The sequence below is a fragment of the Panthera leo genome, chromosome B1 (assembly GCF_018350215.1).
Source record: "Panthera leo isolate Ple1 chromosome B1, P.leo_Ple1_pat1.1, whole genome shotgun sequence".
Lineage (NCBI taxonomy): Eukaryota > Metazoa > Chordata > Mammalia > Carnivora > Felidae > Panthera > Panthera leo.
In genome coordinates this window covers 11,131,750-11,420,107 of record NC_056682.1, presented here as the reverse complement: position 1 = coordinate 11,420,107, position 288,358 = coordinate 11,131,750, and the positions used below count along the sequence as shown (strand labels likewise).

Genomic DNA, 288,358 nt, shown 5'->3' with positions numbered 1-288,358 from the left:
GATTCTTTTTTTTTTTTTAATTTTTTTTTTCAACGTTTATTTATTTTTGAGACAGAGAGAGACAGAGCATGAACAGGGGAGGGGCAGAGAGAGAGGGAGACACAGAATCTGAAACAGGCTGCAGGCTCTGAGTGGTCAGCCCAGAGCCCGACGCAGGGCTTGAACTCACAGGCAGTGAGATCATGACCTGAGCCGAAGTCGGACGCTCAACCGACCAAGCCACCCAGGCGCCCCCAGGTGGGCAGATTCTAATCACAAGCGTCCTTAAAAGTAAAGGGTTTTTCCCAAAGGTAACAGAGGGGGACATGACTACAGAAGAATGGTCAGAAAGATACAGTGTCACTGGCTTGAAAGTGGAAGATGGGTTGGCCCACCTGGGGGGCTCAGTTGGTTAAGCGTATGACTCTTGATTTTGGCTCAGACCATGGTCTCATGGTTTGTGGGTTCAAGCCCCGCGTCAGGCTCTGCATTGACAGTGTGAAGCCAACGTGGGATTCTCTCTCTTCCTCTCTCGCTCTGCCCCCCCCCCCCCGCCTCTCTCTGTCTCTGTCTCTCTCTCAAAATAAATAAATAAACAACAACAAAGAGAAAATGGAAGATGGTGGCCTCTAGCAAGGAATGTGGATGTCTTCTGGAAGCTAGAAAAGGTAAGGAAAATAGATTCTCCCCTGGAGTCTCTAGAAAGCAATGTAGCCCTGCCAACACTTAATTTTAGACTGATGAGGCTACTCCTGGGCTTCTACTTAACTGTAGGATATCAGACTTGTGTTGTTTTAGGCCACTAAGCTTGTGTAATTTGTTACAGCAGCAATAGGAAACTGATACAGCACAAGTCATCCTGAGCTCTGTATGATGACCAGAATCCTTGCTCCTTTTAATCTAATGTCACAAGTGTTCTCTGGTTATTGCTACAACTGAAAACACCCACCCATGTGTCCAAATGTCTGCCAGGTTGTGCAGAACTAGCCTCTGCTGAGAACTTCTGCATTAATGAACACCTATTTGTAATAAAAGTTGGCAATGACATACTAGATTCTAATGTATAAATTCAAATGTTTTGATACATCTTTAAAAATCATCTTTGATACATCTGTAAGCCTCATTTCCGATCTTAAATAAAACTGCTGAGTCGAACCCATTTCACACTATATTGTTTACATGTTTCAGTGAAATCTGTGTGCTAAGCAATTCTATCTGTAACTCTCTGGACAATACCAATTCATTTATCAGGACAGCCATTAAGACGCCATCACTAGGAGGGAATCCAGTGGACATCCAAAGGAAGGAGAGAGATATTTCTGATTCTAAAAAAATACGAACTCTACTTAAAACAATTTAAAAATAAATATAGCATGATGAAGTTGATCATTAAAAGCCCACACAAATTTGAATGTGTTGACTCTTAATTTCATATAAGAAATAAAGGCATAAAACATTTATTTTATTCTACTAATTAGCAAAGATTCATACTTTGCTATTTTAAAATGCTGCAACCAGTTAAAATATTAAACTATCTACAATATACACATTTCAAATGTAAACAGAACTCATGTTAATATTATTTGTATATTGTTTCACATAGTGAGTCTTTAGGTAAGCTCTAATAAGCAATTCAATTTCAAAATTACATATTGAATGTTATTCACCCCGTTAGAAATTTGAACAAAGGATACTGGAGTGAAAATATAAATTATTTCTTGTGTTTCTTTTTAAAATACATATGATATAAACACGTATGGATGTGATAGTTTTAAAATTACACATACCTTACAGACGTTAAGTACCACAGAAGGACATTAAAGTATATATTTGGAGCTTCAAATTTATAAAAATTGTAAAAATTAACTAGATTAATACAGATTAGATTTATGCAGCTCTTGGCACAAATGCCTAGTTTCCTAGTTTCAAGAATTCGGGCTATCCTCCTTGGAAAAGTAAAACTAACAGAGCTCAGCAGGAAAAAATAAAATAAAATGATGCCACGTGCTTTGTTTCAAACCTGGATATAAACAAAATACTTTATGTGATAATCTACTTAAATATTTATTATTTTAACTATAAATAATAAATCTATCATCTCATAAAAATACATACTCTCTTTACTCTTCACAGGAATAGGCAACACATTCTATTTTCTAAATAATTTATTCTCTATTAATCAGATAGAAATAAAGATAACCTCATATCCACTTTGTACTAAGAATAAATAGCACTCGATCTACACTTTGAAATATTCTTAATCAGCTTCAAGCAATACATAGCCCAGGAAAGAAACACCATAATTTTATTTATCGCAATGCTTATTATGCAGTCAGATGGGTTTTCATCACAAAAGTCTAATACACTTTCATCTTCACAGAAATATATAAAATGTCCTTTGAAATCAAACAGACCTTCCAAAGACATCAGTCAGTCCATTGTGAAATATTACAGCTTTGTCACCTTCGCCCAAGAGATTTCTGTCAGTCGCCAATCTGGTGTCACTATAGAATTACAGCTGGAGTACACTATCAATGCCTGCTGTGTCCTTTGGGAAACAAAGCTGTGTGGTTGAACTTTATGATTTAGTCCCAAAGGCAGAAGATCATAGCTTTGAAAACCAGACAGGACACCTTCTTCTAAAATTCTGAAGAGACAAGATAGAATCTATTTGCAATTGTTTGGTGTATTATAGATTAAATTGAATATTAAACAAATTTATCAGGTTCATAATTAGTATTAGCTGTCTCTCTGTGTTTGTTCCAACAAACTACACTGTTTTAGAATTTTCAGAAGTACCCATTTATTTTTAATGTGTTTCTTTTTGCCTTAGTGAGCAGTTACCAGCATTAACAATGATTTCCCTCTAGGAAAATGCAGGTAAAAGGAATAAAGTTTTGCTCTTCTTATTCTGAAAACTGTAGTCCCCCAGAGCATTTCTAAGGCCAAGTGTGATATTTCAAATTTTATTATAATATTAAATTTAAAAATCGGTTACAATTAATTTATCATTAAAATGTCTTTTTACTATCATTTTACTATTATGGTTAAAAATTAAAGATCTAGACTTAGAAACAGTTACTGACGTGAGTCTAAATGCACTTTTTTTTTCAAACAGAAAGTTTTGTACATTTATGTCTATTTCTAGCAGACACATATTGTTTCTTGGATCATAATACTTGTATTTTCTTCTGTATGTGGTTGATATTATATATATTCAATCTTGAATGATCTGGTTTATTTTTCTTTTCCTTTTTTTTCTAGGTGGTTTATAAACATATTTTTTAATATTTATTTATATTTTAGTTATTTAATTTTCAGTTAACATACCAGTATAATATACACAACTGGTGGGTTTTTTTTTTTAATTTTCTATTATATTTCCCCTAGACGTAACTCAGTCACTTAGAAAAGTCTACCACATTGACCCATTACCTCCAAATGCAGTGCCTTACCATCAATGACTGTATATTACTTGCTATGGTAAAGGAAATACAACTGTTTTCTAGTAGCTAAACAAATGTGAAGAAATAGACCAATCAGCATACAAATATTTTGTTTCTACTAAACTGAGATGCACCCTGATCCCTTGCTGTTAGTATTAAGCCTCAAAATATATGTCAGATGATTTTTTAAATAAAATATTGAGACTTAATAGAAAGCATTGAGGAAGAAATTACCTAATTATTTGGAAATACAAATTAAGTTCATATATACATAAACCCTTTTCTTCTTAATTTATAACTGATCAGCTCTGTTCTATCTAAAATTACACATCATATGTTTATATTATAGCCACTATTTTAATACTACATGAAGAAATGAAAAAAAAGAGCCTAATGTATGACGGTCTCATAAAATTGAACATTTTTCTTGCTTTATTCAAATAGTAAAGTCCAGAGATACAGGGACTTCATTGGTTATTTTTTTATTTTATATTTGACTGCAACTAGTCCCGATAAGGTGTTAGGACTTAGAAATTAAAAGTACACCCAGGGACTAAGGTTCTGCCAATTTGGCAAACATATATACAGAGTGCACTGAGAGTTTTCAAAGGGTGTAATAAGATGCTACATTTTCAGAGAACACTCACTTTGCCAAAGTCTTCAAAATATCAGGAGGTAATCAATTTTTCAGCCCTTTAAAAATTATATCCTGAGGGGCGCCTGGGTGGCTCAGTGGGTTAAGCGTCCGACTTCAGCTCAGGTCATGATCTCGCCTTCTGTGAGTTCAAGCCCCGTGTCGGGGCTCTGTGATAACAGCTCAGAGCCCTAAGCCTGCTTCGGATTCTGTGTCTCCCTCTCTCTTTGCTCCTCCCCCGCTCATGCTCTGTCTCTCTCACTCTCAAAAATGAATAAATGTTAAAAAAAAAAAAAAAAAAAAAAGAATTATACCCTGAGCCGACTGAGATCTCTGAGGTTTGCCTGAGTTGGTTTTCTCTATCCATAAATCTGAGTAATGTACTGATTTGCAACTAACAAATATTTGTGTGCGTGTGTGTGTGTGTGTGTGTGTGTGTGTGTGTGTGTGTTACTTTCACAGAACTGCTTGTAAGAAATGGTGATCTTCTATCTGGAATGATTCTGTGTAGTGGCTCAACACCCTGTCTGAACAAGATATATTTCCAAATCAGACAAAATTCTGACCATTACATTAAGTAAGTTATTGTGGAGCAAATCGAGTCTAGAATGACTCCAAATCACTCCTATTTTAACGTGCTCCAGTAGCAGATTAGCAGAGATCAAGATCAAAATACACGATAGAGTCTACACCGCACTCTCCAATGTGGTAGCCACCAGCCAGATGTGGCTTTTGAGCGCTTGAAATACAGCAAGTACTGGAACTGGAAAATATGCACCAGATTTTGAAGACATATTATGAAGAAAAAGTCGGTAAAATATCCCACTTATTATATTGAAATGACAATTATTTTGGATTTATGCATTAAATAAGTTATTAAGTTAATTTAATCTTTTCTTAACACTGTTTTAATGTCCTTACTAGAAAAATCTCAAATTACATATGTGGTTCACACTATATTTCCACTGGAAAGTGCTAGTCTTTATATAAGTTTGAAAAGTTGGTAAGTGTTTAGAGACGGGGAAAAAAGGACATTAGGCCAGCATAAGCATTTCAGAATGCTACCAAAAAACCCCAAAAAACAAAAAACAATAAACAAACACTGATGGTTGGCCATTCTATAGCCATTTGAAGGCTTTTGCTTGTTTTTTTTTTTTGTTTGTTTGCTTTTTGTTATCTTAATAACATAATAATTTAACAGTCAAATAAGAAACATCATGAGACAGAATAGGGCACCAGTTCTCATTCCAGGCTACATGTTAAGATTCATCTTGGAAACTTTCAGAATATCCATGCCTGAGCTCTGCCCCTACAGATCCTGATTTAAATGGTCCAGACTGGGACACTGAAGTTTTTTTAAATAACTCTCTCGGTGTTTCTATTGTAAACCAAAAACTGTGAGCCGTTATACACTAAAAATTGAAAAAAAATAATAATAATAATAATATCCTAGAGGTTCACAGAAAGATTGTGGAAGGTGGGCTTACAAAAGAAAAGGTTTGAGCCACAACTTTATTCAGAGCACAAGAGCAAGAATGAGGAATTTGCTTCATCTCGTGAGCTAGTTCTGACACTTTGAATGCTGTGTTGTTGAAAAGGATTCAGAAGATGGAGCAGACCTTGCATGACAGTAGTTCTATGATTGATTAGCAATGTCTTCAATGGGGAAACAGAGTGGGAGATGGTGTTAACCATTTCAAGAATTTACCATCCAGGGCTACATATTCACTTATCTGACTTCGGACTATTTTTATCCTCATTAATGTCAGATCTAAACTGAAAGTAATTTATAATTCATCCCACCCCTGATAACCACGGCAGGGCCCTTTAAAAGCTCTTCCTGGATCCCTTTCCTCCCGATCTGGGTAAGTGGCAAGTTTTTATGTTTCCAATAGCCACTTACTGTTACCTCCTTCACAGGTACTTTTTCTCTTGAAGCAACGCAAAGCAGCCAACCAGTCACCTGATTACTTTGCCCTGATTCAAGACCTTGCGCAGTGCTTGTTACTAGGTACATTTTCCTTTTTTACCTATTTATTTGTGCAGAGTCTCCACAGCCAGAAATAACATTGAGGAGATAAGGTAAATGTCTCTCTGGTTTACTGCTACATGCCTAAAAATGTGCTGGCACAGAGAAAATACTGAATGAAGATTTGCCATATCACTGAATTAAGGAAGGAATGAATAATACCTTTTTAGGTAATATTGACTTTGTAGATGGATGCTTTATTCAAAAGCAGGCTACCTTTAAAAAAAAAACACAAATAATATAGTTTGTGATTTATTTGCATTCTTCTAAAGTGAATTATACTTTCTGGTAACGGAAAATCTTTAGAAGGGTTTTCTTCATGTCAGCCTCTAATTTATTGAAATCTTATGTGAGTATATTTATAGGCAAATTGTAATGATTTGAGGTGCTGATTTTTACTTCTGGGATCACAGGCCTTCTAATAATTCTTATTTCTGATTGCTTGATTTGAAGCAATTTCACTTATGAAAAACTTTATCAGGTAGTGGGCTAAAGTTATAAAAAGATGAAATCCAAATTGGCAGTTTTGCATATTCCTAGAAATACAAATAAAATGTAACGAGAGATAATAATGAAAGTGGATAAAATCCAAATTTTTGTATGACCTGATTCAGCATTACTTGCTTAATCAGTAGTTATTTCGGTTATAAGTTATCGAACTCCTAATTCTTTCTAAATCTTTTGAACAGAACAGAAATTGTAAGTCACAGAGGAAAATATGATTTTAAGTTAAACTAATCCATTACCAAATGTTTTATCTTCAAAAAATATGATCGAGTTTGATCACTATACATAAAACTCTCCATGTACAGAATTTTTATCTCAGAAAGACACAATATGTCATGCCAACAGAGTTATGAATAAACCCTTTTAAGACTTTGCTTACCTCTATCTTCACTGAAACCACTACACTGACATGGGGTGAGGCAGATATTGGAAGACACTAGCAAGAGGTGAATGAAAGACGAATGAATGATTTGGGAACGTTTTAGACTATCAGCATCACAAGCCAACAACTGCTGTTTGCTTTTGTCAAAATGCTTTTGAAAGACACACACACACACACACACACACACACACACACACACACACAAACCCTGGAGACTACAGGGAAAACATCTGCAGGGTGAAATATTAAATATCATTATGTAAATACATAAATGTAAGTATAAATAAATATATATGCAGGTGTATACACATACACACACACATATAATACATTTACAAATTTTGCCAAGCAAAGATCTCTCCAGAGGAAATGCTGTCAATTCAAAACTTCTTTGGTTAAAGTACAAACTCTTACCTGTATTTGTATATTGATGTGAGCTTCCATATTTGCTGGACCTTTAGTTTCACTTCATAAATGTATGCTTTATTCTTTTATTAACTCTTTAATATAGGCCAAAGTTCTTAAAATAATGCTGCAAATTCCTTATCACGTGGTCTTTCAGTACACTTAATGCCGTCGGGCTATTTCACTCAACCAAAAGAAGGTGTTTTAAAGTCCTAAAACTTTCATGATTGCTGATAATCCGTATTAGAAATAAAACATCATAGTACTGTGTTCCAAATCAATAATCCTTCATAGATGTAAAACATAGGAGGATTGTCCCCCATACCCTGCCTGAATTTAAGTGCCAAAAAAGAAAGGATGAGGAGAAAAGAATAAAAACTCCCAAAGAAAATCCATTTAAAGCACCAACTTAAATGTAAGTACTAAAAAACACTGGCACATGCCATAGCTTCTACTCCCAGCTCCAACATAGATAATTAAACACTAAGGAGATGCCCTCCAGCTATTAAAAGACCTGGAGTCCTCCCATCTAAACAATTAAGAGGTGAAAGGGAGTCAATACTGAGGTCCAGTCCCATGCTTTATTCTTCTGATTGGCACATTTTTTAAAAAGAGAATTGTAGAATTAGGGGATAATAGAGTAACTTTGTCAAACCATCTAAGAAATCCGATAAGTGACATCAATGTTTACATCAATCCCCATTCTCTAAGTGAACTGATATGACTGCCCGGCTTTCAGGTCGCCTGCCTTATCCACCCTGAGTCTGTCTATTTTTAAGTAATAAGTGATTCATGGCCTTGCTGGATTCCAACCAGACAAAGTATTCAAGAGAATGGCCCACAATAAAGCACCTTAATGTGATAATTGAACTACTAGATAATACAGATGAAGTGATTATTGAGTATGAGAAACTTTCAACTCAGTAGAAAATGACTTTGGATAAGAGGCCTCCTTATGTTTTGGTTTTTTAAATAATGATGAGTAAAGAAAAAGACAAGGACAGCATATACTATAACATAGAGAGCATAAGTGAGCAAGCAAAACTTTCATTTTTCTAAAAACAATTTTGAAATGTTTTTAATTTTTTAAATGTGTACACACACACACACACACACACACACACACACACGAGTTCTGTTCAAGAGATTTATGAGAAAGCACCCAAATTTCTTACATAAACTCCTTTGAAACTGTCAAAAATTGCAACCTAAAGGGTTTCCTCCTAAAACTCTAAAATTCATTCTTCATTAAATATCTTATCAAGGAAAACACCTATTTTTTTTTCACGCTATAAAAGTGTAAGGATAATGTTTGGGGTTTTTGGTTTGCTTGTTTTTAGAAATCATTTTCCTTATTTATTAACTGCCTTGTTAATTATTGAGGATTCTATGCCATGTGCTGCGATTTATGTTAAATATAAACTGGTATTCAAAACAATCATGGGACAAAACGTATTCTGTCACCTTTTTGCTCTACGTGTATGATGGGTCATTCATTTAACCACTGACTGAATTATAACTTGTCTTTTGAAAAGAAATAGATTAATAAGCTCCATGTTTTATGCTATGAATACGTACTCAAAACTCTTCTTTCCTTAATGATCTCATTGCTTATTTCTTACCACAAAGGATTTTTTAAGTTTTTATTTTAATTCCAGTTGGTTAATACACAACGTAATAGAAGTGCCAGGTGTCCAATATAGTGATTCCACACTTGCATACAATGCCTGGTGCTCATCACAAGTGCCCTCCTTCTTCCTCATCACCTACTCAACCATCCCCCACCTCTGAAGGATGATGTTTTGTAATATATTTTTAAATGTATCTAGTGCAATATTTGTACCAGACAATAAAAGTGATAACCTTAAGATTTCTTCTTCACAGAGAAACCTAGCTTAAACAAAATTATGCTATAATTTTAAAAGTATACAAAATTGGCAGATTTCCTTTACTAAAGGGTACTCAGACTATCCTGAAAAGTGTTTTCTCTTTACCAGGCTTTACAATCTAATTTTTTTTAATATTTATTTATTTTTGAGAGACAGAGACAGAGACAGAGTGTGAGTGGGGAAAGGGCAGAGAGAGGGGGAGACACAGAATCCAAAGCAGGCTCCAGGCTCTGAGCTGTCAGCACAGAGCCTGATGCGGGGCTTGAACTCATGAACTGTGAGATCATGACCTGAGGTGAAGTCGGATGCCCAACCGATTGCGCCACCCATGTGCCCCTACAATCTGATTCTTATTGTCTCCCAGGGAGACCTCACTTGTGTTGCTAAAGGATTTTGGATCTAGGACTTTTCTCCAACCTCAATCTTCTCAGTATCTCTGAAAGTAGAAACCGCAAACGACACTTCTGACCTTCTGAAATCGAGCACCTCAGCTCTCATTTAGAAAACAAGGAGGCCTGGGCTAAACAGTCTCTAAGTCCCTTGCAGTTCTGAAATTTTACCAAGAGTCAGGAGAATTTGAATAAGCCCTCAGTCTTTTCATTCGTCTCTTATCAGCTGCAGGTATTCCTTAAACCAACTTGCACTGTCTCCTACATTTCACCTTTTCAACCAGTCTCAGAGCCTATCGGTTTGTTGAAGATGATTAATACCCTTGCTCCTAACACGCACATACCACGGTATAGAAACAGTTTGGGTTTAAGAATTAAACAGAACGTTGTCTAAATCATATCTTGGCTGCTTACTAACTGTGGCTCCTTAATGATAACGTAATACTCTTCATGTCTGAATTTTTACTATCTACAATGATGCAGGTTACAGTAAAAGGATGGTATAAAAGGGTAAAAGGTCATAAAAACTATATATGGAAGTCTCTGTGGTTGACCCATAGTAGGGCTACAAAACATATTCTTTAACTGAATGAGCACTGTCTCTCTCAAGGATATTTTCTTCTAATGAGGCTCACTGCTTTCAGAATGAGTCTCTTTGTAACGGTGGGATGTTAAGTAATAAACATTGACATGATTGAATGCTATTTTTTCACAAGGTAAATTTATTTAAATTTTTCATATCACTTACTTTTCCTGGGACTATTAGAGTCCTGTTGCCTGTAGTTCCTGCATCTAACAAATCCTTCCAGTAATTCGGCACCTTCTTGATAATGTGTACCACTTGAAAAGCACAGTCAAGGGGAAAAACTTAAATTAATTGAGAATAATGACCATAACAAGAAAATACCACTTAAGGAAAATGAGTTAGATTCATTGGCTAACTGAGGCCACAGTCAAGAGGTATTATTTCCCGAAGGTAGAGTTTTGAAGAGACTTGGGAGAAAAGAAAACTGTGGAGCTAGTTGGAGGAGGAAATTTTAAGTAGAATATGTATGCATCTCTAAAACGAGGTATCATGACTTAATTTCCTATGGACAATGGTATATATCTTTCTGCACAATCACTCCAGATCAATAGAAGTTCAAAACAAACACTCTCGGGGGAAGAAAAAGCTTTGCTATTATAGTCTTGATATTTATCTTCCTCTTAAAAGAAATGCAATGAATGTGATCATGGCTAAAATGAAGTGCAGTAACGTGCTTCAAAGCATGTTCATTGCATTACGCTTAATGTACTTTAAAAAAATAGGTCCAGGGGCGCCTGGGTGGCGCAGTGGGTTAAGCGTCCGACTTCAGCCAGGTCACGATCTCGCGGTCCGTGAGTTCGAGCCCCGCGTCGGGCTCTGGGCTGATGGCTCAGAGCCTGGAGCCTGCTTCCGATTCTGTGTCTCCCTCTCTCTCTGCCCCTCCCCCGTTCATGCTCTGTCTCTCTCTGTCCCAAAAATAAATAAAAAACGTTGAAAAAAAAAATTTTTTTTTAAAAAAATAGGTCCATATAAGTCCTCACGCAGGAAGAAAAGTGCAGAATTTGAATCCTATATGAAATTCTCCCCAGCCTTAGAAATCTTGCCATATTGTGGTCCCCTAAAATTATACCTGCAAATAATTTTACACAAGTTGCAGACTATAAGAGTTTCATTTTGGGGGTAACATTTCTATCGACCCATTCTACATTTATGAATGACATCCATCCTTATTTCATATTTATGCCATATATTACAAATATATATTACAATATATAGCAATATATTACATATATAATACAATATAATACAATGTAATGTAATATATTACAATATATAGTGGGAACCCTTTTTCCTGTGAAAATATGTAATTCCAATTTAATACGAATGCAAAGGGCAGAAAACTGGCTCACGATCTAATACCTTGAACACCTAAATGCTCACAACTGTGACTGTATACAGGCATTTAGCATTTGGGATAGAAGAATAAATATATTCTAAATAGTGTTTCTCCAAATCTGGCGCATAGACCACCTGCATCAGATTCATCAAGGATGCTTATTTAAAAAGTTGATATTTTACCCTCCCCCCTCCCCCCCCTTAAAACCCCTGCATCAGAATCTCTGGGTATGGATCTCAGATGTCTGCATTTTAAGCAAGCTGCCTGGGTGAATCTTACACACGCTCAGTTGAAATGTCGCTATCGAAGAAACACACAAGACTTCGTTGATCCAGAAGTGGATGGTAACCTCACGAACACAACCTAAGTGAAATCTGGTTACAACTTCTCACCACAGGACCAAGGTCCTTTGTGATACAGCCTCTCTCCTCCCCAGCCCTCAACTCAATAGAGATCAGTGACACCGAACCATATACAGTGCTCACTTTCAGCCACGCATACCTGGCCCACACTTGTCTGATCGCTTCACCAGCCTAAATTCTGATTTATATGAAGCCCAGATGACACCCTCCACTATTCTCCTTTCCTAATGGTGCCCAAACCTTATTCCCACAGTAAGAATAAGTAAAAGGCTTATTCGTGTGACTGCTTTGCTAACATCTTTATTTAAATATAATTCACATACCGTAAAATTCACCCATTTAAAGAGACATACAATCAAAGTTTAGAAGATTTTGACCCCCCAGAAAGAAATACATTAGCAATGACCCCACATTCCACTACCCCTCTACCCCACCCTAGGCAATGACTAATGTATTTTCTCTTGCACCTATTCTAGACATTTCATAAAAATGCCAGCTGCACATGTTTCCATCACAACACCATGAACTGCATTTTAACTATTTCCTGATACATCTGCCTTTCTGAGACTGAGTTTCCAAAGTCTGGCACTCAGCATCGCATAGGAGGAATAATCAATAAATGCTGGATTAATTAATCAATGTCCCTTTTGCTTCGTGTCATAGGCAAGGAGAGACAGAACTTGGATGTGCTGTCTCCACTTACAGGGAAAAGACTGGATGGTAACTAAATTGTGGGGAGTTAGGTTCAGACAGGATGGAAGAAGTCTGGCAAACCAAAAAGTGGGATACACACAGCTACTGCTCCTAGACCTTGGGGAGACTGTACATCTGTTGTTAATTGACCTTTACCTCCAGCACCTGTGCACTCTCCTTCGTCAAGGGGCCCGGAGTCAACAGGTTGTGCAAAGCCTCCCTCCCTCTAGGTATTCAGAGTTTGAAAAGCAAGCGACAGATCTTCCCTTTGATTTTAATCAAAATTTCTATTGCCTAAGAGCTACTCACATCACAGTGATGTGATTCTGAATACATCACCTGATTGACAGAACTGATTAAAATACTAGGCAAGATATCAGTCATTAAGTAAAATTTATAACACACGCTCTTAAAGAAGCTTTACAAAGCAGCGTATTAAAAAGGAATGATTAAATCACCCAAAATGCCACAAGGGGAGGTTAACATTTTTCTTAAAGGTACTTTGAGACAGCTCTGAGGACATATACACATATATCCATATATATATAAGTACTGTTTACACTTTACAATATACTGCGCAGATTTTTCCCCTTGAGTAAATATACAACTACAGCACCCAGTGATGGCTGTGTAGCATTTCATTGTTAGATGTTAGATGAGTCATCTAAACAATCCTTTACTCTTAGACATCTTGGTTACTTTCCTTTTGTCTCCCACCACCCCTGCCCCCTGCCGGCTATTATGAACAATGCTTAGAAGAATATATACCTGTGCAGTTAGTTGGGTATACCCCTGAATACATTTTTATAAAGAGAGCTTCTGTAGCACAGTGTATCCCTTCTTACGTTTTGGTCAACATCACAAAAGTGCTCTGCAGAAAGGCTATATACCCCAACTTACACTCTGGCCTGACACCCTGGCCAAGACTGCATTTTCATAATATCTTTAGTATTTAACAGGCGAGAAGCGAAGCATGGCCTTTTGACCCTGATGTGTCAACTGCCAAATTGGCGTGCTATTAACCTTTTTCTTACAAGTGTTGATGCAAAAATCCCCCTGCCGCTTTCCTCATCCTTGACCCTCTCCCCGTCCCTGACCTATATCCTTTACCAAATCCACATTTAATCCCATGTAACACTGGGGTCAAGGAAGCTATGGAATACACATTTCACCTAATCCTCAAAAGTATGGAAACTGTAGTGCTCTATTTTTTTAAGGACCCATCAGAGTAGAAATACACAATGTAGATTTTATTTGCATTTCCTCAGTTACTTGTGAAATAGATTTTTATTGATCTTGATAGTTCTTTTGCTAAAGTTCAATATATAATTGCCTAAGAGGATATTTACCTTGGGTTTTTAAGACTATTTTTCCCACTGATGTCAATGCTTTTGTTGTCATGTATTAACATTCCATATATGCATGATATATTTATTTCTGGACTCTCTATTTCCATTATCATACTATTTTGAATCGTGTAACTTTATAATGAATCTTGGTATCTGCCAGGGCACAACCCCTCCTTCAATTCTGCCTGATAGTCCTTCACTTGTTTTACGTGTTGTTTTTTTTTTTTGTAAGGTACTTTAAAACCACATGATGTTTGTTTTTTTTTAATCCTAATAGGATTTTGCTTGATTTCTCAATGCACAGATTAGGGTTTTAGAAAATTCCTGTCTTTAATATTTTAAACTTTATCGTATATAGCAGCAACAGAGGCATGTGTACCCATAGCACAAAGAATAACAGTGGTGATTAAATGTTTAGGGTGGGAAAATAATTTTTCAGGCACATCATATCATTATCTTTTGTCAATCATAACTGCAAAAGGGATGTTTTTATCATTATCGTTTTGTGGATGAGAAGCTGAGGCACAGAAATTTGTGGTAACTCGTCCACAGTCAACCAACCAATAAACACTGGAGCAGGTATTCCACACAAGCATTTTCTAAAAAGCCTCTACGCTGACAATTCTGCATAGTTAGGGTACACACTCCATTCTGGTCTGTTTTTTATAGCTTTAAAATATTCTTGGGGCTCCTGGGGAGCTCAGTTGGTTAAGTGTCCAACTCTTGGTTTCTGCTCAGGTCATGATCTCATGACTGGTGAGATCAAGCCCTGCGTTGAGTTCTGAACTCACCGCACAGAGTCTGCTTAGGATTCTCTCTCCCTCTCTCTCTCTCTCCCTCTCTGTCCTGTGTACCTGCCCCACTCTCTCTCAAAAATAAACATTAAAATAAATAAATAAATAAATAAATAAATAAATAAATAAATAAATAAAATTTTCTTCACCCAACACTGTACATATCTTGTTGAATTTACATCCACCCATTTTATATTTTTGACTGTAGTTTTCAATTATTACATGTCTTCGGTAAATTTTTTAAAAATTGGCATTATGTATATTATCAATTATTTATTTGGTAAATGGCCTAATTATTGAATGCTCATTGTTTCTAATTATACTTCAGTTGCTTTCCATTTCCAACAATTATCATCTTTAAATAATCATAATGTGGTTCATGGTTTCCAATATTTACACTTCTGGAGTCTCTATTGTCTGATTCTTTTGCCTCAGAATTACATAACTGCATTATATAACAATACCTAAAAATAGTTTACTACAGTTGAACATTAAAATTTCCTCAATGCATTTATTTTAATGTTGAGATAATTTTTTTACATTTTACTGCTATTAATCAGATCGATTTATAAAACTGGTTTTTATCTATAATTTTTTATCTATATTCCCCAGCAGTTAAAATAGCTTAGGCTTCTTTTCCTAACTACTAAAGGAATTTGACAATAACTTTCTGAAGTACGAATCTTTTGGGGGATACCTCAACAGCAGTCTTTTTATTGGTAAACTTGTATTTTACACAATTTACTCAATTCTTCCAATTGATAGCCCCTGAAATATCAATTTGATGTAGGTTTTCCTTTCGTCGTTCCTGATTTTATGTGTTTTCTCATTATTTTATCATACATGTTTTGATCAGATAAATGTTCCACATCTTATTTATTGAAAGAATAAATTTTTGAATCTTACCTTCTTCAAGAAATAAGTTTCTGGATTTAGTTTCAAATTCTGCTATTTCTTGTAATTCATTAATATACCTTCTTTTAGATTTCTTAAACCATTCTTTGTCCTTTCCTACATTTTATTTTGTGGATATTTTTTAGTTTTTTCAATTAAATAATTCATTCACTTTTATTTTTATATAATAAAGTACTTCAGATACTAAGTTCCTTTTTATTACATTTTGTCTACACACATAGGTTTTGTATGGTTTCTCTTTTTTTGTATTTCCACAGATGGCATTTTTTTACTGCTATTTTCTAAATAGTCTGCAATGACAGCTTGATTTTATTCTTTGGGTTAGTTATTCCTAAATTTATTACTTTATTGTTAAACCAGAGAATAGTCTATTATTACAAATTTGTCTCTTTTTTTTTTTTTTTTTTTTTTTGAGAGAGAGAGAGAGAGAGCACACTTGAGTTGGGGAGGGGCACAGAGCAAGCAGGACAGAGATCTCAAGCTCCATGCTGACAGCAGAAAGCTGGATGCCGGGATCGAACTCAGGAACCATGTCAAGGTTGGATGTTTAACCAACCGACAGAGCCACCCAGGTGCCCCCAGTGATTACCAATTTTTCAAAATGCATTAAGGGCTTTTCTTTTTCCTTGCTTGTGTGTGTGTATGTGTGTGTGTGTGTGTGTGTGTGCGCACGCACGCGTGCGTGTGTGTGGCTAAGTATAAGGTAACATAAATGGGATGTATATCTTGCGTGGAATAACTTTTGATTTGCTTGTATAGTACATAGTTTGCTACTCATCTATTGGGCGATCTTATTAACTAAATCAGCAAAACCAATTGTGCCACAATTTAATTCTTATGTATTAATCTTTCATGAACTAAATAAAGTGTGCTGAACTCAACTACTTCTTGTGTTTCTTACTCTTCCCTGTGTATTGAGCAGTTTTATGTTACATTTTAATTCTAGGTCAAACTTTAAGTTAAAATTGATGATATTAGAGGAGGTGGACATTTTTGTTGTTTTTTTAGAATTTCAGACCATAATCAAAAATTCCTCTCCTTCATCTCCAATCATTTCCCAAGGAAGAAAATCATGAAATGTTATATTCTGCAGCCACATAGAATCTACAACCATGAAAATAATTAAAATAAAATGATTAAATTCGTCTAAGAGAGCAACTAATACTTTAATCCATAAATCACATATTGGAAAGTGCAGAATCTGTCTTAAATTAACATGTCCATTTTACTACAATACTATTCTTGAGATCTACATCATTAATGATAAACAAGTCAGAGTATATCAAATTAAATTCTCACATTTTATTACTTAAATCATGAAATGGGGAGTCTAAGAAATTATTTATGTTTAATTTTCTTTTTTTATACTGCTCTGATTATAGGTTATATAGGTTATATGACTTATATATGACTTATATGACTTATATATGACTTATTATATGACTTATAATATGACTGATTATAGGTTATAAAGGTTATATGACTAATATTTTCAACATTGTTCTATAAAGGATAAAGGCTCTTGTGCAAATCTGAGGATTTTTTAAATTCACTAAAGTCAAGACATACATACCAGCTTCTAGCCCCGTAAAACTTAAATAACTCTACCTGTCTAGAGAAAAAGAAACAGACGAAGAGAGAGAGAAAAGAAGGAAAAGAGAATAAAAATATGTATTTTTCCATTATGTCAGAAATTGTGCCAGATTTGTTATCCTGTATCATACCCCATAAGTAATTACTTAAATTCACATTAAATTAAAATCAAATACGTTCCTAATTCTCACCTTGTAGCTAGCGACTACTCTTTTGGACAGTACAGGTAGAGAATATTCCCGTCACCACAGAAAGTCTTTTAGGACAGCACGGAGGACGGATGCTCCTCTTCTCAAGAATAATAAAAAAATACTTATTATTTCTATTTTCAGATAGGACATCTAAAGTTGAGATAAAATAAATTTCATGTTCATGTCCAGAATATTAGCAGCTGACGAACCAAAGACTTTACCCTGGTTCTGCTTGGTTACTGAGCCTCTGCTTTTTCCACTCACTACATAAAGTTGATTGGAGAAAAGAAACTGTTAGCATTAGGAATGGCTGTGGGAAGCACCTGCCCCAAGCAGGTCAAGGTCAGGAATCTCACCAAGGTGCCTTTGGCACCCTTTCTCCCAGGAACATTTATCCGCATCCTTGTTAGATTGTTTTCATTTTTTAAATTTATTTATGTGTTCTGAGAGAGACAGACAGACAGAGAGAAAACAAGCAGAGGAGGGGCAAAGAGAGGGAGAGAATCTCAACCGGGCTCCACACTGTCAGCTCACAAACCCTGAGATCATGACCGGAGCCAAAATCAGAGTCAGGTATTTAACTGACGGACACACCTAGGTGCCCCCTTGCCGGATTCTGCATTTAATGTTAGATTCTTTGAATGGTGTTAAAGGCTCTTACCAGTAGTTGTGTTCTTCAATGCATTTGTGTTTCAGATTTCTACATCATACCTCCCATCTCTGGCAGAGACTTAGCAACTCTGCCAAGCACTGTATTTATACCACTTATAGAGACAATTTTTGTAGGTGACACAGTCTAAATGACCTGTCCAAATTTAATTATTTAAATTCTACCAAACTCACCCTTTTCCTGTTGTAAATTGAGTAGCGCCCTCAGATATGCCCATTTCCTAATCCACGGTACCTATGAACGTGACATTATTTGGAAAAAGGGCTTTTTGCTGATGCAATGACATTAAAGATCTAGAAAAGAGATCATCACGGATTTAGGACGAGCACTAACTCCAAAGCCTGGTATCCTCATAAGAAAGAGCAAGGAGAGGGCCGGTTCGCAGGCAGACACAGAGGAGGACACAAACCCACAGAGGAAGGTCAGGTGAAGTTGGCGGCAGACAAGGCAGTGATGCAGATAGAAACCAAGGACCATCCGGCATTTCCGGCCACACCAGAAGTGAGGACAGAGTCATGACCCGACTCTCCTTCAGAGCCTCCAGGAAGAATCAATGCTGCCAACACTGTGGGTTCAGACTTCCGGCCTCCAGAACCGTGAGTGAACAGATTCTTATTCTTTGAAACCACCGGTTTGTGGCAATTTGTTACAACAGCCTTGGTAAACTAATAAAGCCACCCTCTCTGTCGGTATTTCCTGTCAGTGCTTTGATCCCCTTCAAAGAAGGTAGGGCTCCTTCTGCATCCACCAAGGAAGTCATCAAGAATGTCTTGTGACTGACTTCCCAATTAACTAAAACAAGGTAGCAAAATCTGGGTGAACACCTAAAGAAAAATGGCAAAAACACAAGGATGTTAGGTTACAGGAAAATAACTTTGCCTTGTAAAAATTGGTTGACTGGCTGGATCGAGAGCAAGCTGTCCCCTTGTTGCAAGTTCTGAACTGGGTCTGAGGCAAGATTAGTGTAGAGAGACTCACTGACAAGATGTGTGAAAACGTACCCTTGATGAAACAATGGCAGAGAAGTGAAGGGAGCTGCACGATACTGACAAATAGAAGAATGGTTCGTTTAATATGACATCCACTTAATGATATGCAAATAAATTATCATGCTGCATGATGATGAGAAAAAAGACGCAGAATGTAAAAATTTACATTTTCTTATTGATCTTATTGATAATCTTCTCTTGTATTTCTCTAGCATCCGCAAAACTAATTTTAACAACTTTCCATACCATGAATTTTTAAATAGCCATTGCATTCTTTAAACTGTGTAGAAAGACTCTTAGGAACATCTTTTAATCTGCTCCAAGTACCTAACTCTGTGAACTATATTTGGTTTCCTCCTAAGGTCTAATGCTGAGAAGTTTTTTTGTTTTGTTTTTTGGTTTTTTTTAATTCTCAAGCTCATAGTCAGTGAGGTGCTTACTAAAAATGATAATATGGATGATTGGAACAGAAGGCTGCGGGTTAGATGTTGGGATGGAAATGAAATCTCAAACAAGGGAAACTGAGTGGAGAGACTCGTGTTTCAGAGTAAGTGTAGGAGAGGGTGGGGTCATCAAAAGAACTGCATGGGAGAAAGGGACCCATCTTCTGCAGGAGGAAGAGCAGATAGAGTCAGCAGGGCATTGGGCTCCAGAGACAATGGAGCTAATGGCCCAGAGACAAGGCTTCTCTTCTGTTTAAAAAGGCCTAAATGAAGAAGAACAAATTGCCTGAGGCCCATGGATATTTAAGTATAAAGTTGTAATAGAATCACATGACTTTAGTGGAACAAGAAGTAAAAATGCCTTCAATTCCAGAAAAGGGAATCTGAGGGGTTAAAAGAAAAAAAATATATTTACTTATAACTTTGAAGAACCAGGTTTCTTTGGCATTTTCCGGAGAGAACACACAAAGCATTTGAGGCTGGTTAGAAGAAAATGATTGGAAGGCATTCAAGCCTTGGTCAGTCAATTTAAAAAGTCACCCGCTATCATTTGTGTTTATTTTTCTTTAAATGAGGTAGTCTGTACAAGGCAGTAGACTCAAAGGGAATGGCCCTTATGATCACTTTGGCCTAACTGGAATTTATGTGATCCCACAGCCCCCAGGGTTCTCTAGTTAAAAAAGACCGAGTATTCAGGTAAAGAAAAAAAAAAATACTGGAAACAAGAAACAGCAGCAAAACTGACTAAAGACTAACGGAGAAGGTCATACAAGCCTAGGATTCTCCATAATTACCTATCCACTCTTCACTGAGACTTCAGCCGTACGCTTTGGAAACTTTTCACCGCTTCCTGACTTTATAAGAAAATGGCAGGCTATCAGAGTTATTACACCATGATGGATTAGACATTTGCTGCAGAAGGTTTTTCTCTACTTTCTACCTACATTGGAATTCTTTATGCAGCTGATTTAAGGTACACACTTCCTAAAATGCTGTTTGATTGCAGTTCATTAGAGTATACTCATTTTTTCCTATTACATATGTTACATACAATTTGATCCAGCAATAGGATATATCCTGGAAGCTGTGCTACACAGGATCAGACTCATTACAGCAGAGATCAATGTATCATTAGGATTACTGTCGGTCCCCCGCGCTTGGAGGGAGAATGGGAGACTTGGTATGCTAACGGATAAAAATTCTGTGATTTGTTTAAATGTCCATTGTTTGATACGTTACGTGCACTCGCATACACTCCTTCATGTACACACACACACACACACACACACACACACACACACACAAGTGCACATGCACACACGCACTCTGGTTTAGAGGACCAAAGTGAGGAACGGCAGGACCTAGGAAGCACTTCGGAATAGCTTCTACAGACATAAGAAAATATCACCTCGTACAGCCCCAAATATATTTGCAAATTACATTTTCGAAGTATTTGTATATATCGTTTAAAAGCAAAAACCTCTGGAAAGACAGAGCTTTTTTATGGATCAGAAGAAAGGCACTGAGAGAGGAAACAGATTGTTTTTGAGAATGGGGCCCTGGACAATCAGGTTCAGATTGGGCACCAAAGAAAGTGGACATACAGCAACAAACAAGGGCAAATCTAATTCATTAGTTGATTTAATAGCACGTAGTAAGTGCTTTTAAAGTTTACTTCATCTAGTGAAATATCCAAATATAATGAACGTTTTTGTTTTTTTTTAGGGAAACTTAAAATGATTCGTCACAAATATTTTGAGTATTGACAAAATGGTGCCAAATATTTACATACTTTAAAGTCTACTTACATAAGCCAAAAGTGTATGTGAACATTGGCCTATAATACACATTAACAGCATTTGTGGAAGTACGTGCAAGAATTAATATACGTATGAGAATATACACACACACACTCACGGAAGCATATTTCAAGGAAGTAAGTGAAATAAGATGAGGAATTAATTGTAGGTATATATCGCACAATCTATGTGCCTATATTCCAAAATATTATGCAGTCAGCTATGGAACTGTTTACCAAAGGAAAGCTAAAAGAATGTTAATCTGGAGGCTAATTTAAGCTTCAGCCCAAACAATTGGCTTTATGATTAAATATTATTGCAAGATCACTGACAAAAAATATCTTGCAACCTTGAAGCTGGCAACAAGTGAGTTAATGCCAACACACCATGGAAATACAGACCTACTTTTATTCTGACACGCTATTTTTTTTTCCAAAATCAGAAGTGGGGTTAGAAATATAACTGTCCATGGTGATCATGTTCTATCAAGCATAATTACAAACACCTTGGCTTATAGATGAGGAAACTGGAGCTAGAAGGTATTAAAGAATCTACTCGAGATCACACAGATTTGAGTGAAAATCACATTTCACATCCTGGCATTTCACATAACAGCATTCAGTGTTATGTCTGTGATAATAAAATTTACTTCTCAAGTAATAATTCACTTTAGAGCCAATCACAGTACTATGGTGGTTCCCAGTATTTAAGAATAAGCTTTTATGAAAGCTATAGCTAAATATTAATTATATTTAAAATAAAAAAAAAACACGCAGGCATACCCTCTAATGTAGTAATTTCAGTTTTGAGAATTTATCTCAAAAAAAATCTTTATATGTCAACAAAGACACAAACAACAAACTGTTCATGTTTCTTTTTTTTTCTATTATCAAAATGGTAAAAGAAATATCCAAACATAAGAGACTGTTGAAGAACTTTCACTAAATCCAAATAACAAAATAGCATGCAGCACTGACATAATAATTACTGGCATAGACGGCCAACATATGATTGACTACAAAATCAGAAATAATTTTTGAGTAGACTTATAATTTTCTACATGACATTTATGACTTTTACATGACATTACATACATAGCAAAACCATTGTTCCTTAATGTTGTTACCTTAGGATTTGTTACCCAAGTTAAAAATCACCTTTCCATAATTTCACTTCAGTTGTGAAGGACTATCCTAGAGACATAACTGTTGCAAAAAATTAGCAATTTTATTCTAGAGTTGTTAATAGCAAGTTGATTCCAAATAAAATGAACTGAAAGGACCAAGCTCCAGAAACAGGAAAAAGCAAAGAACTTTATCACCATGTAATTACATTTTTACTCTAGATTTTTCACAAATCAGTATGTCCAACATTAAAATATTAAGGAGAGCATTAGGCATATAATCTTATTTGTACACAATTAATACCAAATCTGATTTGGGGGTAAATTCTCTTTCAAAGATACTTTGTAACTCATATTTCTTTCTGTTTGTTTTTCTCTGAAAAAAAAATCATTAAAATAATTGTTTCCTTTGGACCATTGTTATTTGCACACTTTTATTTAAATGTATCAATAAGAGAGGTTTTTGTTAAGTACTACAATTTCAAATTTTAAAGCAAATTTGAAAATTACGAATATTACAAATTTCAATATTGGTTTCAATGCACACACAGGATATATAAAATATATATAAATAAAAAATAAAGCTACAAATGATCTATATAGAGATTATCAGAATGGCAATTTGGACACAAATCTTACCAAAATCAGTACCAAGAATTTGAAAATTCAAGACTGTTATTAATGTTGTTTCTGCACTTAATTATTTCTAGGTTATTTTCTCTCAAAATTTTTAGGATTTCCAAATACTGAGATTTCTATTTTTTATATTGTTTGGACTAGGTCATCACACAAACTTTTCATTTAACTGAAATTTGTTTTTCAATATTAAACCTTTAAATTTTTATTTTACTCAAATCAATTATTGTTAGCTGTTTTAAAGGCAAAAATCTTAAAAAGTGTAATATGTTCCCCAGTTTATAACTAAGGAACATCATTTTATTTAAAACATTATTTCTAGGTTTCTAGAAGATGAAGACTATAGACAGCAAAGAAATACCATTGGCCCATAATTATATTAAAATTAATAAATGTATAAATTAATCCATAGTTACCAATATAAATTTTAAAGAAATGAATAGCAAATTAGATTCACATAATTAACTTCAGAAAAAATATATTTTAAGGCTGTTAATACTTTCAATCTTTTTAACGTATTTTTGAATCAAAGTAAAATGAAGGTGACCGTAATTAAAACATTATCAACTATGCTTTGAATTTAATAAGCAAAACATTAAGTTGTATGTAAAAGTATTGTGAAATTTGTCAATAAGGAACTTCACAATGATAAACAGCTCTCAGATCTGTATTTTAGCAAAGACCTTCAGTATAAATAAGGATACATATAAAACGTGAATTTAGTATTTTTTAAACTTCTTATCTACATGTACCATACATAAGAATGCAAGGTATTTTATCACACTTATTTTGACTATAGAACAAACTTATTTTAGATAAGAAATCTCTATATACAATACAATATTAAAATAAAATAACAAATCCATAAAACAACAAGAAAATAAATTATGATACATCCTATCACAAAACAAATATTCTGCAGTTGTTAAGCTCCTGGATTGTCTGGTACCTATTTAAATATATTCTTACTATTATATTATATTATATCAGCATACCATTTTGTTTTTAATTTGATAAGAACAGATCAAAGATAGGAGGATCCTAATATTTATAGAGCATTTAATTTGATATCTATACCTTACATACTGTTTATCAAGCTAATGGATACTCTCTAAATTTGCATAAATACTCTTCAGGAAAAAAGCTTAAGGATGGAAAGTACGTTGGCATATTTATTTTTCAATAATATAACCACTTAACTTTTAAAATCTGTGTTCAATAGGATACCATTATCCTTTCAGAATATTCTACTCTAGTGATAGTACCTACTAATTAACAAAGAAAATTAGAACACACACACACACATACACGGAGGCTCATTTATCATTTCCAGTTGTCAAATTTCCTGAAATATGGGTGTGTTTGTTTATGCTGCTGTTAATTTTGTATATAATCACAGCTTAAACCTAGAAGAATTTATCTTCCAAATAATAGAATTAATCCCTGAAAACAGCATCAACAACTTCTACTTGGTTTCAGTATGTAAGTATTCAAAACCGGCCATGCTGATTTTACCATTAACTGCCAAAATACTTTTCATTTGTGAAAGGTAATGTGAATAAACTTCTGCCTTAATTCACACTTAATGAATAACTATTATACAGCAAAAAATATTAAGGACTGATATAATCTACTAATGAATTGGTATTTGTAATCCTAACTAGTTCTCATTAAATAGATCTACACTTAAAAAATGTAAAAATTAAGTGTATTTAACAAAATCATTCTGTAAACTGAAGGGCAAACAGCTAAGGTTGTAAACAGGTGTCCTGACCCACCTTGCTCTCAACCTCATGAAACTGCAGCTGGGGAATGGATATTTTTCCCTTTTCACCTGCCCCAGGGAACCAGTTCAGTGAATTTTATAGACTCGGAACATTTTTTCAGATTGCTTATTTTGCGTGAGAATGTTCTAAATCTGATGTTAGCGTCAAAGATCACTGACATACAATAATGGCGATCAGTATTTATTATAAAAGTCCACTAAAAGACCAGCTTTTACGTTACTAAATATGGAGAGTTGAACAGAAGTGTAATATGATTTATATTCTTACCAAAATCACTAGCAAAGCAGTAAAAATGCAGATTTTTGAGGTATGTAAATACTAATATCAATTTGAAGGATTTTTTTTTAACACTTAATTCAGTCTTCGAATTTGCCAAAAGTATTATAGCTGCCTTCAGGTGTAGACCAAGTCTGAGAATTGATCAAATAGTTCAAAACCTTTAAGACGTTCATATTAGAAAACAAAAAACAATCATTTGGGGCATGGAGGCATTGTAAAACAATCAAAATCAGAAAACGTATTGGTATGGACATGTAAATACCAGACAACTGTTTTCTTCTGATAATATCAGGTAGTGAATTCTTTCATGATTATGCCTTTCATCTTTTAATTACGCCTCTCTCTAGCCCTTCAAATCTCCTACCTCTTGAAAAAAATAACTAGAAAGGTATGCTAGTTGTAATAATTCATAAATGATTCTGCTAAATCCTTAATTTTCACCGATTTGATACCAATTTTTGACCCACCCACCTTTTTCAGTAAAACTTCTAAATACAGGTCCTACAAAAACACGGGAGATGGTTTTCTACCATTACAGAGACATATCTGCATTTGTCTTATCCAACAGTTTTAACCTTTAAATAACTTATAAATCTTCTATACAATATGCTGTATTTAAGAGACTGATCTCAAGTTTTATGGTAGTTGAATGAAGAGTAGGGTGGCTGACCCAATCATAGATCTTTGACCGAATATTTCTAAAGTTCTAAAGCCATATGGCAGAACCATTAATGTGCCCTATGCAATCACATCCAGAAAATCATCTGAAGTAAAAAAAAAAAGGCTTTGGATAATCAAAGAAAAGGCTTTTGGATAATCTATCCCTAATTTTCAATATTGTAAGAGAAATCTTATACTCAACGTTAGAAAAACAAGTGTTGACTGAAATAAAAGGAGCTTCTTAAATATAAAGGCATCTGCACCCAATACATCATTAATACATAAAGATTAAATGAGAGAGGAATAGTCAAAGTTGGGAATATCATTTGAAATACATTTTGAGGTCCCCTTTATTTCTGCTAAGACTTTATATTTCAAGATAAATTTATAACACCTATGTTCATTGAGAGTAATTCTTATTTTCTTATAACAGAATTGTTTTCTTAGATGGACTGCTTAAAACTCTTTCTTGTAATTAAGAATGGTGCCCCCCCCCATGAAACCCAGAGTCAAATATATATGCATTTTCTAGAAATTATAAGTGAAAGTCATATTCAATCATCCTTTACATTACAAGTGAAGTCAAACAGGCTGGTGACAAGATAGAAATTAAAGCATAAAAAGGTTTCATCTTGTGTTTGATCTTCACCGACTGATAAACCTATTTTACCTCTTAGAAGATAAGTTAATGAAGAAAAAAAAAACAATACTCACAGCTTCTTCATAAACTCTCAATCCCTCTATATCTTTTTGAAAAGCTTAATTTAGTCGAAGCACATATAAGTTGAAACTTAATAACTATATTTGATACTGTCGGAAGAAAACTACTTAATATAGCTACAAGAAAAAGAAGTCCTAAAGAAATGGAATGAAGGTATAAATGTACAGAAAGTGGATTAAAATACCATAATAACCAGTATAACCACTTGGTGATTGTCAACCTTCAACTATTACCATAAAACTTAAGTTAAATATAGGCACATTATTCAGGAGACTCTTGTAAAGAACCTAATATTGATCCTATGGTTTTTAAAATAAGAATTTAAAAGTTAGTGATTAAAGCATTTCCCCAAATCTTGCAATATACCACACTACCACTGTCATTATCGAGAGTCAGAAGGCTGTCTATCTAGCCAATATTTCCCCCTTTAAACTTGAACTCAACTTCCGTAGTGTGTTACATGATCCTGCCAGCCAGATAAACTTAACTGAAGAGGCTCACTAATGTATAGAGTCTTGAGCACTTTTTTAAAGTTCTAAAATACAATTTATCTATTTATTAATATACAGACCTGCCTATCTACATACGAATATATAGACAGAGAGATGGAGTATACAGAAAAAAAAAACATAAATACGCTTGGTTTTCTTTGCAAATATATATATCACATAAGCAATTGCCATACTATAAACACTTCTAACCTATTTTGCTAAATTAACATTGTTGTTCCTAGCTGACTTTAAATTATAAGAGTTAACGTGCTCAAGGAATTTTATATGTTTTACAGTAATAAGAAATTAGTAAATCTCTGGTTCTTATATTTTTAAACATTTAAACATGACATAAAACTGTCAGCATTTGATATTGAAGTCCTTTTGTTTTTGCATGTGTGAAGGGGTATGGAATGCGATGTTTTTTAAATCCACAATAATTTAATCTGTGTGGCAATAGGCAGAATAAAATCAGTTTCTTCAGAAGGTAATGTTATTATTTTACAACTTGGGGAGTTCCAAACCTTCCTTAATATTATGTGAATGCAAAGGAAACGTAGTTTTAGAATGCACAATTAAGTACTTTTCTAAAGACGTTACCTGATGATTTAGAAAATAATCACATATATGTTGTTATAAACATGAGTACTCAACATAAAGCACGTTTAGATCAAACGATTCTTGGTACTATCTTTTCCAACAGCATCCCATCTGTCTCAAACGTCCTTAAAATGTTTGGTACAGAATTGTAATTTTAAATTGCTAAATAATGATATTAAAATAAGACGTAACTTGATTCTTCCAGACTAGTTAAGCATAGTCCTCTGCCACAGTAAAATCGACAGCAAATTACAGTGAAAAAGCAGAGAAGGAAGATAGGCAGAATAAACTCCAAGACCCAGCTCTTTTCTGAAACTGTGCAACTAATCCCTGAATTTCGGTATGCCTTTGCTGGTCTGTCTGTAAAATGGGCAGCCTATTTTTCTCTCTTAGCTTCAAAGTTCATTGTCAGATACATGACTGGCTGTAAAGCTTTTGACTTCAGGTGGGAAGGCAGATTAACTCCCCACATCATTATTGTTGCCATAATTACCAATGTACAGACACAGGCAGCTTTGGAAGATTTCTGCCTTTCCACCTGAATGTGTGTTTAATGTGTTCAAGGAACAGCAGTTCCAAAATTCAGTCCTGCATTATTGGGAAGGCCAATGAGCACTTCACCAGGATTCCTAAAAAGTTTTACCAACTTTTTCCCTTCAATTTCAGCTACAGTAAATTACTCCAAGAAATAAGTACTTCCCCCATCTTCGTTGTAAAACCATAAACCCAGTTTCATCCAAACTATTAAAAAGTAATCAAACTGACGTTTACTCACTTTTAAGTACAAGTTCATATAGTCTTTTGAACTATAACACAACAGTCAGACTTTCATTACGGCAGAATGCATGGTTTCCATAGGAGCAACCGACGTTTCTGACATAAAGAAATACTCATACTCTAATCTGACCAAGGGACTATTTTTAAAAAATGCTTTATGGAAGCAAAAGGCTTAAAGAATTGAGGTCTACAGATATACTCCCACTATATTTCAGTTGGCATGAATCTTTTTTTTTTCTTTCATTTAGGACAGAAAATCCAGTATCTTTCCTAAAATTAGAGCTCCATATACTTTTTTTTTTTTTTTTTTTTTTTTTTTTTTTTTTTTGGCTTCCTCGTGATTGAATCGGGATAAATGAGTGCTCCGTAGGTTCTAGTACAGTTTTCCACTGCTCCATCTGCTGGATGTGCCTACACCTCCTGCACCAAGTGGTAACCTCTAAAAAGTAATAGGAACTAATTCAGCAGGTGGCTTCTAAAGGCTCAAGCACGTTGCTTGAGAAACTTACGGTGACTTTTTAATTCTTGTTTCACTGCGAGTTCTTTCCTCGCTGTAAAATAATAATGGCAATAACCATAAATAGGAATCCACAGTCGTCGCTGAAACACTAAGGCCGAGAAGATACGCTTCACAGTAGTTGACCGAATACAAACAAGAAGGAACCAGGCTCCTCCTTAGCAGGTTTGCGCCCTGCTCCAACCCTACCGATTTTGACACGTATCCTCGAGGTCCTACAGCCGTTCACCCAAATCTGGACGTGACAATGACATGCACAAAAGTTTTAAGAAGATCTGTAAAACCCGTCTACCAGGCAAGCATCTAAATCCCACCAAAGAAAATCATGCGTCTCCAGACTGTGATTTACCGAGCGGTTAAGGGGCCCGTAGCTCTGTCCGCCGCAGCATCTTTGCAGGCAGCTCGAGTGTCGCGCTCTCGGACCAGGCAGCCGCACTCTCCCCTCCTGCGCCTGGTCACAGACGGGACACGATGCAGCTGCCGCCACCGGCCAGGCCGCTGTCCCCGCCGCCGCCGCCGCCGCCGCTTAAAACCGTGTCCGCTGCTGCAAAGAAAGGGTTACTCCTCTCTTGGAGTCTAGTGGCTGCAAACTTCCCCTGCGCTGTTACATCTACCTTTTTTTCTGCAAACTTGTACGTCCTTCGGCGCGGAAGGGCCAAGCAAAACCGCTACAAGCATCCCTGGGAACATCGTAATAAAGGACACCCCCGGAAGGTAAGACCTGCGACTCGGTTCGGAAACGCGATTTTAAGCCAGACGGGAGACACCGCTTCCAGCGGATGCCCCGCGCACCCCCCGCGGCTCCCTCCGGCGCGCGGCGCCCTCGCCGCCTGCCAGGGCGGCCGCAGCGGCCACGGGCAAGTGCGCGGTGGAGGTAAAGTTTGACAAACGATGACCCCTCCTGCAAAGGGAAGCGGCCAGGCAGCCCCCAAATACTCGCGGGGGCGCGGGGGGCGGGGGTGTGAGGGTGGGAGCCGTGCGGGAGAGTGCCACGTACCTTTCCGCGGGCGCCAGGCGCGGAGGCTGAGCAGAGAGCGTCGCTGGAGCTGGCGGGGCGCGGGTCCAGCCCTGGCCGCGGGCTCCCTCCCGGGGCGAGCGCAGCCGCCGCCGCCGCCGCCGCCGCCGCCGCGCCTGGGCGCAGGGCCGAGCGGCCGCCGCCGCGCCAAGGGCGCCGGGCAACGCCGGGCAACGCCAGTCACTTGGCCCAGAGAAGTTGGGCAGCCCGGTCCGCGGCCTCGGCAGCCGGCGAGAGCAACACGTTTAGTTTGAACTTTCCAGCTCCAGTCCCAGCAAATACACACGCACGCATACACATGCGCGCGCGCGGAGGACCTCTCAGAGGCGAGCGAACAGGCACCGGCGGCTCTCTGGCCGCGTCTCTCCCTCTCCCTCGCTCTTATTGGCGCGGAGGTTATTGTTTTATTTATTTATTTCTTCCTCCTCCTCACTCCGGCCCCCTCCCCGCGCCTCCCGCCCTCCCCGCCGCCTCCGCCTGCCCCTCCCCCAATCTGCGTGGCCGGCCGCGGTCGCTCCAGCTGCAGCGTGGCGGGGCTGCGCGCGCGGCTGGCGGAGGCTGCGGCGGGCCCGGTGGGTGCGCGCCCGGCGGGGGCGCGGGGGGCCGCGGAGCGGGGCGGGGCCCGGGGCGGGAGAGGACGCCGGGGCGGCCTGCGGGGGGCTGTTTGGGGGCGGGGGGGGGGGGAGGACGAGAGCCAGTGGAGGCGAGGACAGGACGCCCCCCACGGCCGCCGGGACCGTGCGGCGCGCGGCGACGGGGAAGCGGACGAATCCTGCGCGGCGACCTCCCCGCCCGGCCGGGGAGCCGTGCGAGGGGCGGCAGCCTCGGCGATCCCCGACCCGGCTGCAGGCTGCGCCCCGCGGGCCGGAAGGCAGCGCCCGCTCCTCACCACCCTTGCGTCGCCTCCCTGAAGCCTGGCCAGACCCCTCGGGGACGCTCAGAGGCGCACCGCCGCTGTCTACCCGGGGAAGACGCGACTTTGCTGTTTTTGTCTTTTGGGGTTTTTTAATGGTGGCTGAAGCGCTACGCAGTTAGGCTTCCCCCGCTCCCCAGCCTCCCTGTCCCCCGACGCTCGGGAAAGGCGCGTTCGCCCCGGGTGCAGCACCGGGCACCGCGACCGGGCGGGCTCAACCCTGGTAGGAAATGAAGTGGGTGTCTCGAGACCACAGCCTCCGGGCGCCGCTGGGGGAAGCCTGCGTGGTGCTCCAAATCCACCTGCAAGCTCCGGGGCGCCAGGGTCTTTGCTGCCACCGTTCGCCCCAAAATGAGCTCTCAAGCGTCACCTGACCGCTGGTGCCACCGTCTCTCCGGGCCAGTCCGCCTGGTTCCCAGACCTGCAGGAGAGATGACCTTAAAGCCGGCCGCCCTCCCTCACCCCATTCAACCCGAGAGCTGGGCTGGAAAGAGCCCGCTTCTGATTCAGTGAAATCGCTGGGCCACTTCACTTGCGTCTTCCCGACCCTACTTCGGAGAAGCTTCTCCAACGCAAACCCCTTCCAGGCGTCCCATTCGGTAAACCTTTTTGTTTGCTTATTTATTTTTATTTTTATTTTTATTGACTTATTTTTTTAATTTAAGGGTTCACGATTTCAGTCATGGAAAGGGGACAAAAATAAAAAGGAAATAATTCTAGAGATACATAAATCGACACGGCCAGTGAAGTACATACACTCTATCCCAAAGGCTACAATGCAAATCTCGCCACTTGGATTTGCAAACAGGGTTCCTGTCTTAAGCGATGTGTCCTCCAAAGTCCTAACAGTCTTGGGCTATTTTTTGACTGGGACTCCAGGTATAGAAACACGGTGACACTACAGTACTTGCCATGATCTCTTATGTGTACACTTATTTTTAAATCACTATTATTATTATTATTATTATTATTATTATTATTTTATTTTCTGGCCAAAAACACCTTCCAATTTATCTGAAATGTATATGTTAGATATCCATCCCTTAATGTTTTAGATCTTTTCTCAGAAAGTCCCTCTTAAAGGTACAAGTACTCTTTAAAGACCTGACATTTAACATATCTACTTTACCTTTTCATTGACAGCCGGAGTGAGTCCCCCCAGAGGACAAGGAACAGGGGAGGTTCTGAAATGGGAGAAGGTTGGGGAAAAAACCCCAGGCTTCCAGCCTGATGTTGCTCCATCTGTAATGCACACTTGTCATTTCAAGGAGGATAAAAAAGCAATGTCAATATATACATATCCAACTCTTCCCTTGTTCTGGAAGCACCATCTTACAACTGAGAAAAAGGGCCACCCATTGTTGAATCTAAGACCCTTCTACTGAATGGAAGGAAGAATCTTGAGATAATCCCTAAAAGCAGAAAAGTGGCTCACTGGTCAGCTGAGCAGTGGTCATGAGGGTCTGTGGGTTTCTGATGACATCTGTGCCAGTCAGGTAGTTAAGATTTTTACTCAGATCTTGAATGGACCACATATAATTTAAACCCAGGATTTGGAAGCATTTGTATTTCTCCCTTGCTCCAGAGGTAGCCAGCTTCAAATATGGGGAACACTTATTAATACTTCAGTTGAGCTCTGCATACAACTTCTTCTGGATATAGATGTCTTTTTTTTTTTTTTTTTTTTTTTTTTTTTTTTTTTTTTTTTACCATTGTCTGAACAACAATTAGGATGGCATTCGTCCGGGGAATAAAGCTGTTCCTCTCCTTACCCTTTCCACATAAACTTGTCCCCAGTATGCTCCTACTCTCTGATGTCCAGAAGCAGAAATGTCCACTGCGAGCTGTTGTCCAAACTATGATGACCATGTTCACGATCAACACAAAACACACATTTGGTGCCAAGAAAGGTAGTGACTCTAGATTAAACAAATATCATAGTCCAAGATTCTGGATGGAGGAAAGAGTATAAGCCAGAAATTGATATTCATCATCACAGTAAATTACTGAATTTGCAAAATGTCTATTTTCTGTGAACTTCATCTGTTTCAAAGACTGTGTTTATGTTTGTACCCGCAGCATAAGGCATGATTCGTAGGAATTAAAAAATACACGTGGGGTGAATTAAAGTTACAAGAACATAGAAGTGGTGGGTAGCCTTTTTTATCTGTTACGGGTCACTGAATCAGAGGAAAATAATTATTTGTAAAAAAGTACATAAATGTCATGTAAATTCTACACGGAGATAAGCAAATGACAATGTTTTAAGAGATATTTGAGAAATTCCAAAAGAAAATCCACTGCTTTATATTAAATATAAAAAATATATATAACTATTGGATTAGTTAATTTATTTTAAACTGTTCTTCAGTATCTTATTGTGAGCTGGGAAAATACAAGGAAATAGAAAGGATGAAAAGGGAAAAGGGAGATGAAAGATCCAACAACAAGAGAGGAAGCCAGTGAGGTGGGAAAGGATGTCATGGTAAGAAGCAGGGAGGGAACAGAGAGGGAAATGGCTCAGAATCCCTTCGTTTCTGGGCACAGCATCAACAATCCTCAGAAAACCCATTCTCACATCTCTGCTTAAAATCCGGAGTTTATGGGAGTTTGCTTAGACCGTGGGTTGCTTGTGTCATCAATGATAAAACTGCATCAAACAAGAGAGTGAAAACAGGCCAATCGTCCTCACCTCCACATCAAGGTACTCACTTTTCTCATGTTTTCATAAAAGGTCACTGAGCCATAACTCTTACGTGGTGAAAAAAAACTCTAGTCCAAATTGGTTTTTAACTCGTGAATGCACATTGGCAAGTCAAACACCACCACCCCTTTCCCAGAATTTCTGCTCATAATTTGCAACCAATAATTGTGTGTGTGTGTGTGTGTGTGTGTGTGTGTGTGTGTGAGAGAGAGAGAGAGAGAGAGAACCTGTGTATATGCATACACATTATCAACATCTAGCCTGACTCACTGTAATATGGGATCATCCAGATTACAGATAGATAATCTGAAGTTCAAATCTAAAAGAGATTATTTTATGGTTAAAGAAAAAAAAAGGCATTGTGATTTGGAATACTCAGGGCTAATACTAAACTATTTGCATGTTTCAAAATGAGTCCCAAAAATCACTGAAGAATGCATTCCTAATACTTAGCATATTACATATCTCGCTTCTCAAATTCTTCAGCATTTATAATTTTTGTTAATCTTAGAAAAGTCTAAAACTATAGACTCCTCTCTGACACATATTTGCACATTACAAAGAAGATTCTCTAGCCAGTCATCCAGGATTACATTTCCTGCGCTCACCTCAATTGTCGAAGTTGAGAAGGAAGTATCCTGTTCCCCAAGTTCCCCCCACCCCCCCAATCTCAGTCATTTTTCCTACTTCTGGCATCTTTAACCACTATATTCAGGACGATATTAGAGCAAAGATCAGGGAGTCTTTGGACAAGGTCTTCAATTATTATCTCAAGTGCGGAAAAAGAAGGGCAGTAGATTAGCTGTTAGCAAACTTAAGGTTATAGAAATTCTGGGCAATAAGAAACTTAATCTGTCAGATAGGCCAGTGCCATTTCTCTTTATCTGTGTGAAAATAAATAGAAACTGTGTGCCAAGTGTGACTGTACTTAATCCTGTGGATATGAGCGTGTGAATATAGTCGTCCTTAGAGTCAAGGTGTCCAGCCACAAGCCTCAACCTCATCAATCTCTTTCTTCCTTTCTTCCTATCTTCCTATCTCACAAACTGGCCTCCTTTAATTCTTCCTATTGCGTTTCTTCCTTCCTCTTCAGGACCCTTGCAAAGACTGTCCCCTCTGTCTGGAGCATACCCATTTATTTCCCCCAACCACCCACCTAAGCTGATTCTTTTTCATCTTTCAGCTCCACAGGAAGTCATATGCTAAGGATGACAAGACACTCCCTCGATTGATTCTGGACCTCCTTTATTTGTTCTCATGAGACCCCTCTACTTTTTCAGCAGAGGACGCAGGACAGCTTGGCATTTCATACACCTGAGATATTTAATGGACACATTTTCTCAGGCTTTGCACTATAAATTCCACAAGAGGAATTTATCTTCAGCTCTTAGCACGGTGCTAGTCACAACCAAGTACATACCTATTAAATGACTGCATGAAAGAGAAATAGATACAATTCAGGAAAGCCATTGTCTGGGCCTTGGAGAGCTGTACAACCGGGACATGATAGAATAAAAAAAGATAAAGGACTTATTTTACCCTGTTTACATCACTGTTATGGAAATCTCTGATATTTTTCAAAACTCCTACCATACCTTCAAGGATAAAATACATCATTCCATAGAAACCATATTTTGAGGCAAGTACATTTTTGAAAACATTAACAAAAATGAAATAGAGAATCATAAAGAAAGGAGATCAAATTATAGCATTTTGACATTCTAAATGAATCAATCCTTAATCTTGGTCAATTCTGTGAGATATTTTCCTCGTTTATGCTTTGTTTTGTCTTATTAATAAAAATATTCAACTATGTTTTAAGTTAGTTTTAGTGTGTTCTGTACAAAGCTGGGAATGCCTTGGGGAAAATTTATATTACTGTTAATACAGAGTATATGAGTAAGGAATAATAGACTAATTTAAATGAAATTTGTAAAATACAATGATTTATTATGAGATGACAATTATACTGCCACAGCACTTATTAAAAAAGGAAAAATTAATATGAGCCTTCTGATTTCAGAAGGGTCCATGAATGTGACACGGAATATGAAAAGTACCTGTTAAGATCGGAAATTTTGAGAGAGGACAGTAGAAAAATGGGCAGTTAGGATGAAGTTATAATGCAAAAGATCCAGGTTCACAATAAAGGGTGTGTGAACATATTCCCCCAGTAAGAAGACAAAGTTTATGCTCTAAATTTCCACTTGTATTTAACATCTGCACTTTATGATCTGATTTGCTTGTTTTGTTTTATTTATCTACTTATTTTGAGACAGAGACAGAGACAGAGAGTGCGTGTGTAAGAGCAAGCAGGGGAGGGACAGAGAAGAGAACCTCAAACAGGTTCTGCTTGGTCAGTGCATCCCTTGACTCACAGCTCCATCCCATGAACTATGAGATCATGACCTGAGCCAAAATCAAAAGTCAGATCAGTAAGAGACTGAGCCGCCCAGGCGCCTCTGATTTGTTTTGAATGTCATCATTGGGAATCATTTGGCATGAAACAGAAGTGAAAATCTGAAATTTGAAGCATTGATGATATTCTTGATTTTACAATTCAGGGAGTTAATGCTATTTTTTTTTTTCATGGAACACACCTAAAAAGTCCTGTATACGTAAATATGATTTACAAATAGATACATTCATGAGTTTTTAATATAAATGAAGGGATTGTATACTTTGAAAAGTAATTTAGTTTTTCTTTTTGATAGGGAGTTCCACAAATGCATTTGAAATACTTTATTTTTCAAAATATTATTTAAACATTGTTTCCCTTATATGTAATGACATATTTTGCCTTAGTTTTTTTTTTTTTTTTCTTTTTTACCGAAACGTGGAGCCCATCTCAAAATGTTCTCTCATTGATAGAAGGATCCATCAGGCTAACATTAACCATGCCAAGTGCCAGCTAATGTCTTTTCAAAAGGTAAAATACCTCACAGCTTTTGGGAGAACTTTTTCAAATATGACTTTTAATATTTTGCCTTACCAAAATTATCTTTAAGACTAAAAATTTGTGGGGCACCTGGGTGGCTCAGTCGGTTAAGCGTCCAACTTGGGCACAGGTCATGATCTCATAGTTTGTGAGTTCAAGCCCCGTGTTGGGCTCCGTGCTGACAGCTCAGAGCCTCGAGCCTGCTTTGGATTCTGTGCCTCCCTCTCTCTCTGCTCCTCTTCTGCTTGTTCTCTCTCTCTAAGAAATAAACATTACAATTTTTTTAAAGAGTAAAATTTTGAAAGCTGTGAATGAGAAGGGAATGGAGGGATCAAAACTCAGTAAAGAACTGAGCATCACAAGTGGATCCATGTTGCCCAGGGCCCACCATAGATTTTTCAACCAGTAACTAAAATACATGTTAACCTATCCGACAAGAGAACACATGAGAAGTTTCAGGGAAAGAGAAGCAGACAAGGAAATTTTATTGTATACTCTGTGAAGAAAACTAACACTGAAATAATGCTATCTATCTGGGGCTGGAACGAGGATGAGGCCAGTGAACCTCCCTCCTCAGGTGCACGCACAGAGTGGGGTGAGGTGAGGGAAACACCCATACTGGATGTAAGTAATATTTAAATACTATATTTTTAAAGTTGTAGTGAAATATATGTAAGATAATATGATTTAAATGATTTTAAGTGTACTATTCATTCAGGGGCATTAGGTTATGCGATTGTTGTTATGCAATCATCACCACCATCCATCTCCAAATATTTTTAATCTCCCCAAACCAAAAACTCTGTACCCATTGAACATTGATTCTTCAACCACGCCACTCCTCAGCCCCTGGCAACCATGACATCGCTCTGTCCCTATGAGTGTGACTACTCTAGAAAACCCGTAAGTAGAAACATACATAAGTGGAATCCTTCTGTGATTGGCTTGTTTCTCTTAGCAGACAGTCTTCATTGTTCACCCGTGTTGTAGCATGTGTTAGAATTTCCATACTTTTTAAGGCTGCATAGATTTCTGTTGTATGCATAGATCGCATTTCATTTATCCATCCATCTCACCGTGGACACTGGTTATGGAAATGGATGTACAAATGTCAGTTCAAGTACCCGCTTTCAGTTTTGGGGGGTATATACCCAGAGATGGAATTATTTATACTAATTCTGTGTTTAACTTTTTTGAGAAAATGTCATGCTGTTTTCCACAACAGCTGCACCATTTTGCATCCCCATCAGTGGCGTAGGAGTTCCAATCTATCCACACCCTGTTCAACACATTTTGTTTCCTGTCCGTCCTCCCTCCCTTCCATCCTTCCTTCCATCCTTCCTTCCTTCCTTCCTTCCTTCCTTCCTTCCTTCCTTCTTTCCATAATAGCCATCCTAATGGCTGTGAAACAGTATCTCATTGTGATTTGGGGTTTGCATCTCCCTAATTATGACTGAGGTTGAGCATCTTTTCATGTGCTTATTGATCATATGTGTATCTTCTTTGAAGACATGCCTTTGCTCATTTTAAAAATTAGGCTGTTTGTTTTCTTTTTGCCTTGTCGGAGTTCTTTATATATTCTTGATATTAAACCCTTACAGATACATGATTTTCAAACATTTTCTCTCATTCTGTGTGTTATCTTTTCACTCAGTGTCCTGAGATGCACAAAAGTTTTAATTCTGATGTAGTCCAGTTTATCTACTTTTCTTTTAAATGCAATATATACTTTTTTAGACTCTTAATAAATATTTATTGAATGGATGAAAGAATTCAGGTCATTTATGGTTACACACTTATTACACATAATGCTGCAATAGACATTATTGTAGTTAAATTTTCATATACAACTTTCAAATTTTTTCATAGGATGAACTTCCTAGAATGGGGTTTCTGGGTCAAAGGAATTATATACTTTTTAAAAATGTTAACTAATTCAAAACCATAATGAGCAAAATATCCAAATTTAAAATATATACAGGTCAGTATCACTAGTGTTTTCTTTGCCTCAGGTTCCAATATGGCTCTATACAGCATTACTCTCTGTATTTTCTACACTATGCATTGTGAAACATAAGAAATCTTATGGGTTCAAATGCTACTGTTAACACAAGTACATAAATTATGTAAAAAAGATTCTATAGGAAGGGTTCTACACTGTAACACAAATAGTACCGGGTTAATGTAAGTTTACAATTCTCTTTATTTGGGTTCTCTGTATTTTCAGAATAAGATATAAAATTCAGGTCTATATTTTTAGCTTGGTCACTTTTCTTCCTTCCTTCCTTCTTCCATTCCTTCTTCCTTCCTTCCCTCTTTCCTTCCTTCCTCCCTTCCTTCTTTCCTTCCTTCCTTCCTTCTCTGTACAAATGTGATTATTCTTATTAGTTAGAAAATGGTCTTATTTATTGGTGGGAATCACAACTGGAACACTACCCCAGGGGAGTTACCGCAGGAGGAGATGCCCTAGAGAGCAGGCAGCAAAGTCTGTAAAAAACTATTTTGTGCATGCTGTTGTGCCTAACCCTTTCTGTCACCGAAAGAGGCCATATTTTCATATTAATCAAGAGACTTCTGAAAATCTTCTGAAAGCTCATGGAAAGTTTGGGATATTAATAGATTTAATAGATTTCTTTCTAAATGTCAGCATATGGCACTCTAAAGATTCCTTTTGTCTGAACCACTAGTGACTATACGTAGATTTACCTTGCTGAACACAGCATACACATTTCTCATTGTTCTACAACTATGTACCTCTACTTTTGTCAAATGAAAACAATAAGCCAGATTAATGTAAGTTTGTTTCTTTGTACTGTTTTCCATTGTCAAACACTGAGACCTTTTTTAAATGATTGGATCAATGGTGGACTTTGTTTTGAAGCTTGTATTTACGAAGGTAGTTAAGAAGAGTGCAGTTCATGCTCTTCTCATCCTTAGAAATCAGTCCTCAAAGACCACAGCACCACCTGTCAGTCCAGCAGACACCGCCATGTCACAACAAAGACCATGAAAGTTGCTTGTCAACTACTTTGAGTTGGAGCAGTTTACTTTCTCAATAGATGAGAACAGAGGACTTTTTCTTTTTTTTTTGAACAAAATGAAACTGAGTTTTATAAAGCCATCTGAATCTTTTTAACTGCTTTCTTTTAACACGCACAGTAAAATCTTTCATGTGAATTTCATTAAGCTTCAAGGTCATTTAGGAGAAAATGGTAAGCATATCAATGACAGAAGTGCTTTGCATTCAATGCCTATCAAATAAATATGTGTTAATAATAGACTCTTCCATTCATTTCCTGTTATTGCCAGCAGATTTGGAAAGGGATCATAATATACGAGATATTCTCTCATTCTCTTTTCTAACTAGGAACACATCTACCACAGAATACGTAATGTTATGTCGCTGCGGTTATTTTTACTTTCAGTAAATAATAAGAGAGAGACAGGGTAAATAGTCTATTATTCTCTTAACTGATTTTTCATTGTAACTGAATGCCCAAGATTATCCCATTAATTTTAAGAGAGAAATATATTTATTTCCATAATCCAAGATTGGACTTTAAATCACAAAGATATTTTATAAGTATATTAAAATCACAGAAATCCACAATCTGAACATGTTGTATTTTTGTAATATACATTCACAGTTTTAACTGAGACTAATGTCCCCAGCAGAGAAATATATCTGAAAAGTAAGATATTCTTTTAATATATTTGTATTTTTTAATTCCTGAAATAAATTCACTTGTGTGGGCAAGAATCTAAGTTCTTACTTAATTTTTTATATATGCTTATCTTGAAAAATTATATTGCAACAATACTTAATTATATGTATAATGCATAGTGATCTTTATGCAAACTGTGTTATACAGACATGTCAAGATACAGAAATTTTTACTAATTGTGAATTTCAGATATGGTGCAACTTATTGGAATTTCAATCATGATCGTGAAAAGAAAAGATTATCTTCAAATTAGTACATAATCGGTGTTATCAATAAATTTGTAACTAGTGTGCTATGTGGCTTGTTAATTGTTGTAGCTTACTGATCACTGTGACTTGTACATAAAATTTTGAAAACACATTGCTAGTGGAAGAAAATCTCTGCACCAAAGAAAAAAATCTCTTTAAGTCAAAATAATGAACGATACAAAAAATGTTTTTAGGACTGAGGTGACCTGATATGACATTTCTCAAAGACAAAAGGATAGCTATGGTAAAGTCCTGATTAACTAGAATGCTCCAGAATAGCTGGTACAATTTGTTACATTTTTGATTGAGAGTTTTAATTGGCATAGCTCTTCTTTCAATTATTTATTAATTTCTTACCAATGTATTAGAATAGTTCCACCCTTAGTCAAAAAGGATAGTAAACATTCTCAGCAACATGCTTTTTAGCTAAGTTTATTCATTTTTTTAAGCATAAATTGATTTTAGGCTTGACCATTAGAGATTCAAAGTTGAATAATCCTAGCTTACTATCTGTTGGTATCTCACATTTAGACATCCATCAGAAATGTCAAGAGTCAGAACACAATATACAGTGGCCAAAACAGGTGTTACCGAACTTTTAATCTTTGACATTCTGGTAGGTAAAAACCATATTCACTATAATTTAATATTAATTTATTAGAATCAGTTCAATAATTTGCATCTTTTAAGGTCCATTTGTAGTGTTGAGATTGTGACTCATATTTTCACACCCATTGCCCATTTTTTTTGAGTTGGGATGTTGTTTTTTTCTTAATAATATGTGGAAACTGTTTATGTATTCAACTAGGATTATGGTGAGTTCTTTGCCAGATATTTTATTAAAACAATAGTCAAACTTATTGCTTTAATTTACTGTTTTTAAATATTGTATCATACTTAGAAAAGTTCTCTCTCTTCCAGCATTTTATATGATTTTTCTAAATTTTCTACTATTACTTCTGTACATTCATTGTTTTTAACATTTAAACATTTAGTTATTATGATATACAGTGTCACTATGGATATAACGTATTCCTTTTTTCCTAGAATTTTCTCAGTGATTTGCAGGTCACTTAAACAATCTTAATTAAAAAAAAAAGTGTATTTATTGATTTTGAGGGAGAGTGAGCACAAGCAGAGGAGGTGCAGAGAGAGAGAGAGAGAGAGACAGGGAGGGAGAGAGAGAGTTCCAAGAAGGCTTCGTGCTGTCAGCACAGAGACTGATGTGGGGCTCAAACCCACAAACCATGAGTTCATGACCTGAGCCAAAACCAAGAGATGGACCTTAATTGACTGAGCCACCTAGGAGCCCTGGTCACTTAAACACTCTTAATGAAATTTGTCTTTTTCTGGATTTCTAGTTGATTCAATTGATTTGAATTTCTATTCATATTTATTATTCCCCAGTTTTAATTCCTTTGTCATTATATAATATCATAATTTATTTTACTACCTAAACAAATACTACTTCTCCTCCAATCCAAATTCCAAGTGGTTCATTTCTCCTGACCTACGAGAAACAAGGCACAACTAGATGAAATGAGGTCTTGGGTATTTTTTTGGATCCCAAGAGAAAGCTGGTTTGCAGTTTTGTTCCCTGAGGATTGGGAAACCACATGAAAGACTAAATCAGACATCTCAGCCAAAGCTGGCAATTGGTACATTCTTAGAATCGTTTATAAAGCAGGGACTTTCAAAAGTCCCTGTGGAAGACCAGTATTAGTGCCTTGTGGATGTTGAGCTTCTCTTATTAACAAGAGAACAAGATGATGTGGAACTCACAGACTGATTACTCGTTTGTCTTGAAGCTGAATGTATACAGAAGCCAGAGACAGACTAGCCTCCTCCAGCTGTCCCAAACATGGATGGACACCTTGCCCACCACACCACATTCTGTCACCTTTGTGGCTGGTGACCCTAAATGTAAACTCAGATCCACATCTGAACCCCAGTTCCCTGGAAAGCAAAATAGCCACACGTCTCAGAAGGTCTCTATTAGTTTACTATTGCTACTATAACAAATTATCACAAATGGAGTGACTTGAAACAATGCAAACATAATTATTTTAGAGTTCTTAAAGTCAGAAGTCTGAAATGGGTCTTGTAGGCCTGAAATCAAGGTGTCCACAGAGCTGCATTCATTTTGGAAGTCCTGGGGTATCCAGGTGTATTCCAGGAAGCTCATTGCTCTTTCCAGCTTCTTTTTTTTTAATTTTAAATATTTTACTTATTTATGGGAGAGAGAAAGAGACAGAGTATGATTGAGGGAGGGGCAGAAAGAGGGGAGAAACAGAACCCGAAGCAGCAGGCTCTAGGCTCTGAGCTGTCAGCACAGAGCCTGAGGCGGGGCTTGAACCCATGAGCCCTGGGATCATGACCTGAGCTGAAGTCAGATGCTTAACCATCTGAGCCATCCAGGCTCCCCACTCTTTGCAGCTTCTTGAGGTCACCAGCATTCCTTGACTCATGGCCCCTTCCTCTACTTTCAAAGCCAGCCACTTAGTTTCTTCCAATCTCAATCCACCCCACTCCCTCTCTCTCTTCCTTCTGGATCCTGACATCACTTCCTCTCCCTCTGGTCATGTTGTCGCATAACTCTCTCCAACTGTAACTCCTCCTGCATACCTCTTAAAAGGGCCATTGCTAATCATCTTGCCCAGACAGCTCCTCGTCTCAAGATCCTTAACTTAATCACCAGTGCAAATGTCCTTTTGTCATATAAGGAAACATAACCATAAATTCCTGAGATTAGGATGTGGACATCTTTAGGGATCATTACTTAGCTTACCATAGGACATAACAGGGCAAAAAAAGAAAGATCAGTCACAACATTATCATTGAAATATAGCTCTTACAGGAATGAAGTGAAAACCTAAAAGAAAAATAGGTGCACTTGAGAAAACTCAGGAACAGTAATATGCACACACCCCCAGATATGCCAGTGCTCACAAAACTTCTTTCCAATTAAACAATTAAGTAGGCTATTGCAAGAAAAGGCTGTCAGCCTTGAGACCAGATTCAGATCATGAAAGATAAAGGGCAAAAACATAAGGTGATGGAAATCCTGAAGGATAATACAGTGACTGGAGGGCACATCCAGGAAACCCATAATAAAAATGAAAGGCATTCAGGAAGATAAAATGGAACAGATGGAAGAAAGGAAATAATTAAATAATAGGAGATAATTCATCTGTGATGAAAAAAGACCTGCGTCTACAGACTGCGAGGGCTCGCTGAGTTCCAGAACGTACCGACGGGATAAGACACACACTTGGCATGTCCCACAAACTTCCTGAATGATGAGGAACAAAAGAAAAATAACACAAGCACAGGGTGAAAGTACAGACTTCTTATAAAAGAAAAACACACTAGCGTTCGGGATTGTCTTTTGCGACATTGGGTGAGAGACAGTAAAACGGCATCTACAAACCCATACGACTGTGCAACCATAAGACGCCTTGCCCACTCGAGATACTGCTCATGTATCAGAAAGAAATATTTTAAGACCACACAGGAAATCATTAGAGCATATCACTCATGTGCCCTATATGAAGAAAGTACTCGAGGAAAGACTCTTAACACAATAAAGAATTGATCTGAGGCAGAACCCTCAGGACGGGGGCACCAGAAAGCAAAGAAATGTGTGAAGAGCACCTCATTATACACTGCGGTGGACATATGTGTATAACTGAACATTAATCTAGTGGATAATGAGTGACTGCCCAGGAATACGTAATACAATTGTGGAATAAGGGCCTTTCTAACAGAAGGGACAAGCTGTTGATGAAATTCTAAGTACCACATAACCCAGCAAAACACAGGAGTTTGAGGAGAAGCAGCAACTGATAGAAACGCAAATGGCTTCCAATGTTGTCATCTGGCAGAGGTGTGTGTACCAGTGCAGAGAGAAGTAAGTGTTTGGGAAGCTCAATTTACTGGGGCAGGTACAAGTACCAACAAAATACAAACTCTCAGAGGAAGAAATAGATAGCATCTTGTTTTCAAATATGCTGAATCATAGGGCTTTTAATCCATGGGCAGAGAAAAAGAAAGTGATAATGGAATAGAAAAGTAGAACTTTGTGGATCAAACCAACAAGCATCAGGAAAGTGATAGATAAAATTAACTCACTGGCCTCCGTCTCTCATTGTTGCAGATCCCTAGGTCTCATCCCCTTAGATCTGCTTCTGTTCTCCATCCATATCACTCCCTTAGTGAGGAAAACTAAACTCAAGGTTCCAAATACGATTTATATGCTAATTATTCCTGAAGTAGTATCTATGACCTGGAACGTTTCCTCCAACTATACACGTATTTTCAACTGACTACCTACCACTCCACTTGGATGTTTAAAAGATATCCCCAAATCACTGTATTCAAAACTCAACTTCTAATAATTTGCTCCCCAACACACAAGTATACACTGAAAACCACCTATTTCACAGTCCCCTTGAGTCCTTAGAGCTGCTGCTACCTGACTATGTCTCACCACTTTGATGCCACTATGGTCCCACCACCTTCCTTCATTTCCTGTGTGGAATACTGTCGACTGTCATGCTTTAATGCATGTTCCCCCCACCCCGTCTCTCTCTCTTTCTCTCCCTCTTTTTCTCTCTCCTCCCTCTGTCCTGCTTCTCTCCTTCCCTCCTTCTTTCTCTCAACAATGTTATTTATTTTGAGAGAGAGAGAGAGAGAGAGAGAGAGAATTAGTGGAGGAAGCGTAGAGAGAGGGAGAGAGAGAATCCCAGGCAAGCTCCACACTGTTAGCAAAAGAGCCTGAAGCTGTGCTCATTCTCAGGAACTGTGGAATCATGGCCTGAGCTCAAACCAAGAGTTGGACGCTTAACCGACTGAGCCACCCAGGTGCCCCTCAACATTATTGAGATATAATTCACATACCATAAAATTCACACTATGAAAGTATGAAATTCAGTGTTTTTTAGTATACTCACAGAATTGTGAAACCATCATCACTATCTAATTTCAGAACATTTCACCATCCCAAAAGAAATGTATTCCTAGTGGGAATCACTCCTGATTCTCCCTCATCTACATTTAACCTGTGCCAACCACTGATCTATTTTGTCTCTGTGCATTTGCCTGTTCTTGATATTTCATATAAAAGGAATCATATAACATGGGCCCTTTTGTGACTGGCTTATTCAATTTGCATGTTTTCAAGGTTCATCCAGGTGGTAGCATGGATCAGTACTTCATTCCTTTTTTTACTGATGAATAATTTTCCAGTATACATCCACACCACATTTTGTTATCCATTCGTCAGTTGATGGACATTTGGGTTGTTTCCACCATTTGGCTGAATAATACTGCTTGAGAATTTCTGTACAGGGTTTTGTGTGAATGTCTACTTTCAACTCTCTTGGGTAGATATCTAGGAATGGAATTTCTAAGACATAAGGTACTTCTATGTTTAACATCTTCAAGAATTGCCAAATTATTTTCACAGTGGCTGTTGCACCATTTTACAATCCCACCAGCAAATATAAGGGTTACAATTTCTTTACATCTTTATCCACAGGTTTTTGTTGTTGTGCATTTGTTTCACTTTAGCCATCCTAATGGGCATGGAGTTGTATCTCAGTTTGGTTTTGTTTGGCATGTCCATGATTATTAACAATGTTGATCATCTTCTAATAGTCTTGGATTGGCCATTAGTATCTCCTCTTTAAAGACATATCTCTCCAAATCCTTTGCCCTTTTATTTTTGTTGTTGAGTTGTAGAAATTCTTTTTCCCCCCAACTTTGTTAACATATCATTGTGTTTTTAAGGTGTATCATGTAATGATTTGCAACATTTATATATTGTGAAATGATTACCAAAATTAGGTTAGTTAACACATCCATCACCTCACATAATAACATTAGTTTTTTTTAGAAATTTATAATTTGTGTCAGGTATGTTTTAGAGTGAACCCAGAACAGTTGTAGTATAAATGCCTGGCAGGGTGGGTTTTCTGGGAAAAACTCATTATTTTTTTTAAAAAATAGAATAAAGCAATGATGTTCTAGACATCTGTCTAAATGATCAGACTCAGGTTCCATACAAAGTACCTTGTTGGATTCTTTTCTATCATGTTGTGCTACTAAAAACCCGGGATGTAAAATACTAGTTTGTTGGTAAATTCTGTGAATTCTGTGAATAATAATATGATTGAAAATAAGTCTAGGGGTGCCTGGGTGGCTCAGTCAGTTGGGCGGCTGACTTCAGCTCAGGTCATGATCTCACGGTTCATGAGTTCAAGCCCCACATAGGGCTCTGTGCTGACAGCTCAGAGCCTGCAGCCTGCTTGGGATTCTGTGTCTCCCTCTCTCTCTGCCCTTCTCCCGCTCATGCTCTGTCTCTTTCAAAAATAAGTAAACACTTAAAAAATTTTTTAAAAAATACTTCTGAAAGTCAAGGTCTTTATTACTTTGTTTATTTAACAAATAAGTTTGAGCATCAACTTTGTGCCACATCCTGTTCCAAGTACTTAGGACATATTGCTGAAGACAGCAATCTGATTGCTATTCTCATGAAGCTTAGATGGTTTGGGAAGGGGGTGCAGGGGAGATGGTGGGAGGGGGAGAAGAGGCAATGAATATAATCCACAGGAAAATGGGGCACCAGGGTGGCTCAGTTGGTTAGGCCTCTGACTCACGGTCCGTGAGTTCAAGCCTCGCATCAGCCTGTGTGCTGACAGTTTGTGGAGCCTGGAGCCTGCTTCAGGATCTGTGTTTCCCTCTCTCTCTGCCCCTCCCCCACTAACGCTCTGTGTGTCTCTCCAAAATGAATAAACATTAAAAAAAATTTTTTTAAGAGAAAAGTCTAAACAGTTGAAAAGTGACCACAAATAATGAAATAAATGTAATTGTCTAGATCAGCAAAAAGAAAAAAAATGTTTATGCAGTGGTTTTCTGATTTTCTTCCACTGTTTATTTGCATTCTCTTGGATTTCACTGGGTTTCTTTAAAGTAATTGCATTGACTTCCTCGTCCTAGATGTCCATTTCTTGGGGGTTGGTTATCGGAGCTTTAATAGTTTCCTTTGGCACCTGTGCCACATTTTCATGATTCTTAGTGAACTGTGCAGCCTCACGTTGGTGTCTGTGCATTGGAGGAAGCAAGCACCTCCTCCAGTCTTTACAGACAGGTTTCAGGAGGTAAAGACTCTCCTGTCTGTTCCCTGGGCTGATGGGATTGCCTCCTGAATCAGAATCATGCTGGATTGTAGCCAGTTATAAGGCTCTTTCTGGGTCTACATTGGGGTCCACTGTTGGAGGGTTTTCTTAAGAAGGTGGGGGAGGCATGCTTCCTGACAAGTCCCTGTGCCGATGAGACTACCTCAGACCCTTGGTCAGTAGGATGACGATGGGACAGGCATCTATTTCAGGATCCTCAGATAGCTAGTCCATGACCAGGGGCACGATGGGTGTGGCTCCCACCAGGTCCCTGGGAGGGCTGCTACCTGGTCACTGCGTGTTCCCTTTTGGGCAAGGCTGGCCCATTACTGTGGCCAAGAGGAGCTGGAACCAAGCCCCGTGGCTGTTACAGGTTCTATAGCCAAGTTTGAAATATGCAGACCAGGTTCTGGAAGCATGATTGGGCATGTCTGCCACCAGGTCCCTAGGTGGGCTGGGCTGGTCCCTGACATGCCTGGAGGGGCTGGTGCTGAGTAGAGGGCCCTTTCAGGAGCTCCTGAGATGCCAGTGTATGTGTCTCCCACCTGGTCCCGGGGCCAGCAGGCCTGCTCGTGGGCTGCAGCTGGAAGGCCTGGCATAGAGTGTAGGACCCTTTCAGCATCCCTGGGTGTACTGAGAGGGCTCAGAACTACCGGCAGACAATGGCTGTGGGGAAGGTGGAGGGGTATAAAGGGCCTTTCAGGATCTCTAGGGGTGCAGATGGGTCCCTGTGATAGCAAGACTGTGGACTGTGACTGGGATGGGCTCCTGCCCGTCGACAGGGCTCTTTTAGAATCTACAGCATGACCACATGGGGAATTTGGCAGGCTTGCCTCCAGGGGCTCCCATACCGCAACCCAGAGGGGCTGACTTTGGTTCACAGGCTACCACAGAGTCAACTGCCAGGACTGAGGTCTCTCTGCCCATTACCGGTGCACAGGTGGGCCTGAGTCCTCCCAGGTTCCTTGGTATGTGGTGCTGGCGACAGACTCACAGCCAAATGAGACTGTGGCCAAGTCCTCCAGGATACAGAGCTCTTTCTGCTGCAGTACCCAGGGCCACGGTTGGCAAATCCACCACCAGGGCATGAGCTCACCTGCTCAAAACGGCTCTCCTGTCTCAGATTATCTCTGAGTTCCATGGTCCCCCGCATGGATCTCAAATTTCCCACAAAGGCTCTTCGGTCTAGATGGATGCCTAACTACTGTTGCTCAGAGGGGATGTGAACAAGGGATGTCTCATTTGGCCATCTTGTTCCCTATGGTTTTTTTTTTTAATTTTTTTTTAATGTTTATTTATTTCTGAGGCAGAGAGAGACAGAGCATGAGCGGGGGAGGGACACAGAGAGAGGGAGACGCAGAATCCGAAGCAGGCTCCAGGCTCTGAGCTGGCAGCACAGAGCCCGACGCGGGGCTCGAACTCACAAACTGTGAGATCATGACCTGAGCCGAAGTCGGTCACTCAACCGACTGAGCCACCCAGGCTCCCCTCCCTATGGTTTTTTCATACTAACATACTTGTCACAGTGACGTTACGAAATGCTTGTCAGCTGGGGTCATTTCCTTAGATGTACACTCCACATAAGAGGCATCTGCTTACAGACTCATTTATCCCCAGTGATGGATACTCTAGACAAGTGTAGTGACACATGGTATGTTCCCATTGAACATTTGTTGATGGAATAAATGAATGAAAAAAATGGAAATAAAGGGGTAATCCAGGTGACACCAGCCAAGTGAAACACACAGAAGAAGTCAACATTATACATACTTCACACAATAATGCTGAACATTTAAAGAACAAAAGGCAGCGTAAGGATAAATGGATTATAAATATGAACATAACAGGGGAAGTAACTGTATAACTCACTAAACAAAAAATGGTTAGAAATATAAAGAGAACATGCTTTAAGAATGCAATTTTAATAAAATGCTCAATGTAAGACTCAAATAGGAAGTAAAAGATAGGATAAGACTAGCAATTACTAGCAATTACTAATGAGAAGTGTGTTGATTGGTCTGCAAATGAAAATCAAAGCACAAAATCTGTCCACGTTCTCTTCAAAATCTCTCTTCCTAGAATTTTCTTCACTTTGGCTCTTATCCTTCAAAACTCAAATGAAGGTAAAATTTGCATTTTGGAACTTTATTTAATTTTTAGCTAATGATAAGCTCTCATTAATTTGAATTCATAATAGTATTGAATTGTTAATAGTGCATTAGTACATAACATACCAGATAATTCTTGCAGCCTAATACATTTTAAATTTTTACAAAAATAAATAAACGTTAAAAAAAAAATTAAAAAAAAAAAAAAAAAGAAGGTGCGCCTGGGTGGCTCAGTCGGTTAAGCGTCCGACTTCAGCTCAGGTCACGATCTTGCGGTCCATGAGTTCGAGCCCCACATCGGGCTCTGGGCTGATGGCTCAGAGCCTGGAGCCTGCTTCCGATTCTGTGTCTCCCTCTCTCTCTGCCCCTCCCCCGTTCATGCTGTGTCTCTCTCTGTCTCAAAAATAAATAAACGTTAAAAAAAAAATTTAAATTTTTATTTACAACCTTATGTGGAGACTTGTACTCTGGTGAAGATGGAAAAAATGCAGAGACTGGATTTACCCCGCCACCTGAAACATCCAACAAAGGAGCAAAAAAATACCAAATAATGGCATTAAAGACACTAGTTTCAGGCAACAAAGGGCAGTGATCCCCAGGAAATAGAAAACAGATGAAAGGATCCTTATAATTACTCCAAGATCACTTCTTTGGGAAAATTTCCTGGCTATTTGAACCCAGGCAGATCCAGGTGGACATTGTGAGTTGAGAAGATAAAGCTGAGAATCCAGGGAGACAGACAGCCAGAGTTTGCAAGACAGAATGCCAGCGAGACGAGAGCTCCACAGAAAACTCTGGAGATCTGCAGAGGAGCCCCTCAAGCCTACTAGTACTGATCAGCACAGTCATGTGAGGCGACTACCTAAACCTGGAAAGGAAACCAACTGAGAAACTCTGACGGAACAGTACCAGATGCTCAAACTGGGCTGGGAACAGTGCTGGTTCCCATTTGCCTGAGTGGGGAACCTAACTCCTAGTGCATTCAGTGCAATTCTCAGATGGGTCTTACCTCAGAAGAGGGTTTGCATTGACTTTGGAAAAAATGCTGATTTGATCCTATGTAATAAACTTCAAGATGATGAAACTGTTTCCAAGTAATATAACTATATTCCAGAACAAAGCTTAAAACTAGTAATAGAAATAAAAGATATTTAGCACTCCTCAAGATAAAAGTAACAACGTCTGACACCGAACTAAAGGTTTCCAAATGTGTAAAAGACATAATAATATAGGCTCCTGATGAAAAAAAATGAATAAATCAAAATCAAATAAACGGGCACAGATGTTAAGGATTAGCAGAAAAGAAGATGAAACAGCTATTATAACTTTATTGCATATATTTAAAGGGTACAGGCATGGAAGATATTATTTTAAAAAAAGACCTAACTGAAATTCTAGACCTAGAAACTATACTGAGATGCAAAATACCCTACATTGAATTAGATTAGATATTGCAAAAGAAAAGAGTCATGAACTAAAAGACCTATCAATGGAAACAATCCAAAAGGAAATACAGAGAGTAAGGAGAATCACAAAATAAATGAAAGGATCACCAGAGGACAATTTTAGATGGTCCAGTATAAATGCAATATGCACATAACAGGCTTCTCCATAGGGAAGGAGGGAGAAGGTATGGCAGAAAAAATACTGGAAGAAATAATGGCCAAATTTTTTCCAAATTTGAAGGAAACTATAAATGCATAGGTTTAATATGCACAAAAAATTAAGAAAACTGGATTCACATAGTTCAAAGTTTGTGATAAATAGAAAAATCATCCTTAAAACAGGCGGGAGAAAAAATGTCTCAGGCACAGAAGTGCACAGATAAAGATGACTGTACATTTCTTGAAGAAAACCAAGTAAAGAAGATGACAATGCAGCAGTATCTTTACAACAGGAAAATTTAAAAAGATGTTTCCGTACCTAGGGCAAATTCTATGCCATGCTAAAATGCCATTCCAGGCATTTGACCCATTAAACAAACTAACAAACAAAAAAAAAAGCTCTACCTCAAAACTTGCGAGAAAGATACTTTTAAGAAAGTTCTTCAGACAGGTTGGAAATAAGGAGCCATATAGAAGTACAAAAAGCAGTAGAAATAACTGCATGGGTAAAGGTTTAATATAATTTGTATTATTTAAAACTATTTAAAAGACATCTCACTTTTAAAAGAACAATAATAATGCATTGCGGGGTTTATAACATGTAAATGGAATATATTACAACAATAGCATAAAAGTCAAGAAAGAAAATAGAATACTATTTTCAGTTTTATGTGCTATGCATACATTGGTGTCCTTCCACCCGAAATTACACTGTGAAGAGCTGAAACTTTGTAATATAAATCCCAAAGCAACAACTAAAACAACCAAGCACCACTGAAATTATATATGTATAAAATCCATGAAAAAAAGCCAACAAAGGAGAGGAAATGGAACAGTATGAAATACTCCAAAAACAGGCTGAAAAAGATGTAGGGGGAGCAAAGCACCAATGGAACATAGAGAAAAAAACATGACAGACTTAGGTATGATCCTGTTGCATGTAAATGGTCCAAACACTACAATCCAAAGGCACAGGTTATCAGACTGTATCTAACCAAATACTGTGGGGCGCCTGGGTAGCTCAGTCGGTTCGGCATGTGACTCTTGGTTTTGACTCTGGCCATGATCTCACGGTTTGTGAGTTCAAGCCTCGCATTGGCCTCTGTGATGATGGTGCAGAACCCGCTTGAGATTCTCTGTCTCCCTCTCTCTCTGCCCCTCCCTCACTCACTCTCTCTGTCTCTCTATCAAAATAAATAAATAAACTAAAAAAAAAACAAGTATTTTTGTTGGAAGACTCAATAGTTTAACATGTAAATTATCACCAAATTGATTTATAGATTAGACACAATTCCAATCAAAATACTGGCAGGGATTTTTACACATTGGTAAGCTAGTCAAGGATTCAAATGGAAATACCAAGGACTAAAAGAATAAAAAAAGAAAGCTTTGGAAAACTGAAAGTAAGAAAAGGGGAAAGCAATTACAAGGTGCTGTAAACTGAATTCTCAATTTTGTCCCCTCAAAATTCATGCAGAAGCTCTCCCCTCCAGTGTGGCCGCTTTAGGAGATCCGGCCTTTGAGAAAATAATGAAGGTGAAATGAGGTCATACAAGGGGGCTGTGATCCAATAGGACCGATGGTCTTACAAGAAGAAGGAGAGACACCAGCGATAAGTGCCCCAGGAGGAAAGGCAATGTGAAGAGGTAACAAGGGGGCAAACATATGCAAGCCAAGGAAAGAGGCCTCACAAGAATCCCCACTGTGGATACCTTGATCTTCAACATCCAGCCTCCAGAGCTGTGACAAGATAAATTTCTGTAGTTAAACCACCCAATCTGTGCTATTTTGTTATGATGGCCCAGACAGGCTATTATGGGGTAACCCTACATGTTTTCAAGATTCATTATAAAGCTACGGTAATCAAGGTGGTGTGGCATAGTATCAGGATAAGCACCCTGGAAAATGGAACCCAATACAGAGTATAAAAACAGACCTGAATATATGCAGGCACCTGATTCTTGACCAAAGTGCAAAGTGAAATAAGTTGAGAAAGGACAGCTTTTCAGCACATGGTACTGGAGTAATTAGGTGACCACATGCAAAAAAAGGGACTTTCGTCCATACCTCACACTGTATACAAAATCAACTCCGAATGGGTCACAGACACACATGTAAAAGTTAAAACTAACAACCACCTAGACGATATGTATGTGTAAGCCGCAGAAACTAGACAACAGAGCAAATGTCCGTAAACTGGAGATAGCATGAACTACGGCATATCTATCTGTGCAGTGTCATACAGCTCAGCAATTTAAAGGAACAGACTATTACTACATGGAAAAGCATGGATTAGTGTCAAAATAATAATTGATAAGTGAAAGGAGCAAGACCACAAAGAGGTCATATTGTGGAATTCCATGTTACGAGAGTCTAAAAAAACGTAAACTATTCTATAGTCACAGAAAGCAGACAAGTGGTTGCCTGGACAGGACAGAGCGGGGAGGGCTCTGAGGTGGGGCTTATAAAGGGGCATCAGAAAACCTCTAGAGGTGATGGATACATTCACCATTTGCTTGCAGTAACGACTGGTTTCACGAGTGTTTATGTACCAAATTTCATTCACTGTACCAAGTTGTGCACTTTAAATTTGTGCATTTTACTGTATGCCAATTTACCACACTACAAAATGGGACATACTGCATATGGATGTATATTCTCTGTGTGTAACAGTCATTACTAACAGAGTAAAGCTAATTCTTATAATAAGCGCAATATTCTGTATTGATTCCAACATCTAGGAAAAACTCATCAAATGATACAGCCTTAAAAAGGCCAGGGTATCAGGGTGCCTGGGTAGCTGAATCAGTTAAGCAACCAACTCTTGATAGTGACTCAGGTCACGATCTCTTGGTTTGTGAGATCAAACCCCATGTCAGTATCCATGCTGACAACACTGAGACTGCTTGGGATTCTCTCTCTCCCTCTCTCTCTCTGCCTCTCCTCTTCTCTTTCAAAATAAATAAATAAACCTTAAAAAGAAGAAGAAGAAGAAGAAGAAGAAGAAGAAGAAGAAGAAGACGACAACGACCAGTGTATCCTCTTAGAGAATGCCCAGTATGACTTCAACAAATCTTTATGCTAAATATCATATCTAACAGCCACCAAGTAGTCCTGGGACCTAATTGTCTACCTGTTGTTAGGCTTAACATCACGTATTATATTCACATTACAAAAAAAATTATATCAGCATTATACATGAGCTACAACATAAATGAAAAAGCAAGAGACATGGTCCATCAATGAATTCCTAAATAGAAGCTTCTTGAAGTCTTTCTAACATACAGTAGGCATTTGATAAATATTTTAGAATGGATAAAGTAAGCATTCTAGCATTGAAGCTTCTCCTTTAAGACAAGAAGGAAGAACACAAGGGTAACTCTCAGTAGGCCAGAGAGAAACAATGCTATATGTGTAGCTAAAATTCTACTTAAAGTTTCCCATTACAACCAGATACCAGAGACATGTTAAACCAGAAAAAAATCAGAGACTAGGATGTCTCATTTGAGCAAAGCATCCAAGAATGAATGTGGTTTGCAAATTGCAGCCAAATCTACATAATTACTTGCTCTTAAGGATTCAGCTTTATTTGAATACATTTTTTGCAAATTTTCTTATAACTGCTATGGACAACATAGAGGCTCTCATTTCTTACGTATCAACATCAGTAGAGTAGATCTGTAGAATCCCTGCTTGGCTTTCTGTTACATAGCTTTCATTTCATTGTAACACTTCAACTAAAAAAAAAAAAAAAAGATGGTGTTCAAAGTAGAATTGCATATTTCCCTTTTATTTTCATTGTATTATTATAATACAATACTCTTATCCCTAGTATCACTGTGATTCAAATTGTACTCCAATATGATCGTTCATTCATTTAAAATATTTATTGAACACCTCCCAAGTGACAGGTGCTATCCTAGATAATGAAGACACAAATAAAAACAGAAGACATTGCTGCTTCCACATGGATAATTTAGTTTACAATCTGGCAGGAAAAACTTGAAACTACAGGGTGGTGGTACAAACTGTCAGCCAGGGAGGGTAAAGACAGACTTAGGAAAGGCCTTTCTCAGGTAGTGTTATTTCCAACTAAGGTCTGAACACGATTACAACTTTACCACTAAAGGAAAGAGATCAAGTTATAAGACAAGCATGGGATAGAATGAGTCACATCTGTGGAAATGGCATCATTAGGATATGGCTCATGGAAACAGAATTTCTTCTTAATTTCAATACATACTTTTAGGTCTCAGCAATTGTTTAGAATTTGTGTCCTACTCAGAGATATAGATTTTAATATTTTCATCAAGGTGACTATAGACTTTACTTCACTACATTCTAGGGAGATCCTTGCCTTTGATTTAATATTAAATGGGGTACATGTGTTACACTTATCCAAATTCAAAGCATGTAACTGATAGCGTGTTGGCACCTTACCTGAAATGAGTTCACTAGAACACTGTGTTTGCAAGATCGTTACTTCCTGGCCATAAAATGCTTTGTATCATGAACACAATGTATGTTATTACTTTGCCATAATTAAAAAGTTTCTAAAAGCACTAGTGTGGTAGCTGGCTATATCCTTAGAAATACACAAAATTATAGAATAAAAATGGCATAAAATTCTGGGGAGCTTATTTTATTGTATAGCAAGCAATTTAAAGTATTTTATATTAAAAGAAATGCAGCTGCATTGCAGAGTAGAATGTAAAATCTGTATGATCTTTTGATATAAAACATGAGCATTGAAAGAGGGTTTATATGTACAGTGGGTAATTTAAAATTATACTTCCTTGCTTTTTTATTCTCTTGTCCTATAAGGGCTGTAAGTGGTATATTCGTGATAAAATTTGAGAATGGAAATTGATCATTTTGACTTATCTATTATTCATTCGTTAGGTAGCTGGTTCTGATTATTCAGTAAATCCTGTTCTATATGAGAAAATGCTCAGATTTACATAGGGTTTCCATGACGCAGACCTGAATCTTCTTCAAGGTAATTATCACCCTCAAACCACTGATTTGTTTAAAAAAACATATTGCAGGTGATAAATTATTTGGGCAATGTTTGCAGAGCAGAATTATAAATATCAAACAATTATTTTTGAGGGACTGCCTCAAGAACAGTTGTAAAGGTTTGTAGTCTGCTTAGGTTGAAAATGAATGAAAATGTTACTGAAATGTTACATTTCATGAATGAAATGTTATATCTGAAATGTTCCCAGAATGAAAATGTTACTGAAGACATTAATTTAGTTTATATTCTTTCTTTTTTTAATTTTTTTTAATGCTTATTTATTTTTGAGAGACAGAGAGAGACAGAGTATGACCGGGGGAGGGGCAGAGAGAGAGAGAAAGACACAGAATCTGAAGATGCTCCAGGCTCTGAGCTGTCAGCACTGAGCCTGACGCGGGGCTTGAACTCACAAGCCATGAGATCATGACCTGAGCCGAAGGCAGATGCTTAACCGACTGAGCCACCCAGGCGCCCCAGTTTATATTCTTTCATTGTCAAGTGTATCACTATAAAGTTGACAAAATAAAAGAAGATACATTTTAGTGTTGTTTTTCTATTAATAATAAATAAAAGCTATTAGAAAACTTATAAATATAACTAACTCTCCATCTTCCAGAATAGTCCATCCTAATCTATTTCTCATCAACTATAAATTGATTTTGCTCCAGAATTTTATAGTGCATCTTAAGATAAAATCATATTTGTTAAATATGGGACAGTGCTATTTCCTCAGATTGACTTTAAGATATTAAGAAGCTGTTTACTCAAAATGGTGAACCAAACATCATTCTGAAGGGTTTGTGTTCTTAGTGGCCCTGCTACAATGGATTCTTGCTGTGTTCCATTAGCTTTTACTATTGGAAGCATTCTAGAAACTCCTTTGTGTTCAATAAGGGTCTTCTCTGGCCTAATTGTATAACAGTGGCCATCTTTCCCCTTGGTAAATCAGGATCCATCACCTCACCCAGTCCAGTAACACCTTCCTATGCCTGTATTTCAATAGTATTAACAACACATAGTGTTGACAATGGTAGTAACAACACACACAATGATAAGCCTAGAATATAAAAGTACCATGGCTACCTATAGGGCAAAAGCCTCTTCCCTTGGGAACCAGGAGAGCATAAAATTACTGACAGTGAAGCGAAAGCTTTTGAATGCATTATGAGGGGTAATAGTCAAAGGAACTATCCCCACTTTTAGCAATTGGCACATATGTTCTTGATTCTGGAGAAACTACATCTTATTTTGGACTCTGGCTCAGAACATATACTACATTCAGCAGAACTGCTCACTCCAGAGGATGTCGTCTTCTGGAGGGGCCACAATATTGTCTTCCATAACTTACTCCAGAATTCCAGAATGCTGGCAGATTTGAGAGAAGTCGTGTGAGGTGATTCCAGCAAATTCTGTGAGGATAATTAATTTTTATTTCTGTAAAATGTATTCTCTGGTCAAAAATGTTATTTTATAGGATACCAGGAATGTGAGTAAAATATTACACGAGTACACATATGATAGTGCTGAAATGGAAATTTCCATCAGCAAAGGAAAATGTATATAAAGATGAATGTCTGTCTCAATGAGAACAACCGTCTGTCTCTCCAATTATGCAAATGAAACAAAGTGATTTTCTAAACCCCTCACCTCCACCAGGCAAGGGTTTATATAAGAAACTCAACATTGACATATCCTGTTGGCAGCTTAGGTGTTCCACAGGAGTGGTAGCTAGAGTATATTTGATCATGGGTAGTATTCTTTTACCCCTTCTACAATTTTTTATTTTGCACATGACTCTGGGATGGCTGAGGCAAGTGGCTGACACACTTCCAAAGAATGAGCCATCTTTTGTTCCTTTTCTTTCTTCCTCCTCTTCAGTGGACTCTTTGGTAAACATTTAATTGTATGCAGACACCTTACACAATGCTGCTATTCTTAGGACCCCATCTTCTTTCCTACATATCCTAGTCCCCAGTATTCAGATCATGTTCTTTTCAAGTCTTTGTTATCTGGTAAAGGTGAGCCACTGCTCATAAATTAGCATAGATCCGTATCTTGGGCGATTACTCTAATGGGGCAAAATAGATCAGTAGATGCAGTGCTCAAAATTTTTATCACTAGTTGGCTTTCCCTCAATAAATTCCAAAAAACAGAGATAAAAAAGAAGAAAATTTACAAATACACTAGAGATTTTAATACATATTTCTAAGTAACAGAAGAAGCAGATCAAAAAAAATAGTTCAGTAATATATAGAGGATTTGAGTAACACAATTAACCATCTAACCCAATTGATATTCAAAGGACATTACTTGGAAAAGCTGCAGAATATGCATTCTTCACAAGTGCCCATGGAATATTCATTAAAGAAGATACTATCTTGCTATGAAACAAATTCTCTGAAAGTTCACTTGATTAAATCATACAAGATACACAATTAAAAATTCATAGAATTAAACTATATGTCAATAACAGAGAGATAACTAGAAACCCACCGTATTTAGAAATTAAACAACACATTTCATCATAAACATGGTTAAAAGAAGGAAATACAATGTGAACTTTCAGAAAACATTTTGAACTAAATGATAATGAAAATACAGCATATCAAAATTGTGAAGTAGAGCTAAAGCAGTGTTAAAAAATGTACAGCTTGGTATACACGTAATAGAAAAGAAAAGAAAAGCAGCGATATAAGCCACCTGTTAGAGACATTAGAAAAAATAACAGAAAATGAAAATCAAAGTAAAAAAAAAAAAAAAGAAGAATGATGAAAACAGAAATCAATGATATAAAATGCAACATAGGAATCCAGAGACATGATGAGTAAATGTAAGATGACTTCCTATTTGGGATCATGGAACAGAAAAAAGGACATGAGATGAACACTAAGGAAATTTGAATGAATTATGGATTTGGTTAATAAAGTGTCAACATTGGCCCTTTGATTGCAACATTTGTGCCATACTACTGAAATAGGTCAACGATAGGAAAAACTGATTAAGGGGGTATATGGCAACTCTCTGAATTTATTTTCTACAAATGTAATTTTTCTGCAAATCTAACACTGTTTTAAATCTTTAAAAAATCTTTAAAAAACTTCTACAGTAAAAAACAAAAGCAAATGTACAATAGAGAAACATCAAAACACCAAAAATGTCAAACATTAGTTGTTTTAAAAGATTATATCATCAATACTAATTAAGGAAGTGTAAATTACAGTCACAATGGATAGCATTTCATTTCCACCAGAAAACTTATAATTAGGAGCACTGAAACCACAATGAATAAATGAAGATTGGAGAAACTTGATATCTTTACAATACCAATGGGAGTTGAAATGTGTCTAATGATTTTTGAAAACCTTTTGCCAATATCCATTAAAAATAAATATACAGTGTACTCCTGCTACCACATAGAAGATAGAAAGCTGCAAACAATGATGTTTACACTCAAACAATGAAAAACAAAGAGTTTAGTGGTCTACAAGGCAATAACCTTTCTTGAGCATATTACAGAGCTTAGGTTGCAAGGCAAATAGGTAACCTGAAATCCAAAGAGAGGCTTTAAAGTAATCATAGTATGTTAGAAGATTTAGTAGATGTCCACACCTTGCATAAAGAGATGAAGATTATAAGAAGAAACATGGAAAATATAAGCAGGTGCCAAATGGAAAAGGCTAGCAATGCAAATCATAGTATCAGAAATTAAGAATCCCTTCAAAAAAAATTGAAAATAGAAAATAGTAGTTGAAGATAGGTCAGTAGCAGGCATTCAAACTAATGGACAGAGAAAAGAAAAACGATAGGGAAAAAAATGAACAGAACAACCAAGAGCTGTGGATCAATATCAAATGGTCTAAGATACATGTAATTCTCAGAAGTAGTAGAACAAGAGAGTGGGACAGAAGAATTATTATAAGAGAAAATGACAGAAACTGTTCCAAAAGTAACAAAAGATACAAATCACAGATTCAAAAGACTCAAAGAATCCCAAGGGAAGTAAGGACCAGTATGTGTAACGTGTGCATACATACACTCTTGGAAACATCAAAAACTACATGGCAATTTTGAACATACTCAGAGAAAACAACAGCATATTATACGGAAGAACAAAGAAAATTAAGCAGTCTCAATATTTCCACTACTGGCTATGTACTCAACAGAAATTCGCTATGAAGAGAAACAGTTCAGAGACAAAAGATTACAAACTGTATAGTTCTATTTACAAAAAAGTTCAAGAATGAGCAGAACAATCTATGGTGATAGAAGCAGAAAATTTGATTTATTTAAGGGTATTGACTTATAGTGAGCACAGGTGAGCCCTCAGGAGCACTGTAAGAATTCTATAACTTGATTTTGCATTTGAATTTTCCTGTTTTTTTTTTAATTGGCTATCTATTTCTTTATGATTTGTAGACATTCTTTATATTTTTGTATGGTAGTCTTTATGATACATATATATTGAAACTATCTTCTACTGTGCAGCTAAGCTTTTAATCTCTTAAAAATTTCTTTCAATAAGCAGAGATCCTTAATCTTAGAGAGGTTTTCTCTGTTTATCATATTAAATTTCATTAAGCTGACACTTAAGATTTGTATATAAGTAGCTTATAACAGAGTAAAAAGTGAATTAGTGTACAGGAATAAAAGGAAGAAAATTTGAGATCTTAATAGAAAATGAAAAGCTTAGAAAAATTAATAGACACATTAAAATTCTAAGTTCTCAACAGAGTCTGCTATAATTTGACAAAATAAACTTTTGAGTTTTGGGGGGAAGAATACCTAATATTAACAGTATAACTGATGCCAACGGAAGACTGATGAGCAGCGATCTACCTTACAACACATTAAAAATAATATAATCAAGGCAGTATCGGCAAAGACTTAAGAAAAAGTAAGTAGAAGAATAGAGTCCAGAAATAGTTCCAGAATATATAAATTTTTGATGTATGAAAAGGAGGATATTCAAATTCAACAGGCAAATAACTGTCTAATTTAAACCTATGGCTGGCCGAAAGGAGTGTTTAAAAAAATTTGTATAGAACTCTACCTCAAATTAAGATTAAAATGTGAAAATAAAATTTAAAAATTGCAAGATCTCAGGAGACCAAATAAATAACCCAGAAATTAGGGAATTTTTTAAAACATGACAGAAAATTATTGGCTACAAAAATATTAAATATTGTATATATCATACATAAAATGGAAACTTGTAGGTCAAGATACACGATAACCACAAGACAACATATAGATTGGGAAGCATTTTGAAATGCATATAACTTACATATCTTATAATATTTATGTTATCTCTGATATTTATTAGGGCTACCTTATTTCACGATCCCCCTGTACATAAAAGGCACTGTGGCTTATACAAACCCCTGGAGACTATAACTTGAATGGAAGCATGGCTAGGCTTCCAGCACTTGCTCATTATGGCAGTCATCAAAAGAGTTCCTACCTGCTCTCACATAACAAAAACCTAACAGAAAAATTTGCACAGTGTCTTCAACAGACAACTTACAGAAGAGACAACAAAGCAGCCACTAAAAATATAAATCTATGGTGAGCCTCACTAGTACTAATTTCAAATTTCACTGCAAATTTTAATTATAAATTAAAAGAATAATGGACAAGGCTACAAAAATTAAAAAAAAAATAAAATATTATTATTAGTGTTGGCTCTAACACAAGCAAGGATACACATATAAGGACATATCACTGGTATAAATGTAAATTTATACAGTCTTTTTGGAACATACAGCAATGATCATTTGTATTAGAAACAAATATTTCTATGACCAGTACTAAGACTCTAGGAAGTCTGCAGATTTATGTACAGTTATCCATTTGTATGGTAAAAATTTGAAGGGAGGGATCCTTAAAATGGATGCCATGATAAACCTCATTATAAAGAGGGAATATCTGCAATTGAACGAAAGCAGTAGGAGGGGAGCTGAGAAAAGTATAGGACATCCACACCATGGAAATATGAGGAGGTTGTAGGGAGTTAGATGCATTCCAGTTGCCTTCAGGATATTTCACAATATAATTTTAAGTGAGAAAATCAAGGTGCAGTAACATGTATATTATGTGAGCTCAATTTCATAAATAGATAAGGAAAATCCTGTTATAAAATTTTTACTTGACTTGTGAATGAACAATGAGAGCGTGTGGATTAAGTGGAAAGAGCAACCAGAAATCAGAAAACAAAGAGGATAACTAAAATAAAAACAATACCCCAACCACAACAAAAATCAGTTATTCATCTAAGATAAATAATCATTGGGGCGCCTGGGTGGCTCAGTCAGTTAAGCATCCGACTCTTGGTTTGGGCTCTGGTCATGATCTCACCCCTGCTCGCTCTCTCTGTCTCTCTCTCTCTAAATAAATAAAGAAACTTTAAAAAAATTAAAATAATCATATTTATGTAAAAATAGTATAAACATGTGTAGATGCAGATAATGATATAGATATAGATGATAGATATAGATATATAGATATGCATACACATACACATATACATATACATATACATATACATGCACATATACATATACATACACATATACATACACATATACATACACATATACATACACATATACATATACATACACATATATATACACATACACATACACATATACATATACATATACATATACATATACATATGATTCTTGTGAAAACGTTATTGCTGATCATCTCTGGTAATTGAAAATTTCAAGTGATTTTGACTTTCCTCTTACATTTTCTATACTTCTTGAAGTATGTACAATAAGCATGAATTATTTATATAATCAGAAAGAAAAAGGAAACATTTTTTATTTAATAAGGAAAATGCGTAGACCATGTGTGATATGTAAATTTATGACTCAGAATAAGTTAATCATGGCAATATCCCACCCCTATGATTTGTCACAGAGAGCGTCATGCATAGGTAATTTTCTATCTATAACTAGGTGGCTGTGTTTCTACTTAAAAGGGTTGTTATCATGTCATTCCCTCTGACATATCTTGGAGTCACTACCCCCTTGATTAGCGGGTTCCATGCCACATGTAATAAATAATGCCACTCTGAAAGCCTCCTGTCCTGCATTCGCTACTCTCTTTCCTCGGTTCCATTGAATGCATTTGCTCTTCCAGTGAACTCTGGTCCTGTGTTTTCCCTTTATGTAGTCAACAACTTATTATTCAGTAAGTAGTTCTGTACAATACCACTTTTGGTAATTCTGAAAATGTTCTGTATCTGTGCCGCAATACGGTAGCAACTAGCCACAAGTAGCTACTGAGCACTTTAACTCTGGCAAGTGTAGTCAAGGAACTGGCTTCTAAAATCTTATCTAATTTGGACTCATTGAAATCTAAATAATCATGTGGCCAGTGGATACCATTTTGGAGAGGGTAGTGTTAGAGCCTCAGAGCAATTCTTTCAGGCCACTGAATGAGTGATAACACTTCTTCCTTTAGGGCACATCCCTCACTCTCTGCATTGGGTATGGCTGTGCTCCGTGGCCCCTGTCTTGTTCCAATCATTTAGATTACTCTCAAGCCTTTTTTCACTTATGATTATTTGTTTTTTTGGACATACATCTTTTCCTCCAATCAGGACTCTGCGACTTTATTTTTATCACGTAGGGAAATCTGTTTATAACCAAGACATCATTATGGATTGTATATGAATTTCCTTTCACAGGGATTCTGGACCCCAGCAACTCAAGGGCTATGAATGGGTCTCCTTTTTCATATTAGTGAATATTTGTGACCAACTACAAGAACAAATTTCTAAACATTTTTTTTAAAAGGGGCTTGTCTGGTAGAAGCATATTAGGAGGTAGCATGGCCTAATTCTCCCTGTGACCCCATTAGAGCTTCATCTCCGAGACATGCAAAACTGTACACACGGAGACATCCCACAATTAGGGATGCCTCCACTCACCTATGGAGCAGGGGAATTTAAATGCTTTTTTCTCCTGCAGGTGCCACAAAGAACACCAGGGACACCAGTAACCCTGGGTAGACTGGGAATCCGGGAGTGGCCGCCATAGCACTGGCCTAATGTTCATTTTCTCTGTCCCCATTCTGTCACTTCCCAGGAGGCAAGCCAGATCCATAAGCAGGGTCAGGATTTGCCTACTCGTTTGCCTTCTCACAAATTCAGAGCATAGCTCAATTTCTTTTGTTTTGCATCTGGACACTTGGAAACTACTTCTTTTAGACCCTCAAAACACAAGTTGCACATCCCTTTCTGAGCAATGGGAGGCAGAGTGTGAAGATCCTGGAGTCAGCATGTCTGGGACTGAGCCTGGCTTCTCCAATTTATGTCATTTTGTGTGCTTGACTACGTTTTTAATCTCCGTCCGTCTGTTCTCATCTTTGAATGAGGAATAATCATATATGGATTTCAGAGTGTTGTTGAAAGGGTGAAATAAATTAATATATAAAGTCCTGATAACAATGTCTGGCAATATTACTGATCTTATTAGGCGCAACATTAATTCTCATTATCTCCTCTTCACTTCCTGAAGGTGAATACGTTTATAACATTCAAGAAGAAAGCCATATTGTCCAGAGATTTTCCTTCTCGGGGCAACCATACATCTTTCATCTGTGGCAAGAAAAATATGCCCACACACACCTACACACATGTCTTCTTAACGTTAATAACTGGAATAATTTTCATAAATAAAATGTAATTGTTCTATTATGTTTCCTATTTGAGATGGAGAATATTAAAGCTGAAGATAGGCTTTCATTCAGAATAATTTTTACTTTTTTTAAAAAAAATTATTTATTTTGAGAGAGACAGAGACAGAAAGAGCAAGAACAAGGGAGGAACCAAGGGAGAGGGAGAGGGAGAGAATCCCAAGCTGCCTCTGCACTATCAGCCCAGGGCCTGATGCAGGGCTTGACCTCAAGAAACGTGAGATCATGACCTGAAATGAAATCAAGAGTTGGATGCTTAACTGACTGAGCCACCCAGGCGCCCCAATTTTTACTCTTTGATGATACAATTAGCTCCATGCCCAATTTTCACAAGTGTTATATTAATAAATGAATGATCTTAAATTTGCAGCTCAGCACATTGTTTTGTTTTGTAGAATCAATCTATACAGGGACGAGACAAGGGTGTGGAAACAAAAACCCATGCCCATTTTAATGTCTGACATAAAATTATTTCAAAACCATTTGCCATGAAAATTACCCTCTTTATTATTGTTGAGTTATACACACTGGGATATATAAAATATGGCTAGCAGATACATGAAAGAATGTTGCTAATGAATAGTTTTTGGCTCTAAAAGTCTTTGAAAATCAGGTGACCAGTTCGTTTCCCAGTCTTGTTTGGTAAAAACTGCCCACAAAGCAGAGATATGGGAATTTTCTCTAGCTTCTTGCCAAGGACAGACTCACAGAGATGGCGTGCTAGAAGCAAGAGTCAAGATCTGACTGGATTCAAAGTTTGGAAGGGAGATGGTCATTTAGTTGGCCTAAAAAGCTGTAGTAGTGTCAATGCAGAAGCAATAAAATAAAATAAAATAAAATAAAATAAAATAAAATAAAATAAAATAAATGATGATTTACAGGTGGAAATACATGATAAAACCAAGAACAAGCCTCATTTTCCCTCCTAGTATGCTTATTTCCATTAGTTTTAAAAGTCTTTATCTGTATATTTGTCTCTACTCCCTTACTCATCAATTTCCATGTGGGCCAAATCTTTGTTGAGGACATATGCTTGAGGAGGGTCTCTGTTACTGATTTAAAACACTCAGCTCTAGATCTCTGCTTCTAAAGATTATGATAGTGGTACCTATCTAAGATGGAATTTAGGCATCTTTTAGCTATGGATTGAAATGGTTTATTATAAAGTTACCTCTCAAATAGCTCTTGGGTGGACAGAGGTTGTAAACGGAGGTAATATTTCTTTTGAATGGATATTTTGGTGAATATACTTATAGGAAAACTCTTTAGGTGAGCAGTGCAGCAATTCAGCAGGGTAGGGGTTTAGCATATTTTTTATTCTTCAAATCAGTTGTTCACACATTCTTCCAACCAGTTTTAAGTGGGTGGTAATACTGAGGCTCATTGAGCATAGAAGCACCTTAACTAGGACCTTACACGACTTAAATCTACTAGGAATATCTGCAATGAAACAATGGTGTTGAATGCCCTTCAACTTATTTTTCAGAACAACTGAAAAGTAGAACCAAGGTATTTAGGAATAAAGAGTGTCCAGCATAGGGTGGTCAATCATTCTGGTTTATCCAAAACTGAAGGTGTTTTCAAGACACAGGACTTTTATTTTTATTATTTTTTCAAGTTTTTTTGTTTGTTTTTGTTTTTTTGTTTTTGTTTTTTTGTTTGTTTTTTGGAGAGACAGAGAAAGAGAGAGAGAGAGAGAGAGAGAGAGAGAGAGACAGTGAGAGAGGGAGAGAGAGAATCCCAAGCAATCTCCAGCTGTCAGTACAGATCCCTACACAGGGCTCAATCCCACAAGCTGTGAGATCGTGACCTGAGCCAAAATCAAGAGTCAGAGGCTTACCCAACTGAGCCACCCAGGCGCCCCTGGACTTTTATTTCTAAAACTGGGTGGGGGGGGTGCCTGGGTGGCTCAATCGGTTGAGCATCCGACTTCAGCTCAGGTCATGATCTCACGGTTCATGGGTTTGAGCCTCGTGTCAGTCTCTGTGCTGGTAGCTTGCTCAGAGCCTGAAGCCTACTTAAGATTCTGTGTCTCCTTCTTTCTCTGCCCCTCCCCCACTCACACTCTGTCTCTCTCTGTGTGTCAAAAATAAATAAATGTAAAAAAGATTAAAACTGGAAATGTCTTGGGGAGCCTGGTGGCTCAGTCAGTTAAGCATCTGACTCTTGATTTTGGCTTCAGTCATGATCTTACAGTTCATGAGTTTGAGCCTCGCATCAGGCTCTGTGCTGTCAATGCGGAGCCTCCTTGAGATTCTCTCTCTCTTTCTCTCTCTACCCCTCTTATGTGCTTTCTCTGTATTTTTGTCTGTCTCTCAAAAATAAATAAACATTAAAAAAATTGGGAATATCTTGAGCAAACCAAGACAAGTTGGTCATCCTAGTCAAGCATCTAATAGTACATTATTATTGGTATGGCCACCATAAATAAAATGGCTTCATTGCACAAGAATGGCCCAAGATCCAAAACAAGGTCAAGAAACGTGATCCTGTAAAGACATTCAAAACATTGAATTAGGCTCTTTTCAGTTTTCTGGACAGCTCCCTTTAAAATATATATAATAAATATTTTTCTGGATTTGTATCAATTAGGTATTCTTGGTAAACTAATTGAGTTTTTGGAAAATCTGCTTCCTGAGAACTAAATATAAAAATAGCATAAATTCAATGTAAACCGTTTTCTTCTAGCCTGTTAAGGCAAGATTTCCCCTGTGATAGCATAATACAAGATGCATCTGTTAGAATTATTTTTTGGCATCTTGGGAAAATGTTTACCAAAGTGATGTCCCATCAGTACAAGACAACTTCAAAACTTCCAAGTGTTGGAAGTATAAAAGATCTGAGTACCTCACAAATCTTGGAGCAGCCAAAATTCTCCATAACAGATGAAGAGACACAAAATCAATACATAATCAAGAAGGTTCTAGGCTCTCCATCTTTCAAGGGATTAAGATGCTTTTGGCATCCCACAATTAAAAGAGGGGAGGCAGTCTATGAAGAGGCAAGAAGTAGAATGAGACATAGTACCTATACTGGGAATGTCTACTCCCATAGCTGAGAACTCATTCCAACACTCCTATTCAGCTACGTGCACTGCCCATCCTTGCACTATGTGAGGGCTGTTGAAAAACCAAGATTCAATGTATTTTTCCACCTTCTTAGGCAGAGTGCTGGACTGATCTCACAAAGATCTAGCTAATACCTAGTGAATTTTAGCAATAGAGAGTCACTCTTATTCAAGACCGAATGAAATACCTAGAAAAGAAAATTAGCAGAAACTGAAAGTTCTGTGATCCTGTCAGAAATGGTGAGTTACTTAATTTGTGTTCTCTCCTTGAACTGTACATTAAGAACCTGGAAAATGCAGAGAGATGTTTAGGAACTTTCCTTTCGCCTTTTCTTCCTTCCTTCCTGAAATATTACTTTAACAAGTCATTTCCAGGTAGGAATACGAGACTCTATAAGAATGAAAAAGAGAGAATGATTGCATGGTATCAAAGCCTAATATATTTGCAGGTGGAGGGAAAAATGTTTTGATAGATTTTAGAAGATCTCTGCATTTCCTGTGAAAAAGTAGCTGGAGATCACCTGCTGACAGTGATGGGAAGAGAAGGAGTGTTTGATTTTGGGTAAGTGGGCAACATATGCCATATTTGTTGCAGACAATATAGTATAATTTTACCAAACAAATATCGGATACTATCCCACATGGAGATTCTAGTTATTGTGAATGATCATGAATCCTTAGTGGTACCAACTTGCCCAATTAGATAAATTTATCTAGCTGTGTTCAGCTGTCCAGAAGAAAAATAAGTTACAGGAATAAGAAAAAAACAATTAAATAATGGACTTTATAACTGAATTTAGAAAGCAAAAAATACAAAGAAGAGAAAAAATAATAGAGGAAAATAAAAGGATCAGGATCTTTAAAATTCAGTGGGAGTAGTTGGCCAGATGAGCTAGAAGGACAGAAAAAATTATACTTAAATTAGTGATTTGGGATATGAAACATCGGTTCCATTTGTGTACTGGGAATAGGAACATTCAGGTTCTGAGATTAAGGATATAGAGGAATTTGTTTATAATGTTCCAGAAGGCAGAAGAAAGGAGTTCAGGAGGAGATGGAATAAAAAGGTCAGGACCAAGGAAATGACACGCTCCTAAAGAATAGATTGCTAACATAGACTATGAGTTGGATTGGTTTGGCAATGGGAAGGACGTTAATCACTGCTCTTAGATGTAAATAACAAAACCTGCTTGAGTTAGGTTGGAAAGAAAAAGGTTTATTAAACAACCAGAGAACTACTACTGGGTTATGTATGACTAGGAAACAGAGCTAGGGACAAGACAGGAGAAACATACGACCAATGACACTGCTGGGATCACTGTCCATGATCCAAACACTTGATGCTAGGGACTGGAAGCTAAAAAATATCTGCCATGATTGCCTTGAATAACTGAGTGCCTCTGTGACACTGGTAACTCTATACATCAAGCCACTTATGTGCATCAGGTTGTTGACTTCCATACCTAAGACTAATGCAGACATATATGTTTGGGGAACATAGGGCACTACATGTTTCCTGTTTCAGCTTTGCAGCCCCCATAGAAAGTCAGACAAGATTAGAATGGGTGTTAAAAGAGGGAATTTACTGCACCTGTCCCAAGGTGTACAGATTTGAGTATTAATTGATGGAATAAGAAATGAGGATCAGGAGGCATCTGGGTATCTCAGTGGGTTGAGCATCTGACTTCAGCTCAGGTCATGATCTCATGGTCCGTGGGCTCTGTGCTGACAGCTCGGAACCTGGAGCCTGCTTCGGATTCTGTGTCTCCCTCCTTCTATGCCCCTCCCCTGCTTGATTTCTGTCTTTCTTTCTCTCTTAAAAAATAAATAAACATTTAAAAAATTAACAAAAAAGAAATGAGGATCATGATGAACTTAAACTGAGCCAAGTGGAGAGAAGTCCTTGCTTCTTTTGCTTTGTGTATTGTTAGTCATATAACAGTAGTCACATCACACAAGAGTCAGTAGAGCATATGTGCTTATTTTTTACTCTTTCAACTTTGCCCATTGTCAGACTGAGAGACAGAAGGCTCTGCTTATACACCTGACACGTGGTCTGTTTTATTCCTCTTTTTCCAGGTTAGGCATGAAGAATTCTACTGCCCATTCTCATACAAGAATGGATCATACATTTTAATGTAAAAAACAAAATGATACAAATTTGTAAAAGAAACTATTGGAGTCTTTGTGACCTTAGGTTAGGCCCTTGTTTCTCAGCTATGACAAAATTGTATGGTACAAAAGAAAAAAAATAATAAACAAATAAATAAAAGTTTCAAAGGATACCACTGAGACTGTGAAAAGACAATTCATAAAATGAGATGAAATATTTACATACCATATATCTGATAAGGAAGTTATATCCAGAATATATAAAGAACTCTTATAATTCAACATATAAAAACATATAACACAATTTTAAAATGTGCAGAAGATTGAAATAGACATTTCTCCAAAGAGGATATACAAAAGACCAACTAAGCACAATGAGAATTTGCTCAATATCATTAGTCCTTAGGAAATACAAGTCAAAGCCACAATGAAAATTCACTTCCCATCCATGAGAGTAGTTAAATTTTAAAAAGACAGGCAATAACAAGCATTAACGAGAATATAGAGATATTGGAGCCTTCATACATTGCCGGTGGGACTGTAAAATGTAGCTACTGTGGGAAACTGGCAATTCCTCAAAGTGTTAAAACCTACAGCTTCTATATGATCCAATAATCTCACTCCTAGATATTTACTAAAGGGAAACAAAAACATGTTCACAAAAGAATGTGTACAAACGTTCACAGTAGCATCAGCATGTATAATAGCTAAGAGGTAGATGTCTATCAGCTGGTGAATGGAAAAATAAAACGTGGTATATGCATGCAACAGGCAATAAAAAAGTCATCAAATATTGATACAGGCTATAACATGAACGAATCCTGAAAACATATTCTAAATGAAAGAAGCCAGGGCTGCCTAGGTGGCTCAGTCAGTTAACCATCTGACACTTGATTTCAGCTCAGGTCATGATCTCACCGTTCCTGAGATGGAGCCCTGCATGGGGCTGCATGCTGAGAGCATAGAACCTTCTCGGGATTCTCTCTCTCCCTCTCTCTCTGCCTCTACCCCGCTTGTGCACTCATGGATGAGCTTTCTCTTTCCCTCTCTCTCTCAAAAATAAACATTTAAAAAAATAAATGAAATAAACCAATCACAAAATACCATTCATATATGATTATAGGAATTCCATTCATATACAGTGATTATGTGATTATATGATTCCATTCATATACAGGGTCCACAATATGCAAATCCACAGTGACAGAGACTAGATTATAGTAGTTGGGGGCTAGGGAAAGGAGAGAATGGGGAATGACTACCAATAGGTAAAGAGTTTCTTTTTGAGATGATGAAATATTCTAAAATTAGACTGTGATGATCAGTGCACCATTCTGTGAACTTAATAAAAGCTATTGAATTACATACTTTAAAATATATTTAAGATACAAATATAAAACATATCTCAATGACGCTGTTATTAAAAATATATGTACAATATTCACAAGTAACATATATTTGCAGTCCCCAAAAGTGAACTAACAAAATACTAGCATCCTTGGTAATTTTAGACAACCTTTGTTTCCCTATTCTTTCTGCACCGATACCTTCTTTACTTAATGGCCTATTTTGAACCCGTGTAATACAGCTGCTCCTATTTTCTCTTTAGAATTGATCTTTGTGGGCGCCTGGGTGGCTCACGGCTCAGGTCATGATCTCACGGTTTGTGAGATCAAGCCCCACATCAGGCTCTGTGCTGACAGCTCGGAGCCTGGAGCCTGCTTCAGATTCTGTGTCTCCTTCTATATCTGTCCCCCATCCCCACTTGTGCTGTGTCTCTCTCTGTCTCTCAAAAATAAATAAATGTAAAAAAAATTAAAAAAAAAAGAATCAATCTTTGTGCCAGATATCTTGTCTGGAACTCTTGTAACAGAGACCTCTTGGTTATGAATAGGAACTGTCACTTCCTAATCACTGTTTCCAAAGAACACAATATTGAATGGGAAAAATCCATCCCAGTATTTTGGGAAAGGGATGTCCATGCATATTAATGCCATTTCCTTCAATTTGCAAAGTTTCTCATACCAGCACTATGCCACACATTTTAAGAAATTAAGAGATATTCCATCAAGATCCATTTTCTTTATCTAGATGCAATTCATTGCTGACATACAGAATGGCACTTTGTAAGAAAACCTGTATATGTGATGATCATAATCATATACACAATCACATTATCACACTCAGTATGGGAAGCAGGTAACTAATGAGTCCCTTTTGTACCCCACTTAGAGGATACCTCCACAATTTTTGGCTATTCTTGGCTCTATATTTGACATATTTGCATGATTTGCTCTCTGGTGGTTCTGTTGTGAGGTGTAAGGACCTAACTGCCAGAGCAACATAAATATTGAGCTGTTCATGAAACTTTTCTAAGTTGGCATCTGAAGATAAATGGTTCCAATCCACTGAATATGTTTAGTTGGTGGGAGACACAGCTAATGACACATTTGCCTGTTTGCTACTATGGAAGGCACCACTTCTAAAGAAGAAGACATAAATAAATGGCAACATTAATGCTTTGCCAAAATTGGTGTCAACAGAGTGAGAATGTTTTGAGGTAGAATGGTTGGACCTGTACTTTGGTGTTCGAGAGATTACCTGCATAGGTAATCCTTCAGGACAACAATACAGCCACTGACTACATATGATGCGCCCAGTGGTTACAGGGAAAACTGTCAAGTTCAGCCTTGAACTTCTGCTGAGCCTAATTTCCTAGTCAGGCTGGTAAGGATTTTAGTTGCAAGCCAAACTGAATGTATTTGGAGCTCATATACATTCTCTCCACAGTGATTTCTGCAGTGCTCTTTGCTGTCACAGCTCAGGATTTTTTCAACTATTTCCACCCTGGGAAGATATGTGATGATCATCAAAGTTTCTTTTGTTCCAGAGATGCAAGGCCATCGGGCAAATAAAAATATCCAAAAATTCCCATAGCTTACCAGATACCGCTACTCCACTTTTTCATGCACATTGTTTTATTAATGAGACTTCTTAAAAGGTAGTGTGTCCTAACATCTAATGCTGCTGCCAATAGAATGGCTCTAAAATCATCCTGCCTCTGAATAAATCCCACATCTCCTGCATCTTAATAGTATGTCTGGGATAAGATGTTTCACCTACCTGTACCTTGTCATCTGAAAATGGGGAGGAGTGGCAGTGATGATTCTTAATAAGGTTATTATAGGGTTAAATGTGCTAATGATGTAAACAAACACTGTCTAGAATAAGGTAAGCAATTAATACATATTATAATTATCCTACATATTATTGTCTTGGCTTTCAGATCTAGTTTCGCTAGTCATGATTTTGGATCTTCTTTTTAGACTAGAGTATAAATCTTTCCCATTAATTCTTCCCTCACAGGACTGCCCATGATGGTTCTTACTTAGCTCTAGAGAAACTACCCTCAGCTCCCATCTGTGAATTATCTTGCAAATCCCAAGCAAAAAGTAAGGACAAGGGCATGATGTTATTAGGTAACGAAGCAGGAGGGACTGTTGGATTCAGATGCCATACATGGGCCAAGCACGGTTGAAGAAAAGGAAAGACAGCATCCACTAGGGGGTGCATGTCTTGTATGAATGGGTGAATTTTCCAGCTCGGGGAAGATTCTTAGAAGCCCAAACTGCACAGGCACTAAAATAAGCCTATTCCGGAATGCAAGGTGGAATTCTGTATTCGTGCTGTTCTCATGGGACTAGAACTAATGTTGCAGCATAATGTCAACTAACGAAGTTTTAGTAGAGGCATTAGTATAATGTGAAAACTGCACAAAACTTAGCAATTTTGTAATCATTCTCTCTTTCAGTTCTAACACCCCCCAACACACACACACCCTCCCCTGCACAGGAACACTCAGACGCACGTACATTTACTCACCTGGCCCATGAAACCCCACTTTACAAAAGATATTTCTTCACACGTACAATCCACAGTCTTTCTAACATGTGTTTATGTCCTTGTTGTATTTTATATGCTGAATATATGTCTAATCTGCTTCTTTGACTCAGAAACTGTGTGGTGCCTTTGTTCTAAACAGAACCAATCATGTCATGTTGAATTTAATAAATATAACCTCAATACTTGACTCTGTCACTGTCATTTACAGTCTCTAAATCAACCTTAGGAAGTTCTCCTGATTATTTATAAGATACACTCCACTAATAAGATATATACACCTGTGTACTTTTGCCCAAATGGCGCACACACACACACAAAAGAAGCTTTAATAAAATGCATTAGGAAGGACTGATCACTTTGTCACCAATAAGTATTTATTAAAGACAAGTATTTTATGAAATGTAGAAAATTAAACTAGCTCCTGCTTTAGGGGGTGGATTAAACAATTCTTTACAGGAATGTATGGATTTGAAATGCTTTTAAAATCTTATTTCATTAATATAATTACCATTCAAAATTAAGTTACATAGAGTATCTCAATTTGTTGCTCATGGGATATGATCTCTCTTAGTTTAAAATTACATTATACTTAGGAAAGCTTCAAACTATCAGGTTAACTTGTTTGGCAGAATGTTAGATTAATTCTCTAATTCACTGAAATATCTATTACCTTTTTCGAAAGAATTGACTGTAATGAATTAGAGAGCTAATCTCAACAATTTATCACTAAAATGAGGTCATCACACTTAGAAGAATATTCAAGACTTTCAGTCCATGACTAACATTTTCTTTTTAATGAGAAAACATGTATTTTCTATATTATGCCTTATCATATCTTAATGGTTTTTAAAATATAATAAGGAACTGATATATTTTAAGGTAGAAATCAGTTATAAGAGTCTGTTATAAATTATTTGTGGCAAGTTATGAAAAGTCTTAACAAAGAGTTAATATGGTAGTAAGATACACTGATGATAGAGAAAAATGATGTAACCATGCCCTAAAATTTCAAGTTTTTTTTTTTTTAGAACAGCTAAAACTAAAAATAATTACAAATCTGGTCTTGTTTTCATCTTGGGCATGCATCAAGCAAAATGACAATAGCAGTCAGTGTTAATATATTTCTAATGAATACTGGGAATATTTAACTAAAATTTATTGACTTGAAATTCTCAAATATCACTGAAGTTTGTACAGATATATTGATCCAGAATTGATTTTGCTAATCTAAGAGATATATATAGGCAAAATTAGGAGACTAAATTACAAAAGAGTATGTTACCAAAACACTCAAAGTGGAGGGAACATGGCCAAACAAAGAAGAATTAAAAATAAGACCATCCTTGATTTCAGCAAAAACCAATACATGTCAAGCCCAGGGTCTTGGGAACCAGCATGGAATCATCAGAATGGTGACTGAGTGCTGTCAGTTTCCACCAGAGCTTATACGTGTGCATGAGCCTGGACTCACCCTAGAAAATGTTTATCCTAAATCCGGTAGAGTATGGCCTTTCTCTGTTACTGCTAGTATCACTTTTTTTTTTTTTTTTTTTTACCTCTCCATTCTCCACGGCTGTTTACTCCACTTCACCCCCAGAAAGCCGTGGGGCTGGCACTATTAGCCCCCACCGAGCAGCAGCTCCGAAGCTGCTTCTCCGAGTACACTTTATTTTTTAAAAAAATTTTTAAGTGTTTATTTATTTTTGAGGACAGAGAGCAGGGGAGGGACAGAGAGAGAGGGAGACACAGACAGGCTCTAGGCTCCGAGCCTTCAGCACAGAGCCTGACTAGGGGGCTCGAACTCACAGACTGTGAGATCGTGACCTGAGCTGAAGTCCAACACTTAACCGAATGAGCCACCCAGGCACCCCCTCTGAGTGCATTTTAGATCCAATTTGCTACTACATGCAGTGTATTCGGCCACACCAATCCAAATGCCAGCTAGAATTTCACCTATCCAAAAATCTTATCTATGCCATTCATAGAGTCTGCATTTATGGTTTTGCTGTTTTTCAGAGAGCCCTCATTTATTTTTGTATTTCCTCATGTTTTGTGATGTCTGATTGTAAACTTATGTTTGAGTTTGAAGATACTCTTAAGCCTGAGCTGAAAATACATGAACTGAACACATGTATCCTTTTTTCTTTTCTTTTTCTCTTGTTAAAATTACTTTAAAATGCTTCTTATGTGTGGTCTTTTTAAACTGTAAATAATTTGAATTCAGTTTGAAATCTCACAGAACATCAGAAATACATTTATCTTCCACCACCAAAAGTAAATTTCAAATACAAAATTATTTTTGTATTTGTACAAATATTTTGTTTCCTAGTTCAACAATTAAATAATCATGTGTTCCTCCAGTATTCTAGCTTTTTGTTTTTGTTTTTGTTTTTTTTTAAACAGATTTCTCATGGTCCTTCCAACCTTTTACGGACCCTGGGCTTTGTCCCCTGTTCCCCCACATCTCAGTTAAAATGAAATGTTATGTTATCAGGGATTCACATATATCCTTTGGTGGCTTCAAAGCAAGCTCACTGAAGTTAGCTTTCACTGGGGCCCTGTGGGATGTCTTTCTTTCCTTGGCAGCTAGATGGGTTTACAATTAAAAATGTATATATATTTAATGTTCAGTAGCATAGAATAGGTAGACTATATATGATTAGAAATGTTATTACCAGTCTGAATCTCTACCTACAAACGCAAATATAAAGGAAAGATCCACATCTGTATTTTTTAAAAGAAACTTTCTTATTGTATGAAACTCCCTGCCTGGAATGATAAAAAATTCCATCTCAATCAAAAGTCTGAAGGAAGGGAGAGGGAGGTGTGTGTCCTCGGGTAGTGAAAATTTTCATTACGTAGTGCCCACGCATCAGAGAGGTCCCTTCACTTCTTATACATAATTCTGACCGTGTCTCCAGTGAGACATTTATTTTCCTATTTCACTCAGCATCTTCAGCTTGGGTGGCTCTGTGCTCTCAACACCACCACTGAGCCTACTGAACAGTAAATGTTTACTCACCTTAAATGTTCCACACTGATGTCAACTCACAGGTTCTGCCATTTTCTGGGAAAATACATGAATCTTTTTCAGTTCACTTGGAATCAAATAAAAGCTTCCTCTGGTCTCCAGGAAAACGTATAATCAGACTCCACTCTTTGTTTTAAAAGTGATCTATCACTCCCCCCTCCCACCCCAGACCTCCCCCTGCTTATCTGACCTAGGCACACTAGCCTGTGTGATCCCAAACTCATTCTACTGTAAGATCTTGATACTTATTTAAAAGCTGCTTTAGAAGATATTTTCTACTTTATAAAAACAGTTCTATAGTTTTATATTTTACATTTAGGTCTGTGATTCATTTTGAGTTAATTTTCATATAAAGTATAAGATTCGGGTTAAATTTTATTTTTTAAATTGTATATTTCCATGTGCTTCAACACCATTTTTTTGGAATGGCCATTTTTCCTCCAGCGAATTGCTTTTGTACCTTTGTTAAAATTCAGTTGAACATATTTGTGTGGGTCTATACCTGAGTTCTATTTTTGTCCACTGATCTGTAAGTCTCTACCTACAGCAATACCACATAGATTTGACTACTGCCCATCAGATAGACTGGTTCCTCCACTTTGTTCTTTTTTCAAAATAGTTTGGACTATTCTGTCTTGGGCCTTTCCATACAAACATTATGATAAACTTGTCTCTATTAACAACAAAAAACTACCTAAGCTCAAAACCAAAACTAAAACCAAAAACGTTGCTGGGATTTTGAAAGGAATTGAATTAAATCTGAAGATCACTTAGGAGATATTTGACATCTTTCTTATGTGGACTCTTCTAATCATGAATACGGTATGTCTTTCCATTTATTCAGTATTTGTTTGACTTTTTAAAATTAGTCTTTTGTAATTGCAGGTACAGATTCTGTGCATGTTTTGTTAGATTTATTTAATACATGTGAATATACAGTTTTCTGTTGAATAATTGTAAATGGTACTATGTTTTTATTTTAGTTTTCACACATTCTTTTCTAGAATTGTGATTGGTTATTGTGTGTTCATCTGGTACCTTTTGATGTTGGCCAACTCACTTTTGGGTTTTAGGAAACTTTGTAAAGGTAAGTCATCTGCAGTTGTAGGGTTTTATTTCCTCCTTTCTATTCTGTATTCTTTTTTCCTCACTTTGTTTTGCTGTCTTGAATGTCTAGTGACTATGTTGTATCACACCTATTTTTGACATGTTGTATTTCCATTTTCGTTCAGCTCTATGTATTTTCACAAATTTCCTTTGAGGCTTCCTCTTGAACCCAAAGATTATTTAGAAATGTGTTATTTAATTCCCAAGTGTTTGAAAATCTTCCTCTTATGTTTATGTTATTGATTTCTAGTTTAATTCCATATGGTCAGAGAATATATCCTGCATGGTCTAAATTCTTTTAAAAATCTGTTGCTCTTATGGCCTAGAATGTAGTCTATCTTGAAAGTCTGTAAGCCTTTATAAAAATTTGTGAAATCTGCATTTTTTTAGTAGAGTGTCTATGTATGCAGACTAGAGCATGTTGGTGGCTTCAGTTTATTCTTGCTGCTTTCTCTCTAATGGCTCTGACAGTGAGGTGACGTGATCCTCAACTATAATAGTGATATGTGTGCTTTCCCTTTCTGGCTCTTTTCTCAATTCATTTCTATCAGTTTTTGCTTCATGTACTTTGAGGCTCTGATATTTGGAGCACGCACATTTACGACAGTTCTCACTTTCTAGTGTATTGATCCTTGTATCAGTATGTAAGATACCTCTGGTACATTTCTCTGAAGTCTACCTTAACTGATATTAAGAAAGCCACTCCTGGTGTGATTTGTTTTGCTTTGCTTCATGGTGGCATAGCATCCTTTTACTTCCAAATTACTGATGCCATTGCATTTTATACTGACTTTCTTACAGATAGCATAGAGGTGGGCCATGTTTTTTTAACACATTGCCAACATCTTTCTTTTAATTAATGTATTTAGGTCAGCTACATTTTTTAAATGTTCATTTATTTTTGAGAGAGAGTGGGGGGGAGGTGCAGAGAATGAGGAGGACAGAGGATTCAAAGCAGGCTCTGTGCTGGCAGTAGAGAGCCCAATGCAGGACTTGAGCCCATGAACTGTGAAATAATGACCTGAGCCGAAGTCAGACGCTTAACTGACTACACCACCCAGGTGCCCCTAGATCATCCACATTTAAAAAAAAATGTTTATAACATTTATTCATTTTTGAGAGACAGAGCGTGAGTTGGGAAGGGGCAGAGAGAGACAGAGAGACAGAATCTGAAGCAGGCTCCAGGCTCTGAGGTGTCAGCATAGAGCCTGACGTGGGACTCAAATTCATGGACCATGAGATCATGAGCTGAGCTGAAGTTGGATGCTTAACCAACTGAGCTACCCAGGTGCCCTGAAGATCATCCATATTTAAGATAACTAGTAATATGTTAGGACTTAAGTCTCCCATTTTATTATCTACTTTCTGATTGCTTCTCTTCTCATTCCTCAGTTTCTGTTTTGCTTGTCTTCCTGTGGGTTACTTGAACTTTGTTCGAGGTTTAATCTTGATTTGTTCACAGTATTTTTCAGTCTATCACTTTGAATAACTATCTTAGTGGTTTTCCTAGTTATTACAATACACAAATGCCAAAGTACACAAATCAACATTTTACTACACGTAATGACATGTAGAAACCCTACACGTTTTAGATCCTTTTCACTTCCCCCCTTTTAAACTGTACTTGTCTCGACTATTTCTTTTACCTACATTGAGTTCTGCATCAAGTTATAATTTCTGCTTCAATTGAATGTGATTTAAAACTCGTGAGAAAAAGGATAGTATATTATATGTTCACCTCTATTGTACTCATGGTGGCATTTGTTACTTTCTAAAATTCCAAGGCTTCCTCTGTTATAATTTCTTTCTGTTTGGAGAATTTCCTTTAGCCACTCTTGAAGGGTAGGCCTGTATTACAAATTCTCTTCATTTTCCTTCATTTGAGAATGCCTTTATTTCCCCTTCATATTCCTGAAATAGGTTTTTACTGAATGTGATCAACAATTTTTTTCTTTCAGTGCTTATTTGGTCCATGGTTTTAGATGTCAAATCGCTTGTGTTCGATTAGTATTCCCCTGTGAATACTGTGTTGTTATTCACTGGTTGGTTTCAAAGGGTTTTATTTTGTTTTGTTTTCAGTTTTCAGAAATTTAATTATGTTGTGTTTTGGTTGGATTTCTTCGGGATTATCCTATCGGGGGCATGCTCAGCCTCTTGACTCTGTAGATTTATCTTTTTTCATAAAATTTGGGAAGGTTTTATTTCTTCACATACTTTTTAGCCCCTCTGTCTTCTGACCTCTGAAACCCTGATGTTAGGTCCTTTGTTACTGTCTCACAAGATGACTTTTTCAGTCTATTTTCTTTCTTTTATTTTGGGTGAACTAAATCCTGTTGATCTGTCCTCAGGTTCTCTGATTATATCCTCTATCATCTCCATTCTGGTAGCAAACCTGTCCAATGAGATTATTTCAGTTACTTTACTTTTCAGTTCTGTAATTTCTCCTTGGTTCTTTCTTTTTGTAATCTCTATTTCTTTCCCAGAATGGTCCATTTGTTCATTTGTCACAAGATAGCTTGTAATTACTTTTAAAATCATTTTATCATTGCTTCTCTGATGTCTTGTCAGAAATGCCAACATCCAATTCATCTCTGTGACCGTGTCTTTTGATTGTCTTTTCTCATTCACATTGTGATTTTCCTGCAACCTGTTTTCCCAAGTGGTTTTCAGTTGTATCCTGGACATTTCATATGATAGGACTCTGAATACAGTTTAAGCTTTTTTTTTTCTTTTTTTTAGTCGGTGGTTCCTCTATTGAGGTGTAATGTGAGAGCCAAATGGTTGTGTAGGCTCAGGTTCCTTACAGGCCCAATGCCATCCCCACAAAAGTGGAGACCTAATACCTTCTTGTTGTGGAAAGAGGAGGCGGGCGCACAGCAACTTCCATGCCCCTTACATAGGTAAAGGGCTCGGCGAGCTTCTTGCTTCCTTCCTTAAGTCCACATCTCAGTCTTCCTGTTCTCCCTTGTTGTGTTTTATCCTCGGATTGTTAGTTGTAAGAGGGAAGACATGGGAGGAATGTGGCTACTACATCTTCAGGGGGTTAGTTTGGTTTTCATTAGCCAAATATCAGAATATAAACACACCTGCCAACACAAGTTTTTAAACCAAAATGTCTTTATAAAAATGGATAGATATTTATATCCTTAAAACACAATAGCATATTTTAAACAAATTAGGGAATGAATCGTGAATTACCTTCCAGGAACAATTAGTAGGATGTCAGAATTACACGTAGACATTTTGAAAAGCACACAGATGGTAAACAAGGGGACGTGAATCTCAGGTGGTGCTGGCACGTAGGGAGGTATCACAGTGGATCAGTTACACTGATGCCATAATAAACATTTTTTTCTTGAATGTTATGGCAATAGAGTAGGACTCCTTCCTTTAAATTAAAAGACCTGTTATGTTTTATGGTGTAATAGGAAAAAATTGCATTTTACCATTTGAAGTGCAAAGTTCCATTTGGCATGTTTTCCTGCAGCACAGAACAGCAGAGAATCTGCATTGGTACTTCTGAGTTGGCTAGCTTACCTGAATTTGCGACTTCTGCACCTGACTTTCCTGCACCACCAGTTTCTGTTACCAAAGGAAAATAATGACTGTTCAACCCTCCCCCGCTCCTAAATTCTCAGGCTTCTTCAAGTCTTACATCTCCAACGCAAATGGTGAGTTATAGTTTATTACAGGATATTGCCGTTTTATTGTAAATTTTTGTGTGCAGTTTTTCTAGCAAATTTATTTATTGTTATGTGTTATTGGCCTTCCCGTATCGTAAACAGAATGTTTATGGTGTGACATGCAAACTGTACATTTTATGGGATTCAAAACGAATTTAACAACCACATTAATTGGCTGATGATCAGGAAGGAAAGTTTTAAGCATTTTTACATCCAAACACAGTATTTTGTTACTTATAAGTAAGCATTTTATTGCATTTAGTAATGCGTTAGGAAATTGGTTGGGGGTTTTGGCTGAGGTACAATGCATTATAATTTTTTTCCCATTTAAAATAACGGGGAATAGGTAATTATTCTCTTAAATATTTTCGTACATAATATTAGGTTTTTAGAATTAGATCATTTACATTAAGTGGAAGACAGCTGTGTTTTGAAATAATGTTTTGCAATAAAGACCTTGATAAAATACTGCAAACAAGTTTCGAAGTGCATAGCTGAGCTTGTAAGTAAATAGGTGTTCGAAACATAATGGGACCTCTAGTCCCTAGTTCTAAGGTAAAGCTGAAGCTCTTATGGTCCTTGGACGGGACTATCTCTGTTGACTTTGGCAGTACGCTTGATTTATAGTCTTAAGGTCAATGACTGCAGCGAATAAGAAAAGAGTTTGGTTCCATGTACCAGAGAAAGTCTGCTGCCTATCTCATATACGTTTCCCATTCACCTTAATTACTGAACCCCGATTTTATTTGGATGGCAATATGTACAGCTAAAGACGAGATTTCCATCCATCTTCCCACATACAAGTAATGATGCAAACATAAATTCTGCCTGTGATGTACAAGTGTAATTACTGAGGGGGTGACCTGTTAAATCTCTTTAGTGGAGCCTGCTCATAGGTGTATATATTCTTCTTGTTTTCACTTCTCTCTGTCAGCAACAGAGAACATAGGGATATAGCACTCATTTGTAATCAGGTATCCTTCGTTATAAATGTCTTATCTTACAGTTGGCAGAGTATAAATATAGAAGGAAATTGGGTTCATGACAATTATTGAATCATCATATTTATCTAGGACTAACTACTTCTAGTTATTTTTTAACCTTAGGGAAAATTAATCTTTTTTTTATTGTGGAAACGACTTCAATATTGAAGCTTTCTGTTACACATCATTAAATTTAGTCCTAATTATACAAATACAAGATACCTGAATAAACTCAGCTCTCAAATTTAGGTGAAGGAAGGCCTACAATAAAATAATCCCCCTTTTGGCATAAGAAACTTACTAAATAAGCAATATTTCTTTTTCAGATTAGGGTCTAGCTGAGGACCCACAAAATCACATTTGAAAGCATTTGAAAACATAGACCTTCTTTTAATCACACTGTAATCTCGCTGGTCATCCCATGAAATCCTGGGCTAAGAAAATTCTTAAAGTGGTCCTTTATACAAACTCACCTACAGACAGCAATGAAAATGGAAAATATGAGCAATTCAGAAGGAAATGATTTACTATGCATCTAACTTCAGATCCACAACAAATTTAAAAAACTGTGGGAAGTAATTTTGAAAAATAGCAACAAGAATATTCCAGAACTAATGATATAGATGAATCATCAGATTTATGAAGCACAATGAATCCCAGATGGCACAAATAACAGAAACTCATACCTAAATACATCAAAGTAAAACTAATGAACAATTAAGAAAGACCTTAGAAACAGAAAGGAAAAACAGATTACTTCACAGAGGAAAGACCTTGATAGTTAAATTATAAACAACAGCTTTGGAATTAGGGAGATACTGCAAAAATATTTTCATGCTGACAAGGAGAAATATTTGTGAATCTAGAATTATATATGCAGCTAAAATATTAAGAAAGGGAGTAGAAGGAAGACAATTCAGACAAAGAGAAACTGATTAAATGAACTTTTGATGGATGAATTTCAAGAAAGAAAAACATTAATCTTAAACATACATGAAGACAAACAAAGAAAAATGTGCAAATACATTTACAAACTTGGGTAATTCCAAGCAAGTATTGACTATATGAAACAATATTATTGATATCTAAATTTGGGGGTAAATCAGACTGAAGAAGTTAAACATTGAACAATAATAGCATATAAGATTGGAATGGGTAGTTAACAAATTTACAGTGTTATAAGTTTCTTTTATTTTGAACAATGTGAGTGGATATATGAACAGTGTAATTCATTAAATGAAGTATGCACGAACATTTCATTTGTATGCACTAAGCGAAACAGATGGTTTAATTCAAATAGATACTAGGATAAGTCAAATAAAATTAATTAAAATTTGGGGAAGGAGAAGAATGTGAACATGGAAAAAGTGGAACATAAATAATTAAGGTAATTCAGATATATCAGTAATTACAATATCTATAAACAAAATGAAATTGCTTATTAAAATAGATTGTCAAATTGGTAATGCAAACCAAATCAAGCTATGTTTACAAGAGGCACATTTAAAATATAATTTCATAACGTAATATATTGTTGTAAGAAACTGAAAGCTTTTCTATCAAAATCAGATATAAGGCAAAGAAGTTTCCTCTCATCACTTCTTTTTAACATTGCACTGGAAGTTTTACCTAATGCAATAAGACAAGAAAAAGAAAGAAAAGGTCAAAATATTGGGAAAGAAGTAAAACGGCCTTTCCTCATAGATGATATAATAGCCCATGTAGAAAATCCAAAAGAATGGACAAAAAAATTCCTGAAGCTAATAAGTGATTATAGCAGGATATAAGGTTAATGTACAGAAGTAAGTCACTTTCCTGTATACTAGCAATTACTCTAGTGGGATTTGAAAATAAAAATATAATATCACTTATATTAGCATCCTAAAAAATGAAATACTTAGGTATAAATCTCATTAAATATATATAAGATCTATATGAGGTAAATTGCAAAAGTCTGATGAACAAATCAAAGAATAACTAAATAAATGGAGAGATAGCCCATGCACATGGACAGGAAGACTCAATATAACCAAGATGTCAGTTCTTCCCAATTTTCATGTACAGATTCAATGAAATTCAATTAAATCCTCAGCAAGTTATTTGGTGGATACTGACAAACTGTTTCTAGAGTTTATATGCAAAGGCAAAAGACCCAGAATAAGCAGCAATGTTGAAGGAGAAACACAAAGTTAGAGGACTAATATTACCTGACTTCAAGACTTACTATAAGGCTATAGTAATCAAGGGAGCATGATGTTTGCAAAAAAATAGATAAATAAATCAATAGAATGTAACAGAGAGGACAGAAACACACCCACATAAGTATAGTCGTCTGATCTTTTTCAAAAAAAGAAGGCAATACAATGGAAGAAAGGTAGTCTTTTCAGCAACTAGGGCTAAAACAACCCGACATCCACATGCAAAAACGTGAATCTAAACACAAACCATACACCATTTACACAAACTAATTCAGAATGGGTCACAGACCTAAATGTAAAACATGAAACTATAAAACTCTCAGAAGATAACATAGGACAAAATATCAATGACTTTGAGTGTGGCAGCGACTTCTAAGATATACCAAAGCCACAATCCATAAAACAAACTATTGTTTGGGTAAACATAACTTAAAAATTTTTGCTGTGTGAAATACACTCCTGTGAATAAGAGAAGACAAGTCACAGTCTGGGAGAAAATAATTACAAAAGACATATGTGATAAAGAACTGTTATCTAAAATATACTGAGGACTTAAACTTCAACAATAATAAAGGCATCAAAGACCTTAACACACCCCTCACAGAAGAAGATATACAGATGGCAAATAACCAGGTAAAAAGATAACCCATGTCATATGTCATTATTATGGAAATGTGAATTAAAACCACCATGAGATAATACCACACACCTATCAGAGGGGCCAAGATCCGGAATACTAACAACAGTAATTTCTGTGAAGATAAGGAGCAGTAAGAACTCACATTTACTATAGCCGAGAATACAAAATGGTAAAGAGACCCTAGAAAAGAGGAGAGTTTGGTAATTTTTTTAAAAGCAGAACATTCTCTTACCATACAATTCAGTACTTGCACTCCTTGATATTTACCCAAAGGAGCTGAAAACTCATGTCCACATGAAAACTTGTGCATATATATTAATGAAGTTTTTTCATAATTACCAAATCTTGGAAGTGAGATGCCTGAGAAAACTGAAACTTAAAAGCTTAAGTTACGGGGAAACTGAAACCTAACCAAGCCTAACCAGCTTGTTCCGCTTCTGTACAATTGCTTGGCGAGCCCGTGTATTCCTGATCAATCATTGAGATACCCGTACCCCCAGTTGTGGTCTGACCTAAAGGCAGGAACCAATCGAATACTGCTAAGTGTCCAACTTTAAACATCAACCAATCGCAGCTCTGTAACTGTGGAAAATCCCTGATTTCCCCATGACTTGTTTGTACCTGTCTATAAAAGGGCTGTAAAAACCTCTCTCGGGGCCTCTTAGCGTCACCGGCAACGGGTGCGCAGAGGTCCAGGTTCGAACCTGCAATAAATGACCCTTGCTGCTTAGCTTTGACTCTGGACTCTGGTGGTTCGTTTTTGGGGTCTCTTGGACTCTGGGCATTTCAGAAGCAACCAAGATGTCCTTCAGTAGGTGAATGGATAAATACATCATGGTATGTCCAGGCAATGGAATGTTAGTTAGCACTAAAAAGAAATGAACCATAATCTACACTGAGAAATGGAGGAACTTTAAATTTATGATACTAAGTGAAAGGAACCATTCTTAAAACGCTACATACTGAATGATTCTAACTATATGACATTTTGAAAAAAGCAAAACTATGGAGACGGAGAACAGATCAGTGACTGCCAGGGGTAGGGAAAGGGAGGTCAGGGGATAGATGAACAGGTGAAGCACAGAGGATCTGAGGAGCAATGAAAATACTCTGTATGATACCATGACTGTTGATATATGTCATTAAACATTTGTCCAAACCCACACAGTGTATAACATCAGGAACAAATTGTGATGTAAACCATAGACTTTGGGTGATTTGATGTGTCAGAGCAGGTTCCTCATTTGTAACAAAGGTACCACTCTTGTGGGGGAGGTTGATAATGATGGAGGCTATGCAGGTATGGAGGCAAAAGTTGTCTCTCTACCTTTCCTGCAATTTTTCTGTGAAACTAAAACTGCCGTCCCAACGGTCTTAATTTAAAAAAAAAAGAAAAAGGAGTAGACATTAAAGCAACTTCACTACAATACTGAAAGTTAAAAAAAAAATCAGAGAGAAATATTTGACAAAGAAAGTTAACATTTTAATAATACATAAAAGCACTTTTAAATAAGAAAACATTGTCATGGATAAAATAGATCAGTAAGAGTAAATAGATGCTAATAGTGAATAGTTCCATTTATGAGGAAAATTTGAAAATCCTAAAGCTATACACTTTTAGTACACTAACTTCAACATACATAACTAGTAAATGCGGTAGTCTGAGTTCTCCAGAGAAACAGAATCAGCTTCATAATTAATTAGGAGGAATTAATTCCTGCCTTTAGGGAGGCTGAGAAAGCCCAAGATCCAGTTCTGCGAACTGGAAACCCAGGCAAACCAGTGGTATATTTCAGTCAGTTTAATTCAGTTTCCCAAGGCCTGAGAACTAGGAGAGCTGATGTGTATATCCTCGTTTGAGGGCCAGAGAAGATGAAATGAAATGCCCCAACTCAAACAGGCAGAAAGCAAAAGAATCAAATTCCTTTCTCTCTGCCTTTTGTTCCAGTCAGGTCTTCAAGGGATTGGAAAATGCCCACTCACAGTGGGGAGGGCAATTACTTCACTGAGTATGCCAATTCAAATGCTAATCAAAAACACCTGGAGACATCTTCCCAGACACATCCAGAAATAATATTTAATCTTAGCACTCCAAACCCATCAAGTTGACAGATAAAATTAACAATCACAATGTTCATGGACATTTTCTGAAAGCAATCATAAAGCACTTATAAAAGTTTAACTACGTATTGGATCGTTAAGTCAAATCTCAACAAATTTCAAATAATTAGAATTATATATGCGATGTTTTCTGATAATGGTGGAAGCATGCTAGTACTAATCAATAACAAAGATATAAAGATAAAACCCACATATGATTTGAAATTGACTAACATAACTAAAAAATCAGGTTAATAAAAAAATCATAAGGAATTAGGAAACATTTGCAACTTAATTAAAATCAGGTACCATATATCAAAACACTTAGGAAATGTTTGCATGCATTTGTATTAAATCTAACAAAAATTGTGCAGTTTGTGATAGAGAAGATAATAAAATTTAAGTAAATGGCAAAATTAAATGGAGAGTGATGAAGGAGCGTGGGGCAAGCTGAGGGCAAAGTAAAGGCTAACAGCATCACCCAACCAGGTGGGATCTGTGTGATATTCCTTGGACACTCCTGGCTACCTGAGCACAAAGGAAAGGGGTTTAAGTGCTTGCCATGGTGATGTGAGAAACTAAGGCAAATGAAAAATTAAATTTCTTTACTGCCTACAGCCCATTGACAAGTCCTTGAAACTGGCAGAGTAACCTCCCTCCAGGAGCTCAGCTGCCTTGATGATGACACTTTGCTGAGAGCAAAGGGAATCTTGGCTTAACATTATCTTGATCCCCCAGGATCCTGTAAGTCTACTTTAACATATAAAAATCCCTTTGGAAACTTCCTTTATCTCAACTGCCCCAAGATATATGCTGGCAATCATATTCCAAGCTCATGGCCCCCTGATATACATCCGAAGGGTCTCATGACTGAGGTTTTACTGAATGGTAATAAATGGTATTTTCCTAACAACACCTAACCTCTCAAGGTCCTGGAAACCTTGCTTCCAAAATACCTTGAAGATTTATTCTATCCTTAACCCCCTCTCACCATGAAGGTATATAATCAGCTACCCGTCACAACCCCAGGGTACCTCTTCTTGTCCACGGGTCCTGTCCCCATGCTTGAATAAAATCACCTTTTTGCACCAAAGACATCTTCAAGAATTCTTTCCTGCCCATTGGTTCTGGACCACTTCATCATCACCCCAAAACTTCATTGGAGAGCAATCTATATTATGTTTACAGCAAGAAAGCAACAAATTAAGCTCACATACATCCCCAGTAGCTTTAGTTTTAATCAAATTCTCAACAGGACTGTTTGAGAAACTTGGCTGGGTAATTTTAAAATTTTTTTTTTTTTTTAACATTTATTTATTTTTGAGACAGAGAGAGACAGAGCATGAATGGGGGAGGGTCAGAGAGAGAGGGAGACACAGAATCTGAAACGGGCTCCAGGCTCTGAGCAGTCAGCACAGAGCCCGATGCGGGGCTTGAACTCACATACCGCGAGATCGTGACCTGAGCCGAAGTCGGACACTCAACCAACTGAGCCACCCAGGCGCCCCTTGGCTGGGTAATTTTAAATTAGGATGGAAAAATAAAAGTCTAGCCAAACCACTCCTGAAGAGCTATAAGATGGCAATTATGACCTTGCCAGATAAAAAAAATGTTCTTAAATTTACAAATTAAACCAATGAAAAACTGGCGGAGACATAAACAAAAGACCCACATACATAAGGAGAAGGGCTAAATGACAAGGTGACACTGTATACCATGGGAAAAACTGGGCTATTTAAAGGGGGAAGGATAACATAATTGATTTCCTATTTCACTTCAAATAAATAAAAAAAAAAAAACCTTAATGGATTGAGCATCTAAAAATCAAGAGAAATAATAATGGTCTTCATGGATCTGTTTTAGAAGAGAATTTATTTAGGCGCTCCTGGGTGGCTCAGTCGGTTTAGCGTCTGACTTCGGCTCAGGCCATGATCTCGCAGCTCGTGGGTTCTAGCCCCACGTCAGGCTCTGTAATGACAGCTCAGAGCCTGAAGCCTGCTTCGGATTCTGTGTCTCCTTCTCTCTCTGCCCCTTCCCTGCTTGTCCTCTATCTCTCTCTCAAAAATAAACAAGCATTTAAAAAAAATTTAAGAAAGAGAATGTATTTAAAAGACACAAACAACCAACATATATAAAATATTGAATGTTTGACTACACTGAAATTGAGCCATTTTATTTATCACAGGGCATCCTAAGTAAAGTGAAGAGACACTAGAACTATAAGGAGATATTTAAGAACACACAGGCAAGAAAGTGTTAATGTCTAAATATCTACTAGTCAATAAGAGAAAGACCATAAAAAAAAATCAGAAATACACTGGAAGAAGACATGAAATGACATTTGCACACCAGGAAAGGGCCACTTAGTCTACAACAAGATGTTGTACCACATAGGTAATCGGGGAAATGAAATTATGACCATAATGAGACACAATTTTATACTCACCAGATTGGCAACATTAAAAAGTATCATAATTCCAAGTGATAGTGAGGGTGTCAATCAATTTGAACCAGTAGGCACTATTAATGAAAGTAAGATTTGATCCACCTCTTTAGAAAACTACTTGAAACTATCCTACAGAGTAGAATGTACGTAGCTCTGACTCAGCCATTAAACTTCTAGATATTAATTTTTTTAAAGCTCATTTAAAAAGAGTGTTTGAATATAAAAATTTCAAGCAGTGATCACTTCCAATGATGAGAAAAGGAAATGGTGAGAACACAAGGAAACACAATTAGCATCAGTTAATTTCTAATGTTTAATTTAAGAGATTAATTGTTAGACATTCTTATGTACATATCAAGTATATTATGTAATTTTAAAAATAGTTCTACGTGGTAAGAAAAAGTCACTTATCATTTAAAAATCAAATCATATTTTACTCCAATGTAAAAACTAAAAAAAAAATCCTTAACCAGAAAATGATGAATTTTCATAGTGAAGGAAATTCAGTAGAATATGTCTCAAATTATAGCTCATAGTATCCAGCATGTAATATACCAGAGATGCTCCAATATTAATCACTAATGATTGCCTGAATTTTTCAAGATAATTTTAGGTGCAGTCAATTATTTTATTAAAGGTTAAGTTTTGCTTAGTCATCACATTGTTCAGTGGATTGGAAGAAAATGAGAACTTCATAAGTCTTTGTTTAAGAAATAAGAATAGATAGTTCTTGCCAGTTTTCATACAAATGAACAGAGCCTATACCATTTTTTAAATGTTTGCTTTTCTAAAATAGCTTTTAAATGTTGAATCTTCTCAATAATTAAATGCACAAAACTTATTAAGTGCCTACATTTATTCTAAGGACTTAGCACTTATTGTCAAAAGGTAAACAATGAGATGAAGTTTACTCTGGATAATTTTTTTTTTAAATGTAACCCATATAAACCCAGAACTTACTAGCATGTGGGTACTTATGAGGTCGTGAAATATTAATACTCGTATTTCTATATGATAATGCCCACTTGAAGAAGCCAAATCTTCAGTCTCTTTAGGTTTTTTTGTTTTTTTGTTTTTTTGTGGTTTTTTTTTTTTGCTAATTTCTAAGAAAAACATGTCCTAATAGGAGTCAATTCTCATTTCTTCTACTCTGGTTCCCAAACTGATAATGTCCCTTCACCTGTGTCTTAGTGTAAGTATCATCCAAGGGGATGACTCCCCATCTACAATAAAGTCCAAAATGACAAATGGGTCTATCACTTTACAGTGAGAGAGGACCATGCAGCGTCCCATGAAGCACCCAGGAGAATGATGTCTCCTCTACAATGAACACAAATTGGAATATAACGGTAGCCCTAGGAGAGATGATGGTGAATTAGACTATAATGGAGCTGAGCAGGTAAAATTAAATGAGTAGATACTTTATGGATACTTGAGTTTTACAAACTCCTTTGTAAAAAACAAACAAAGATACAAACAAACAAAAAACAAACCCCCAAAGACACAATCATTGATATGGTTTAGAAACGGGGGTCAGATCACCAGGTCTCCAGTCTTCTAAAAAAAGGAACTTATTTTTTATGTGGTAACTGAGAACTTTTTGTTAAGTTATGATAAATCTGGGCTAAGCCCAGTATAATACATTTGTATGGCCAGATGATGGATCTGTAATGACTGCTGCAAGTAAGCTTGCTATGCGTTCGTTCTTCTTCAGAACCAGACGCCTACTGCTCAACATTTAAGGAAGCGCTCACGCTCCGGACTCCGCAGGTGTTTGGTGAACTCCTTAGACGTGAATGTGAGTGTCTCCTTAGACTTCAAGCCCAGGGTGCCTTGCTGCTGCTAGGTCTATGTAAGTGCCATAGCGGATGTACACATTCAACAAGCGGTTGGGTGTAAACTAGGCTGAGGCAGTGAACATTCAGGTCAAGTGCTACTTGCAGTGATTGTTTTAGGTTACCAACGCATCAACACTCTATGGCACAGGAGCGAAATAGAGTCAGTTTTCCAAAGAGCTTCATTCATATAGACAGTAAGCCTAAAAACACAGTGGCCCCAAACTTCATCCTCAATCGATACTCTTTATTTATAAATATATATCATCTTTTTTTGTTTGTTTGTTTCTGTCTTGTTAAATTTCAAATCAGTAAAATTCTAGAGAAAGTAAGTCCAGGTTTTACCGGTGGGAGAATAAGGCCTGTGAGAGGTGCTGCACACTGACATGCCTTCAGGGGCCAGGCAATCTGCAAACAGGCCCAGCAGCCTTGATACGAACTGTAGTAAACAACAAACCATGCTAGTCTGATGACATTCAACTCCAAATCTGTAAATAGTGTGCCTGAAAACCCGTTGGTGCTAGTGTCCTAGAACTTGGTCTTTTATAACTACTCTTTGAAAACCTCTGTCTATTAGAGGCAGGATTAAAAGTTTATATTTTCTCCTTAGTTTATCCTCTCCTTCCCTCACCGCAAACAACAATAAAACAGCAATAACAGCAAAAAAAAATAATAAAAACTCAGTCTTGCACCCGAGAAACTGAAATGATCCTAATTTGTGGCCAATCTTTCTGGAAAGAAGAAACACTTGAAGCTGTTACTGACAACTCAGTGTGGTTTTCTCAGCAATTGTCAGCCAATCACCCGGCAAGGTCTTGAAGGGATGAGAAAAATCTGCTGCAGTTATAGTGGATGTGAGGACACGGAAAGTCCAGAGACAGATCTTAATGGGCTGCAACCAGAGTGGCATTAAGCACTGGGGCAGCAAGAAGATAAGGCCAGTCGCTGGGTGAAAGGAGCTGCTTGGAAAAAAAAAAAACAAAAAGGGAAATCAAGAAAGATCAATTTAAATGACTTTCTCAAAAAAATCTTTACTTAATGCATTCATTTGCCTAGGACTGGTGCACTGCAAACAGCCTCACAGTCTTTAATTTCTTTCCTTGTTCTGCAATAACTGTTTTTTATTTTTCATCAGTATAATTTGTTTGGAACAGTACTAGCATATTGCAACACCTAACATAATTTTTGTAACTAATTTCATGACTTACTTGAGTCCAATTGGCCTTGATATAATTATAACATTGTCGATAGGAAGGCCATGGGTATTGTGGAATGTTTAATTTTTAAATGAATTGATGATTTAAATATAGAAATAACCATACTCAATCCTATGTACAAAACTAAACCTTCTAATGCTTTGTGTCAAGTTCTGTCACAAAGAATAATAAGGTAGTGAAAGCAAAGAAAATGTGCATTCCTATAGTGGGTTCTTTTACTTAGGAAGAAAGTGTTTCAAGGGAGCATGCATAGAAATGGCTTACACATATAATCATTGGGCCATTCAGAAGGGTTCCTGAGAAATCACACAACATTATCCCTCCCTCCTGCACTATCCTTTGTGCAACTTTTGGTAGCATGAAACTTTTGTTCCTGAATCTGCAAAGAATAAGTTTCATAAGCTCCCTTCAGTAGCTTTCGGGCATTAACGCTCAGACTGTGATCACGCACAGCGGAACCCAATTGAAAACTCATTTTTTTAAGGGAAAAAAATACTGTACATAACTATGGGTGCCAGTATCTCACTTAAAAAATGTTCATTCATAAAATAAGGTACATTCACCTTTGAAATTGAGTCTCGACATCAAAACTTCTTTTACAGTTATGGACACAATGGTTTCTGTATGAGAACAGGAACTGAATATCCCGTCACTTACTTTTCTGAGCCTCAACAGTCCCATTAAAAACCTCATTCCCTGCTGGTGCCCTGAAAGCCAGAATTTGAACTGGTTTTTATATCACTTTCAAAGAAGTGAGAAATCATTTTTATCTTGCAACAAGATGTTACCATTTTAGGGGAGAAATTTTAGAATGTTCCACCTCCCCAAACCATGTAAGGTTAGGTCATTTGAACCACTCTTCAATGCAAGTGTCAAGTGTCATTTTTTTTCTCTCAAAAGATTTCCTGATTCCAGTTGTTTTACAATTTTAGTAATTCATTCATCTTTCCTTTAAATAAAATTATTTCCAAATCTATGATTTATACGGAATCCTGATTAAATGAGTGCGCTTTAGTAATGCTCTTGAGGTACTCAAAGGTTTTTTTAAAGAAACAATGAAAGCGAGAAACAGTCTTGGATTTTTAGTTCAGTTTCTTGCTGTTGAAAAATTAAAATAACACTAATATATTAATTATTTTAACTTATTAATTCAGCCAAAATACTGCCAAGTTTTTCCCCATTTTTGTTACTTATTTTTCTCTCATACGGATGTTTTAAATTTTCATCTGGTTAATTCCAATTATCCTTTCCCTTGTGATTTATAGCTCTGAAGTGTAGAAGATCATCTTTTAACAGATGTTGGATAAATATTAATTGGTTTTATCTTCTATTTTTTGTTTATATCGATATTTTAATGTGAAATTTATTTTGAAATACAGCATAATGTTAAGGTGTTAAGATACCTCTTTGTAAATTACTAGTCAATAATTTCGTATTATTTACTGAATAATTCTTCCCTTTTCTTTAACTTCTTACACTTCCCTTATCAAAACTAAATGTATGTGACAAGATTTACCTATATCTTTTCCTGTGTCTTCTGTGACTAGATGCCTTTATGCTCCCTGTGACAAATGTACTATTTCCCTGTTCTTACTGGTGCTGCTGAAAAACCCCATCCTTTGTTGTAGCCACTCACACACCTTTAACAACAACAAAAGAATGGTTTCAAGAATAAACTATTTTTAATTGAAAAAAAAAAACACTGTAACAACCATGTGCTAAGTGATCTATTAACCCTTGTGATTATAACAGAGAATAATAAAGCAAAACTATCCTCCTGTGTCACTCACCATCCGAGGGAGAAGCATTGAACTAGTACCAAGTTGATGAGCATGAAAAAGGAGAAAAAAAAAATCAGGTGATTTGTAAGAGTATTGAAGAGCTACCTTTCTAAGCTGAAATAAACAAAACACATCAGAGGAAGGATATGTCAATGGATCCTTTGAAGTATGGGAGGTGTCAGCAAATTGAATAAAGGAAGGTGGTGAAAATGAAACTATAAGAAATGTATGAAATAATAGAAAGTACATTAAAAAAAATTCATACTAACTCTCACTGGAAAACACCAAAGAGTGCTATCAAAACACCATAATATTTGAGGCATTCCTCACAGATAGAAAAGAAATGGGATCACAACAACAGAGAACAAGCAGACAAGAAACCAATCACAGGTCTCAGAATACAAAGAAGACTGGATGGAGGCAGGTGTGGCTGCCCCAGCAGCGGACCGAATGGAGGATAATTGTTGGAATTACAGACTGAGGCGCACATTCAGAATGGACTGTGCAGCTCAGCCCCCCTCCGTATTCTGGACACTCAGTGTCAAAAGCGTTTGTTCTCAGGCAGAAGCAGTATCTGGGGACAAAATCTGCAGCATCCATAGTATCTGTGAACAAGTGAACAGTAATCTTTACCGGTAAATAAAATGTCAATAGGAAATTGAGGACACTGGGCACCCTGAGACAAAATAACTCACAACAATAAAGAAAAAGAGGAACATCATTAAAGACAAAGTTATGAGAGAATAAAAGAAAGAGAAAACATTTAAAAAATGTAATTAAATAGCCACCCTCAGAAGAAAGTGAGAGGAAATTGCATACATAATGGTGGGGTGAAAGAGGTAGAGGCTACAGAAAATAATTTTTTTTTTCCCTGACAGAAAAAAAAGAGTTGTTAGGTTTAATGCAGAGAAAGAGAAAAATTAGGGAACAGAAAAATGAAATCTAATATTTCTCCCAGAATTAAATGCAAAGGGAGAATGGACAGTATAAGTTTCTGAAACAAAGAGAATATACACATAAACTTGAAAACCTTTTATTTATTTAGTTAAAGTTTTATTTAGAGAGAGAGATCACGAGCAATGGGGGGGCGGGGGCAGAGAGAGGGAGAGAGAGGGTCCCAAGTAAGCTCTGCTCTGTCACCGCAGAGCCTAACGCGGGGCCCAAACTGAAAAACTGTGAGATCATCACCTGAGCTGAAACCAAAAGTTGGACGCTTAGCCGACTGAGCCACCCAGGTGCCCCTAAAAATCTTTTAAATAGGTATTGCAGAAATAATAGAGACATGAAGAGAAGTAAATGACCAAAAGATAGAATTAATTACCAGAGGGGCACCTGGGTGGCTCAGTCACTTAAATGACCGACTTCGGCTCAGGTCATGATCTCACAGTCCCTGGGTTCAAGCCCCGCCTTGAGGCTGGAGCCTGCCTCGGATTCTGTGTCTTCCTTTCTCTCTGCCCTGCCCCCGCTCATGCTCTGTCTCTCTCTCAAAAATAAATAAACGTTAAAAAACATTTTTTTAAAGAAAAAATAAATAATTATTGGAGCTCAAAAAGAAAAAAAAAAGACATGGCTATTACAAATTCCTTACTTTGAAAAAACATGAGTGAAAACACTTCCATATCTGCTTGTAGGAAATTAAATAGCTATGTCCTGGGTTAGGAGATCATAAGGAACACATTACAAAGCAGAAAACTGCTTTCTGGCCTTGCTGAGAACAGCAGACCACACTTCGCTTATCTAGTTCGTGCCTATCTAGGGGGCACTCACTTCGCTTATCTAGTTAATGTATATCTAGGGGTTAGATCCTGCCTATTCTCATCAATTCCTTAGACCATGTTATTGCATGGAATATTTTACCCTGTCTTGTTTTTCAGCATGTTTTCTATAGGTTCTTACTGGCATGTAACCCACTGACGTACTGTGCAATGTTACCCTAAATGCAGTTCAATACATAGGGAGCTTGAGACCCGCTCAGAGAGACTTCCCCTAGCCTCCTTCTCACCTCTCTTGACTTGCATGGAGTCCTGAGTAATCCTTTCTACGGACATCGGCTTTGCTAGACAAGGCCTGAAGCCAAACCCACATCTGGTATTATCTCATTGAAATTTTAAGAGGCCAAGGAAAAATAGAAAAACCTAATACAACAGAACAAAAATAATTATTATCTGGTAAGTTTTACCTTTCATATCTGCATGATCATTCATTAATGGTTTTGTTCAGACTATAATGGTAAGCAACATAATGGCTTCCCAAAGATGCCACTTTCTAATCTCCAGAAACTGAGTATATGTTAATGTGAAAACTAAAAGATACTTTGTAGATAGCATTAAATTAAGGACATTAACTTGAGATTATTCTGGACTATTCAGGTGAGCCCTATGCAGTCATAAGGAAGATGGAGGAGGCAGAGAGTTATCTAAGAAGAGAAACAGAGGTTAGGTTATGTGATTGAGGGCTATAAATATGGAAAATACCTATGAATCAAAGAGTATGGGCCAACATTTAGAACCTGGAAAAGCAAGGAATCAGTTCTTTCCTAGAGCCTCTGTTGCAGGCTAAGTGTTTGCACCCCCCAAAATTCATATCCGCAAAGTGATGGCATTAAAAGGTAGAGCCTTTGGGAAGTAATTAGGTCACGAGGGTGCAACCTTCATGAATGGAATTCATGCCCTTATAAAAGAGATCTCAGAGAGCTCCTTGCTGCCTTCACCATGTTGAAGACACAGCGAGAAGACGGCCACCTGTGAATCAGGAAGTGGGATATCACCAGACACTGATTCCTTCGTCTTGGACCTTACAGTCATTGGGATGACATTGTCACTTCACTGGGCCTAGAAGGCAGAGCATTCAGCCAAGAGAATTATTCTAGAGACTGAAAGTTGACTGTTGTTTGTCCTGTTAGGTTTTGGAACATGGGCCTTTTACCCTCTTCTTTTTTACGATTTCTCCCTTTTGTAATGAAGGTGTACTTTCTATCCTTTGCCTGCCTACCCTAGGTCTGTCCATTCTTTGCCTGCCCCACCATTCTTTGGAAACGCATAACTTGTTTGTTTTCACAGGTTCACAGTTGGGAGAGGAATTTGACTCATGATGAATTGTGCCTTGGGTCTCACCCAATCTGATTTAGATGATATTAGGTAAGACTTCGGGCTTTCTTGAAGTCTATCCCAATCCCCCTGATTAGTCCTCTGGTGGCTGTTTCAGGAAATGTGTCCAGGCCTTACAGTTGCAGTCAGTGAAAGAGGCAGGGTAGAGTGTGGTAACATCATCTTATCCAGAACCAGAAGTAGAACTGTCATTTTTAATGCTTGCTTATAACTTGATTTAAATTCAAATTTTCAGGGACTAAAATAGGCAAGTCATGGTCTTAATAACCTTATATTTGTGGGATAAGCCTGTTCCAGAGCTCTGAACCAAAGATGTATCTTGGACTAACTCTGTCTCTAGCGTTAAGCCGAAAGCATAGTTTCACTAATACTACTGGTCAACTGGAACAGGATCAAGGCCCAATTTAATCCTTAAGCATGATGAGTTGGGAATGATACCAGAAACCCAAAGCTACAGCAGGAAAGTCACTGTTGCGAATGATCTCTCTTTTCTGTATGGGGCATACTGGCAGAGAACACAATCTAGGGAGCATTAAATTAAAAATAGATTTCAGGAATGAAATTTATTTTGCCCTAACTTCCAAATACATGATTTCTTAAGATATTAGATGCCTTTTCAGATGACGATATGAGACTAACTGAGGAAAAATCATGCTATTTCACAGGATCTGCTATGCTCAGAATGAATGTCTTGGACATATGGCCATAACTAATGGATTTACAACATACAGACATTGGAAATGCTGAGCTAGATGTTAGTCTACAAGATTCACGTGAATTCTGTGGAAAATATATCCCAGGATCCAGAGAGAAGGACTGATTTGTGGTTCAAGTGTACTACAAGAATGGATGACCCGGAAACTGAGAGATTTCTAAGAATAAGAGAAATAAGAGAAATAAATCGATAAAATGACTAGAATCCTAATTTCTTCATTTTTTAATTAATTAATTAATTAATTTTTATTTTGGAGAGAGAGAGTGCATGCAACCAGGGGAGAAGAGTGAGAGAGAAAGAATCTTAACCAGGCTCCCTACTCAGCATGGAACCTTACACAGGGCTCAATTCCATGACCCCAGGATCATGACCTGAGCCAAAATGAAAAGTTGGAGGCTGAACCAACTGAGCCATCCAGGCACCCCTGGAAACCTAATTTCTAACCAATAACTGAGAATCACAAAAACTGTCAAAGGAGCTTGTAAAGGAAAATTTAAAATTTTAATCTTTATATTTGCCCCTTTTCAATGAAAATGTATTTATGCTTCATTATAAAATTATAAAGAGAAAACACTTTAAAATAAATAATTGAAAGTCAACTTTATTTTATTTGGCTTTGTTTGTAGGTCTTCTTTTCTGCCTTATTGAATGCACACACTATCACATACACAAAAAATTAGTTTAGGATTTTTTTCCCTAGTATTTGCTTCCTTTTTACCCTTAAAATGGAATTGCTTGATATATACTATTTCACAACATATTTTTATCAACTCTATCTCAGTGATATTTCTCCAGACTGGTAGGCATAGATATAACTCATTCAGAGGGCAGTCCTAAAATTTCTTAAATCAGACCATAATTAATGAATGTTATACTTATTTATTATGATACATTTTTATGTGTCTTTGATTTGTCACACAGCATATAATAAAGAAAAAAATATAAAAAGATCTTTGGTGCTCAAAATACTTTAAAAATATTGAGATATTTGAATGAAATGCATTTAGATATCTTTAGTTGTCACATCATTACTTGCATTATTTTTATTATTCAGTTTCTTATTTTTCTTACATTTTCTTATTCAGTTTCTTATTTTTCTTACATTTTCTAGATAAAAGAAAATGATCTTTACTTCAATTGATATCAGCTTTATTACCACTCTCTGTTAGTATAAGTATATTCTAGAAATATAATATTGGCAATTGATTATTGGAAACAGAAAAGTCTAGCTTTTGAAATGTGTTTTACAACAATTTACCAAGAATATTATCTTTATGTAATATTTAGAGTATTACCTACCTTAAAGGTATAAAATTAAGTAATAGCCAACTAACTCACACAAATGTCAAGATCAAGGTTATTCTATTGAGTTTTCTGTCTTAAGTTCTTTATTAAAAAATTAATATTGGTGCCTTGGCAATCTGAATTATTTATTTGCCAATACTTTAGTGAGAAACATAAATGCACATGATTTTGAAGACACTAGGATCCAAGATGGTAATCAGGTGAAGGTATCTACATTTGGAGTTATTTTTATTTGGGGCTGAGTTGTTGTTACCCGCTTTGCGATAAGGTAGGCCTTATTCCAAGGAATACCGACCCACTGATTACTAGACTTGTTTTTTATCCCCTCTTGAAATAATATATTCAGCAATCCTGGGAATTTCTGCTGTAATGAGAAGTTATGTTTTATACTATGTACATCTACACCTTTATAACCTAACAATATGTCATAGTAAAAATTTCAAAAATATTGTTGAGTCTTATTCATCTTCTTATTTCTGAAATTAACTCACAGGCTTATTGTCAAAATGAAATGATATTAGGAAATATTAAAATAAAGTTATATAGCTTAATAAGATGGCCAATTCTAAGATTGCTAATACTTTTTTTAAAACTGAAAAATGGAATACTATAGTATACATTTTTATTGAAATAGAAATTTTCAAAATACAGAGAAATGGCAAATTGTGTGAATGGTCAAACATATAACTAATATATGTGAAGAAAAAATTAAGTTATTTAAAGCCTACAGAAAAAAAAATGTATTAATAAAGATTTCACAGATTATGAGTTTTAGAGAAACTTAAGAAGTTAAAATTTAAAGCTTCTTTTTTGCACTTAGTAAATGCAACAAAATGTTCAAAGAGATTTATAGTAAATATGTGAAAAATATTATATGGAAAAATAAACCAGCTAATACAATCAAATATATTTATTTGTGCAATGTCCTTCAAATTGTCTTTGGAAAGAAATCTTTTTGTTCTGTTTTTGTTTGTTTCTTTGTTTGTTTTACAGAATTTGATATATCTTTAAAGTTAGTTTGTCATTCTGTACTTTATAAGTTATGGCCTCTTTCTTATTAAGTAAGTGAACATAAAAGCAATGTATATTGCAAATGTTGTAGTTGTATTCAATTTAAGGCTCATTGACATAAATAGATTAGAAATGATCATAAGATATTATTTCCATGAAAATCTATTCTTAGTAATAAGCAATGAAAAATAGAAACTGACTCTAATGTGGCATACCATTTAAGGCTCTTTTTGTGGAAACCATTCCAATGAGGGTGGCCCTTAAAAAGAACTTTTTAAGACACTGAGTAATATGAATAACACAATTCACTTAATGACTACAACAACTGTGGTTGTTTTGTTGGAAAGAGAATAAATTATATCTTCATAATTATGAATCTTATTTTCCCTTTCACTATGGTGATACGACTAAATCTCTATCAAATTTTACTTACTCATACATTTAGGTAATCACGACATACTCAAGCATTGTGTCTGTGTGTCAGGTATGCCCAAGATCATTCCCAGTTCTGTTGATGAGCTAGGCGGACCCACAGAACTTAGCATATATAGAGTCCTACCCTAGGTTATGCTTTACTGCAGCAAAAGGAATCAAAGTCAACAGAAGGAAAGGGTGTGTGGGGCAAAGTCCAGAAGAAACAAAGTGCAAACTTCCAAGTCCTCTCTTTGTGGAATTACACAGACACACGTAATTCCTTCTGCAATGAATTTTATAACACGTGTGTAGTGTTGTCTCCCAGGGAAGCCCATGGCAGATTTAGTGCCCAGGGATTTTTTTTTTAATTCAGGGTAAGTGATGTGGGCATTCTCTGGTAGCACATATCAAAATTCCAGACCCCCAGAGAGAAAAGAGATATTCAGCAGTGACCATTTTACATGCACAAACTGTTTAAGGATATTGTGACACTCTTATTCAGTCAGGGTGCTGGAAATTCTATTGGAACTGTGTTTCCTCAAGCCAGTCAAGAGCTACACAGGCAAGCAAGCCTTTGTAAGGATAAGAGGCTCAGGGCTGCTATGTTAACTCTTTTTGTGTGGTATGACACAGAAATAAAATTTGCTGAGAATGACTTAGGGAATGTAATAACTCAAAATGCTGTAATGTAATTTAAATCTTTTCCTACCATTTTCATAATTATAGGACAATATTACCAAATACTTGTTAAAATGAAGATGAACTTTATAATTGGGAGTTAACAGAGTTACCTGAACTAATACCATGAACATAGGAACATAAAAACATTTATTTATCTTATTTTTAAAGTTTCTTTTTAAGAGAGAGTGAGAGCATGCAAAAGCAGGAGAGGGGCAGAGGGAGAAAGAAAGAATCTTAAGCAGGCTCCATGCTCAGCACAAAGCCCTACACAGGGCTCGGCCCCACGAACCACAAGACCATGACCGGTGCCAAAATCAAGAGTCGGGCGCTCAGTCAACTGAGCCACCCAGGCACACCTACCTAACTTATTTTAAAGACAATATACCAAAAGGTCAATAATTCTTCGCTCAGTCTGAGAAATGTCAATATAGAGATTAGACATTTCATAGTTTATTCACTGTATTTTTACATAAATTATTTGAAAAAAATAAAATGTGATAAAAGGGATGTCTCACATGTGACAAAGTTTCGTGCATTTATTAAAAACCACCCCTAATTTAAAAAATTCACTGAACATCCAAGGGAGGATAACAAAGTCATCATCTATGTGAATAGAGTTCACATACTGTAACCATCAAGTCGTTCATAACCTAAATCAACTTTTTGTTGTCTTTTCTAATTCTGAATGAAGGTGGTTTATTCATCGTCCCTTTGTTGTTATTTGGTTTGGAGTTATACTTGGTTGATGGCATTATTCAGAAACTTTGGAGGTCTGGTGGAAAGATGCTTTCCGGCACAGAGTGATTGATTTTTGATATGCCCAGGGCCTCGAGCACTTCAAACTTAGACCCACAATTATCCCCTGCCAAGTCTTCAGGTTTATATGTTAGTCTCAGTAATCCAGAGAAGGGCCCAGTGTCCCAAAAGCAGTACTGATAATGTGTTCCTGTCCACAGAACCTGTCCTTCATGTGTTTGCAGGGCTCACCTCTCCGGTAGAAGCCTGTACTGTTCCTCTATCTCATTCTGTCTGTCTGTCTCTCTTCCTCTTTCTAGCACGTGTGTTCTAGCTCTCTCTTTATTTGTAGTGATTTCTCTTGCATCCTGAAAGTCCAGAAATGAAGTATAATTTATCTTTTATGCCGGATTTTGTTTCAGGAAGGCTCCTCAGAGAATGTAATCCACAATACTGGTGGAAACAGAAGTCCCTACAGAGCACTTTGATGCTGTGTTATTCAGTGAATGATGGCTGATATTGGATCATGGAATTATAGTACAGAAAAAAAATCACCATGGAAAAAATAATGTTCATTTTTCATCTTTTCATTCAATAAATCCTATAAATTCAGTATGCATTTATAGAGGGTTTATTGAGATCCAAGAATTGTAGTAAACATTGAGGCTTCAGAGAGAAATAAAGAAGTGGTCCCTACTCTTAAGGACCAATGTATAGTGAAGACACAAACCAATTTGTAATGAGTATGTTATAATACAATGTGATATATAGAAAATTAGGGAAAACAGGGATACACGAATCAGACGCAGTATCATGAATTCATCACATTCTACTCATATTATTTCTCCCTAAGCATAATGAAAACTATCCTTTGCCACTCGATGCAGGTAGCCTAGGCCATATAACCTTTAACCAAGCTGATTAAATGCAGACCAACTAGAAGTGGACCACTTCAAAGTTAAAACTGTGAAAATCCTGTGTGCAACCTCTAGTTTCTCCATTCCTTCGCAGTGACAAATATGGAAGTCTTTAATGAGGCCACAAGCTCAAGGTTGACTGGGTTACCTGGGTACCACGAGGTGGACCAGTGCCTTTGGCCATGACTAGGACTCCTGGTGAACTGTGTAAAAGTTGGAAAGCTACTTAGATCTTGGAGACATTTATTAAATATAGCACAGCTTAGACTATCCTAGTAATAAAATATGGAAACAGCAAAAAGAATAGAATTGACTTTGTTTGGTAGAGTAAGAAAGGATTTGGGGAAGAGTGATGTTTGCAGGTAGACAGAGAGAAGATCATGTGCAAAGTCATTAAGGTGTGAAACTCATTATAGTATGTGGGAAAGTAGAAACTATTTCAGAGATAATTATTTTAGGTCTCAGGAAAGGAATGAATGTTAATATGTCAGCAATAATGAACAGCATTCTATAACGACTTATTAGTCAAGAGTTTTGGGTTGCAAGTAATAGAAACTAATTCTTGCTTATTTAAGTAGAAAAAGGGAAATGAAAGAAAGACAAAAGAAAGAAAGAAAGAAAGAAAGAAAGAAAGAAAGAAAGAAAGAAAGAAAGAAAGAAAGAAAAGGAAGGACGGAGGGGGAGGGAGGGAGGAGGAGAGAAAGAAAGAAAGAAAGAAAGAAAGAAAGAAAGAAAGAAAGAAAGAAAAAGGAATTGGACAAGTTTTTAGTAGATTACGGAAACTAGGGAACCATCTCAAAAAACAGATATAACCAAAAGATTCTGGTGATCAGGAACCATTGCCAAGGTTACCCAACACAACATACATAGTCTAGTCTCAAACCCATATTAGGCAGTTCCTACTAGACTCCCATTTTTTTTTCTTCACTGGATGCTGGGGTTCCTGCCACTGTAGAATTCTTCTCTGAGATTAATTACAACTGTCCTTGTATTTACTCATTACTTGCCCAATATCCCAATCATTTTCCAGAGACATTTTATTAGATAATGTGAGCTAAAATAGTATGACCCATTAACTGGCAGGGTACAGGGAGTGTGGATATCCTCTTGGTTTTTGTAGGAGGTGGCAGGGTTTGGATATGGGACAGACAAAACAACAATCAAACAAACAAATGAAAATATGCAAAACAAACCTATATGGCTCTAGTTTGTCTCACTTTTTTTTAATGTTTTCTTTTTGTTTTTGAGAGAGAGAGAGCATAAGTAGGGGAGGGACAAATAGCAAGGGGTACAGAGGATCTGATGTGGGCTCTGTGCTGACAGCAGAGAACCCCTTTGCGGGACTCGAACTCATGAACCATGAGATTATGACCTGAGCTGAATTCCGGCGCTCAACTGATTGAGCCACCCAGGTGCCCCTAGTTTATCTCATTCATCTCCTCCTTACTCTCTGCATGTCACTGTGCCTTTCTTTTATGTCTTCAAATAAACTTGACTCCAACCTACATCCACTTACGCTTGGTGTTCTCCTTCCATGGAGTTCTCCTCCCATCAATCTTCACATTCAGTGTTTCTACAATTCCAGCGCCACCTCCGAGAGAGACGTTTCTCAGACATCGATACCCTGCGGTCCACTCTCCCTGATCACTATATGGCATATGGCTCTTTTATCAGCCTTTGTTGATATTTGTCATTTTGTTTGGTTACATGTTTGTTTGCTGTCCTCCAGCAGACTGTGTTAGCAGGTGCATTTTCCAGAACACAAGTACTACAGCACATTGAGCATTAGGTTGCCCATATTATGTGTTCGATGGACCCCCGGTGAATGAAGGACTAGGAAGCTGCAATTCTTTTGACATTAAAAGGTTACTGATGAGGGGTATGTAGGTGGCTTGGATGGTTGAGTCTCCCACTCTGGATTCCAGCTAGGGTCATGATCCCAGGGTCAGAGGATCAACCCCTGCATCCGTCTCTACCCTGAACATGAAGCCTGCTTAAGATTCTCTCTCTCCCTCTGCTTCTCTCCCCCACTTGTGTTCTCTCTGTCTCTAAAATAAAAAATAATAAAATAAAAATGAATTAAACATGCATTTTAAAAATACAAATAAAATTTTAAAAGGTTACTAATGATTATATGGAGATAATTTTCACCTCATGATAAGGAGTAGGAAAAAAAATTACAGTACACTGAGGAATTTTTACAATAAGAATAAAAAAACGAAGATGAAAATTGCAATTTTAAGAGGAAGCAGTGGTTGTTGTTTTTTCCTTCCTAAGAAAAAGCACCGCAGATAATCAGTCAAGGGTACCTCACTCTAGGAAGGAGATTTAACTTCTTTACCTTCTTCTACTACTGATTCCACAGCTTCTTCCTCACACGTGTCACATCCAGTAGTTTAGTTCCTGTCAGTGTTAGGTTTTCTGAGTTTCACTAAAATCTCTCATCCTAACATAGCACATGAAACTCCCATAAAGGTAAACAGAAAGCTAAATTAATAGGATAATTCTATTTTATATTTTTACGATAATTTCAGGATCAGGGAAACTTCATTATCAATTACATAATTTTACTATTTAATGATATTTAGCTTGTGTTAGGAGTCTTTCTCCCTTTCACACTTTTCCATAACCAGTAATTTTCATCACGTTTGTGAAAGATTTTCTTCTAAGAGAATCACTATTTCCCCCTCATTAGGAGGCATCTTACCATTGTAAGGTAAGTCTTAAAATTGAAATGGGAAGCATAATATCCTTCCTAGCGGTACAAAATCCAATGGTGTGTCTTCAGTTAAGTTTACATTCAACTTGAATAAAAATTACAGAATAACCCAAGAAGTTAAGTAATTTGCCCAAATAACACAGTTAATAAATGATTGGATTGGAATATAAACACAGGCAGGCTAATGATGAAGTTTTCACTTTTAACTGTTCTTTTAGTATTTAATAAAATATTTTAATATGTTATTTCCATTAATCTCAGTATATTATATAATTATTATGTGACTCTTACAAAAAAATCTTGTTTTGTTTACGGGGGAACAATATACAAATACATACTTCAGCTGTCCATGTATCAAGAGTACTTACACTACACGATGGAAAATATCATTTGAGTGATTTATGTTTAACCGACTCCCATTTTAACAGTTGGCAATTATATCATCCAATTTCTTCTGCTCTGATCTTTAAGATGCAGTGAAACATGAACATATCCACACATTTTGAAGCTAAAACTTCAATGTTTCCATGATATTCCTGACTTCACCTATAATTTTACTAAGACCTTTATTTGATATGGAGAAAGGTTAATGGAGAAGGAATTAAAATATTTAATTATGTGATATCAGAAATGGTATAATTATTCATCAGAGGGAGTTTAGAAAGCTCCCTTCAGTCCCCTATATACAAATAAGTGCAGTGTAAGTAATACAGCATAGGCACAGACACGACTATTCGTTTCAGAAACACAACCAGAAACCCAGAGACATGTATGTCTTCAAACAATACACCTAGAAGGCAGAGTTACACTTGAGTAAGAAAACAGCTCTTGAAGCATATTAGAAGCCCCGGCTTAAAAGGAAGTATACACATGAGCAAATCAAGTGGGGCTCTTCTGCAGGAGACTAGAGCATCAGAGCATAAACCACAACATCTGGAGTGCTTTCCTCACAAAAGCATGAGGGTTACGAGATGGAAAATGAAATAGAAAGAAAATAACTCCACCAAAAGTAGGGTTGAGTACAGACATGAAAATGAAAGTGAATCCAAAAAAAAAAAAAAAAAGCTGATATAAAGTTCTTTCAGGGTCACAGAAAATGTATTCCTGTCATATTATCCCTATTTATTTCATTAAAAAAATGGTCCTTGTAGGTACGAATAGCGTTTTCATTGCATCTGTGTCATAGGGGCCTCTAAAACAGAAGGGATTCATTTTCTATTGAAGATAGCTTTTATTTTAATTTGAATATTAGGATTCTCTTCCTTGTATTTCAGTTTGGAGACTTTGAAATTAAATAGGTATCAAGACTAGGGGTGCGTGGGTGGCTCAGTTGGTTAAGCATCCAGCTCTTGATTTCGTCTCAGGTCATGATCTCACATTTCATGGAATTGAGCTCCATGTGGGGCTCTATGCTGACAGCACAGGGCCTGCTTGGGATTCTTTCTCTCCTGCTCTCTCTGCCCCTCCCATGTTTATTCTCTCTCTCTCTCTCAAAATAAATACATAAACATTTATAAATAAATACATACATACATAAACAAATAAATAAATAGTATCAAGTCTAATTGAAATAAATAAATGGCATTATATTATCAATAGTCAAAAATTCTTCATAAAATCAAGAGAGATTATTTTCCAGATTTTCAAGAGTTCTCAAGGTAGCATACTTAGGTTGGAAAGAAAAGTTCAAAGGTAAAACTTCCTTGAGATTAGCAAATCTGAAGTGAAACAGTGAAGTTATACATCAATTTATTAATCCCAGAAATACCACTTCCTGGGGATAGAAAGAACAGGGTTATTCATTATTATCAAAAATCTCACAAACCAATAGATAAAGGAAGCCAAGGAAAACTAATTTATAATACATTATACTTGTTATGAGGAGTTATGTTAAATATTATATAAGAGTGCAATACTACATTATACTTGTTGTCATGGAGTTATGTTTAATATTATATAAGAGTACAGAAAATAATTGCATTTTTCTCATCTCTTATTTTTCACTAACGCTCCTTGCTTATTACCTTCATGAAATTGATCAAAATATTTTACTAAACGTTTCTTTGTTCACTTATGTCTCTTATTAGATATTAGTCTACAGTGCTAATTTATCGGCGAGGCATTATAATGTTCTATTAACATACCAAATGCATGACATACTTTTAATGTTATACTTATTTGGTCCAGAAAATGCACACAAGGTTTCTGAATCAGAGGCTGAGTTAGAAGAAGTAACTCCTAAGCACATGCATCTCCTTCAGGGCAATGCAAAAAGAGTCAAATGGCTATGCTGGTGGGGTTTGTACCATACCAGAGAAATCTCAAAATTGTGACTCTGGGGTCTTAGATGGTACCTGGCACTTACCTGCTACCCTCTCTTTCCCATCTTTCTAAAAAAAATCTCTCCAGAAAGAGAAAGGAAATGGAATTGGTTTACAATCCTTTGGAATATGGACAAATAACTTTGAAAAAATAAATCTAAAACTCTGGAATTCTGTTTATTCAATCACCCTTTAGTTTCTAAAGCTTGTCATTTAATTCAGGAGTTTTATTAATTTTTGCTCAGGAAGCCCTGATCAAAATCAAACATAAAAATATTCATATTCCTTCCCCACACTAAGGAAAATGCTAATAGAGAATAAAAAGAACAGTGTCATATAGAATTATTAAAAGGCATATGTAACAAACAAAACCATATTTATCCCACTCCTTCTTGTCTAACTATTTCTTGAAATATTTTTGAATGTCATTTATTTGGATTCTTTTCCCAATAAATTGTTTCACATCTAAAGGATTCAAATAAAAATGACGAAGTAGTAACTAAATTTATCGACCACTTACTGTAATCTGTCGACTTTTTGTGTGTGTGACACATGGAATAAGTCTGTGTACCTAGGACCAAAGATAGAAAAAGAGGACTAATAAAGCATGATATGGGAGCCAAGAATACTATTTCATGGGATTTCTTATGTTAATCTATATGGAGCTCCATAAATATCCATAGTGATATAGATATATATTAAACTGTGGATCTAAGGAAATACTCATATACCTTTAATATGTCTGAAAAACGAACAGGGTAAGAAATATGGACGATGGAATTATAGTGTGGGGAGCCATTGTGTTTTGTAAGTCATTCAAATTTGTAGGACTATTTCTGGTTTCTGATTTGTGAAATTTGGGGTTTGGACTACATGGTATTTATCGACTTGTGAAATTATATGGTTAGACTAGACAAAGTTATGAGGTTGTACAACATGATATTTAAAATCATTTTCAACTCAACAGTCTATGTATTGTCTTGTTTTATATACACACACACACTTTAAGAAACAAAGTCAGAAAAAAAGTAACTGAAATTATAAGAAGATTCAGTAAAGCCTCACAGGTAGAGAGTATTATTAGTCTTTTCTTATACACACATTACACATTACATAAAACAGGCTGTTATTTTGCATGGATCTTGTTTTTTTCAAATTATGAACAAGAACAAGGGTTCGATAATTGAATTTTCATCTGCTCTCTAACATCCTTTGAATTATTTGTCGAGAAGGAATATCAATGTTGACTCCTCAGCCATGCTACACTTAATCACACAGATACAGAATTCCATTTTACATCAACCTGAACATATTAAAATATTGGATATTATGATTTGAAGTTATAGACTTACCTTTTATTTTTTAATTAAAAAAATATTTATTTTGGGGAGAGTGCGAGCAGGGAGGGGCAGAGAGAGGGGGACAGAGGATCAGAAGTGGGCTCTGTGCAGACAGGTTGAATGCAGCAAGCCTGATGTGGGGCTCGAACTAATGAACTGTGATATCATGACCTGAACCAAAGTCAAGACGCTCAACAGACTGAGCCACCCATATATTTCAAGAATCGTCTTACAAGGTTTTATAGCATTTAAAAAACATTAAATAATGGTATCATAAGATTTTGAAAGTGAACATATGGCTGTTCTAATTGTAAAATAAGTTTCTGCACGTGTTAGGGTAAACCATTAATTATCTCTGGTAAGTGGTGACAAAAGATACCTAGGAGTCTTTAATGTAAGTTCAACCTCTCTAAATCTTTATTGTATTAAGCCTTTTCAGTCTTAGCACAAACAGAATATAAAACATGAATCAAACTCAGGTGTGTGTGTGTGTGTGTGTGTGTGTCTATACATACATACACAGGAGAGCACTCACCTATACATCCCAACAGAAAACTTGGAGCTATTTTAATTAATTATATCTGAAATAGTTTTCACTTCTATATAATGTATAGATTTCTACGATTCAGATAATTACCAACAAAAAAATAACTAAAATACAATCTGAAATAAACAGAATTCAAAAATAGCTCCCACCATTTCTGCTCCCTGGGGTACAGAACCTGCCTAATCCCTGGAGACTGACAGGATGGACTTTCCTGCCATCGTTAGGTTATGCTATATGGCACTGTTGACTTTAAGCAAGGGAGATTTTCTAGGGCCTGACTGACCTCATCAGAGGAGCCCTTTAAAAGAAAATTTTCTCCAAGTGGTCACATAGGAAGAAGCTGGAGATTAGAAGCAGGAGAGAGGTTTTCCGTTTCCGGCTTTGAATACGGAGGCAGCCATGTTGCACAGATGGGAAAGCAGGAGCTTCTGAGAACTGTCTCACTTACCAGCTAACAAGCAACAGGGACATCAATCCCACAACCACCAGAAAACGAAATCTGTCAACAACCTGATTGATCCTGGAAGCCAATTCTTCCTCACAGCCTCCGGAAAGGAACACAATTATGGTATTCCTGATACCCTGGCCTGTGAGACCCTTAGCGGAGTTCATAGCAAACCTGTGTCTAGGTTCAGATATTCAGATTGGTAAACTAATAAATGGGTGTTGTTTTCAGCTTCCAGGTTTGTGGTAATTTGTCATGCAGCAGAAGAAAAATAATACAAAAACAAAACAAAACAAACAAAAACAAAGCTTGAAGTACAACTGAAAACTTTTATAAAATGGGTAAAATTTAAAAACTGTATAAAATTGCCTGTCAAGTTGGTCAGTCTTGATAATATTTTGCTTCATAAATCAAAATAGTGATTTGGTAGAAAGTCATGAATACCACCTAATTTTTTCCTGGGTTATTTTTGTACAATGTTATCATCTAATGATATATTCAGGAGATTATATGTATTTTCCAGATGTTTTTCAACATTTTCTATTACTTTTTATATCTCTATATTTTAAGACATTTTTACTGTTCCAATTTTGTTTGGAAAATGTGGGGACTTGAATGAACAATAAAGGGAATGAGAAACTGAATCTTTAAGGATTGTCAACACTGGTTTTGATATCTGTTTCAGTGTTACTGACATTACACTAAAATAATATTTAACTGAAACTCATCCAATTATATTTCAATAAAAGAAGAGGACTGTTAACAGCTTTTAAATTTTAACATGGAATCAGAAAAATTATTAATCCTAGTTAATATAATCACTCCCTGAACATTTTCGGGCTTCATGCAGTGATCTAATTCTGTTAAGTCAATGGACTTCTGTCTTCTTTTTCCCATAAATATATAAGTTGACTGAAAAACATATAAGTTGACTGCAAAACAAGAGAGCAAAACAGTTACACTCTTTCTTTCCTCCCGTGGGCGAACCAAGAACAAGTCTTTGTTTCAACTAAAATCATTAGATTTTACTACATAGTGAATAGATAAAATGTTATAAAACTGGATCTTAAAATAATGGGTAAAGAAATCAAGAAATATAAGCTAATTGAATTTTTTTCCTAATTTTGTCCTATTCTCCTATTTTGTTAGTTTATTATTATTTAGCAGTGGACCAGTAGGGTCAATGTATGTAAGATCTTTATTGAGCCAAAGGTACTTTCAAAGTTTTTCCATTGCTCAGTCCCTATTAACAAGAAAGAATGAAAATGGTTCTTGAAGAAATTAAATACATAAACAGGGCTCAGCATACCTATTAAGCCGAAACGGTCTTAGTTTTTCTCAAAAGTGGTTTTAACCAAGAAGTTTTGTTTCCTTTAACACATAATATATTCAGAGAAAAACAACAAAAAAGTGCAAACTCAAAAGCATCATAATTTAAAATATAAAATAGATGTTATTTTTAAAATATTTTTCTAGCTTGTTCAAAGCTTATTAATTGAAATAATTTTACCTGTAACATTTCAAATATTTACTAATGATTATCTAGACAATACATAACTTAAAGTACTACCACGTCATTGCTGCTGTAAGTTAAGAAATTTTTTTTTTTTAATGCAGGAAAACATAAGTAAAAGAATGTGCCGAATTTTAATCTCCTTGGTTAGGAAATAACGATGGGTTAACAACAGTGTTTTACTAAAAGACATTTAAACATTTTTTAGTTTAGAAATTTAAGTTCCATAAGCAGCTTAATTTACTTCTTTTAGGAGCAAAGTCTCATGCACTTTTATCTATGTCTATGCTATTTAATATGCTATACCTTACTTGAGCTAAGTTACTATTCTGAAGCAAATTTTAAAAAATAGCACTGAGATACTTTGAAAGTGCTCTCTGCCAAATATGATTTTGCCCTGGTCATATTTGGGCCATTATCATTAGTGTTTTCCTGTAGTTTTATTTTAACTTTTTTTTTTTACCTTTGTTATGACCTTGGGCACGAATAAGCTCATTAAAAATTAAATTGCTTATTATAGCTTGGCATCACTTTCCGCTTTGATCAGAAAGTACAATAGGTTCCTTGAGTGGATTTACCTATAAAATATTCTAGCAATGAGAACAAAAAAAGGCAAATTTAATAACCTTAATGCTGAAACAAAAGCTAAGGAAATGCCACCAAGAGGGCGATAAGAAACATTGTGTATGGCAAAAGTAAACTATAGATTTGTGGTATCAAGATTTGGTTTTCTATCTCATGAAGTAAGCCTTCCTTACATTAAAAGCTAGTTGTCAATTTCAGCTCTACGAAATTAGGTTCTGCCACTCTGTATACTTATTTTGTGAATCATTGTCACGTCCATGTCTCTCTCCTAACTCTCCCCAAACAGGGGAGTACCAGGAGCAATTCTTGAATTATTCCTTTAAAAAGAAAATTACAAAAATAGTTTCTAAATTAGGTATCTTAAATACGCTCAAAGCTTTATGCTTCTTTTTTTTATATTCTGAGGCTGTTATTTCCCGGTTTTGAGTGTGCTATAACAACGTAGGGTGGGGCAACTCCATTTCTAGAGCTGTAGTATAATTTGTAGTCTACCTTTTCAGCATATGGGAAGGGAATAAAGTAAAAGCAGAATGGATCATATCCAAGGTTTACAGTAATTAAATATGAACTAAAAATTCTGAAATTTTTTATTTGCATTTAAATTTCCTCACATTTACAGTATATAAAGGTATTTGCATTTGAAATTTGAAGGCTCTCTGTGTAGGATCCTTTTGTATTGATGAAAGGAAAAAAGCTGGCAATAAAACACATTACATTTGTATCTACTTGCTGTCCTTGGATGGAGTGAGATCAACATGAAGAAAAGGAAAGATTTTAAAGTTATTATTTATTTACTCAATATTTTTTAAAAGTGATTTATCTTTTTAAATATTAGGAGAAAATGTACTGTAGAAAGGAAAAATTTAATATCACTTAAGCAAAAATTCTAGTACTGTTCAACTCATATTATCACAAAACCATCAGAAGCATCAAAAGGATCAGAATCACTATCATTAAACTTTAACATTAACCTAAAACCAATTAAACAATACAGAGGTCCATAGTTAGGGTCTACTCTGGACTTAGGGGTTTTGGACTTAGGGGTGTATTTAATAAAATGCATATAAGCTATTGTAATGCAATAATACTTATATCAAATTTTGTAGGCAAAATGCATTTCTATCATTAAAGAGTAAATTAATTTTGATTTGTAACTCACTTTGTACTCCAAGTATAAGATAAAGGAAACTTAACCCCCAAAACTATATTTTTATTATCTATATATTCTATTCTTTTAGGTCCATACTAATTTTGCTACAATGAGTGTGTACCTGCAGCTCTGAGAAACATTAACTCTGGCTATTTCTTTGCATTAAAATTTGAGGTGGATTTATTTATGTATTTAACAGATTATTTATTTATTTAATTTATTTGATAGGCAATTCTATTATCTGTTGCCCAAAATTTCAAAGAAAACATAATGCTACTTTTATCATACACAAGAAGCAATTTGAATAACTCACGAATTTTCATACGTTTTACAATAAAGGGCAGAGAATAAAGACAGACAATTAGAAATAACACTGGAGATGTAAATTTGACTCTTTCTACATATGGGTGTTCAGGATCATCAGTTTATCATGTTGACATGGAGTTGCCACATTTTAATATACTTATTTGTTCTTATACTGTAGTTTATTTTGGCTATTAAGGGTTTTCCCTTTTATAATACCACAATATGTATAATCTTACCTTGTAGCTTTTTACCTATACCTGTATTTGTCCCACTAGATAAATGAGTACTCAATACTTTTCTCAATCAAGAAGCACACATAGTTTCTAGTTTCTTACCAAACTGGTCAATTGACTTAAAAAGCCATTTTATTAACTTACAGTGATGTGAAGCAAAAGAAAACTAGTAAGTATCGATTTCTCAGTTTTGTTGTTACTTTTGCTTATATGATTGTATGCTAAAGCAAATGGACCATGACCCATTTTTCTTTCCTTACCTGCAGGACATTCTGAGAAGGAAGGCGGGTGACCCAGGCTAATCTTCCTAGAAGCATGCTAATAATTGGACCTCTTGGCAAATAGACTAATTATACTGCCATGAGGACAATCTTTATCTGTGGAATGGTTTCAGCAGACTGTCTGCAGTTTAGGATTGCTTTTTGGAAAACAAACCCAGAATCTTATATTCACAAGGCATTCTCCTTGGAAATTGTCCTATAAGCTACATCTGTGTGATTCGTATCCAAAATTCTCTTTGTGGGTGAGACATCTGAGGAATCTTGCAGTGTAGTGGGGGAACATTTTCTAAGTGCCTTCTGTAGCAATTCAGAAGGCAGATAAATGTACTAAATGAGTCCATGACTTTAGTTGGGTCAGGAAATGGACCACTGGTTACCATTGGCTACATTTCACAGAGTACTATAAAACGAGTTTAGAGAAGCAAATCCTTTACAAATAGAATTAAAAGAAAAGTCAATGAGTGTACATTCTGGGACTTGTAGGGTAAATAAATGCAACTGATCTTCATTTAACTGTGAAAAACAAAACAAAAAAGGCTATCAGGTAGCAAGATAGAAAATCAACCTGTGGTAAGGACTGAATTAAGGTAATTTCCTTTGTTACAACTTCTAACACTGCTTAAGTTGGTACACAGAAAAGACTAAGAATTGGTCAAAATTGGCTCAGAGGAAAAGGTCAAAGGAATCACTATCTTTTTAAGTTCAAAGTACCTATAATTAAGACTAGAGAGAGATGCTGACCAAAAAATTCTGGGTATGGTTATAACACATGGAGCTGATTGGAGGAAAAGATAAGTTTTTGAGAGATATAAGCCACCAAACAATCCACCAGTGATTGACCTTAAACCCCAAATCCTCCAGATTATGGAAAATCTGCTTAAGCAGCCAAGGACAGACTTCTCTGTAATGCTTTTTGCAGATGCAACCAAGAAAGACATTTAAAAAGAACATTCAGAAGGCAGAGGCAGGGATCACTGAAATCAGAAAACCACAGTGCTTCCTCTCCCAGTGAGACTTCAGAATTTTTATGTAGTGGTGTCTGCTCTGCAACTTACATTCTTCCCTTTCCTGAGTGTGTGTGTGTGTGTGTGTGTGTGTGTGTTTGAAATACTTATCCTGTATTTATGGGGCGTGTTCTTTTAATTCTTTGATTTCTACATCAAGAGAAGTTATATGCAAATCTGACACAGACCCAGGACACTGATTCTGATGATTCTAAATCTAGACTAGAGGGGCGCCTGGGTGGCGCAGTCGGTTAAGCGTCCGACTTCAGCCAGGTCACAATCTCGCGGTCCGTGAGTTCGAGCCCCGCGTCAGGCTCTGGGCTGATGGCTCGGAGCCTGGAGCCTGTTTCCGATTCTGTGTCTCCCTCTCTCTCTGACCCTCCCCCGTTCATGCTCTGTCTCTCTCTGTCCCAAAAATAAATAAAAAAAACGTTGAAAAAAAAAATTTAAAGGCAATCTCTTGAATTCTTAAAAAAAAAAAAAAAAAAAAAAAAATCTAGACTAGATTCTTGGATGTACATTGCAGGGGTGAAGAGGGTGAACACAGGTGCATGTAAAAGGAGGTAAGTAAATTTTTGTGACCAAGAGAACAGTGTGTAAATTGTTTGATTTTCAAATATTTACCTCCTCCTTTTGGTTATTCAGGATGAATAATGATCTCCCAAAGATGTCCATGTCCTAATCCCCAGGAACTATGAATGTGTTAATTTACATGGCAAAAATATTTTTGAAGCTATGATTAGTGTATGGATCTTGAGATGAGAGAAGGTCTTGCCTTATCTAGGTGGGCACAATGTAACACAATGTAATCACAAGCATCCTTATTAGAGAGGAGCAGGAGGGTCAGAGTGAAAGAAGATGTGATGATAGGTGAGAGAGAGAGGTGAGGGAGGTGAGGGGAGGCGGGGAGAGGGAGAGAAAGAGAAAGAAAGAGAGAGAGAGAGAGAGAAGACATTTGATGATGCTATGCTGTGGACTTTAAAGATAGTAGAAGAGGCTGTTAACCAAGAAATGTAGGCAGCTTCCAGAATCTGGGTAAGGCAGGGAAATGGATTCCACCCTAGAATCTCCAGAGGAAATGCAGTTCTGTTGATATCTTGATTTTAAAACTTCCGACTTTTAGAACTGTAAATTAAATTTATAAGATAATGAATCTAAAAAATAATAACTTATGGTAATTTGTTACAGCAGCAGTAGGAAACTAATAAAATGACTTTCGATTCTCATCTCTGTGAGAAATTATACCTGCCTACCACATTGACAGCATTCTTGACAACATGACTTCCTTTAATTAATTATTCTGAGCAGAAGTGACATGCTACTTCCAAGGAGAAGTTTTTTTTTTTTAATTTTTTTTTAACGTTTCTTTATTTTTGAGACAGAGAGAGACAGAGCATGAACGGTGGAGGGTCAGAGAGAGGGAGACACAGAATCTGAAACAGGCTCCAGGCTCTGAGCTGTCAGCACAGAGCCCGACACGGGGCTCAAACTCACAGACTGAGAGATCATGACCTGAGCCGAAGTCGGATGCTCAACGGACTGAGCCACCCAGGCGCCCCCCAAGGAGAAGTTTTAAGACCCATCACACGTTTCCCCCATGTTTCTTTGTTTTTCCTCTGCCACAAGAACAACAATGTCCCGGGATAAGGATAGCTTCATTCACCTGGGCTCTAGAATGAAGATATATGCAGTATGACCATAACCAATTCACAACAGACTAAAAACATGAATGTAATAGAACTTTTGCTGCCATAATTTACATGTTATGTTGTTATGTTAAGTTGGACAAAATGGAGATTTTTCTCCAAAACGTCTAAGTCTTTCCATTCAGGATTTTTATGTATTACCTTTCACATTTTTAAAATTCGCCAAATACAATGGATTAAAAACCTTATTATATATGGTATATACATTTCTTAAAGATTTACCTAGATTTGTTATTTTTTATATTTTAATGAGTAATTGTTATATGTAAGGAAAGAGGAACATGGGTATATTCTCAAGCAATTTGAAGCCAATTTGTGTAAAAACAGATTATGAGCCCTGGAATTGTATTACATCTCTTTTATGTTGGCTTTAATTATGCATTCGACATAAAGTTTCTGGGTTATATAAAAGGATAGTATCCCATTGACTTCTGAAAGTTAGCATATTAAAGAATACTGTAGCCAGATGAAACTGTATTATAGATATGTCATGTATATTATATATTACTTATAGCATGTATACTTCATATGTATGTATTTTTTAGAAAGTTCAATCTCAAATATGTTAAAGATTCTTGTGGCAGACTGAATTCTTTTTCCAATTCTTTACTTCCCTATTTATACTTCTACACCGTTGCCAATAATTGTTGAGGGCATCATAGCAGAATAGGTAGAAAAAAGCATTCTTACCCCATCAATGGCTTTTTAACCATGTGACTTGCTTTGACCAATAAATGTTAGTTGACATGATGTGAGGGGAGGCTTAAATTTGCTTGATCAGTTTGGCATTGACTTCTTGTACTTCTGAATTCCTTCACGAGAACACTCTAATGTATAGTTTCTGATATCAGAACAGAGACACATGTAAGCAGACCTGTACACAATCATAGTATGAAACCAAGCTCAGCTGATATGGGCTGAGTTCAACAGAGCCACACTTGATGTGTATCAATAAGAAAAATTAATGTTTGCTGTTTTAGCCATTGAGATTTTAGGATTATTGATTAAAGAAGATTATGAAAGCAATAGCTCATTCAATTGTTACATCCTGTTGTTTTATCCTGTTGGACATATATCTCTTTAAGTCATTTAAATTACTATTTTATTAAATTCTATTTTTCTGGTATTAAAATTATCTAATTAAAAAATGCTAACCTTGCTTTATTTGGCTCACACTGGCCTTGAATTCTTTAAAAAAAATTTTTTTTTAATGTTTAATTAATTTTTTAAGAAAGAGAAAGACAGAGTATGGGTAAGGGAGGGGCAGAGAGGAGACACACAACTCAAAGCAGGCTCCAGGCTCTAAGCTGTCAGCACAGAGCCCAACATGGAGCTCGAACTCACGGACCATGAGATTATAACCCAAACCGAAGTCAGACGCTCAACCGACTGAGCCACCCAGGCACTGAACACGTGCCTTGAATTCAATTTTTTTTTTTTTAAATAATTTTTCATGGTATCAGTTTAAGTATTTTTTTTATTTTTGGACAACTCCTTGATGAATTATGTTTATTGTTGTTCAGGTGACGGGAGTAATTTTGTGCAATATTTCAGTCTTCGTTTTTCAATTATGACCTTTAAATTTACTGAAATTAATTACTTGTTCTGAGTTAGTTTACCCAAATCTTTTATGGGTCTTCAAAATATCAAGCTTTTGTGTTTTGGCTTCTTATTATTTATATTGGTTTTTTTTTTGGGGGGGGGTTCTTTTTAATGATTTGTTTACTTACGGAGATTTCTCTCTATTTTGGTTTAAATGTTACACCATGTGTTCTAACACCATTGCTGTCTAGGTACACTGATTATAGTTCTAAAAAAGCTAAAGAAAAATAATTTGAATAATGTATTTAAAATCTTCATAAACAAGTACCTGTCCTGGCAAGAATATAAGCTATACACAAAGGCCAAAATTAAATTGAAACAGTGACCTTGGGATGAAAGAAAATCCCAAAGTATTCATTTTGAAGGTACCAGTTAAATGATGTGTGAGTTTCCACTTTGAAAGCATATCCACATTCCAAAGACAGCCAGTATATAGCCTGCCCAAGGTGAAAAGTCTAATAGGAATGTTCCATATAAGGCTGACAGTAAACATGCAAATGAATAAGAACTAATCCCATCTGTGAAAATGAGTCTTGGCTTAATTTGGTGCTGAGAGATAAGAGGAAAAAGAAAAATCCCTCCAGAATTTGGTAATAAAAACTGGGATATCAAGAAAATGAAAACCCAAATTGGAACCACATGTGTGATTTCCAAGTATAAGCAAATCATTTAATTCAAAGTGTTCCAAGATTGATAGGGTCTTCCTCAATACATGCAAACAATCCCTGAATAGACACAACTGTAACTCATTCTTGAGGAACACAAACAGCCTCAAAAATTGTGAGTAGTATATAGCTTTTTTTTTTTTAATGGGCACCATACATGAAAGACAAGACTAATACAAACAGAATTAGGCCTTCAAAGACTGCATAATGAAATCATTAAACTGTAAGAAAATTATATTCAATAGGATTTCATAAATAAAAGGTTTGAAAGTATGATAAACAGACAAAAGTCCAATAAAAAAATGACCAGATAGATTTGATACAGGACTAAATATTACCAGTAGAAATGTATGTATCCATATCTATCCATAGAATTGAATAAAAGAATTTCAAACTGATTAGTCATCACTAAAGAAGAATAAGTGGCTGGAAGACAGATGCTAAGAAAGTATTCAGAACACATCCCAAAGACAAGAAAAAATGGAACAAATTTTAAAAGTTTCACAAATATGTAGGAGGGGCGCCTGCGAGGCTCAATTTGTTAAACATCTGACTTTTGATTTCAGCTCAGGTCATGATCTCACAGATCATGGGATCTAGCCCCATGGCAGCAGAGAGCCTGCTTGGGATTCTCTCTCTCTCTCTCTCTCTCTCTCTCTCTCTCTCTGCCTCTCCCCCCAACTCTCTCTCTCAAAATAAATAAATAAAAACTTAAAAAAAATATGTTGGATATAATGAGCAAGTGTAATATACATCTACTTGAATGTTTAGAATGATAAAATATACACAGAGAAGAGAAAGTATTTGATAATAAAGTGAGTAAAAAATTTTTGGACCTATTGAACAATGCCACATTCAGATTTAGAAAGCTGCAAGGAATCTCTACCATGGCAAATCAACAAAAAGCCACAAACAGATTGATCCTTCAAAACTGCAAAACATAGGGGTACCTAAGTGGCTCAGTTGGTTAGGCATCTGACTTTGGCTCAGGTCATAAGCTCATGGTTCATGGGCTCGAGGCCCATGTAGGGCTCTGTGCTGATAACTCAGAGCCTGGGGCCTACTTCAGATTCTGTGTTCCCTTCTCTCTCTACCTCCCCCACTTATACTCTGTCTCTCTCTCTCAAAAATAAATAAACATTAAAAAATCCTGCAAAACATGAACAATCGAAAATCTTAAAGACAGCCAAATAAAAATGCTGATCACCTAGGAACAAATTAATCTGAGAGTTGATTCATAACAGCACCATTTGGAAGCCATAAATCAACAGGATACCATGAAGAATGTGCTGAGGGAAAAAAAATAGCTGTCAATCTAATATTCTGCACCAAGCAAAACAACTTTTCAAGTTCAGAGGAAATAAATATCAATCAAGCATATAAATTGATTGCATTTATTGCCAACACAACTTCACTTAAAATACATATACTTTTTCTAATGTCTATTTTATTTTTGGGGGGAGGGGCACAAACAGAGAGGGAGACACAGACCCCGAAGCAGGCTCCAGGTTCTGAACTGTCAGCACAGAGTCTCACAGGAGCTGGAACCCATGAACCACAAGATCATGGCTTGAGCTGAAGTCGAACGCTCAACCGACTGAGCCACCCAGGCACCTCCATTTAAAATATATATAAAGAAGGTGTTACACAATTTTCTGTAATTTTCTGTAACACTCTGAATCTAAAGTATAGTTCTTGGTCACTCCCTTCACAAGGGTCATTTCGCTTGTAATGGTACAGATGAACACTTCTAATAGTCTAATAAGTGCCTGACATTAAGCTTTTGACTGTGGAGGCATCCACTTCCAAGACATCCACCTTGAATAAACACAACACCAATCATACGACTGGATAGAAAGCCAGACTGCCTTACCCATGAAATCCCCATTTTAGAAAACCCTGGGTGACCCAGATAACTGATCATTTCACTGACTCTACTTTTTACCTTCCTATGCTTGAATTCCCACTTTGCTATTTTCAATTCACCAAAAAAGCAAACCCATGCAAGCCTAGTCACCCCATACTTGACTCCAATAAATGCAGAATCCCAGGTTGGCACTCTATCTCTTTCTACCCATGGCCTTGCTGTGTGGCCCCCAGCCTCCTAGTACTCTCTAGGATTTGTTAGTGCTAAACCTAATTTTTGCAAAGTTCCCTTACAGTTATTGCTGAGGTGCATCTGGCAATCATGATAAGAACTTCAAGGGTCAGTCCAGGCACGACAGTGGACCTAGTTGGGGAAAATCTGTTGAAATTTGCCATAAGTAATATCATCCTAGAATGGGCCTCAGGCATTCCAAGTTGATAGCCCCAATACTGACAGGTTGAGATTGACACAAAAGAATGTTTTATTGTGCACTTTTAAATGCTTTCAAAAGTTAAAAGTTGATATAAAGCTTTCCCTTCTGAAAACTTTATTTAATAAAGTAAGTGACTCAATTTAAAAAAATGTGCTGTAGTCACAAAGAAAAGTGATCCAGATGGAAAGTATGCATGAAGAGTCACACACACACACACACACACACACATACACACACAAACCAACAACAACAACAAAAACAAAACCCTAAAAAACAAAAACCAGAAAGACAAAAAATAAATAAAAACAAATATTGGTTGAATAATGATGATGTTTAATTGGGAGGTTAAAAATCACAGATAGATATGGACAAAAATTGCATACATAGAGAGAAATGCCTTCAATGTTAAATGGTTCTAAAGAATCTAGTTTTGTTCAGAAAATGTAAAAAGCTTTTGCATAACAAAGGAAATGATCAACAAAATGAAAAGGCAACCTACAGAATGGGAGAAACATCTGCAAATCCTATTTCTGATAAGGGGCTAATATCCAAAATATATTTTAAAAAGCTCATACAACTCAATAGCAAAAAAAAAAATCTAATTTAAAAAATGGGCAGAAGATCGGAACAGACTTTTTTTTTTTCTAGAGAAGACATACAGATTGCCAACAGGTATATGAAAAGATGCTCAATATCACTAATCATCCGGGAAATGCAAATCAAAATCACAATGAAATATCAATGCATACTTGTTAGAATGGCTATTATAAAAAGACAGGGAATAACAAGTGTTGGCAAGGATGTGGGAAAAAAAGGGAACCCTTATGGACTATTGCTTGCAATGTAAATTGGGGCAGCCACAATGAGAAACAGAACAGAAGTTCCTCAAAAAATTAAAAACAGAAATACCATATGATCTGGAAATTCCACTTTTGGGGATATATGTGAAGGAAACAGACACTATGTCAAAGAGATATACGCATCCCCATGTTCACGACAGCATTGTTTAGAATTATCAAGACATACAAACAACCCAAGGGCCCATCAATGGATGAATGGATAAAGATTCTATAGTATACAGTATCCAAAATGTATAAAGAATTTATCAAACTCAACACCCCAAAAACAAATAATCCAGTTAAGAAATGGGCAGGAGTGTCTGGGTGGCTCAGTCGGTTAGGCTTCTGACTTCAGTTCAGGTCATGATCTTGTGGTTTGTGAGTTCAGCCCCGTGTTGGGCTCTGTGCTGACAGCTCAGAGCCTGGAGCCTGCTTCGGATTCTGTGTCTCCTTCTCTCTCTGCCCCTCCCCCACTCATGGGCGCTCGCTCTCTCTCTCTCTCTCTCTCTCCCTCTCTCTCCCCCTCAAAAATAAACATTAATTTTTTTAAAGAAATGGGCAGACGACTGAATAGACATTTTTCCAAAGAAGACATATAGATGGCCAACAGGTACATGAAACGATGCTCAACATCACTCAGCATCAGGGTCATACAAATCAAAACTATGATGAGATACCACCTCACACTGTCAAAATGGCTAAAATTAACAACATAGGAAATCCTGCTCTTACACTGTTGGTGGGAATGCAAAGTGGTACAGCCACTCTGGAAAACAGGATGGAGGCTCTTCAAAAAGTTAAAAATAGAACTACCCTAGGATCCAGCAATTTCATTTCTAGGCATTTAACCAAAGATACAAAAATATTCATTCAAAGGGACATACATACCCCAATGCTTAGAGCTGTATTATTATACCAGGCAATTTATGAAAATAACACAAATGTCCACTGACTTATGGTTGGATAAACAAGATGTAAGATATATATGTATATGTATACATATATGCACACACACACACACACACACACACACATGCATGCACCTGCACGATGGAATATTACTCAACCATAAAAAAGAATGAAATCTTACCATTTGCAACAACGTGGATAGAGCTACTAAAGTATATTGTGCTAAGTGAAATAAGTCAATCATGGAAAGACAAATATCATATGATTTCACTCATATGTGGAATTTAACAAAAAAAAAAAAAAGATGAACATAGGGGAAGGAAAGAAAAAAGAGAGGGAGGAAAACCATAAGAGACTCCTAACAATAGAGAAAAATCTGAGGGTTGCTGGAGGGGAGGTGGGCAGGGGATATGCTAAATGGGTGATGGGTATTAAGGAGGGCATGTGTGATGGACACTGGGTTTTGTATGTAAGTGATGCATCACTGGGTTCTACTCCTGAAACCAATATTACACTATATACTAAAAACTAATTAGAATTTAAATAAAAACTGGAAACATTAAAAAAATGTAGTATATATACAATGGAATATTATTCAGCCATAAAAATGAGGAAATCCTGCTACTTGCAACAATATGGAAGAACCTTGAGGGCATAATGCTAAATGAAACAAGTCAGACAGAGAGAGATAACTTTTATATGATCCCTCTATATGTGGAATCTAACAAAACAAACAAGCACTCATAGAAAAAGGATCAGATTTGTGGTCAGCAGACATGAAGGTTAGGAGTGAGGGAATTGGAGAAAAGGAGTCAAAATTCTACATATTTCTACAAATTTCTACATATAAGATAAATAAGTAATAGAGATATAATGAACATCATGGTGAACATAGTTAACACTGCTGTATGGTATATAGGAAAGTCGTTAAAAGAGTAAATGCTAACAGTTCTCATCACAAGAAAAACATATTTTTCTTCATCTTGTATACCTATATGAGATGATGGATGTTCACCAAACTTATTGTGGTCATTTCACAATATACATTAGTCAAATCATTACGCTGTATACTTTATACAGTGTTGTATGCCAAGTATAACTCAATAATGCTGGGGGGGGGGTAAGAATTTCAGCCAATATTTTAAAATCTTTACATAAGTGAAAGACTAAATACAAGGGGCCTTAGAAAGAAGATTTACCAAATATAGAAAGAATAAATAATCCCACTCTTACATAGACTGTTACAGAGAATAGAAAAAGAAGGAACATATGTCATCTGGTTTCATGAGGCTAATAAAACCTTGATATGAAAAGCTGACAACAAAGGTAATAGGAGAAAAAAATTACTTACCATTCTGGTCATTAACACACAGTACTGTATTAGCCAAATGAAAGTAGTAATGAAGGGGAAAAAAAAGTAAACTTGACACAATTGTGTTGATTTCCATTAACAGATAAAAAGAGAAAACAATACAGTATGTAATTACCTCAATAGACAAAAAAGAGTTTCAGTAAAAATTTATATCTATATTAAAATATGTTATTAGAATTTAAAATGGAATGTCCTGATGAAAGGTATCACAAAATAATACAGCAAATACAATATTTAATAGCAATGCATTAAAAGCATTTGCTTTTGGACTAAATACACCATCACCACTCTTATTCAACATTGTGGTAGATACCATCAATATTAGAGCAGGAAAAAAAACTGACTGAAAATGAAGAAATGAAACATCATTTTTTTTTCAGATCATATGATTTCGCCATGCAGAAAACTCAAAAGAGATGACATGGAAATTGTAGAATTAATAAATAAATATGCTACCATTTTTGGATTATTAATATATAAGCCAACTGCAGTGTTTTGTACAAGAACAGCAATTTTTAATGTAACCTAAAAATTAGAATCACATAACTATTTTATAAATTACCTAGAATATGCCAACTCTTATAGAAGAGTATTTACTTAAAGATAATAAAACTTTAGGGGCACCTGGGTGGCTCAGTCGGTTAAGCATCCGACTTCGGCTCAGGTCATGATCTCGCGGTCTGTGAGTTCGAGCCCCGCATCAGGCTCTGTGCTGACAGCTCAGAGCCTGGAGCCTGTTTCTGATTCTGTGTCTCCCTCTCTCTCTGACCCTCCCCCGTTCATGCTGTCTCTCCCTGTCTCAAAAATAAATAAACGTTAAAAAAAAATTAAAAAAAAAAATTAAAAAAAAAAAAAAAGATAATAAAACTTTAATAAAATACATTGAAGCAGATGTAAACAAAGGAAGAAATTTACTATGATTTTGTTTGCGAGGGTCAATGTTGTGAAGTTGTCAATTCTCTCCACATATAAATGCCATCATAACCAAAATCTCGATGGTGTTTTTTTTTATTTTTTAAAACTGAACAAGATAATTATAAAATTTATATGAAAGGACAAAAAAGTAAGAAAGAGCCAAGCCTTTCCTGAAAAAATACAGAACAAGAGTTATGGACAGTAGTAAGAGTATGCAGTATTGTGGAAGGAGAAAACAGACAAATGATGATTAGAACATATTTTAAAACTGTAGTTTCTCCTCCTTGAACGGTAAGGATTTCTTTAATCAAATGCAAATGGTACAAACCATAATGGAAAATATTGATTACTTTGTCTTCATCAAAATTTACAAACTTTTCATTAAAAACAAAACAAAATTAACAAATATTCTCATTATACACCACTGATTTTGGACAGTAAACTTGTATAATAACGTTGAAAAACAATTTAGAAACTCTTAAAGAAGTTGAACCTTTATGCACTGACAAAATTCCAAAAACAGTAAAAATTAAAATCTAATCAGTAAAATAGTATTTAGTAAGAGTTTTTTGTACAGAAAACAACAGTCTTCAAACGCAAAACTCATATGAAGCTCAGAGGCATGACATCACAGGAAAACCTAGTAAGTGAAAATGAGGAAGTTATTTAACTTTTGTCATGACTGATTATTACACTGGGGCTTTCCAAGGGTGCCTGCGTGGCTCAGTCGGTTGAGCATCTGACTGTTGATTTTGTTGCAGGTCATGACCCCAGGATCGTGGGATCAAGCCCTGCATCAGACTCTGCACTGAGCGTCAAGTCTGCTTAAGATGCTCTCTCTCTCTTCCCTCTCTCCCTCTCTGCCCCTAGCCCCTGCTCTCTCTAAAAAAATAAATAAATAAATAAATAAATAAATAAATAAATAAATAAATAAATAAAAAGAATAAAAAACAATCGGGCTTTCCAGGTGGCAAGGATAAGGGATTGGTTAAAAGTAATTATATCATTCTAAGAAAGAGGATTTAAGTTTATTTTATGATTGTCAAGGGCATTTATAAGAAATGACCTAAGTTTTGCCTGTGTTCATGAAGTAATAAGCTTCATTCAGTTTTGCTTAGTTGGCTTAAATAGTTTTGTCTGCTAAAGGAATTTTCAAGTTTGATCTCCCTTATGTATTTAACCGTGCACTATGGTAAAATCCCTACGAAAAATCTTTGGCACTAGAAGCCCTGTATCTGATTGATCAAGATAGGGAAGCTGTATTGATCAAAATAGGGAAGGAAAAAAAGCAAGCGGCTGCCTAAATTTCCATTAATAGTATAATAGAATGGATGGAAGAAGAAAATGAGGATTACATTATAGTATAATCACAATACAGAATCTATGTAGCAGTAAAAATGAATGAACTAAAGCTGTATGCATAAACATGATTGATTCTCAAAATGTACTATAACTTTAGAAAACAAGCAAGTCATAAAATAAATACACTACAAAAAAGCCTCAAAATTATTGATGGAAGATAGATAGGATAGATAAATAGATCGATACATAAAGACATATGTGGTAGAATCATAAAAACAAGCAAAGATTAAGTATTCATTGTTATAATTATGTCTCAAAGTGAAGAAGAGGTATGAATCAAGTTTAAAGGACCGTCAAGGTCCAGCTAACGTTTTATCTCTTAACCTGGATGTGGACATTTTATTAGTATTCTTTAAGCTATTTGTGTGTGTGTGTGTGTGTGTGTGTGTGTGTGTGTGTGTGTGTGTGTGTGTTTGCAACATGTATTCTTTTCAAACGTGATGAACTTCACAATATTAGCAATTTTTAAATTTAAAGGTAAATTTACACCCATTATATTCTTCCAATGTTTTTTGACCTGCTTTTCTACTTTTTTTTCCTTATCAAGGTTAAAGCTTATCGTTATGTTCACTCTCCACTCTCCACATCTTTTACATTTTTCTAGTGTTCCCAAACACTCATATCTGATGTTTCTATTTGTAAGCCATTGCCTATTTATAAAATAAAGGGGTTTTTTTCCCTTTCAGATATGTTTTATGTACAATAAGTTTTCTGAGAACTTAAACGCCTCAAATCTCTTAACCTGGCACTTATGCATTTAAACGGTAGTGTAAAGTGCTTTACTTACAGCAATTTAGGGATATTGCCTCATTTTATTCTTCCACTCAGTGTTGTCGTGGAGAAACCTGATGTTGATCTCATATTCTTTCCTTTTATGTGATCTGTTTTTGTTTTCTTTCTGGGAGATTGTCACTGATATTCCTAAACTCCCCCAGCATGTGTCTAGCACAAATTATTTCTTGTTTCTCCTGTTTGGGTTTTACGGGCCGGCCGTTTCAGTGCGAATGTATTAGACACACATTAGAGTCCTGCACAGCATCCCCTCCGCTCCAGCAGCCGGGAAGGAACCTTCTCTTCATGCATTCATAGCAACTCACCTCAGGAGCCTAGCACCTCTGCTTTTCAGCCATAGGGAAAGGGCTTATTCAGCTTGTAGACAAGCCACACGATTCAGGAACTAACCCCCAAAGGCCACTCTGGGCGTCAGTGGATATAAATCCCAACTTTGTGTCCTTAGGAAAGACAAATCTGAAATACGGTCCGTGGAGGTCTGAAGCTCCTCATCACAAAGAGGCCTCATTTGCTCAATAGCAAACCAGATTCTCCTTACGCCAGCTCACTCTCTCCTTTACTTTTGCTTCTTAGGATCAATGTGTCCGTCTGGGTTCCAGCACTGTTTTATGGGGAACACAAACTATGACATTTATATTAAAGTATGCTTTTCTGTACCTCCGGAATGCTGTGCTTGATATTTATGTCTATAAACACACACTATCCTTTCCAGTTCATTCCTTTATTCAAAGGTTCCTCTTAGAAATTAATCCTATGAATTCTAGCTTTTGTATTGATTATTTTTTTTAGTTTGTTTCTAACTAAGATTTCTTCAAAAAAAATTTCTGGGAGAGTTTCTCACCTCAATTTTCCAACTCACAAATTTTCACTGGGCCTGGAGCTCATGAGACTTTTAATTAAGAAATGAGCTTTGAAGAGGTGATGTAAGGTCTGACATAATGTAATTTGTATTGTTAACAGTATATAAAAGATAATCGTTTGTCAAAAATAAAAATGTTCTTTAATTTATTTTTTGTTGAAAAGAAAATTATCATGTCTCAATTTCTTAGACCACTTAGAAATTCTAGACATCCATAACCACCAGAAATTTTTTGGCATCTTCAATTATTATAGAGATTTCAGAATTTTCTCACATATTCCATTATGTTCTTCAAACATACATATATCCGTGTGTGTGTGTGTGTATGTGTGTGTGTATGTGTGTGTGTGTGTTTATGAGGGCATTTATATACCAATTTTATTAGTCCTAGTTAAACGAAATCAAATTTTTTGATCCTCATGACAGCTTTTTTTTCCCAGACTATTTAAAAATTATCCTAAAGCATTATGTTTGAATCATATTCTATTCATTGAAACCTCAACTGAGATGTCAAATAACATTATACTTGAATGCATGCAAATGTACATTGCAATTGACCCAGGACAGTAAAGCCACTTCATATAGTAAACTTTGTTATTTTTCTCCTTTCAAATTTTGCACCGCTAATTTTAAAGAGCTATTTTGAAGCATAATTGGACAACTCTCCTACAAAGCTTTGGCAAGGAGTAGAACAGAGAAGGAAAATTCATGAAACAGTAAAAGAGAGAAACACATACTTTTGCCCTATGGCTTTCAAATGAAGTTGCTTAGGAATACTTATCCATATTGTGAATCTGCTGCTGATTACAGCAGTAGCCTTGGACATAACCTCTGCACTTCTCTATTTGTCACCTGAATTATGGAGATAATAATACTTACCTGCTTCACAGGGGTGGTGGAAAAAGGTAGTGCATTCTTATTAATAAAATGGAGAAAAATATGTATTAATAAAATCAAAACTATTTTGCTTATTATATTTTTCCTTTAGAAGTTCAAATAATTTAAACTACATCGAAATCAATGAAAGAACCTTGAAACAAAGTTCTTGGACAACAACTCACTTTGTTGTGTGCCTTGTGTATACACTTCAACCGTAAGCAATTTTTAAAAGATGATAAGTTTCTATGTTCAGGGCAGCATAAACCTTAATTTTTAAAAACATTTACAGTAAATTAGTCATATGTTAGTTCAAGTTTGTTGGCCTTTGTATATCATAAAGCAAATAAAACATATCATTTATACGTCTGGGACTTTTTAGTTTTATAGTGAATTATTATATAGTGTGGTATTTTTCAGATTTTATTTTTCTATCCAAAACTGTATTTTGTTTTGTCATCAAACTCACTTAACTTGAAATACTTAAAAACTCAACTTGAAATATTTAAAAACTCAGTTATTTGTTGGGAACAAGTGGCAATATTTTGATTGGCTCTCTGAACTACAGAGGGGACAATGAAACATAAAATTGACTTTCAATCCATAGTGTCACATCGGCTTATCACCCAAAAGATAATTTCACCTTGCTTCAGGACTCATACTTCAGCCATCTGTGTAACCCATCTTTGCACACAATGGGAACTCGACACATGTAACTTGAGTAAACAAATGTATGGAAGGGGACAAGAAATGTTAGGACTTGTATCCTTTTGTCAACTAAGAGCTCAAAAAAGAGTTCCTGTTTGATTGAAGCAAATAGCTAATTGAGGTAACTATTTCCATTTATATGATATCGATCTGACAATTATTGCCACAGAGCTACCTGACTGATTGCATTTTTCTCTATCACCTTCTTTTACTGCACTTCTGAATCATATGTCATGCTATATAATCTACTTCTATTCAATGTAGATTTTGATGAAACACTTCAGTATCACGGATTTGGATATCTCCAGTCTTCACTAAAATCTTTCAAGGACTGTTTAAACTTGACACAAATCCCCGGTGAAATTCTCACATCTCGACTATGTATAATGGCAATAAAAATCAAGATTTAAAAGATACAGCATATATTTACAGCTGTGCTTACAACATTGTATAAAGAGCATCTTGACATTGAAGTTGCCAGCAGACTGTGCATGGGATGAACAGAGTACATCATGTGTAACTATTTCTACTCCGAATCACTTTGTGCTGTTTCCATCTACGAAATCTGTGGTCATAAGGGCATCTTTGTAATTCATATGCTCAAGAGCTTTAGTTTAGCATTCATTTTTTAAAATGAGATTCTACTTAGACTTGGGCCAGTTTTATACTTGGTCATATGAAGGCCAACTTTTATACCAAGGCAAAAGAAGAGATCAGATGGGATTTGAACTAAGAAATCCAGGATGCCCTAGTTTTCAACCTTTCCTTTCATCCATACGGATCTCACCATTCCATTAATTTAAATTCTCCATTCTGGTTTAAGCAAAGGTGAAAGTACAGGCTTAGCTGAAGGGGAACTGTACTTAGTTTGGTATAGATTCACTTACAGGGTATGTTAAGTATGAAAAAAAAAGCAATGATAATAATCACTTTGTTATTGCAAATTTTCTATGCAACTCAGGGAAATGCTTCAAAGAGAAGGATTCTCAAGGCAATTCCTATTGAAAACCTGCAACAATAATCTTTCTCCTGTATTTTTAGGTTAAAAAATGAGCTTCAACTAAAAATATGCTCCACGCAGGCATTTTTCCCCTCATTTGAAAATCTACTTAATTACCTTTAGGATATTTCCTTTCAAATATGCCCCCTGAGGTACATCCACTTATTCTACACTTGTCACAGAAAGGTCAGGTCTCCCTAGTGTTTGTGGATACTTGGTTCCACTTAAAGAGTTTAAAAGTCAAAGAATAGAAAAAAGATGGAAATATTACTTCTTTCTTGTAAGATGGCTTTTTCATTGTTATCCTTTATTTATTTATTTATTTACTTTGAAATTTTTTAACGTTTATTTATTATTGAGAGACAGAGCATGAGCATAGGAGGGGCAGACAGAGAATCCAAAGCAGGCTGTAGGCTCCAGGCTCCGAGCTGTCAGCACAGAGCCTGATGCGGGGCTTGAACTCACAAACCGCGAGATCATGACCTGGGCCGAAGTCGGATGCTTAACTCACTAAGCCACCCAGGTGCCCCTCATTTTTATCCTTTAAAAATAAATTCACCTCAACAAAAAGTGCAGATGATTTTTTGCTTTCTAAATGCACAAAATTAAAATTAATATTTCCAGGTTACATAAGTGCAATTATGTATTGCTATTGAACAATTAACAAAAGCACTGTATTGACTGCCAGAAACCACTTAGGATGAGTCACCCAAAAATCACCAAGGTGAAAAATAACAAAAATTACTCATTAAAATCCATTCTCACCCAATGCATATAGTACACTTCTGTGACAAATCCTGACAGAAAGTGCTGCATAAATTATCATAGCACCAGATTCTTTTTTTAAAAATGAAAATCTAAAAGCTACAAAAATCAGTGAATCACAAACAAAGCTGTTACTGTCTGGAAAGCGTGCCTCAGTGCTTGCACCAGCTTGCTTGGCTGCTGGTTATGGGCATTAGAAATCCACTCTGGCCATATATGTAGACAATCAGCTTAGAAATATAGGAAGTAGTTCATGGAATAAGCAGCCTGGAAAAGCAGATTCTGCAATCTCACTGGCATCAGGGGCCTCAAGATAACCAGAGGCTCAGCAGCTCAGCACTAGTATGGTTAGAATGTTTTTATTGTTGCACTGGTGGACATTAGCCATTGTCACTCTCATCCTCAATTCCAACAGAGCTGCCAAAAGAAACCCAATGTCATTGTCTCTTTGAATCCCACCTTCTGATTCCATCACCGTGAGTGACAGCATTTTATCGACTTTGTCCCTGCCATGTGCGAGTGGCCTGGTTGAGAGGAGATGCCTGGCTTTGAAGATTTCTGTAATCGTGTCACCAACCAAATCTTACACTGCTGCTTTATATAAACAAAAATAGTCCTCACAGGCTGCCAAATGACATCTCCAGAACAATTTTTTACTTTATTTTGTTATTCACAAGTTGATTTATTTTGAGAGAGAGAGAGTGAGTGGGGGCGGGGGCAGAGAGAGAGAGAGAGAGAGAGAATCACAAGCAGCCTCCATGCTGTCAGTGCAGAGCCCAATGTGGGGCTCCAACTTATGAACCGTGAGATCATGGCCTGAGCCAAAGCCAAGAGTTGGATGCTGAACTAACTGAGCCACCCAGGCACACCTCCAGAACAATATATATTTTTTTTAAATAGCAGGCAGACCAGTGGACTTAACACTACCAATTTTTTGCTGAAGTAACGTGGCCAAAGAGAATGACTATTGGATCATTCCTTCACACCTTCATCACAGGTGTAAGTCATTAAATTTTGGTAAAGAAGAAAAGAAGAAAAAAAAGGGGGGCAGGGAGAGAGTGGTTTGACATTCAAATCCCTTGTTATTGGTTAGTCACAGCAGTTGCCTGCATAATCTTACCTGCAGAGGGAGTGTAGTTCTTGGACAGAACTTCTGGACTGTGTTCAGTGCTTAAGCACTTCTGTGACTGCATGTGAGGAAAATGGAAGGGGTGCCAGGTTGTACCTACCTTGTCTGCTTTTCCCCTTTTTTAATGTTTATTTATTATTGAGAGAGAGACAGAGAGAGAGAGAGAGAGAGAGAGAGAAAGAGAGAGAGAGACAGAGACAGAGAACGTGAGCCAGGAAGGACAGAGAAAGGGAAACAGCATCTGAACTGGGTTCTGCACTGACACCTGTCAGCACAGAGCCCAATGTGGGGCTTGAACTCATGAACGTGAGATAGTGACCTGAGCCAAAGTCAGTCGCTTAACAGACTAAGCCAACCAGAATCCATGATTTTATGTTTTTCTTATGTCAGCACATCTTCTAATCATCTATTGCCCCTGTTTGGAGTTTCAAAGTCTTTATCACTTCTATATGTTTTAATTCTGAAGTTCCTTACTTAACTCTCCACTTTTTTCCTAGGCTTTATATTCTATATGTAAAGAAGACAAATGGATGGATAGATAGACAGGAGACTCAAAACCTATATCTTAAATTTTATGTCTCAAAACAATTTAATATTTATTGAAATGATACTAATTTTCCAGCCTTTTCTAACATATGCTAAAGAAACTTATCTTCATAAATTCTTTGTAAATAAAAATATCATCTCCTATTTTCTGAGACTTCATGAAACTGCTTGAAAATGTTTGCATGTTTTTCACTTTCCATGAAATCATAAAATAACAGAGTCACTTTTTAACTTCTTAAACTGCTTTTTAAAGTTTATCTATTGTAATTGTTACTTGTATCAAATAGATTCTTGAGAATGGCATTAGCTGTTCAAAGCACTAACCTCATCCTTCAACAGTCTCTGAATAACCTTTGACAGAAAATAATACACTCTACAATACTTGCTTTTGATTTTCTACCATATAGATTAAAATTTTTACAAGAACAATGTCTCATACCACTGCAGAAATAAGCACCTCCAGCTGAAATGCTAGAGAGTGTTTCCAACTTCAAATAAAAATCTACTGACTTGGCTAACCTTTCAAGGACAAAACTTTTCTCAATGACCTCTGCAAAAAAAAAAAATCTTCAGGGAAAGTTTAAGAGTCTAGAAGAAACTTCTCCTCAGACCTTGAAGAAATACCTCATCTAGATTTGAAAGCAGAAGAGAGATTCTTTTACACTACAATGATAAATTCAGATGCCTTGAAGATTAGACCAAATTCTTCCCCAGTATAATGTTCACTTTCGCATGACCAATGACATCTTTAGTCAACTGTCTGATAGCCGTACTGTTTTAACTCGTAATATCCATCAGTCATCTTTTAGATATAAAAAATAATTTGATGACTGGGCTAGACTTTTAGGGAAATCATTTCATGCCTGGAATACTGTTTTAAGGCTGACGAAGTGAGAGTCTTCGTTTATTTCACAAATATATGTTTCTCTATATTGTCCCCTCTAAGGAAGTGGAGGGAAAGTTGACCATCTCTCTTCCACGGGCAGACTAGCAATATACAAACACACCTCTTCTCCTAAGTATGCACCGCAACAAATATAAAGACGTATTCTGAAACTCATTTTTTGCCTTTGGATTCACATGCATCATTCTCTGTGCTACACTCCCTCTCCAAGTATGATGCCAGAGTGGTCTTTTAAAATATGTCATCATAGTATTCCTCTGAGCAATTAACATCATCTGACAGCCCCTCCTTTCACATAGAGTAAAAGCCAAAGACCTCACAATGGCCTCTACATGAGATGCCCACATCCCTCTCTTGTTACTCCAAGATTTCATCTCTATTATTTTCCCCTCATTCATGTTACGATAGCCATATGAACTTCTCTGTTCTTCTCCAAACATCCAGGCATAACATTACCTTAGGGTCTTATTCCCTCTTCCTCCATATTCTTCATCACTTATTCCTCATGGTCACTGTCTCACCTTCTTCAAGTACAGGATCAAGTTTGATCTTATCTAGGTCCTACCCTGATCATCTCTTTGTAAGAACAATCAGCTCCATTCCCCAGAACATCATAGTTTCGTTTCTCTGCTCTATTACCGTCCATGGACATTTATCATGTTTTAACATACTCTAAAATTTAGCAAAAGTTAATTAAATAATTCGAAATTTAATTCAATTCACTAAGGTTTTAAATCAAAGTAAAGCTACTCACAATTCTAGCATTCACTGTTGAGCTGGTTGCTGAGATGAACTGGTATCACATTTCACACATGTTACTGCAGCAATCCCAACCACAGGTAGATAACCCAGAAGAGATCCTGCGCATATAAAAAGAAGACATGTACAAGAAAGATTACAGTAGTCTTCGTCACAAGACAAAACACAAAAGAACCTAAAACAAGTGAGCACAGGAATGAACTGTGACATAATGCAAGACAATATGGCAAAGTGAATGGACTAACACGGCACACAAAAATAGGGATCGCTCTCAGTAATATAACATCTAAGGGGGAAAAAAATGTTTGTTTAATTTACAAAATTTCCTCAAATGCCAACCATAATTGAGTAGAATACTTTTTTTACTGAATTACTTATTACTGAATAAGTAATAATTACTGAATACCCTCAGGGTCACACACTGGAACAAACAGGGTTAACAAAAGGACTTCTGATAATCCCAAGAAAAAATACTTTGTTAAGGAGGATATATTTCATTAATTCAGAGAAAAAGATGATCTTCCCAAGCTCTTTAGCGGTTCAATCCCTCTCTGCACCAAATCAGTCTCTCTTCAACAAAGGTAGAACCATAAGCCAAAAAAGATCATGGCATTTGGACATAGTAAGTTTTTGTTTTGAGGAGAAAGGGAAAAATATTTGAGGGACATTTTCATGGCCCTGAAGATCTACAAGTTGCACTGAACCATCATTGAATCCACAGTGACAGAAATATCCGTGTGAATTTAAAAATAAATTTGTATGTATGCATGTGCATGTGTGTGTGTGTGTGTGTGTGTGAGCGTGTGCGTGTTTAATAGTTTGATATGTGGGGGTTTTCTTTCTTAGGCAGCACTGCCTGAGCATAACTCCCCATACATCTGGGCAACATTTTCCCAGGGATTTTTTTTTTGTATCCTCTCCAATAAAAATAAGAATGTATGCCAAAGAACAAAGAAATTGTTAAATGGAGTCAGTATCTTTTTTTGGTCCTATTCCAATTTAACCTAAGCACATACTAAACAAGCTAATACAATTTTTGTTTTTTATTTGGTTGTGTGATTATTCCGGAGAGACTACAGAAGTGACTAAATGGTAGGAAGCAAGCTAATGTCACTGCCTTCTTCGAAAAGAACAATTTTTATAGTGAAATTTGATGGGATAGAGGAAGTCAGGGGTAATAAATTATTCAAGATAACAATAGTCTTAAGGCATCCATAAGTTATCTTTTTAAATAGTAGCCTATAGCTGAGTTCTATGTCAGAATATAGTTAACTTTGTGCTCGGGGTTGAGATTGTCATGTAGGTAAGGTTAAATAACAATTATGCCATCTTTCTTAACACCGTATATTTTTCTACTATTAATTCATCATTAAACAGGCCAACCAAAATTGAGGCCATACATTCAATGAAGGAATTAAACTAATATATCTTTTAGCACTCTGTGTTGTTAGTCAATATAAAGCTACTTTACATGAAGTTATTGGTGGACTACAGTTTCAGGCAAATTACAAAGTATCTCTAACGAATCAGATTTCTGAGAGCAGTATTTTCATTTGTCCTAAAATTCCACTTTGAAATTTCCAATTAACTCTTCTGTTTGACCCTTACCTCAAGAGGTGCAGGTAGAAAAGCCTATAAGGTCATGGCTAATTGGACGCACACTTTCTAAGCTAAAAGTTTGAAGAAGTACTTTCATAAGTAATTCGTACTAGGGTATGAATACTAAGGTATTTTAGTCTAATTCCTACGTTTCACATTATAAATAGTTGACCTTCTTTATGGTTTTCTCTTTGAAAAAAATGATTTCGAAGAATCATGTCATTTCAATGAAAGAAAATTATTAATGTTTGCCTCCAGTTTACAAAATGAAGAAGGTAGGAGAGGCTAGAAAATCATCTCTGTTGTTGATTTCTTTCAGGGTTTTTATTTTCTTCTGCTTTTAGAAAACTGTTAGAATGAATAAAAGTGTGGTAAATGCAATTACTAATTGGTATGGATTTGGGCTGCTTATAATAAATAATCTAGTTAAAGATTTTATAGAATAATTGCATAATAAATGTATGTTTTGATTATAGCTCCTACTTCAAATACATCAATTTTAGTTAATTATATATATATATATATACATATATATATATATACACATATATATATATATATACACATATATATATATATGTATCCAAATTCAGAAATGTTACTATTGATTATTAAAAAAAAAGGAAATGAATAACATGGTGCTTGAGACTGAGTATTAAGTTTACTGTGCCATAAAGCAAGAAAGACTAGTGCTGGTTTGAAAATTGTAGGTTAAAGAGCACTAGAAGGAGTCCATGTAAGATGTGTCTCAAGGTATGAGGCTGGGTAGTGCTTGCATCACTTCTCAGTAGGTCGCCTGTGGCTACAGACTCTGAGCCTAGGGAGGAAAGATAATACACACAAAAGCAGTAATTACCAACTGTCAAGAGATTCTGCCTATAAAGACATGAGGCTAGAAAGGTGTAATGTGCCAGGCAGGTAGTTGTCCTTGAACATGACAACTCCATAATCCTTATCTAAGAAGGGGTGAGAACAGAAGAACAGAGAGAGTAAAATCACATAAAAGTGAACCGAAAGAGTAAATACGCCCTGCTTAAAATGAACATGCAAAAGCAAGTAGAAAAAAAATCCAATTGTATGAAAGATAAGCAATTATAACAGAGAACTAACATGTTTTTTCCCATGAATTGCAAAGACAATTCTAGTATTTTAAATTTATTGTGAAAGAAATAAATGAAGAAATCACAACCATAAAAAATAAGAAATGATGAAACAAAAACACAATCAAATGAAGCAGGCTAACTGAAATATGAAAGTGAACAAATTAATTTTTTTCCACATGAAAAATGCAGCCTTTAAAATTTAAAAATGCACAGACTCTAGGCAGTATAAAAAATAGTAAATCGGAATATAAAATTGAGAAAAATCACACAGAATTAAGCATCAAAGATGAAAAGGATTAAAAATGTAAAAAACAGGAAAGAGGAAGACAGATAAATTCAGAAGCTAATATTTTTCTGAGAAGCTGAAGGGAGGACAGAGAATCAAGGGAACAGCAAAGAAGTGATATTCAGAGTTAAAATTCCATTATTTCAATAATTCAATTGCTATTGAGTATTTTTCTCAGAAAAGCTTGATGTAGATATAGCACTTGGTATATTAGAAGTGAAAAAATTACACATAGGCTATCATGTGCAAAAGGAATAAAGAAATATTTTTAGAGGTGCCTGGGTGGCTCAGTAGGTTGAACAACTGAATCTTGATTTCAGCTGGGTCATGATCTCAAGGTTCTTGAGATCAAGCCCCTGCTTGGGATTCCCTCTCTCCCTCTCTCTTGCTCTCCTAAGATAAATAAATACTTTTCAAAAATGGAATAAAGAAGTATTTTTAAATAAATACTAGAAAAAATAAATATATTAACTAGCATAATGATAATTAGGTTTACAACAATGTTTTACAGCAGCAATTCATGCTGGAAGTAAATGGAGTTGTATATGAAAGCAATGACAAAAATGGGTATCTACACAGAAGTAATTACCTTGCTAAACAGTCACTCAGGACATACACCCAGCTTCCACCTTTCAACAACACAGTCACTAGGATCAGATTTACATCTTCCACCCCTATTTTATCAATTAAAAATCCAGATTTTATTATTTGTATTTAAAAAAAAATAGTCCCCAAATGGAGTCTTTCTGTTAAGCCCAGGACACCAAACCAAGGTTTTATACGTAACCTAATTGCTGTTTCAATCTTTCCTAGGAATGTAAAGCATAACCAGTAAGTCTGGAGTTTTCTCATCAGCACCAATGAGAAAACCTGCCACTTAGGCCCTTTCTTTCCCCAAAAGAAGAGGAGGTAATCTCCCTGATAGATCCTTTTGTCCCCCAAAGGAAGATACCTCACCAGACACAATCATTCTTTTGTTTATGAATTCCTTACCCTGCCTTTAGAATGTTTTTCCTTTTTGTACCCTTTTGGAGTTCTTTCTGTTTTTGGATGGTATGCTGCCTGATTTATGAGTCATTAATTAAACCAATTGGATCTCACAGCTTTACTCAGTTCAATTTTTGTTATTTAACAGAATTGTGGCTCTCAAGAAATTAGAATTCAGGCAATGAAATATAGAGATCCTTCAGAGATAGGGAATAAACAAATGGAGTGAGTCATCTAACTGCTTTAGTTTACTGCCTAGAGATATCTGAAGTCATGATATAGACCTTGACGTCCGTGACACTGAACTGAGTATGTAGGCAACTCAAGTGTCTTCAGTGTGCAGGTCCAAGTATCTGAGAAGGAAAAGGACACAGAGAAAGAACTCCAGAAATCTACAAAGGATCCCCTTCAGGTGTACATCCGTATAGTGATCAGCACAAGTGTGTGAGGAAACTAAGAGAGGTTGGTCAGTGAACCACCTAAAGGGAGTAGGGGGAACAGTGTCTGACATTCAAACAAGGCTTGGACTGGTGCCTGTTCCCTCCCACTGGAATTCAAAATGCCCAAATTAATGGGACACTGAAGAGAGTACATGGAAGATTTTGTATCAGTAGCAGGGGAAAACACCCTACACTAAAAGTGCTTTGATCTGACCTGAGAATGTTCACCAGCAAGCCCCAAAAGAAAGAAATTGTTTCTAAGTCAATTAGCAAACAAAGCTCAAGAATCTTTATAAGAATACAGAAATATCCAGGACACATGACCTAAAATTAACAGCATGTGGCACCCAATTAAAAAATACAAATCGGGCAAAGAAATAGAAAATTATAACCTAAGGTGGAGAGAAAAACCAATCAAGATTGATTTAGAAATGGCACAAGTAGAATAGAGAAGGACTTTAAAAATAAAATTATTACTCTATTGCATATTCCATCAAGAAGCTATAGCAAAGATTGAACATGTTACACAAAAATATGAAAGAAATAACAAAGGACCCAAATTGAATTTTGAATCATGAAAAATACAATGTCAGAGATAAAAATACACTAAGGTGACAAATGCTAGATGAGATACTTCAGAAGCAATGATCAGTAAACTTGAAGGTATAGCAAAGAAATCTAAGTAAAAGTGAACCAGAGGGGGGAAAAAAGATCGAATGGGTGAATAATGAACAAAGCATCAGTGAAGTGTGGAATGATTTCAAGCAGCCAAGTCTGTGGGTAACTGGAATTCTCTAGAGTAGGTGTGTCTGTTGGGGGTAGAGGAGGGTATCAATAAATATTAAAGATATAATGGCCAAATTTTTCTAGTGCAAGGGAGAAGACAGTAGTACAACATCTTTAAAGTGCTAGGAAAAAGTGTAAAAGTCACCTTATAATCTTTTACTAAGAAAAAATATCTTTTAGAAAACAAAGGTGAAATAAGGACTTTGTTCTGACGTACAGAAGCTAAAAGAATTCATCACAAGCTAACTGTCTTTGAAAGAAATATTAAAGGAAGTCCTTCAAAAAGAAGGAAAATACCACAAGAAAACCAGGATCTATACAAAGAAACAAAGATTATCAAAAATAGAAAAACCAGGGGCACCTGAGTGGCTCAGCCGGTTAAGTGTCTGACTTCAGCTCAGGTCTGATCCCATGGTTTGTGAGTTGGAGCCCCACGTTGGGCTCTCTGTTGTCGGTACAGAGCCCACTTTGGATCCTCTGTCCCTCTGTCTCTCGGCCCCTCCCACACTTATCCTCTCTCTCTCTCTACCTCTCTCCCTCTCTTTTTCTCTCAAAATAAATAAACACCCCAGAAAATCCATGAGTAAATACAAAGATTATTATTTAAATAATTAAAGTTAAATTCACTGTTCACACACACACACACACACACACACACACACACACACACACTCCAATGTACTGTAGGGTTTACAACATCGTTTAAGTAAAATGTATGGCAACAATAATGTAAAGGTTGGGAAGGGATAAAAAGAAGTACATTCTTATAATGATTTTGTGTTTTATGTTAAGCAGCATACTATCTTTTGAAAGTAAACTGTGAGGGGTTAAAATGTATACCATAAATATTATAGCAACTACTAAAATAACACCCCAAAAGAGAGCTATAGGCAATCAATCAACAAAGAAAACAAAAAAAGAATCATAAAAATTATTATTTCAAAAGAAAGCAGGACAAAGAGAAAATGAAACAAAGAATAGATAGGACAAAGAGATAATGAATGAGAATATAGTAGTTTTAAACACAAACATATAAAAAATCACATTGCATGTAAATCGTGCACCAATTAAATTAAAATACAAAGATTATCATATTGAAATTAAAAATAAGCACCAAATACATGCTGCCTCCAAGAAATCTACTTACTATAAAACACAAAATTGGTCAAAGTATATGAAAGTATAAATAGATTTGCAATGCTAACACCAATGAAAATAAAATTTAGTTTGGCTCTATTAATAACAAAGTAGATTTCAGAACAAACAATGATAATAGAGATCAAGAGAAGGATAAAATTATGGTCAATTCATCAGGAGAACAAAACAATCCTAATCATTCATTTAGCAAGTAATAGAAATTTAAAATATATGAAACAACACTGACAAAGCTGAAAGGAAAAATAATCCACAACACTACTCTCAAAATAATTGATAGAACACATAGAAAATCAGTAAGGATATAAAATATGTGACAAATATTATCAACCAAAACTTCCTAATTGACACTTTATAGAATGATCCATTTAACAATCACAGGATACACCTTCTTCTCAAGTGCATTCAAAACACTTGTCAAGATAGATTCTATTTTGAGCCATAAAATCAATATTTTTAAAAGGATATAATTCTTACAAAGTAGGTTACCTAGCTACAGTTGAGTTAAATTATAAATCAATAACAAGAAGATATCTACAATATCAGCAACTAATTGGATACTCCAACTGGAGGTTGAGTGAAAGACAGCTTGAAGTTCTTTGCCATTAATTTAAAGAGAGGATCTTAAGCATGATTTTTTTTTATTTTTCTCCAGCCAAATAGAGCTAGAGAGAGAGAGACAAACAAAATTAGTGAGGGTAGACTAATTACAAACATGAGTCTTGGGAATTAAAGAATGTGAAAAAGAAAAGATAGTACATAAAGGAAGAGAGGTGGAGGGATCTCACTGGGGATAGTGAATCCTTGAATTTAAGGTTGAAATTAGAGGGAAGGTCACGGTCAGACTATAATGCTTGAAATTTACATTATGGAATGTTTGCAATTATTACTTTTGCCAATTATTCAAATAAAAAATAGTTTCAGGAGCCCAAATGTCCATCAACGGATGAATGGATAAAGAAGGTGTGGTATACATATACAATGAAGTATTACTCAGCAATCAAAAAGAATGAAATCTTGTCATTTGCAACTATGTGGATGGAACTAGAGGGTATTATGCTAAGCGAAGTTAGTCAGTTAGAGAAAGAAAAATATCATATGACTTCACTCATATGAGGACTTGAACACAGAACAGATGAACACAAGGAAAGGGAAACAAAAATAATATAAAAACAGGGAGGGGGACAAAACATAAGAGACTCTTAAATATGGAGAACAAACAGAGGGTTACTGGAGGGGTTGTGGGAGGGGGGGATGGGCTAAAAGTGTAAGGGGCATTAAGGTATCTACTCCTGAAATCACTGTTGCTCTATATGCTAATTTTGAGGTAAATTAAAAAAAAAATACTTTCAGAATTATAAACAAGTGTATTCAGAAGGAAATTTAGAAGGAAAGGTAGAAGAGATATATTAAAAAATTCAGAACCACCATAAAAAGGTGAAAAACAAGCATAACTTGAAAGAATGTGTTTATACCACATGTAACTGATTAAAGAATAACAGAGAGCAGAACATAAGAATTACAAAAATGTAATAAGAAAAGCAAATATAGCCATAAAATAAGGACAGATAATATGAATAAGTCCCTTAAAGTAATAAACCTGAACAGACACAGTATATAAATGAAGCTTAACCCCATCACTGATCAGAAAAATGTATATTTAAGAAGATCAAACCCCTCTTGTATGAAATATTTTTTTTTTAAATGTGATCCATTCCAATACTTGGACACACAAGAGTTCTCACACTGGTTAGAATATGAGTTAGTCCAAATCACTTTGCAAAAGCAACTGGCAATATTCAGGGAAGCTGAAGATATGCATAGGCTTAAACCAGAAATTCCAATTCTGGATAAACACTCAGACCTGTACTTGAGAAGGCATGTACAATGATAATACTCACTGTAATATTAGTTACAATGCGGTAGAAATCAGGGGACTATGGGTGGCTCTGTTAGTTAAGCATCCAACTTTTGGTTTCGGCTCAGGTTATGATCTCACAGTTTCGTGAGATCACTGACTGGGCTCTGCACTGAAGGTGTGGCGCCCACTTGGGATTCTCCTCTCTCTGCCCCTTCCCTGTTCATGCTGTCTCTGTCTCTCTCAAATAAATAAATAAAACCTAAAAAAAACCCAAAGTGGTAGAAACCATAATACCTATCAATAAAGGAATAATTAAATACACTGAGGTATTGTTACACCATGGGAAAACTAGGATGAAGTAAACCATTCTGGTTGAACTAAAACTATAAATACCAACACAAGTAACTCTCAAAAAATAGCAAGATGCAAAAAAATATAGGTACAAATACAATTCAAAATACCAACAGCATTTTTCACAGAGCTATAACAAACAATCCTAAATTTTGTGTGGAACCACAAAAGACCCTGAATAGCCAAAGCAATCTGGAAAAAGGAAAGCAAAGCTGGAAGCATCACAATTTCAGATTTCAAGTTATATTATAAAGTCTGTAGTCATCAAGGCAGTACGACACTGGCACAAAAATAGGTACATAAATTAATGGAACAGAATATAAAACCCAGAATTGAAGCCACAACTATATGGCCAATTAATCTCTGACCAAGCAGGAAAGACTATTCAATGAGGAAAAGTCTCTTCAACAAATGGTACTGGGAAAACTGGACAGCAACATGTAAAAGAATGAAATTGGACCATTTTCTCACACCATACACAAAAATAAATTCAAAATGGATGAAAGAACTAAATGTAAGATCTAAAACCATAAAAATAATAGAGAACACAGACAGCAACCTCTTTGACATTGACTATAGCTACTTCTTTCTAGGTGTGTCTCCTGAGGCAAGGGAAACAAAAGCAAAAACAAACTATTGGGACTACATTAAAACTAAAATCTTCTGCACATAGAAGGAAACAATCAACAAAATTAAAAAGCAACCTACAGAATGGGAGGGGATATTTGAAATTGACATATCTGATAAAGGATTAGTATCCAAAATATATAAAGAACTAATAAATCTCAACACACACAAAAAAAAAATAATCCAGTTAAAAACTGCAGAAGTCATGAACAGTCACTTTTCAAAGGAGATATCCAGATCGCCACCAGACACATGAAAAGATGCTCAACATTACTGATTATCAGGGAAAACAAATCAAAACTACAATGAGATATCGCCTCACACCTCTTAGAATAGCTGAAATAAAAAAAAATGCAAGAAACAAGTGTTGAGGATGTGGTGAAAAAGGAACTCTCTTACACAGTTGGTGGGAATTCAAACTGGTGTAGTCACTCTGGAAACAGACAGAATGGAGGTTCCTCAAAAAGTTCAAAATAGAACTACCCTATACTATAATCCAGCAATTGCCCTACCAGGTATTTACCCAAATAATATAAAAATACTAATTCGAAGGGACACATGCACCCTGATGTTTATAGCAGCATTATCTACAACAGCCAAGCTATGGAACAGCCCAAATATTCATCAACTGATGAATGGATATACACAACGGAATATTACTCAGCCATAAAAAAGAATGAAAACTTGCCATTTGCAATGACAAGGATGGAACTAGATAGTACAATGCTAAAAGAAATAATTCAGTCAGGAAAAAAGAAATACCGTATCATTTCACACATATGTGGAAATTAAGAAACCAAACAAACAAGCAAAGGGGGATAAAAGTAGAGGGAGGCAAACCAAGAGACTTTTAACTCTAGAGAACAAACTGGTGGTTACCAGAGGGGAGGTGGTAGGAGGAAAGGTGAACTCGTTGTGGACTTGTGATGAGTACCAGGTGTTTTATGGAAGTGTTGCATCACTGTATTGCACACTGGAAACTAATATGCTAACCAACTAGAATTTATATAAAAACTTAAACAATAAAAATATTTAAGTTCAGTACAATGTTATTTATATAAAATTCAAACTAATATAAACAGTGGTTATGAACATGTACACATATGGGTATTAAAGACTATATACCAATAACACAAAATGGTGATTTCCTTTGGAAATGGATACGGTGGGATTGCAGAGTACACGGGGAGAAGGGATTTTATCTGCATTGTTTTCTTTCAAAAAAATCTTAAGGAAATACTGAATATGATCAGATTCAGTATAACTTGTTGATGGGGTATGGAGTGAAAGACGTTATTTTCATACTTGCTTTTTTTTCTTTAAATAAGTCATGAAAGGAGAGAAAGTATGAAATATTGGCTTATCTTACCATTTGAATGTAAATACAGAAGAAATAATATTTAAGGAATATCATGGTACCTAAATGAAATTTATATTATTAACTCATTAAGGAAGTATTTTATTGGTTGAATGTAATTTATACTCTTATGAATGCAATGAGAAATTGGGCTTTTTAATATGTGTAAGCTTAATACAATTCATCACCTGGTCTTAACTTCCTTTTCTCTATGTTTTTGGACATTCAGTTATACCGGAAAACTACTTATCCTCAATATTTATAAAATATTTTCTTAAATAGTTATAAAATATTCTCTTAAATATAATAAATATGCTATTTCATATAAAGAAAGTAGATTTTTTTCCCGACAAATGTTCCTACCAGCTCTTTTTGAAATGTATTCATATAACTTAGGCCCTCTTATTTTAAATTTCTCAAATTCATCAAAAACATTCATTGACCTTAAAGTTTGGGTTTATGAAATATACAATGGGGATATTAAAAATAAGTAAATATTTAAAAGATTAAGTGATAAATGTGTTTTCAGAGATTTTGCCCATGTTATACTTATGCTAAATTATTTACAATTGACTTATAAAAACATTTTAATAAACGAGAGGAAGAATTTATCAATGTTGTCTTGTGAAATGTGGATGCATTTCAAATAGATGAGAAAATCTTAATAAAGGACAATTATGATCATAGGAAAAATGTAAAAATTTTTAACAGGCTAAAATGTTATTTTACAATGTTTCTACTTCTTGAGATGATCTTCAGTTTTGGTTAATGTTTTAGAGCTTCAAAAGAGCCTTTTAGAGGGACACCTGGGTGGCTCAGTCGGTTAAGCATCCAACTTCAGCTCAGGTCATGATTTCGCAGTCTGAGTTCGAGCCCCCACCTGGGCTCTGTGCTGGCAGTTCAGAGCCTGGAGCCTGCTTCAAATTCTATGTCTCCCTCTCTCTCTTTCTCTGTCCTTCCTCTGCTCATGCTCTGTCTCTCCCTCTCTCTCAAAAAAAAAAAAAAAAAAAAACATTAAAAAAAAATAAGTAAAAGATAAAGAGCTTTTAAAAAAAGTTTTATAGAAATACTCCTCACTTCAGCAATATATGTAAGTATTTTTCCTAAAAGCTTCACCCCTATAGTCACATACACAGAGCTGCCTCTCATTATGGAAATGTTAATAGCTGTTATCAATAGTGAAATATCTTTTACACATTATTCATTAGTAAAAATTCTAAACTCTAACTTTCTTTTGTTAAGTAATCAGAGTGACATTCATGGATGACTGGAAATATTTGAAGTGATATCTTCTATATTGGAAAATTAGCTTTTTGTGTTGATAACATAAGCTTAGTGATGCCAGACTGCTTTAATCATGAAGGCTTTTCAGCAATGAAACTATTCAATCTCGGTTCATGATTTCCCTCTGCCTCAATCCATAATCATGACAATAGTTTTGGAAGAAAAAATTTCAAATAAGAAAGAGAAGGTTAAGAACATTGAGTACATATATTTTAATGTTTAAAATAGTATTAGCACACTAAGAAATAAATTTAATATTTTGTTGATGTCTTCTGAAGGCTAATTTGCTTTAATGGACCGCTTTGTATTCAGTGAGGTTATTCTAATTAAACAGAAAATTGTTTGGAAGATCTTACGAAATTATAGTTAAGAGTAGTTGACATTGTGTTTTAATACTGTGGCTGGAACAAAAACAAAAACAAATGAGACCACCAAAAATGACCATCAGCAAAAGTGATTAAATTTCCATTGTTCCAATGGCACTGGAGAAGGTACCCAGGTTTATCCTTGATCAAACAACTTGACAAATTTCAGTTTGTTGGCTAAGAAGACAAAACCACTGCAAATAATGCTGGCTTTTCAAGAGTTAAGTAAAATTATCTTAATTCTGCAACCAGTGATGATATAATCAGACTGGAGTTTGTCAGATTATAGCTCCTTTTTGGGGGGCACTCATTGAAGTCCCTAAGGGCTAAATAGAGGGAAAAAAGACAAAGACACAGACGAGTTTCCTCAACCTGTAAAATGTACTACTGCAGGTCATATTTGAGCCTAAGCAAATGTCTCATATTTATATGCTTTGATTGACCCACACTATTTGGATATAGCTACCGAACCCCTAGAAATCTGACCTGTATTTCTGTCCAGGCTAAAAAATGTAATAATTTTGTTATCTTTTGAATGGCAATTAACTATTCTGTGTCTATTCCTTACTTCTAAATGAGGATTATTACTATTTTGCAGAGCACTATAGAAAGGGGTTCAAAGTAAAGAATTTGGGTTGGTTCAAGGTAAGAGATTCTGTGTGATCTAGGGAGGTGACACACAGGACTTCATACATCATGAATAGGACAGCGTATGAGGCAAGTCCTCAGAGAAGTGACGACTACACAGAAAACAAGGACAGATTTAAAGAATAAGGGAGAGGGTCTTTAGTCTGATAAGGGCTGTCTGCTCTTTAATGTGCTTTTAGAAAAGTTGTCATATTTCTGATAGATAATGGCATATCTCTTTTGCCACTTACTAGCTTTGCAATTTTTGGCTCACTCAAGCTGCATGACTTTGGCAAGTAATTCTTCTGAATCACTTTATCTTTAATATGGAGGGAATTACAGTGCTATTATAGATTTGTTATGATGATCAATAAAGCTAACATTTAAACTGCTTTCAAACAACTCCCAGTCCGTAGTACTTAATAAATGCTATTTATTATTATAATTACCATTGTATTTGCTTCTATCCTATCTTTCATCTTTTATTGTTCACATATATAGGTATGTATACATACAAATCTATATTTAAACAACATACAGTATTCATAGAAAGTATGTGCATTTTCAATAATAATAATAAATGGACATTTATGTACTTACCCCAAACATGCAATGTATATTATCTCTATCTTTGAAAAACCCACTATACCCACTATGATCTCTTTTCCAAACTTGTCTCAAAATAACCACAAGGTTTACATTTCTATTATTCATCCCTATGTTTTTCTTTTTAGTTTTTCACTTGCATTTTATAACAAAGTAGTTTCACTTACACAAGAAATGTATGTTTCTTTGCTTGGTGTAAAGCTATCTCTAAGAAGTGATACAGTTCAAGGACTGTATCTCCCAGCTCCCCTGTATGTAGATGGGGCAATATGACAAGTCCCTGCTTAAAAGGAATATGGTTGGATGTGATGTGGGTCATTTCTGAACTATTTAAGAAATGCGTATGTATTTCCATGTTCCCTTTCCCCAACAACCAAATGGGTAAAAACAAATATGTGACGGTAGAGGACTATAGAAGTCACAAAATAAAAGGAAAGCAAAGCAAAACTATCCATCTAAGAGGAACACACTCTCCAGACTGTTAGTGTGAGAAAGAAATGAATTCTGAAATTTTCAGTTGGGTATTGAGGGCAGCTAAAAGTAAGCTCACTAATATAGGTTTATAGTCATAAGCAGTATGTTTATTTATTTTAATTTTGCTTGTTTTCTTACTTTACAAAAATACTTGTAACATGTATCATTCTGAAGCTTGCTTTTATTATTCAAAGTTATATTTTGCTATTTGACACGCAGGCATCTATAGTTCTTTTAATTTTATTGCCATATGCTATCCTGTTGTTTAAATACACTACGTTAGAGTTATTCCCTTTATCTTTTGATTCAATTGGGAAAATTGTTATCTTTATGATAGTTAATGGTATCTCTCCTTCATATTGTTCAATAAAGTTTTATAATTTTGTTCCTAAAGGCCTCTCACATCATTTGCTAGATTTACTCCTAGATACTTCATATTTTTTATTTCTGTTGTAAAAAATATTGATGTTGACAAGTACGGAAGCATACTTGGGAAGTGTTAGAAAATAAAGAAATAATTGTTGACATATATTGATTTTTTGTTAATCAACCATGTTATACTCTGTAATTAAGCCAAATAATCTGTAAATTCCTTTCATGTGCTAAATACACAAGAATTTCATTTGCAAGTAATTATAATTTTGTATCCCCCATTTAAATATTTTTTTATAGTAAACTGCCTAGGATTTCCTGAAAAAAGATGAACAAAAGTGTAAATGGTTCGCATCTGTATCTCAACCCTAGTCTTCAGAAAATGGAGTAAAATCTAACTAGTAAGTATACTAATTGTAGTAAATTTTGTGATACAGCCTTTACTTGGTATATAAGTAACTTTTATTCCTTGCTTGCTGAGAGATTTTACCCAGATTGGATATTAGATTTCATTACCCTTTTTTCAGTATCTATTATGATAATTATATTTTTCTTATTAATTTTTAAATATACCTGCTTACATCATTTTATTTTGAAATGTTAAACCAAACTTGCATTCTTTGCATGACTCTAAATAAATCATGAAATAATATCTGCTTTACCTGATGTTGTGCTCATTTGCTAATAGTTACCTTAGTATTTTCACTTCTAAATTCACAAATGAGATAGGCCTATCATTTTTATGCATTTTAAAGTGCTTTTCTAGTTTGAATATCAAAACTGTACTAATCTGACAGCATTGGATGAAACAGATTCCTTCTTTCATCAGAATAGATTATATACAATCTGAATTATCTGCTACTGGCAACACTTGTCCTGAAAATTGTTTGGCCTGTTAACTTTTTTTGTGAAAAGATTTTGAGAAGTTAAATTTCCTCAGTGATTATAAAATTATTCTGCTTTTCTACTTCATCTGAGTCAGTCTGAGTAAGTTAAATATTTTCCAATATTAGTTTTTAATTTCCTTTTTTATCACATATTCCTTTTAAGATTTGAATAATTATAAATCTACAATGAGGCTTCTTGTTTAAAATATATATCTTCTAGCTTATCTACTTTTCCTTTATTAATATTGGGAGGATTTTTTAGTATTTTCTTAGTCTTTATGAAAAGAAGTCTTTATTTTTATTCTCCATTTGTTTTCTTTGGGTTTTTTGTTGTTGTTCATTTGTTTTAAGTTTTTATTTAAATTCTAGTTATTTCACATATACTGTAATGGTTTCAGGAGTAGAATTTAGTGATTCATCACTTACATATAACACCCAGTGCTCATTCCAACAAGCGTCCTCCTTAATACACATTACCCATCTGGCCCATCCCCCGACTACTTCCCCTCCAGTTAGTTGTCTATAGTTAAGAATCACTTTTGGTTTGCCTCCCTCTTTTTTTTTTGTTCCCCTTCCTCTATGTTTATCTGTTTTGTTTCTTAAATTCCACATATAAGTGAAATCATATGGTATCTGTCTTTCTCTGACAAGTCTGTTTAGCTTAGCATAATATACATGTATATATATATATATATATACAGGCATATATACATATATACATATATACCTCTATATATATACATTTTTTATTGGAAAGAGAGAGAGAGTGTGAGCATGCAAGAGAGGCAGAGGGAGAGGGACAGAATCTTAAGGAGGCTCCCTTTTCAGCACAGAGCATGACACAAAGCTGGTTCCCATTACCCTGGGATCATGGCCTGAGATAAAAATCAAGAGTGAGATGCTCAATGAATTGAGCCACCCAGGCTTCTCTATACCACATTTTCTTTATCCATTCATCAGTCAATGGGCATTTGGGATCTTTACATAATTTGGCTATTGTTCATAATGTTGCTATAAACATCAGGGTGCACGTATCCCTTCGAATCAGTATTTTTGTATCCTTTGGTAAATACCTAGTAGTAGTGTTGATGGGTAGTAGGTAGTTTTATTTTTAAGTTTTTGAGGAATCTCTATACTGTTTTCCAGAGTGGCTGTGCCAGCTTGCATTCCCACCAACAGTGCAAGAGGGTTCCCCTTTCCTGACATTCTCGCCAACATCTATTGTTCCCTGTGTTGTTAATTTTAGCCATTCTGAAAGGTATGAGGTGATATATTTTTGTAGATGTGATTTGTATTTCCCTGATGAGTGACGTTAAGCATATTTTCATGTGTCAGATGGTCGTCTGTGTGTCATCTTTGGAAAAATGTCTATTTATGACTTCTGCCATTTCTTAACTGAATTATTTGTTTTTTGGGTATCAAGTTCATTTTTAAAAATTTTAAAGCTTTAAAAAATGTTTATTTTAGAGAGAGAGAGAGAGCATGCTACCAGGGGAGAGGGGCAGAGGCGGAGAGGGAGAGAGAGAGGGAGAGAGAGAGAGAAGAGGGAGAGAATCTTATGCAGGCTCAAAGCTGAATATGGAGCCTGATGCAGGGCTCAATTTCACGACCCTGGGATCAAGACCAGAGCTGAAATCAAGAGTCTGATGCTCAACCGACTGAGCCACCCAGGTGTCTTGTTGGTAACTCCTTTATAGATTTTGGATACTAACCTTTTATCTGATGTGGCATTTGCAAATATCTTTTCCCATTTCATAGGTCACCTTCTAATGTTGTTGATTGTTTCCTTCCTGTGCAGAAGCTTCTTATCTTGATGAAGTCCCAATAGTTCATTTTTGCTTTTGATTCCCTTGCCTCCTGATATATATCTAGTAAGAACTTGCTACAGCCACAGTCAAAAAGGTTGCTGTCTATGTTCTCTTCTAGGATTTTGATGGTTTCCTGTCTCATATTTAGGTCTTTCATCCATTTTGAATTTATTTTTGTGTATGGTGTAAGAAAGTGTCTAGTTTCATTCTTTTGCATCTTGCTGTCCAGTTCTCCCTACACCATTTCTTGAGGAGACTGTCTTTTTTTCCACTGTATATTCTTTTCTGCTTTGTTGAAGATTCGTTGACCATATAGTTTTGAGTCCATTTCTTGATTTTCTATTCTATTCCATTGATCTATGTATCTGCATAGATCCATATATCCATAGATCTATGATCTATGACTGCAGATTTTTAAAAATTTTTTAACGTTTATTTATTTTTGAGACAGGGAGAGACACAGCATGAACAGGGGAGGGTCAGAGGAAGGGAGACACAGAATCTGAAGCAGGCTCCAGGCTCTGAGCTGTCAGCACAGAGCCCGACGCGGGGCTAGAACTCACGGACCGCGAGATCATGACCTGAGCTGAAGTCGGCTGCTTAACCGACTGAGCCACCCAGGCGCCCCATGACTACAGATTTTTAATATAGCTTGGAGTCCAGAATCATGATGCCTCCAACTTTGCTTTTCTTTGCTCCAATAGCTTTGGCTATTCAAGGTCTTTTTTGTTCCATACAAATTTTAAGATTGTTTGTTCTAGCTCTGGGGGAAAAAAATGCTGGTGGTATTTTGATAGGGTTGCATTAAATGTGTAGATTGCTTTGGGTAGTATAGACATTTAAGCAATACTTTTTCTTCCAATCCATGAGCGTGGAATGTTTTTTCCACTTTTTAGTGTCATCTTCAATTCCTTTCATAAATATTCTATAGTTTTTAGAGTACAGATCTTTTACCTCTTTGGTTAAGTTTACTCCTAGGTATCTCATGTTTTTTGATGCTACTGTAAATGGGACTGATTCCTTGACTTCTCTTTCTGCTACTTCATTGTTGGTGTACAAAACTGCAACAGATTTCTGTACACTGATTTTGTGTCCTGCAACTTTGCTGAATTTGTGTATCAGTTCTAGCAATTTTTTGCTGGAGTGATTTGGATTTTCTACATAGAATATTATGTTGTTTGGGGATCATGAGAGTTGACTTCTTCCTTGAAGATTTGGATGCCTTTTCTTTTCTTTTTGTTGTCTGATTGCTGAGGCTAGGACTTCTAATTTCTATGTTAAATAACCATGGTGAGAGTGGACAAACAAGAAAAACAAACAATCCTCGTCCATGTGTCTCAGGCTTCCCTCAGAGCTCTGCCTTCTCTGTGTTTGTGGCCGAGACGTCTCTCACTGGGTGGTGCACTGTTCTTGTGTTTTATCTCAGGCACATTGCTGGGTTTCAAAACTCCAAATTTTAGGGACCCGGCGCAGCATGGAACCACACTGATCCTCTGGGGGAGTGTCTTCCCACACTGTGGCTGGTGCTGGTTTGTCCCAGAAGGGCAGCTGCATGAATGTACAGGGTCTTGGAGTTTTGGGTAAAGTGTAGCAAAAAGCCCACTTTCAGGTTGGCTGCACTCTGCACTGCCTCTGCTTCTGTGCTAATGAACAGGGCGGCGCAGGGGTGTCCACCAGCTTTTTTGTCCCCAGACAGGCCCTGCCACCTCTCCCAAATGCACTCCAAGAAGGGGAACTGTCTCTCCCCGTCGGATTCAGGGGATCCTCAAACCATGCTGTCTGCTCCCTGGCCTCTCCCCTCCTTCTCCATAGGAGCCACTAAGCCCGCGAGGCTTGACTCTGGCAATGGCATGGACTTCTAAAACTTCAGACTTTGAGCCATGTTCCTTGTAAAACTTATGATGATCAACCCCTCTTGTTTTCCTCAATAGTTCTAGGGAAGTCTTTTGCTTGTGCAACACACCGCACGCTGCTCTCTCTATCTCCTTCTCTCCTCTCTCCCTGGTTAGGGGTCCCTCCACTCCACAGCGCCTATGATTCTTCTCTCCACCAAATCATGTCTCTGCACCTCTTACCTTCCAGGATGTGGCCTCTTCTCTCCCTCTAGTTATGCAGTTTGTTCTCTCGGTGCTCAGATTTATTTCCTAGGTGTTCAGAATGATTTGGTATTTGTCTAGCTGTGTTTGAGGGATGAAATAAGCATCAGTCCTCACACTACTCTACTATCTTAAGACCTCCATTTGTTTTCACTCAGCTTTATTCACCATTATTCTTTCTTTCTTTTCATTGCTTCAGTTTTTCCTATTCTGTTTTCTATCTTTTTGTGAAAAGGAGATAGTTTATTATGAATTTCTTCTTCTTTTCTTGAGTTTTCCTCTATGTAGCTTTAAATTTTTTCACAAGTTTTGGTAAGGCCCACTGAGCACCAGCCATTTATATTTATTTACCTACTTATTTTTATTGAGGCATAATGTCATAAGCAAAGCACACAATGTTAAGGTGCACAGGTTGCTGAATATTTTATTATTTTTTTTAAATTTTTTTTAATGTTTATTTAGTTTTGAGAGACAGAGAAACAGAACCTGAGTGGGGGAGGAGCAGAGAGAGAGGGAGACACAGAATCTGAAGCAGGCTCCAGGCTCTGAGCTGTCAGCACAGAGCCCGACTCAGGCTCAAAACCACGAACTGCGAGATCATGACCTGAGCGGAAGTCAGATGCTTAACCGACTGAGCCACCCAGGTGCCCCACTTGCTGAATATTTTAGAAACGTATGCCATCATGGAACATACCCCCAATATCCCAGCAGGTGTCCTTTGGCCCTCTCATATCCAGTCCACAGCACCTAAAGGAGCCATCATTTATTTTGGAACTTCATAATCCAAGGAATTGAATATGTGTTCTTGTGTCTGGCTTGTTTCACTAAATATTTTGTCAAGTTGTTCTAGACCCTAACCATTGCTAGGTATTTTCCTTTAAAAAAGAATGAAATCTTGTCATGTGCGATGACATGATTGGACGTGGAAAGTAGTATGCTGAGTGAAATAAGTCTGTCAGAGAAACACAAATACCCTATGATTTCACGCATATATGAAATTTTTTTTTTTAATTTTTTTTTTTAACATTTATTTATTTTTGAGACAGAAAGAGACAGAGCATGAACGGGGGAGGAGCAGAGAGAGAGGGAGACACAGAATCGGAAGCAGGCTGCAGGCTCTGGGCCATCAGCCCAGACCCCGACGCGGGGCTCGAACTCACGGACCGTGAGATCATGACCTGAGCTGAAGTCGGACACTCAACCGACTGAGCCACCCAGGCGCCCCACGCATATATGAAATTTAAGCAACAAAACAAACAAGCAGTGGGGGCAGAAGAGACAGAAAATCAAATCAAAACACGGACTCTTTTTTTAAAAAAATTTTTGTTTATTTATTTTTGAGACAGAGAGACAGAGTGTGAGTAGGGGAGGGGCAGAGAGAGAGGGAGACACAGAATCCAAAGCAGGCTTCTGGCTCTGAGCTGTCAGCACAGAGCCCAAGGTGGGGCTCAAACTCATGAATCGCGAGATCATGACTGGAGTCAAAGTCGGACACTTAACCAACTGAGCCACCTAGGTGCCCCAAAACAGACTCTTAACTATACAGAACAAACTGACAGTTATCAGAGGGAAGATGGCTATAGGGACGGGGAAAATAGGTCATGGTGACTCAGGAAGGCACTTACAAACACAGGGTGATATATGGAAGTGTTGAATCACTATATTGTACACCTGAAACTAATATTATGCTGTATGTTAACTAACTGGAATTTGAATAAAAACTTCAAAAAAACCCAATATGACATTCTGATAAAGATTTCTACAAGCTTTAATTGGTAGCACATTCCTTACTGTTAAATTATTTTTTTTTTTTTTTTTTTTTAATATTCTTTATTTTTGAGAGACTGAGAGAGACAGAGCACGAGTCAGGGATGGGCAGAGAGAGAGGGAGACACAGAATCTGAAGTAGGCTCCAGGCTCTGAGCTGTCCTTACAGAGCCCGACGCAGAGCTTGAACTCATGAACCACAAGATCATGACCTAAGCCGAAGTTGGACATTTAATTGACTGAGCCACCCAGGCTCCCCTCCTTACTGTTAAATTCTAACTCATTTCATTTGGAATTATAATTTTCTTGTGATCTATGAACTAGAGGAGTGTTTTACATTTCAAATGAATGTGATCTCTTTAGGTATGTGTTTGTGATAGGATCATTTTCTTTATCATACTGATATATTACATTCATATATCTTCCAGGATTGTTTGAATTTTTGTATTTTATGGTAGTGGTTCACACAATGCTAATACTTTTGCTTTCATTTCTATTTTGTTTGTTGTAAATAATTATGTATCAGTATTAATTTAATTAATACATATCTAGTGTAACGTTATTTAGAATTTATTTAAGATTTTTGATGTTGTGTCTCAGGCATGTCTCTTGAATGCAGCATTTTGACTTGTCTTGTTTGTGCTGTTTTTTCTTCTTTTATAGATTGTCTAACGTTGAGGCTCATTATTGTTTCTTAATCCATTCTCAACCGTATTTTGTAAGTAATTACCCCTTGTTAATTCTTGTTGGCTATTTGAATTGGGAAAAATCTGTTTTTGGTTGCAGATAATGTTTTTGTTCTGTGTTTTTTCTGTCCTTGTTCTGTTCTTGCTCTTGAAAGATAATTTCACTGCTTACAACACTGAAATGTGTTTTCTTTCAGCACATTAAAGATACAACAATTTCCTTTACTTCCCTTCCTGCCCTTGAAAATTCAGTTCTTAGGTTAATTGAAGTTCCTTTGTAAGCAACCTCCTTACACCTCTGTTTTTAAGTCTTTCTCTTCTTCTTTGGTTTACAACATTTCCACCATGCTTTGCCTAGGTGAGTAATTTCTTCCTCTTTCTCTCATTCTTTTTTAGTATTAACTTGATTAAATGGCATTCCTGGATCTATTCCTTCTCATATCTTATTTTAAATTCAAGTTACTTATATGTCAAACTAGCTCATTTTTATCATCCACCTTTTTCAAGCATCCTTCCATTTACTATTCATACCCTGGGACATTGAACTTCTCAGGTTCTTCTAAAAAACACATCCCTTATCAGCTGAAAAACCAGGTTAGCAATTTGCAGAGGGAAGTGTGTATAATCTGGCAATTCATGGACATATTCCAAAAGGGGTGTGGACACAAGTAGTTCTGGAGAAATTATCTGTCAGATTCTCAACTTCCATGTGTAGTTTTTCTGAAGTTCCTTTGCTTAAGAACATACATACGAGCAAGGTATTAGAGGGTTCTCCTTTTCATTCTCAGTTCACATTTATCCTATACCCATTGTTTAGAATATAAACACATCTTGAATCTTATTATGATAACTTTCCTAGAGATGTAAATGTGAAATAAAGTGATAGAACTAGTAGGGTCACTGAAGTCTTTTTTTTTTTTTCTTTCTTTCTTTTTTTTTTGTTTTTTTGTTTTTTGGTTCAGGCACAGTGAGTTACAGTCCCTCAACCATCTCACTATGAGTTGCATTTCCAAACACCATGTTTTAGTATTTTCTAATTACTCATAAAAATATATAAGAATTTATGCATGCATTTTGTTGTGGAGAAGCAAAATAGGGTAATCCATAAAATACTTCAAGCCTAAAGATATGTTATAGTAAAATACAATTTTATAAAAGATGTGTGAAACCAAACTACTATTAATACAAGTCACTTATAGAACAGAAAAAAAAGGTTAATGTCCTGAATATAAAGATAGTCTCAAATACAGAGGAAAAGGATAAAACCTAACAGAAAATAAAGAAGATATATAGACAGATCCATTAGAGATAAATGAATGAAAATTTAACTTTTACCTATAAAAATGTCAACCACATGCAAAATAAGAAAAAGTCAAATTAAAGCTCCACGAAGTATCAATTCTTACCTGTCGTATTGTCAACAGTCCAAAAGCCTGATGTAGAACTTTGCTGGTGAGGGCATGAGAAGGGAGGTATTCTTCTGCAGTATTACTGGGCACAGTGGTATAATTCCTGCATAAAATGGTAAAATTCCTATTAAAAGAGCATAACTTCTATGGAAGAAAATTTAGAAATAGTTAGCGAAACATCATATGCATTTCGTTTTTGGCTCACTAATACCACTTCTATTATTTGATTCTGAAGGTTAACCTGCAACAACATAAAGAGATATGCATTCTTTCTGTTACAGCACTAACTGTAATAGCCCCACATAGGGGAAAAAAATCTTTGCTCATAATTAGGGGACTAGTTAAATAAACTATGATACACTATAGTAAGGAAGGTAGAGTACTATGAAGTTCTAAACAGTAATACAAAATACCTCTTAATGGTATCAGAAGGAAAGTACCAGAGGGTTAGGAAAAAATGCAAAATGGAGTTTTAAAAGTGCATTAAGGGGCGCCTGGGTGGCTCAGTCGGTTAAGCGTCTGACTTCAGCTCAGGTCACGATCTCGCGGTCCATGAGTTCGAGCCCCGCGTCGGGCTCTGGGCTGATGGCTCAGAGCCTGAGCCTGCTTCCGATTCTGTGTCTCCCTCTCTCTCTGCCCCTCCCCCATTCATGCTCTGTCTCTCTCTGTCTCAAAAATAAATAAACGTTAAAAAAAATTTAAAAAAAAAGTGCATTAAGTATGCTCCAATTCTTATATATGGGTAAAGGAGAGAGCCGGATGGAGGGCACAAAATTATAAGATAGATATTTCTGAATATATTTATCTTATACTTGTTTGGGGAACTATAATAATTTATTAAAAAATTAAACACAACAGGGGCGCCTGGGTGGCGCAGTCGGTTAAGCGTCCGACTTCAGCCAGGTCACGATCTCGCTGTCTGTGAGTTCGAGCCCCGCGTCAGGCTCTGGGCTGATGGCTCGGAGCCTGGAGCCTGTTTCCGATTCTGTGTCTCCCTCTCTCTCTGCCCCTCCCCTGTTCATGCTCTGTCTTTCTCTGTCCCAAAAATAAATAAAAAACGTTGAAAAAAAATTAAAAAAAAAAATTAAACACAACATTAATGACTTTTTTTAAACAAAAGCAATGCCTACAAATTAAAAGCAAAGGAAAACTAAAGAATCCAACTATATAGTAAATTCATGACTTAATCATACAGAAAGGAACAATTTCAGATGACTTAAATAACCCAGTAAAATAACTTGATATACATAAGAAGATAGACACTGAGAGGAAAAATGTTAAAAATGAAAAGTTTTAAAATCCAAAATTTAATACCGTTTAGTTCTTATAACTTTGGTGATAGTGCTGGCATTTGGAAGACCACTAGTCAATGTTTACCAAGAAAACACCCAAATACAAACAAAGTTACGTTTAGTGAATTGCTGGCAAGGAAAGTACACACTGGAGGAACCATGGAATATTGGAGCAAGAGAGAGTTGGGAGATGTTTGCTATGTGATTTATTGTTATATAATATGTTAAAGTTTTTGGAGGAAGTCTGGGAAAACAATTAGCTCTTGACTGACTAGGACAACTCAGTGATTGGTTGTCTTAAAACATTTTATTTAAAGACTGGAGGAATATCACCTGGCTAGGGTTATCATTGTCAATAAGCCAGCAGTAACTTATATGAGCTGGAGGAAAGAAATACTAGGTTATTAATGTGATTGTATATTGACATTGTTTAGATGTGATTACTATATATTTTTTATAATTTTCTTTTTTTTTTTTTAATTTAATTTGAGAGAGACAGAGAGAATGCGGGCAGGGGAGGGACAGAAAGAGAGGGAGAATCTCAAGCAGGCTTCATGCTGTCAGCACAGAGACTGATGCGGGGCTCGAAATCACAAATCTGTGAGATCATGACCTGAGCCAAAATCAACAGTTGGATGTCACACTGGCTGAGCCCCACAGGCACCTCTGTTTAGAGGTGATTACTGAGAGATCTTGTTTCCATGTTCTCGCATGATCAAGTAGGGAATCTTGTCTGATTATTGTTAATGCCCCCCGGAAATTATTCCTCTTCAGGATGAAAGATCATGGCCTAGCTGCCCTCTGTTGGCTCCCAGACAAAATTTCCCCCTCTCAATCTTCCTACTTTAACCAAGGACAAATGAAGCAAAAGGGCAGAGGAGTTTAACCTGTAGGGTTCAGACCTACGATGTTCCTCATATTTTGTGGTCTGGGGATTGTAAGGGAACATTGTCTGCTGTTGGACTAGACTTACACATTTTTGTTTCTTTTGTTGCATGACTATCTATTGAAGAGTCTGATGTAATGTCAGCTCTAGAGTGCTAGAGACAATTTTTCATTTGCCTTTTATTTCTGCACTTATTAGAAGAGGCATGGATAGTTTTTGTATTTTTGTACTTAATTTTTAAGAATATTTGTATAAAGAGACAACCTATGGGAAGTAACAGCATTTGTGAACCATATGTCTGATAAGAGGTTAATATTCAAAATATATAAAGAACTGAAACAAATCAATGTCAAGAAACTAAATGACCTGGTTAAAAAGTGGGAAAAGTATATCAATAGACATTTTTCCAAAGAGGGTATAAAACTGGCCAACAGCACACGGAGAATTTCTCAACAGCACTGATCATCAGGAAAATACAAATCAAACCCAGAGAGATATCACCTCTCACTTCTTAAGAGTGTTATTATCTAAAAGGCAAGAGATAACAAGTGGTCAGGATGTGGAGAAAAAGGAACCCTGTGCACTCTTTGTGGAAAGGTAAGTTGGTGCAGCCACCATGGAAAACAGTATGGAGGTTCCTCAAAAACCTGACAAGAGAAGTACCATATGATCCAGCAATCCTACTTCTGGGTATGTAAACAAAGGAAATGAAATCAGGATATCAAAAAATTACCTGTATTCCCATGTTCATTGTAGCATTATTCATAACAGCCAAATATGGAAACAGTCTAAGTGTATGTCAACGGACAAATCAATAAAGAAGCTGTGATATATACACTGGAATATTGTTCAGCCATAAATAAAAAGGAAATCCTGGGGTGCCTGGGTGGCGCAGTCGGTTAAGCGTCCGACTTCAGCCAGGTCACGATCTCGCGGTCCGTGAGTTCGAGCCCCGCGTCAGGCTCTGGGCTGATGGCTCGGAGCCTGGAGCCTGTTTCCGATTCTGTGTCTCCCTCTCTCTCTGCCCCTCCCCCGTTCATGCTCTGTCTCTCTCTGTCCCAAAAATAAATAAAAAACGTTGAAAAAAAAATTAAAAAAAAAAAAAAAAAAAAAAGGAAATCCTGCCTTTTGTGACAACATGGGAGGGCATTGAGGATATTATGCTAAGTGAAATAAGCCATATAGAGAAAGACAGGTACTGTAATCACCTCACTTATATGTGGAAACCTAAATATAAAGTCAAACTCATAAAAGCAGAGAGTAGAATAGTAATTATTAGGGGCTGAGGGTGTCAGGGAAATTGGGAGATGGTGGTCTAAGGCAGTTATGGAGGATGAATAAATCTAGAGGTCTAATGTACAAGCATGATGACTATACTTAATACTATATTGAACACTAGAAATATGCTAAGAGAGGTGATTGCAGGTGCACTCATCACACACAACAACCAGTAACTATGTGAGGAGATGACACGTTAATTAGCTGAACTGTAGTCATCATTTCACTATGTATATGAACATCAGTCATCACGTTGTATACCTTAAATACATAAAATTTTTATTGAAAATATTTATAAATAAGTGAACAAAGAATATCTTTATAGCAAAATGCCTTGAAAGATAGAGATGGTGTCTACTCACATAGCAAAGTGCTATCCACTCTAATAAAGATACTGTTTACCTATGGAGCAGAGTTGTGAAGACTACGTGCAGTCGCTTAAAAGACCATTTGGTGGTATCTCAACAAAAAGATTTTCAGCTTGGATGCAAACCAATGGTATGTGTATCATTCATGCGGGCCAACCTCTGTAACTTGGGTGCAAAGGGAATGACGTGAATGTGGAATTTTTGTCATGGGCTATGCCCTGAATAATAAAGTCCTCATCTCTGATTGAGAGTCTCATGTCTTCTGCCAGCATCCACAAAAAATGGCAAACAACTCTGGTTAGCTTACAGGTAGGGTAAAATCTTAGATTCTTCACAGCTCTTGTCAAGTAATATTTAAGGCTTTAATAAAAAAGGGATAGGGGTGCATGGGTGGATCAGTCGGTTAAGCGTCCAACTTTGGCTCAGGTCATGATCCCATGGTTCAAGAGTTCGAGCCCCGCGTCAGGCTCTGTGTTGACAGCTCAGAACCTGGAGCCTGCTTCAGATTCTGTGTCTCCCTCTCTCTCTGTGCCTCTCTCACTCTGTCTCTCTCCCACTCAAAAAAAACATAAAAAAATTTAAAAATGTATAAACCATTACATGTAATTACCTCAACCAAATTATTATTAATATTCATGATAGTCTGTAAACCAAGGGCCTGAAACCCAAGTCAAAATGAACACACATCTGACAGTTCTTCTGGGTTGGTTTTAGAGACAAGACTTTTCTTTCCATGTAGTCATGGATCTTTCATTTGATTTACAGATGATAAGTTTATCATCTATCTATCTATCTATCTATCTATCTATCTTTCTACCTACTAACCTTCCTACCTATGTATCTATCCGATTTTCTAAAATATTTACAAAAACACGTAGGCAAATGAATTTTAATTACTTGATAAAGAAATACTGTCTACCTAAGGAGAAGTACATTAGTGGGTTAGTGGTCACAGACAGTATTGGCCATGCACATATCATTTACCATAACAAGAGTGAGTTAAATATTGTTTACTTAAGCCATGTAGGTTTTCTGAGAGGACTTAGATAGGTTTTGACTAAAAATCCTGGAGTGAACACAGTGGAATGACAGAACAGACTACACAATTTGGGTCCCCACCTTAAGTAAGTCTGGTTCTGCTGTAATGACTTTAGCAGAAATATTTTATTTGACTTGTAATCAAAATGTATACAGTAGTGAAGGGTTAGATTAATAATGTGAGGGAAACACAAATTTTATAGGGAGCCTAGGGGAGAAAATCTATCTTCTAAAAAGATTTCATCAGAATTAAAATTTTGTCGGAGATCATCAAATGGGGATGACAAATTCAGTAATTGCTCAAATTCAGTGTAGTATCTGTGGTTATAGAAAAATGCACATGAGTCTTGCCTTTCCTAAGATGGTTGAAGAAACCCTTAAGGGATTCAAAGTAAAGAGTAAAAATAGGTACAAGTATTAAGACAAACAACAAAGAAAAATAAAAAAAAAAAAAACCCAAACAACATTTAAGAGACTGCTGAGAAGTGCCACCACTTAATTAATACTAAGTAAGATTAGTAGTAAACCAAAGAAGGGGAAAAAAGGAGCGAATCTACCAGAAACACAATCTAGTTCCATCAACTTGGGTAAGATGTATGTATATCATGTCAACAGCTGCTTGATAAAAGCATTCAGGGTTAGGTTTCTTTCTCCCAATGTTCATAACGTTCTGGAGGACTCCTAAGAATCCCTCATCTCAGCTTTTCATGAACAAATGAAAGGCCAATGATCTATAAAAGAGAGCAAATACCTTTTGATCTAGGAAGCAAGAATCCAAGGATTAGCATCCTATGGCTGTATCATTGCCATAGTTAACAGTTCGTGTCAAGGTCTTTTCCACTGAGACACAAATACACTCTAGGATGTTTCTATCACAAGACAGTCTTCCAATTTCAGGCCAGGTAAGGGCTGCTAGGTAAACATTTGCAGTGTCTTGAAAATGCTCTTCTATACAGTGATCATAAAACTGTATGCACCATATGAGTTTTTTGCAGTAGTTGGCCATACTATTTTGCATTAGGGCAGTCTAAGATCAGTAGAAAAATTCTCAAATTCATGATGCAGCCTGTTACTAACTCACAAGGGAAGAGGTTATGGCAACAGGTTTAGGCCACAGGAGTTCCAGAGCCCCTGCGAACTTTGCCAAATTTTAGTTTTAAATCTATTCTTTTCTTGTATTGTTCCTGAAGACTATGAAAAATGAATTTTTTGGGTTAAAAGGCAAGGCTTTAAAAAGGTCTTCAATAACTGCCCCAGCGAAAGGTATCTTTCCAGTAGTAAAACTCCTCAATCCATTCTTAGAATAAGCAAATCAAGACCATAGGATATTAGAACATGTTGACTATCTGGTTGAATATTAAGTATGTTTTCTTTTTCTAAATGCAAGTTGGAGATAATATAGCCAACTGAGCTGATTTAACTTCTGGGAAAAGTTAAATATTTCAAGGACCTAAAATCTGATGCTTAACATGGTCTTTCTTTGGTCAGAAGTCAAGATAGAAATTGATGTTTCTTCTTGACAAACCTTTAATTGTAATCGATAACTTATTTACTATGTGATATGACTAGAAATTCAGTGTTTACTTTATTTACTTTTCAGATCCAGGTCTAGAGTTAGTTGTTTCTAAATTTTTTTTTAACGTTTATTTATTTTTGAGACAGAGAGAGACAGAGCGTGAATAGGGGAGGGGCAGAGAGAGAGGAAGACACAGAATCTGAAACAGTCTCCAGGCTCTGAGCTGTCAGCACAGAGCCCGACGTGGGGCTCGAACTCACGGACTGCGAGATCATGACCTGAGCCGAAGTCGGATGCTTAACCAACTGAGCCACCCAGGTGCCCCTAGAGTTAGTTGTTTCTCATAAGACTTTTGGTTTCTTTAATTGGAAACTGGTACATAGAGGCCACAATCTGATCACTAAATGAATTTACGAATGCTGACTTGACCTTTGTATCTATTCCTATTCAGCAGGTAGAACTATAAAGTACATACTTAAAAAAAAAATTAAAATACATTGGGGATTTTTGTTGATACTGTTAATTGAAATTGTATCCATCTTATATCTTTTTTTTTTCTCCAAGAAATCTAGTTATCATTTCAACCAACATATTAATCATTTCTATTATCTCACAAATAATTTCCACAGTCTGACAACATAATACTAAGAAGAAAAAGCAAACAAAGAAAGAACAGTGACAACAACAACAACCCTGCCAGCCAACAGTTGGCCACTTGGCCAGTGGTAACCAGTCTCTAGGCTATGATGTTTCTTCTTGATCATAAGTCATTTCCAAAAAATATCAGCAATAACCAGACACATTTTGACTATGGTAGAACAAGAAAAAACAAGATGACTCTTTAAATCTTGTCTGGACACACAACCAAGGACACTGACATTATTTAAATAAACATACTCATCTCTCAGGTAACATGTCTGACTACTCTCATTTCTGACAACCCCAGCCTTGCAATGTTACTGCTTCCTCCTGATAAGGATTACTAATATATCTAATCTCCTAAATGCTGCAATTCCCAGCAGATCCCATTTCAGCAATGACTTCCTTTTCTTCGAATTCTACTAAGAGTTATGATGAGTCATAATTATATACTAATCACCTTATAATTCCCTCTGACTGGGACACTCCATTTCTTTGGTAAATTCTTGTTTTCTATGGCAAGTTAATAAAGTCACGTGATGACAAGTGTTTTCTCGGTGTTCTTTGACTAATGGACTTCAGCAAAACTAGAGTTTCCACTAGGATTTGTCTGAAACCCTTGCTGTTATGAACCAGATCTCTTGTTTCCGTAGAGACCCTCTGCATCTCTACTAGTTCAAAGGTAAGGCCATCTCTCTCAAACCTACAAGGGAATTTGCCTGGGTTCTGATGTTTACATTGAGACTATCAGAATTGGTCTTCCTTTGTCCTAGCAAAATATAAAATCAATATTCCTTAAGAACACAATCTGTATTTAAAGGAAATATTGACTAAAAATGGACCTAAAATCTGGGTCACATTTGAATCTGTGTGCCATTGTTAAAAATTTCACAAATCCTAGGACAACAAGAGAAAAGTTGATATTGATAGTTTCAGATTTATCCTTGCTACTTCATTTCTTCTTATCATTTCATTTCTCTCTTGCCTATCAATCGGTCCATTCTTTTGGTAGAGGTAGCAGATATGAAAATTTTGCTGAAAATAGCTAGTTGGCAAGGCCATGAAAATGATTTAGAAGTTAATGAAACTTTAAGGGGAAACAAGCAAAAAAAAAAAAAAAAAACAAACCAAACCAAACCATCTTTCTGACATGGGTAGTTGTCATTAATGTAAATAAAAGGATTAGTGAAAATGTAGTAGTTCCATTCTTGCTAAAAGTGAAGAGAAAATGTTAAATGTATAATACTTTATGTACATTTACTCCTCTTTAAATTTCTTCCTTCTAAAAGCTTGAACTGAAAGAAGAAAAATAATTTAATCATGATTTTTTTTTTTTAAATTATGGCCATGGTTACTAGGTTTCAAAATAAGAAAACCAGGGCATGCAGATTTTGGCCTGATTGAGTCCTTGAAATGTGGTCATTAATTTAGAAGTTTATAAATTATTAATATTTCATGGAATATTTGAAATACTAGAATTAAACTTAGAAAATTACAGTAAGTTAACAATGTTGATTCAAAGACAATTCCATTTTTCTTCCCTGGTTTTGATATATAAAAATAATGTAATGAAAATATTGTACTACAACAAGAATAGGGTTAAACTACATACAAACACCTTCTAAATTATATCAATTTTATGAGTCAAATATGCTATAATTGTTTTCTTATGTCTAAGGTTTTAAAAAAGATAATAGTTTGTGGTTAGCTATATGGAATTATAATTATAAATAAATAAATAAACTTTATTATATGGAATTATAATAATTATTGCCATCTTCTGCAACTAATTAATATTATAATATTTATTATTATATAATAAAATATAATTATAATAATTATAATAAGGTTTTAAAAAAGATAATAGTCTGTGGTTAGCTATATGGAATATAATATAATAATGGGTATTTTGAAAGCGTTTAAGCTTGTGAAATGTCATAATAATACAAACAATTTAAAAAGTGTTAGTGAAATTGTGTATACAGGCCTTCCTGTTGACTATAAAAACTTAGAAAATGTTAAATTGAGTTAATTAAAATATAATCTTAGGATAGCTTTCCAATTTCTAAATAAGAATAAGAAACAAATCAGTGATCACTGAACCTAGTTATAATTTATTCTTATTTAGTAGTAAAGCTGTAAAACTTTATACAAATGCCTTTGAATATTATTATAATTATTCTCATTTTTGTCACCTTGAAATTTAAGTGACATGAAATTTTTGCTCATGAAAAAAATTGTTCATGTTTTCTTTTGTCTAGTTTTCTCTTGTGTTTGGAGAAAACAGAGTGAATTGCTTTGGGTTAAAGATTTTAATTAATGGGAATACTTGAAACTAAGCAAGTGTTAAAACCACAGGATATATATGTTACAGAAAGTTATAAATGTGTAGACAGGCAAATTATCCCCTTATTGAGGTAATAGTCATAATTTATTAAAACAGTAAATGCATTATTAAATAATATTGCCTTATTTTACAGTTGTTACATATGTTGATAGATAGTTGTTAGTTATTTAAAATGTTAAAGGCTTTAAATTGATCTATTTATAGATTTATAAATTTTACATATCTACATATGTGTATACATGTAAATTTATAGGTCTATGTGATTAATATTAGAAAAGGTGGCTAATAAATCCTTTTCTGCAAATTGTTACTTAAATAATAGCCAAAAAAAAAAAAAAGAGAATGAGAATTTAGTTCCTTTTTTCAAAAATAACTAGCCACTTTGTGGCTACACAGCAGAGTTTACTTTTTATTATCCAAATATTGCTAACTTTCTATACTTCTGGCATGTTCTTGAATCCCTATTTTTAAAGGCAAAGTTTACAAATAATTGTTTCTTATCACTGTGCATTATGAAAATACTAACTTTATTTCTTTTACATATTTATGACTTAAGTATATATCTTGTCTCCTTTAAAAACTCATTTGCCTTTCCTAAATTCGGACTCCGGATTCGGAAGAATCAACTGTTTTGCCATCTTCTGCAACTAAATCATCTTTTGATTTCCTATGATGACTAGGAAGAATTATAAATGTTTACCAATCCATGTAATAAAGGAGAGGTTGTCGGGTGCCTGGGTGGCCTAGTTGGTTAAGCGTCCGACTCTTGGTTTTGGCTCAGGTCATGATCTCAAGGTTCGTGAGTTCAAGCCCCGAATAGGGCTCTGTGCTGACACTGTGGAGCCTGCTTGGGATCCTCTCTCTCTCCCTCTCTCTCTGCTCCCACCCCACCCCACCCCCTGCTTGTACTATCTCTGTCTCTCTCAAAATAAATAAATAAACTTTATTATTTTTTTATAAATAAATAAACTTTAAAAAAATAAACAGAGGGTGTTAAAAACAGTTACATTTGTCTGGCATGAAATTGTATCTAATGCAGAACTAACATGAAAGGCCTTTTGTTCATCAGACTTATAACAAAACAGCAGACAAATCAAAAGAGAAATGCGGTCTTCCTCATGTTAACTATGATTAAGTACAATGTATTAACAGAAATACAGTAATTATGAACTTCCTGGATTAAAAGCAGAAAGACTATAAAGTCACTTTCTTTAAAAATATTTTATTTTTAGATTTCTTTCTAGGTTAAATATTTCAGCCAATCAGGAGCAATCATAATATACCATATGGAAGAAATTAAAGGCCCTGGAGATTTGTTAATGCTGTCATTGTTTATTTGCCTTCACATCTTCGTAACACCCTGACTCCAGCTAGTTTCCTCTTACCTGAATTAGAAACAAATCTGTGATTGTTCAACCTCATTTAGGAAATGAGCTTTGCCATTGGGAGACTCCGTGGACAGCTCGACTAACCAGTTAAACGTAAGGCAGAAAAGGGGCTGTCATGCCAAAATTTGCAAAGCTATTTGCCAGATGAATTATCAGCTGGAAGAGTCACAAAGAATACAGATTGTTGATTTAAAGGTTCTCTTTTTTATGGTCAGTATTATGTAGATCTGAGGGAGGGATACCCAGCAATTGCATTAGATGGTTCTGATTCACAGCACCATTAATTGTTGTGAACTGAGTAAGATCAGAACACCCCGGAATTAGTGTGTATGCAGTGGTAGTATAAACAGGAGGGGCAAACAACAAATCTCTCAAGTGAGAGTTCATGAAGTACAAGTTTATGTAGTTGAATGCAGGTTTTGTTACGTGACACTGGCTCCTACAGAAAGCCCGCGGGTAGCACGTGATTTCTAGGGTCAGAAATTTATGCAAGTAGCTTTTGGCAAGGAGAATAAATGTGTAATTTTTAAATTAAATTCTGTATAGTCTAGCCAAATGGACTGTTAGCAGAATTCTCCATTACGTTTAAGGAAGTCCTCTTAAGTGACAATAAGGTGTATATATATTTTTTACCTCTTATTTATAAGAACAGTCTACAAATAGTCACATGCGTTTTATAAGGATCTTATGAATCCCCCATTTTTGTTTGTTTTTTTTTGAGGGATCAACTATATACCTTAACACTCTCACATGATCTCTATATATTCTTCCTTCTTGAGTTATGGTATGACTAGTGTTTCAAGTTATCAGTCTATGTTCCACATCACTCTCAGATTTTCCTTCTTTTTGCTTATCAACTTACATTCAAGGATTTTTTTTTTCTGGTTCAATATTTTAGCACATTAATTCTAATCCATGGGGTTCCAGTATACACCAAGTAGCCTAATAGTTACATTATATATTCTTACTCCTAACTTTTTCTTTTAAAATGTAATAAAGGTATTTTTCATTCTAAGATTTTCAGCTCATTCCTTTTCAGAGTGCCTTTTTAAAAAATTAAATTTTGAGATGGCTTTATTTCATTCAAAGCCTCTTGCCATTGTTTCTTGCCAGCTCCCCAACTTTATTTCCATCTCTCTCCTTCTCGTTCAGTAGGATCCAGTCCTACTTGGTCCCTTCTTTTCTTAACACACCAAACTTGCTGAGTGAAATAAGTCGGGCAGAGAAAGACAAATATTGTATGACCTCACTTATGTGTGAGCCTGAAAAAAAAACAAAAACAAAAACTCAAAGGGATCAAATTCATGGTTATAAGTGGTGAGAGTGGAGTGAGGTGGGGAAAGGAAACTGGATGAAGGGTGTCAACGGCACCAACTTTCATTTCTAAGATAAAGTACTGGACTGTAACATACAACATGGTGACCACAGTTCTCACAACTGCATGCAAGAGAGTAAATCCTCATAGTTCTCATCACAAGGGAAAAATAAAAGTCTTTCTCTCTCTTTTTTTTAATCTATATGAGATGATGAATGTTAACTAAACTTATTGTGGTAATCAGTTCATAATATATGTAAATTGAATTATGCTATACACCTTAAACTTACACAGTGCTGTATGTCAATTATACCTCAATAAAATATTTTTCAACAACATCTGTTCTGGCAATAACATGCATAAGACTGAAATATACTTGTTAATAAAATGAAGAATAAGGAATAGAATGAAGAGAATGAAGAATAACATTGATACAGATTAAGGGAACTCACTAGCAAAGTCTACATGGAACATTTTTTTTTGGAATAGGTAGTGAATTATTCACGGTGTTAGTTTATTGTATGTTTTCCTGAACTAATTTTACACAGAAGATTTATAGCTCTCTTCAATCTATGGATTACTTTATTGCATTCAAATATATCATTTTTATTCTTTCCATTTTACAAAAAAATGGAGGCATTGTCAGGGTGAGTAAGCTCATATCGAGTAAGATATTGGGAAGAGTATTGAGAAAGATGATTAAATAAGGTCTGAAATTCATGTATGATACTCTTTCATTTTCTGATATTGTCAAGAAAGTTACCTTTCAAAATGAGTAGGTGTGTTCCCATCAATAGACATCTTTAATTAAAATGTAGCCTCTTAAATAGGAAGAAAAGAAAAGAAAAAAGACACTCATGCAGGAGATGTTTAAGTCAAAGATATAATTCAAGATGGATGTGAAATGTGCATTCTAATCAAAGTGTAATAATAAGACTGAAATAAGATTAAATTGCAATCAAAAGGAATTAAGTGCGGATGTTTAAACATATTGAAGTCAATATGTCTTGACTTTGTTATATCTGTATCATTTTCAAGAGTATTATTTGCATCTAATTGTGGGAATCAAATTGTTACCCAAAATTCAAATAATTACAATTTCAAGAATCCTTTTATATTGACATGCCTTCTACATTGCAATGACTATCTAAGCAACTGTCTTGTTACTTGGTGGATAAATGCATTCCCAAATATGAATTTCGGAGAAATGTAAAAATAATACAGAAACTATGAATAGTATCTGATATTATTTGCTAAGGCTAGTGATAATTCAGGGCTTATTTTTCTAAGAATAATTATCATTAAGGTTTATATGTTTTTATTTAACATTCCTGAATAAATGTTTTTCAAGGATGATTATTTTCCTTTACCCCCTCATTTTCTCTGTAATGGTGATATTACAATAATGTTACAACAACTTACCTAATTCCCCAATTTTGAGGCTTATATTTTTTAGTGTAACATTATTTACACTTTCTTAGCTTGAAAAGACATTAGAGATTAGTTAAATTCAACAATTAAGACCCAAATCCTAATATTAACTTTGGTTCTATTGCCAGAATAATTAATGCTTGCCTTGACTTGTCAGGGTCTACTATCCTTCAAAGTCAAACACTATAAAGATAGCAATAGTCTGTCACTCATTAACACCTCTGAAAACTATAGTGCACTATGTATGCTTGTATTCACTTCACGGTACTAACTTGACTGAATTCCTAAGTTTGCTCATTATTATTATGATTAGTAATTTAGCATTTCATTTTACAATCAGTGAGATGGCAATCAGTGGAATCAGGGTCTGGTGAACAAATTAAACCCTGGTGTTTCTCCTGTATGGTCTTAGATGTCATAGGACCTCTAATGTGGAAAGGTCGTCTCCTCAGCATGTTCATTACAGCTACCCCATCAATGGTACACAGTGGTTGCAAAGAGTATAATACTTAAATACTCAAAATCTATAAAAGGTAAGAGAGTTGTGCTCATTCTGCCTTTTGAGTAACTAAATTCACCCACCAGTAATAAGTATTTTGCATCTCAAGAATGCATTTTAGGAGCACTTTGGTGGCTCAGTTGCTTGAGTGACCGACTCTCGGTTTCAGCTCAGGTCATGATCCCAAAATTGTGGGATCCAGTCTCGTGTCCAGCTGTGCACTGGAATTGGAACCTGCTAGAAATTGTCTCTCTCTCTCCCTCTGCCCCTTTCCTGCTCATGCTCTCTCTCTAAAATTAAAAAAAAATGTGCATTTTACAGCAATGAGAAGAAAAATAACCTTATTTATAATCAATAAGTAACAAGCTATAAGTGAGTATGTATATATTCATATATGGCTTATACATACTAATGTGCATACGTGTGTATGTGTATGACCGGTACTTGTCTACACATATATACAAATATAAAGATGCATATACATGCCTATACATACACAAATAGATTCATAGATTGAGATCTGTGTGTATATACATCTATAAACATGTATGAAATGAATATTTTAAAATAAATGACTGAAATACTGAATATCCATATGGAAAAAATGCATCTTGATCCCTATCTTGTAACATAAACAAAGGTATATAGACAGATTATCTATCTAAACATTATTTATAAATGTGAATGTTAATAAACCTCTAGAAGAAAATATAGAAGAATATTTCTATGATTGTTAGGTAGGGAAAGAATACTTAAGGGGAACCCAAAAGCACTATTATTTCAAAAAGATAAATTGTACTTTATAAAAATGAAGAATCCTTGTACCTCCAAAGATACCCTCAAGAGAGCAAGTAAGCAAACCACCTTTTGGAGAAAAAAATTGTATCCTCCACAAGGCATGTTTGAATCAACAAGTAAATAAGAGAAAATCCAAGACATAAATTTCTCAGGCTTAAACAGGTACTGCATGAAAGATGATATACAAAGTGTAAGTAAACAGGATAATCTCCTTTACCACGTTCATCACCAGATAAATGCAAATTGACACAATGTGCTACCACTATACCCCCCCACAGAAGAACTGGAATGAAGAGATGATAGCATATGGTACTAAAAACAAAGAACTAAAGCACTCCCATACACTGCTGGTAAGATCACAATTTCATAGAAGTATCTGAGAAAATTGTTCGGCAGCAGGTACTAATGCTGAAAATACATTTCTCACAGCCCGACAATTCCCCTTTGGGAATATACTCAATAGCAATATGTACATAAGTTTACTGAAGGCCTACACAAGGAGGTTCACAGAAGCACAATTTATACATACACTAAGATCAACTCAAATAGCCATCTACAAAGGAATGTAAAAACAAACGTTGCTATAGTCATCCAGTGAAATACTATAGAGCGATGCAAATGAATGAACGACCTACTGTCAAACAGAACAAACTGCAAAAATTTCCAAACAGATGTTGAGTGGAAGAAACGTGACACAAAGAAAGGAGATGTTTTATGATTTGTTACATAAAGTTCAAAACAGGAAGGGGAAAAACTAATCAATGATAACAGAAGTCAGCACAGTGGTTACTTTGGGGGCATTTGGCTTTTTTTTTTAAAGTTTATTTATTTTTGAGACAGAGAGAGACAGAGCATGAACGGGGGAGGGTCAGAGAGAGGGAGACACAGAATCTGAAACAGGCTCCAGGCTCTGAGCTGTCAGCACAGAGCCCGACGCAGGGCTCGAACTCACAAACTGTGAAATCATGACCTGAGCCAAAGTCAGCCGCTTAACCAACTGAGCCACCCAGGCTCCCCAAGGGGGCATTTGGCTTTGAGACAGGCATGAGAAGAGATCTCTGTGGTGGTGGCAAAGTTTTACTTCTGAAACTGGATTATGGTTACATATTTGTGATTGTACCATGAAAATTAGTCAAGGTGCAAACTCCATAGTTTTCCTAAAAAATCGTTTAACTCTAATAAAAATTTTTCAAAAATCTGTTGTATATTTTCTTAAGGAATCAGTTGCTCATAGCACATTTATAGTAAGTTTGGTCCTCAGAAAGAAATCTTCTCTCTTTCAGATGAATGATCTAATTATAAAGAAAGTGTGAATTTAATTTCACTGTAAAACATCAATAACACAATGTCCACGATTTTCATTTACCTAGTTAACTAAAGGTTGGCCATCAAAATGTTCATTATTCTAGGCTTCTGATAGCTTTCTCTGGCCTAGATGATTCTAGAAACCTTTTTCTAAACAAACACTGACTTTTTAGTCAATTCGTTTCATGTTTTATTTTATTTTGGAATCATGTATCTTGTTGCACTTATTATATCATTATACTAATAGTAGGTATTTATTGCAGGCAATTCTGGAAATAAAGAACGGCATAAACATAAACGTCATATATTAATCTATTATATCTATCTCACAATTTAACATTTATATATAATACAAAAATACATTTATGTGCAAACATAAAGAGAGTAATAAAAATGAAAGTATACTCAAGGTATCATGTCACCTGTTTTATTTATTTAAATTTTTTTTAACGTTTATTCATTTTTGAGAGACAGAGCATGAACGGGGGAGGGTCAGAGAGAGAGGGAGACACGGAATCCGAAGCAGGCTCCAGGCTCTGAGCTGTCAGCACAGAGCCCGACGCGGGGCGTGAACTCACGGACCGCGAGATCGTGACCTGAGCTGAAGTCGGACGCTCAACTGACTGAGCCACCCGGGTGCCCCATTTTAAATTATATTGAGAATATTTCTCCCTATCATTATTTCCTAAGCCTGATGTTTGCCAGCTGTTTACAATAATCTCAACTGAATAGAGTAAGAATGATTTATATAACTATCATTGTTGCATATTTACACCATTTCTGAGGTAAAATCTCCCGATTTTCTTTCCTTCTCAGATTCCTTTGCAGGTAACTTTTCACCTCCTCATCTTCTTAAGGTGTGAAAGCCAAGGCTCAGACTTTGGATTTCTCCTGATTTCAAATATAGTCATATTTTATACTGCTTCTCTGTTTTCTTATTTCTACCTCACGACTGGTTGAGCAGGAGTGATTCAAATTAAGGGCTCTTCTTGAAATATCAATTACAGGAAAAGTCTATAAATAATTGTGCTACAATATTATGATCTCTTTCTGTTTCTCCTCTTCTCCCACAGACAAACAGTTAGGTTTTGTTTTTTTTTTTCCTGGCACATTTATCTTTGTAATTTTTAAGTTATTACCTCATTGCTTCAATTGCTGTGTTTCTTATGTTTAATATTTAATAGTGAAGTCAGCCGATACAATTTTAATTTTTTTAAATACCACATTTTCCAAAAAAAAAAAATCACATTATCACCTGGAGATTTATTTCAACAAGTTCTAAAAGATTAGAATTTTTATAAAGTTATAAATTCATTTACAGAGAAATGCCTTTGAATCTGTCAGGGTTATAAGAGGAAGAAGATGGAATACTTAAAGCAGGATGTTGTGAAGAACTTTTACATATTAAGGATCACATACGGAAGGGCGCATGCTTGGAAATGGTAGTAGGAAGGCTTTTCCACCCTCAGGCCACAGAAGAGACGTGAGCAGATCTCCGAAACGGGAGCCCGGTAGGTTGATGCGGTACCTTAACACACAGCGGCATCCAGTTAGGGTTCCAGCCAGCTTAAGGTGAGTATGCTGACAACGGGCAAGTCAATAACCACGAAGATTCTCCTTCCCCTGCCAGTCTCCTGCCAGCTCTCTTCACTGGCTAAACCCAACCAGAAATCACTGGACAAGAAAGCCCCCTGGATGTATTCCATATACTGGTTACCCTCATAATGGACAAGAGGCAAAAGGAAGGGGACGCCTGGGTGGCTCAGTCGGTTAAGTGTCTGACTTCGGCTCGGGTCATGATCTCATAGTTCATGAGTTGGAGCCCCGCATCTCTGTGCTGACAGCTCAGAATCTGGAGCCTGATTCATATTCTCTGTTTCCCTCTCTCTCTCTCTCTCTCTCTCTCTCTCTCTCAAAAATAAATAAACATTAAAAAAAATTAAAAAAGAGCCAAGAGGAAGGTGGATCTGACAGGGCAGACACAAAACAGACATGGCTTTTTTTTTGGAAATACAATTAATACAATGAATATCATTTGTTTAATCATATAGACAAATATATAATCTGGTCTCTTTATATATCTGGTCTCTAATACAAAAGTTTAGAAAAGTTTAATAGTCATGATGTCTTTCTTCAACAGTTTTCTTGCAAATTTACCTCAATGTAATTATATTTGTGATATGTTTGTGAATATTAATACACTCTATCTGGCAATTAATGAAAAAAAGATATACTAAATTTGTTTGTGGACATCCTACTGAAATCTCATGCAAATTTCGAGGTTTTTGTTTATTTTTGTTTTCAGGTGATTTTTCTTTGTTATTTAATGCAGTGGGTGACTATTCTTTTTAATTGGACACTTGAGCCCTTCTAGGGTTATTTACCTTTTCAAATAACTGCCCAGGGGCTCCTGGGTGGCTCAGTAGGTTCACAATTGGACTCTTAATATCGGCTCAGGTCATGATCCCAAGTTCCTGGGATCGAGCCCCATGTTGCCTGCTGAAGATTCTCTCTCTCTCTGCCCCTGTCCCATGCTCATGCATTGTCTCTTTAAAAGAATAAAAAACAATTCCATAAAAAACTGGACAAGGTTGTTTTTTAGAAGAACTAAAACTGGTATCTCCTACTCCCCCAACTTGCTGATATTATTTATTTTTCTTTTTAATAAATTTCTATGCAACTGCTTTTCTCATTCCTTTGCTCTAATTAGGTAATTATTTTTTCTCGAACACAGAATTTTACATAAAGATTTTTTTAAAGGTTTTTTTTTTTTAATTTTTTTTTTTTTTTATTTTTGAGACAGAGAGAGACAGAGCATGAATGGGGGAGGGTCAGAGAGAGAGGGAGACACAGAATCTGAAGCAGGCTCCAGGCTCTGAGCTGTCAGCACAGAGCCCGACGTGGGGCTCAGACTCACAGACCGTGAGATCATGACCTGAGCCGAAGTCGGACTGAGCCACCCAGGCGCCCCAGAGATTTTTAATTATTGGTAACAAAGTATTGGTATCATCATTTTAAAAATAAGATGAATATCTTCTGTACCTATGATAATACTAACATTATGTTCCCAAATGTTTTTGTTCTCTTATTTTTTCATTCTATACTGTTCTGACATTTGAGTGTATACTTTTAGTCATTTTAGAAACAGATTTGTAATTAATATATAGTGCTTCTAAGTTTATTCTTAATAATGTATTAATTTCAGCTAAAATTCTCACTAAATACTTTATAACATTGTTTTAGGTGTTTTGCTGTTCCAGTTTTAAAAGTCTTAGTTGGATTTTTCTTTTATGACCATTCATTTTCCCTCATAATCTAATAACTCAAGACTCATACGCATTTCTATTAACGGTTATGCTCACACTACATACATTTTAAGTTAGTATTCTTTTTCCTCTGATTTCTAAATTTTGATACATGGTAATGCTGATTGTGGTGATAGAAGTCCTGTTTTCTGTTAAAATTAATTTATAAATTTTGTTTTATTTATATCACATGGTCAGTGAACAAGTCTACACGATTTTTCCTAAATAAATTATATGAAAGCATAATTCATAGTCTAAGATATTTCATTTTTCCATCCAGTGATTGAAAATGAATATGCATTCTCAGAATTGAAATATGATTTTTAGCTATAGTGTTATTTATTAAAAAAAAATTTTTTAAACGTTTATTTATTTTTGAGACAGAGAGAGACAGAGCATGAACAGGGGAGGGGCACAGAGAGAGGGAGACACAGAATCTGAAACAGGCTCCAGGCTCTGAGCCGTCAGGACAGCGCCCGACGCGGGGCTCGAGTTCACGGAACGTGAGATCATGACCTGAGCCGAAGTCGGACGGCCAACTGACTGAGCCACCCGGGCGCCCTGCTATAGTGTTATTTAGATCCCCTACATATTGTACTTTAATTACCTAACTCATAACTGATTTATTTTTTTATTTTAATTTTTTTTTTTTAACGTTTATTCATTTTTGAGACAGAGAGAGACAGAGCATGAACGGGGGAGGGTCAGAGAGAGGGAGACACAGAATCTGAAACAGGCTCCAGGCTCTGAGCTGTCAGCACAGAGCCTGATGTGGGGCTCGAACTCGCGGACAGCAAGATCGTGACCTGAGCCGAAGTCGGCCGCTCAACCGACGGAGCCACCCAGGCGCCCCTCATAACTGATTTAAAGAAAATATTAGCACTGTGTAATAAAGTTTCACTTTCATATTTTTTGTAAATTTGTCTTTTATTTCTTAGAGGTTTTTGTTCACTATGATCATACAATACATAAAAAATTGGTGCTGTATATTTTATTTTGGTGAATGTTACATATCTTCAATAAAGAACGAAACTCATTTTGTGGCTTTCTGTGTTCCTTATTTATATGTTGCCAAACCTTCTTTCTTTTTACCTGCATTTTCTTGGCGTCCTTCAAATATCCTTTGCTTTAACTTATGAGTCACATATTTTGAAATTTGTTTCCTATCATCAACAAATAGTTGTACCTTTTTCATCTCCTAATTAAAAAAAAAAAAAAAAACTAAAGTGAGATTTTTGCTTATCAAGGTAAGAAATTAAATATCTAGGTCAAGACTGGAGATTGAAGTATGGTTACCAAAACTTCCCCCTAAATTCTCTGAAACACCAGGTTAAACTAATAAAAAAATAATATAAGAAAATTAATATATCCATAATGATGACAGAGCATGCTAAATTATGTCATTGATGGAAATGAAAATGATAGAAAATTTTAGTTGAGATTTGACTGAAAAACAAAGTAGAGAGGGTGAACCTATCACCAAACATTATAAAATTAGAGCCACCTTTGGACATCATTGTTCGCACTCAAGAGACAGAAAAACTCCCCATGCCATCACAGACTAAAATGAGCAGAAATAATTGTGGGAACCTAACTGCTCCTTAGGTTATTAATTATATAGTACATGAGTGTAGAAGAGTTTCTCCTTCCCTGAATTTTGAGAACCTGCCTTTAGAAAGATTTGCTACTAAAATGAAGCCCTCAACTCTAATTTAGGATAATTTCATCAAAAGCCAAAAAGAATAATGACTGCTAATGATTTTGCATTGCTTATGTAGTTTCAGGCACTATGCTTAAAAGCTTTACATAATGAGGAATCCCAGAGGTTAGAAAAGAGAAAGTAGACAGATGTGAACACACACACCTTGCGTCAGTTGAGCAGCATATTCAGAATTAATGGTTAGGTTACATATTGGCAAAATACATCTACAACTTATACAACAGGATATGGATTTATAACCATAATTTAAAATGAATTCCTATACACTGATAAAGAAAAGCCATCATCCCCAAATAAAATATAAGTAGGAACAAAGTAGGAATACAAATGGCTAATAAACTCATGAAAGTTGATTAATCTCACCACGATCAGAACACTAGAGAACAAAACCACGTGCCATTTTCACTAAATAAGACTGGCCACATTTTTAAAGCTTGATAATGCCTAGGAATAGAGATAACCTAGTAGGTAACTTTTTCCACTGGTGGTAAGAAGACGGATTCCTGTTCTAGTCATTACTTTGGGTAAAATGGATGCATTTATATATACAAACTATGTTTATGCCATAGGAAACAAAGCAGTAGACACAAATTTCCATTTAGGTTAGGCTTTTCTTAATTTACCCATCCAAAACCCAAATACTACACTGATAGCTTCAGTGATTTTTAAAAAGACTTAAAACTCATTCAAGGTTTTTTTTTTTTTTTTTTTTTAAATCACCATGGACCAGAAAAAGAACAGAACGACCTAGCAGTACCAAGACTGATTCCACAGCCTGCTGAGACCTGGCCCCATTGGATGGCAGAGATGGCTGGGAGGCAATTCTAGATCAAAAATGGAAAACGAAATCCAAAACCACCCTACGTGGGCTCAACTGGGTGGCAGAGATAGAGGTGACATTCAAATTCTTTCTTTTCCTTTTTTTTCCTTCAAAAGAAAATCGTGATGGGGGTGCCTGGGTGCTTCAGTGGGTTGGGCAACCAACTCTCGACTTCGCTCAGGTCATGATCTCAAGGTTCCTGAGTTCAGGTCCTGAGGTGAGAGCCTGTGTGGAGCCTGATCGGGAATCTCTGTCTCCCCCTCTCTCTGCTCCTCCCCTCCTCTGTGCTCCTCCCTCCCTCACGCTCTCTCTCTCTTTCTCTCTCTCAAAAATAAATAAATAAACATTTAAAAAAAAGAAGGGGCACCTGGGTAGCTCAGTCAGTTAAGCTTGTGACTTCAGCCCAGGTCATGATCTCACAGTTCGTGGGTTCAAGCCCCATGCCGAGCTCTGTGTTGATAGCTCAGAGCCTGGAGCCTGGTTCAGATTCTGTGTCTCCCTCTCTCTCTGCCCCTCCCCTGCTTGCACTCTTTGTCTCTCTGTCTCTCTGTCTCTCAAAAATAAACATCAAAAAAAAAAAAAAAAAAAGAAAAAGAAAAAAGAAAAAGAAAGAAAGAAAGAAAGGAAAAGAAAAAGAAAAAGAAAATCATGATGTTCTCACAAAAAGTAGTTTTTAATTGTGACTCAAGAACGTATTTGACTTGTCATGTTATGTAACCTGTCTGTAACTTTGACTCTCAGCTCCCACCTTTTTTAAACTTGGCTTTATACAACACTAACCACACCAAGTTTTTCTATAGAAAAACTCAGATGTCAGGGAAGGTGTCTATTCCAGAACCATCCATCACAGAGTGGGCACAGCATATAGATTGATTGTAATCATCAACCTGAACGGAAACAGACAAGAAGCCTAGTGATTTTGAGGTTTTGTATTTTGTTTTTAATTGGTTCATAGACATATGATATAATCACAGATTCCTAAACAAAATATTTGGATAATATATAGATATAGATATATAAATATACATAATCCTTTAACACTTAATATGCTTCCATTAACATAATTCCAATTCCAGTAATATGGCAAACTATAAATCTGAAAATATTTAGTACCACAAAAATCCAAATTCCTGAAATTCTGAGCTCATAAGAAAGTAAGAGAACTCCCTCCTTTGGGGGGCGGGGGGAAGGCACTCTCAAGGAAGCCAGAAATCAAGTTCAATAATTCAGTACATTTAGTCTCTCAAAACCAGTTGAATTACATTTGGATTGTTAAATAAAGAACACTCCACTAAAGGGTGTTAGACAAATATGATGGAATAATTAAAACTGAATTTTTATTTAAGAAGCTTAGTAGTTGTACTGTAAAAAATATTCTAGGTGGTTACCGTTTTTCACAATTTTATATATCAGAAAGTCAGCAATTTTTGCTGTTTTTGAAAGGAGACTCAAACAAATTATTGTACCGCCACACCAGGCATCTTATCATGTGCGTATTTATAACAACAGTAATTACCATATAAGCAGAAGTGATAGGAGTAACAGTATAGATACGTTATACTATGCTGCAGTTATAAGTAATTCCAAAATTGAAGTGTCATAAGTGACTCCATACAAGATCTAGATGTCAGGGCGCCTGGGTGGCTCAGTCAGCTAAGCATCAGACTTTTGGCTCAGGTTATGATGTCATGGTTTAAGAGTTCTTGCCCCGTGTTGGGCCCTGTGCTGACAGCTCAGAGCTTGGAGCCTGCTTCACATTCTGGGTCTCCCTCTCTCTCTCTCTCTGCCCCTCCCCTGGTTTCTCTCTTTCTCTCTCTCTCTCTCTCTCTCTCTCTCTCAAAAATAAATAAAAACATTTTAAAAAAAAAAGATCTATATGTCTATCTCTGGTTAGCATAGGACTTCTGCTCATTTAGGGATGTCCCAGGCAGTAGAATGGAGTTAGAATACCAAAATCAAAGCAGTGTCCATCTGTTTTCAATCTCAACTTCCTCCTATGTACAACAGTGGGAACACCTCATTTACCTTCTTCCTGAAATTGTCAAAATCTTAGTGCAGTAATATATGAGAAACCATTTTATAAACTGTAAACCACTATTTTAATGGTAAAGTATAATTGAAGAATAGACAATTTCAAGTTTATGCTCTATTCCTAGGACACTGAAGACACATTTCTTTATAGATCAAAACTCAAAAATGGAAGCTTGAAAACATGTTTCTTCTCAAAGGAATAGAACACTGAGTCCTGAAGGAAGATACATACCTTGGCTTTCCAAGTAACATTTTTTTACCATTTTATTAGTTTTCTGTGAATTTTTGTACAGTTCCCGTAAATAGTTTTGCGTAACGTTATTACAGTGTAATTTTCAGAGCACACCGTGAGAGCATGTGAACCAGTGGAAAAAAACACAACAATCGTAGTGTAAGTATGTAATACGTTTTCTGGAAAAATTTGTTTTTAATTTTTCCACATGAACTCGACATGTTCACATTTTGCCTAAATGTTTCCATATTCTTTAGCTGGTCTTAACATGTCCCATAAAGTTTATTTCTAGTGAAGAGGGAAATTCAAATCCAGTAATGAATTGGGAAGCGATGGGCGTTTCTATTTAATAATGCTCATAATGAGCTCTGTCACTGAGTTTGAAATGTCCAACTAAATGTGACCCACACCATTTTTCTTAGAAAAAGAAACCAGCTGGACATGATATGGACTATCATTTAAAGTGACTCTCCTGTCTCACCCTCTCAGTACTTTCCTGCTTCACCTAAATTAAGAACCTTGTTGCCTCCCACCTTATGTTTACATATCAAATTTTTTCTAAAGGGTCTCCTGAGTTGTAGACGAAGCCTTTCAAAAACACCATAATGCTGCTGTGGGATGGATTTCACAGGCTCAGCTGAAATGCCTTTAGGATTACAAGGGACTGAGGTCAAGGTCACACCATACTTATACAGGCAGGAGGTACACTTCCATTTTTATTATGGATAATATATGTCTTTAACAAAGGTTTCGGCTAGATGAAAAACACCTCTCTCTAAATAAATGTGTCATACACAGGCATTCATTATCTTAGGTCAAATGAGCATTAATATTTTATTAGTGTATTTTAGTAAGTGAATGATGACCGTCTAATACCATCATTCATTGAACTAGCTTAGATAAGAACAAAATAAATCCCCCCAAATAAATTAGTAAAGATAGCCCCCTTAAAATTAAAGAAAAAACAAAACAGAAAACAGATACAAGATACATTTAGAAAATTAATACAAGAGCTATTTTTAAGTACAGATTAAAAAAATACTAAGCCAACTTTAACTTTTTAAAATATTTTATATAAAGAATAATAATAATAAACAGCACAAACAGAATAATGAAAGAGGAAAGAACTTCAATTCTAGATGCAATTTTTAAAAAGCAGTATTCCTGAGCTCCTGGGTGGCTCAACTGGTTAAATTTTTGATTTTGGCTCAGGTCATGATATCACAGTTCATGAGTTTGAGCCTCCATCAGGCTCTCTGCTCTCAATGCAGAGCCCGCTTCAGATGCTCTGTCTCCCTGTCTCTCTGTCCCTCGCCTACTCATTCTCTCTTCCTCTCTCTCTGTCAAAAATAAGTAAACATTAAGAGAAATAAAAAATAAAGTTTAATTAAAAAATAAAAAGGTAATCATATATTACATACAATTATATAACAACATATTAAATTTTAGATTAAAAGTATTTTCTTTGAAATATGTTATCAAGTGGTACTAAAAGATATACAGAAAAATTGAATAGATCAATAACTAGAAAATATATTCTAAGAGTGATTAAACACCTATATATACCTAAAAGCAAACTCAGAGATTTTTATCTACCTACATAAAACACCTTTCATAAAAAAGATAAATCTTACGACAGTGAAGCTGTTCCAAATGAGATGGATGTGAAAACTAAGGAAATCATAGTTATAAAACTACTCCAGACTAGTATTACCTATCAGTCTTAATAGTGAAATTTCAAATGAAAATGGAGAAAACCAAATGGGAAAGTATTAAAATGATCAAAAATATTTTATTCTAAGCATTCAACGGTAGTTTAGTTTTACAGAAAACACTACTCAATCCATAATTATAGAAATTTATACAAGCCTACAAACCTGAGTGAGAAACAAGAAGAAAATGAGATCCATGAGTATTAGATACTGAGATTATCATTTCAGATAATAAATTAAATATGCATAAAATGTTTGAGAAATACAAAGGGAAGTAGAAACCATAAGGAAGAATATTTGTGAAAAAATCAGAATTAGATTTCTACAATTAAAATTATTCCAAAAGAAATAAAAATACAATAATTGAATTTTAAAATCCCATTCTTTTTTTTTAAATGGTAGGGTAGAAATAGCCAAAAAGAAACCGGTGATATTTAATATACACCTAAAGATATTTACTCAAATAAATAGACAACTATATAGAAAATATGTCAGACTTGCTTTTCTGCTTAGATATTTACAGAGTGGGAAAATGCATCCAACCATAAAAGTCAGACAACCTGCAAATTCATAACCGGTCATGAATCCACGGGGAACTGAGATTATGAGACAACCAAATCACCACATTCGCCTAAGGAGAGAGAGGTATGCTATGGACAGATGGGACAGAAGCACTTGAGTTTTCTTGAGCAGACACAGTGAGGTACTAGTCCGAAGAACCAAGCTAGAATATGTGGCCCATTGCTGGAGGCTGAGTGCATGAGAAGAAAGGCAGAGAACAGAAAGATTCTGAGGACCACAGATACTAGGAGGGTGGTTTGTAACCATTTGAAGAGTTGTTCTTCACAAATCCTACCTTGCACACATACAGAGGCCTGGTAAGAGTACTTGCAAGGATTTGCTTGAAGCCCACATCTTGGGCAAGATAGGAACAGTCACTGTGGGAGCATCACAAAACTATCCAACCTACCTCTTCTGTCTTCATGTATTAGTTCACTCATGCTGCAACAACAAAATACCATAGACTGGATGGCATAAACAATATAAATTCACTTTCTCACAGCTCTTGAGGCTAGAAGTCCAAGACTATGGTGTGGATACAGCAGGTTTCATTCTGAAGCCTTCCTCCTCGACTTGCAGATGGCTAACTTCTCACTGTGTCTCCACATGACCGCTCCTCTGAGCATGCACAGAGAGCTCACTGGTATTTTTTCCTCTTATAAAGACACCAGTCCTGGTAGGATTAAGGCCCCACCTTTACAATCTCTTATAAACTTAACTATTTCTAAGGGTCCTAACTCCAAGTATAGTAACTTTGGGGGTTAGGGCTTCAAACTAGGGAGAAGGGGAGAGACAAGACACAACTTAGTCTCTAACACTCTCCTATGAAACAAGTCTCAATGGATGGGGGAAGGGACAAGAAGCCCTGTCACTTTTAGGGCACCTTGAAAACTGATTGTGGCTGAGAGAAGTGAATAAAATAAACCTGTCCATCATTAGTGGTAGGGCAGAGGTTCCTGCTGGGACCAAAAAATTACCATCTGCAGGAAGGGCAGGAACACTTGAGAAAGCTGTGTCTTAAGGACCCGTGGCCAAGCAACCTGACTCAAACAGGCTTAACCAGTGGCTTAATCAGAAGAATAGATTACACCTTCCAAACCTTCACTACCAAGCTAATCGATTTTCAGTAAAGGGCACAGTGGGATACCACTGTGATATCTGTAAGGGGCTGTCTCTCACTGAGGTTCAGTGCGAAAGGAAGACCTAAATGTGAGTTCGCAGGAAATACTGAGAAAAACATCTAGTAAACCAACCTTCACACTAAATATATGGTATCACTAAAGTAATTTGAAGACTCTAGTTCACTGGGGGTAATCCTAGTGACAACAAATTTGGAGCCAAGCTCAGCTGTTGACTACATTAACACAAACTGCCATATTGCGCGCCTTGCAGAAAGAAAGGCATGCCAATTTCCAAGAATAAAAATTGTGTATTTTAGTCTGTACTGTCTTACAGTACAGAACAAGCTTTCAGAAAACATTACGAAGCATGAGAAAAGACAATCAAATACAACACACCTCCAAAAGAGAAAACAATCAACAGAATCAAGCTGAGATATGACACATATGTTGGCATTATAGGGTAGGAAATTTAAAATCCTCTGGTTAATATGCAAAGACCCTAATGGAAAAATCATGCAAAATCATTTGAGTAATTTCAACAGAGATGCATACTATAAGAATGAAATAGAATGCTAGAATTGATAACAGTGACAGAGATAAAAAATTCAAAGAAAAATAAAGACAGACTCTTTGGGAGACACGTATAAAGGAGGAAAGAATCAGTGAACTTGAGAATTTCTACCAACTCAGGTTGGTAGAAATTATTCTGACACCTAAAAGAAAAAAAAAGTAAAACAGATGAATAAAACAGAGCAACCAAGTACGTGGGACAAATAATCTAATAAATGATCTAATCTACACATTATAGGAATTCATGAAAGAGAAGACAGAATGGTATAAAATAAAGCAAAACAATAAGTCTGATGGAATGGTTAGAAAATAGCTAACAAGATTGAAGATTTCAATCCAAACATTTCAATAATAACATTAAACGTGAATGCTGTAAATGCAAATTCAAACCTGTAACTGTCCAATGGGATAAAAAAGCAAGACCCAAGTATATGTTGTTTATAAGAAACTCTGTTTAAATATGAAGCCAAACATGAGTTAAAAGTGAAAAGGTAGAAAAGCATACAGGAGGCAAACACTAACCTGAAGAAATTTTAGTTACTTAATATCAGATAAACTACATTTCAAAATAAGGGATATTATCACTGATAAAGAAGGGCATTGCATAATGAGAAGCAGATCAATTCTCCAATAAAACATTAACATCCTAAATTTGTATGCATCTGACATCTAAGTTTCAAAATACATGAGACAAAGACTAACAGTACTGAAAGGATAAACAGACAACTCCATAATTATGACAGAATTCAGACTCCTCTCTCAATCACTGATAGAAGGAGTAGGCAGAAAATTTGTCTGGATATTGGAAGACCTGAACAACACTGTCAACAAATTGTCCTAACTGATATTTACAGAACAGTCAATAAGAGTAGAATATGCATATTTTTCAAGCACATGGAACATCCAACAAGTGTGACTGTATTCTAGTCCATAAAACAAACCTTGTGGAGTATGTATATAATATATACACATACTATATATATATATAACATATATAACTGTGTTATTGGATCATAAAGGAAATTAGTAATCAATAGTGGAAAGATATTTGGGAACTTGAAAATAATTGGAATGAATAAAACATTCTAAATAACCCATGTGTTAAAAATAAAAGAAAATTAAAATGTTTTTTACTAAGTTCAATTTAAAACATAATATATCAAATTTGTGAGATAACGTTAAAGCAGTGCAGGAGAGAAGTTTTTAGCCTAATGCTAAAATTTAAAAAATGAAAAAAAAAGTCTTTTTTAAATTAATACTCCAAGTTTACACCTTAAGAAACTAGAAAAAGAACAAACTAAAAGCAAAGGAAACAGAAAGAAAATAAAAACACCAATGAATGAAATGAAATGAAATGAAATGAAATGAAATGAAATGAAATGAAAAATAGGAAACAACAGAAAGAAGTTGAAACTTAATGTTGACTCTTTGAGAATATCAGTAAGTTTAATCAACCTCTACTCAGAGTTCCAAGGAAAATGATTGAAAAAACAAGTTAACAACATCATGAATGAAAGAGAAGACAACAGTAGAAATTCAGCAGATACTAATTGAATAATAAAGAAATCTACAATTTTAAGTCCATACATTCACAATTTTAGTTGAAAAGGACCAATACGTTGAAAGACACAAACCACCAAAACTTACACAAGAAAAAAGATTTATGTGAAAAGTTCTTTATCTACTGAAGAAATAGAACTCTTACTCAAATACCTTCCAAAAAAGAAAACTTTAGATGTATTCCTTGGTGAATTCTACCAAGCATTTAAGAAGAAATAATATCAATTCTACAAAACACTTTCTAGTATCTAGAAGAGGAGAAAACACGTCCAACTCAGTTTATGAGGCCAACGCTACATTAACAAACCAGACATTCAAAAAACTAAAATTGTAGACCAATATCCCTCATGAATGTAGATAAAAATCCATCAGCAAAATGCTAGCAAATTGAATCTAGCAATACATACAAAGAGTAATGCATCACAATCTAATGGGCTTTTCCTAGGAAAGCAAGGTTGGTTCAACATGGAATATCAAAGGATGTAATTTACCATAATAACAGATGAAAGAAAGGAAGAAAGGAAGAAAGAAAGAAAAAGAGTAACACATGATCTTGTCAATAATGCAGAAAAATCATTTGACATAACTCAGCATTCATTCAGGCAACCACTGTAAGAAATAAATCTCCTTCATTTGAACAAAAATGACATCTACAAAAAGCATACTTTAATATTCACTCCAGTGTGCAGATTCTCATAGCCCTGCTCGAATACTTTCTCCTTCATTTATCTTTGAAGTTGACTTCTTAGGAGCTACTCCTGGACAAAGGTCAATTAGTTGTGAGCCACTGATAGGTCAGAGATTGTGTTTAAACTCCCTGAACTAGAAAGATTTTCACTAATTATTGTTCCATCTAAATGTGCCTTAGAGATTACATTCCCTGTTCAAGCTCTTGGCCTCCATTAATTGCTCTATTGTTTCAAAAGTCTCTGGTACATATATTGATCACTGGTTTGACCCCATATAGTCAATTGTCTTGACAGGAGAAGATGGTCTTAAGATCCTGGGCTATTACCCTGTGCTATAGAGAGGAAGCCAGTGTTTGGGGGAGGGGGGTGGAGTGGGGGGGATAGAAAACTTGCTCTTCACTAGCTGCTCTACCCAGATTCTTCCTACAGAAGAGGAAATGTGTTTGGTGGTAGTTCTAGAGGGTAACTCAGGTTGCCACCAACTCCATGGAGTAATAATTAAGGTTTAAGGAACAAAGTAGTAGAGTGATGTCAGAGAAAGCATCAGAGTGAGAAACACTAAGAGTTTGCGCTCTGTAAAAACAGTGACAAGTGTAGCAAAAAACTACCTTTTTTTTTTTTTTTTTTTTTTTTTTTTGTAATCCTAGAATGCAACCAAAAGCTTGTAGCCATCTGGTAAAACATTCACTTAAAAAACAAACATATGGACAGCTCCACCTACCCCCCAGAAAATGAACCCAAATGACTCTCTGTGAGAGTAAAATTGTGGTGCCTTAATTTACCTTATCCCTATCCTTTGTTCCTCAGGTCAGCAGAAGACTTAAAAATAATTGCATTTCTATATATACATATATGTGTGTATATATATAACACATGCAGCAGGATGTAGGAAAATAAGAACCTTCACACTTTGCAGGTGAAAATGTAAAGTAATACAATCTGGGCAAAACAATTTGGCTATTCTTCAAAATGGTAAACATAGAGGTTTTATGTGGCCCCATAATTGCACTCCTATGTATATACCCCAAAGAAATGAAAACACAATATGCATACCAAACTTGTGCACAAATGTATATAGCAGCATTATTCATAATAACCAAAAAGTGAAAATAACCCAAATGTTCATCACTTGATGAAGAAATAAACAAAAGTGGTATATTCATACAATGGAACACTATTCAGCCAAAAAAAAAAAAAAAAAAGTGAGATTTTGATATATGCTACAACATGGATGGATATTTAAAACACTATGCTAACTGAAAGAAGCCAGAAACAAAAGGCCATATATGGCATAATTCCATCTATCTTAAATGTCCAGAATAAGCAAAACCAGGGCAGAAAGTAGATTCATGCTTGCCAAGGGTTGAAGGAGGAATTGGGATTGACTGCTAACAAGAATTCCTTTTAGGGGTTGATTAAATGTTCTAGAATTAGATAGTCATGATGGTTGCAAAATAATGTGAATATACTAAAAAAAAACACTGCATCATGCACAAAAATGATTAAGATGAATTTTATGGGGGCACCCAGGTGGCTCAGTCAGTTAAGCAATCGACTCTTGATTTGGGCTCAGGTCATGATCTCATGGTTTGTGAGACTGAGTGTTGCGTTGGGCTCCATGCTATCAGTTTGGGATTGTCTCTTTCCATCTCTGTCTGCCTTTCCCTCTAAGTCAAAACAAATAAAAAACTTTGTAAAAATTAAAAAAATGAATTTTTATATGTGAATTTTATATCAATAAATAAAAAAACAAAGAAACAATATAGTGTATTTGTCTCAGATATTAGAACTCATAAAGGATCTGTAGTTAACGTACTGTTTCATGCTTCTGTGTCTTTACAGACTTTACTCTTTCTTCTTATAATTTATTTCCTTAAATTTTGTTTAATTACTGAGTTATCAATTAATTTTCAAGATTCAGTTTCAAAAACCACGTTATTTGGGACACGGTTATTATTGATCATTTTCTTCTAAGCTATGACTCAACCTTGTACAAATTTCTTTAATATAATTGCCCATATTATTTGTAATTTGTTTTTACATGTCTGCATTTCCTTAACTATTTAAGGACACATAAACCATTCAGTGAGCTTTATGTCTTCAGTGATTTTGTAGTGCACGGAATATTCTCATATATTAACCAGTCAATAAATAGTTTTGTAAGCAGAGTTATAAAAATAATTTATTTCAGAAATTACTGAAAAGTATATATATGTGTGTGTGTATATATATATATATATATACACACACACATATATACATATACGTATATAAACTTTTAATGTAGAACTTATACTTTAAATTCCAGAGATTTTTTTTCACTGAAAAACCTTCATTTATGCCTATTATAGCTGTATTATGTTTCTTCTTTTTATATCTATAAAATATAAGATTTGTGCTTAAAAATGTCTGGTTCAGGAAGGCATAGTTAGACCTCAGCTGTGAATACAAATCACTCTTTTTTAAGTCTAACCCTCCTCAAACATCAATGTTCACAAAATGAGAAAATAAAAATGTAAGAAAACTAAACTCAAACATAGAAGCTGAGGAATCTTTCCCTTCATCAGACAGTAAGAATTGGCAGAGAGAAAAACACTGCAATAGCAAATGACAGAGCGTCCAGCAAATATGTAAATATTAGTGTTTGTGGGGGAGAAACAATTCTAAGTGCTTGCTAAAGTAGCCTATGTATTTTCTATGTAGAGGGACTTTAAAATACATCGATTTTTTTTTGTTAAAAGGTTCTTAATGAGTCATTGATTGAGATTGTTGCAGAGTGGATTTGTTTATATGTTCAGACAGTGGAGGTTTAAGGAAAAATTCAAAGGCACTATTTTTCACTGCTGATTTCATCACTTAAAAGATTTTCTTTAAGTTCTTAATTAAACAAAAGTTTATTTTCTGGCATTTAATATCGTGAGAATTGTCAATTCCTATTTTTCTATCTCACTTCCCTGGCTCTTATGAAAGTGATTTGCATGATGTTTCTCAAAATTTAAGAACTAAAATTAAAACTATTTTTCTAATCTAAACGTCTATTCTTAAACATTCACCCTTTCAAATATGCAAAAGACATTTCTTACCTTCAACAATGACATCGTGTAATCACTTGTACTTCATATTATTTCACTTATAGAAGAAGCTTAATTAGTAAATTCTGTTTTTAAGCAGTGATGTTACAAAACTACACATACAAGTTTGTTGTTTGGAACGCAGAATGTATTCTTTCATTTGATGAAAATAAGTTGTGTAGAGTCGTAATTAGATCCTTTGGTTAATTTCTACAAAGTTTATTTAAGTTGCATGAAATTAGACCCTTAACATGGCTATTTTTTTTTCAATACGGGTAGCAAAATAAATACATATAGTGAAATTTAATAAAAGTGAAAATTTCTTATCTTGGCGTCGTACATTACTGGGGGAAAAGAACAGTGTATTTATGGGGTATATGAGAGAATGCTAAGAAATCTTACAGTTTATAATAAAAATAAAAGTAGTAACAATGGTGATGACATCAGTCATCAAGATACATTTTGTCTTGGTTATTATTTTGTTTATAATTTCCCATGCAGACTGACATGCTACAAAAGTAAAGACATTCTTCTTCTATCTGGACAAGTTTTAAGTCAGGAAAAAGAAGAACTGATTACATATTAAAAATTATATTTTACACAAATAAAGTATTTGATTAAGAAATCTGGGATCTTATTCATTTCTTTGTGTTGCAAGCAACCATTAAAATCGGATCCTTCTCCATTCCTTATGCCTCCTAGTCAATTTTTAAATTCATATTGACGCATTGGATTATCGGTTGCTGCCAGTGAATGGAGTGGGCCAGGTGGATGTATCTGCCATCGTTCTTTGTTGCCAGCAACACGGAAAAGTAGTCTCGGAAGTAATTACAGATAGGCCACATAACCTCTGGGAAGGCCCACAGCAGGCCCTGAAGACTGTATCACCAGGAGTCATACCCCCAGAAGACACCACACAGCTCCAGGCCCCATATCACTGTCACACAGCACAATTCACCAAATTCACCACGGTCTGCGTCTGCACTGCTGCTGGTCTGGGCAAGGGCTCCGCCGCGGAGACAGCTACCACTGTCGCCTCTGAAAACGAAACGTCCCCACTCCCTTAGCTAGGTGCCAGCCTGTCCACATGCCTGGTGTACAACCCAGAGAGTGGGCTGCGTACATTTTATTCATGAAGCCTAAAGTCACTTGTCCGTATCCTACCAGCAACAGAGACAGGGAAAGTGAGTATCTGGCATCTGTGGCAGAGACTAACGATACAGGAAATTCTCCCAAACGCAGGAGGACTTTCTAGGGTGGAAGGTCACCAAAAGAGATTACAAGTGTCTACATAAGCTATCAAATTTATTTGAATAAACGTTCATTTAAATATATGTTTTTAATCAAGAAGTCGTTTTCTACTCATTTAGTGCAGTTACTCTTACAAAAATAAAGTGTTTAATTTGCACACAAATTATATTCACTTACACACCTTATTTCCTATGTAGGAAATAGGTCAGGGGAACTACCATAAATCAGAATGTGTATATTAATAATACTAGTAACTAATAAGCTTTCAGAGTTAAGCTATGATTGGTATATAATAACCATAACATAGTTAGATAGATAATAAGAGGTAAAAGATACTGCTTTGGATAATCTCACTTTAGGGTGACGGGGTGACAGTGGTAAAGGGAAGCTATTAGCTCTAGTGCTGGTGATGTTTGGCGTTGCAGAGGACAATGGCTAGGAGTCCCCTTTGTTTTCGAGGCACAAGGAAGGCCCGTGGGGGCCTCAGTGCAGCAGGTTTGGGATGGAAACCGTTAGTTCTGTGTGTTCCTAGACAGAGGAATGGAGGAAGGAAGGAGGGATGGAGGGAGGAAGGGGGAATGGATGGAGGGAGGGAGGGAGGAAGGAAGGAGGGATGGAAGGATAAAGAAGGGATGGAGGGAAGAAGGAGGGATAGAGGGAGGAAGGAGGAATGAATGGAGGGAGGAAGGGGGAATGGATGGGGGGAGAATGGATGGAGAGAGAATGAATGGATGGAGGAAGGATGGAGGGAGGGAGGAAGGAGGGAGGCAAGGAGGAGGGAGGGAGGAAGGAGGGATGGGCAGATGGAGGAAGGAGGGATGGAGGGAGGAAGGAGAAATTGAAGGAGGAAGGAGGGATGGATGGAGGGAGGAAGGAGGGATGAAGGGAGGAAGGAGGGATAAAGGGAGGAAAGAGGGGTAGAGGGAGGAAGGAGGGATGGAGGGAAGAAAGAGGGAGGGAGGGAGGAAAGAGGGGTGGAGGGAGGAAGGAGGGAGAGAGGGGGAATGGATGAAGGGAGAATGGATGAAGGGAGAATGGATGGATAGAGGAAGGAGGGATGGATGGAGGAAGGATGGAGGGAGGGAAGGAGGAAGGAGGGATGGATGGAGGGAGGAAGGAGTAACAGAGGGAGGGAGGAAGGAAGGATGGATGGAGAAGGGAAGGAGGGAGGGAGGGGGGAAGGAGGGAGGGAGGGAGGGAGGAAGGAGGGAGGGAGGGAGGGAGGGAGGGAGGAAGGAGGAGGAATGGGCAGATGGAGGAAGGAGGGATGGAGGGAGCAAGGAGAGATTGAAGGAAGAAGGAGGGATGGATGGAGGGAGGAAGGAGGGATGAAGGGAGGAAGGAGGGATAAAGGGAGGAAAGAGGGGTGGAGGGAGGAAGGAGGGATGGAGGGAGGGATGGAGGGAGAATGGATGGGGGCAGAACGGATGGAGGGAGAATGAATGGATGGAGGAAGGATGGAGGGAGGGAGGAAGGAGGGAGGGAGGAAGGAGGGATGGAGGGAGGAAGGAGGGATGGAGGGAGGAAGGAGGGAGCGAGGAAGGAGGGATGGAGGGAGGAAGGAGGGATGGAAGGAGGGAGGAAGGGGGAATAGATAGAGCGAGAAGGGGGAATGGATGGAGGGAGAATGGATGGAGGGAGAGTGGGTGGAGGGAGAATGGATGGAGGGAGAATGGATGGATGGAAGAAGGGAGGAAGGATGGAGGGAGGGAGGAAGGAGGGATGGAAGGATAAAGAAGGGATGGAGGGAGGAAGGAGGGATGGAGGGAGGAAGGAGGGATGGAGGGAGGGATGGAGGGAGAATGGATGGGGGCAGAATGGATGGAGGGAGAATGAATGGATGGAGGAAGGATGGAGGGAGGGAGGAAGGAGGAATAGGCAGATGGAGGAAGGAGGGATGGAGGGAGGAAGGAGAGATTGAAGGAGGAAGGAGGGATGGATGGAAAGAGGAAGGAGGGATGAAGGGAGGAAAGAGGGGTGGAGGGAGGAAGGAGGGATGGAGGAAGGGAGGGGAGGGAGGGAGGAAGGAGGAATGGATGAAGGGAGAATGGATAGAGGGAGAATGGATGGATAGAGGAAGGACGGATGGATGGAGGAAGGATGGAGGGAGGGAAGGAGGAAGGAGGGATGGAAGGAGGGAGGAAGGAGGGACAGAGGGAGGGAGGAAGGAGGGATGGATGGAGGGAGGAAGGAGGGATGGAGGAGGGATGGGTGGAGGGAGGAAGGAGGGATGGATAGAGGAAGGGGAAATGGAGGGAGGAAGGGGGAATGGAGGGAGGAATGAGGGAGGAAGGGGGAAAGGAGCTGCGCAGGAAGAGGGGTGGAGGGGTGCCTTTTATTTAGAGTTGGGAGACAGCCCATCCTTGGATTCCCTCTTTACTCCAGAAGGAAGGAATGAAATTGTGTAAGAGCTTAACAGATGACTTTTCCACCCTAAATATTTGTAATGCTTCGTTTAGCAACTGGTGCAAGATTTAGTGTTTACCTATTTTACTTGATTCTTTAGCTGGAGGGTGGAGCAGGATGGTCTGCATTGTCAGGCAGCACTGGCATTGGGGGCAGAAGAATAGACCCATTAATCATCAAGTTTATGCCTTAACCTTCTGAATATGTTTTTTAATAGATTCCCTCAGTACATTTAAGAGTTTTTACAATGTACACCTAAGGCATTTTAAAAGTTTCTCTTTAAACTTTAAGAGTGTGCAACTCTTCAAATGAGAAGATTGAATTCATAGTTAAGTGGACCATTGAGATTTTTTTAAATGTGTGAGACAATTTTTTGTTTCTACAGTGGGAAAAAAAGGAAAGCTATTGGTTCAAATTAAAAAAAAAATTATTTTGAGAGAGAGAGAGAGAGCACAAGTGGTGGGGGGGTACAGAAGGAGAGAATTCCGAGCAGTCAACATAGAGCCGGATGCAGGGTTCGATCCCACAAACTGGGATATCATGACCTGAGCCGAAATCTAGAGTGAGGAGCTTAACAGACTGAGCCACCCAGGTGATCATATTAGTTCAAATTTAACCTTCCAGGGGTCTAATGAACTAAAATATGTACCTCAAAAATATATGTCAAGTTGTAGCCCCCTACTTGTGTATGTAAACTTATTTGGAAATAGACTCTGTCTAGGTATCACTAAGTTAAGGGTCTTGTGATAAGATCATCCTGCATATAGGGGGAGTCTTAAATCCAAGGGCCCCTGTCCTTAAAAAAGAAAGGAGAGGGAGACTTGATAGGCACAAGGAAGAAAGCCCTGTGCACAAGGAGTCCCAGATTGGAGGCATGCTACCAGAAGGAGGAACAGCCAGCGTCTTCCTTAGAAGCTGCGAGAGTACGACTATGCCCACACGTTGATTTCAAGCTTCTGGCCTCCACAATTATGACAGAATAAAGTTCTGTAGTTTCACGTCACCAAGTTTATGTTTGTTTTGGCAGGACTAGGGAACTAACCCAATGGGATAGAATGGGATAGCATTTGCCCAGGCGGTTTTTCCCACTGGCCTTGTAGTGAGTGGGTGCAAGAAGAAAACCTTTCTTAGTGGCTGCTCACAGAAATACATGATTAATAATTTAGGTTGCTCAGGATATGCCTGCAATTTGAGTGGTTTTAGCAAGTTTATCATTTTACATTTATATAAAATTCTGTTTTATATAAATCTTTAATAAAAGTTTTATGTAGCTTCATGGTAATAAATACCCTATTTTTAAAATAAAGAAATTGATGACTTTGAAACCTAGATGTTTACTGATATTTTATATTTTTTTTTATTTTTTTTAACGTTTATTTATTTTTGAGACAGAGAGAGACAGAGCATAAACAGGGGAGGGGCAGAGAGAGAGGGGGACACAGAATGGGAAGCAGGCTCCAGGCTCTGAGCCATCAGCCCAGAGCCCGACGTGGGGCTCGAACTCATGGACCGTGAGATCGTGACCTGAGCTGAAGTCGGATGCTTAACCGACTGAGCCACCCAGGTGCCCCACTGATATTTTATATTTTAAGGATTCTTGGATCATTCCAAAAGAAATAAGGAAAATAAGAATGGGAAAATGGGAAAGCTTAAACAAGGAAACACTCGCATTACATTTATTTCTATGAAAAATCATGTAGTAAATGTTTATAAGCTTATGAAGTTTTGCATTTAACTTACAAAGTAAATACTGAATATAAAGAATTAGTATGATGGGGCCCCTAGGTGGCTCAACCAGTTAAGCGTCAAACTTCTTGGTTTTGGCTCAGTTCATGATCTCACGGTTCTTGAGACAGAGCCCCACACTGATTCTCTTGAGATTCTCTCTCTCTCCCTCACTCTCTGCCCCTCCCCTGCTCATTCTCATTCCCTCTCCCCCCACCCTTTCTTTCAAAATAAATAAAGTTTTTTAAAAAAGAACTAGTTTTGGGTGCCTGGGTGGCTCAGTCGGTTAAGAGACCAACTTCAGCTCAGGTCATGATCTCACGGTTCATGGGTTCGAGCCCCCTGTCGGGCTCTGCACTGACAGCTCAGAGCCTGGAGCCTGCTTCAGATTCTATGTCTCCCTCTCTCTCTCTGCCCCTCCCCTGCTCATGTTCTGTCTCTCTTTCCTTCAAAAAGAAATAAACATTAAAAATAATAATAGTAATAAAATAAAAAAGAATGAGTTTGAGTTCAATTTGACCTTTAGATACAGTAACATTAAAGTTACATTCCTTTGGTTGGTTAGGTAGTATTTTGCACGAGAGACCAAAGATTAAAATGCATTTAGGACATACATTATTCTTTCAGCTGTATAAAATGCTGTCCTGAGTAGACATATAAGAAACTGGAGGGATTAGAACAAACCAAAGATATATTGTAAGGAAAGTACCAGAAGGACATGAAAATTCCACAATGGAGTAAGAAAACAAAATTGTGCAAGACTGATACATTCCTAGCTTGGCTGATTGGAAGAATGACAAGGTGATTGGCAGAAATGGTAATATAAAGAAACTGAGAAAGACTATTTGAACTCTTAGAAATGACTCTCTTTGACAGAACCAATAAGGAATAGCAAAGCATTAAACAAGTTTAAATGTCTTTTCCCCTGGCCAGTATGATACGATGCCTAAAATGAGTCAATAATGCCAGTTCTCATCAAATTGGTGATACAGGTGTCTGGATGAGATGATTTGTGATATACCCAGAGGCAGTGTCCCTGAAGTGCCTCCGTCCAGCTCCTCTCCCATAGTCCTCTTTTGTCTCAGGAGGTGAGGAGATACCTGCAGAGCGAGGGGAGATGCTCCTTCTTATTTCAGGCTTTGATTTCAAATGCTTATAAGAGGGGAAGACTGGAAGGTTTGAAAGTACACAGGATGTGACAGAACTGTTTTCTCCTTGCCTCCCACATTATAGTTTTCACTGCCAAGATAAAATTCTTTAAGTTGTGTATTGAGAAGAGAAGGGTCTGGAGAGAAAGAAGATGTTCAGCATGGTGGGGTGGGGCAGGGCTGCAGAATTTTTATGGCGGGGGAAGGGATATTGTTTTCGGAATATTGTGAGACTATGACAGCCGAGAATATGCACTCTCCAGTTCTTGTTGGGGTCCTGGGAGGTAAGGCAAGGATAGTGTACCTGTTCGAGCTGCCAGGGGACAGAGAGGTGATTAAGGCACATACCAATCGGTGAGAGAACACCCAAAAGTTTCTTTACCCGGGAGGAGGTAGGGGCACCTGGGTGGCTCAGTTGGTTAAGGTTAAGCATCTGACTTTGGCTTGGGTCATGATCCCACAGGTTGGTTCCTGAGTTCTAGCACCAGGTGGGGCTCTCCACTGTCAGCTGGGAGCCCACTCTGGACCCTCCATCCTCATGTCTCTTTGGCCCTCCTCCTCCTTCTCCCTCTCCTTCCTTCTCTTGAGAGCTCTCTCTCAAAAATAAACATTAAAAAAAACGTTTCTTTACCCTGGGGAAGCAGAAGTTAGCTGAAGGAGTTAAAGATGTTTAACTAAAGGAGATCTCAGAAGTGATGAATTCTCCCTAATTAAAGATTCAGTATTCATTTTATTTTCTTTAAGCAAATTTCCTTAATCATAAATTAGAGTAGGGCGTACTAACTCCTCTGAGCTCTCATGGTTTCGGTTCTTTATTTATTTCTTTTACAATTCATTTATCTATTTAGAGAGACAGAGAGAGTTGGAGAGGGCCAGAGAGAGGAGTGAGAGAATCCAAAGCAGGCTGTCAAAACAGCCTGACACGGGGCTCAAACTTGTGAACCTGAGATCCTGACCTGAGCTGAAATCAAGAGTCAGATGCTTAACCGACTCAGCCACCCAGGCACTGCCACCCATCATGGTTTCTTGTATATTATACATAATATATATTGTTTACCTTATTACAATGTAAAGCTCTGAGAAGTAGAATTTCAGTTCCTCAGTAAAATAATCCTAATATATGCAATTGGTCAAACAATCAATACAGATTAAGGTTGTCTATATTGTCTAAAGTAGCAAATATTCATTTCTGAGGTAAACCAGTGATGACTTTCTTTCTATGGCCCTCAGTCTACCTTCCCACAGCCCTTCGGAATTTCCTCATATTTTCAACTACATTTTCCATTCAGTTTTCATCGGCAGGTCTTCATCAACACAGGTAAGTTCTATTATAAAATATTCGGAATTTTTTTCTTGTTTCTTTTTTTTTTTTTTCCTGCCTCAGCACTCGCTCACCCTTAACCATATACATTTTCCAATATTATACTAGTCTTAAACTCCTCCATGTCAACTACATAATCACCATCTAGAGTACAGCCTCGTGTATTTGCACCAACAAACCTGCTTCATTTCATTGCTCTATGGTCACCTTCACGATCCACAGATGAGCACCAAGGTTCCTGTTAGAAATTATACGACCACGCATTCCTTCTCCCCATCTAAGACGGCCAACAGACACATGAAAAGATGCGCAACGTCACTCCTCATCATGGAAATACAAGTCAAAACCACACTGAGATACCGCCTCATGCCAGTCAGAGTGGCCAAAATGAACAAATCAGGAGACTATAGAGGCTGGCGAGGATGTGGAGAAACGGGAACCCTCTCGCACTGTTGGTGGGAATGCAAACTGGTGCAGCCACTCTGGAAAACAGTGTGGAGGTTCCTCAAAAAATTAAAAATAGATCTACCCTATGACCCAGCAATAGCACTGCTAGGAATTGACCCAAGGGATACAGGAGTGCTGATGCAGAGGGGCACCTGTACCCCAATGTTTATAGCGGCACTCTCAACAATAGCCAAATTATGGAAAGAGCCTAAATGTCCATCAGCTGATGAATGGATAAAGAAATTGTGGTTTATATACACAATGGAGTACTACGTGGCAATGAGAAAAAATGAAATATGGCCCTTTGTAGCAACGTGGATGGAACTGGAGAGTGTGATGCTAAGTGAAATAAGCCATACAGAGAGAGATACCATATGGTTTCACTCTTATGTGGATCCTGACAAACTTAACAGAAGGGGAAGGGGAGGGGAAGGAAAAAACAAAAGTTGTAGAGGGAGGGAGCCAAACCATAAGACTGTTAAATACAGAGAACAAACTCAGGGTCAATGGAGGGATGTGTGAGAGGGGAAAATGGGTGATGGACATTGAGGAGGGCACTTGTTGGGATGAGCACTGGGCGTTGTACGTAAGCAGTGAACCGCGGGAATCTACCCCCAAAACCAAGAACACACTGTACACACTGCATGTTAGCCAATTTGTCAATAAATTATACTAAAGAAAAAGAGAATTCTGCTCTCTTCAATTCATGGGCATCCTTTAAGACGTAGTGCACTTCATGTTTCACCTCCAAGTGACCTCCTAAATGCTCTCCAACAGGGTTTCTTAACCTTGGGAGAACTGCCATTTGGGGCTGGTAATTCTGTGTTGGGGCAAGGGTTGCTCTATGCATTGCAGGATGTCTCACATCGTCCTTGGCCTCTACTCACTAAATACCAGCAGCTCCTCCACCCCTCACAATGACCAACGTTGTTTCCAGACTTCGCTACATGTTCTCTGGGGGATAAAATCGTCCCTAGTAGGAATCACTGTTTGAAATCACAATAGTCTTTTGAAATTAAAAAAAAAACAAACAAAAAACAAACAACAAAAAAACCTTTGTATAGCTCTGAACATTTCACAACTACTTTTTATTATATACACAAGTTTTAATGATACAAGATATTATTTAGTGTATATAACAATCTCATTTATCCTCTACCACAATATCATGTATTATGAGGTCCTTACAGATGAGAAACTCAAGGGCACGAAATTCAGCAAATGGATATTCTAGTGCTCTCTCTTCCATTCAATGGTATATGGTGTCTATAGAAATCACTTCTGACTTAAACACAACCTACTTTGTGAGATATCTTCTCGGTAAAGCGTCGGATTATAATTTTGTTCTTGGCGGTTATTGCTTCTGTCTTTAAATAGATTGTCAGCAATCTGAACTAACTATTCATTACATAAAACCATGGGATATCTCGGCAGAAATGTTATCTACTCCATTTACTTAATATTAAAGAAGGAAATAGTTTTCTATCAATACCTAGCACAGACCCTCACAGACTCTAACTGCCCAGTCAACATTAATGAAATATTTAAGCAGTAGTAATGAGCATCCTTAGGCACACATGTAAATTAAACATCTTTCTTGGTTGGCAGCTGCTTTTCAGTCACTCTCTCATGGAAAACATTCTCCCCTGCCTCACCGTCCTAAGTGCCTTCTTGATCATTCCGTGAATTAAAGAATGCGTCCAGAACTCTCCATTAAAACCTTCCATCACTTCTGCTTACGCTGAGTTTCTATCTTTTACCAACATCTATTTTCATCTAAAATTCAGCAAAACCTCAATTTTCTCAAAATTGCTAATCGTGGAGACTTGATGGGAGTAAACGATCAGATACTAGGATGACGTTACTGCTGACTTAATTATTTAATGGTTTTGGGGCATTTGGGATGTGAATGGGAAGCTATTTTGAACCAAAGTAAGAAATTTGGTTCCTCAGTTCCTTCAAGGTAGGGAATTTCTCAAGGAAAAAAATATTTTATAAGAAAAAATCAGATTAATTACAAAGGAAAAATGTTACTGAACTGGATGATTTTGAGACAGAATCACTGAAAAGAGGAGGTAAAACAGGATGAGGTATCTGACTATAAGAGAGAAATTAGTAACAGAGACGATATTGAATTTTAAGAGGAAGTGACCACGAAAATTAAGGAGCTAGATAAAATATCTTTGTAAAAATGAATTTACTTTGAAACAACTGCATTCAAATTACTTTTTAAACTACATCAAGATGACTTTATATCTGATAGATAAATGCATTGAGTAATAGAGAGACATTGAGAGCAGGGTTTTCAAACACATGATCCTGTCAAAACCTCTACTGTGCCACATAAATATAGTAAAATGTGTGAGCAGAGGGAAATAAAAATGGAAAAAAATAATAATTTCCCATTGCTTAAAGGGTTTCGTTTCTGCAAGAAAGAATAAAGAATTAAGTGAGCTAATGTATGCTTATGGGAATTCATTAGGAACAATTGAAAATTAAAAGTTAAAAAGTCTATTTCTATCAAAAATGTTTCTGAATCTATTCAATTTCTGACAGAAGAGGACTTTAATTATTATGTTGTGTCACTCACAGGGACGAGAGTATTTTCCAAGATGATTGATTGCAGCTGGATTCGAGAGCAATTCTCATTTTCCCCATTTCAGACTCCATGCTAAATCTAGGAAACAGACACAATAGTTTGTAACAGAATATTCATCAACATAGACTGACTTACAGAGTTTGATGAGGGATCAGGGGATTTATTCAACTTTCATCCTACTGAAGGAAATGTTCTTGAATATGTCATTTGTAGAAAATTAACCTATGGTGATTGCTCTAAAATATTTTGAAGATTCTGTGGCCATTTTTTTTTTTTATTTCCAAAGATAGAAAGTAAGAATTGTGAGAATGAATAAAGGAGATGATGCAGTTGTAGGGATTCGAAGTTAACTAAGGGTAGAGAAAACAGCCATGAAAAGTTCTCCAGTAAGGCAGACTTGTGAAAAGTCATGACAGGAATGAGAGAATTTAAGTTCCCACAGAGTCGTTTCTTGATACTACATTCTACATTTAAAAAAATCCAACCATTTTCTTTTTCCTGGTAGCAAATTAGTATGATTTTAAAATGTATCACCGTGGGCACTTGGGTAATATTTCTTACTCTGTCTGAAGTATTGAGTACTAAATATACCAGAGCAATGCCATATTCCTTATGAGGAAGTTCAAATACTGGGAAAAAACTGACTCACATGTTTGAAATCCCAATGTCTAGAATATGGTTAAGCACTCATGTTTTAGAGATAATGATGAAAAATGCATGCCCCACGTTTTCTTATCACTGAGGTCATTTCCCAAAAGCACTATTGCTTAACTGATTTACAATTTGACTAAACACTAAAGAATAAGTCACACCAAATAATCCTTAACTGATGAATTGAGCAAGATGGGTTGATCGGCCCTTTATAACTCTGATTTCTATAATTCCATAAATTCAATATAGTGTATCACAACTCTTAAAGGGAATGCAGTGATGAATCAATACAAATGAACTATAATGAAAATGGGACATTTCTTTTATCATGTATTTAAGGGAAGACTTTCTGAGCTGATTGTGGTAAAGATATGTAAGGTTATTCGATGTAGCTAATGCCTCCCTTCCTTATGGCAAAGGCTTTCCAGCCCCACTATATTTCCCTACCCCATTTTTAATTGGTTTCCTGGATGGTTCCCAGAAATTCTGAGTACTTTAGAGAGGTTTTTCAAGAGCATTACAAAGGGGTTGTATCTATAGCTCCTGAAGTTAACAGCGTGTAATGCTGAGGTCAAGATTGTATGCAATTTAAAGCATACACTCCTCATTTGCAAACCAGGGCTCATGATGAGAACAGGAAGTCAATTTTGTTCTTTCTGCATATGTCAAGAATGAATATTGCCTTGATCTAAATATTTGGAGATTCAAATAGATGACTTTAATTTATAATGCATATCTTATAAGCCTGCTCTAGTTTGCTTAGATGGTTACTTGTAAATTAAAACAAACAAGAAGTAGCAAAAAATAAACAAATGGCTTGATAGAATCTATAGCAAAACTTTGGTGAATGTTTTTCTCCTAAAACTTATGTGCTAAGACTGAGTTATAACAACAACCAAAAGTAGTTTAATAATGTTTCTGTATATTTGCTAAAAAATGTTTCACAAGTTTAATCAAGCCAAGGTTATGAAAAGTTTTTTCTGAGTTTATAGAATATCCTTTTGCTCATTATGAGTCTTGAGAAGAAGAATTAGGAGAGTGGCTGGAAATTTCGATATGTTTAATAAATATATTACAAATTCATGAAGAAATTATAAAATAAGACTGATATACAAATATGAGTAAAAGTATAAAGATTTATATATATGCATATATAGTGAACTTCTCTAATATAATGAATGCATTACTATATACAAATGTATTTACTGTGCATTATATGTATAGTCAAGAATATATTCTATAAGAATTCTGTACTGCTGTAACATCTTAATGAATGGACATTACATAATACACTTACTATCTGGTATAGCAAACTGATTTGGAGCTAGGCTCCGGGCAAATGGATGGCTTACAATTCATCTCAACCACCTACTAGCTGAGTTTCCGTGGTTAAGTTGTTCAGATTAAGTTTCTCCTTCCTTATTGATCAAAAAAGAATGATAGTTTCTACCTTCCCCAATTTTGGCACAGATTCACTTACACGTAGAGCATACAAAACAAAAAACAAAAAAAAAGCCAACAACAACCTTATCTCGGTGTAGACGAACTCCAGAAATGTTGAAATCCTTATTATCATTATACTAGTTAATTTACCTCTAAACGTCGTGGGGCTCTTTCCTTTCCTCGGCAGGTGAAAGGAGTGTGCGAACGTGAAGGAAGGAAGGCGCCCACTGCAGCTGCGCGGCAGGGAGGCACGTGGGGGCGGGGCTGCCCGGAAGGTGCGCGTCAGGGGTCGGGGCCTCGGAGGGGCTTTGACGACGTCCCACGTGTCCTTCACCCGGTCCCCGCCCCCCCCCTCCCGGACGACGGAAGCTCAGTCGGACGGGCGTGGCGCCGCCCAGCGTGTTCTGGAAGAAGCCCCCGCAGCTCAGTGGCGCCCAGGAGCCTGCGGGGTGAGAAGGTGGCCTCAGCCAGAGGGAGCAGGGTGGGTGAGACCGAGGTCCGGAAAAGGACGTGCAAGATGTTGCTGTCGTTATTACTGTTGTACTGTTAAGTTTTCACTCAACCTTGTGTTTTAAGCAGTAGACGCTCTTGTTTCCTTAATTACTTTTTGGATATTACAAATTTTAAATTAAGAAAAGCCTCTTTTTTTCTTGCAGTGTGGTATTATATAAGGTTATATCAATCTATTTTCTCACTATCGGATTAAAATATAGTGTTAAGCCCAGAAGTATTTAAATTAAGTGAATAGTATTAATCCTAGATAAATGCTTCAAATGCTTTGAAAACATTGTTTAATAATGTTTTTTATTTTGAGAAGACCAATATATCTTGCAATTATTTTGTAGGACTATCCCATAGAGAAAATACTGTTGAGCCTGCCTAAGAGGAATACATATTAATAGATTATTTTAGGGTAAGATATACAATTTTTTGCCTTGTCCAAATCATAAATCTTTGTTCGTAATGTGTTCTTTCTAAAGTTTTGAATTTTCTTTTTGCTACATTGCTAATTAGAGATATTTTGGCCAATATTTTGCATAAAGAGCACATAAGCCTCTACTCTGATAATTGTTTACGTTTTCAAAACCCAGAGGGAAAACCCAAAAATCAGGGTGTTTCTGACTTTTGTTAATTTCCCTAATGGGTACGAGGAACGTGTTGCAAACTAAGCTTAATGAACTTGATTCCAAAGCGCTACTGGTGTTCATGAATGACCTACATTTCATGTTTACTCTAAAAGTCAGGTTTGGTTTACATGGTCCTTTGATAAATTTTGTGATGATTTTTATTTGGTAAAAAAGAATATAATCTCTTAAACTTCTTACAGAAGTTTGTTTTTGATGATTTGCTAACATAGTTTTATGAGTTAGTCACATACTTGAATCTGAAAGTGGAGCAGAGAGGCACTTGGGTGGCTTGGTTGCTTGAGCATCTGACTTTCGATTTCAGGTCAGGCCATGATCCTGTGGGATTCAGCTTCCCCGCCTCTGGCTCTGCCCGGCTGGCAGGCATGGAGCCGGCTTAAGACTCCTTTTCTCTCTGCCCCTCCCCTATTTGTTTTCTCTCTCTCTCTCTCTCTCTCTCTCTCTCTCTCTCTCTCTCTCAAAAATAAACAAACAAAAGTGGAGGAAGTAATATAAGTGTATTAGAATGGTGACCTATTAAACATAATTCTTTAAATAGTTATTTAACATTTACTTGGAAGGAGACCAAGCAGTGCAAAAAGGAGGGCCAGAGTAAGACACTGGGGTCAGTACTCTCTCAATATGTTGCCCTTAGAAACTCCTCCTTTGCCCTAAACTTGCATATGCCACTCAACCACAATAAAAGCTTGCCCTTTCCTGGACACGTTATTTTGAAGGCTTTTCAGCATGCCTTAGATGGCTAAGCGAAGCATTTGTCCTTTTTGTCTTCATTGAGCGGCAGAATTTAAGCAACAGGGTAATTTTATTTTATTTTTTTTTAATTCTTTTCAACGTTTATTTATTTTTGAGACAGAGAGACACAGAGCATGAACAGGGGAGGGTCAGAGAGAGGGAGACACAGAATCTGAAACAGGCTCCAGGCTCCGAGCTGTCAGCACAGAGCCTGACGTGGGGCTCGAACTCACGGACCGCGAGGTCATGACCTGAGCTGAAGTTGGCCGCTTAACCGACTGAGCCACCCAGGCGCCCCAGCAACAGGGTAATTTTAAAAAGCTTGTAACACTGCCTGGCACACAGGAAGTGGACCTGAGATGTGTGCTGATAAATTCAGTTGTCTGCATTTTCAGTGATACTTGGAATCCTAGAGAAATGGTACTATTTGTAGATCGGCGTTCCAGGAGCCTGCCCAGGTGATCTCTTGTCTAGTCCTCCTCTGCTTGGATGTTATCACAAAGAAGCAAAAGATAATATGTGTTATAGATGCAAGGGGCACTAGTGTATATTGATAAATTGGAAGTCATGATGAAAATCTTTTAAGTAATGTTACCTAATTTTAGAAGAGGTAAGCATTTTTTTGTCCTTATTTTAAACTGATAAATGTTGAACAAATTGTCCAAATTTCTACATAGCTGTTGGTTAGTATAGAAATTGGATTAGGATCCAAATATGTCTGAAACCACAGCCCACACTCTTAAATCAGTAGAATATAGTGATCCCAACTGGCTGTAAGAAATAGCAGATATTGTCACCTAAATCTTGCCAGGAAAGAAAGTCCTCAGATAAATTATTCTGGACAATTGCCATTTCTCAAAATAGAGAACTGGTTTAGAGCTCAAAACCATATACAGCAACCTATCACATTCAGTTAACTAAATATGTACTCCCCCCCCCCCCCACTCAACTTATGCTTAGAAGTTTGCCAACATTACCTTGTTTAATGTTGGATGTTGTATGAGTGTGTTCTTTTTTACGTGGCTATAGTGAATATTTGCTGAAACCTCATTTGAAATTATTTAGACATAAAGCATTTCCACTCTAATCTATTACCTAGACTTACCCATTCAAATATGAGAGAATATAGGCCCTAAATTATTTACTGAGGAAAATCTTGAATCTAACTATAAGTGTTCTTACATGATTATGATTTGCTATTTATTGGAATATTTATTAAGTGCCTATGTGTCTGGGACCGTGCTAGATCCTGAGTATATGTTGGCAAAAGAAATAATGTTACTCTCTGCAGAAAGCTTATAAAGGGGAGGAGGAGGAAATAATACATAAGTAATGCTTAAATATAAAGTATGATTTTGATAAGCAATATAAAGAAAATAATGACATATCCATAACTTAGAATAACCAAGAAGTGCAACCAACTTATAAAGGAGCTCAGGTAACAGAGCCCTGAGAAAGATACATTTAGGCCATGGAAAGATTAGAGAAAGCCACCTATATCAACAACTTCCTATAGGAAGAGTATTCCAGGTAGAAATAACTGGCTTTGGAATACTTGGGAGTTGGGAAAGCTTTTCTAGCAAATGAAAGAAGCTCGTTGTGACTGGGGTAGAGTGGACAAAGGAAAAAGAGACCTACAGCAAGGTTAGCTAGTGTCCAGAACTGTGGGGGCTTATGCTTACATAAAGGATATACTTACTCTCCTGATAGCTTTAGAACATCCACTGAGAGCCAGATGTTCTTAGAAGTGAGGTCTAATAGGCATGAGCCAACTCACGTGAGCTTGAGCTAATGGAAAGATAAATACCAATTAAGTAATCATATAGTCAGTATAGAATGGTAATGTTAGAATTTGTCTAAAAGATTGATGATTGATGCTGTGAGAGTTAATGGAAAGATCTGACCTGGTGAGAGAGACCAAGAAGCCTTCTTAGTTAGAAGAATTGGAGCTTGAGTTGAGAGCTTGGTGATGAGCAACCAGAAGAAAAGAGGGATGGTGTGAATCACAGGTGTACATTCACATGGCATGGGGAATAATCTGTGGGGGAAACTAGTCCCTTTAATGTATGTGGACAGTCAGGACAGGAGGGGCAAGAAGAGAAGTAAGTGATACATTATAGAACTCTTGCTATAGTCGAGGTAAAAAACAAACAAACAAACAAAAAACAGCAGCGTCTATAACCAGGATGCTGGCAATGAAGTATAGAGAACTGGGCAATTTTGACATGTGTTGAGGACGTAAAAAGTCTGACTGACTGATTCATGTAGGATGCAAACAAGAGACGGAAAGCATGGATACTCTTGGGTTCCTGATTAAACGACACAGCGAAGGATGCTGCCATTTACTGGACTTGAGTAGGATTTGAAGAGATAGCTGAGAAGAACAATCAAGAGTTAGTTTGTGGACAGGTTAACTTTGATGTTGACTTTTCAAGATGAGACTTCAAAGAAGGAATGCCAAGCATACTGTCGGTTATGTAAATAAAAAGTGCACTGACACCTTATCTTGTGGTCATTAGCATTTAGATGTTAGGGATGCGGAGGTCCTGTGGTCTTGTATTGAGACACACGTGCTCGATGGGCTTTGACACTTGCATAAAGTACTGCCATCGGAATTATCAGGACTCTATAGTAGTCTTTACTGGCAGCATCAAATATCCATATTGCCAGTATTTAAGGTGTGTAATCCCGAACAATGTGTTATTCAACAATTTCCAGAATATTGGTTGTGAAAAATGTTTGTGAAAATAAAAAACCGAAAAATCTTCCAACTTTTGAAAGCTTGCAAAACGAATCTGTTTCTTGCATCTAACCAAGATTTCATAGCTGCCAAGCGAATTTATGTATGTGTCATGCTTGTAGAAACCTTTATTTTGGTATGAAGGTGTTTTTATTGCGAGAGATACCTTTCTACTTTATCAGATGCATATATTATGTTAATGATGTGAGACAACCAGGAAGCACAGCTGGATTTTGCAGACTTGATGTGTTTGGTTTCCTTGTGTTTTGTTTTACAACATTGGCCAATGTAGTAAGTGGTATTGAAATAAATTTCTGGCCCCGAGATGGAGCTGTTCCTGCCTGGGATGCCCTGTCAGAAAACTGAAACTCAGATAACCTCCATGTCCCTGCACTGCTCCAGCTGACCGGAAACACAGGATAAGTGGTCAGCCTTTCCCCAAACGCCAAGCCAGCTCTGGGCCTCCTGACTCCAAACAAAGTGACTGTGGGACCCCAGCCTATCAGTTATTTTTCTCTTTGTCTCTTCCTTGTTCTTTATTCTTTGTCCTATAAAAACTTGCCTTGCATCCCATTAAAATTTTTAATATTTATTTAATTTTGAGAGAGAGACAGAGTGAGAATGAGGTAGGGGCAGAGAGAGAGGGAGACACAGAATCTGAAGCAGGCTCCGGGCTCCCAGCTGTCAGCACAGAGCCTGACGACAGGGGTCTCGAACCCATAAACCGCGAGATCATGACCTGAGCCAAAGTTGACCATTTAACCGACTGAGCCACCCAGGCACCCCTACCCCATTTTGCAGTTCTCTGACAAAGAAGAACAAAAATCTCTAAGCTTCATGAAGTGTTAAAGTTTGATTGTATCATTTAAATTGTCTTCTTTAATCATTTTTTAACAGTTTTTGGCAACAAGGGATGAGATTTGAAGCTGAATGTTAATGGCCTGTAGGGCAAGATGCTCAGACAAGGCACCTGCTGAACCCTTCGAGTTCACTGCTCTTCTTGTCCCCAAGAGCTGTGGGTAAGTCACTTTTGGATTTGAGTTTTTGTCATGTGTGCAGCCCTTCAATCCAAACCAATTTTATGTAAATAGATAGGTATGGTCCCCGGAAAGGTTTTGGGACCCTGGAAAGGTTCTGGAGTTTATTAAATTCCCGGAAACTTTTCAGGAACTGGGAGTCTGCAGTGGGTGGCGGCCATTAGGGCATTTGGAAACAGGGATTCCAGTGTCTAGAACCATTGATGGTTGTAAGGAGAGTCACAGTACCTCAAGGTAAATCCACAGCATAAATCACTTGAGGGACTTGGAGAAATAAATTAACACAGGAAATTGAGATTGTCTTGACCATCAAAATCAAAATCTAAGTGGGCCCAAGACAGACTATGAAAAGCTGTCAAGGTGTCGGCCACTATAAAGAAATCTTGTGAAAGGAATAACAAATCTTTTGCTAATGGGAATTTTAGAAGCCAGAGCCATCATACTGGTGGGTGAAGCTCATAAAAGCTGTTAGAGCCATCACCACCTAGGTCTGAGACCCCTGTGCTAGCATCAGTTGGTCACGGGATGTTGGATTGACACCAGGTCACCTGGCAACCTCAGGCAAGTTGTTGTGAGACAGGGTGCACTGTCAAACCCCATAAAATCCTTAGCCCAGCAGCGCATGCTTCTTAGGTATTAATTCAACTCTGAGAAGTCCAAGTCTCGGCTAGTGAAATGAGATCCTCAAGTTTCAAAGAACTGAGCGTGCCATGCCACTTTCCAGCATAATGGCTTATTTGAGATCTAAAAACCATGGTTCTGGAAACCGCCAATATTTACAAAAACAGCAAAATATTACCAAGGTGACCTAGAATTACAATGGCCATTATGCAAAACATTCCAACTAGACAAGGTCTTTATTTGAAAAATACCCTTGAAAGCAGGGGATCCCAAATCAACAAAAAGAATGGGTTATTTTAACAGGCGTGCGGAAACTTTCCAAGAGCTTCAAAATTCCAAAATAATTTCATTGAAGGATTTGTTTGAAAAGGCTAAGGAAAAATGAAAGACACAAGAGGTACCTAAGACAAAAGACTGTAAGACTGATGGGACTCCCTATTGCCCCCCTCTCCACCTTTACCTGAGTACTCAGAGTCTACTAATCCTCTGTCTCCATTGCCTTTCCACTCTAAGTAGACTACAGTACAGTAAACAAAAGCCCAAAGTTAGTCGTCTTATAGATGCCACTATCTATAAGCCCTTTAAGGGCCCCTCCGAGACTTGATGAGATGGTTGATGGGAATCCTAGAGATTCTCCGATAAATGGTGACCAGTCATTTAAAAGGCCAAGGGGAAACTAAAAATAAAATTAATGGAGACCTAGCAAATTCTGGTAGATACCCAAGCTATATTCTGTCTTAAACTCCACTTGCTCAAAGCAGATGGGATTCTGGGAGAACTGGTAGAAACCAGTGGAGAATGAGAATTCTTGCCAGAGGGAGCTGTCCAGTGCCTGGTCGAGAGAGGATAATAAAGTTTCACATTGTCCCTTCATTTCCAAGTTTAGACCCATTATTTGTTGATCCCATCACCTCCTTGCCTGTCTCGAGAACTTGGCTTGGCAACTGTCAGGTTGGGGGCCTCCAAAATATGGGGAGGAAGGAAAAAAGACAGAAAATGCTCAATGGTCAGCATTGGCAGGTCAGTGTGACCAGACAGAAGTAATGATTCTGCTCCATTTGTATGCAGCTCAGGTCCTACCTACAGATGCCTGCTCTCAGGGGAATTATTTTGTCTTTGTCTCTTTTAACATTGGGAGTGGCTCTGGATCTTGGGATGGTAGGGTCTTTTGCACCTTCTTTGGGGATGCCTCTTAGTCCAGAGTTGTTCAGTACTGCCATGAATATTTACTGTTTTCCATGGCTGAAACCTGACACGATATTTTGAAGGATTTGTTTGTTTGTTTGTTTGTTTGTTTGTTTTTTAGTAGCTCTATAGTTAGAAGTTGACCAAATTGGAAGGTAGGGTTCAGAGCCTGTTCAGATGTTCAGAACTTTTATTTTCTAAGCCTTCTTTCCTGAACTAAATAAAACTGTATACCCAGAGGGAAGGAAAAATATTCCAAAGACAAACTGCTGTAAATCTAGAAAATAGGGATCTTTTGATTTCTTAGTTGAAGATCTTCTCCCTGATACAAAGAAGGAAATTGAAGATAATAGAGTTACATTGCTGAGTAAACACCTTGATATCTTTCAGGTTGCAACCCAATTCTTTGAGGAATGAAAAGCAACTGTCCTAAAATTAAGAACAACTCTTTAGAAGGAAAAAAAGAAAAACCTGGGGGACAGGCTATTAGGAAACTAGGCAAAATTGTTTGTCTCTCATGAATTGTTTTCTTTTAATCATTCTTTGCCAGTGCTGAATGTAAATCCGGGCAGAAAGTAGTTAACAGACATCTCAAATGGCAAAACTGGGAGTGAAATGAATGAAATGTTTTAATGACCAATTGAAGTCAGAAATCCACACACTTGTCCAGAGTGGCCTAGAGTGGCCCTAGAGTGGCTCAACTTCCATCACTCACTGTCTCTTCCTATTTCCGGGCACTATCTTTGCCTTCTGGAACCCACTTTCCAGACAAGTCTCTTAAAACTGAAATCTTGGAAGAGCCTTGTCTGTACTCTGAAGGAGTATGGACCGCTTAATTTTCCCTCCACTTTTTGATTACTTGGCTAGACCCCTGGTTGGCAGCAATAAATAGTTACCTAGTCAGACCTTGGAGTTAGCCTCACTTTTTTCTGTTTGTTCCATAATAACTTGTGGATTTACAAATTAATCCTATAGCATAGTTAGCGCAGGTATTTAAATAAAAGCTTGGGCAGATATATGGACTGAATGATCCCTGGTATATGTATTCCTCCATATACCCTCAGGATCATTCTTGAGTTGAGCTAATTCATCTGATAGGGTACAGTCTCAGCCACACTAATAGAGCCTTCAACTCTCATTACCAATTAACTTTGCTTTGCTGTGATTGGACATCAATGAAGAACATAGTACGTCTATGGAATTTCTTACTCTAAAATACATTCATTCTTAGTAGAGAGTGAGGGTTTTATCACTTTCCAGTTCCACTCTCAAGAACAAATTTTGGAGGCTTCGGTTTCTTCCCATCACTGACTTGCGGGTGTTAAAAAGACACCACCGCCACCACCCCCAACAAAGTACAAGAAAACACCACACTGTATTCCCAGTTCAACCCCCTCTCTTCAACTCCGAGAATGCATCCCCAAAGAATGCAAAGGTGAGCTGTGAGGGCTCTTAGTAGAGGCTCATCACCCATTAATAACAAATATAGCTGAAATAGCTCTTTTGCATAGTGAAATTCTTATAAAAAAGTTCTCCTTATCTACAGAGGATGCCAGAAAGTGCAGAAACCAACCCTGTATATACACTTTTTGCTGTATGTACACACCTATGACAAAGCTTAATTTGTAAATTAGGCACAGTAGAAGACTAACAATAAGAATTAATAATATGATGAAATAATCTTAACAATATACAGTAATAAAAGTCCGAATGTGGTCTCTCTCTCAAAATATCTCACTGTACTCGGCCTTCTTGTGATGCTGTGAAATGATAAAATGCCATTGTGTTTAGATGAAATGAGGTGGATGATGTAGGCATTGTGACGTAGTGTTAGGACACCGTCAACCTTTTGATCATTTCTCAGAAGGAAGATCATCTATCCACTCCTGGTCTGAAGCTGACAGTGGGTAACTGAAATTGTGGAAATTGAACCTGCAGATGGGGGTGTTGTGTGGAGACTACTATAGTCTTTGGTATTGACTTTTCCTCAGGCATTAATATTATGCTGACCCCAGTGGTACTTGATAGCCTCCAGTGAGGTCTCCTTTGCATCCCAAGCGGCTCTAACAGGCTTCTCTTTCCCTCCCTCCCAAGCCCACTACTCTTCCACCTCCTGCAATTTCAAGGGTGATCTCCACCTACTCCCTTCCCTCTGTAGCCTCAGTGGTTATGGGACAAAGGATCACTTCCTCCTATCCTTTTTTGCCTCTGTAGTTGGGCAGTATTTTATTATAATCTACTGTGTAGGGCTTTTGTTTTGGTTTTACAAAGTCAGCTTGGAAGGCCTATAAACAAAAAGGAACACCAGTTTTTCTTGTCTCTATGCTTCCTCCAAAACTAACCTACTTCTCCTCAGTGCAATGAGATGTATCCAATTGGGTAGGAAAAATCTAGATACTAATGAGTCATAGAGATGGATAAAATAGGTGGAGAGGATTAAGAGTATGCCTCTCTTGATGAGAACTGAGTAAATATATGGAACTGTTGAATCACTGTATCGTACCCCTGAAACGAATCTAACACTGTTCTGATAACTACAATGGAATTAAAAAAACAAAACAAAACAAAAACAGCAAAAGTGGCCATTTAGTGTTGCTGTATTGCTCCACAAATGTTATTGACTACCAATTAAACTAGGTTTCATTATGCAGATTCACGGGTCAAGTACTTATTGGACCTAAGACCCAGTATTAGACACGTCATGCTACTTTTGAGATTTTATTCCACTGAATCAACACCATTTGGCTGCTAAAACCTCAGGGCAAAATGTATGACCTGTCAGTAATAGTAAAGGTAGAGATGACATTCAGAATAGGAATGTTTAATGTAGACTATGAAATGAGAACCTTGAAGGGGTGCCTGGATCTCTTAATCCGGGGCTCTCTTTAGAATGTGGAGTTACTTTATGTTACTTGGTTGTAGCTGTTAGTCTCCATACTCAGAGAAAGTAAAAAAAAATCTCCATCTATATTTGAATATAGTATCTAAATATCTGTTATGTTGATAACTGGTGAATGATGATTTATTCTGCAAATATACCAAGAATTAACAACTCTTCTGCTTTTGGACCATCATCTTATTTTCTACATTTCATTGTATCCTATGTACATGACCCTTTGCTTCATAAATTCCTTGTTCAAAAGGTTATCAACAGTTTGTAGTTCTTGAATTTTATTATTTAAATAATTTCTAAAACGTTTGACATCCATTTGTGGTTTTACTGATCAGCAAGAAGTTGGCTTTTATTTTTTTTTGATATGACACTGTTCAAGGTTATCATTATTTTTAATTCTTATGTGGTAGGTGTAAAAGATACATTCTTTTAAAGTATTGCATTTTCTTTTTAATTAGGCAAGTCAAACATTCCGCATATCTAACCACATCCTACATGTAACCTTTAAAAAAATCAAGACCAAATAAAATATAAACTTTTATATCTACATAGATTTGGCTCTGGACAAAGGCAAAAGAACAGTTTTACATGTTTAATTTTAGATACAAAGATTTTCTGTCTTCCCCTAATGTAAAAAGCAGCTAAATATATTATTGTCAAGGTTTTCATGTAGAAAATTTTAAATGAATCCTAAATCCCTTAGGATATTTTAAGACTGTTTACCATGGAATAAGAATGGCTTTTTCTTAATTTTTTCTAAAGAGGTTTGGTCCTATTGAGATCTGTTGAAAAATTTAGAAAAGTAACTGATCCCATTGAATAAATAAAAGTTAGTGACAGTGATTAGCAGGAGATTAGGTTAGAATTTAGTGAATAGATCCCCGTATTTCTATGGTATTTCATTTAGAAAAGGTAAGAGAACAAACCCTTGAGAAACAGAGATATATTTGACGATGTTGCAGTGGGAGTCTTTTACTGAGAATAGAGCCAATGGCAAAGATGATGCCTTCAGAAAACAAGGAGGAAGAGATACTTTTGTTCTATCTTTGGGTAGGCCAATTAGCCATCTTGAATGCCTTACCTTTTTTGTCCTGTGGCCTCAGTCACTGTGTGGGTTCAAGTCTTAGTTTCTCTCTTTCTTATAATGGCCTTATTTCATTTGGATCATATCCCAGGTGATGTATGCAGGAATCATTGGTTAATGATCATGACAAAGAACGTCCTTAGGATTGTCTGAGTAGAGTCATCCAAAGACTTCTGTGTGTACATAAAAGCTTGATGGTATATGAGAGGCAAAAAGCTCAGACAACGAGTAGATCAAGGTTAAGAAATCCTGCTAGAGGGAAAGAAGATTTGACACAGTGACAATGCATATGTCTCTATTTATTAAGTGTGATCTGTGTAATTTGTCCAGCTTCATCAGAAAAAGTGAAGTGACCAAATGAAAAATTGAAGGTGCAAATCCTCATAAATTTAGAAACCAGCAGTTTATGCAGGTTTCTGAAATAATTGTTGTAATCATGGCTTCCATTTCCATTCATAACATAATTTTTAATATTAAAATTACTTTTGAAAATAAGTTCCATATTTAGTGACAGTTTATTAATTCTTAATTACATAGACATCTTGTAATGTTCTGAAACAATTTTATATTCAGGGTAATCTATATTATATTATAATACAATGACATGTTCTAACATAAATTCATATTCATTTGTATTCATATAAAGGTCTTAAAGTAAGAAAATTTTAAAACTAAATCTTTGTTAAAATGGAATGAGCGATATTTTTATGTAAAGGTAGAATTAATTTGGAATTTAAATGAGGGCTTAGTACACTCAAAAGGATTTTTGGTTGCTATCATCTAATTAGAGGTTTTAATCTTTGATTCTCTCATTGAACTTCTAGAAAATAAAATTACTTTTGAATATGTTTTCCAGTATCAAAGACTTCAAGAAAATAACAGCCTGATAAAGATCTACCAGTGGATCAAAAGAACCTGATCATGACTAAAATATCTTTTTAAGTTACCTGTGGGAGAGACTAAACCACATTTATGATTATAGTATAGAACCATTCAAAGATAATGAAAATGAAAAAAAAATCTTAAAAAAAGATGATTATACTAATTTACTAAGAAGAACTGGAATGATTTCATATGGCTGAAATAATTAAATGTTCTTATTACATAACATTTTATAAACCATAGAAGTAAATGATCAACAGAAGAGTATGAGAATATAATTGCACTAAACATAATAAGCTGAAGTAATAAATTAAAAAGTTAGAGTAATTTCCTTATGTGTACAGTATTAATAGTTAACACTTATTGTCTGTGATATCTTGATTATTCCATAATTTATTCTATTTTGACTGGGATATGTTGGGGAATATCAAGGGAACAAAAACCAGTGTCTGAGATAGTTTCAGAGTTCTGAAGAGAAAGCTCTTCTATTTGGCTTCAAAGTTGAACCTAAGAATCTAACAGAGGCCTAGAGAGAAGCAAAGGAGTCAGAGCCCTGAGGAGTCAGGAAGCAATATGAAACACAAGTAGACTGGTTTGGGTGAACTGATTCTGCACCTGTAATTTACCCAAAAAATGTAACGATAATATGAAATAATTTGTCCCTGAGTACTGGTTGTCTTTTATTTTTTTTAATTGTTTTTGCTTATTACTTATTTTTACACTATTTATATTAAGTTTATTAAATGTCTTTTATTTTAATCCCAATATAATTAATATCCAAATTTATATTAGTTTCAGGTGTACAATATAGCGATTCAACAATTCTATAAACATTGCTGAGTGCTTATCACGATAAGGGTACTCTTAATCCTTTTCACTTATTTCACACATTGGCCCACCCACCTCCCTTCTGGTGAACATCAGTTCTCTACAGTTAAGGGTCTTTTTTTTTCTTTTTTTGTCTCTTTTTTCTTTGCTTTGTTTGTTAAATTCCACATTGAGTGAAATTATACAGTGTTTGTCTTTCTCTGTGTTATTTCACTTAGGATTATACCCTCTAGATCCATCCATGTTGTAGTAAATGGCAAGATTTCATTTTTTATGGCTGAATAATATTCCTGCGTGATGTATGTGTGTGTGTGTGTGTGTGTGTGTGTGTGTGTGTGTATAATTTCTTCCTTATCCATTCATCTATCGATGGCTCTTAGGTTGCTCCCATATTTGGCTATTGTACATAATGCTGCAATAATCATAGAGGTGCGTATATCTGCTCAAATTAGAGTCTTTGTATTATTTGGGTAAAAACCCAGTAGTAGAATTACTGGATCATATTGTATTTCTAGTTTTAATTTTTTGAGGAACCCCGTACTGTTTTCCAGAGTGGCTGCACCAATTTACATTCACACCAACAGTGTGGAAGGGTTCCATTTTCTTCACATCCTCACCAACACTTGTTTCTTGTGTTTTTAATTTTAGCCATTTGGAAAGGTGTGAGGTGATTATCTCCTTGTGGTTTTGGTTTGCGTTTCCCTGAAGATGAGTGATGTTGAGCATCTTTTCATGTGTCTGTTACTAATCTGTTTTCTTCTTTGGAGAAACGTCTATCCATGTCTTCTGACCAATTTTAATGGATTATTAGCGGTGTTGAAATTTATGTATTCGGAAACTAACCATTTATCCATTCTGTAATATGCAAATATCTTCTCCCATGTGCTAGGTTGTCTTTTAATTTTGTTGATTGTTTCCATCACTGTGAAGTTTTTAATTTTGATGTAGTCCCAATAGTATATTTTTGATTTTGTTTCCCTTGCCTCAGGATACCAACCTAGAAAAATGTTGCTATGGCTGATGTTAGAGAGATTATTGCCTGTGCTCCCTCATGATTTCATGTCTCACATTTAGGACCTTATGATTCATATCTCACATTTAGGACTTTAATCCGTTTTGAGTTTATTTTTCTGTATGGTGTGAAAATTTTATCCAGTTTCATTTTTTTTCATTCTAGCTCTCTAGTTTTCCCAGTACCATTTTTTGGAGAGACTGTCTTTTCACCAATGGATATTCTTTCCTGATTTGTCAAAAGTTAATTGACCATAAAGTTGTGGGTTCATTGATCTATATGTCTATTTTTGTGCCGTACTGTTTGCAGCACTATACTTTGTAACATAACTTGAAGTCCACAATTGTTACGCCTCCAGCTTTGCTTTGCTTTGCTTTGCTTTGCTTTGCTTTGCTTTGCTTTGCTTTGCTTTGCTTTTTCAAGATTGCTTTGGCTATTTAGGGTCTTTTGTGGTTCCATACAAAATTTAAGATTATTTGTTCTAGTTCTGTGAAAAACACTCTTGTTATTTTGATAGGGAGTGCATTATATCCGTAGAGGGCTTTGGGTAGGATGGGCATTTTAACAATATTTGTTCTTCTAGCCCATAAGCATGAAATATCTTTCCATTTGTTTATATATCCCTTCGATGTCTTTCATCATTGTTTTATAGTTTCAGAATAAGGTCTTTCACCTTCTTGGTTAGGTTTATTCCTAGGTACTTGATTATTTTTGGTTCAATTGTAAATGGGATTGTTTTTTTTTTAATTTTTCTTTCTGCTACTTATTAGTGTATAGAAGTGCAATGGATTTCTGTCTATTGATTTTGTATCCTGTGACCTTACTGAATTCATTTACCAGTTCTAGAAGTTTTTGGTGATGTCGTGGGTTTTCTATATATAGTATCTTTTGCCAATAGTGAGAATTTTACTTGTTCCTTAAAACTTTGGATGCCTTTTATTTCTTTTTACTTGTCTGATCACTGTGGCTAGGACTTTCAGTAGTATGTTGAATAAAAGCCATCAGAGTGGACATCCTTGTCTTGCACCTGACCGTGGAGGGAAAACTCTCAGTTTTTCACCCTTGAGTATGTTATTAGCTTTGGGTTCTATATATATGGCCATTACTATGTTGAGGTTTGTTCCCTCTGAACTTACTTTCCTGAGGGTTTTATGAATGGATATTATACTTTTCACATACTATTTCTGCACCAATTTATATGGTCATATGGTTTTCATTCATTCTCATATTGATGTGATATATTAAATTAATTGTTTTGTGAATATTATCCACCATTGCATCCCAGGAATGAATACCACTTAATGGTGATGAATGATTTTTTTTAATTCATTGTTGTATGCAGTTTGCTAGTATTTTGTTGAGTATTTTTGCATAAGTGTTCATCAGAGATATTGGCCTATAGTTCTCTTTTTTTGTGGTGTTTTTATCTGGTTTTGGTATCAGGGTAATGCTGTCCTCATAGAATACATTTGGAAGGTTTTCTCCCACCTCTATTTTTTGGAATAGTTTGAGAAGAATAGGTATTAACTTTTTTTAAAATGTTAGATGGAATTCACCTGTGATGTGGTCACAGATAGATTGACCTGTCGTCTGGACCTGACTTTTGTTTGTTGGAAAGTTTTTATTACTAATTCAATGTTCTTACTGTCTACTCAAATTTTCTGTTTCTTTCTGATTCAGTTTTGGGAGGTTATATGTTTTTAGGAATTTATCCACTTTCTAAGTTTTCCAATTCTTTGGCATTTAATTTTTCATAATTTCTCTAATAATCTTTTGTATTTCTGTGCTTTCAGTTTTTATTTCTCCTATTTAATTTGTGATTTTGTTTCTTTGAGTTGTCTCTCTCTTTATTTGATTTCGGGTAAGGTTTATCAATTTTTTTTTTTTTCAAAGAACCAGCTCCTGGTTTCAGTGTTCTCTTCTATTTTTTTTTTTGTTTTATTTCATTCATTTCTTCTCTAACCTTTATTTTTTCCTTCCTTCGTGTTTGGGATTTTATTAATTGTTCTTTTTCTAGCTCCTGTGGGTACAAGGTTAGGTTGTTGATTTGAGATTTCTCTTGCTTTTTGAGGTAAACGTGTATTGGTATGTACTTCCCTCTGACAACAGTTTTTACTGTATCCCAAAGATTTTGGACCATTGTATTTTCATTTTCATTTGTCTCCACGTGTGTGGTTTTTTTTCTTTTTAATTTTCCAGTTGACCCATTCATTGTTTCATAGCATGTAATTTAACCTCCATGTATTTGTGTTCTTTCAGGTTTTTTTTTTCTTGTGGTTGATTTCCAGTTTCACATAACATGGTCATTAGAAAAGATGAATGGTATGACTTTAGGTTTTTTGTTTGTTTGTTTAATTTGTTCAGATTTGCTTTGTGTCCTAAAATATGATCTATCCTGAAGAATGTTCCATGTGTACTTGAAAAATTTGTTTTTTGCGGTTGTAGGATGGAATATTCTGGATGTATCTGTTAGAACCATCTGGGTCAATGTGCCATTCAAAGCCAGTGTTTTCATGTTGATTTCTGTTTGGATGATCTATCCATTGATGAAGTGGGCTTTTATAGTCTTCTACCATTATTGTATTGCTATCAATTACTTCCTTTATGTATGTTATTAACCGCTTTATGTATTTGGGTGCTTTCATGTTGGGTGCATAAATATTTATAATTGTTATATTCTTGGATTTTTCTCTTTATGATTACACAGTGTTCTTATTTAACTCTTTTTCAAATGTGTTTTAAAGTTTATTGTCTGATATAAGTATTGCTACCCTGGCCGCCTTTTCACTTCCATTTGCATGACAAATAATTTTCCATCCCTTCACTTTGATTCTGCCTGTGTCCTTAGGTCTGAGATGAGTTTCTTGCAGGCAGCAGATAGATGAGTCTTGTTATTTCATCCATTCTGTGACATCACACTATGTCTTTTGATTGGAGCATTTAGTTCCATTTACATTCAAAGTAATTATTGATAGCTAGGTACTTATTGCCATTTTGTTGCTAGTTGTTTTGTAGTTCTTCTCTGTTCCTTTCTTCTCTTGATCTTTTCGTTCATAGTATGCTGGCTTTCTTTAGTGATAAACATGGTTTCATCTCTATTTTTTATATATCTATTACCTGCTTTTGATTTGTGGTTACCATTAAGTTTATATAACATATTATGCATATAGAGGTGTTAGACTGCGAGGTTGGTGTTGAAAGAGAAAAATTCCTTGATCTATTTGATCCTCATGTTCATGGAGTCCACATTTGGGAATTTTCTTTTTCTCTAAAATTTGTTTGTATCCTCAAAAGTATTTTTGGCACTTTCATGGCATTTTGAGTAACTACAGAGCAACAAAATATTTGTCATCGAGTGTGTACCTTTCCAGCTGAGACTGAACCAGGTAAAGCTGTGTATTCCTGTCTCAACTTTCATACTGTAAACAAGTGTCCTTTTCATGGTCTATTTAGTGCTCTATTTTTCATATTTATTTCCTTTTTGTTGATGATTTCACTGTGAAATGCCCGAAGCATAGTGCTGAAGTGCTGTCCAGTGTTCCTAAGTGCAAGATGGCCGTGACATGCCTTATGGAGATAATAAAGATCTTAGATAAGCTTCATTTAGGCATGAGCTATAGTGCTGTTGGCCATGACTTTCATGTTAGAGAATCAACAATAATATTAAAATGGGTGTCTTTAAACAGAAACCTACATAAAACAATGCTATATATTGATTAGCTGAGAAAACTATAATAACCAGAGACTTTCAGGAAACTTACCCCATAACTCCCCTAAAACTAATGGTCTGGTATTTTCTAGTTCAGTGTTTACAGCAACTTTATAGAGTATAATTTCGGTAGATAACAAGAATCAACTGTACCCGGGTGCACTAGTTGGCTAGAGCTACAATAATAAAATGCTACAGGCTGGGTGGCTTAAACAACAGAAATTTATTTTCTCACGATTCAGAAAGTCAAAGTTCAAATTCAAGATGTCAGCACGTTTGGTTTCTTCTTTTTTTTTCTATTTATTTTTTTAATTTTATTTTTGTTAATTTGCATCCAAATTAGTTAGAAAATAGTGCAACAATGATTTCAGGAGTAGATTCCTTAATGCCCCTTACCCATTTAGCCCTTCCCCCCTCCCACAACCCCTCCAGTAACCCTCTGTTTGTTCTCCATATTTAAGAATCTCTTATGTTTTGTCCCCCTCCCTGTTTTTATATTATTTTTTCTTCCCTTCCCTTAGGTTCATCTATTCTGTGCTCTAAAGTCCTCATATGAGTGAAGTCATAAGATACTTCACTTAGCATAATACCCTCTGTGTGTGTGTGTGTGTGTGTGTGTGTGTGTGTATATATATATATACATATATATATATGTATGCATGCATACATATATGTATACATATATGTATGCATGCATGCATACATATGTATACATATATGTATGCATGCATGCATACATATATGTATACATATATGTATGTATGCATACATATATATATACACACACACACACACATACATATACCACATCTTCTTTATCCATTCAGCTATCGATGGACATTTGGGCTCTTTCCATACTTTGGCTATTGTCAATAGTGCTGCTATAAACATTGGGGTGCATGTGCCCCTTTGAAACAGTGTACCTGTATCCCTTGGATAAATACCTAGTAGTGCAATTGTTGGGTCATAGGGTAGTTCTATTTTTTTAATTTTTTGGGAAATCTCCATACTGTTTTCTAGAGTGGCTGCACCAGTTTGCATTCCCACCAGCACTGCAAAAGAGATTTCCTCTTTCTCTACATCCTGGCCAATATCTGTTGTTTCCTGAGTTGTTAATTTTAGCCATTCTGACAGGTGTGAGCTGGCATCTCATTGTGGTTTTGATTTGTATTTCCCTGATGATGAGTCATGTTGAGCATGTTTTCATGTGTCTGTTAGCCATCTGGATGTCTTCTTTGGAGAAGTGTCTATTCATGTCTTTTTCCCATTTCTTCACTGGATTATTTGTTTTTTGGGTGTTGAGTTTGATAAGTTCTCTATAGATTTTGGATACTAACCCTTTATCTGATAATGTCGTTTGGAAATATCTTTTTTCATTCTGTCGGTTGCCTTTTAGTTTTGCTGATGGTTTCCTTCACTCTGAAGAAGGTTTTTATTTTGATGAGGTCCCAATAGTTCATTTTTCCTTTTGTTTCCCTTGCCTCTGGAAATGTGTTGAGTAAGAAGTTGCTGCGGCCAAGATCAGGGAGGTTTTTGCCTGATTTCTCCTCGAGGATTTTGACGTCTTCCTGTCTTAACATTTAGGTCTTTCATCCATTTTGAGTTTATTTTTGTGTATGGTGTAAGAAAGTGGTCCAGGTTCATTCTTCTGCATGCTGCTTTCCAGTTTTCCCAGCACCACTTGCTGAAGAGACCATCTTTATTCCATTGGATATTCTTTGCTGCTTTGTTGAAGATTAGTTGGCCATACATTTGTGGGTCCATTTCTGGGTTCTCTAATGTGTTGCATTGATCTGAGTGTCTATTTTTGTGCCAATACCATACCATCTTGATGACTGCAGCTTTGTAATACAGCTTGAAATCCAGGATTGTGATGCCTCCAGCTTTGGTTTTCTTTTTCAAGATTGCTTTGGCTATTCTGGGTCTTTTCTGGTTCCATACAAATTTTAGGATTATTTGTTCTAGCTCTGTGAAGAATGCTGGTGTTATTTTGACCTGTCTGCTTGGTTTGCAGTTGGCCACTGGCTTCCTTTTGTGTCTTCACATGGTCTTTCCTCTGTGGGCATGCATTTCTGGCGTCCCTTTGTGTGTCCATATTTCCTCTTCTTATAAGTATGACACCAGTCACACTAGAATAGGGTCCACTATAAGGGTCTAATATTAACCTAATTACTTCTTTAAAGGCCCTTTTTCCAAATATTGTCACATTCTGAGGCACTGGGTTCAGCATATGAATATTGGAGGGCACACAATTTAGTCCATAACAGTGAGTATCCAGCAACAAATAATTATTCCCAGCAGTTTTGTTGTCATACTTTTCTTCTCCTTTTCTTTTTCTGTTTTAGAAAGTTCTTGTATTTTATTATCAGTTGATTATTACTTCAAATTAATTATTATTATTTTTAGAAATACTAATTCCTGACTGCATATATATGAGTTTATGAATTTCCACATCCCGAGAATAGAACTCCAGATAATAATTCCCATATTTATTTGTTTTTATGGAAAACATGAAATTTGACTATTTAAGCTATATTTTATTTCTAATTAAGTCTTTTGCATAATTTATTCTTGGGTAACTTTGATATATTCAACACCTGGGTATGAGTAATAAAGACAATGTTAAAAAATAATATTCTTTGATCCTTAAATTCTTGCATCAGATTTCTGGGCTCTCACCTGACCTACTCATTTTAATAAAATCTCTCACAGATTTCAAAGCAGCTTATATGTTCTGTTGCTGGCATTTTGGTTTTCCATGTATATTACAAGTTCCTACCCAACCTCCTGAGTTTAACTTCAGTTCAAAATGGCACTCAGTTGTTGAATTTGATATCATTTCCTTTTAACTGTTACTGCCAACTGCTATTATGATTTTAAAATTAATATTTGGAATCTTGAACAGAGTGAATTCTCTTCTATTTCCCCCCAGAATCCCTAGGGTTACAATTATATTTGACTTACAGACTTTTTTTATAGTGCTTTATCTCAAGAAGTTCAAGTTCATATTTCTCAAATTTTTAGAAGTGCACAAGGTGTATCATAGAATATTGAGCCCTACAGTTTGTTTCTCTAAAAAGCTTATTCCCTGGATGATGCTCAGACCTTTAGAATTTTTCCTGCTAAGAACCAAGTTCATATTCCCTTAGCATATGCCCAAAGGATTTCCTTGTTTAATCTTTGCATCAAATTTCAATATACGTCAACTCAGTTCTTTATTTTATCTCCTTGGGAAATTCTTAGGATTTAACAAACAAATAGGACAAGCAACTGTTATATATTAGAAATTCATTTCAAAGGAGCTCCTGGCCCATTCTGATGTGAAGACGCTCAGTGTCCTCATGTAGGAACATTAAAACCCCCCACCAGGACATTTACTGTTATTTGTACTCACTGTGAAAAGAAACTGTGCCATCTATTCTTTTTCTTTTATTAAAAAAATCATTTCAATGTCTTTGGATAATTAAGACATTCTCTGGTAAACATTTAATATGAATTTAAAGCTTAATGCTTTATAATTATCTTTTAAAATTAATGCTTTGTGGATCATCTTATAGTGACTTAGCTCTAGATTGTATTTGTTTCCTCATGTCAGATAATTTCACTTACTCTATTATCCTTGGTTAAGTTAGGTGTTACCAGATTTTCTGTTAAAGTTTATAATCAAGGAAATAAACTGTGTACTTAATATAATAAAGTGGTTTGGAAATGTGAAATGATCCCCAATTCCCTTCTAAACCTTTTTAAAATATATTAAACGCCAACAAATGAAAAATCCACAACTCTTTGTAAATTTTAAATCACAAACATTAGTCTTTATAACATTGTTCCAAACCCACAGTTTCATATAAAAGATCGTAAAAATGTTGATTGCATAGTCAGTAGAGTAAATATTAAATGATGTTCGAAAAGGCCTCTGTAGTCATTCTTTGGCTTTATGACCAGAGTCTTCCATCTTCTCCATTTTTTTTTTTTAGTGTTTATTTATTTTGAAAGAGAGAGTGTGCACATGTGCATGTGAGCAGGGGAGAGGGAGAAAGAATCCCAAGCAGGCTCCACACTGTCAGCACAGAGCCTGACGCGGGGCTGCGTCTCACAGACCATGAGATCATGACCTGAGCTGAAATCAAGAGTCAGATGCTTAACCACCTGAGCCATCAAACCACCACTTTTCATTTTGTTTTTTAACATGAATAACTACTTAACCCTTTGAGGTTGAAAAAAATATTTTTAAACTACTTAGTAATATTATAACTACATATACTAATGTGTAGTATGCAGATGTTTGCATGTATTGTATCAGTTAATTCACTCTCCAAATCCAGTAAAATCCATTTAATCATAAAGTGGCTGAGAAAATTTAATCTTCACTGGAAGCCACATATTTGATTGTGTGACATTGGGATTTCTTGTGGGGTTTGGTAGCATAAGAAGGACCTCTGTGAAAAATCGTGATCTTTCTAGATTTTTCAGAGTGACAGGAGACACAGATATCACCAGTCTTATTTATTGCTTGGATTTTATTCCCACTTGACCCAGGATGACCAATTGAGCAGGATATGGGTCTATTTTTCTTCTGATTCATAACCTCCCAAGCAGCATTTTAGTGCTTGCATACCCAACATTTTCTCAGTAATACGACCCATTGTTTCCAGAGTTGCTACTCTTATCAAATCAGCACCTAGAAAATCACACTATTAATCTACTTTCAATTCTAGCAACTACAGACATTCTATCAGTAGTTAGGAAGATGGTCTCTTCAGGGATCTGGGCAAAAGCATTAATGCTGCTTCCTATGGTCCTTGCAAACACCTTGGTTTTCGGTGTTAAATATAGACAGTATCGGCAGTGGTTAAAGGATTTTTTTCCTTTTGATGTTTTTGTTATCAGTTCAGTTATCTTTTTTTTACGTTTTTATCAATTTTGCTTGTCTTTCTCTTTTTAAGAATTAGTTCTATTATTTTGATGGTAAAAGTCAGTATTTCCTTTTATGTATTTCTTTTAACCTCATCAACTATAACCAAATATGGTAACCTAACTTCAAATCTTGTACAAAAATATATATTATGTGAATTAACTAATGAATTGGGATAGATTTCCCCTGTTCTGATAGTGATATATAAAAACACTATGATAGTCAAGGTGATTCTGTAAATTTTATAACTGTTTACCCAATTCTTGTTAAATCTTGTTACAGCTAGAATGTTGTTCACTAGTTAACAGCAAACATAGGAAAAAATGAATCAGAATAAAGAATTCACAATTATGTTAGATATGGCATTTGTCTTACTAAATGGTAATATCAGTCTTATAAAGATATGAGTTAATGTATAAAAGATTATAAATAAACTGTCCTAAATAATCAGTGGTTAAGTGATAACCTGCTTTAAATTTATACAACTTATGTTGCAGGAATTTTATGTAATTTCCTTTACATTGTTGTAAAAATAGTTTGCCTGACATCATACTTGGCATATTTAGTATTTAATTCTGTCAAAGAATTTATTTTTAAATGACATAATAAAGTGGAGCAAATATTTTAGGATGAATATAAAAAATGGCATTAGTTCCTCTCTACCCCCTGCCAGTGATTCAGATACCCATGAATCTAATTATTTCAGCTGCCCTGAGGAAAAGGAAGCCTTTGAATAACTTAGAGTGATTTCTTTGCTTCAGAAAACACTCCTTTTATTCTTCTAAATACTTAAATCATTCTATCCCTTTAACCTTTAAAACCTTATAAAGCAGAATTATCTCAAGTTCTAAGATTCTTTGATTTTAAACGTTCACAGGAAAGATGTGCCAATGCCCAGTACTACAGAAAATTTTGGCATTGATTTAGAAGGCTAAATATCTTTTCCTCTGAGAACTTAGAGGTACAATGTTTTAACGTTTATGGTCTTTGCAAAATAAGTGCGAAGCGAAGTGACTACTAATGATTCCATGACATCCTGGGTAAAGGGAATCAGAGCACACTTCTCATTTTCGTTATAGTTGACCTTTGTTTGCTTAAATGCCATTCAAGCATTTTTGCCATTTAAACAGATGTTTTTTGCTCAAGATCCAAAGATCAACTCGGTCAACATTTTATTAATTTCACTGCAGATAAAATAAATCTAGTGTTTATGGAGAATTGGTACAGTTTCCTTCCTTTAAATGAGGATAAGAATAGTAGTTAACTCATGGTGTTGTGACACATGGATTACTAAAATGAAAACCACTTAGGACAGTACAGGCTCACAGTAAGTACCGTGCAGGGTTAACTACTACCAGTGTTGTCATTAGTAGGTCTCTCTTCCATTATGTAACTAGTCACACAGAATGAGAATAAAGAATGCTCATCTGATGCTTGTTATGGTGTCTGTCCCTGCCTCCTCCCCACCCACCCCTGCCTCCTTCTCTTATCTGTCCCATTTGTCATTGTCTAATGGGGTTAAAAAGTAGGAAACAATGTTTTAGATGAACTATGAGGTTCCCATTTATTTGTGTTTATTATGTTTATCTTTTCTCTCTGAACTACCATTTGCATTTCAGTTATTTCTGGAAGGCATCTAATATGTCTCTATTTTAAGAGGATGATCCAATCCATCACAGTCTCTGAGATGGGCTCTCTCATGTCTGTCCTTCACCGATACATTTGGAGACTAATTTTGATGAGATCACTACTTCTTCTCTTTTGATAATCACAAATTTTAGAAAAATCTGAAGATGCATGGGAGTAAATATATACTGAATTGTCAATCATACCAACGTGTCTATCAAATTTTTAGTGGCATTTATTTTAAGACTTACCAATGAGATTTTCTTTCTTATTCTTGGTAAGCTTCCTCTTTTGATACCCTCAGTTGATGTTCTAAATTATGCTAGGTAGTCTTAATCATTCACTTGGTTGTTTATTTACTCATTCATTTATTCATGTATTCATTCATTAAATATTAGTTAAGCCCAGGCACTGAGGAGAGGCTGATACACAGGATAATGTGTGTTATTTGATCTCATGGTTTACCTTATGTGGAAAAAAAAACAAGGACAGAAATAAGCATAAAATTAGGAAATGAGTATTATTAAAAATATAACATCTTATGAGATAATACAATGGGAAAATCTAATTTGAAAGGGAGGCCAGAAAATACTTCTCAGAGGTGATACTTAAACTGGAACCATAGGGACACCTGGGTGGCTCAACTGGTTAAGCATCTGACTTCACTCAGGTCATAATCTCCCACTCCATGAGTTTGAGGCCTGCATCGGGCTCTGTGCTGACCAGTCAGAGCCTGGAGCCTGCTTCAGATTCTGTGTCTTCCTCTCTCTCTGCCCCTCCCCTATTCATGTGTGCACACTCTCTCTCTCTCAAAAATAAACATTATAAAATTTAACAGACAAAAGCTAGTGTGTGATATAAATGAGCAAGAAAGGGGGGATGTTGGTTGATGAACGTGGAGAAGTAGGCTGTGATCAAACCCAACGCTGATCACACGTGACCTTGTTGCTTCTTTCATGGGCCAAAAGAATCTGTGAGACATGGGATCCCTCAACTTCCTATCACACCTATACATCCACACACATCATTGTTTTACTTCTGACCTCAAAGGATAAAGGCACCTCTCTCCTCTGATTGGAACAAAGTCATTCCCTGTCTGTAGTTCTTTCAACAGTTTTGATTTCTTCAACGTTGCCTATTTAACATGCTTCTTTCTCTAAACCTTCCTGTCTTTAAATAAATGAGCAAAAAAAGTTTCTGGAAGACCACTGATCATGTTCTCTTACATATTAGTAAAATAAAGCTTATTTCCATTCTCATATTTCAGTCTCCCTATTATGAGATGTATCTAGTTGTACCCTGCTACATGTTTTATGATATAACCTCTAGTTCAGTGTTCTGTGTGATACACATTGTTATAACAACATTATATATGTATGAAGTTATATATAATGTAAAGTGACCTATACTTAAAGAAGGTTGTTGCAGAAAATGTATGGGTATAAAAAACTGAGAAATATGGCCTTGGTTTTTGCCCCCATCTACCTACCAGGCTAATATTCCCCTCCTTTCTGTGTTAAACTGCTTACAACTTCATCTGTTGTTTATGGTCTTTGCAAAATAAGTGCGAAGTAGTGATTTTATATGATCACTATATACTTACCAACTATTTACTTCTGAATGCACCATAATTAGGCTTTTTCCTGCCTGTAGAATTTGCATTAATTCTTAACTTTAAGACTGTATGTTTTATTTATTATTTTTTTATTTTATTTTATTTTATTTTATTTTATTTTATTTTATTTTATTTTATTTAATGTTTATTATTTTTGAGAGAGAGAGACAGAGAGCAGGCAGGGAGGGGCAGAGGGAGAGGAAGACAGAGAATCCAAAGCAGGCTCCAGGATCTGAGCTGTCAGCACAGAACCTGATGCAGGGCTCAAACTGACACATTGCGAGATCATGACCTGAGTCCACGTGGACGCTCAACGGACTGAGCCACCCACGTAGCCCTGTTTATTTATATTTGATAGAAACAGAACATGAGTTGGGGGGGTAGGCAGAGAGGGAGGGAGACACAGAATCCAAAGTAGGTTCCAGGCTCTGAGCTGTCAGCACAGAGCCTGATGTGGGGCTTGAGCCCACGGACTGTGAGATCGTGACCTGAGCCAAAGTCGGATGCTTAACTGACTGAACCACCTGAACTTTTGTTTTCAAAATGTCGCTCTGTTATCATTGGCTCCTATTCTTTCAGGTGATATATTTAAGTATTCCCACTGCTGACCCGTGGAGATGTTGAAGCTATTAATCTACCTTATTATAATGATCTATAGCTTTGGTTTCCCTTAATAATATTTTTGCCTCAGGGTCTCATGTTCTTGGCACGGCATGTCAAAACATACACATACATGCTCAATACATAAAAAAAAAAAAAAAACACATCAATTATATTTCCAGCATGCCTCTAGTGGCCAGTGTCCACCAATCTTTTCCATTCTTCTTTAAATACACAGGAAGGTTATGCTTCCCAGCAACTCACCCCACTACATTTATATGAGATCATAAGATTGAATTCTGGCCAACTGAATATAGATAGAAGTGATGATACCTCTTCCACGTGTGACTTGTACCATGTCTCAAGCTTTATCCTCAGTACAGGGTAGAAGAGAAATTCTGTTGAGTTAATATAGTTCCCAAATGGAAACTTGCTAGGATATTTAGTTATAATGTATACATACAAGACCCCTAAGATCTCAATCTGAACAAGATGAGTTAGAAATAAAACTTTACTGAGACACTGACATTTCGGTATTCTTTATTATAGCAGATAATGTTTACCCTAATATAGAAGTTGGTCCTTTAAGAATGTACTTAACTTACTTTAGAATAGTAAAGATAACAAATCTAAGTTATATGATGTTGGCTTAGCTGTTTGGTGGTTGGCAAGAAGGTACTCATACCAAAGACTGAAAAGGTTGTAATGGGAATCTCTAGGGCAGAGGTAGGAAAACAGACCTTAAAAGTTTGTTTTTTGTTTGGTTGTTATTGGCTGTATTTGACTAGAAAGAGATGAGCTCCAGGAAGAATTGGCCAGTATGAAGCAGAATGAAAGGATCCAGAAGTTCAGAGACTTGCAAGGTTGGAAAGGTGACAGGTGATAAATCCTAAAAGTTGTGATAAATCCTAGGAGTTGTGATTTAAAAGGGATTTTCATGACTAAGGTCCAGGAAAACATTTCAGTAAAAAGAAAGGAAGGAAGGAAAGAAAGCAAAGAAAGAGAGAAAGGAAGGAAAAAGAAAGAAAGTAAGAAAGAAAGGAAAGAAAGAAAGGAAGGAGAAAGAAAGAAAAGTAAGAAAGAAAGAAAGAAAGAAAGAAAGAAAGAAAGAAAGAAAAGAAAGAAAAGAAAAGAAAGAAAAAGAAATAATGAACAACTCAGGCCAAAGGTCAGGTTCAGAGTAAGGTCTTTCTCCCTATTCTTCCATATAGTCTCAGAATGGTCTCCATTAACTTGAGAGAGAACTATAGAGTGAGGAAACACAATAAAGCATGTTTAAGAACAATGTAGCCACATAGAACTGACTGAAATAGAATAAATCAGATGCCTACTCCCTTTCTGAAGAAATCATATTGACAAATGAACCATAGTCCCGAACTAAAAAAAAAATTTGACTATTCAAGGCTAAAAATAATCCTTATTACCTACCCTTCTGCTTGTCCAAGCAGGGCCTGGGTTCTGAAAGCTATAAAGCCCCTACAGAGGACATACTCTCCAATATTCATGTCAGGTGTGCCCATGAAAGATAACAAAAATGAAATAAAATTACAGAAGGTAGAGAAAAAGGCTACTAAGAAAATGACCAAAGGAGTTTGCTCCTAATGTGGGCATTCAGGACAAATTCAGAGACTCCTCTTGGATACACTAGAGGAAGGAATTTTCATAGGAGACCCATGTAGAAAATTTGCCTAGGACGTTCAGACCTTGGTTGTATTAGCCACAGATGTTTGTGGTGTGTGTGTGTGTGTGTGTGTGTGTGTGTGTGTGTGTGTGCACGCATGTGTGTATATGCATATGCCCATGGTTTATAGCATAAATGATGATTATCCAGATCCCTTCTTGTGGACCCTCTTACGTCACTTGTTCCCCATCTTCTAGGAGTATTTGCTGCTGACACCTATATCTCCTTCTATGAATTAACTCCTACCCAATGAAGCTGCCTTACCTGAAGGCTAAGCACCGCCCCCCCCCCCCCCCCCCACACACACACACACAGGATAGCCTTATTAAATGACTGGTCAATCAAGTGTACCAATGTCAGTTCCATTGTCTCCATTTGGACAACTCCAAATAGTTCTCCAGCTCAAGAGCACCCATGACATTGGCTATGACTTCTGCAGCAAGTGCATCAAACCTCCTCCCTCTGCACCATGCTGCTTTCTTTACTCCCTTACAGTGTTGTTCCTAAGGGCACCTCCCCAAAACTGCCTGAATACAAATCTTTTATATCAGAGTCTCCTTCGAGTCTCCTGACCTGAGATAATACCTCATAATTCTTCCTCTAACTAACCTTTAGTTTCTTGCTTGTTGAATATATACCTCAGATTTACTGACTGCTTGCCAAGATGGCTAACACCCCCTGAATCCAAGTTACCATCCTCTTGTTGAGTACTGCATGGACTTTTTACTTGCATTCTTTTTTTTTCTTTTTCCCCCACTCTTACCCCTTTTCAAATATTTCTTCACTCAAAAGAAAAGTGATAATTTGATGTAAGTTATATCATGTGATTTCTTCCACGTAAACCCATAAAAATTTTATATTTCACTGGAAATTAAAAAAAACTCTTTTTCATGGACTTAGAAATTTGGTGTGGGATGCCTGGGTGGCTCAGTTCGCTAAGCATCTGACCTCAGCTCAAGTCATGATCTCACAGTTTGTGGGATTCGAACCCCATGTCGGGCTCTGTGCTGACAGCTCAGATCCTGGAGCCTACTTCAGATTTTGTGTCTCCCTCTCTCTCTGCCCTTCCCCTGCTCGTGCTATCTCTCTCTCCCTCTCTGAAAAACAAATACATTTTAAAAAGAAAAAAGAAAAGAAAATAAATTTGGTGTGATATAGTCCAAGCCCGTCTCTTCAACCTTACCTTGTCTGCTCTCAGTCTCCTTCATATGCTCTAATAACCTTGGAATTTAGGTTCTCAAACATAGCTTGCCTTTCTTATCATAAGGAATTTTTATCTGCCACTTGTTCAGCTAAAGGATCTCTTCCTTCCCACCATATTTCACATATTATTTCCATTTATTTAGATCTCATTAGAGAGACCTTCTACGAGAACCCAACCTAAATGGTATGCACTTCTTGGATTTTCTTAGTTCCTTATTTAATCTTATTAAATAAGATTATTTAATCTGTTTATTTGTGTTTTACTTTATTGTTTTATTTATTCATGTTCCCTTTAATTCTTTTGTGAATGTATCTGTTTTCTCTCTTTAATATACATTTTTTTATGAGGCCAGGCTGCTATTGCATGAAAAATATTCCAGTGAAATTGTTTTGACAAAACTCATGGTTCACCCCCAGTTAACAAATCTAATGTTCACATTACAATATTATTCATGTATAAGTTTCCTGGATATTTCTTTTATGAACCTGCTTTTTTCTTTTTACTTATTTGACATCACTATATTATGATTGTATATTTTTGATGTCTCCCTTTCATTTTACTTTGTGTACTCCTTATTCATTGCCCAAGATATTATTTTAACACCTCTGGTCTTTTACTCATCTTCCAATCACAAAAATTTGTTTATTAATATGTTTAATCCTACCTACCCCTGCGTTTCTAGACATCACCTGTGTGGTAGAGACTAATGGTTTATCACTTAGAAGGAAGTTCAAATTTTGGAGTCTGGAAAGCTTAAATGCTCAATATCCCAGTTTCTCGTTGCTGGAGAAGGGGAATTTGGCATGATTTTGGTCAATGAGGTATAGATAGAAATCCCTGGGGAAGGAATCCCTGTCTCTGTGTCTGTCTGTCTCTCTCCCTCTCCCACCTATGCACAAACACCAAGGAAAAGGTGCTTAGCCTTGTGTCCTTCATCCTACTCCCTTTTTTCCTGGAACAAATACACTTCCTGAATTTACAGCAACTGTATTATGATAGGAGTGTAAATAATATCTTCTTCATACCAGTGCAACATGTAGGTTGAAGAAGCCTGAGTCCTCAGTATCAGTATCAGTGCTGAATACCATGTCCATTTTGGATTGCCATTCTCACGACTTTGCATAACCTGATGACCTCTACTTGTTTACATCACCCAAGCGATGGCTTTTTGTTATTCATAGCTGCATGGGATCCTAACAGTCTCTCTTTTGAGGTACACACAAGTATATTCATCATGTATGGGGCATTTCACATGTACCTGAGGCCCAAGGTATTTAATACTGACCCTTCTATCTCCTAATAGTCTATTTCCCTTCTTGACCTGAGTATCTTCATTGATGGTACTGGTTCCTTGAGTATACTTATAAATGTAGCACCTTTCTAGACTTGGAAAGTTCCTTTATGCCCTATATTCAATAGATAATTGGTCCTCTTGATATATCTGTAATTACGCCTCTCTTTCTGCCCACACTGGCATTGGCCTTGTTCAATATCTCAGCATCTCTCACATTAACAATGCATGTGCCTCTTATTTACTTCATACCTTCATGTATGCTTCATTCTAATCCATGACCCATACAGAAAAAGTGGATTTTTATAAAACACAAATTTTGCTTATATTTTACACATTGTCTGTCATTATAACTTCAACCTTATCAGAATAACTTCACTTGACATTTAATGACTTTAATGATCTATGTTTAACTGTTCCTACATTCATCATCTCTCACTCTATTCCTTCCATATAGTCATACGTATTAGTCAACTCTTTTTTTTCCTGAAATCTAACATACCTCCATTTTTTTATGTGCTTTTCCTCCCTGCATTTGGTTCTCTTGACTTTGCTTTCATATTAGGCCATTATTCATTATAAGCTTTTCCAAGAACCAGTGTAATTTGTAATTTCTCTGTAACACTTATTGAGCCCCGTATCTCGCCTTGCAGACGTAACTGTCTCCTCCTCTGCATTATCAATTTGCCTCCACTTGTCAATATTCATTTACTTGCCTCTGCGATGTTCTATATGTCAGTGTTCAACCAGAGAAACAGAACCACTGGGAGATATGTATCAAGGGACTTATCCAAAAGAATTGGCTTATATGATTATTGGAACTTGCTAGACAAACTGAAATCCCTAAACACAAGTCTGTATTCCTAGGTATAACTCAGTATAAGGAGGAAAAAAATACAGGCCATCAATCCAGACTCCATCCCAAGATGTAGGAATCAGAAGGATCTTTTCATTTTGGACAGAGTTAGGTGACCAGTAATAAAACACATCATGGTCCAGTCACCCTCCCTGATTAGATGTGCATATCCAAGGAGATAATGGCTTTTGAAATGAAAGAGATATACCATATGGAATCCATTGGGCCACGCACTCTCATAGTTTAACACAGAAAGAGATATTGTGTCTTGCTTCCCTCAGCAGTCATTCTTACTAATGTTGTTAAACAGTCCACTGTAGTAGAGATAGTCTACTGAAAAATCTTTCCAGAGTATAAGCACAGGGTGTTAGGTGACTGTGCGTCCTGGAGATTTAAAATTGTCAGATATACAAACAGTATTCTAAGTGACACTTTAGTTGAGGTGGGAAGGAAGGAGAGATAATTGAGAATGATTGTTTTATGCAAATGTTTCAGAGGTCCTCAGTCATGGAATTGAAAACAGATATAGAAATGACTAAGACATGGAAAAGGTTGAGTGTGAATAGATACTAAGAACAGAAGAGGATGGAAGGAGGCTTTAAGTAGATGAACAAAGACAAATCCTGCCAAATCCTGTTCAAAACATTGGATGTAATTTCTAAAGCCACTGGAAAACTTCTATATGACTTTCGGCAAAAGTATAAAATAATCGGATTGTGTTTTAAGTAGAACATTCTTGTTACATTGTAGAAAATTGTATAAAGAAGGATACTGGAAACTACTGAAATATTCAGAGACAGTTCTTAAATGATGGCTAAGACTAGGCAGAAAGAAGGTGTGGGTAATATTTAAGAGGTAGTATCAGTGAGGCTGTGGGAATGGGAATAAAAAAAATCCCATGTTTTGGGCTGGACCATTTTTTAGGACAATGGTACAGTTTAATGATAATCTATTTAAGGAGTAGAAAAGATACTAGTGTTGAAAATGCTGCTCTATTTGAAGTATTGTATCCTTGGGGCACCTGGGTGGCTCAGTCAGTTAAGCGTCCAACGTCGGCTCAGGTCATGATCTCACTGTTACGGAGATTGAGCCTTGCATTGGGCTCTGTGCCGATAGCTCAGAGCCTAGATCTTGTTTGAGATTCTGTGCCTACCTCTCTCTTTCTGCCCCTCCCCTGCTTTCACTCTTTCTCTGTCTCTCTCTGAAATTAAAAAAAAAAAAAAAATTTGAAGTGTTCGTATGCGATTGCAGATGTCCTTAATAGCTGGAGATACTAGTCTCCAGTTTAGCAGAGAGATAGAACCTCGAAATAATGATTTGAATTGTGTCCAGATCATCATAAAGTCCATAGGAGAAAAGTGGATTGATACCCTTGTTGAGAAAATGGGGGAAAAAGGGAAGAGAGGACAAAATGAGATGGAAATGAGACCTAAGATGAAGACATGGGAACTCATCATTAAAGATGGGAAAACTACGGAAGAAAAGAAAACTACGAAAAATGAGCATGAAAATTTGGGGAAAACATGGACCATGGGATATCATGGAAGAAAATAGTATCTTAAAATAGAAAAAGCGGAGTGAACAATTGGTCAAGTGCTGGAGTGTATAAAGAGTGAAGTATCTGGATTTAGTGATAGGGAAGGCAGTGTCTTTAGTAAGAATACAATTAATAAGAAGTGGAGATAAAGGTCAAATGGGAGTGACACGTAAGAGTTACGGATAAGTAAGCCAAAGCATTCACTATGGAAAATATGTTAAATAAATGCCAGTTTGAGAAGGACATCAGGTGGAGTTGTGCATGTTTGCATCTATCTGTGTGTGAGATGGAAGGAAAAACTTTTGCAGGAATGTTGGCCCTCATTCAGTTAATTATAATTAATTTTGTATTTTGTCACTCATTATCACATCCCTTGGGAACAGAAACACTTGATCCTGTCCCTCCCAACAGGATAAACCAGAAAAATCATGCTCCCTACGTTGCTCTGATTATGGTAGGAAGAGATCCAGTGACACTGGTGAGTTGAAATTTGGTGGTGCTGTCAGGCCTGGGACTTCAGTAAGGATACGACTAATTTCTTAGTATAAGCACATATGGAACTTTTTAATTAAGTATTTGCATTGGGGGTAGTCATATAATAATGGACCTCTTACAACTAAAAACACGGGGATTCAGAATACGAGGATTTCATTAGTAATACAATTAAATCGCACCAGTAATAAAGTCTAGATTCTCAGACACATAGTGGATGCTCAATAAAGGATTGATGAAAGATTTATTAATTGATAGGTTCCAGGGAAAATACTCTATATTTTTTCCATATTTTACCTAGAGAGTAGAACAATTAAACTGAGGGGAAAAAAGTGATCAGAATTAATTTTAAAAAATTTCTGGAGAAGTCAAAAATTTCAGATCCCTAAGCGTCCAACTTCAGCTCAGGTCATGATCTCACGGTTTGTGGGTTCGAGCCCCGCATCAGGCTCTGGGCTGACAGCTCAGAACCTGGATCCTGCTTCTGATTCTGTGCATCCCTCTCTCTTTCTGTCCCTCCCCCACCCATGCTCGCTCTCATGCTCTCTCTCTCTCAAAAATAAACACTAAAAACAATTTTAAAAAAATAAAATAAAAAATAAAAAAAAAATTTCAGATCCAGACAACCACAGTCTTGTTTGGAGTCATATGACAACACTGGCTCTTCATTGTCAGAAAGGCTGATTCAGAGACACCCAGAAATGTTCTGTTTCCTTATCAAATTGGAAACGAAGCTGATACCAGAATTTGTTAGCCAGGGAATGTCATCTTCCAGTCCAATTATTTTTTGTTTTGGACGTTGTGGCTTTTGTGTTCTATATACTTGATTTATCCATTCAGGTAAATAAGAGTTAATATTAAGAGTGTCAGTTTGGCCCCAAATGATAATTAGTATAATCTGTTGTGTATGAAAGCTGCGTTGGCAGGACTTGGGAGTTTAATAATGCCCATGGTATGAAATCAACAATTTGTCATTGTGGCTGAAAAATGCACAGATGGACACTCAGTCCTCATTTTGGAATTTATTTGTTTTTCCAGAAGATCCACTGAGGTTATGCTTCTTTTGTTTGCATTGTCATATTGAAAATAAAAGCCAGTGGCGGAAATGTTGCATGTCAACATGGTATGCCGTTTTCTTATTTATCGTTATTAAACTCTTAGCTAGTGTGCTATTTTTATATTTCCTTTCATTAACCTTACATTTGTGGATGAGTACAGAAACATGAGGGAAGGCTAAAATTGTAAGAAATAATAAGATCATTTAAAAATATGTATTACTTGGGGTGCCTGGGTGGCGCAGTCGGTTAAGCATCCGACTTCAGCCAGGTCACGATCTCGTGGTCCGTGAGTTTGAGCCCCACGTCAGGCTCTGGGCTGATGGCTCGGAGCCTGGAGCCTGCTTCCGATTCTGTGTCTCCCTCTCTCTCTGCCCCTCCCCTGCTCATGCTCTGTCTCTCTCTGTCCCAAAAATAAATAAAAAACGTTGAAAAAAATACGTATTACTTATATACATATATAGTTTTATTCTGATATTATTTGAAGCATAATAGTGCATTTTGTACAGTTTATCATGTATTATAGGTATGTTTATATAACTGACACATTTTATAGCAGTGTAAATATGCAACTTTATAGATATGGTATAGGGGCGCCTGGGTGGCTCAGTCGGTTAAGCGTCCGACTTCGGCTCAGGTCACGATCTCGCGGTCCGTGAGTTCGAGCCCCGCGTCGGGCTCTGTGCTGACGGCTCAGAGCCTGGAGCCTGTTTCAGATTCTGTGTCTCCCTCTCTCTGACCCTCCCCCGTTCATACTCTGTCCTCTCTCTGTCTCAAAAATAAATAAACGTTAAAAAAAATTTATAGATATGGTATATACAAAAATTGTCTTTACAAATATGGTAGTGGAGCTGTTTATGTTGCAAGGCTCCATATTACCTTTTAAAAGAAAGGAACTATGTAATAAATTGTTTCTTTAATATATGCCATCTTTAATGTGTAGCCAACCAAGGGATTATTGGGTTTGTGAATGAAATTGAAATGTTTATAAATTGAAATGTTTTATAAAGCTTGTCTCGGGGGCAAGCTAAAAGGAGACGCTTGGAAAGGAAGGCTGTATTTCCAGGAAATGTATGTGACTATATAATAGTAGGCCGTAGCTCATATAATTCATGAATTTGGTGCTAACAATCTCTGAATATGATCTATTTCCTTTAGCACATGTCATAGAACATATATGCAATATATATTTTTACACTCACAGCTAAGAATAACGTAAATTAAGTGTTCTATCTTTCTCTGCCTTTGTATGCATTTATACTCAGGTGGGCATTTGTATATGAACTTGTCTAAGTAAGTTTTGTGAAATAGACATAGCTTCACTGCATAAGACCTCTTAGATTTTCCTTTTTTTTTTTTAAATTTTTTATGACGTTTATTTATTTTTGAGAGAGACGGAGCATGAATGGGGGAGGAGCAGAGAGAGAAGGAGACACAGAATCCAAAGCAGGCTCCAGGCTCCGAGCTGTCAGCACAGAGCCAGACTTGGGGCTCGAACACACAAGCTGTGAGATCATGACCAGAGCCGAAGTCGGACACCCAACCGACTGAGCCACCCAGGTGCCCCAGATTTTCCTTCTTTCTAATAGACATCATAATTTTATAATGTGTCCTGGAATTAAAGAAATCAAAAAATATATGTTATTTAGGACACTTCTCCTTCTCTAGACATGAAGAAGAATTGTTTATTTTTTTAGATAGAAAGAGACAATCTTAAGCAGGCTCCATGCTCAATGCAGAGCCCAATGTGGGGCTCGATCCCACAACCCTGAGATTATGACCTGAGCTGAAATCAAGAGTCAGACACTCAATCAACTGAGCTATCCAGGCACCCCAGAAGAAAGAATTCTTAAAAAAACTATGAAAAGGTGGTCCATACTTATAAGAGTTCTTTGGGCTAGAGAAATAAATAAGACAGATTGACTTCAGGGTAAGCTAGTTTTCTTACAAAGCTCTAAGTCAGAGATGGAAGGAAGAAGCAAGAGAGGGAGGGACGGAGGGGGAGAGAGAGAGAGAGAGAGAGAGGGAGAGGAGGGCTTGAAGTAGGAGGAGGGAGAGAAAGTGGGAAGAAATAGAGAAGAGAAGTAAGTGGAATGATAGAAAGGGGGAGGAAGAAAGGGAAGAGGGAAAGCAGGGTGAGAGAGAAGGAAGATTGACAGAATTAGACATAGGTTCTCCATCCAGTTCCATTCCTCCCCTTCATGGTACTGCCTGGAGCTAACATGTCAGAAATGCTGCTCAAGCTACTGAGGGTGTTACCTTACACATTATCATGAATACCTTTTGGGTTCTGGAGTGCTGTAGCCATATTTTTTGTGTAGTATGAACCGTCTCCCTGAAAACTGTGGTCTGTCTCCAAATGACACCTCAGAAAATGTTCAGATAACAAACCATATGTTGAGAACTAGTGAAAATCTTCTGTTATGTTGGGGGACCCAGGAAATTTAGAAGATAGGTATGAGACTCTGCATCTAAAATAAATGGGGAGCATAAGGACACTTTCCTGTACAAATATCTGACAGCTGGAAACACTATCGAACTTTTTCATGTATTTTATATGACACATTTATACCAAATGGAGAGGTAAAAGCCTGAAGTAAACGTCCTAGTTACAACTATCCTCCAGAACAATCTCTAAGAATTCCACGAGGTGCAATTCTACTTTTCTGAATACAGTGAGCCCAGGAAAAACAGTTGGTTTTATCCTAAAATACTAGATATCACCATGCTTTATTCCAGCTAAATAAGCATGAGTCAAAACGAAGATTAGGTCTTTTTGGTTCTTGAACCCATGTCCATTTGTTCTCTAGGAAAATGTGGTGCCTAAGAAAATAGAACTAGGAAGTCTTTTAAAATAAGCCTCTGCCTTTTAGTTCTAAGAATCAAATACGCACTGTGAATCAGTAAGTTCTGGTAAGCTATATCTTTAAATCACATACTGAAGCCAAGAGAGAGAGGGGTGTACCCTCTCCATAGTTCACCTTTTTCTTCCTGCATGTTTTCACCTCTCCTATCAGATCTGCAGAGAAGCAATTCCAAGTTGCTGTGGGTGTCTGTTGTAGAGGAGACTTCTGGAGAAGGCAGCGAGTGAGATGCTGTGACTCTCTCAACTCCAGACTTGGACTTGAGGCTGTAAATGGTACCCATCATCTCCATGTTGCACTACCCATTCTAAATCCGCCCTACCTTCAGCTCTCAGCTAATCCTGGTTGCTTAACTCTAATGTGACCAAAACTCATTCCACAAGGGTCTGAGCTCTGGGCTATCATGCCCTCCTAATGCCAGGTTGTTCCACACATCCATTCAGTTATATTTGGACAAAAGAGTAAGAAGGGGCACTCAAGTGAACAACATGGGTTCCAAACATATGTCTGTCCCCTCTTAATTGGTAAAAGCCTTCCTACTTCCTCCTGATCAGAATCGTTTATCCTGCCAACGTGATGTTTCTTCTTCTCACCTGCTAATTTATAGGCAGAAAGGCTTCAAAATGCTCAGTGAGATGCACGTGCTATAAAGTAGGTTCTATAGGCATGTTTGGAGATTTTCCCATTGTCTTTCAGTGATGGGTTTCCAATTTGATTCCATTGTGTTTGTAGAACACACTATATGATTTAAATTATTTTAAGCCTTAACAAGTTGAGGCTTGTTTTATGGTGCAGGGATATGGTTAGTTCTCAGGGATGCTGGAAGTACTGACTCTCCCTGGAACCTCTTCTGCCATTCCTACAACAGGGATGGGTGGGGATGCTCGCAGGTTAGGGGTGAACATCTAGACTCCACATGTGGTTTTTATGGACACAGTTGGAAGGGGGTGAGGGTGAATATTATAATTAGTAAGTGGGAGTAAAGTCCTAGCTCCCTACTGGACCTTCTCTGATACCACTCTGGAGGATGTTTGTTGTCTTGTTACAGTCCTAGGAACACCAAAGGCCATGCTCCCCACTCAGCCTCTGCTGGCATGGGTAGACATTAGGCTACGGTTTTGAATGTGATGTTTGGCTAGAGTAGAGCAGCTATTATCTATAAGTTTTCTGTATGTGTAGCTAGTCCCTTTCCCTGTTCTTTGATTAGAGAATGAACTTCTCTTGTGGATATTTTTGTCTGCTTTCATGGGAATTTCTGGGTTGCTAGCTTCTACAGCTCTAAGTCAGGGATACTATAGAGCAAAAAGAAAATCCAGAGAACTCCAATTAGGTTCTGAAGTTCCTAGTGGATCTGCCTTCCCCCCACCCCCCACCCCCAACCGCTCAGAGTCTTCTTATGTTTAATATGTGATGTCTAGGGCTTTTAGTTTTCTTTAGCAGGATACTGACAAAGAGTACATCTCTACCTATTTCTCAGATTCAAAAGTCCTTCCTATGAAATTTTAAATCGTTTTGACTGTAGGTAAAAGGAAACGGGCAAAATTAATTTCAATAGCAGATCTTATTCAATGCGATATACCCAAAATATTTTAATTTTAACATGGAATATTACAAAGATCATTGAGATAATTACTTTTTATTACTAAATATTCAAAATTTGGGATTTATTTTATACTTACAACGGATCTCAATTCCTGGTAGTCACACTTCGAGACCTCAGTAACCAAATAAGATCAGCAGCGACCATATTGGCCAATAGAGTTCTATACAAACACGTTTGGAAATGTATGTGAAATACTTATTTTGTTAAGAAACATATAGTTCAGTTTGGCCTGCGGTGAACTGCAAAGTTCAGTGGTCCTTTCTTATCTGTTTCAGGTTTGATTAGGAGAAATGGTCAGAAAGTTGGGGTGATAGGACTCCCCAGTAATAGAGGTCATGCGGTGGCCCTTATGTGCCAGCAGTCATGGGGACAAGCCTGCAGAAAGTTGTAGAGAGATTTAATTGATCATAACACCTACAGGGGCAAGGGCAGCAGCAGCATTGTGATTCCCTGGTAGGACCAGCTTCCTGAGTGTTTTGCCTATGCAGGCAGATGGGGCCCACCCCGAAAGGGCCCCCACACCTGGAGGTGACTTGTACACCATAGGCTTGGCAACACACATGTGCTCCAAGGACGGCAGAGAAACCTGGGGAAGATTCAGGATATGACACCAGTAAAGTTGTCTAATTTCATGGTCAGGATTATGCCAGCACATACCCTCCAGAGTAAAAGTCAAATTGCTGCCTCCTACATCTACCAGTAAAGAAGGAAGAACAGTATTTGGCTGATTTTTGTGTTTTGTTTTTTGTTTTTGTTTTTGTTTTTGCTTTTTGTTTTGTGTGCATGTGTGTGTGTTTGATTCTGAAGGCACTAAAGGAGAAAGAAAGAGACATTTATAGAACCATTCTTAATCTAATTTTCTGTGATTATGTCAAAATATACCATAGACCATTTAATAAAAAAACAAAATTAGCAAGAAATCAATATGCACATGCCCATACATCAGGTACCTTGTGCAAAATAAACAAAAGGGGAGCATACTTAAGCAGTAAGGATGTACTAGTATCAAATTATTTAATTAAGAATGCATCTTGTTTGCAGGGACAGAAACATAAATTATCAAGTTCTCTTTTTTCTAGTATCCAATACTGTCTGCTACTACAGTGTATCCATTTTTTTTCTTCATTCTCCATTTCCAACTGTGCTGATATGTCTGTTTCATTGATTTACTGCCCATCACATCTGAATCTTATCTGACTCATTGGCAAACTATCATTCACAATAGACTTTCATTAATTAAATGGTGTGTAAACTGCACTGTAGAACCATTCTGCCCTGACACCTGCAAATTAATAGGATTGTTTTCTGTGTCTTGAACCTTCTTTGTTTTCATTGCCCATGGCAACATCAGGTGTCCAAAGAAGGGCCGGTTTCCCACTGCATTGGGATATTAATAGCACCAGGAACAGCAGAAAACAGAGGTAGTCATGATGGAACTTGTTTATTTTACCCCTGTAAGTAGCTTGAACTTCAGCCTGTATTCTCTGAAGATATTACCTTTGTCATTAAATTTAAAACTTTTGCAAAGATATCTTTCATAATTGATCATTCCTGCTCAAGTTTAATTTGTTCTTTGTCTGAGATGACTTCGTCTTTAATTTTTTTTCCTGCCTTTGACCAACTTCTGTTGCACTTTTTATATTGTATATTTACTCAATATTATTACCCTAGCTACAAAATCTACCTGCTCTAAGTTATATTATGGTTTAGATAAGTAAGCAAATATTTGTCGACTTCTTTCCCTACTCAATGGATATTTATTGAGGATCCCTATGACACAGGAGCTGTGTTAAGGCTGAACATCCGAACTCAGTTAAAATCAGACACCTGGCTACACCTCATGTGTCTCACAGACTAATGGAGAAGAGAGCCTCCTATCCAGAATATCACAAGGAGTTATTTTTATCAACTGTGGTAATGCTTTCCTGAGAGGATGCAACAGTGAATATTTCTTGAGGACCAAATATTTGAGCTGATAACTAATATCTGTGGGCAATGAAGGTGATGTTGACTGATGAGCATTGTAGGTAATGGCCACCATAAAAACACCCCACAACTGTGGGCTTTGGGAACTAAAAGAAAAACCTATAGAGCAAAATGAAGAAAACATGGAGGAACATATTGGTAAATAAGAGAGGGACTTAGGGCTTAGATCACACAAAGTCTTTTTTTTTTTTTTTTCACAAAAATCTTTTTGTTGGTGGTGTTCACGTTAAAGAGTTTGGGGTTCATCATAAAAGAAATGGAAAGCTGCTTAAAGTTTTAAGCAACAAAGTGGTTTAATATTTTGATTTTAAAAAGAATATTCTTACTACAAAATACTTTCTCAACTACCAATATCTCATGGATTTGGACACAAGATGCAAACATGGGCCAAGTGTGAATACTAACATCATTTAGAAATATCGAATATGGGGGTTCCTGGGTGGGTCAGTTGGTTGAGCGTCCAACTTGTGATTTTGGCTCAGGTCATGATCCCAGGGTTGTGGGGTTCAGCCCTGCATAGGGCTCCACTCTGAGCATGGAGGCTACTTAAGATGCTTTTTCTCTCTCCCTCTGCCTCTCCCCCATGTGCTCTCCCTTTGTTCCCCATGTGTCTCCCTCCAAAAGAAAATTTTAAAAATTAGAAATAGCAAATATGAATAAAATAAATAAATGAGTAACATCTAGAAAACCAGTTGGTAATGTGGCTGTGAAAAGGCTCCATAGCAGAGGTCATGGAGAAGGATGGCTTGTACTTAATGCAGTGGCTGAAGAGATGAGAAAAGTGAACAAGTAAACACTCTTTAGGAAGTAAATATAACACATTTCAGTAGATTAGATACTGGGGATAAAAATAGGAGTCTTGTTGAGTTTAAGGTGATAAAGTCATAGCTATGGGGGGAGTACCTAGACTAGAATGAAAAAAAAAAAAAAAAAAACTCCATGGAAGGATTTGACAAGGAACCTAATATTTAATGCCCTAAAAAGACTCAGGGAGGAATAAGTCTGATGGATGGTAGAAGTAATAGTGAAACTTGAGCCTTGAAAGCTTAGAGAAGAATATTTCCAGGAAAAAAAGTTTAATCGTAAAAAAATACATTAGGATCAATTGTAGAAATTTGAATATGGACTAAGAATAACACCATTTTAAGGGGTTAATTACTATCTATGAAGAATGTTGAAATATTGTCTTGGTTGTATATGGATTTGTGTGTGACTGTGTCTGAAGAATCTTGCTGAAATATATAGGTTTAGAGTATCTTGGTATGAGAACTTTAGATTATTTCAGGACATTATTAACTGGGCTCATTTAAAGGCATGCTCACTTGCACTAGATGCAAGTTAGGTAGGTGTTGGTTGAAAGTCTGAGTTAGGTAGCTGTTGGTTGAAAAGTGTCTTCTGCATTTAATGGCAGAGAATAAAGATCTTTGGTGGTATGGTAAGAGAGAAGAGGCAGATAATGCAGTAAGGTGACAAAAGAATAAAAGTAACTGAAATCAGCAAGTAGTCAAACTCCCAATAAAACTTTTAGATAACACAAGAGAGCAAAAAATGTTTTGTTCATTTTTTTCATATTTTGTTAAAAGAATCAAGCATCTTTCAAAGCTGATGGAAAAGATTCAACTGGAAAGAGAATGATAATAACGCAGCCAGTTTGTTGCCTAAGGCGTCGGGGTGTAAACATAAGTTTATTTTGCCCAGATACTACCTTTGGAATCTAGATTTCCCACTGGGTTGGAGGTGGCTCAATGACAGCTTCCTCAGATTCCATAAAATTCCTGCCACTTTCAATTATTAGTAAGTCTCAGTTTTACTCATTTTCAAAAATTCAATCACAGACTCAACAGATTTTGGCCCTTGCCTAATTCCCAGCGACTTCATCTGTGGGCTGAATATTTCATGGAGGCGATATGGGAGCAGGATCACTCAGTGAGGTGCCTCTTTCCCCTTCTCCTTGTAGTTTTGCTGTTGTTAGGAGCAGAAATGTAGGGGAGGAGGAGGAGACAAATGTCCCCTTATGCTGGTAGGGAGGCATTCTTTACTTCATTCCGTCCATCCACCCTTCCATTTGATGTGCGTGGACTGTGCTAATGTGGTGGCCTCCATTAGGTTGTGTCCATGGTCATCTTGGAGGGGTACTCAGCTTAACTCTTCCCCCTTACTTTTGAGGGTCCCTTTTAGAGAAGCTGCTCAGACCCCCTTTACTTGCCTGTTCACAAATTGTGCCTCCATCAGTATAGTTACAGAACATTTCCATTCTATCTTAAAGAAACCCTCTTTTCCTTAGTAATCACTGCCAGTCTCCCCACACCCCCTAGAACTAGGTAACCACAAACCTACTTTTTGTCTCTATAGATTTGCCTATTCAGGGCATTTACTTTTTTTTTTTTTTTAATTTTTAATGTTTATTCATTTTTGAGAGAGAGACAGAGCAAGCATGGGAGGGGCAGAGAGAGAAGGAGACACAGAACCTGAAGCAGGCTCCAGGCTTCACACCGTCAGCACAGAGCCCGATGTGGGGCTTGAACCCATGAACCGTGAGATCATGACTTGAGCCGAAGTGGGACACTCAACTGACTCAGCCACCCAGATGCCCCCAGGACATTTCATTTAAGTGAAATCATGCCAGGAGGCCCTTTGCAACTGGCTTCTTTCACGTGTCATGTTTTAAAGGTTCATCCATGTTGTAGAATGTGTCAGTAGTTCACTCCTTTTTAATGGCTGAATAATATTCCATTGTATGGATATTCCACGTTTATTTATCCATATCCATTTTATCCATATTTCAGCTGATAGACATTTGTTTTTTTTTTCCCCAGTTTTGGCCATTGAGTAATATGCTATGAATATTTGTGTACATTTTTTGTGTGCACGTGTTCTAATTTCTTTTGTGTCTATACCTAAGAGTGGCATTTCTAGATCATATGGTAACTCCATGTTTAGCTGTTTGAGAAACTGCCAGAATGTTTTCCAAAACAGCTGCACTATTTTACATTCCTGTCAGCAGTGCATGAGGGTTCCTATTTATGTTCTTGCTGACACGTTGTTACCTGTCTTTTTGATAATAACATCCCTAGAGTCATAAAGTTATATTTCATTATGGTTTTGATTTGCATTTCCTGGGTTTCTGAGTGTGTGTATAATTTTATATGAATGCATAAATGTGTTCATATTATATATGCCTTACTTTTAATGCCACCTTTATTTGACTTTTGCTTTTCCACACATCTCCACATTTCCTTGTCTTTGCCCCAAAACCCACACCTGCACATCCTGCCTAGTATTCATTCATATGTTTAGATACAAATACATATGCTTCATCATATCTCACACATTTATCTGTGCTTTCTTCGCTAAATGATTCCTAATATGAATATCTCCAAGTCATTTGAGGTAGAATAAACTCATGATTTTTAGTCTCCTAGTGATATTCCATAATTTGAATTTACCATAATTTTCCCAGTCATTGCCTTATCCGTGGATATTAGAAAGATTTGTAGTTATTTTTCCTTTGAACAATGGTATAATAATCATCCTTGTACATATGCCTCATATACCAAGGTCTTTATTTCTCTGGAGTGAATTCTAGGGTCATGTAGCTGAATCCCAGGGTCTGTGTGTTTGTAATTATACTAGATAACGTCTGTTCTCTTTCCAAGCTTATAGCACTGCATATTCCCATAGTAAGATATGAAAGCATCATTTCCTCATATTCTAGCAGCAGAATAAGGCACAGGAACTTTTCCCTTCCTATTCTCTATTCATACATTTCCTTGCCACTTAGTTATTAATTTTTCCATATACATTTTAATTTATCCAATTAAAAAAACAATTGGGATCCTAATTGAACTTGGAGTACATCCTTATATTAATTTTGGGAGACCTGACAATTTTATTATTTTCTTTCCATCAAAGAGCACATAATACTTTTCTGTTTGTTCAGATATTTTTGACCTTCAATATGTTTTATACTGTTATTCACACATTTTCTGGGCTTTCTTAAATGTATGCTCAAGTATTTTATATTTAAGTATTTTATTGAGATATTTTTTTCACATTTCTAATCAGTAAGGAATTATATGTAATTTATAAGAGCAAATAGACATCCTAGAAACAGTCTGTGCTTTAAGATAAGATACTTCATGACTGGCATTGCAAGGACTGAGAACAGGCTAAGGTAAGTGTTAGTAGAATGACTTAGACGAATATTTTTCTTCTTCATCCCCGTGCCTGTAGACTAAGTTGATTTCTTTACATCAATTATTTGTACCTCTGATATAATGCCCCTATATTTGGGTGGTTGTCTGCTGTGGCATTATCAAGCATTAAATGCTAACAAGCTGAGAAAAATTTAAGTTAGCAAAGAAAACATTGATAGACCTGAAGTAGAAAATAATGAGTATTTTTAAATTGCATAAAAGTCTCCACAAATCCTAACTTCATATTAAATTTTGGTGAAGAGAAATGGACTGGCTTATATTATTGTGTGGGAAAGAGCTACTCACTTGCTCATTCATCCATTCAGTCATTTACCTATTTACCAAGAAATTACTTAGCACCTACTATGTGTAAGAAGGAAACCTTAGCTTTCTTGAAGCACTCATTCTAATCTAGGGTTGTGAGGGGGAAAAAAAAACATAAGCCAGGTGAAACAAAGCTTGATAATGATAAATACTGATGAGAAAAACAGAATAAGGTAGAGGAATGGAGTGTGGAGGAAAGTGGGGAAGGGAGATTCAGTCTCTGGTGGGGAGTCTAGAAAAGGTCTCGTGGAACAAGTCTTGTGAGTGAAGACCCAGTTGAGGTGAGGGAGTGAACCAAACAGATTTCATGGAGTTGGGGGCAGTTTTCCAGCAGAGGAAACCACCCAGGGAAACAGGGTATTTTGTGTGAATAGGCGTTCAAGCTATTTAGTACTTCCATTTGGTTTTCCGTAAGGCATGTTCATCTTTTAAAGGCATGCCTACAGTGATTGCTTCTACCTGCTTTGATTCTAGCTTCCCTTGAAAGCCTTCAGTTTTTCCTCAGAGATTACATTAGAAAATTTGCTGTCGATACTTGTTTATTCTAACTGTATTGGAATTGGGTGCCTGGTGAATACTGTGTCTTAATCTTTTTGGAGCTGGACTACATGTATTTAAAAGTTGCCACAGTTTATGTCTCTAGAGGTAGAGAGAAATTCAATGTACCTTTGGCAGATTTCCTTTTGTTTGGGGAAAATCTCTAATTAGGTTCCCTTAGTTACACAAATATAAAGTGAGTAGCTTCATTGTTCTTAGAGGAAATTGTAATGTCATCATTGACCAGAATTGAATATCTCAAATAAGGTTTATTAACAGAACTACATCTCCAAAATGTTGGGAATTTATTTTCCTTTCTTAAGTGGGGATGTAGGGTATGAAGTGCTTAAAATACTATGTCTGTTATTGGGGAAAGTACATGCTTTTTGTTGAAGCTTCGGTCCATAACTTTGAGAGGCCAGACCAAAGCAGTCAGATGTATTGGTCCGAGTGTCCTGAAGGTCTCTCCTCATAGTGGGGGATAAAATGAGTCAAGGAATTGACTGAACTTGGAGCAGGGCTGCCTCTACAAGAGTGACGTTTCTTGATTCGTTGTGAATGTCATACTGGTTTCAGTAAAGAGATCTTGTAGAAGGATGAATGTAGCTGTAGCATGGATATATTGGATATGTACACTTTTGACAGCTGCTGAATGAAAGAACGCCAGTTGAGTCATAAGATTATTTAGATCACTCCTTGCCGTGAGCCTCACCTTACCTCAGCTCCGTTAAGGGCCCAACAACCATTCTCCTGCGGTCACACATTGGGTGCTTGCACCTCAGCGGTGTGTAGAGGTCCAATCAGAGCATGGCTGACATTCTGCAGCACAGCGAGGGGCTGTCTCTGAGAATAACGTGTACCCCTGGTCAAGACTAAAGGAGGTGAGGCACAATGGGAAGGATATTCACAAAGAGCCCTGAGTGAGAAAAGAGTGAGGTAACAACACTAAGATCTTAAATAAATGTGTGTGTTTATAAATGTGACCTAGTTCACTGTTGATATATAAATGTATTCCCTTTTGTTGACTTTGTAGGTGACCTGAAACTTACCAATGGATTAATACTGATCAAATTTACAATATTTTAAAATTCAAAATACATGTTTTTTTTTTTTTATGATATAACATTATATATAATACTATCCCTTTTTAAAAAAATAAAAATCAAATGCCATAGAATTAAACTAAAGAAGTGAAGGACTGGGGCGCCTGGGTGGCTCGGTCGGTTGGGTGTCCGACTTCAGCTCAGGTCATGATCTCACAGTTGAGGAGTTTGAGCCCTGCATTGGGCTCTGTGCTGACGGCTCGGAGCCTGGAGCCTGCTTCGGATTGTGTGTCTCCCTCTCTCTCTGCTCTCCCCTGCTCACACTCTGACTCTCTCTCAGATATAAACAAACATTAAAAAAAAAAGAAAAGAAGTGAGGGATCAAAAGCCCAACTGGGAGTCTTTTTACAGATAACCTCGATGGTTCTGGAACAGAGATTGGCAAACTATGACCCATGAACCAAACCTGCCAATCCACGTGTTTTTGAAAATAAAGTTTCATTTTCTTTCATTCATTTCTGTGTTGTTTATAACTGTTTCACACGTATATAGGCAATATATTCACAATATATAGGCAAAATTGCATAATTGCTGAAGAGATCTGTATACAATATCTGGCTACGTAGAGGAAGAATTTGCTGACTGTTGTTCTAGGATATCTCCTATTTGCTTCCCAGGGTAAAAATTCTGCCTTCTTATTTATTAAAACAAAAAGGGGTGTTGATGGCAGCAACTGCTTATTGACATATAGAAATTGTAGGTTATAGAAACTGTTTTCATTTTTTCCCTATTTGCTCACCCTGAGAATTGTATTTTCTGTGTCATAACATGTTGTTTTTCATACTCTCTGTTCTTATGGTTTTATCTAGGATTTTTCATTTATGTACCTCAAATCTTGTTTTCTAAGTCTCTTTTCAGATAGTAAAGTTTCCTGGCAACCCATTTTTCCCGGATAGAGGGAGAAATTCTTGTATATCACCTATCACTCTGCTATCATAAATTGTGAATCCAAAATACACATGCTGTTCCCCGGTGCTGTCTTCCTAGCCAATGATCTTCATAATGCCTTTTTCTCTGTAATTTGAATACAATTCGAGGAAGAGTTAAAATCTACCCCTTCTCTTCTACCCAGACTTCAAACCCACTAGACATTCCAGTATTTATCTGATGTTAAGATTCATCCCCGAGTGAAACAACATTGAAATCTTTCTAATTCTTCCAAGAACAAATCGTTTTCTGTGGAGATTTGTCCTGAAATAAGCCATCTTGTATTATCTGAAAGTTGATATTTACATTGAGAATTATAGAAATGTGAGACTAAAAACTAGAAATGCAATTTCATTTTCCCCAGTTTTGATTCTTTAATGGAAATTATTTTCTGCTGTTGAAGACTGTCTCTACAATTAATATGGCAACAGAGAGCCAGTGCTCTTTTTTGCTTCTGTCGTAAATTCCCCTTTCATGTTTCCCTCTCCTCTTTCCATTTATATTCCCTTGCACTTGGGAAAATATGCTTTACAAAGGGCTTCTTTGCATATCTGTCTTCTTTGAATATCTTAGAATGTAAGCTCCTTGGAGGGAGGACCTGTATCTTTTACATGTTAAAGACCTGACACAAAATGAGCCCTAAATAAATGTTAAAACATCATTAGACCAAACACTTCAATCATTCCCTGTTTAGAACAAGAGGACAGGAAAGTAGTGACAGCTGGGGTCTACTTGAGAAGTCGATACCTTCGGTGCCTTTGTCAGGCTACAGCCTGAGGCCCCTTCTGTTGGAGAGATAATAGAAAATATTAAACGTACTGACAGGTGTCTTAAGCAAGAAAGGAAGAGAAATGAAGGAAAGTGCCTCTGGGGCAGAACATTTGAAAATAGTTTGTTAGGAAGGGAAGAGAAATCATGTATTGGAAAATCATTTTTTCCCAATTGTGAAAGTAAACAAAATAGTTATGATTAAATGTGAAGAGAAATTGCACATTACTTTGAACAAAGAATGGCGCTACTGGCAAAATGATGCTTCACAGAATGCAAACTGCTGCCTTTGACGTGAAATCATCAAGACTGCTGGTTATTGGGACAAAAGAAGTCCTTAAATATTAAGAGCATGAGTTCTGTGAGATGTCTGCGATGTATAAGAATTGCATGTATACGTGAAGTAGAGATGTGACCAATACGATGAAATTCATAGTTACAAAAATAAAATTAAGAGAGGAAAATTATCAGGGTCCCTGACTGTAATTGGTTTGTTAATTAAAGGGCTAATCTAGAAGAGTTTGAGGGGTGGAAGGAATCAGAAATGGGACAGAGTTGGTATTTGTATGCGGGAGGAGGGAACTTAACATTGGTGCTGGTCTGTGTGTGCTTCTTTGTTTACCTTCTCTCTTGCTTATTTGTCCACCATTTTGCAAACTAAATATACTATGTTTTCTTATAAAAATCCAGTATATAATCAAGATAGGAGACTTGAAAACCAGTCCATCTAAAGATCGGACTAATCTTTAGTCCAATAGATTTTAAATTGAGCTCTATACATTAACTGACAAATGGATCTGAACATGTCTAAAACACGGTCAAGTTTCATCCTACATCCTGAGATGGCTCTATCCATCCCCAAAATAATGGATCTTCATTGCTTTGTTCTTGCAAAAGCAAACAACTTTCTTCATTGTCAATTAAGAGTAAGGCTCAGAACCACTAGCTGCCCACGATTGAGTATCTATCAATCAATCACTCCTTCTCTCTTTCAAAATCATAATATTGGCTAGTAACATTCAAAACTTAATTTTAAGAAAATATTAGAAGAATGCTTTGTTATTTGGAATTTGGCATTTCTTACTACTTACAGTAAGAGATTTCTAATCGATTAAGGCCCTGCTAACAGGTGAAAAGGGATATGTCTTGGTAATGTGTTGAGTGAGAATTTTTAAATTTACATGCGTTCTTCTAGCTGCAGGAAAATCATGTCTCCTCGCAATCTGTAAATTTTCATATTCTGGATCAGTTTTGGAACAAAATAAGTGCTAGGTAATTGTGAAAATGCAGTTTTTAGGTATGTATTCCCTGTGGAATCACAACCAATCTGGCATCAACAGGAAAAGGTAATGAGAAGTGTAATTACCTAACATAAATGAACTCAGTAGTGGCTGTTTTCCATTTGAAAATACCACCTGTTTCTATTAGCATTTCCAGACTTCCCAGTTGTGATGTACTGTCCAGAACTGAGTATTTAGATAACATCTATGTATAAACTTAGGAAATATGCTAGTTTTCAGCAAGTCAAAATACAATAAGGATAATATTAATTAAAGCTGATGCTGAAAGTTAATCTTACCTAGTAAGTGGAGAAGGTATCATTTTATTGTGTCGGTGTTTTGTTAACTAGAAAGCCAAATTTATAATATAACTTAAAAGTGGAGATAAAACCTGGTACTGTGAAGCCATGTGGTTAATAAGTACAATTGAGAGTTTGACAAATTTCCCTTGTCAAATGAAGCTAGAATGCATATTCTTCAAGTTCCATACATTTTGTGGCATTTTAATTTTCCTCTTTGCACTTGCTAAAAGCAAAACTCTTTCATCATACCTTGTAATATATAAATGGCAGTTTCTGTGAATATTGACTAGATTTTATATTGACAGATGAGTTGAAGTGCCCTTGAAATTTAAAAAAAAAAGACTTCATTGTTACTTACTTTTTAAAACAAATACACTTTACTGTTACCTTTTTTCTATTAATAAATTGAGCAACAGTGTCATTCTGTTCCTTCAGTAGGATAGTAAAATAATTTTATTACAATTTGGGATCTTTAATACATTTTTATAGAAAACAGTTATGAATAAAAAGTCAAATATTTAACTGAACAGAGAATTTGGTGTGAATAAAATAATTAACATTCATGAAACTCGGTATATACATTTGTAATGCAGGGCATTTTCTTGTGGCTATGATTTGATAGCATCCTAACATTAAAATTCAACAAAGTAAATTGAGCACAATAGCAATAGTAAAATTTCACAGTTCAGTTAGGTATCTGTTTATACATTTAGCTCGTCTGCCTTTTTGAAGAAACACTTTAGCAAAGACCGTGTCACATAGGGTTTTATATTTTAAATGGATCTGATTACAAATGAAAAAAATGAGTTAACTTTCGTAGATAGCTTTAGAATAATAAACATTCTGTCTCTGAAAGTTGAATGTGAAAGGGTTATAAACTTTGTTCTGATGACACATTACTTTATGGTCCCAGGGAAGGCCACGGTTTATAGAAGTGTTGTTCCCTATTACCTCCTGGTCCCATTTATCAGACTCATTAAGTAGGCACTTACTAAACACCTGAGAAAATCATTAATTATGTGGTCTCACTTCCACCTGTGCCTTGATTATAACTCTTTCTGTCTTAGTTTGGTCGTCAAAAACCACTTGTGAAATCAATCTTTCACTTCCACATTTAATCCAATTTAATGTTCTCCCTTTGTAAAATTAAACCACACGATATCTCCAACAATAATAAAAGCAGTTTCCCCAGCTCTGCTTCACTGTGCCCTCCGGCTATCACCCCTTCACTCTGCTCCTATTTTTAGCCAGTCTTTTGGATAGAATTGTCTATACTCACTTTGTATGAGTGTGGACCTCTCCCTCACTCTTTACTTATTAACCCATATCAGTATTGTAGACTCTAGAGACTTTCTCCAAAACTAATTGTTGCTGATGCTTCCTGTGACTTTAAAGCCATTACATTCAGTGAACATTTGTCGGTCCTCGTACTTTAACACTAACATCCTTCAAATATGTTGGCCGTTTGATCTTTTTTGAATCACTCTCCATCCACCTGCTCCTCGTTTTCTCCCTACATTTTGCTCCTGGATCCTGTCTTTCTCCCTGCATACTGTCATCTCCCACCTGACCATTAAATTTTGGAAGTACTGAGGTTGTGACTTAGTTATCTCCATAAGGATCCCCATATGTACTTTCCTACTTATTTCCATTATTACATGATGACTCTTAATTTTATATGTGAACTTCTGAATTTTCCTGTGAGTTTCAGATCTACATAAGATTCGATCTGACTTATATATGTATGATAAAAGTTAAGCTAAATCTATGCAAAACTATACCCAAATCTTTTCCTATAAACCGTGACTACACCCAAGATTCCTAAGCAAGAATACTATGACTATGAGTTAAATTGCCCAGGTCAGACACATAAGCTTTTCTGCATGGCACAGCTGTCTCCCTGACTTACAGCTTTAAAGTTCTCAAGGCCTCTCTAAAAACATGTGCTACCACCTTAAATATTATCATCTTTCACAAGGACAATAGAAATACCATGCTATCATATCTTTTCTGCCATCACTTTTCACCTTTCAATTCCTTGTCCACATGAGTGACACTTTCAAAACACGTATCTGATCATAAAATTCTTCAGTTGCCTCCCATTGTTCGTATAATAAAACCTACAATTCGTATGAATGCAATCCTGAAATGTGCTACTTCTAATTCTCCTGCGTCTATCCCACTTTCCTGTTGAGTCTCTGCTTTTGAGCCACACAAGCCTTCTCTGTGTTTCTTGGGAGTTCTGTGGTTTTTTCATACCATAGTCAGGACCACAGAACATAGGTGTGGGCTCTGTCGAAAAAACATATTTTCAAGGACCCGGTAAACATAAACTGCCTTAAATCTGCACAGGGCTCCTTTAAGACCATCAGCCCCTAGTAATGCCCATTGACCCATTATTTCAGTATAAATGGAACTGACTGAGGGATAACTCTTCCTGGTCCTTCGGACTAGAACTGTCTCCCTTCAGTCTGTTAGCTATTTACTCATCCTGCAAATTTAACCCTGAGGATCATTTTTATAAGGAAGTCCTCCCTGAAACCCCACTCCCTTTTCTTAAATTAGTCTATCAAGATCAATTTCCTTTACAACGCGCTTGCAATCAATAGATCATCTCAGTTTGAAATCACAGGTGCTATTATGATAACTTTATTAATATCAATCTTTTCTAAGCCACAGACATAGTGAGTTCAGAGATCATATGTTTTTATTATTTTATCTCCATGATTTAACATCAATCCCAACATATAGTAGGTGCTTAATGAAAATTTCTTTAGTGAATTAGTGAATCAATCAATATAATAATCTATTAGTAGGTTTTGGTGTTCAAAGCACATAATCACTTCTCCCCCCGCCCCCAATTCTGAACCAGTAGAAAAAATAGACACAGGGAGTAAAGTAAGGATCAAACAATTTTTGGAAAACTGGATTGTGAAATGAGACTTTGTCCAAGGGCCAAACTTGTACCTCTTTAACCTCTTCAGTTGAAGTTCCCACAAATCATGGACAGAGCAACTGTCAAATGCAGCCTTCTATCAAGCAGAACCTTCTTCTCTTGGCTAACTTCGTAAAGGGGATCAAATCAAGAGAAAAAGAACACGCACTGTGAGGAAGTCCACTGCAAAAGAAAGAACCAAAGATAAGGCTGCACCTGCCCAAACATACTATCCCCAGTCTCATCGGTGATAAAATCCCTCAGCCTTGCATCGGAAGGGAGAATGACATCATGGAGAATAGGCGTAGCATGCAGGACCTGGCTCAAGCATTGCACAGGGTTCAGTGAACTGCCTTGCTCGCTTTGCCTGCCTCTGCCCTTGATGGCGCTGCAGACCTCCCCACGACCCCATGTCTCCTTCCAGAAAACTGCCTGGATAGACTCTGTACGACTTCAGTCAGGAAGTATGTTGCCCCTATCTGGCACCGTCCCTAGCCCAAATCGCAGCTAATTTGCACTGTCCCTTACTGGCCATATGGGAACATCTGGATCACATTCTGGCCATCTGACAACTCATGTCAGCTCAAGAGAGTAAACACTCAGCTCCTCCCGCTAACCATTCTATACCACTGAAGTTTTGTTTAGGTGACCAGTGTGTTAGTGATGCCCAGAACTTAGACCTCCTCTTGGTAAAAGGAGGAAAGGAAATTGTCATCTAGAATTCATCAGACAATTTCATTTATCTAGAAATAACTGACATTGTGCATTTTGTAGAAAAGGCGCTCAAAAATAAGTTGTGTCATAAATTTTAAAACAACCAAGATTGGGGTTAGAAATAGTGAACTCTGCATTAGAGATGATATTCCCTCTATAAACCAAGATGTTCTTACATGTGGTCAGGACAGAAACTGCCTTGGCTACAACGCGTTCATTTTCTTTATTTACAGAAACAGCCAGTTGGGGACATAAGCTATGCTATTTATGATTTAAATAAGTTCAACTTTTCCCCCCCACTAATCTGTACATGTTCCTTCTCATTGTCTTGAATGATACTAGGTTTAAATTGAAGGTCTTATAAGGAAGTATTACTAAATCAAAGACCAAAAGTGTTTCACTTTGGCCAAATTATGATTAAAATTAAGAAACATTTTTTAACATTTTATTGAAATAAACACGGTATCTCTCTCTCCCTCTACACACACACACACACACACACACACACACACACACACATTCATTCAGTATCATACACAATCACTGTGTTTCTCACTGACCTTTTAGGTTAAAGAAAATGATATTCAAAAAAATCAACAGGAAAGGAAAGTGACAAGGTCACTAATGTTGATTGCCTCAAATCCAAGAGGGACTTTAAAGAACTCATTAACCGAGGAGTCAGTATGTCTGTGTTCTTAGGTTTACCTAATGTTCTAGTTAGCTAGGTAGTTGACTATAAGGACACTTATGGTAATTCAGAATGGTTTGATTTATAGGCTAAAAATTTAACCAGGGGAAATAGTGCAACCTGGTATTCATTTACCCCCCCTGCCCCAGTTGGTATATAAATCTGTAATTTCATTGTAGTAAACCACAAATATACAGACATACATACAGTACTGGGTATAGCAAGAAGTGGTAATGTTTCTCAAACCAAGATTACTTTATGTCTACAGGAAATGAAAGAAATTATTCACCCTAAATTTACTGTAAAATAATCTAGATTAAATTTGTATTTTTGAAAATGAATGTTTTTCTATGCAATAAACCAAAAGGGCTTTTCTATTTTTCTTTGAAAAAAAAAGATATATATATATTTGAAATTATGTCTAGATAAGAGAATAGCTACTTTGAAATCTGAAATTGTAGGCTTATTCCTCATACTTTGTAAAGTTTTCTTAAGTTCACATAATGAAAGAATAATTTTGGAATTTCCGCAATCCTCTGGTAATGCTTTGTCAAGTTTAGGGAATGTAGTGTCCCTCAAATAAAGGCACGTTAGCCTGGTCTGTTTCTTGTTACTTCTCAGATCCGTTTTCAACTGCTTGGATATAACTTGGGAATAATAGTTTATGAAAGTTGCTAAAAGACCTTGAAACCAACCAGGCTTTCCAATTCACCCCTAGGAGGTGACAAAGTTGCAACTAAAGTGCATCTCCAACTATGTGTTTGGGTCCTAGTGATCCCCAGTCCCACACCAGTCTGAATAGTAACTCAATATACAGATCCTAAAAGGGAATTCACTGACAAAGATAACAAAGCCTGACACTAGTCAAAGGCATAAGGATAGATGTTGTTCAGGAGTAACTATTACAAAAGGGAAGAGGCTCCAGCAAGAACTGAATTCACCTTTACCAAACAATGGGCAGGAGACTGTTTCAAGCCTGGGCTGTGTTAAAGGAAAGGCACTGAGTAGTGTTAAAGAGGTTTGGTTCATGGGACCAGGCCATATGGGTTTCTTAAATGGCTCACACTCAGAGAGCAAACAGACCTGTCCCAGCTTTATGACTGGAGACAGTGGTGCAGGTTGTAGCAAGCGCCATCTGAATTGGCCCTTCTCCAGGAGGGAGCAGGAGTGAGAATGATTCCTTGGAATGTTTGCATCTTGGGTTCTTGAAAAGACTGTTCTGATGGTAGAGGGTTTACATAGCAAAGGGGCAGAGAAAGGATTTATAATGCAAGCTTTCTGCTCATTGGGTTTGTTCCTTGGGTTTTGGCTGGAACAAATAGTACATTCTGGCCACTTTGACCTTTCTTAAGCAAGAACTTGAGGGCACTAGAGTCGTCATCCTGGGGATGTGGCCTTGAGTGGTTAGAATCTCTGTTAGTGTTCGTTCATGTCTGGTAGTGTGTTGTGTAGGTATGGGATAGGCATGGCGGTTTGAAGAAAATCATTTGTGGTTTGAGTCTGTAGTTTTCCCTTGCCAAGGTCGAGGCCTATGTGAGTAGAGAGTTCAGAAGAGCCTAAACAGAGTTTGGTCAAGGAAAGCATCTTTGTCAGAATTCACAGTCGTTACCTGGTCATTCAGTTCTTGTCCCAGATGTGCCAAAGAATTTGAGACCAGAAACCAGGATGGGGAGATAGAGTTTATTGAGTAGGTAAGTATAATATATTTTCAAGAGTGAAAGTGGGTCACTGCTGAAGCAAGAGTGACAATGACCTGAGAAGTTCTAGCTGCATCCTTTTAAACCTGTTTTCTGTGTAGGTAAATTTGACTTTGATTGACATTTTTGATGGACAGCGTGGTTATATAACATTTTGGTTTCTGTGTGTGTACCTACCCATTATGCCTTCTGTTATAATTGTATTTATGTATTGTATATTTATGAGTGTCTAATGAGCTTTTGTTGTGATCTTAAAGGCAAGGCAAATTGCACCATCCATTTCTGCACATGTTCAGCTCTCAGAAGTCCCCTGTGGCTTTGAGCCAGCTCTGTGGCTAGACCTTTCCTGTTCTGTTAGCCCTTAGAGGTGGCTCTGAAGTTGTGGCTGTTAACCTTCAGCAGTGGCTCTGAGGGGTGGCCAGCACTGCTTTATCCCTCTTCCCTCATGCTTCCCTAACTGCCTAACAGCTACACATAAATAGGACAAAGGATTTCCTGTGATACGTGATGTTCAAATATTTGTGTGGTGTGTAGTCAGTTGGAGTGGAATGAATAGTATTAGTAATTTGGAAATTTCTAATGCTAGCTTTCTAAGTTATTGTGTGTATCAGTCAAGGTTAAGTCAAGTTCAAAATAATATTATATGATTATATCTCACAGATAGATATTCTTATGTAATTATAGGAGCCAGTTATGCAATCTATGTAAGACTTATTTTTGTGTCTGATGCTGGGACTTAAAAGACAGGTAGTTGGGAAGAGAAGTTGGATGCAACAAGCTGGAAACCACACACACACACACACACACACACACACACACACACACACACACACTGCAGCCAATGAGAATGGACTGAAGCCCATATCACTTTTTCACTCTGACCTTGGTAGAATGTGTCCTGAGAGGGCAGGGGACCCTTGTCAAGAAGCAAACATCATAGCTGCCCTTGAAAAGGAATGTTCGGAGGAAGGTGGAACAGTTTAAGGTCCAACTGCTGTCTAGGAGGTAAGTCAACAGATCAGACAGAAGAGAGTGAGCAACAAAATGGCAGATGCTTACTTCCATCCTCCAAATCTTCCCAAGAATCTCTCCTGTGGACCACTCTAACCAGAATCTGATAAAGTATATTCGGGAAAATGTAGTTCAGCCTAGCCATGTTGATGGATTACAAAGTCATCACAATCTACCTCTCATCAACTTGGCAAACATACACATCTCTTGAAAACATACTTAATCTTTTGTGTGTGTGATTTTTTTACATTTAACTTAATTAATTGGTTTATTTATTTATTTAGATCCAAGTAAGTTAGCCTATGGTGCAACAATGATGTCAGGAGTAGATTCCTTAATGCCCCTTACCCATTTAGCCCACCCCCTCCTACAAACCCTCCAGCAACCTTCTGTTTGTTCTCCCTATTAAAGAGTCTCATGTTTTGTCCCCCTCCCTGTTTTTATATTATTTTTGCTTCCCTTCCCATATATTCTTCTGTTATGTGTCTTAAAGTCCTCATATGAGTGAAACTATAGGATATTTGTCTTTCTCTAATTTTGCTTAGTATAATACCCTCTAGTTCCACCAACATAGTTGCAAATGGTAAGATTTCATTCTTTTTGATTGCCAAGTAATACTCTATTATATACATACCACATTTTCTTTACCATTCATCCATCAGTGGACATTTGGGCTCTTTCCATACTTTGGCTATTGTCGATAGCACTGCTATAAACATTGGGGTGCATGTGCCCCTTTGAAACAGTGTACCTGTATCCCTTGGATAAATACCTAGTAGTGCAATTGCTGGGTCATAGGGTAGTTCTATTTTTAAGTTTTTGGGAGAACCTCCAAACTGTTTTCCAGAGTGGCTGCACCAGTTTGCATTCCCACCAGCACTGCAAAAGAGATTTCCTCTTTGTCTGCACCCTGGCCAACATCTGCCGTTTCCTGATTTGTTCATGTTAGCCATTCTGACAGGTGTGAGCTGGCATCTCATTGTGGTTTTGATTTGTATTTCCCTGATGATGAGTCATGTTGAGCATGTTTTCATGTGTCTGTTAGCCATCTGGATGTCTTCTTTGGAGAAGTGTCTATTCATGTCTTTTTCCCATTTCTTCACTGGATTATTTGTTTTTTTGGTGTTGAGTTTGATAAGTTCTCTATAGATTTTTGGATACTAACCCTTTATCTGGTATGTCATTTGCAAATATCTTCTCCCATTCTGTCGGTTGCCTTTTAGTTTTGCTTATTGTTGCCTTCTCTGTGCAGAAGATTTTTATTTTGATGAGGTCCCAATAGTTCATTTTTGCTTTTGTTTCCCTTGCCACTGGAGACGTGTTGAGTAAGAAGTTGCTGCAGCCAAGATCAAGGATGTTTTTGCCTGCTTTCTCCTCTAGGATTTTGATGACTTCTTGTTTTACATTTAGGTCTTTCATCCATTTTGAGTTTCTTTTCATGTATGGTGTAAGAAAGTGGTCCAGGTTCATTTTTCTGCATGTCTCTGTTCAGTTTTCCCAGCTCCTCTTGCTGAAGAGACTGTTTTTATTCCACTGGATATTCTTTCCTGCTTTGTCAAAGATTAGTTGGCCATATGTTTTGGTTTATAATCAAGGTAATGCTTCATAAAAAGAGTTCGGAAGTTTTCCTGCCATTTCTATTTTTTGGAATAGCTTTAAGAGAATTGGTGTTAACTCTTCCTTAAATGTTTGGTAGAATTCTCCTGGAAAGCCATCTGGCCCTGGACTCTTGTTTTTTGGGAGATTTTTGATTCCTAATTCGATTTCTTTGAAGGTTATGGGTCTGTTAAAATTTTCTATTTCTTCCTGTTTCAGTTTTGGAAATGTATGTGTTTCTAGGAGTTTGTCCATTTCTTCCAGATTGCCCATTTTATTGGCATATAATTGCTCATAATGTTCTCTTATTATTGTTTGTATTTCTGCCGTGTTGGTTGTGATCTCTCCTCTTTCATTCTTGATTTTACTTATTTGGATCCTTTCCTTTTTCTTTTATATCAAAGTGGCTAGAGGTTTATCAATTTTGTTAATTCTTTCAAGGAACCATCTTCTGCTTTCATTGATCTGTTCTACTGTTTTTTGGTTTCGATAGCATTGATTTCTGCTCTGCTCTTTATTATTTCCTGTCTTCTGATGGTTTGGGGTTTTATTTGTGGTTCTTTTTCCAGCTCTTTAAGGTGTAATGTTAAGTTGTGTATCTGAGACCTTTCTTCCTTTTTTAGGAAGGCATGGATTGCTATTTACTTTCCTCTTATGACCGCCTTTGCTGTGTCCCAGAGGTTTTGGGCTGTGGTGTTATCGTTTTTGTTAGCTTCCGTGTACTTTGTAATTTCCTCTTTAACTTCTTGGTTAGCCCTTTCATTCTTTAGTAGGATGTTCTTTAGTCCCTAAGTATTTGTTACCTTCCCAAATTTTTTCTTGAGGTTGATTTTGAGTTTTATAGTGTTATAGTCTGAAAATATGCACAGTATGATCTTGATCTTTTTGTACTTGTTGAGGGCTGATTTGTGTCCCAGTGTGTGATCTATTCTTGAGAACATTCTATGTGCACTAGAGAAGAATGTGTATTCAGCTGCTTTAGGATGAAATGTTCCGAGTATATCTGTTAAGTCAATCTGGTCCAGTGTGTCATTCAAAGCCATTCTTTCCTTGTTGGTTTTCTGTTTAGATGATCTGTCCATTGTTGTAAGTGGGGTGTTGAAGTCCCTGCTATTATGGTATTATTATCAATGAGTTTCTTTATGTTTGTGATTAACTCATTTATATATTTGGGTGTCTCCACGTTTGAAGCATAAATGTTTACAATTGTTAAGTCTTCTTGGTGGCTAGACCCATTAATTATGATATAATGCCCTTCTTGATCTCTTGTTACAGTCTTTGTTTTAAAGTCTATATTGTCTGATACACATATAGCTACTCTGGCTTTCTTTTATCAACCGAAAACATACTTCATCTTTAAAGACAATAGCAAAGTCACATTCTGCCTAACATGAAACAATTATCCTATATACAAATAAAAAATGTTAATGGCACAAAGATGATAGATGACACTAAGTCTCTCTCTCTCTTTTTTTTTCTGTGTGATGTTCATTCTTCTAGGTAAATATATTACCTTTCGATATCCATTAACTGAACTAGGCCATAATACTAATTACTATTAACATCTCATCTTAGATGATCAGGAGATGAGAGAATAGAAAAAAGTTAAAGAATTGGTTATAATAAACACAAATATAATTTATCAAAATAAGGAAGAAATATTCATAACTATTTCCTAACTTGTTTCTGCAAGTACTCTTGTGATTTGTATTTGCATTTGTATTCTTGTGAAGGTATTTGTAATTACCTTCTTCAGCTACTCGTCCCATATTCTCTTTGCCCTCAACATATACTCAGCTGGATCCTTGCCTGGTAGTATTATCCAGACCTTAATTTCTGGGGGCTCTTTGCCACTAGCAGTGTAGCTTGCACTGGATCTTGTAGTCTTCCAATTACTTTCATCACAGGGCATGGGAGTACGGAGAAACCTAATAGATCTCTTTCATTATAGACATACCCATTCTTGACACATATTCTGTAGTAGAAAACCAAAATTCCTTGATTGACAGGATCACTTACCCCAGCCAGTACAGTAATCCCCACCTTTTTTCTCCTGTGGATTCACTGGCATAAGGAACTCAAAGAGCCAGGTAACAGTCTCAAGTCTAGCAAACATGGCTACTTCAATATCCCTATATTTATTAAAACTAAGGAACTAGTATTATTTGCTAGAAAAGATGTTGCATACAGAAAATTTGTTTAGTTCTGATATTTTTAACTTTATCTCCATCTGAGCCAAAAGGCTTTGGCATGCATGTTCTCTGTGGCAATTATAAGAGTATTTTTAGTAGCTATTTGTTCCGCAAGGAACCCACTGAGATTTAGGTTTGCTCTTTCCAGGACTTTATAAAAATTAATTATAAAAAGATAAAATATTCCAGAATTTAATTTTGTTTTATATGCTCAGAGCATTAGCTATTGAATCATCAAAACTCACCTCTCCACTTCTGATCCCATGTACCAAAAATTATTTGGAAATATTAACTATATCCTCTGGTTAGTAAAAGGGAAGTACAAATTAATTCCAGTAAAGCTGAAATATCAAATCAAAATTGGTTAGAAGAAAATATGTCTCTGGAGGTGACTATTTAAAAGGAGAAAAGGTAGTGATGTAATTCTCCATTTAATTGTGTGCTTTGTTTGTTAGGGTAATTCTTGAATTTGTCTAAAACATACATTTCTGGCTTTGTATTTATAGTTATCCTGTGCAACACAGTTTGAAAAAGAGGGCTGATTATATCTCTGATTCCAGTAGTGATCTGTATAGCCTTTAATTAGAATTTGATTTTATTTTCCATGTTCTGTATTTCATTGGATTTGGTAATAGCTCTCTCTCCTTATGTCTTCTTCTTTTATTTCTTCCCTCACTTTTGTCATACTTCTGTTTGAAGCCCCTTTAGGGTTCCCCATTACTTATAGAGTGGTTCTCAATCTTTAGTGATAATAAAATCCCTTGTTGGGACAATCTGCACTTTTAAAGTATGCCCCACAATGAATCTGATGTCACTTTTAACAAACATTCATGAAATCAGTGAATCTGCTCATGAGGCATGTAGTCCTTTTATTAAGTTGTCACCTGTATGCCTCCTCTTCTGTCGTGACCGCCCCCCCCCCCCCGTTGCAATCACATCAAACTATTTCTCCTTTCTTATTTGTTCTCTCATACATCCTCATTTTTGCACGTGATATTCCCTTTCAGATTTAGTTAATAAATTAATTTGATTGTGGGTCATTTCTCAAGCCTATCAGAGTAACTCAGAATAAAATTTATGATACTTGAATACTTGAGGCAATAAGCTTCATGTCCATAAAATAAGTCATTTTATCAACTTGTAACTAGAATAATTAAGAAATTTACTAAAAGGTCATCTTTTATATGCTTTTCCTCTCTCTCCTTAGAACTCAATACTTTTTGATTGGTTGATTTATTTGTGTAATAAACTCTATGACCTTATAACTTGCAATACAATCTTCTTTTTTACCCACATCACTGCACCCAAATACAAAGGTATTCAGGATAATTACCTTGACATTAAAAACACCAAAAGCTTTCTACAAATACATTTTCCAACTAGTTACTCAGTTTACCATTTTTGTTTTGATACGTTTATCTTTTTAAAATTTGGAACTGTTTTAATTCGCAAATTTTTAGGTAAACTCTAAGTCTCCTGGAGTCATTTTCTAAGCTCTCTAACATGTGTATAATAGAACCTCCTATTTCCCTTTTATTATCAGCAGAGGTGGGTAGTGTTGAAGAAGAATTGTAAAGTTAGACCTAATTTTAAGGTTTTTGATTAAAATGTAATACATTTTTTTTCTCAAGGAAGTGGCATATCAATTATACTTCAACATATGGTAGAGATTTAGGTCTATGCTCTACTGAGTGCAATATGGTGGTGTATCTCCTTCATGAATTTATCAGGAAGTGTTTTAGAAATTATGAATTAAACCTGTGGATACGTGCATATCAGCCTTGTGATCCCTTTTCTCTGTGATTCAAAGGGATCAAAACATATAAGATGGCATAGAGTGAAACTGGTAGAAAGAGGGTAACAGAAGTAACAGGAAAGGACAGCACATGAGGGACATTTGGAAAGGTTCCAGGACTCAATTCCAAAGTCTAGATCACCACAAAAGAGGGTTGACTGTGTCCCTGGTCCCCTAGCCACATGGGAGTGTTTTAGGGGAAAAGCTGTATGAGGATCAAGTGAAAATGGTATATCTCAAAACTACAGTCATTCAGACCTAGACAGTTCTTTGTGGGAAGCCTTAGTGGAAAATCTCCCTGGGGGAATAGTGTCCTCCCTGGAGTCTGCAGCCAGAGTTAAGAACATGTGGCACAGGCAGAACTATCTCTAATGAACACCTAGGGCTTTAGAATATCTGTTGGTGGAAAAACCATCACTTCTCCAATAGTAGTAAAGACTCTCCTCCAGAAGGGGTATAAGGTTATAATCCCTGTAAACAGAACCTGATGCAGATTTTTATGAGAGTGACTTGGAGAGAGTGGTTTGGAGAGAAAGGGATGAGAGATGCAAAACGGAAGAAGAAAGTCATCACACAGATGTTGTGTCCAGCCTCCTCTCCTGAGGAGCTCTGCATCAGAAACATTGCTTCCACCAAGAACAAGGAGCTCTCTCTGTCTCTCTCTCTTTTTGTACATGTTAATTCATTCATTTTTGAGAGAGTGTTAGCGGGGGAGTGGCAGAGAGAGAGAGAGAGAGACACAGAATCCCAAGCAGGCTCCAGGCTCCCAGCTGTCAGCACAGAGCCTGATGTGGGGCTTGAACTCACAAACCATGAGATCATGACCGATCATGAAGTCGGATGCTTAAGCGACGGAGCCACCCAGGTGCCCCAAATGCTCTCCTTTTTTATCCTCATGTCAGTAATTCCTTGGCTCTTGACTTTCAAAGAGTGTATCCTGGACGGGTGGTAATTGCCTTTAGGCTCAGAGCAATTGTCTGCAGCAGCTTGGAGATGAGCGTGGGGCCTGGCAAGGGTAACCTGTACAGAGTGCCAAAGCACCCACTACGAGGTAGTATGTGTTCTTGCTTGCGGACAGGAAGCTAGCGTGTGAATACTAAGAACAACTTATTCCTAAATAGGTACAAACAAACTTGGAGACTCGATGCTATACGCAGAAAATAAAGATTAGTCTGCCTGAGGTCAGGCCAGTTGAGCGCCACCTTTTAATTCAGCATTTTTTGTAATGACCAGTTTATGAGGTCCTGACTCTCCAGCATATTTTAAACTCCATGAGGGGGGAGTCTGTGTTAGCTTTTTTTTTTTTTTTATTACTATACTTCCAACTCTATAGAGCAAAGCATAAATTAGATGCACAATAAATATCTGTCAAATGAATCAAATAATAAGCATAGATTATAAAAGATTTCGTTAGAGCTTTACAAAAGAATCAGAACTAACACACACACACACACACACACACACTGGATGCACATACGTGCAGAGAGAGAGATTTATTTTAGGGAATTGGCTCCTGTGATTATGAGAACGAGCAAATACAAAATCTGCAGTGTAAGCTGGTAGTCTGGTGGCAGGATTCCTTCTTCCTCAGGGAACCTCAAGGCTTTTCTCTGAAGGCTGTCAACTGCTTAGATGAGGCTCACCCACATTATGGGGAATAATCTGCTCCAAGTCTTTCAGATCATTCTTTGAGAATAGTTACTCAAAGACCACTGATTTAAACGTTGATCACCTCTAAGCAATACCTTCACAGCAACATCTAGACTGGTGGCTGACCAAACAGCTGGGTACCATAGCCTTGCCAAGTTGACACATTCATCACAGGGACTGTCATCACAGCTATCTTTGCAGTACTTATTATATTTCTCCAAGCAGAAAAGTTTTCATCAAACTCTCATAAATATATAAAAATCCCATAATAATAATTATATAACTACAGTGTCCTTTTTCTGAATCTTAGAGTACTGGAATTTTCAATAATCCAGAAACTACAAATGATTATCAACTGAATAGTAGAACATTGGCTTGCTTTCTTTTTCTGTGCAGGTAAAAATGTTTCCATACACCAGTTAGCTCAGAGTAAATCTTTAAATGCAGCACGAAAGACTGTGAAATTTTCTATTTTGCACACAGAATATTTCATAGCAGAATCTCCAGAGTGTTACCCATGATAATATATTTGGTGGATGTACATTAAAACGGTGCCTTTGAAGATCATTTAAAAAACAATAGCTGGTATTTCAGACCAATACTATAGTTCTCAACTGCAGGATCCTCTAGTTTTCCTTTCAGAAGCAGTCGGCTCACATCCTGTAATATCTAAGAGAAGGAGCACCCCCCACCTATTTCGCTGAAGTGACAATTGACAATCTACCTTGCCTTTTCTTTTCAAAGATGGTGACGGTGAGAGAGCTTGTGCCTTTGAGCGTAGCTGAGATGTCCAATGTAGAGTCCTTCACCTGTTCCATATTCTTTTGCTGAGATTTGTAACATGGTGCCATGCCTTTTTGCAAGTTTCTGGCAGATCTGTTGTCATTTCCTGTCGAATTCTTCTCCTTAAATATATGTCCATTGTCATATGTATGTCTGCAGGCACTTGCCTCTCTCCTTGTCTCTTCCCTCTGTCAATCTTGGAGAACTTCTTCTTTACTTTTTCTTGTTGGATGCTAACTTCTGCTTTTACTTCTGGCTGTACTTCCCTTATGACATCTTCCTTGTTTTACTTAAACTAGTTTGGTGTCCCTCCAGAATGCACCCAAATTACCTTGAACCAGTCAGGTCACTTGTCACAGTTTTTGCTTTCAGAATCAGAAATTTTCTTCAGGAAGTACACAATTGTTCAGCATTATGGCTATGCACTGACCATTGGATTCAACTTAAATATTGATAAGTACTTCCTATGACTCCCAAACTGTGATAAGATTGAGAAATATCCCTTGTTGTATTAATATTTACCTACGAAAATAAAGATGAACGTTGACCATGTTAAATGGTCTATGAGGAAAAAAACTTCATGCTTTGATTTTCTCTAGTATAGGGCTGTTAGAAGGATGGTAACTGTGGCAAGGAATTAGTATTTTTTGAATATATTTGTGACTTCCTTTCTGAGCCATTTCTGCTACATTCTTCATAAATACAATCTTAGAGCAACTTCCTGACAGAGATGAATGATTCTGTGTGTTAGAGTAATCCTAAACTATGAAACACCAAGTAAATGTAAAGCAAAATAAAATATAAGCTATTGATTGATTGATCGATTGATTGACTGACTGACAGTGGGGAAAAGGCAGAGAGAGAGAGAGAGAGAGAGAGAGAGAGAGAGAGAGAATATCCCAGCTAGGCCCTGTGCTCTCAGCCTAAAGCCCGAGGTGGAGTTCAGACCCACGAACCATGAGATCATGACCTGAACCAAAGTCATATGCTCAACCAACCTAGCCACCCAGGCACCCCAAGCTTCTTTTTAAAAAATTAATTCCAGTATAGTTAACATACAGTGTTATTTTAGTTTCAGGTATACAATATGGTGATTCATTAATTCTGTACTTTGCTCAGTGCTCAGCATGTTGACCTGTCTCATATCGCAACCAACCTTCTGGTAACCATGAGTTTGTTCTCTTTAGTTAAGAGTCTGATTTTGTTTGTCTCTTTTTTTTTTTTCTTTTTTTTTTCTTGAATTTCACCTGTGATTTAAACCAGATGGCATTTCTCTTTCTAACTTATTTTAATTAGCATTATACCCTCTAGATCCATTCATGCTGTTGCAATGGCAAGATTTCATTCTTTTCTATGGCTCAGTAATAATCCATTGTAAATATGTGCCACGTCTTTATCCATTCATCTGTTGATGGACACTTAGGCTACTTTCATAATATGGCTACCGTGAATAAGGGTGCAATAGACATAGGGATGCATGTATGTTCTCAAATAGGGTTTCTGTATTGATAAATACCAAGTAAGGAATTAATGGATCATAAGGTAATTCTATTTTAATTTTTTTCTATACTGTTTTTACAGTGGCTGTAGCGCTTGGCATTCCCACCAACAATATATAAGGGCTCTTTTTTCTCCACATCCTCACTAACACTTGAAACTTGTCTTTTTTAATGTATCAGTTCTGACAGGTGTGAGATGGTATTTCATTGTGGTATTGATTTTCATTTCCCTGATGATCAGTGATATTGAGTATCTTCTCACATGTCTGTTGGCCATCATGTGCCTTCCTTGGAAAAATGTCTGTTCATGTCTTCTGTCCATTTCTTAATTGGATTATTTGAGTTTTTTTGGTATTGAGTTTTAGAAGATCTTTATATATTTTGGATATTAACCTTTTATCAGTTGATTCATCTGTAAATATTTTCTCTCATTCAGTAGACTGTCTTCTAGTTTTGTTGGTTTTCTTTGCTGTGCAGAGCTTTTTATTTTGATTTAATCCCAATATTTTATTTTTATTTTTGTTTTTCTTACCTGAGGAGACCTGTCAAGAAAAATGTTGCTATGGCCAATGTCAAAGAAATTACTGCCTGTGCTCTCTTCTGAGATTTTTATGGTTTCAGGTCTCACATTTATGTCTTTAATCCATTTTGAGTTTATTTTTGTGTATGGTGTGAGAAAGTATTCTTGTGTGTGTAGCTGTCCAGTTCTCCCAACACCACATGTTGAAGAAGCTGTCCTTTTCCCATTGCTTATTCTTGCCTCCTTTGTCAAAGATTTATTGGCCATATATAATCATGTTTGTTTTTTTTTTTTCTGTGATCTCTTTTTGGCTTCAGTGACCTATGTGTCTATTTTTGTGCTAGTACCATACTGTTTTTATCACTACAGCTCTGTATTATATTGTGAAATCAGGGATTATAGTGTCCCCAGGTTTAGTCTTCTTTTTCAGGATTACTTTGGCTATCTGGGGTCTTTTGTGGTTCCATAGAAAATTTAAGACTCTTTGTTCTAGTTCTGTGAAAAATGCTGTTGTATTTTGATAGGGATTGCATTATATCTGTAGATGCCTTTGGGTAGTAAGGATATTTTAACTATATTTGTTTTCCCAGTCCATGAGCATGGGATATCTTTCCATTTGGTTATGTTATCTTCAGTTTCTTTCATCATTGCTTTATAGTTTTCAGAGTACAGTCTTTCACTTTCTTGGTTATGTTCATTCCTGGGTATTTTATTCTTTTTGGTACAACTGTAAATAGGACTGTTCTCTTAATTTTTCTTTTGGCTACTTCATTATTATTGTATAGAAATGCAACAGATTTGTGTATACTGATTTTGTATCCTGAGACCTTATGGAATTCATTTATAAGTTCTAGTATTTTTTTTTTGGTGGAGTCTTTCAGGTTTTCTATATATAGTAGCATATCATCTGCAAGTTGTGAAAGTTTTACTTCTTAGCAATTTGGATGCTTTTTGTTTCTTTTTCTTTGATTGCTAAGGCTAAGACATCTAGTACTATGTTGCATAAAAGTGGTGACAGTGGACATCCTTGTCTTGTTCCTGATCTTAGGGGTAAAGCTCTCGGTTTTTACCATTGAGTAAAATGTTATCTGAGAGTTTTTCATATATGATCTCTATCATGTTGAAGTATGTTTCCTGTAAACCTACTTTTTGAGAGTTTCTTTTAATCATGAATGTATTTTGTACTTTGTCAATTTTTTTCTGTATCTACTGAAAATATTATATGGTTTCTAACCTTTTTTGTATTTATGCAATGTTATCATATTAATTGAATTTAAATATTGACCATATTTGTATGCCAGGAATAAATCCCACTTGATCCTGATGGATGATTGTTTTTAAATGTACTACTGGATTCGTTCTGCTAGTATTTTGTTGAGGATACTTTCATCTATATTCATCTGAGATATTGGCCTATAGCTCTCTTTTTTTTGTAGTGTCTTTATCTGGTTTTGATATCATAGTAATGTATGCCTTGTAGAACAAATTTGGAAGTTTTCTTCCTTTCAGTTTTTGGAATAGTTTGAGAAGAATAGGTATTAATTTTTCTTTAAGTGTTTGGTAGAAGTTACCTGTGAATCTGTCTAGCCCTGGACTTTGATTTGTTGGAAGTGTTTCAATTACTGATTTAATTTCACTGCTAGTATTGATACGTTCATATTTTCTGTTTCTTCCTAGTTCAGTTTTGCGAGGTTATATGTTTTGAGGAGTTATCCATTTCTTCCAGGCTGTTCAATTTGTGGGTGTACAATTTTTCATAATATTACCATAATCTCTTGTATGTCTGTCTTGTTGGTTATTATTTCTCCTCTTTTATTTGTGATTTTTTTATTTGATTTCTTTCTCTGTTTATAATTATGGGTAAAGGTTTATCAATTTTGTTGATATTTTTAAAGAAACAGTGCCTGGTTTCTCTGAACTGTTCTTTAGTGGGTTTTTTTAAGCTTTTTTTAAATTCTAATTAGTTAGGGGCGCCTGGGTGGCTCAGTCGGTTGAGCATCCGACTTCAGCTTAGGTCATGAACTCACGGTTTGCGAGTCCAAGCCCCGCATCAGGCTCTGTGCTGACAGCTCAGAGCCTGGAGCCTGTTTCAGATTCTGTGTCTCCCTCTCTCTCTGCTCCTCCCCCGCTCATGCTGTGTCTCTCTCTGTCTCTCAAAAATAAATAAATGCTAAAAAAATAAATTCTAGTTAGTTAACATACAGTGGGATACTCGTTTCAGGTGTACAGTGTATTGATTCAACAGTTCCATACAATACCGGGTACTCATCGCAAAAAGTGCACTCCTTAATCTTCAATGCCTGTTTAATCTCCCCATCCCGTTCCCCTCTGGTAAACATTAGTTTGTTCCCAAGAGTCTGTTTCTTTGCTTCTCTCTCTCTTTTTTTCCCCCTATGTTTGTTTGTGTTGTTTTTTAAATTCCACATAGGAGGTAAATCATATGGTATGTGTCTTTCTCTAACTGACTTATTTCACTTAGCATTATACTCTCTGGCTCCTTCCATGTTGTTGCAAATGGCAAGATTTCATTCTTTTTAGTGGCAAGATTTTATTCTTTAAAATGGCTGGGTAATATTTCACTGGGTGTGTGTGAACATGCGTGTGTGTGTGTGTGTGTGTGTGTGTGTGTGTGTGTAGATTTATGTATCCACCAGTGAATGCACACTTGGACTGTTTCCATAATTTGGTTATTGTAGGTAATGCTATCAGCATCAGGGTGCGTGGATCCCTTTGAATTAGTATTTTTGTGTTCTTTGGTTAAATACCCAAATGCTGGATAAATGCAAATGCCGGATCATAGGGTAGTTCTATTTTTAACTTTTTGAGAACCTTTATACCGTTTTCTGAAGTGGCTACACCAGTTTGCATTTCCACCAACGGTGCAAAAGTGTTCCCCTTTCTCTGCATCCTCACCAACCTTTCTTTCTTGTGTTGTTGATTTTAGTCATTCTGACAGGTGTGAGGTGATATCTCATTGTAATTTTGATTTGCATTTCCTTGATAATCAGTGATGTTGTGCATCATTTCATGTGTCTGTTAGCCATCGGCATGTCTTCTTTGGAAAAAATGTCTATTCATACCTTCTGCCTAGCCTTTAATTGAATTATTTGTTTTATGGATGTTGAGAATTATTAGTTCTTTATATAATTTAGATACTATTCCTTTGTCAGATACGTCATTCACAAATATCTTCTCTCATTCGATAGGTTGCCTTTTAGTTTTAGTTTTGCTATACAGAAGGTTTTTATTTTGATGAAGTCCTAATAGTTTATTTTTGCTTTTGTTTTCCTTGCCTTAGGAGACGTACCTACAAAGAAATTGCCATTGCCAGTGTCAGAGAAGTCACTGCCTGTGTTTTTCTCTATGATTTTTATGGTTTCATGTCTTACATTTAAGTATTGAATCCATTTTGAAGTTTTGTGTATATGTGCATGATGTAAGAAAGTGGTCCAGTTTCATTCTTTTTGCATGTTGCTGTCCAGTTTTGATAAACCCAATCACTGTCCCAATACCATTTGTTGAAGCAACTATTTTTCCCGTTAGATATTCTTTCCTGCTTGGTGGAAGATTAATTGACCATACTGTTGTGGATTTATATCTGGGTTTTCTCTTCTGTTCTATTGATCTGTGTGTTAGTTTTTGTGCCAGTACCATACTGTTTTGATCACTACAGCTGTAATATAATTTTAAGTCCAGAATTGTGATGTCTCCAGCTTTGCTTTGCCTTTTCAAATTTGTTTTGCCTATTTGGGCTCTTCTGTGGTTCCATACAAATTTTAGGATTGTTCTACCTCTGAAAAACGCTATTTGTGTATCAATGGAGATTGCATTAAATGTGTACATTGTTTTGGGTAGTGTAGACATTTTAACAAAGTATTTTCTTCCAATCCATGAGCATGGAATGTCTTTCCATTTCTTTGTGTCATCTTCAGTTTCTTTCATCAGTGTTTTATAACTTTCAGAGTACAAGTCTTTTACTTCTGTGTTTAGGTTTATTCCTAGGTATCTTATTGTTTTGGGTACAACTATAAATGGGGTTGATTCCTTAATTTCTCTTTCTGTTGCTTCATTATTGGTGAATAGATATATGAATGATTTCTGCACTATGATTTTGTATTCTGTGACTTTAATGATTTGTATATGAGTTCTAACAATTTTTGTTGGGTCTTTTGGGATTTCTATAAAAAGTATCATGTCATCTGCAAATAGTGAGGGTTTTACTTCTTCCTTGCTGATTTGCATGCCTTTTATTTCTTTTTGTTGTCTGATTCCTGTGACTATAACTTCCAGTACTATGTTATATAACAGTGGTGAGAGTGGACTTCCCTGTCTTGTGCCTGACTTTAGAAGAAAATCTTTTTTTCCCCATTGAGGATGATATTAGCTGTGGGTTTTTTCATATATGACCTTTATTATGTTGAAGTATATTCCCCCTAAACCTACTTTGTTGAATATTTTTATCATGAATGGATATTGTCTTTCTTGAATGCTTTTTCTGCATATTTTGAAATGATCATGTTTCTTAGTGTTTTCTTTATTAATGTGGTGTATCACATTGATTGACTTGCAAATATTGAACCCCTCTTGCAACCCAAGAATAAATCCTACTTGATTGTGGTGAATGATTTTTTTAATGTATTGTTGGATTTGGTGTGCTAGCATTTTATTGAGAATTTTTGCATCCATATTTATCAGGGATATTGGGCTGTAGTTGTCTTTTTTAGAGGAGTCTTTCTGATTTGGGTCTCATGGTAATGCTAGCCTCACAGAATGAATTTGGAAGTTTTCCTTCCTTTTCTATTTTTTTTTTTTTTTTTGAATAGTTTGAGAAGAGTAGGTATTAACTCTTGAAATGTTTGGCAGAATTCACCTATGAAGCCATCTGGCTCTGGATTTTTGGTCATTGGGAGATTTTTGATTACTGGTTGTTGCCTTTCTGTTTAAGTTTCCTGTTTCTTCCTGTTTCAGTTGGTATTTATATGTTTCTAGGAATTTATCCATTTCTTCTAGGTCTTCCAACATGTTGGAATACATTTTGTCATAATACTCTCTCATATTCATAAGATTGTATTTTTGTGGTGTTGGTTCTTATTTCTCCTCTTTCATTTGTGTTTTTATTTATTTGTGTCTTTTCTCTTTTTGATAAGTCGTGCTAGGGGTTTATCAATTTTCTTGATTTTTTTTTTTTTTCAGAGAACCAGTTCATGGTTTCTTGGATCTGTTCTATTATGTTTTTTAAGTTTCTGTATCATTTATTTCTGCTCTAATATTTATTATTGTCTTCCTTCTACTTGCGTTGGGCTTTGTTGTTGCTTTTTCAGCTCCTTTGGGTGTAAGGTTAGATTATTTGAGATTTTTCTTGCTTTTTGAAGTAGCCCTGTATTGCCATATACTTGGTTCTTAGTCCTGCTTTTCCTTCATCTCAGAGGTTTTGGACTGTTGTGTTTTAATTTCCACTTGTCTCCCTGTATTTTTTAATTTTCTTTTTGATTTCTTGGTTGAGCTATTCATTGTTCAGTAGCATGTTGTTTAACCTCCATGTATTTGGGTTCTTCCCAGATTTTTTTCTTAAAGCTGATTTCTAGTTGCATAGCATTGTGGTCAGAAAATATGCATGTTATACGACTTCAATCTTTTTGAATTTGTTGAGACTTGTTTTTGGCCCTACTATGTGATCTAATATGGAGAATGTTCCATGTGCACTTGAAAAGAGTGTGTATTCTGCTGGTTTAGGTAGGAATGCTCTGAATATATTTGTTAGATCAATCTGTTCCAGTGTGTCATTCAAAGCCAATGTTTCCTTGTTGATTTTGTTGGGATGAACTATCCAGTGATTTTAGTGGGCTATTGTAGTCCACTACTATTATTGTATTACTATTGATTACTTCCTTTATATTTGTTATTAGCTGCTTTATGTATTTGGGTGCCTTTGTGTTGGGTGCATAAATATTTACAATTGGTATATTATCTTGTTGGATTGTTCCCTTTATGATTACATACTGTTCTTCTTTGTGTCCTGTTACAGTCTTGTTTTAAAGTCAGTTTTGTCAATATAAGTATTGCTACCCTGGCTTTCTTTTACTTTCTATTTCTATTTTACTATCCCTTAACTTTCAATCTACCTTTGTCTTTAACTCTGAAACGAGTCTCTTGGAGGCAGCATATAGATGGGTCTTGCTTATTTATCCATTCTGTCACCCTGTGTCTTTTGATGGAACATTTAGTCCATTTACATTCAAAGTAATTATTGACAGGTGTTACTTACTGCCATTTTGTCAACTGTTTCATGGTTGTTTTTGTAGTTCTTCCCTGTTCCTTTCTTGCCTTGCTTTTTCTTTGATGGTTTGCTGACTTCCTTTAGTGATAAAGATTCCTTTCTCTTTGTTTTTGCCGGCTTTTGATTTGTGGTTACCATTAGGTTTATATATAACATGCATATAGCATAATGAGCATGGTAGCTGTCAAAACTATCCCAGAAATTTTACTTCTAAATGTATGTATGAAACCCCAAGTATTTGGAAATTAAATAACATTCTAAGTAATCTATTGTCAAGGTAGAAATCACACACACAAAGCATCCTACTCTTGATTTGGGCTCAGGTCGTGATCTGTGGTTCGTGAGCTCGAGCCCTGCATAGGGCTCTGCTCTGACAACATAGAGCCTGCTTGGGATTCTCCCTCTCCCCCTCCCCTGCTTGACTCTAATTATTTCTCTATCAAAATAAAAAATGAAAATAAAAAAAGGGCTCCCGCTTTCAAGAGGCTTAAATTCTAGTCCCACGGCAGTCCCAGCAATGTGTTGGGGCAGACATCTAGTCAGACTGCAGGACCCGCCCAACAACACAAGCTTCTCAGAAAGCACCTCAGGTAAAGTACCCTGCAGTTCAGTGCTACTGCATCTCTGGCAAACACCTGGTCTGACAACTCAAGCCCAGTGTGGTCCCAGAGTGGCCCACAACAAGGGGATCAAACTCTGCCCACAAAAAGCAGAGAGCCATTTAAGACTAATGGTCTAAAAGCAGAAGTGGCTCAGCCACAAGTTTAGCGTGCACACAACACACAGAGGAGACATTCCTGAGGTGCCAGGTTTGTGTGATTAGGGTACACTGCACTGCAGGCCAGCACAGGGCTTCCTCTTCATAAGGCCACTGCTTCCAAGAGAAGGACACTTAGCTAACTTTCCTAACACATAAAAATAGACACAGGGTTAGTCAAAATGAGGGGAGAGAACAATATGTCCCAAATGAAAGAACAGGACAAAATCACAGCAAGAGAGCTAAAAAAAATGGAGATAAGGAATATGCCTGATAGAGAATTTAAAGAAATGGTCATAAAGATATTCACTGGAATTGAGAAAAGAGTGGAATACCTCAATGCGACCCTCAACAAAGAGAAAACAAAACAAAGTAACCAATCCGAGATGAAGAACTCCATAATGGCAATTAAAAATGTAGGGAATACATAGTAGAATAAAGGGAGCAGAAGAACACATCAGTCACTTGGAGGACAGAGTAAGGCAAAGAAATCAAACTGAAAAGGAAGAGAAAAAATAAAAACTCAAAAAATAAAAATCGAGTAAGAGAACTCGGGGACACCATCTAGTGTAATAACATTTGCATTGTAGGGATACCAGAAGGAGAAAAGAGAGAAAATGGGGCAGAAAATTTATATAAAGAAATAATAGCCAAAAACTTCCAGAATCTGGGAAAATAAACAGAATTCCAGATCTAGGAGGCAGAGAGATCCCCTGACAAAATCAACCAAAGTAGGTCCATACCAGGACACATAGTGATAAGGAGAGTTTGAAACACATCACAAAGAAAGAGTTACATTCAAGGGAAACCCCATAGAGCTATCAACTGATTCAGTCAAAAGTTTGAAGGCCAGAAGAGATCTGTATGATAAACTCAAACCGCTTAAAGAAAAACAAAAACAAAAAACAAACAAACAAAAAACCTGGGAACCCAGAATACTTTACCCAGCAAGGCTATCATTCAACATAGGAGAGAGAAAGAATTTTCCAGACAAACAAAATTAAAGAAATTCATCAGCACTAAACCAGCCCTCGAAGACAGTGCAGAGCCCAGTGCAAGGTTGAATCTCATGGACTGTGAGATCATGGCCTGAGTTGAAATAAAGAGTTGGATGCTTAACTGACTGAGCCACCCAGACACCCATGGACAATGTGTAACCAATGTATAATACAACACTTAATACACAGTAGGTATTTAACAAACATTTGTCAAATGAATTAATGAGCATTGTATCAATATAAGAACTTTTGTCCATCAAAAAAATTTAATAAAACTTCTCTCGATTTGTCAATTGTGTCTCTGTTTAATATTGCCCAAGTATTTATCTATTCGTATACTTACATAATATGCATGTACACATAGATGAGTCACACATATATTTTAAGTATTAGAGAACTTTAATTTTCTTTGATGAAATACATAATGAGATTATTTTAATAATATGTAATATTGCTTGAATATCAGTATTATTGATTTATTGGGTTTGTGTGTATTTTTGTTTTTTACCATTATAGTCTTCCAGTATTTGAATCAATATAGCCTATAAAAGTGAAGGATGAAAGTAACCAAAGGGTCAGCAAACCACCGTTTAAGCACTTCAAAGTTCATCTTTTAAAAACCACATTTCAAAGAATCTATGTGAAAGCAATACGCATACTTTTTCTATTCTTTCAGTCTTATAATTAAGCATTCTTCAATGGTCCTTTTGATGAGTTATAGAATAGGTTATTCCTGCCTTCAATAAACTCAGCAGTTTGTGAAAACAAAATTTTATCTGATGTTTTATCTTATATAAATTAATATTTATATTGTAGCTTTGTGACTTTATTTTCACCTCTTCCTCTTCCATAATCCTCATATAAAATCTGTGTAATATAATAGTTATGAAATGTGATATTGCTGCAGTTGTCATTTTTGGTGGCAACTTGTCCTAACTAGTTGGACACCATGATTGATGTTTGCAAATATTCCAGTGAATAAGAGAAAACCAGCGTAGTGTAGAAGCTGTGTCTCATCTTTATTTGTATCCCTTGTAGTGATTACTACATTCTTACACTGAATGGAAATTTAATGAAAACATAATGGATGGTTATAACTGTTCCCTATTACTGAAATACTCTGACTTGTCACTTGCCAAAACATTCTCTTTCTTCAAGGTATTTTTCCTAGGTTTATTAATTTTAATTTACCATGGTTTTTAAAAGTACATATTTCAGATGAAATATATGATACTAAATTTTACTAACTTTATTCATCGTATATATTGGTTCTTCTTCTATTCCGTCTGTGAATGCTAATATGAGTAGCTCTGAAAGTGAATTTCCAAGTTGTGTAATTATGCTGGAAATAATATCAGGATTATGTGATCTGTAAAATATCAAAATATTTCAAGCATATTCAATGCTTCAATAGTGAAGCAAAATTCATGAGAAGTCTTTACTGTGTAAGAATCTACTCCTATATGAACAAAAATGTGCTTACAAGTATATTTATAAAATTTGTTCTTTGACAAATCTTATTCAATCAATACATTTTGATATTAAAAAAAAACGCATCTCACTCTTACATTTCCCAAAATCCCTATCAAACTGCTTCTGTCCTAGAGATGTTTCCCTGCATACTTACTGTTCCTTTATACAGATTGAGAAAGGAAATGGATGTTGAGAACCAATCAGTAAATTGTGAAATCTAATTGAATCTCTTTTTAAAGTTTTGGTAAGAAATGGACAGTTTGTGTTTCTTGCATTTTTGTTTTCTACAGTGACATAATTGAAAGTTGAATGTCCTTGCTTAATGTATAGCTAGAAAACATGTTTTGTAATTTTCCACAAATAAATGTTAGCTGTAGGCATTTTGTGCATGCCCTAAATCAGGCTGAGGAAATTCTCTTCTATACCTAATTTGCTAATAAATTCTACCATGAATAGATTTTGAATTTAGCAAATGCTTTTTTATACCTGTTGAAATGATTATGTTTTTGTTTTTGTTTTCATACTGGTAATATGGCAAATTAAAAGATTGGATTTTTAAAGTATTTTTTAAAAATATTTATTTTTGAGACAGAGATGAGAAGGCAAGCAGGGAAGAGGCAGACAGAAGTAAGACAGAGCAGGTTCTGTGCCATCAGCCCGGAGCCCAACATGAGGCTCGAACTCACAAACTGTGAGATCATGACCTGAGCTGAAATCAAGAGTCAGACGTTTAATCGACTCAGCCACCCAGGTGCCCCCTAGATGTGATTTTTTAATGTTGTAGCAACCTTGCATTCCTACAGTAAACCTACACTGGTTATGGATGCTTATCCTTTTTTTATATTTTTGAATTATATTTGGTCATCTTCTGTTAGGGAGTTTTGTTTCTGTGTCCATGAGATATACTACTCTGTATAATATCCACTTTGTTAATATCCACTTCTATTTTCGCAGTCACTATGATACTGGCCTCAGAATATTAATTGAAAAAAATTTCAATCTCCTTTATTTCTTCAAAGAGTTTGAGTAGAATTGATACTTGTCCTTCTTTAAAAGTTTGATAAAATTTACCAGTGAAATCATCTGGAGCTAGAGAATTCTTTGTGAAAATATTTTTAATTACAAATTACTTTTTAATGTTCTGTGTTGTCAAGTTTATTCAAATAGGTTTTTTTTCACAACTTCATTTTTATTATTTTAATGTCGGTAACATTGTGATGTCTCTAGTTTGTTCTGAAGTGAGCAATTCTGTCTCTCCTCTTTACTTGATCATCTTTCCTAGTTATTTATCAATCTATTCATCTTTTCCAAACAACTTTAAGTTTTATGTATTTTCTTTAATATTTCTCTATTTTTATTTGTTTTCTGTTCTTAAATTATTTCCTTCCTTATTCTGAGTTTAATTTGCTCTTGTATCTCTGCATTGGGAAAAAGATATTTATATTTATGTATTTTTATTTCCTTTTAAATATAATCTTTCAAAGTTACAAATTTTCCTGTAAGTACTATATGTATTCTGAAAGTTTTTATGTTGTCTACTTATCATCATTCAGTTAAACATACTAGATTTTTGTGTTTGTGATCTCTACTTTGACAGTAGATTACTTAGAATGTGTGATTTAATTTCCAAATACTTGGGGTTTCCCACATACTGTTAGAAGTAAAACTTCTGGGATAATTTTGAGAGCATTTTTACCCATATTATAATCTTATGATAAAAGGGATTCAGTGCTCCATGGTGTGTTATTGGTTACATTTTGTTGTTGCAAGCCCACTCTCCCTTAAGCCAAATTGTAAATGAAATCAACACAGTAGTTGTCCAACAACCGAACTTTTGGAGTGATCTCTTTTTCTTCTTCTGTTCACTTCTAAATTTCTCTTGTTGTCTCGCTTAGCTTAATTTCTCCAAACACAATCTTAGGAATGCATCCGGAAATAAGCCTACTAGTTGACTAGGTATTTACATTGACCTGCTCCTGCCTGCTAAAAGGAAGTAACTTTCCCCTGTTCCAGTTTGAAAAGTACCCAAATTCTGATTGGGTCATTCTAACTGCCTTTGTATGGGGTATGTGTATACAAAACTGTAGCTTTAATTTGAGTAACAGAGCTGCTGGGACAAATTTGGCTGGTGATCCTCTGCTTGTTGTAGACCTTTCCTGGGAAGTAGGGGTCGATTTTGTACTGGACAACTACCACATTATCCATCCATCGCTGTAGATAGAATGTTAGTGTGTTTTAAAAATTTAAGTTCAATTACAGAGACTCAAAAACTATCCATGAATCAAAGTTCATGTCATAATTATTTTAATTAAGCAAAAGAAAGATGCACATATTTTATTCACTGACATTTTAGACAACATTTTACAGCTTTGTCCTCTAGCAAATCTCCTTACTTTGTGTGACAACCTGACCTAGATTTTTGCCTTTCTCTGAGTTCAACTCAATATTTCCACCCATTATTCTCCATCAGTAATGTGTCATTAATCTCCATCATGACGAGTTTGAATAAGTATTTCTTTATCCCAGAATTGTATGTATAGTGTTTCTGAGTCTATTTTCTTGGCAAGATTTTGCATTCCGCATTTGTTCATTTCTTTGAACTCCTAGTAACCTCCTTTATTTACCCTTTACTGTGGATCATTTAAAAAATAGTCATAAACACCATTCACATTCCTGATTTGTTTCCTTACAGGAGTTAGAGAGTGTTGATGAGCTTACTTTTATTCCTCTTTCAGTAATTTATCTCTGTCTTCATATGTGCTTCACAAATTATATCGATTTCAATTCCTGTGCCATTTGTTTTCATTACCTATGCTGATTCTAAAAGTTCTCCATCAACAAGACGACATCTGGTGTATAAAACGCTCTTTATTCTTACTGTTTTAAAATTATACTGTTTTCATTGGTCAGTTATCTATTTTAGTTGGTAACACACCATATTATATGTATTTAGAATATACATTTTTATTTAGTGAATGTGGATACTAATCAGATTTCTCTTTTACAATAGGTTATGATAGAGTTCTCTTCCTGTTCTTACACATTTTAGCATTTTGAAACTGCCTATCATTTCTTCCCCTATGGCTGACACGCAAAAGATGTCTCACACTATGTCATTGGATATAGTTTTTACCAAGTTTGTAGGTTTATATTATAACCAAGCTTTAAGTCTGTTGTTTTCTTTGAGTTTAATTACATGTTAAAAGGAATCACTAATCAGAAGAGAACCATGTATATTGAAACACCAGTGACAAGAGAATAATAATATACTACCAAAATCAAAACGTAAAGAATATTATATTAGCAGAGTACCTCAAAAGCACATGGCTGGAAGACTTGATCAAAATAATAAATATATCCTGCAGGGAACCTCATTTCAGCTTTAAAATCAAAATGCTTCTCTCAGGTCTTCCTGTTTGATAAATTGGTTTTGTTGTGGAATTTTTGCTCTAAGTAGAATTTCTTGAGTTAAAGAAAGTCTGTCCTTTTGCTCTTTTATCTGGTGCTGTCATTTTGCTCTTTTAGAAAGCATTGTTTTTAGACTTATGGTCCACACACATATCAACAGCCTTTTTTTCTCTGGATTGTGGGTCATATTCATGCTAACTGCAGATTGATGAGCGTTTCTTTAAGCTAAGTATTTAATTTGGACTTGAGGTTCTGACTCTAATCTAAAACATCTTCCATGGTCAGTCACCTGAATATGCTTATGATTTGGTTTCCTTCTGGGACTCTAATGACTCTTCCTTACATATAGATCATCTTTACACTTGATGAAACATTAACTGACATTTGGGAGGACAGTTTTCTTTCTCAGATTGCTTCATGTGAGCGTTATGTTTTGCAATCTAAAGAGTTAGATATGTGTATATTTGTAGAGTATATGACTTCAGTGAAAATATTCAGAAATGTATATTTTGTTCTTACCTACTTAACCACTGTGCTTGCTATCTTTCTGTATTGTTATGGGCAAATATGTGGATACGACTGTGATAATTATAATTTCTAAATCTGAAATTAGAGAGTTTATTAGAAGTTTCTATTAACATGAATTTTGAATTACAGTAGAGCTTGCTTAAATGTAATTACGATCTGTTAATGACTTCCAATTGATTTTTGTTATGGCTACTACAAGCAGAGAGCACCTAATTAATTTTCCTAAATAAGTAAAATCGAGCATTACCAGTGTCAGAATACCACAGTGTTCTGAGCCAGTGAATTGAGAAATATTTGTAGGAGCAAAAGCAAAGAATCCGTATATTTCAGAAATACAGGAGACTTTAGAGCTCATCCAACAGAATCCTTTTATTTCACGAATAGATTGAAATGTTGCGAGTTTACATGATTTGTCTGTAGACATAATCATGAAATCTGCATGAAATCATGTAGAGCAATAAAATCCAGCCCTTCAAATCCTTTCCGCTGCAGTCTGCTCTTCATGACCATATATCTGGAAGTACTGTTTGACTCAAGGAGCTTGTCTAAAAAGTTAGTAACTGACTTACCACTTTCTCTTTCTTTTCCATACCGTGCATCGTGGTGAACAGATGAGTGGACTATCTATTGTGTCATCACTAACAAATCCAGGTGAGACTAGAGTTGTGTTTCAGGCTTTGTACCTCATGCTTTATTAACAATGCATTCCACACTAAGTACAGAATTGATTCTAGGTGTGATATTTTCCAAGCAATTCAAATCTCCTCCATACCTTAGCTTGAAAAGTAGTTAGTGGTGTGAGGTAATCTAAAATGTTTTTTAAATACCATATCAGCATTTAACTGAATAACTTTTATTTGTGTAATCTGGGAATCCACGGGTCACACAATATCTTGTCTTGAATGATATTTCAAAATAATATGATGATCACAAATATTGACTGCCATATACATTCTTCACAAGGATGAACCTTCCAGTGGTGCTAGAAATGCTAATTATCTGGCTCCAACATACATCTACTAATAAGCAATCTGTGTTTTAACAAGGCCTCTTGGTGATTCCTGTGCACCCTAAAGTTTGAGAACCACTGTTTGAAATTATGAAAATATGGTAAATGACTTCTAATGGAAAATTGTTCACAGGTGATGAAAATTTTCATTCTGCTAATAAATGAAAACAGATGAGAAATATTCTCTAGTAGATATTTGGAATTTGAGT

The 288,358-nt window shown here is 36.5% G+C and overlaps 1 long non-coding RNA gene across 1 annotated transcript; it reads right to left on the bottom strand.

The window, feature by feature from the left end:
- Positions 1-55,037: 55,037 nt before the first annotated feature.
- LOC122216837 lies at positions 55,038-206,210 on the bottom strand. The gene is made up of 5 exons (XR_006201146.1): positions 206,140-206,210; positions 203,887-203,973; positions 159,504-159,609; positions 136,569-136,674; positions 55,038-55,141 (listed from the first exon to the last, which is right to left on the bottom strand). It is a non-coding gene; the product is annotated as an uncharacterized LOC122216837 (long non-coding RNA).
- Positions 206,211-288,358: the final 82,148 nt, after the last annotated feature.